Source organism: Mesocricetus auratus, unplaced genomic scaffold (assembly GCF_017639785.1).
Source record: "Mesocricetus auratus isolate SY011 unplaced genomic scaffold, BCM_Maur_2.0 Super-Scaffold_100022, whole genome shotgun sequence".
In the NCBI taxonomy this organism is placed as follows: Eukaryota; Metazoa; Chordata; class Mammalia; order Rodentia; family Cricetidae; genus Mesocricetus; species Mesocricetus auratus.
The window spans coordinates 31,363,695-31,652,052 of NW_024429203.1; the positions used below are offsets into that span (position 1 = coordinate 31,363,695).

The 288,358-nt window shown below is 41.4% G+C and overlaps 2 long non-coding RNA genes across 4 annotated transcripts; one reads left to right on the top strand and one right to left on the bottom strand.

The window, feature by feature from the left end:
• Positions 1–97,141: 97,141 nt before the first annotated feature.
• LOC110340786 lies at positions 97,142–241,596 on the bottom strand. Of its 3 annotated transcripts, XR_005870367.1 has the most exons (7): positions 241,310–241,596; positions 219,597–219,746; positions 150,457–150,620; positions 138,469–138,552; positions 127,239–127,319; positions 124,835–125,059; positions 97,142–98,252 (listed from the first exon to the last, which is right to left on the bottom strand). It is a non-coding gene; the product is annotated as an uncharacterized LOC110340786 (long non-coding RNA). The 3 variants fall into 3 exon arrangements; XR_005870369.1 differs by lacking the exon at positions 150,457–150,620; XR_005870368.1 differs by lacking the exon at positions 97,142–98,252 and having other exon boundaries at positions 123,076–125,059.
• LOC121133506 lies at positions 161,379–180,374 on the top strand. Its single transcript, XR_005870370.1, has 3 exons — positions 161,379–161,611; positions 162,843–162,983; positions 179,935–180,374. It is a non-coding gene; the product is annotated as an uncharacterized LOC121133506 (long non-coding RNA).
• Positions 241,597–288,358: the final 46,762 nt, after the last annotated feature.

The window sequence follows — 288,358 nt, forward strand, 5'->3', positions numbered from 1 at the left end:
CAGAGAAGTGGAACTAGGACTCGAGGAGGATTCTGGGAAAGAGAGGCACAGTCAGTCACAATGTAGGACTCTGGAGAAGTAACATGTTCGGACCCTTCCTCCGGTAAGAGAAGACCTCATGCACATACTCAGATTAGTAGTTATGGGTTAATAATTAAGTCAGAGCTAGCCAGTAAGAAACCTAGCAAATGACCAACAGCTTCATAATTAATATAGTGTCTTGTGTGTTATTTGTGGGATGAAACTGCTGCAGGGCCCAAGCGGCTGGCAGGAAGATTACACGTTATATATAGGAATCCTGGGGCTGGGGATGTAGCTGAGTTTGTAGGTTGTTTTTCTAGCATGGAGGAAGCCCTGGATTCAATTCCCCATATAGCATAAAACAGGTTATGGTGACATAAACCCATAATCTCAGAACTTGGGAGGCAGAGGCAGGAGAATCAGGAGCTCAAAGTCATCCTTAGCTTCACAGTAAGTTCAAGGCCAGCTTGGGTTAAAGGAATGAGTCGGAAGAGTGCTATGAAAATGAAAACCTTAGATTTGTGTCGTAAGTCAGTTACTTATTTGCTATGAGGACCCTGGTACAACTCACTAGGCCTCTTTTCTCATTTATAAAATAAGAGACTTCAAATACATTAAGGACACAAAAAAGATTTGAAATTAGGCATTGACTCTAACCACTCAGTACCATCTTCAGGGAGTTGTGATAACGTGGGTTCTAAAACTACACTCAGGTTCAGTGGGAAAGAGCCACCTTAGGTTGGCAACAACTATCATGAATTTTAAAATGCAAGATGTTGGAGGAAGAAAGCTGTACATATGCTATCCCTTTGAGCAGATGATAAGGATGTCTTACAGCTCTAAATAGAAGGGGCAGGTTTGTTTTCAGTCTGCTCACACACCTCCTGAGTATCTCAGGCATGATTGCCACTCCTGTACCTTACAATGAAGCTAATCATGGAAGCCCAACATTTATAGAGTTTGGGCTATTTCAGAAACACAAACCCATGTCCTTTAAGAATGCTACAAGACTGTGTTATTATGTAACTATACACCAAGTGCTACATGAGCACAAAGGGGAAGACAGCACTGCCTGGGAATGTGGTCTTCGGGACTGGCTTTGAAGAATAATAAGGGGTTTCTAAGCATCACATCACACAGATTTGCACACATGTGCAAAGTGTTTAGGAAGAAGCAGGGAGCCTAGTAAAGGTACAATACTGACAATACTGGGTTTTGCTCAGGAGTAAAAAGAAATATCCCTGGAAAACTAAATCAAGACAATTTAGCACACTCTTTGTAGGCCAGAATATAAAGGGAATGCTAATCAGGCAATGAGGATTCCAACAAGATTTATTTAAAGGAGACATAAATACTTGAAGTTAAATGAAAGTGTTCCATTCCTGCAAAGCCCAGTGAAGTCCAGATTGGGCAAGCAGTGCAGGCTTGACATTCTGCATCTGAGGCAAAGGTTGTATTTAGAAGACTTCTATATAATACTACATAAGAGAAGGGGACCAGGATTAAAGTCAGGGATACAACAAGGCTCTTTGGAAACAACAATGGCAAAATCAGGAAGAAGTAAATGTAAGAGAATTTCAACTTCCTGTGAGGGAAGGAAGCTTAAGTTGACTAGGAAGAAGTCCATGGAGAAAGTTGATGCTGAAACTGGAGGTAATGAATGACTGGTGTCCATGAAATCAAGCTGAGAGCAACTAGTAAGAGAATTCGTGTTTATGACCCTTTCTACTAAGTCATTTGCTTCTATGTATTTAGTACTTCATAAAGTAATGTGTATTCACAGATTTACCAAGTATTAGTAGGTTTAAGATTATGATGGTCCCCACCCTATGGGGAGGATGCTCTTAATCCCAGCACTCCAGAGGCAGAGACAGGCAGGTCTCTATGAGTCCAAGGTCTGTTTGGTATACAGAGTAAATTCCAGGATAGCCAGGCAGCTACACAGAGAAACCTGAAACCTCGTCTCAAAAAGCCAAAAAAAAAAAAAAAAAAAAAAGGACTATCAAGGTCTGCATTATTAAATTTGTTTTGTTTTTTGTTTTTTGTTTTTTGTTTTTTTTTACGAGACAGGGTTTCTCTGTATTGTTTTGGAGGCTATCGGTTCAGCCTGGCCTCGAACTCACAGAGATCCGCCTGCCTCTGCCTCCCGGGTGCTGGGATTAAAGGCGTGCGCCACCACCGCCCGGCCTACATTATTAAATTTAAGGACATTAAAAAATATTAAAGGGCAAGTTAGGTGACTGAGTGGGTAAAAGCTCTTGCTGCCAAACCAGATAACCAAGTTCAATTTCCAGGACCCACATAATTAGAAGGATAGAACTGACTTCTTGAAGTTATCCTCTGACCTCCACACAGGTACTGTATCACATGCACACACATACCTCCCCACCACACGCGCAAAAGTTAAAGAGGATTATTTCTACAGTGCAGAGTCTCTAATACATTATCAGTGTGCTTGTGAGTCCAGAGACCATGGGATGGGCGCATTCAGGGAGCACCTCACAGGACAGGTGTCCCGCAGCAACTGTAGCACAGAACCAACTGTCTGCAAGTATCTGTAGAATGTTTTAGAGATGGCTCAATTTGAAGCAACCTAGTTTATTTTTATCCTCATTTTCACAAAGAAGTCATTTTTCTTTCATTTTTGAGGCAAAGAGATTGGATTTCAAAGGACAATAAAGCACATACAGACAGAAAACTCAAGTGGGAATCAGTGAACATAAGGGATGAGTCGCTAGGGAGGGGACTGAAACAATGTGCACACTAGTGCAGTTAAGAACACCTTCAGAGGAGCTATTTCCAGGGAGATGGAGGGGGTGGGGAAGCGATCAGAGGAACAGGAAGCCAACTGTGGGAAGCACCAAACACACCGAGATGGGTTCTTCCCATCCTCACAATTTCCAGCACCGTATTTCAACTACAGATTTGCCTTTCACTGTCTGACCAGCAGCTGCTTCAGTCTTTAAACTACTTCTTACTATCAGTTCTCCAAACACAAACATCCCTGGGCTATCCACCATCATAGCCTATTTACGAGAAGAGTTTGACTTCATAGTCAACCTTGAAATAGCATCAATAAATGTGCATACAAAGCCAGTGCCTGCTCACTGCAGTCTGTGGGGTCAGAGATAGGCATGCCCTCTGCAGGTGCATGGCTTGCTGAGGAATAGCACTGGCTAGAAAAGAAAACTGCTGGAGCATGCATGGCCTGCAGGCAGGGCACAAACTGAATCTCAGTTCACACTCAGCCCCATAAGCTACCGATCCCCAAGCAATGTGCAGTCAGAGTAATTGTGGAGAGCATCCCTCTCAGGCTCAGTCTGTCCCTTTGAGCCCCTTCGCATATGCTTCAACAGGGAACAGGCTTCCTTTCTCTTCTAGCTTAAGTGTTCTAAATCAGAGTATTGTCATCTACCAACTGTGAAACTGACTAGAAGAGATGAAGATGCAAAGATGTACAGTTAAGTAAGAGAAACACTATGTCTTCTTCTTCTTCTTCTCCTTTTCTTTTACATAGTAGTAGTAGCAGCATTCATTCTTCTCCATCTTCCTTTTCTTCTTTTTCTTCTCCTCCTCCTTCTTTTTTGAGGTGTCAGATTCCTTTGGGACTGAACTTACAAGCAACTGGTCACCCCATGGTCTGGAGATGGAAACTGAGCTGTGGCCCTTGGGAAGAGTAGCCACCTCTCTTAACCCCAAGCTTGGATTTCTCTGAAGACTTATGCTTTCAGCCACAGAAGTCTGAGAGTTTGAGAGCATCAAGGATAGTTTATGAAAACCAAATATGCAGTCTTAAAGGCAAAGGTGGATCTAAGTACCCAGAAGTGTCCAATTCCATAAGATCTGTAACAAAAGTTAATATGGATGGAGGTAATAGTTTTAATGGAATAGTTGACCCAAGAGCCATGTCAGTGCTGGCAAAGTGACAGAATTTGTACAGCCATCAAGGTCAGGATACAAGTTTCTGTGCTTAATGATGTTGAAAGAGAACACGAAGCTCCCATTGTCACCATAAAGACCACGTTAGAACAATTAGTCACCAGGATTTCTGTGGCCTCCTTCTCCCCCATTCAGTCTAAGGAGTCTTTGTGTTTTACAGTAGTAATTTTTAGGTGCACCTTGTAGATCTCAAAGTCCTGGAAAGGAAGGGAGCACCCACTCAAAGGTAATTTACCTGTGGTATTTAATACTAATCTTCTGACATACATATGTATACATGACATACATACACACACATACAACACACACACACACACACGTGTATTAATTTCAACCAAAAGAGATAGTAGAGCTTTTAATGACCCCAGACAGCAGACTATCTTGCTGCAAGAAAAGTAAGAAGAGAAAAATACAAAGAGGGCCACAAATCTGTACCTGGTGACCATTCGATTGTAGTTTGCATAGATATGAAAGGAGCAAACTCCCCTGAAGAACTGAAGGAGACAGCAGGTCACACTTTCCTGGAGGACCAACAGATGGCAGAGAAAGTATGAAGCAATGGGAGGCTGGACAAAGACTACTTATTCTGAGATTTGTCCAGATGAGTCCCCCTCCCATGTCTCCTGTGCTTTGAGAGGAAGGGGGTTCCAACAAAGCATCAAAACAGTATTTTCTTCCTTCGGGTGATCATCTGGGAAACAAGAAAATGCTACTTGGGGAGGACTTGGCTTTGAAGGGTCAGACACTGACTTTTTTAAGTTCTAAAGAACCTAATAGACTGAGTTACAATATGTACAGGTTGGACTTTACCTTATTCCCCCCAGACTGTAGTCAAAAGAATGTACATACTCTCAGTGACTTGTCTAGTCCATAGGAATACATCACCCAAGTCAGGATCCATTTCACAGTTTTTGAGAGGGTAGGGCTGTCCCTTAAGGAAAGGACAATGTTCACATCTCCCATTTGCTGTAACACTGTGTCCTCTCAGCCAGGCACCCTAGGCCTATCGAGGACTTAAAACCAAAACATCTCTGGAACAGCATCTTCTTACCACCCAGGGTCTTAGAGTTCTCTATTTTCATATAGTAAATAGGTGCCCTGTTTTCCCTATGCTACCTGCCCACTCTGCTCTAAAAAAGCAGGCAAGACCCTGGGTGGAGACAGTCAACACCTCCACCAACTAGCCTTTTCATTTCAGTGTGTTTGCCAGTAGTTGAGAATGCCTCAGGGTCATTAAGAATGAGGAGAATTTAGATAAGAAACAAGGTTGCTTCACAAGTCAGTTCCAGGAACCTCTCCCTTTCCCTCCCCTCCTCCCCTGCCCTCCCCCCAACCCCCCCCCCCCGTTATCCCTTCATTCCCCCAGGGAGGGTGAGGCCCTCCATGGGGGTGTCCATAGTGTGTCATTTCATATAGGGCAGGGCCTAGACCCTTCCCCAAGAGTTCAGGGTGAGAGTGCACCTCACATTGTTCTATGGGAGTCCAAAGTCCGTGTGTATACTTGGGATGGGTACTGATCTGCTGCCCAAGGCTCAATAGATTCCCTAGGCCTCCTCACTGACACCCAGATTCAGGGGGTCTTGATCAGTCCCATGCTGGCTTCCCAGGCTAATGCCTGGGATTCAAGAGTTAACCTTTGTCTGGTCAGCTGTTTCTGGGGGTTAAACCAGCCCAGTCTTAATCCCTTTGATCATCAGTCCTCCCTCTCTGTTACTGGCTTTCTTGAGTTCAGCTCAGTACTTAACCGAGGGAGTCTGCCTCTTCTTCGATCAGCCACTAAATGAAGTTTCTGTTTCCCAGACCCTCTGGCCATAGGATTGTAGGCTGGCACTCCCCAGATCTATGTCTAAAATCCATATATGAGAGAGTACATGCCATGTTTCTCTTTTTGTGACTGGGTTACCTCACTCAGGATGGTTTCTTCTAGTGTCATCCATTTGCCTTCGAATCTCATGATTCCATTGTTTTTTTCTGCTGAATAGTACTCCATTGTGTAAATGTACCACATTTTCTCTATCCATGGTCTACTAATCTACTGAAAGGACTGAAATGTGACTTCAAGACAAATAAGAAGTAACTACTCTGCTGGGGAGATGGCTTGGAGCATAAAGCACTTGCCTTACCAGAATGAAGAACTGAGCTTGATCTAGTGTGTGCACTTACCCTAAGTACTGGGTGGAGTTAGGGGAGTGAAGATAGGTGAATCCATGGAACATTCTGGCTAGCAAATGTAGCTCAAACACTAAGCTTTGCATTCGCTTAAGATGGTGGTGATGATAATGAGATGATAATGATGATGATGATGATGATGATGTTGATGAGAATGATACAGTAATGTGAAAAGCAACTGAGGAAGATGGTAGTCTAAATCTGACTCTCACAGTCACCATCATGGGTGTGCCCACACCAAGTGTGTATATATCACATGAAAATGTACACACACACAAATACCTACCACTTAAAAATATATAAACAAATATAATAAAAAAAAGAATGAGGAGAATCCCCTGCTAGGACAGAAGCCCAAGACAAGGAGGGTCCTTGACCTCTGCTTCAAGCCCAGAGATGCAGTGCTTCACAAGTGTCCAGGGCTTGTCATGCTGGCCTTTAGCGACTTCCTAGCTCACTCTTCCACAGACTTCTGAAGTCAATAAGTGTTAAAGTCCCAGGCCTGCCAAATTAATTGAGGACAATATGGATCCTGATTGGCTGGATGTAGTCAGATACAGGCTATTCATGGAAGAGATCTTAAAAAGTTACCATCACATTTGGTTGCTATGGAGGTCCTTGAAGTTACCAATGGGCAGTGTTTCTGGTACGGTCAGGTTCTGGGCACTGGCTGACAAAAATCTGAGGGCCTTGTGAATCTGGAGATTTTGTTTCCCCTGTGTCTCCTTTAACCTCAGGCTTGAGTTTCCCCACCAGTCAAGGACCCAGCACCAGCCAGAAGTCTCTGAACTCAGTGGTAATCTCTGTACTGAGGGCCCTTTTACCCTATCATCTACAAGACCTTCCCGACTATCCATTTTCACTTGGTGCTACACCAGCATGTGCATTTTATTTTTACATATATATACATATACATATATATGTATATATATGATTTTCATTATATACATAGTTTGTAGATCCATGTGTACATATACATATATACATACATATGTATCAAACCAAGGAACCATCTTAATGAAAAGCATAAATTAATAGAGTATATTTAACATATAATTCAGTTAATTTTATACAGCACTAAAGTAATATAAGTAACAGTGGAGATACAGCTTCAATTTCTGAAGTGGAAATATCAAAATGCATCTCTAACAGAAACATGTGACAATTTCTACTGGTCTAGATCCACATCAATGCTTAATATGTATAATTTTTTTAATGTTTCCAATTCCAGTGTGTACTGGTATCTATTTGTAGGTTTTCAATTTATGTTTTTGTTATCACTAATAAAGTTTAATACCTTTTTGTTGTTGGACAATTTATAAATCCTCCTTTGCAAACTCTTTATCCATTTTTCCCTTGGATTCTTTAGTGTTCTTAGCTATCAGAAGTTATTTAGACAATTCTGTTTCTGCGCCCTTTGACAGTTGGGCAAATTGAAAATACTTTCTCAGGCTCTATAGCTTAAATTCTTATTGCATGTCAAAGCCTGGCCTTCCTAGAAGGCAGACAAAATTTAATAAGCAGAATAATTCTTAAAGAATCCTCTCATGCTCAATAACTGTGTCAAGGAAAATCCAGGAAAGGAGCTAATGCCGAGGGAAGCAAATTGGTAATAGTGAGGATTTGGCAAACAGGGGCACCCTCAGCTAGACAACACAGACCCACCCTTCAGAACTGACACCAGTAGAGAAAGACAAACAAACCTTTTACTCTTCTATTAACTCATCTGCAACTGAGCCAATTCCTGGTGGAAGCCACCTGGGCTGTGTGGCCAGCAGCAGCCTGAGCATTAAGCTCCACCAGCCTCATGGTAGAGCTTTGAAGGGAAAGAAATTCTTGATTTTAGTTGTTGATCAATTCAACAACTATCTCCCTTATCTTTAACACCATTTAAAAAGGTTTCCTTACTTAAATCCATGAATACATTCTCCATGATCTCTTCATATTCAGATACACGACCTCCTTAAAGGCTGACCTTTTTATCTAGTATGAATCAGGCTTAATTTTTTTCCACATTGATTTGTAATTCCTCTCAGCATCAGTCTATCAGACAAATAGAATAGAACTGATAATGGTCGGTCAGCAGAAAGCCAAGTGACTCTTATGAATGACTCAGAAACATAGGAGCCTGAGAGACTGCTCAGAAGAAATATTAATTTGAGCCAATTCTACTTGAAGTCTTTTCTCGTATTTCAGAATCTCAGCAGTCTGTTGTTATAAGTCAGTTGAAGACACTTGCCTATAAGGTTTAAATTAAGAACTAAGTGTGAAATGATAAGCACATTCTGGGAGCTCAGTAGATTTTTGCTATTGCTGTTTTTCCAGGGCTAGGGTCAGTCCCAACACATGGCTTATTCAAATTGCTAAGAACTATCAGTCTCATTTCAGTAGAACACATTCCACTATTGGTGTGTGTGTGTGTGTGTGTGTGCGCGCGCGCGTGCACATGCATGTACATGAACCCACACACATACACACAGACTTAATTCAGGAAAAAACCTCCATCATTAATTTCATCTGTTTTATATTTAGCATTCCTTCTACAATCAGATGAGCTTTGACCAGTAGCCAGAACAACATTCTCTACAGGATGTCACAACACCTGTTTAAAAGCAGATGCACAATGTGCTGCCATTTCCAGGAGCAGACAAATGGCAACTCCCCGAGTCCAGAGTGGAATGTGGCCAGCATAGCTTCCACCATCACATTTGCCAACCTTCAAACACTTTGCAAAATAAATTCTAAGCAACTCAGGAATGCAAATAATTCATGAAGAATCTGTGCTCCAAAAACACATATGCACACAAGGAAAGAGCAGCTTCAAGCTGAACTGCATTTCCCTTCACTAAAGTAGCATTGAATCCAGATCTAATCTCTAAATAACATAGGCTTAGGCTAGAACATCTCCTGGACTGTGATGATTTTTAAGTGTTCATCTAGTCCATTGATGACCGCCTCTTCAGCTTATACCTTGTTTACTAGTTTAAAAATAAATGAAAATATCAGAAAGTGTGTTTCCAACATCAGTAACAATGACAAAACACTCCCACTGTTTGTATCATTCTGATATTTATCATTTATTAACAAGGAGTTGGAGTAGTGAACAAGTTCCATGACATCATCAAAGATCAAAGATCCTTTCAAATTCCCACTCCATTATCCTTGGGGTATTTACTTGCATCCCAAAGCATGCAGCTCATGGTAGCAAGGGGATGCTTGTGCTAACAAGGGGATGCTCATGGTAACAAGGGGAGGCTCATGGTAGCAAGCGGATGCTCATCCTCCATAGTATCTTTAAATGCTGGTGTTCAAAAGCAGTTTTACATTTTAATCAGAGATTTTAAAAAATCATTCCACGGGTCCTTTTGCTCCTCTATCTCCCTGTTCTAGGAGACATTCCCATGCATCTCAGTGACCCAGGACACTTGCTTCCTTTTAGTTTTATCACTGGTGAAGAAAAAATAACTGTCACGATTGGTTTCCATTCGTCATTGTGATGACTCTCCATTTACACCTGGCACACGCTCTCTGAACAGGATTAGAGTTCTGACTTTAAGAAAGGGGAAATCTAGTGGATGTGGAATAGGCAACTCACATATTCCACACCACAATCTACAACCCTGAAGCACCTGGTTATAGTGGGGGAAAGACCTAGTCCTAGAGGAATAAACACCAAGTCCAAACTGTACCTGTCTTTAGGTGTGGATGACTGTGCTGGCTAGATGACAAATTATGGTCATCTGGGAAGAAGGAATCTTAACTGGTAAAGTGTCTCCATCAGATTAGCCTGTAGGCAAATCTGGTAAGGCATCTTCTTGACTAGTGGTTGATATGGGAGGGTCCAGACCACTGCAGTCTGTAGTATCCCTTGGTAGGTAGTCCTAAGTTGTGTAAGAAAGCAGGCTGAGCAAACCATAAGTAAAAGCCAGTAAGCGACACTCCTCCATGTCCTCTGCTTCAGTTCCTGCCTCCATGATTCCCTGTCATGATGGGACTGTAAGCTGTAAGATGAAATAAAGGCTTGCTACATCAAGTTGCTTTTGGTCATAAGAACTATGGCAATGACTAAATTCAATGTGTTTGGGACATGCAAGGGTGATTTTTCTTTTCCTTTCTAATGTTACGTATTTGTCTTCTATAGAAAGTCAGCGTTATTTTCAGAATTAAAGAAAAGGCTTAAGAATAAAAGCACTTACAAGCTTCATTACCTACCAAAGAACAAATATACCTACCAAAGGACAAATATCTTAATTGCCAAAAATTGCTCTGAATATCCCAAACAATGAATTTGAATGGAAAAGGAACATGATACCCTGGACAAGGCCCCTCACCATCATTGATACCTGCTCAAGAAAGCAAATTATTGGCTCCTAGGCTTCCTTTATCAGTATCTTAGGAGACTGTGGAAAACCCATAAGCTTAAATGTTAAGTTTGTGGCCACATACTTGGTAGCAATATCTTTAAGAATATTTTTTATTAAGAGCAATCAATTACCATTTCTCTGAACAACACATTCCTAGATGGGTTGATTACCAGAATAACATTGTATGAAGCTAGATATCACAAAATTTCTTGGAACTGTTTATTGGGATTCCACTCCTGAACTCTGCCCCTGAAATCCTAAACTCATCCCAAGAAGGATCTTGTATTGTGGGAAGTTCTTTGTGTTGTGGAAACAGAATTGGTAGAGAAGAGAAGGGGCTTCTACTGTCACTATGGGGGGTGTCATGCCAAATGATGCTAAATCCTCTAAAGTGGAAAGAGCTGAGTATCTGTTGCCTTTTTAAAAGGTAATTCTGAAACAATATCAAAAACCTTTATTCTGCAAGGCAAATCACAGAAGAAACACAAGGCATTTATCATTTATTCACCAATGAAACATATGATATATTATTTTCTGGAATATAGTAATACACCATCATTAATAGCAAAAATAATTGATTTAGTTTGAAATAACTTTCCAAATTTTGTTCAAAGAGCTTTACCTAATTTATCATATATAATCCTCACAGTAGCTCTGTAAAAAACAGAAACTATTGCCATTATTTTATCAATGGAGAAAGAATTTATAATTTTGCAACACCACAGGTTAGGATGTAGCTAAACTAAGTTTGGCAATCTTCCCAAACTCCAGATTCCATGTACCTCCTTCCTACTGCCACCATGTCAAACTATCTAGGGAAGGAGGCAGAGTGATGATATTCAGGTGCTGAGCCAAAGGGAGTCTTCAAAGTGTGGAGAAAAAAATGCATACAAAAGACCCCAGATCGAGTGCCAGCCTACAATCCTATGGCCAGAGAGTCTGGGAAACAGAAACTTTATTTAGTGGCTGATCGAAGAAGAGGCAGACTCCCTTGGTTAAGTACTGAGCTGAACTCAAGAAAGCCAGTAACAGAGAGGGAGGACTGATGATCAAAGGGATTAAGACTGGGCTGGTTTAACCCCCAGAAACAGCTGACCAGGCAAAGGTTAACTCTTGAATCCCAGGCATTAGCCTGGGAAGCCAGCATGGGACGATCAAGACCCCCTGAATCTGGGTGTCAGTGAAGAGGCCTAGGGAATCTATTGAGCCTTGGGCAGCAGATCAGTACCCATCCCAAGTATACACACGGACTTTGGACTCCAATAGAACAATGTGAGGTGCACTCTCACCCAGAACTCTTGGGAAAGGGTCTAGGCCCTGCCCTATATGAAATGACACACTATGGACACCCCCATGGAGGGCCTCACCCTCCCTGGAGAAATGAGAGGATAACGGGGGGGGGGAGGGCACGGGAGGAAGGGAGGGAATGGGAGAGGGACCTGGAACTGACTTGTGAAGCAACCTTGATTCTTATCTAAATCTAAACTGGAAAATAAAATTAAAAAAAAAAAAGAGAGAGACAGGAGTTGATGTGCTGTGAGATGTAAAGCATCAGAATGCCAGTGATGCTGCTATCCTGTAAACTCATTATGGTGAGCTCACTCTGTAAAGGTGACACTACTACAGAATGGAGTGTTAAAGTGAAATTCCAAAGTAAAACCTACAAACATAAATAAATAAATAAATAAATAAATAAATAAAAAGACCCCAGATCATCGAAGCAATCTTTACTGAGAAGAACAAAGCTGGAGACATCACAATACTTAATCTCAAAACACACCATGAGGCCGTATAACCCCAAACAGCATAGAACTGACATAAAAGCTGATTCACGGATCAAAGAAACTGAATAAAGATGCCAGAAGCATTCCTATGCCCCTAACCATCTGATTTAGCAAAAATTGCTAAAAATGCACTGGAGAAAAGCCACTCTCTTCAGTAAATAGTGCTGGGAAATAACTGAATACATCAGTAGAGGCAAGTATTTCTCAGGTAAGATTTCAAAAGTATAGGAAACGACAAACAAAAAAAAATGGGCAAATGGGATTTGTTAAACTCTGTTGTACACACCAAAGAATACAATCAGAAAAGATTAGAGTCAATCCATGTAATAAAAGAAAATGCATAAACTATTCTTTTGTCTAATATCTGGAATATAGCAAGACTTAAAGATCCCAGCAGCTACATAATTCACAAATAGGGGGATGGTTTTAGTAGACATTCTTAAAAGAAGAAATACAAATGCCCAAAAGTTTATGAAAAATGCTCAAAATCATTACATGGCAGAAGCCATGTGTCTTCTTCCCCGAGAGTATCACAAAGGGCTCTCCTTGTGGCAAGGTCCCGAGATATCCTGACCCACTTGGCAAAGACCTGTGGGCAGTTTGCTGCATGATTCTGAACATACCCCCAGGAGCATGTGTGCTATGGGCTCTCCTTGCTTTCACTGTGCTAGCCATACTGCTGGCCTGAATGAGTGACAGTATCATAAAGCTCAATATTACATATTTTTTGACTGTTCTACCTATAGATGTGCCTAGTTAGAAAAGTTCCTTTGTAGCTTGCAAAAATGTCTGTACTTCTGACAACAGAGATACAGGTCAAAAAGGTGGTGTCTTGTCCCCCGCTACCGTCTTGCCAGCAAGAACGACGCGGCACACTTAGGATCCTTCTGCAGAACAGCTTTAATGCGTCTTGAGAGGGAGAGCATAAGCTTACAGAGCGGAGACCCGGGGAGCGAAAAGCCCAACCCTTATATAGCTCAGCAGTCCCCGCCTCGGACGTGTCATCTCCTGACTGGCTCCTGCTCATCAGCCCATATGACACCACGGGAGAGGCAGAGAGTAAGGGATGGAGAAGTAGCAGGCACGTGCGCACCAAGGTTGTTTACTCCAACTGACAACAGGTGTCGGCGCCATCTTGTAACGGAGAATGTGGGGGCGGCTCCCCACAGTGTCTACCCATAGGAGAGTTGGGAGATGGAAGGGGAAAGAACCAAAGAACAAACTGGCAGTTATTGTAATTGTTTTTAGAAACTTAGGATGTAAAAACTGGTGTCAAACTGTTCATGCAAACCATTGGAACTGTATAAATAAAGATGGCTCAAGCTGTCCAGGGCCACTTGTTTGAACAACAGGTGGTCATGTCTATTCTTAGTGCAGACTTTCCACATCCACCCCAGGTCGTTGCATCCATCTAGAGCAAGGCTACAGCAATTGCACATCAAAACACAATGAGACATCAACTCACCTAGGATGAAATGGCTGTTAACAGAAAAGACAAAGCATAACACATTCTGGACAAGGATATGGAGAAAAGGGAACTTCTACAGCACACTATTGGTGGGGATGTGCAGTCATTCACATTGGAACATTGTATGGAGGTTTGTTCCCCGAACGATTCAAAGCAGATCCAATAAATGATCCAGCTATCCAATTTGTAGGTATACATCTAAAAGGACATAAAATCAGTATACGAAAGTCAGGTTGCATCCATCATTGATCACAACAGCTAAAATTCACACTACGTTTGTCAACAAACAAATCAAGGTGAGATATATTAGCCCCATGTACTACTATTTAGCCACAAACAGAATTAAATCCAATTACCACCGCAAAGTGTATGGAGTGGGACACTATGGCTCTAATATCATTATTTCACTTTGTCAGGCACAGAAAGAGGCATGCTGCATGCTTACTCTTACATGTAGTAACTAAAAGAATATCTGTCTGAATGTAAAACAATGATTACTACTACTACTTGCAATTAGGGGAGGGATTAGAGAGAGGGAGACTGAAAATAGGTAGTAAAACAATAATGGAAGGAATGAGTTTTAGTACTATACAACATAAGGCAGTTGTTGACAAGCATCTCTATTAACTAGAAGAGATTAAGCCAAAGTTTTTGGATACAGTTAAGTACCAGAGTGTTTTTTCAGCATCTATAAAAATTTTAAATAAACAAAAAACAATGAAAAGGAATTGAAACCATTAATTACTTTGAGTTGATCAGTACATGCATACATGAACAAAATTGCCATACTGTAGCCCATATAAGAACAATTTTAAAAGAAGAAATGTGAAAGACATTTAAATGAAATTTTAATGTAGGAAAGGCAAGGAGGCCTAAAGTAGTACTCCACAGAGTTTTTAAAAATTAATAAAACAATCATGTTTCTCAGAAGACCAATGCATGTATTAGCTCACATTTGTCAGCATCCCTAATAGTGATAAAATAATGGTACATTCTTACACACACATACTTAGCACACACACACACACACAAACACTAGAGTCTTAGGGTCATTATATTATCTGGAGATGATGGGACAGCACGCTCTAGATACTGGATTACATATTACACTTACAGTGAGGCGTTTACAAAAATAATTGCTTCTCCTTCCCAGACATATTAACTACAACAGCAAAGCCATGATACCAGCATGCTTCTCCATGGCAGTTTAGGAATAAATGTCTTCCACAGTGAATCAGGGAAAAAGCCCAGTTCAGGGCCTATGACAAAGAAAAAGAAGCAAACTGACCATTGTGCTGAGTTGGCAAGACATTTGTATTTTCATCCAAAATCTGTTTTATAAAGAATCCTGGTCTGTATGAGCTTGGCTGCTTAGAGGATTCTTCACGAAGTACAGATTAAATGCTTGATGTATGTCTGTAACATTCTGGGCACTGTGAATGGAGAAGACTGACAGACTAAGCTGTACCTCTACACCACAAACAAACCTCCCCATTTCAGAAGTACTAAAATATATTCAAATATTGCATTGTTTTGCAAATAAAGATGATCACAGCTTCTAACTTTAAACTTTTCTCATCTCCAACCCCAGCCAAGTACAAGCAACTGAAGTTGTTCTCCTGACACATGTAGCTGGAGAATGTGATAATATATATGAAACATAAGACAAAAGGTAATGAGGATGTGAATTCAAGCAATGAGAGAAGGGGGAAAAATCAGGATGAGCCAGACACAGTGGAGTACACTTGTAACCCCAGAATCTACCTGAGAAACAGTGAGTCCCAGGTCTGTCTGTGCAAAGTCCATCAAACATAAGTCTCAAAAAAGTAAAAATAAACAAAACAAGTAAGTAAGCAAAACAAATCAAGATAATGCTGGAAGTTCTATTTGGATCCGTTATTTCGAATAACTTATGATATATCATGCAGAGACATGGAGTGAAGGGTGTTCTCATAGACTTTAGAGGGAGAACAAAATGATAGACCAAAAATTTCATTTTCTCACAGAAATATGAAAAGGTAACTAAAACCAGATACAATAAATCTACAGAAGTTCTAGAAAACCATCAAAGTTCTGCAGGTATGAACTAGACAAAATGAGTCAAAAAGATGTACTTCCCAACCAGGAGTCTTTTCTGGCCCTTGTGCCATCCATGCATTGTCATTGTCTGCAACCAGCTTGGAAGAGTTAGTATCCCAACTTTCTGCTTTGAAGCAAATTTTACCTGACTCGGATCTTATACTAGCAGGTATTCAGTTATGTATATATAACAGCAAGAAGATGATCAGTCACAGTTTCCTGAGTTAAGATATTACGGATGAAACACAATTGAGCATCTAAGACCACATAGAGGATCTAGAATGAGACTTGGAGAAATGAAGATGGTTTAAACATTGCCACGCAAATTAGGAAATTGAAAAATGCACACATAAATGAAGGCAAGAGGCATGCTCAGAAAACCTTAGAAAAACTTCAGCCCCAGCTTGAAGTTAATCCCTAGGCTCCTAACATGGCCAGCTAATGAATGAAGACTGCCTCAGAGGCACAGCCAGACTTCCAAGACTGGTAGATCAGGTTTCTTTGCTCTGTTTGTTTTTATTTCAGTAGCAACAAAAATCACAAAGCATATAAAGAAACAGGAAAGCACAGCCAATTAAAATGAATGAAACAAATTGGCAGAAAACAGCTCTACAGATGTACAGGCATAGAATATCCTAAAATATGTTCAAAATATGAAAGGCCAATGAGCATACCACAAAGGGAAACTATGTTGAAATGAAATAAGAACATGAACTAAAGGGCAGAAGTCATAAAAAAGAACCAATATATAAAATACAGGCACTGAAACACTTACCAGAGATTATCAACCATATGTCCAAACAGGAGAAAAATGATGAATTTATAGATAATTGAAATTTGCTGGAAGGCCGTGCTGGTAAGAGGTTGCAGTCTATCATGGCCTGGGAGCTTTTTCCAAAGTTGCAACTTGAGGATGCCCCACCACTTCAGTGAGACTTCCTGCCTTCTACCTGGCCTTATCTGGAGATTGTCCCTGGGCCGGGAAGACTGACCTTATCTGCAAGCTGTCTCTAGGCCTAGATGCCTGATTTATCTTTAACACGACCTTGGCACAGTTCCCTGCTAGAAGCCTCCCCTGTTGCACATATGGTAACTAAGACTTGTACTAGGAGCTTTGCTATAGAAGCCTGCTGCCATATATGAAGCCTTATGATAGGACCATGCCACCTAATGCAAATTAGGGTTTGTCCCCAGGGCCCCCAATCCTATATATTTACTATACTCTGGAATAAAGCTGAGCTGGTCCACTGAAGTGGTCTCCCAGAGGGGTCTCTGTGGCACCCACAGCCTGAAACCAGTTCCCTGCTTCTCCTCCCTCCATCATAGACCAATGCAGGCACCAACAATTGATCCTGAGGAAGAAACAGAGTCACAGAAATTTGTCCAGAGAACAACAGAAACAAAGAAGAAGAAGAAAAACTGAACAGAGCCTATGGGACAAAAGGAACACTGTCAATCACGCTACTCTACATGCTGTGACAGTCTCAGTGGGAGAGATAAGTAATGGTGTAGAATTTCTCAAACTTTAAGAAATATTTGAATTAAAAATCCCAAGAGCCCCTACAAACTCCAAGTGGGATATAATAGAGAGACTGACAACCAGTGCCACTAAAGTCAAACTGTTGAAAATTCATTAAAAGAGAACATTAAATGGTGAGATAAAAGCAATTCAACAGTGTCCAAGTGTGCTGGCACTTATCTGTAACCACAGCCCGTGGGAAGCAAGGTCAGGAAGATTAGAATTTCAAGGCCAGCCTGAACTACAGGGGAACTTCAAGGCCAGCCTGAGCTTCATGACACCTTATTTTGAAAGCAGAGATGACAGATGGCTTCAGGTTAAGAACATTTGCTGCTCTTCCAAAAGACCCAGATTCAGTCCCTAGCACCCACAAAGAGGCCCACAGCCATCCACAACTCTAGTTCCAGGGGTCCAGTGTCTTTTTCTGAACTCTGTGAGCCCCAGGCAAACATTTAGTTCACGGACTTACATGGAGGCAAAATACTCATAAACACAAAATAGAATAAATAAATCTAAAATGAGCAAACAAACAACAGGTAACTCCTCACCAAAAAAAAAATGGGTCCACAGTAGTTTATTAGCACATTTCTTTTTTTCTTTCTTTTTTTTTTGTTTTTGTTTTTGTTTTTGGAGATAGGGTTTCTCTGTATTGTTTTGGAGGCTGTCCTGGAGCTCGTTCTGTAGACCAGGGTGGCTTCAAACTCACAGAGATCTGCCTGCCTCTGCCTCCCGAGTGCTGGGATTAAAGGCATGTGCCACCAATGCCCAGACTTAGCACATTTCTCATCAGTAATCTACACAGCCTGAAAGCAGAGAGATGATATTTTTTGTAATTTTTATTTAATTTTTGGATCATTTTATTTTTTGTCTAGATTTTGTTTTTTGGGAGGGAGTTAGAGATCATATATTTAAACTGCTGAAAGAAAAGCCCATTATCTGAGAACTCATGTAACAAATGATTGTGTTTTATTAATCTGGGGTGGGGTGTAAAACCTAAACATGAAAGAAGGTTCTGATGAGGTGGCTCAGAGGGTAAAGGCGTTTGTGCTGTGGCAGATGACTTGAGTTTGATTTTATGAACCCATATTTTAGAAGGAAAGAACCAACTCCTCAAACTGTCTTCCGACCCCCACACATAAATAAATGCATACAAACATTCACTCAGCTGGGGTTGCAGCTCTGTGGCAGAGCATTTGCCAGGTGTGTAGCAGTTTCTGACCTCAGTTGCCAGCACTGCACAACAAAAAGTAGATTCATTCAAAATTAATCAATATGGAGCTGGGACTATAAAATGCCAAAAAGAAAACACTGTGTGAAATAAAATATGGGGTGAAATCTTCTTGATGTTGGATTTGGCAACATTCTAAGATATGATTCAAAAAGTATAACTACAATAGTCAAAAAGTGAAAACAGACTGTATCTCATCAAAATTAAAAACTTTTCACACCAAGAGATATTAAAATGAAAAGGAAAATGAAACCCATCCAACAATGAGAGATGCACTCTCACCCTGGACTCTTGGGGGAGGGTCTAGGCCCTGCCCTGGGTTAAATGCAGACTATGGACACCCCCATGGAGGGCCTCACCCTCCCTGGGGAAATGAGGGGATATTGGGGGGCTGGTGGAAGGGTGCAGGAGGAGGGTAGGGAGGGAGAGGGACTTGGAATTGACATGTGAAGCAAACTTGTTTCTAATTTAAAAATAAAATACAAAAAATTAAAATGGAAGAGAATATTAAAATTATGTATCTATTAACAGATTGATGATCAAAGTATACATGCACTCTCACAAGCACATGCACAGGCACACACACATGTGCACACACACAAACATACACACATACCACACTTTATGAAGCAGACAAATAACTCAAATGAATATATCTCCAAGGAAGATATACAAAGAGCCAAAAGCAACATGAGAAAATGTTTATCATTGCTAATCCTTAGAGAAATAAGGTATAAAACTTATATGAGGTAACACTTCAATAATGAGAGTTACTGTTGGCAAAGTTTGATACAAAGTTCTGCATAGTTGTGATGGTTGGACAAAATATGAATATTCTTAATGGCCCTGTATTGTTCACTTTAAAAGAGTTGAATATTAATACATTATACATTTTTTTCCACAATAAACACTGAAGGATGAAATGACCTGAAGGAAAAGTAATTGCCTACCAAAGCATCTGTTAAAACTACTGAGGGAAATACTAACAACAACAACAAAAATAGTCAAGACACAATACAGAAAATGTCAAGCATCCAACAAAAATTTCCTAGACTTGCAATGACTATGGGAAAATACAATCTATAACCTGGGGACAAACAAATCCAGAAAAAAAGATTATTATGTAATGAGCATACCAAGGCTTTAAAGTGCAGTTATAACTTTGCTCAAGAATTTTTTTAAGTTGGACAAATTTAAAGAAGAAAGAAATCAGACAAAAAAGAGCCAAATGGAACACTTACAGATAAAAAGATACAGAAATTCTGAAATGAGAAATTCACTAGACTGGGAAGAACATAGTTTAGACATAGCAGAATTAAAAACTGATGAACTTTAGGACATCCCCAGAAGAACTATTCAAAATAGTTCACAGGAAGTGAACAGAGCCTCTGTAGCTCATATGACAGCCGCATGTGACTTAATATGAATTCACTGAGCACCCAAATGTGAAAGAATAACAAATTCAACTCCCTCCCACAAATCAATTAAAACTATAAAGTCATAGATCCAAACAGCTTGAAAAAAATACCCTGGAATAACTGCCATTTTAAAGCCTGCTCCTAACATTCCACACCACAATTATTGAAAACCAAAATAAGCTCCAAAAAGCATCCTGAAAATAAGGGGGCTGAAGACAAAGTAACAGCCTTCAGAGCATTCTAAAAGACAAAAGGGAAAGGTGTCCTTTTAAAACTCTATGTCTGGAAAAATCCACCTCCAAAATGAGTGAGGGAGCACCATATTTTGTTTTCTAAGTTCTTTGGAGCCTTTCCAAAAATGGTTGATTTCACTGAAATATCAGGGAATCACGGGATTAACATAGTATCTGGTTGTCAGTGGTGAAGGAAGGAAGGGAAGAGGAGGGAACATAGAAGGAAAGAGGAATGGGGTAAATGGGGTATTGGAAACAATCAAAAGGTTTAAATGGCCAAAGTTGGAAGGAGTAAATAATTCCAGTAGTAGATTAAAATGCTAAGAGTAAAATATCCAGGAATTCATACCAAAATAAACAAATTATTACACAATAAAGAATACAATTATTTCTCTAGACGACTTCAAATCACTAAGTGTAAGAGGAATGGACACAAACCATCAGAAAAGCATAATTGCAGGAAGCAAGACTCAAACAGGAAAGCTAATGGATGAAAACGGAAAAAGAAACAGGATTGTTGCACAGGGCCAAGACATCATCTCCAAAATGTTCATTAATAAGGAAGCCAGTAGCCACATTGGTGAAAGTTGTAAGTCATCACCTTAGCCAAGTAAGGAGATGGCTAACATCACACACTCATCAATGTCACAGACTCCTATTGCCACATTACCATTATGCTATTGTTGCCAAAAATGTACCAAAATCTAATCATTAAACAATATCCAGACCCAGGAGCACATTCAGAGGTAGGCCTGAACTTCAGGTCCGGAACAGCAGCATCAGAGAGAGGTTCGAGCTTCAAGGCCCCAGCAGTGTCAAGGAAGCCATGAGCCCCAGACATAGAAGCCTCAGGTCCAGAAGGGAGGAATGATCTCTGGGTGAAATGACAACAGTGGTTTCCAATAGTAACTTCCAGAAACTATTGCAAAAAGTTCCTCTGGGAAAGAGCACTTGTGTCCTAGCCAGAATTCACTGCCATTTCTCAGGTGGAGACTCCCCGCTACTATATCAACTGAACCTCAGCCTCACATACATCCCTAACTGGAGGAGCATCCACCAGAGCTGTAGCCCCACCAACACCTCAAGCAGTGACCACCTGAGCATTGGGCCCACTTCCACAATGAAGAGTATTCAATGGAAGCTTTGCTATACTTGTACTGAGGGAGTGGTCAAGGGAGCCACAGCCCCCAACTACAGTACTGGAGAGAGACCACCTGAAGCACAAGCTCCACTTACAATGATTAGAGGAAGAGATGCATAGATAATAAGGTAAGAACACACCAACAATACAAAGAGCAATACGGCACCACTAGAAACTAGTGGTGCTACAACAGCAAGACCTGAACATCCCAACACAGATGAAATAGAAAAAAAAGACCTAAAAATAACTTTATGAGGATGATCGAGGCCCTTAAAGAAAGAAAGAAAGAAAGAAAGAAAGAAAGAAAGAAAGAAAGAAAAGAAGGAAAGAAAAGAAGGAAAGAAAGGAAAGGAAGGAAGGAACTTCCTAAAATTTAATGAAAATGACTGCACAACACACTGAAACTTATGGGACACAATGCAAGCAGTGCTGAGAGGAAAATTCACAGCACTAAATGACTACATAAAGCCGCTGGGAAAAGTCCACACTAGTGAATCAACAGAACAACTGAAAGCACTAGAACAAAAAGAAGCAAACATATCCAGAAGGAGTAGATGACAAGGAATAGTCAAAATGAGGACTGAAATCAATAAAATAGAAACAAATAAAACAGTGCAAAGACTCAATGAGAGAAGAGTTGGTTCTTTGGGAAATTCAACAAAATAGACAACCTTTATCCAAATTAACCAAAAGACACAGAGAGAATACCCAAATTAATAAAATCAGCGTGAGCCCTTGTTGCCTAATGGATAAGGCATGGCCTCCTAAGCCAGGGAATGTGGGAAAAGATATTCAACAACCCCACATCCGACAAAGGGCTGATTTCCAAAATATATAAAAAACTCAAGAAACTAGTCACCAAAACACCAAATAATCCAATCAAAAAGTGGGGTACAGAACTAAATAGAGAGTTTTCAGCAGAGGAATCTAAAATGACTGAAAGATACTTAAGAAAATATTCAACATCCTTCACCATTAGAAAAATACAACCCTGAGATCCTATCTTGCTTCTGTCAGAATGGCTAAAATCAAAATCACCAAAGACAGTTTATGCTGGAGAGGACATGGAGAAATGGTAACACTCCTCCACTGTTGGTGGGAGTGGAAACTCATATAGCCACTTTAGAAATCAGTATGGAGATTCCTCAGGAAAATGAAAATCAGTCTATCACAAGATCAGTATTTCCACTCTTAGGCATACACCCAAAAGATGCACATTCATGCAACAAGGACATCTTTTCAACTATGTTCATAACAGCATTATTTGTAATAGCCAGACCTGGAAGCAACCTAGATGCCCCTCAACTGAAGAATGGATAAAGAAAATGTGGTACATTTACACAAAGGAGTACTACTCAATGGAAAAAAAAACAATAGAGTCTTGAAATTTTCAAGCAAATGGATGGAACAAGAAGAAACCATCCTGAGTGAGGTAACCCAGTCACAAAAAGACAAACATGGTATGTACTCACTCATATATGGATTTTAGATATAGAGCAACGGATTACCAGCCTACAGTATACACTAGGAAACAAGGAGAGCCCTGAGAAACATACATGGTCCCTCAGAGAAGGGGAAAGGGACAAGATCTCCTAAGCAAATTTGGAGCATGGTGGGAGGGGAAAGGGAGTTAGGAGAAAGACAAGGGGAGAAAAGAGGAGAGGAGGACATGAGGGAGCATGAAGATTGAGTCAGGGGAAGAATAGAGGAGAGCGAGAAAAGAGATACCATAACAGACAAAGCCATTTTAGGTTTAAAGAGAAATCTGGAACTAGGGGAACGTCTAGAGATCTACAAGGATGACCCCAACTAACAATCTAAGCAATAGTGGAGAGGCTACCTTAAATGCCCTTCCCCAATAATGAGACTGATGACTACCTTATATGCCATCCTAGAGCCTTCATCTAGTAGCTGACAGAAGCAGAAGCAAACACCCACAGCTAAACACTGAGCCGAACTCTTGGAACCCAGTTGCAGAAAGGGAGGAGAGATGAGCAAATGGGTCAAGACCAAACTGGAGAAACCCACAGAAACAGCTGACCTGAACAGGGGGAGCTCATGGACCCCAGACTGATAGCTGAGAAACAGCATAGGACCGATCCAGACCCCGTGAATGTGGGTGTCAGATAAAAGGCCTGGAGAATCTATGGGTCCTCTGGTGGTGGACCAGTATTTATCCCTAGTATACAAATGGACTTTGGGAGCCTATTCCATATACAGTCTTTGAAGATCCCGCACAGAAGGACCTACCCTCCCTGAGGAGCAGAAAGGGGATGGGATAGAGGGTTGGTGGAGGCCAGGGGAGAAGGGGAGGGAGAGGGAACTGGGATTGACATGTAAAACAAGCTTGTTTCCAATTTAAGTAAAAAATGTTTATCTAAAAAGCAAACAAACAAAATCAGAAATGAAAAGAGGACATAACAACAGACACTGAGGAAATCCAAAGAATCATCAGGTCATCATATTTCAGAAACCTGTACTCCACAAAATTGGAAAATTTTAAGGAGATGAGCAATTTTCTGGATAAGAACCACATACAAAAAATTAAATCAAGAACAGATAAACAGTTTAAATATATTTACAACTCCTAAGGAAATAGAAACAGTTATCAACAGTCTACAGATTCAATGTAATCCCCATCAAAATCCCAGAATAATTCTTCATAGACCTTGAAAGAAAATACTCAACTTTATATGGAAAAAAAACAGAAAAGCCAAAACAATTCTGTACAATAGAGGATCACCTGGGAGCATCACCATCCCTGACTTCAAGCTCTGCTATAGAGCTATAGTAATGAAAACAGCTTGTTATTGACATAAAAACAGACAGGTGGACCAATGGAATAGGATTGAAGACCTTGATATCAATTCACATACCCATGAACACCTAATTTTTGACAAAGATGCTAAAAATAAAAATAGAAAAAAGAAAACATATTCAACAAATGCTGTTGATATAAGTGGCTGTCAACGTGTAGAAGAATGCAAATAGATCCATATCATTCACCATGCACAAAACTCAAGTTTAAATGGATCAAAGACCTCAATAGAAATCCATCCACACTGAACCTCATAGAAGAGAAAATGGGAAATATATTTGAATGCACAGGCACAAGAGACCACTTCCAAAATAGAACACCAGTAACACAGACACTAAGAGGAACAGTTAATAAATGGTACCTCCTGAAACTTAGAAGATTCTATAAAGCAAAGAACACAGTCAACAAAACAAAACAGCTCCTTACAGAATGGGAAAAGATTTTCACCAACCCCACATCTGACAGAGGGCTGATCTCCAAAATATACAAATAATTCAAGAAACTAGACATCAAACTACCAAATAATCCAATTAAAAAATGAGGTGCAGATCTAAACAGAGAATTCTCAACAGAAGAATCTCAAATGGTGGGAAGACACTTAAGGAAATGCTCAACATCCTTAGTCATAAGGAAAATGCAAATCAAAACCACTCTGAGATACCATCTCACACTGATCAGAATGGCTAAGATCAAAAACACCAATGACAGCTTATGCTGGAGAGGATGTAGAGAAAGGGAGACATTTCTCTATTGCTGGTTTGAGTGCAATCTTTTACAGTCACTGTGGAAATCAGTAGTGATTTCTCAGAAAATTAGTGGTCAACCTACCTCAAGACCCTGCAATACCACTTTTGGGCATATATCCAAAGGAGTCATATTCATACCACAAGGACATTTGCTCAACTTTGTTCATAACAACATTATTTGTAATAGCCAGATCTTGTAAAAAAAACTAGCTGGCCCTCAACTGAAGAATGGATAAAGAAAATGTGGTATATTTGCACAATGGGATACTACTCAGCTATAAGAAACAATGACATCCTAACATTCACAGGGAAATAGACAGAACTAGAAAAAAACATCCTGAGTGAGGTAACCCAAAACCAGAAAGACAAATATAGTATGTACGCACACATAAGTGGATACCAGACATAAAGCAAAAGTTACCCAGTCTAAAATCCACAATCCCAGAGAAGATAGAAGCCTCTTCCAGAAACAGAGGGAAGCAGAAGCAGAAATCTGCAACTAACCATTGGGCCAAGCTCCTGGAGTACAATCGAAGTGAGGGAGGAGCAATTATGTGAACAAAGAAGTCAAGACCATGGTGGGGAAACCCACAGAATCAGCTAACTTGAGTTAGTGAGAGATCACTGACTCAGGTCTGACAAATGGGGAACCTGCATAAGAATGAACTAGACTCCCTTAATATAGGTGACAATGGTGTGACAGGGACAATATATGAGACCACTGGCAGTGGGTCCAAGATCTAACACTAATGCACAAACTGACTTAGTGGAGCCCATTCTATATGGAGAGATACCTTGCTCAACCTAGACTAAGTAGACTTCCTAGGGGAGGACTTACCCTCTCCAAAGAACAGATGTGAGGTGGGATGGAGTAGGGGAAGCAGGAGGAGAGAAGGGAAGAGGAACTGGGAGTGGAATGCAAAAAAATAAATTAATAAAAAATATCAGGTCCATGTCAGTCAGGAAATAATTTAAACAATGTCTGACCAGTAAAATTCTACTGGCAAGTTCATAAAACATGATGAAGAACTGATGAAGTTGTCCTAGTTAGAAGGGGACTAGAGAGACATACAGTTCAGCAATTTGATGCAGTGTTAAGTATGAGGTTGGATCTTGGAACAGATAAAGGGTGCTGCAGAAAAAAAACAGGAAATCTGAATTGAAGTCCATACTTCAGTAACAGTATCATATTAATATTAATTTCTTATTTTTCTTAATTGTGCTATGAAAATTTTCTAAGAGACCCACATTAGCAGGAGCTGGGTGAAGAGTACACAGGAATTCACTGGGATTTTTTTCAATTTTCTGAAAACATAAAAATTCTTCAAAATTCACCTGCGCTGATTTCGGATCCTGTCTCCTTACCCATTACCTAGTCTATCAGAACTACCTGCACTTTCTAAATCTCTTTTGCCTATAACAATGACAAGGCACTATAGAGTAATAATTAAAGTAATAATGTAAAGCAAATGCAGGCTTCAAATACTAGCCCTTATTAAACACAATTGTTTTCTTCTACAGAAATTTCAAATTTTAATGGTTGTTGAGTTTCATTTTACTTAGTCAGACACTCCCTGCTCCCTAGCTATAAGAACTTTTCCTATTTTTTCCTGAGATTTTTATAGTTCATTTTTTATTTTTAAGTCTTTGCTCCATATGGAATGTATTTTAATGTACAAAGTGAATTTAAAGTTTGCCTTTATCTTTTTCTTTCTTTCTTCTTTCCCCCCACCTCTACATATGGCCAACCATTTGTTACATCATCGCTTATGAAATAATCCATCTTTTTTTCACAAGCCAACCTTCCTGCTCAACAGTACACTAGAAGACAATCTTTCAGCTACTTCTGCTGGTTTCCTTTGCCTACAATCTGAATTCAGGGAAAGGACATTAGAACCCCATGAAGGATGTCATAAACATCAGTGATCCATAAATCCAGCTTCTCTTGTAAGCATGAGACTCTTCCAGTTCAGCCCCTACATCTAGCAGCCACTCTCACCCATCACTCTGGCACTTGCCAATCTTTCTGCAATACTCTCTTCTTTGGCTCTAGCAACCGAAACAGAAATTAGAGGCATGTTGCTGTCCTCCATAGATACTGATAAGATGTGATGTTATTTTGTCCTGCTGTGTGTTATACCTTCTCTGTTGCTTCTATTGCCTTATAGTCTAAATAACTTTCTTCCAGAGGCACTGTGCTTTAAATTTTATTTTTGTAATCTCTTCCTGGAGGTTCTCATCCATTCTCATTATAAGTTCAGTTTGGATTACAAAGAGACAGAAAAATGAGACTGTAATTCGTGTTAGGTGTTGTATTTGTAGCCAACTTCAAAGAGAAAGAGAGTAAAGAAATTAGAAAAAGAGAAAAATCCTAGATAAGCACGTGGTCTCACCTAGACACCGATGGCAACCTCTAGAATCAAGGTGGCCAGCCTCATGTGCCCCATGTGACTCAGGCACTGACTTCGGACTCCAGAAGGTGAACTGGAGACATCTCCTGGGCAAGATGGATCCTATCCAGCAGAGGGCAGGCCTCTAGATTGGGTTATTAACAAACAGATCTTACGGCACTATCAGACTGGTGCACTAGTGAAGCAGGTGAGGGCATGGCATGGTGTATGATCTCACAGTTATTCTCCTCGTATCTACTTTCATCTCATGGGAGCCCTACAATTTCCTGGTCTACCTCCTCTTGGACTCTGGTTGGTCAAAACTTCTCTGGGAAACTACTAAAACAAAGTTTCTTGGTAGGAAATTCTGCTTGCATTGCTCTATTTGGTCTTGGGAGTTGATAACCCTTTCCCATCTTGCCTAGGGCTCTAACTGAAACCACTTGCCTAAAGAGATGACCCAGCTCCTCTTCCCAAGAGTTTTGAGCCCTCTCAAGTGAAGGTCTCAGTTAGGACATAATTGTCACTAGACTTTCCCATTAATAGTGAAAGATGGCCCTGCCAAACACTTAAGTTTAAATTCTAAACATATGAATCCATTAAATGGCAGTAACCCAGGCTCTTCATGGTAATCAAGTTCAGCTATCCTGAAACAAAACTAGACAGGGTGACCAAGAATGCACTGTATATGTCGAATGCAGGGCACACTCACTTTGTTCTCTGAAGAAGCATAATGTTCCAGAATACATAGGCCTGAAGTCAGAGATGAGAAACACAACACTCTCAAATGGGCCACTGGAAATAAGGGCAAGTGAAATTATTCCTAATTCCACCCCTTGATTCCTATCTGAGATATACCACCATAAGTCAGTCTGATACTTAATGCCCATATCTGTTTTTTTAGAAAAGCCTCCTAGGGATAGGGATCCCTATCAGTGGAAAGAGCATTTTTCTAGAATGAGTGAGGCACTGGTTTCAATTGTTAGTACCACCCAAAATCAACAAAAACACCAAAAGGCCCACCTATATAATGAGCCAAGTAAAAGAACTAGTACATCCCCTGGATACCTTCCCACTCCTGTGACCTCTTTGATATGAAGTGATCCTTTGGTCTGAAGCTATGTCCATCGCATACTGGTAATATTTTTTGAGCCTTCACATGGTAGTTCTGGGCTGAAACACTAAAGCCAAAAAGGCAAATCCATACCCAGTGTGCCAGTCCAAACCAAGATATATGTTCTTTCTAATTCAAGGTGTAATCAAACTTGCTTATGCTTATCTAGACAGTATCTTTATGGTTTGGTACTATACTGAGAGCCTCACAACTTGGGTTCTATTGCAAGTAAGTCAGAAACTTAACAGGAGCAGAAGTTATATCATCCTTAGTGAGAAGGGTCCCATGGTATTAGACTATACATTAACTCTTTGTTTATCATCTTCTCATTGGTGAAATTACTGTGCAAACACAGGGAAGGCCAAGATATATGGTTATTTGTTGTGCGGGTGAAAGAGAAGCCTTCTAGTGGGAATTAACAATCAATACAAACATGCTCATACCCATATCCACTTCTACAAGCCACTTGACATTTTCTCTTCTCTTCGTTCTATGGATGTTCTTGTCTTTAGTCTCCCCATATTGATTCTTGATCAGCCACCTAGTTCATTGATCACTGCCAGGAAGTTTTATGTGCAACTATATCCTGGACTACTGCTCTCTTCACATACAGTTCTGGTCAAGTGCACTACCTTAAGCCCTTTTGATTCAAAGAGTGTTGTCTTTGCTAACTGTCCCTCATGGCCACCACTGAGAGAGACCAGAGAGGAGCATCAGTTCATGTTCAGTGGATTACTGAACCCTAGGCTCATCTTTCTATCCTTCACTCAATGTAACCCATTCTGCCTCTTAACCCCTTGAAACTGAATCCTTACCCATTGCCATGTTCTTAGTTTAGGCTCTTGTTGTTTCATTTGAGTGACAATATCTATATTTCAAGACACAAACTACTCTATACTGTTCTAGGTGTCAGAAACCCATTCATATTCCTATATCTAAGATCCCACAGACAATGCACCAAACTATCTTATGTCAAGCCCAACTTAACCAAGAAGAGTACATATCTTCCAAAGAATAACGCCTGCTTAGTTTCCTATAATGCAGAAAGTTGATTTCTCACAAAGTAAATTGAGAGGGTCATATTTAAGAGTCAGGAGACCTGAGTGTCTGGCCTTTGGGACTAAGGGCATGCCCAGTTGTCTATGGACTCATGCTGGTGCCAACACCAAAAGAAGGTGCCCATGCAGCTTCTACCCCTCCCCCATGCCAATACCATTTATGTTCATGTAATGCAAAAGGTCTGGAAGTAAATATGATATTCCTACTGCTGTTTCACTCCTAGATGCATGCTGCTGAAGAGGCTTTGAGTAAGCTGCTTCTCACCTCCATTCTACATTTGGGTACATGTTGCACATAGGGCTGGGAATAGGTATTCTATTTCCTGCCAGTACTTGGGCACACATTGCTCAAGTGGCTAGAGTTAACACCATGACTTCTGATGCTACTAAACTACTGAACAGGCACTATAGCCTATGTGAATACCAAACAGGGGATTTGGAGGCGTTGTGGTTTGGGGGCCAGAAGCTCTTAACTGCTTAAGAGGCCTCATATAATCAGCACACATCCATAAGATCATGAATGTCACCACCCCTTTATAGTAATGGCCACACAGTGGGCACCCCACACCACTACCTTCCACACACACCTGCATGAGACGCTAGGTACCCTATTCCCCTGCGGCCCTCACACAGTGATTCTTTCCAACTCTGTAATGGTACACATTGTATCTGAAGTCATTAATTATAACCAAAGGCATTACTAAGAAACCACACTGCAGTGCCCAGAAGGATTAAAGTCATTAATCTGACACCCTAAGCAAAGTGTCAGGAGAAGGCAGCTCACCCTGAACGTTGGCCTGTTAACGTGGTAGAAATAACTGAGCCACTAGATGTACAAATCTTCACATAAGAACACAACAACAGTGGAAAACACTAAGACATCTTGATGCCTTCAAAGGAATACAGTAACTCTATAGCAACCAATTCCAAAGAATGACATGGTGAAATGGATTGATTATATATAAGTATCTAGATCTGTAAGATGAGGGTTTCAAATAGAGAAATGATATAGAGAGGACATATTAGTACCCTGATTTGGTCTGTGTGCATGTATTCAAATATCTTACTGGACCCAATAAATATGGATAATAGGTTAATAGAAAAAATTAGATGGACTGGAAAAATGGATCAGTGGTTAAGAGTGAGTACCATTCTTCCAGAGGATGCAAGCTCAGCTTCCAGTACCCATGTCAGATTGCTCACAATAGCCTGTAACTTCAGCTCCAGGGGGATCCAATTCCTCTGAGCTCCACAGGTACTCACATGTATGTGCACATGCCCCTACACAGGCATACAATTCCTTTATCTATTCAGTGGAAATATTATTATCTACTCCATGGTGTTTCTGGTAAGACTAAACAAAAAAGATGCAACTGCAAAAACAGCACACAGGGCTGGAGAGACGGCTCAGCAATTAAGAGCATATACTGCACTTGCCGAGGGCCTGAGTTCAGTTCCCAGGATATGTGTTGGGTGGCTCACATCCACCTGTAACTCTGGCTGCAGGTGAATCTGACATTTCTGGCCTCGGCAGGTACATGCATTTATGTGCACCTACACCGCACACATAGTAAGCAGCACACAGTGCCCCACCAGGTCTGTATCACATAAATGGAAGTCTGAATGTAATAATCATTTATGCACAAACAAGATTAGAAAAATAGCCCACACCATGCATTTTCTTCCACAAAAACAAAGACCCAAGAAATGTGATAGTGTTTGGGGGGGAGTCCTTAAAGAATATCCAAGAGTGGATAGGGAATGTATTACTGACCCCATCACTAGGGAACAGTGTTAAAATCCCGAAGTCTTCTCTGCTTCTGGCTCTTCTCCAGGATATCTTCATTTTCCTGGCCATTATCAGAGGAGTCGGGGCGTTCAATCTCATTTCTGACATCCAATATTGATTGATGAGCTTGGACGGATCACTGGCATCTTTCTGGCAGAAGATGCTGTTTACCTTCAGCCTTCTCCTCTAAGGACCAGCACAGCCCTTCCTGAATCCAGCACTGAACCACTTCCAAAGTAATTTGCTTAAGCAAAAATGGGCCATTCTCACACACTACATTCAGCTTGAGTTCACCTTTCTAACCTTCAAATATTAAAACTCACTCCACAGAAAATTATTCTGGGAGGCTAATCAGAATGCCCACTCTCTGTTCAGAGGTATACTTATTCTCCCAAGCACACATGCCATTTCAGGAGACATTGATCTCAAAAGTAATTGGCTTCTGATGATATTTCTATTTCTTATTTCTGTTTTTAAATGAAAAAACTCTAAGTAATCCAAAAATTCAAGAGAGTAACAATTTTAATAATGGTGTTTAAATGTTTTCTGCAACAAGGTTATTTTTAAATATCACCACAAGAAGGTGAATGCAGGATAACTTTTGTGTGTTCATTAAAAATGTTAAGAGTTTTCTATTTCTATGAGTTCAAAGGAAAACAATGAGGTTTATGCTTTGAAACAAGGAAACCCATAAAGGTATGAAGAATTTGTGGTATGACAATAACTGAAAGAGGTCCCTGTCTTCTCTGGAGATGTCTGAAATGCCAGTAACATTTATTTGAGCATCTATTAACTATCTGCTATGTGTCAGTCATTTTGCCCAATGAAATGGAGAAGGCAGATGACATGTACCATGAGAAGCTTGCTTTCAGTAAACTTGCAACCAAGTTGGATGTAGAAAACCTACTGTGCATGAAATTAAAAACAAATTAAGCAATTAAGAATGAATTTGGTATTGACTAAACGTATAAATGGGAGATTAGTGAGGAGAGAGCGCTCTGTGGGCCAGATTAGCTGAGGGGAGATTTATTGAGCTTGCCTTTAGAGAGGAGTCTTTCAGGAGTTAAAGGTGAGGATGTGAATATGCAGAAGGGGACTGCGAAATATCCAGCCAAGACACCAGTGAGGCACAAGAATGTCAATAACCAAGGGCATACACAAGTGGGGGCCAGAGACAGGCCTTGACAGAGGGCCTTACAGTCACCAGAACTGTTGAAATTATATTGATTTTCAGTTAGTGGGTGGAGAAATGAATGTAAACACAGAAATTTATAATAATGAACAGAATTGCAGCAATAGATGTCTTCACGTATAGGTACATTAGAAGGACAGAGGATGGACGGTAGGTGCAAGTTAGACCAGTAAAAAAAAAAAAGGCTGTGGGTTTAATTAAGTGTTAATTGGGAATAGTCAGCAACACTGAGAAAAAAAGAGTGTGGGGGATGTTAAATAAATTTTTATTAATTCTCTGAGAATTTCATATGATCCATTTTATCAAATTCACTACCCATACTCCTCTCTCCTCCCAAATCCAACTCCTGTATGCTCACCCTCTCCCAACATTATGTCCTTTTTGTTTTTGCTTTAAAATAACCCATGGAATCCAATTAGTGCTGCCCATACACGCATGAGTATGGGGCTTTCCACTGGAGTTTACTGTAAACCACCAGAACCACATCCTTAAAAAAACCAAACTCTCACTCCTCCAGAAATCATCAGCTGTCCGAACCTCCTCAGTTAGGAGTGGGGCATGTGGGCTCCACCCATCTCCATGCTAACACCTCAGCTGGCTGGATCTCATGTAGGCCTTATGAGGGCAGCCACAGCTGCTGAGATCACTGGTACAGTGGTCCTGTCATATCTAGAGGACTGTTTCACTTCCTGGTCATCCCCAGCCTCTGGCTCTTACAGACAACTTGCCACGTCTTTTGTGATAATTCTTCCTCCTGGGGGAGGGGAGATATAGATGCCCCCCTGACATTGACTCTCTGCACACGGATAAGTTGTGAGTTTTTACAATAATTGCCATCTAATGCTCAAAGAAACTTACCTAATGAGGATAAATGATGACAGGTTAAACAGACACATAAATTTATGAAGAACTTAGAAGAAAGGTTGGGAAGTAAGTTGTCAAGAGTTTTTGGACTTCCATTGATGTCCAAAGGTTGCATGTGGATGGGGAAGAATAGGGATGACATTGGTGGAGATGAAATCACTGTTGGAAGAAGCTAAAACATGAGAGGACAGATGAATAAATTCCAGACAGATGTGTGCCCCATTAAGTGGGCTCCATTTAGTAATAGATTAGATGGGTATAGAGGAAGATGATATTAGGCACAACATCAGCTTCTGAAGACAAAGAGTGGGTTATGAGGTGAGAGCCAGGACTGATAGATAATTCACCAGAGTTGGTAACACATTAAGTTCAAATCTGGCATGGGGAATTTGAAGTGTCTTTGAAGCATTCAGATTAAAATGCTACCTACTCTGCAGATGCCAGGTCAGGAAAACACACACAGTCACAGTTACTACAGGAAGAAGGCAGCATTGGCTTCTTGTAGCTAGTAGGTAAAAGTCCAGCATATTGCTAATAACTATACAATGCATAGGATAAGCCTCACCAATCTGTGAACATCAGTCAAAGCAAAGTTGAGAGATTCTAGGGCGTTTGGGGGACATCATTATGCATATAAATATTATAAAGCTATAGCATGATACAAGTGCAGAATGAGGGGTGAAACTTACCTAATGAGGATAAATGATGACAGATTTAACAGACACATAAACTTATAGCTTTGACTCTGGAGAAATATTGACTGGGTGGAGGAGGAAGAGCCTTGAAAGAAAACCTGAAATAAGGAGAGGCCAGAGAAATAAAAGGAAAACCAGTAGATGGGGGGGGATCATAGCAACTATGTCAAGAAGTGTTCTGAAGTGAGAAGATATTCATCAAGAAGGAAAGTAACTACACACATTGGGTTTAGAAGCACAGAGGTAGCCATCAAGTTTGGAAAAAGAAGCCTCTGCACATACGACTAACAAAGCTAAATATGAGTGAAGTAGAGAGACATTGGGGTCATTTGAGCTGTGGTCAGGAGGCTACAGACAAGGGAAACCAGTGAAGGGAGGTGTGTGTTCATGTTGACAATACTGCCTTTAAAAAACGAAAGTCATGCTTATTTAATTTTATTTAAAATTGGGTTAACTAGGTGGAGCAGCTTAAGTATCTAGAAGACAGCAGCTTGTCAAGAATAAGCAATGAGACATTAGTGGGTCATTAAAACCAGTTTTGGCATTGGAAATTCCACTTTAATAAAGACCTAGAATAGTTTAGAAAATGGTAATATCACACAGTAAAATATTTCATGGAACTGTTGTTTCAGGGGTGTGTATGAGTATGTGTCCTTAGTTTTCGATTTGGATAACTAAGTGGCCACAGACAATGAAGGTATTTCGGTCTGGTCCAACTCCAGATAACTTGAAAAATGATGATGTCAGGAAAGAAATATAAATAAGAATAAATGAAGCTGGATGGTGATAGGTCATGCCTATAATCTCAGCCTTTTGAGAATCACAAGCCTTCAATCCTACCTGAGGAGCTACTGACAGTTGATAGCTGATGGAGGTAGAAATGTCAGTTTTCTTCAGTGGTATGGCCCCATAGTAGGTCGTCCATAGTCAAGCATATGATCCTACACCTATATACATAGGGTCAGTACTGACTGAATGTGTGGACCTAAAAAAAGAAGAAAAGGACATAAAGTTGGAGGCAAATGTAGGGATGGGTTCTGGAAGAGTTAGGGAGAGGATGTGGGTAGATATGATCTAACTACGTGTGTGTGTGTGTGTAATTATCAAAGACTAAATTGAAAAAAAAACCTAAAGTGAAAATGAAGTAGTGAGGGAGGAAGGAGAAAATTAGATGAATTTACGACAGAAATATAATATTCCAGTGAAAACACACCATGTGCAGGTGAGCCATCTCCCAAAAAGCTGGGATAGAGTGGTAGTGTTCCTGGACATTCCTGTAGTCCACTGTCTTTTCACAGACTATAATATGAACACCATGAGATTATGAGTTATTGTTATATCCTCGACACTCAACAAAATGTTCTGTACACTGTGGGGATTCATCAACTGCCAAATTTAGTGACTATATATTAATGCTAAGACACTGAAATAATAAAATACAGAAGTCAATGAGTGTAGGCTAATTGTAAAATGAATTGAAGCCTTCCACAGAAAAACAATGGCAAGCCACAGCCACAAGGTTGATTCCAGAAAGTAATTTCCATTTGAAACCTGGGTATGCACCCTTTGCCAGTCAGCTTTGACTGAAACAGAAACTAACTTTGGCTGGCACAAGCAGAAAAAAATCGATTGAGTATTGGATAGCTCATAATTGCCAAGAAATGAAGGTTTGGAAAATAGTCAAGAACAAGGGAAGCTAATGCATTAGCCTGGACAATACCCAGAATATTCACACAATGAAGCCAGACAATTCAGGACACTGTCACCTCTAAACCCTAGATAACCCAGATGTAGCTACTACCAGCATGGACATTCATCAGTGACAATGTCTGTTTCTCTAACCGCTTTAATCACTGTGCTTCACAGTCTTTCATTCTAATTTCTTAGCATTCCTGTTTCAAGATTTGTGACCGTTCATGGGATTGGTGGAATCTAGGCTTTGTTTTTTAGCCTAACTGCAAGGAGAGATAGGAAACTGAATATCTGTGCATCTAGCATTTTAAGTTTTTATTGAGGAAGACAAGCTAATTCATTTCCAGGCAAAAAGAAGATGCTGGCTGTCAAGTGGTAAGTGATAAATATCTGCTACATAATAAATGATATATAATCCCATAAATTCCATAGCCACTGCCCGTTACCAGCTTCCAGTACCACCTTGAACTGAACTGATTGAAAAAGAAAGTGTTTAGCTACAAACATGCCAGGTACTCGATGTCACAGTTAGTGTGATACCCGGTCAGGTTTATTCTTGAAGGATGCACACATGCTAAATCACCCTGAAGTGACAAGTGAATGACACCTCTTAATTGAAATCACTGACCCTGAGATTTATGTCTTCTTACCCTAGAAATGGTACTGTCATCATTTCAAGTTGTTGGTGGATGTTTCTGGCCTCTTAGTTTAAATAGTGCCAATCACTTCAGTAATTGCTTTGGAGTCCACATACAGCATTTCCAGTCACATGAAACTTTGCTCTGCAGTGACCTTCATGAAGACTCTCTGCCTTTCAGGCAACGATTTGAAATGACCTTGTCTCTTGCCAACCCAGCTCATCTCTGCCAGACAGCACACAAACTTCACACCCCACCTGACCACACCTATTCATTTCACTTAGGATAAGGCTGGGTTTCTACCATCCAGACATAATCCATATATAGGAAACTATATGAAGTATATAATGGTCACTTTGCAAGCTTTAACATAGGCACAGAATAAGCCCATCTCTGCTCATCTTTGTTTTGTTCTTTGTAGGATCACCAATAACTATCCCTGAAAATGGTGTATATGATAAAATCTTTGAGAGAATGCCAAAGGTTCCATTAAAAGAATAGCCATTGATGTTCAGAAAAGGTCAGTAGGTCTTACATTAACAATCCAAAATAAAAAGCAAAAATGTAAATAATTTTCTACTGCACTGAGGATGTAGCTCAGTTCTGAGTCTTGCTTGGCACACATAAAACCATGGGTTCAATTCCCAGCACTTTGTAAACCAGGGATGGTGTCATTCAATATAATCTCAGCACTTGGGAAATGGGTAGGAGGAGGATCAGAAGAAGTTCAAGGTCATCCTTATCTATCCAGTGAGTTTGTCTCTGTTGTTTTTGCTGCTCTCTGTAGCAAAATAGCCCACAACATATAGCACATTGTTGCCCCAATTCCTCATTACCTAGATGTCATATTCCCTTGTGGACGTATATGAAGATGCTCCAGGAAGTTATCCCTGAAATAATATTGTTAGACTGTGGTGCAAAGCCAGGCTTGCCTTCCATGAGGACTGCCAGATGGCTCTACACAAGACCAATGTCTGCTAACATCCCACAGGCACGAAAATGAGTTCTGCCTCACATCTTTGCTAACACTGGGAATCACACAATTTATACCCAGATTTTAAAAAAATGAAGGGTCATTTTAATTTTCACATCTCTGGTTATTAGCTGGTTAGAGCCGTCATATCTATTTTTAAAAATATTTGTGTTTCTTGGATTTGTTACCCATTCCCTGATGTGACTCCAGTCTTTTAATGGAACAGAAAAGCCCATTATTGAGTTTAGATAATATTTTCTCCTCTTTTCTAGACATCACCACCATCTCTTGGGGGTCCCTTCCTGCAACAGACATCCTTAGTGTTTGGCTAATGCATTAATTCTTGCCTGGTGGTCTGTGATCTCCCCGTGTGATCTGTTGTCAAGCAAACTGATTTTTACAAGACTGGAACAATCCAGTCTCTATGTAAAGACTCTGGGCCTGTAGTTTTTGCTCCGCAACTGTTTTGTTTTGTTTTTATTCCTTCCCTGTTAGTTATTTACTCATAAATGGCAGCTGGGTCATTGGTTCCTAAGGTAAAGATCTCAAATAAGTTACTTGTTGTTTTGTGTGGTTTTGTTTGGTACAATGCTTGACCTTTCCAAAAGATGACTTCCCTTACTCAAGCCTTCCTAAACAAGCTGGGTGAGCAGCACAAGCCAATAATCCCAGCTACTCAGGAGGTAAAGGAAGGGAGATTCCAAGTTGAAAGCCAGGCTGGTCTACACAGTAGTTCAAAGCGAGCCTGGGCAACTTACTTGATGAGACACTGACCCAAAATAAAAAGGTAAGATTCCTGGGATGCAGCTCAACATTAGGGAAGATCCTGGGGTCACTCACTAGTATTAGAGCAGAAGGAATCAGGGAGAAGAAGGAGGGAAGAAAGAGGAAGAGGGGATGAGGACGAGGAGGAAGAAAAAGCAGCAGTGGCAACAACGTCCCCCACCCATGTTTAATCTCACAGGATTCGTACTTGGAGTTTTAAAAACCATAACCTTTTAACTTTGTTGACATATGAAGGCAATGTTTACTTGCCACCTGTGATGAACCTATGCCTGAGTTATAAAGATAAATCAGGAAACACAGTCCAAAAAGGCAGAAACAATACATTACATCCTCATAGAAGTCCCACTCAATTCGTCTTAGTATAAGTAGCCATTCATAACAGCCAATTGGCCTCTCTCTTTCCAGCATAAGCACAGAACACTTGATTTTCATGGACCTTGGAAGTGTGGGGAGTGCTAGTAATTCTGAGGAAAAAAGAATACTATTTCTAAAACTGATTTTATTTTGTTACTGGTAACTTTCCAGCTAACCATGGTGGTAGACAGGGTTACTGATGGAAAGAATGAGGAAGGATAGAGGAAGTGGGTGATTTGCCGAGAACTTGAAGTTGAGAAGAGGATCACAGATATGAACGGGAAATAAGACACCATGGTGAAGGGAGCTTGATGAACAAGCACGGTAACTTGAATTCAGATCCCAACACCCAGGTAAAAATCTGAGTATGGTCAAGTGCATGCTTGTAACCCCAATGCTGTGGGGTGCAGAGACAAAAGTGTCTGTGGAGCTTGCTGGCTGACAGTCTAGTTGCAGGTTCAGAGAGAGGAATGAGGTCCAGGGAGTGACTGAGGATGCCTGATAGCGTCCTTTAGTCTCTGGAACTGTATATATACTGCATATTTGCACCTACATATACATACATGCACATACACCACACACACACACACACACACACACACACACACACACACACACACACACAAAGAAAAAAGAAGGACAGTCACTTATGGAACCCCTACTGTGCCTCAGTGCACTGGGCAGGATCCTACATGGTGTCTTAATCTCAACCAACGCTATCATGCCCATTTTTCTACAAGGCATATTTAAGAGATTGAATTTTTTTAGGTTCAATTATCTGGGAAAGAGAAAAGCAAGAATGTGCCGCTGACCTCCATGGGCCACCTTCCCCCATTCCACGGAGACAGATTATCCTAGAGTGCTCATCCCTAAGCTACCAGCCTGTTGGGTCCTAGAGTGTGAAAAAAATATTCTTTTTTATTACTTTAATTTTAAATAGCTTGCTTCACATGTCAATCCCAGTTCCCTCTCCCTCCCCTCCTCCTGCACCTTCCGACCATCCTCCACAGCCTCCCACTCTACCCCCATTTCCTTCCACATAGAGGATATCTAGAGTCTGTCATTTCACTCAGGGCAGGGTCCAGGCACTCCCCTAAGAGTCCAGACTGAGAGAGCATCCCTCTTTGTGTTATGGACACACAAAACCTGTTTGTATGCCAGGGATAAACACTGATCTATTGCCCAGGGCCCCATAGGTTGCCCAGGCCTCCTCACTGACTCTCACACTCAGAGGGTCTGGATCAGTTCTATTTCCCAGTTAAATGCCGTATGAAGTCCTTGTAACTAAAAGAAGCATCTAAATAAATATTCTTGTGTGTGGAGGTAGAGAAGAGCTGGGAAAGTGAGTGCATTTGCATCCAGGGAGGGGGAGGTGCATCAGACCAGGATAAAGATCTAGAGGTCAAGTTCAATAGTCTCCCTAAGGTGGGCTGCTTTTAACATGTTAGCCTATGGCTATCCACCTTGGCAGCTCAACCCACTAGTTCAGAATCCTTGAGTTAGCACTTCTGCCTTCAGTCCTTCACGTTTCAGAAACTGTTCAGTCCAAAACTGTAGTCTGTGACCTGAGCACCTACATCCCAGCAGGCTTCTGAATAATCCCTTAGGAGTATTTCTACACTTATTTATTGTGTGTATGTTGGCGGTGGGGGTGCACACGTGTCATGGCACACATGTGAAGGTAAGAGGATGACTTGCAAGAGTTTGTTCTCCCCTCCATGTGGATCCCGGGCTAGAACTCAGATCATCAGGTTTGGCGGCAGGTATCCTTACCCAGTGAGCCATTTTACCAGCACCTCCTTGCTGATTCTTAAGGGGCAAACCCAGCTTAAGGACCACTGGGATACAGATGGAGAGTGTTCTAAAAGGAGAAACATGGCCTAGACCGAGAAGATTCACTCGCTAACAAATGCAGTGAATGCTAATTATTTGGGTCAGTTCTACAAAGCCTCTGCAGACAGAATTGGAAAATGCCCAGCCATGGCTCCTAGAGGAACACATGGTTGCAGTTATGTTCCTGCAAGCTTCTGCCCTTACTAATTTCATCAAATGATGATCATAACCTTGTCCTACGTGGATTTCTGTTTGAAGTCACAGAATTGAAATATGCACTGTTGATACATTAATAATGAGCTCATGGCTAGCAACTCTGTGACTCATGCTGAACAATGCATGTGTTTTATCTGTTAGGCACATCACAGCCTTTCTGCTTTTAGGAGCACTTCAGCACTGTGCTTGGGGCCATTTTAAATGGTAAGGTCACCAGTGCAAAGCACAAAAACGAAGGGGAAAAAAGTGGCAAAAGGATCCTTATTCATAACATGAAAGCTGAAGTGAGGCTATATCTCCGTTCAGAACACACATGCCAGGTGATTCAGAATTTTCAGAGCTTTTTGTGTGTGTTTGCAAATGACCTTAGAGATAATGCAAACCAATTTTCAGTTTATAAATAAATCTTGGGCAGCCTGCAAATTTACAAATTTAGAATCCACAAATAATGATGGTGTTCATATAAATTTTATTTAAAATTTTTTAGTATCCCTTTATTCTCTAAGTATTCCATGTTTTTGCTTCTTTCATAGAAACAGACTTCGTCTCTCTTTTTTTCAGACTTTGTCTCTTAAATACAGTAATATATGTAATAACAAATAGGGAACATGAACTTTTTCTTTACTACACTTGTACAATGATTGTTACACCTTTGAGGATCATTAGTAGACTGTATGTCCAACTACCAAGTAAAGCAATAGAAAGATGATTTTCATAAAGGGATATAAGATAATGCAAACAGAAAGTGGATACTCCAGGATACTGTCAAGGATACTCTAGATACAACTTCAAGTCCAAGACTCATTTTCAATATCAATTACCTTTCCAGAATTAAGATCCTTATGGTTGATGCCTTTTACCAGATCTGTATTTTGTTGTATCTCAGTAATAGCCTATTTTTAGTTTTTTTTTTAGCTTATGACATAATTTCATCATTTTCCCCTAAAAACACATACATACAAGTAACATTATACAGATGGAATAGATTGTACTTGTGTACTTAGGAATATATATGAATATACAAACATGAGCTTGAAAGAGAGCAAGGAATGGGAGGGTTTGGAAGGGATAAGGAGGGGGAAATGATGTGAAATACTTCTGCATGCCTTACCTCATTATCTCCTTTGCTCCTCTCAATAGGACAGCTTCTATTTTGATTCCCATCATTGAAAAAAAGCCTAGGGGTCAAGAGAGCTGATACATGAGCTCATATCTTTCAATTCCCATGCTTGCTTTTCCACTATACTATAAAAGCAGATCATAGCCGGGCGGTGGTGGCGCACGCCTTTAATCCCAGCATTAGGGAGGCAGAGGCAGGCGGATCTCTGTGAGTTCGAAGCCAACCTGATCTACAAGAGCCAGTTCCAGGGTAGCCTCCAAAAAATTAATACAGAGAAAAACCCTGTCTCAAAAACAAACAAACAAACAAACAAACAAAAAAGCAGGTCATTGTGCTAATGGTACCACACACCAGTCTGTTTATCCAGGTACAGATGCCTCAGAGAAATGAGGTGCAGTGGTAAACAGGCAGAACATGCTTAACATTGAAGAAAATGTAAGGGAGCCAGAGCAAGCTCAACCTTGGGCATAGAGGGGCTTAGAAACGATTTGCATCAGCTACAAGACGGTGCCATTTCTGAGCAGTGAGGTTTGCTTTGAAGTATTTCCATCAGGAAGCAAGCATGGACTGGGGCTCATGGGTGTACTTTTGTAGGTAATGAGGCAGAGAAGAAAGAAAAGACCGCACTTGACCTAAAGATTAGAGACAAGTAAGAAAGCTCTGTATAAATAAGTAATCCAGTTGGAGTCAAAAAAGACAGATGGAGAAGGTAGCTCCGGAGATGCCATTGAAAAAGGCATAAAGATTTGTCACGAAAAATAGAAGGGAGATAATCCCGTGCATTTAAGGCTATTTGGGTAATAGCCACAAAGTCTTAACATCACAGGGCAATTAAAGTCATAAAGCCACCATAAAGTTTCCCTGTATCTTAAAAGAAATTAAGAAACTTGGCTTGGGAGATGGTTCAATAAGTAAAGGGATTACTGTATAGGCACCAAGACCCCAGTTCAAATCCTCAGGACCCACACAAAAAGGGCTAGCAGTCAGTTCTTGTAACCTGAGCATGGGAGGGAGGGTCTAAGAGACAGGTGGATCCCTGAAGCTAATTGGCCTGTCTATTTGAATAGATGAACTTTATGGAGAAGCCCTGTGTTAAAAACCAATAACAATAATCAATAATAATAATAATAAAGGTCAAGAGCCATAGAGGAAAGACAGTGTTGACCTCAGGCTTACACACACACACACACAGAGGGATGGGGGAGGAAGGAGAACAGCAAGATCCTGTGAGACAAGAATCCACAACAGGCAGGGCTTAAGACAGGGAGTGATGCAGATGGGTTTGCCTTTCCTAAATGATTGCTGTGGCAGCAATGGAGAAGAGAAACTAGGAGTGGACATGGCTAGAAGCGTTGAACTGGACAGCATCTGTCTGTGCTCATTCAGGTAGATATGTCATGAGTTTGTTGCAAGGAGCCAATAAGATGAAAGCAGATTTTAAATTGCTGGACGAATACATTTAAGACTGTATTTTTATTAGGAAAGCAGCAAATGTTAGAGGGCAGTGTGGGAATGCATTTATAAGCTACATTTGCTAAAAAAATGTTTGATGTCCCACTTGGCCTGTGAAGGATGGTAAAATCAGGGTTGTTGCCTGATGTCTCTGTGTTCACCCTGTGTGTATCTTCTTTACTTTGGCTGAGTTTGGAGGTAATTCACTGTCACTTTGAGTTCTAGGAAGAATAAGACCTTGCAGGGCAGAGCCCATGCTCAGAAGAGAGCAATTATCCTTGAAGACAGGGCAATCTGTGCTGTGAAACATGACTATCTGCTGAGAACCAGGTTCGTCTCCCTGAGCACTGACAGCTGTAGAACTCCTTCAGTTACTTTGCAGAAACAGAACTCAGTAATCAGCCAGACCACACCTTGTCTGTGATTACATAATTACACATACTTCCCCTACCCTCCCGCACAAATTCTCCCTGTATTTAAAAACTGGAGTTCATTCTAACAACCGGAAGATGGACCTGGGCTCCTGAAATACCTTTATTTGTTCCTCTTCCAAGCATGGTCACATTGAATAAATCTCCCTCTGGTTTTCATTATTTCCAGGTATATTAGAGATGCATAGCCAACCAAGCTTGTGGGAGCCCAAGTGTTTGCCTTCATTTTTTTTGGTTATTATTTAATAGCAACATAAGAATGTAAACTTTTCTAAAAGGAAATATGTATAGAAAGTACTGACATGATACTCTGGATGAGATCACTTGGCTAGGAAGCTTTGAAGCTAGCAGAAGTTGCTGATGCTTGATCACAAAATCCAACAGAACCTTCTGGGTATTGAGGGCACAGAGCATGGGAAAATTGGAAGTTTGCAGCTCCTGAGAGGGAAGAGGAGGTTAGAGTGTGGTGAACAAGGAGTTCTGACCATCCAGATCCAGCTTGGTGCATTTCTACTCTAATATTACTGTCCCCTGAAACAAGAAGAAAAGTCAGGACCTTAAAGAAGAAATCTTGAAAGCCAGAACGGAACTCTCCAAGGACAGCATAATAGATGTGCAAGATCTGAAGCCAGTTACCTAGCAATGGAACCCGGGTCTACCACTTTCAGATGCATGGGATGGTTCTCCCCCTGTCCGTGCCTCAAATACTTCTTTAAAACAGATCACCTGTAGCTGTCCTGGAAGGAGTGAGGATAGTCTAAGGAGAGACCCTTGTACCCCTCCTTTTGATTATCAGACTACTGAAACAAGGGTCCCCAAGGAACTGAAATTTCCCCAAGAGTGACATACTGGGAGAAGGAAAAGGCTCGGGCTCTGGTGTCAGTCAGAGGAAGAACTTGTCTTCTAGGAAGTGATCTCACAGCCATCAGACCACCCTGCTGGGATTTATGATAGGTCATAAATCAGCAGGACTACACCCAGACCAGGACTGCTTATCTATGTATACATATTGCCTTCTATTTAAACCCAGACCTCATGATAGCACCTCAAAGGTACACTTGGGTGGAGATCACTGGATCTTTTAGCTTCTCTTTTCAATGTGGTCAAATTGAATAAATCTCCTCTTTATGCTTTTCATCATTATTGGACTTTAATTAGTTTATTGAGGACAACTGGATGAGCCTAGCTTATGACTGACTCTTGGGTTCCAAGTCCTAACTGTTACAATTCTAGCAACACACCTACCTGAAGACTAAATAAATTTATAAATCTAACCTGCTTGCTGAAATGGGTGTCTATTCTCTAACAAGGAATCTGATCACCATCTAAATATCCACCAGGAAACAGCAGAGTTGGAGAAGGCAGAGTGGCAGATGGGGAGGTGTGAATAGTTACCCCAGGAAAGGAAAACAGAACCCACCTATTAGCTCGTGCACTCTCTGTTCCTACATTGGAATGGCTAGCTGGTATGTGTGTCCTCTCTTTTTACCCGTCTCCTCTCCCAGCACTGTTCTTGGCGATGCTTTTTAATCCTGGAGCAGATGGCTGCAGCTGCTATAGTGACATCTGTTGCTGCTCTTTCACCTTCTAGCTTTGGCAGGAGCAGTTGGCAAGACAAGCTCGCAGGGTCTGTTGGTACCCAGTAGTATCACTATCTGTCAAATATGGTTTGCAGAAAAAAATATCCAGGCAGAGGAAATGCTAGTGCAAAGCAGTCATGACTTTGATCCAAAGTCTTCAGAGTGGCCCCTCTTATGGGATCAGAGCCCAGAAAAAGAATAGTAGTGTGTTGTCTTGCTCATCATTCACCTTTAGGCTAGAGGGGCCTGCTGGCCAGAATTAAGGAGACTTGAATGTGAAGAGTGATATGTCTTTCAGACAGAACACAGAGAATCCAGAGCAGCAATTTTAGGGATGAAGACAATGCTAACCCCCTGCTCTCCTACATTCACTCTGTAGATCATCCCTGTGGTAGTATGAAGGTAAATGGGTCCCAAAGGGCGTGGCACTATTAGGAAGTATGGCTTTGTTGGCATAGATATGGCCTAGTTGGAAGAAGTGTGTCACTGTGGGGCCGGGCTGTGAAGTCTCATGTAGGTTCAAGATACCACCCAGTGTTTCACTTCACTTCTTGTTGCTCCTAGACTAAGATGTAAGGAATCCCAGCTCCAGCATCATGTCTGCCTGAATGCTGCCTTGCTTCCTGCTGTGATGATAATGAACTAAACCTCTGAACTGTACCTGAGCCACCACAATTAAATGTTTTCCTTTATGAGAGTCGCCATGGTTATGGTGTCTCTTCACAGCAATAGAAACCCTAACTAAGACAATCCCCCAACCTGACCAGGGTCAGTCCTCACTAGGTCTGGAGGGGCATAAGGAGGGCATTCAGTATCCCATCTACATCAGTAGATAGATTTATGTGCAAGCACTAGCCAATCACAGGTGTTACCAGACTTATCAGGGTCTGGGCCCTGGCAGCACTTAACAAGCCAGGCATGACCACCAATTAAAGGACAAGTAATAGTGAAAACCAGAGAGAGGAGATATATTCAATGTAGCCACATTGGAAAAAGAATCAAAAAGGCACATTCAACACTAATCTCCAACCCAAGTCCACTCTTGGATGCTCATATAAGGTTTAGGCTTAAATAAAAGGCAAGAAGTATGTATAGGTAAGCAGTGCCGGTCAGAGTGTAGTCCCATTCATCACTGATCCATCACTGGCTGTACTCCAGTCTCTCCAGCCAGGCGGTTTGACAAGTTTTCAGAACTCTGCAATATCCCTTTCTGGAGATGCTCCCCCTCCTGCTGGCACCAAGGGCCCAGCTCTTCCTTCTCCTGGCCTGAAAATCCTGGGAAATTCTAATTTCCTGGGGTTCATGGTTTCAATGATATCGTCATTCCTGTCAGGATGCAGTCTTTATCTCTGCTATGTTTACTGCATCTTGGGAAAGATAGCTGCTCTGGTTTTGTTTTTGTTTTTGTTTTTCACTATGTTCCTGCAGAAGCCAGATCTGGATATCATGCACTAGCCGATTCACACCGAGGTCCAGGTTGCTATTTATCAGCCAAACCAGAGAAAACCACTGGAATGAGGACGCATGCATCTCCTTGGTGAGTGCCCATCCCTACCCTGAGGCTTCTGCTGCAAAGCCTACATCAAGTGTCAAGATTGCTGGATGCTGAGCCAAGCCTGCTGAGAATTCGCGATTTGAAGAGAAGCTCTTCCCCATCACTTCACTGCCTTAATCGAATTACTACAAGAGAAATCTGTGAGCCATTAAATTGCTTGCTCTCAGTCATTGTTGGGAATCAGAAGAGAGTCAGCAGTTGTGGAGTAAAACGCCAAGACTCCAGCATTTTCCAGTGGTCAACCATCTGTATCAGCTGACAATCCATAAGAGAAATGACGGGATAATTCTTCAAGAAAATCACTTTGATAACAGTACACAAAGGACATCAGGAAAGATACATTTTGTCCAGATTCCTCAAACATTTATTTAATGTCCAACCGGGTCGCTCTTCTTGAGGTGGTTCCTCTTTGGCTGAAACTCAATCCAATGATAGAGGACATGGCATCAGAGGGCAACCGATGGTCAGACAGCATGAAGAGCCAAAACAGGAGTGGCCTGCTGCCTGCCTCCCCTCTTGCCATGGGTTCTTCTGCAGTGATTAAAATAACCAGACACTTTGATGGCATTGCTAGAACAGTGTTAGGAAGTAGTAAGGAAATCAATTGGCAGACTCAGTCATGCTAACTGATGAAAACTACATGGAAATCACTGAAAAATAGAGGAATAAGCCATCTCCTATATACTTCCTGCCTGGCTACATCATGCCTGTCCATTGGCCAAAACAACTTTATTCATCAACTGATAAGAGAAATGTGTGTGTGTGTGTGTGTGTGTGTGTGTGTGTGTGTGTGTGTGTGTAGCATACAGAAGGAAATCCCCCATCAGGAAGTAACATACACATATATCAAGTGTACAAAAATAAAAATACATCTCAATAATGCAAATACACATGTAATCGCTAGCAAAAATAAAAGATAGCACAGACAGTTAACAGAAGCCCCCACCTTCCCCACTGTCCTTTACAATCACTACCTCAGTGACATCCCTGCCCCAACTGCCTTCTGTCTGTTACCACTATGGTTTAATTTGGTGTGTGTGTGTGTGTGTGTGTGTGTGTGTGTCTGTGTCTGTGTGTGTGTGTCTGTGTGTGTCTGTGTGTGATTATGGAGTATTTTTTATCACCTTCATCCCAAGTGGCATTATATTTAAAAGCTTTATGTCTCATATTCTATCTGTGGTCATGGCTATATCACATTCCTTTTTATGAATTCATCACCATTTTTAACCAGTCTGCAAGCTACAGCTCCCACGAGTTCCTGACTGTGTCTTTGATTGGTGCTCATTCACATGCATTTCAGTTATGTTCCTACCTGAGAGAAAAGTCATGGAGTTTCAAATAGATGTGCCCAGGACTACTTGTAGAAATTTACATTTTCATCAGTTTTCTAATTGCCTAATAGCCTCACCAAAACAAGGTTACCACGTCTTTTTGTGAGTCTTTACCTTAAAACACTGTTTTTAACGAGATTGAGTCTAACATATCAAACTAGATATCTGTCTTTTTCTCACAGGTTCTACTATTTATTATGCCCATGTACACACCTCCAAAGAAAAGCCTTTTGCTCATTATATATGTCGTGAATATTGCATCATCTCTTGCTCCATGATTTGCCTTTCATTTGTCTTAATGGCAGGTTTTATTAATAGCTTGGATCATATATTTGACTTGAGAATTTATCAATGTATATCAAAATCACATATATATTTTGGCCCAATAATATATATCATATTATATACCCATTATATCAGGAAATGTACAGAAAGATATAAACAAGAGTGAGTTTGTATGCCATAACCCCATTCACACAACAAAAGACTAGAAATTGCACAATTTCCCAGAAGTGTAGAGCTGATTGGTTAAATTATAGTTCAGTCACATACAAAGTACCATTCATTTGCAGAAAAGATATGCAATAATTCTCTATATTATTACATTGCTAAATGCCAAAAGGGAAATTCGGAATAGTCTGTTGTATGCTTACCTTTCATGAAAAGAGGAAGGAGAAAAGCAGGCATGTAATTGTACAAACATGTATTTATATGCATATGTAGTTATACACATTGTATACATTTTATATGTATATTAATTTTTCAACAATTAATAAATAATCTATAAACTAAAACAAGTATTACTTAAAGGAAAAAACTAGTGTCCAGTCCAGGGATTGTGAGTCAGGAAGAAAGCCAGGCCCTATCTGGTTTTACTTTGGCGCCATGTAAGAATCATCTTAGATAATTATGAAATGCCATTAAGTGAAAATGAGCAAATAAAAAGCAATTTCTACAAATTAAAAGCAGTAAAAACAACTGGTGTAATCACATAAAGGATCATGATGTTAGGTGGTTTTCAAATACAATGTTTGGCTACATAATTAAGTGGAGAATGTCTTCCTCAAAAGTATTTCAAAGAAATCTTTAACTATTTTAAAAGTATTCCATTAATAATCATACAAGAGTTGAGTTTCTGAAAGTGTTCTCTCTCTATTCTCTCTATTTTTCTCTCTCTCCCCTCCCCCCCTCTCTCTGTGTGTGTGTGTGTGTGTGTGTGTGTGTGTGTGTGTGTGTGTGTGTGGTGTTTGGGGAAGTAATAAGATAGAACACTAAAATTCTAAAACAAAAGCACAGGTGCTATTAGAAACTACTTTTCAAACAAGAAAATATGTAATTGTACAAAGTCAATGTTCAGTAAAAATCTTATATTCCTAGATGCCACTTGGAAATGCCAGTTTGAAGGTTGTATATTTTCTCCCTTTACAAAATCATAACTATTAGATCTCCTGATTGGCAAAATTGGCAAAATATGACCTTGCTAGCTCAGGAAAAATAAACCACCACATATAATTTTACCATGGCATCATGAGAGATTGTTTCTCAGATCCATCCCCCCAAAACAATTCCAAAATCTGTGGATGTATGGATTCTCTACATTAAATCTATCAATAGCCCTAATGCATTCTCCTTTACAATGTAAATAATCTGTAAGCAATTTAAAATATATAATTCAACATGAATGTTTTTAATGGTTGCTGTAATGTACTGTTCAGAAAAATGACAAGAAAAATATCTGTATGTGTTCAATACAGATGCGATCTTGAAATTATGTTTTCCATCAGAGATTATTCAAATGAATAGGTCAGACCCCACAGATAATGAGAGCACTGTGTGAGTGAAGGTGATAGAAATGTGAAAACGGCCTGTCATCATGTCAGAGAAGAAGGGAAGTTACCATCGGAATCTACTTCCATGTGTCAAAAATGGCATAGGCACTATCTAGAGAGGGTCCTTTTGGCCAAATGGAACAATTTGCACATCAAAGTAACAGTAACTACAATATCTCAAAGCATGTGATGAAGGTTAAAAAATCCACAAATTAATGATGCTTAAATTTTAGCAAAAATTTGGGGACTGATAAAGAACATAAAAATAAAATAACCCAATAATGAATCTTACACTTCCTATATGAGCCATATGCAGATTAGCTGAGTAGTTGATAGAGGCTTTTTGTTGTCTTTTTATGGAAGAATTAAAGTTATTAAATAAAGATGGAAATTTTAACTTTTCTGGTTTTGCCACCTTTAATGAAATAATAAATATAAGCAAATTACCAAATGGATCTTGCTGGCTAACTTAATTAGGTAAAATGATAATGGGGATTTCGAAACAGATTAAATGGACTGACAATATCTAAACACATTGAAATATTTAAAACATCATAAAGACTAGAAATAAGTGCACATGATACCTTTCACTTGTTGCAAGAACACTGATAAACATTCTTTACAAAAGATGGAACCTGAATCTAATCAAAGCTCCATCTTAATACTAATTTTTGGAAAGCGTAAAGCCAAAAGAATATAAGTGACCCCTCAATAATGCAAAACTCATGATGTAACATGGGAAACTCTACAGGGCAAAACTAATGTGGTACAATGGGAAACCCTACAGAGGAAAGACCTCTGAGGAAAGAGATCTAGAGATCTTGATGATTCAAAAGGTGTAACAGTACGAATGATGGGGGTGCTCCGGGATTCTGTATTATTGCATTGAACTGTTTGACTTCTGATGACAGTATGAAGCTATCTCAAGTGTGGGAGATTTCTCATTAAGTCTTGACATTTGATAATGAAAATTCTCTTACCCAAACTTAGAGTATTGTGGCTCTTTTCAGATTTTTGCTATTCTATATAAATATTAAAATGATCTTTTGAATTTCAACTCAGAAATCCATTTGGTTTTTTTTGTCAAAATTATCATGACTAATTCATTATCTCTACTTCCTAGGGGTTTAACTTTCTGTTATTTTTCTAATGGTTTGTCATGGTATTTATTAGTTATTATGACTCTAATTATTAGACAGATCATTTTGATTATATAATCTTTTCTCTACTTTAATGGTTACATGTTTTTAGTATTTTCTTAGGGATTACTCTGAATATTTAATTATTCCAGGTTTTGCATTTGTCTGTTAGTAGTTTTGCCCACTTTCCAAAAAAATGAAGCCCTTAAAATATTTATACACACTTTCAACCTATAAACTATGTTTTTTAGTATGTTTTGGGGGTGAAGAGCAGGAAAGGATTTATTTTACATATAGATTACATTCCATCATTGAGAGAAGCCAGGGCAGAAAGTCAGGGAACAAATCTGGAGGCAGGAACTGAAATCTAGCTCCCCACAACTTGCTTAGTCTGCTGTTTTATACAACCCAGACCATTTATCCAGAGGTTGAGTCCTCCCATGTCAATCATTAATCATGTTTTGAGTATGTTGTAAGTTTATTTTAGACTCACAAGATATCATTTCTCTCATATTAGTGTTTATTTACCTCTTTTCTTTTTAATTCTTCTTGAACCTTTCCCTCCTAAAATTATCAAGAATTCCTTTATTCTTTCCTTTACTGTTATACTGTAAGGAAAGGATTATTGCAGTTTTCTTGACTTAGAAATTTTTCACCTTCATTCTTGAAGAATATTTTTATATAGTAGCATGATTTGGAGGAGAAGGCATGTGTATATGTGTATGTAGGTGTGTGTGTGTGTGTGTGTGTGTGTGTGTGTGTGTATGTGTGTGTAGGCTAGAGGCTATCTATCTTGTTTCTTGAAAGAGCGGTATGGCATTCACTAAGGAGTTTAGTGAGGTTGGCACTGGGATTCCAAGTGCGTGCTGTTTTGCCAGGCTTCTTCCATGTCCCGAGGGATCAAACCCAGGTCTTCATGTTTGCAACACAAACACTTCATTGATTCAGCTGTATGTTTACCCACACCATTTTCTTTTAAAATGTTGATTCTGATCCATGCTGCCACGCCTGTACTTCTGAGAGCCCAGTTGCGTTATACTTTCTGGTTGTTTGCCATGTTGCTTACCTTCTCCTTCTTATTTTCCATCCTTTTATTTCAAAAAGATTCATTCTGGATATCCATCCTAACACAACCCACAATATTTGCAGCTGTGTACAACAGGTGTTATGCTCACCACTGAGTTATTAGTTTTAGCCATTGTGGGTTTTTTTTAGCTCTAGAACTTGTATTCACCTCATCACACACACACACCAAACCTACCATTCTGTTGAATACTTTCTACTTCTTTGTTAGAATTTTTAATGTTGTCTTTTGTGCACATGACCATAATTACCATGATTGCTTTTACATTTTGCTATATCTTAACTCAAACATCTGCAGTCCCCATAAGTCCTTTCTGCTGCCTATTACTTCTTCATGTTTTGTTCACGATGCCTTACCTCATACCCCTAGTCATTTGTGATTATAAGCTACACATTACATCCTCTTTTCAATAGAAATTGCTAAGGTCTAGGATGCCCTGTTTCTCCAAAGATAGTTTCCATTTGTTTCTGACCATTTTGGTTGAGCATTGGGCAGCATTCCCGAAGAAAGCTTATTTTTACCTGTAGAGTTATCATCTTCATGTCTAATCCAGAGCAACAGGGATTCACAGTCTTGCCTTAGAAGTCTGTGTATTCCAGTGTCTGCTCCTCCCTCTAACATCAGAAGGCTTCCAAAAACTCTGATCAGCTGTTCATCCTATTAGCAGATGCCTGAGGAGTTGGGAGATTCCTCTAGGGACAGAAACAGCCTCAAATAGATTTGACTTTTTCCAGCACTTAGCACAGCAATTCTTCACTGTCTTGTTAATTTACTCATTACTTTAATTAATGAGGATTTTTCAGCTCTTCTATTTATCTTCAGTGGAAAATTTGGTCCAAATAACCAACTTTGCAAATATAGGGTTCTATAAACAAGGTTTTAAACTTTAAATTTTTAATTACTAATGCTAGACTACTTTCCTATAAATAAAGATAAAATACAAGTTTTGTTTTTAATTTTAAATTTTCTATTTATTTCACACACCAACCACAGTTGCCCCTCTTCTCCTCCTGTTCCCTCCCTCCCACCCCACCCCACATCCACTTCTCAGAAAGGGTAAGGCCTCCTATGGGGAGTCAACAGAGTTTGGCATATCAAGTTGAGGCTCCTCCTCCTTGCATCAAGGCTAAGAAGGCATCCCACTATAAAAAAATGGGTTTCAAAAAGCTAGGACATGCACCAGGGACAGATCCTGGTTTCACTGTCCCACAAACAGACCAAGTTACACAACTGTCAGCCATATAAAGAAGGCCTACATCAGTCCCACAAAAGCTCCCTAGCTGTTGATCTAGAATTCATGAGCTCACGTGAGCTTGGATCAGCTGTCCCTATGGATTTCTTCTTCATGATCTTGACCCCCTTGTTCATATAATCCCTCCTTCCTCTCTTCAACTGAACTCCCAAACATGGCTCTGCCCAGTGCTTGACTGTGGATCTCTGCATCTGCTTCCATCAGTTACTGGGTGAGGTTCTATGATAACAATTAGGGTAGTCATTAATCTGATTACATGAGATGGCCAATTCAGGCACCCTCTTCACTATTACTAAGAGTCTAAGCTGAGGTCATCCTTGTGAATTCCTGGAAGTTTCCCTGACACCAGATTTCTCCCTAGCCCCATAGTGGCTCTCTCTATCAAGGTATCTCTTTCACTGATCTCTCTCTCTCTCTCTCTCTCTCTCTCTCTCTCTCTCTCTCTCTCTCTCTCTCTCTCTCTCTCTCTCTCTCTCTCTGTCCCTCCCCCAACTAGAACATCCCAATTTCTCATATTCCCATTCCCCATCCCCTCCCCTCTACCCACCCCAGTTTACTCAGGAGAGTTCATCAAAACACTAAACATACATAATAAAAAAAGGATATTAAGAGCTGCAAAAGAACAAGGCCAAGGAACAAATAAAGGTAGACCTATCCGAATAAAACCCGACTTCTCAATGGGGACACTGAAAGTCAGAAAGTCCTGGACAGATGTTTTCCAGACAGATGCCAGCCCAGACTACCATACACAGGAAAATTTTCAGTCACCATAGACAGAGAAAACAAGGTATTCCATGACAAAACCAGATTAAAATAATACCTCTCCACAAATTCAGTCCTACAGAAAGTACTAGAAGGAAAACTGCAACCTAAGGAAGTTAGCTGCACCCAGGAAAACACAGACAATAGATAATCTCACACCAGCAAATCCCAAAGAAGGGAAACACACACACACACACACACACATACACACACACACACCACACACACACACACACACACACACTACCACCACCATCACCAAAACCAAAAAATAACAGTAATTAACAATCACTAGTTATTAATAGCTCTTACTATCAATGGACTCAAATCACCTATAAAAAGACACAGGCTAACAGAATGGATACAATACAGTATCCATCTTTCTGCTGCATACAAGAAATATACCTTAACTTCAAAAACAGACATTACCTTAAAAGTAAAGGATTGGGAAAAGATTTTCCAGTAAAATGGACCTAAGAAACAAGCAGGTGTAGCTAACTTAATAGCTAACAAAAGAGAAAGAACAGTTTAATGCTTGCCTTTACTATGACTCATGCTTAACAACTGTCCATACAGGATCACCACAACATTAGAGAAGTAGATGGACATTTACACTGGAATACCACCACCACCTTGTGCTGGGGATCCGATGCAGGGATGTGTGCTGAGAAGCAATAGTACAGACTGTAGAGAGAAACCTTGCTCTCAACAATGAGGAAGAGACATTTAAGGCCATTCTTCTAGAAAACTGAGCAGCAGTTGATGGTTGCCAGACACAGCAGAAAGGAGCAAGGCTTGCTGTGACTACTGTGAAGTCACACCCTGTTGAACTCTCTGCCAAAAAGCAGCTTTAAAAAAATCAACATTTTAAGTGATTCTTTTGGAGCTATGGAAAAATATTCATGGAATATAATTTTAATTACTTTAAATATACTTATTATTGTGTTATGTGTGTATGAGGGGAATGGGAGTGGCAGAAGACAGAAGAGATTTTAACTACCGATTTGAGATTTTAGCATTTGATTTTACTAGCCTTTTGTGTTGTAGCCAAGTCATTAAAATCTACAAACGCATTTTGAGACAAGGTGGTGTGTGTGACCACATGAATTTGTGTGTGAGTATGAGTACATACTTGTGTAGAAAGTTGGGGTTGCTCCTTTGCACACCCCAATGGGGAGAATGAGAACAAATTCCGCATACAGGTTTCTGAGAATGAGAATAGGGACAGGGTGGGGAAGGGAATGTGTCATCCATAGTCTGAACTGCTCAGAGCAACAAGTGGCATTTAAACAAAAATGTTGCAATGAGTGCTTTATGGGAAGGTATCAAAAACCCACACATGGTAGAAAGAGAGTCAGGATGACATCATTTTTAATTTTATTTATTTATATGTGTGTCTGCGCATGTCTGTGTGTGTGTGTGTGTGTGTGTGTGTGTGTGTGTGTGTCCACATATGTGCAGGTCCCCACAGGATGAGAAGAGAGCATCAGAAGCCTGGAGCTGGAGTTACAGGAGGTTGTGAGAAACCAAATTCAAGTACTCTGCAAGGGCAGCAAGTGCTCTTTACTACTAAGCTGTCTTTCTTTCCCCATGTTTCAGACTTCAAGAAAAATGTAGGAGAAGATGAACTAGTAAGAAGAATAAATTCTTTCCAAGAAAATTTTCAGATTTAATCTGTTCCCAATCAAAATCCCAACTGTGTCTTTACAATATTTTGATGAATGATTCCAAAGTTCATCTGGAATAGCTAATAAAAAATTGAGAAGGAAGAGTAATGGACTTGCTAGATATTAAAGCAGTGTGAAGATAATCACTGTGAAACTAGTAGAAAATAAATCAATAAGGCTGTGCACAGCCAGGCAACCAGCTCACTCTGTTCCACAGATTAACAGACCATCTCAGATCAGGGCGAAAGGGTGCAGACACTGAACAGCAGTGCTGAGGCCCATTTTTGGCTACTTTGAAAATAATGTGTTCAATCTTCATATAATTTCATCTAAATAATTCCCAGCTACATTAAGACATTAGATTGGGGTCCAGTGAGGTGCTTGAACATGGATCCGACAGCCTGTGTACATGCTTTAGATCAGCAGTTTCAAACCCCCTTTGAGTATTTCATATCCTGTATGTTAGATATTTACATTACAATTCATAACAGTAGCAAACTTACAGTTATGAAGTAGCAAGGAAAATAATTTTATGGTTGGGGGGTCACTGCAACATGAGGAACAGTATTAAAGGGTCACAATCTTAGGGAGGTGGAGAACCACTGCCTTATATCTTATAAAACGGTGGACAGAACCAACCCCTGAGAAATGTCTTCTGATGAGATGACCTCACATGTGCCACAGCAGGTACCCACAGGTTAGCATGTGTGCGTGAACACACACACACAAACACACACACACGCGCACACACACACACAAAATAAATGAATATATTTGAATTTTTTAATTAGAAAAGATGTTAGACCTGAGAATGCAAGTTCCTTAGTGGGTAAAAGTGCTTACTGGTCAAGCTTGAGTATAGCCCACCTGAGTACAACTCCCAGGATCCGTATCTTGGAAGAGGCGTACACATTCTACAAAGCTGTTCTCAGATTTGTACACACACACACCACCATAGTATGTGCATAGGTATATGTACACATGCACACACTCACACACAGAGAGTAATCGTAAGTAAAGTTAGATTATTTTAATGCAGTTATAGAAAACAGAGGCAATATTGTTAAATATCTGTCTCTTATTGAGACAGAAGAACATTCTAAGTCTAAAAAGAACTTTGAAATATTTTATAAATATTGACAGACTTGATAACATAAAAACATTCAATGTCTGTAATTTAGATAAACCACTGGAAGGCGAATCAATAAAAATATATGTATTTATATTAAAATAAGCAAATACAAAGTATCTATCTGAAAGCCAAGTAATTTGGTAAGAAAATGTTAATGTTATGTTCCTCCTGAAAAAAAGGGATAAAACTTATAAACACAAGGTCACCAGAAAAACATTCATAAATATCTGAAAGGCATTTTAATTATTAATACAAAGGTAAACTTTTAAGAAATTCATTTTGGCCAGCTTAAAAAAAGAAACAGGGTATATTTTTAGCAAGCTAGGTTACAGAGAAATAGGCTCTGAATACTGCTTGGTGAATACCAACTAGCTCAATGATTCTAAATAGTAACTTCATGTTTATAAAATAGAAGTGTAAGTTTTAATGGTTTTTAACATAGAAAATTCTACAGTTATGGATCTTACATTAAAGGGGAAAATAAAGCACATGTGTTAATGTCGCAGATATTATTACATTACAATCAGAAATGATAGTAAACGGACCTCACTTCTCAAAAATATAGATACATGATTCTTCTGTTTTTTTGTTACAGAATATGATACAGACTTTAATAAGGATTTTTAAATGGAACTGGAAATGCTAAGAAAAATACTAAGAAGTCACAAATGTAGCTTGACTAGAGCTGAGTAAATTAGTTTGACAATGTGTAAATACATTTGAAGGTGGCAGTCAGGTGGGGATTTTATTCTCTCATGCATAGTGTAGCAGTTCTTTCAGCTTTGCATAATGAATCTACATTATTTTCACAGTATCTCATAATCTTTTGGTTTTGTCAGCACACCCCTGACTAGGATCCTGCAGTCAGAAATAGCTCCCTGTGCACTAGCATGTAAAATGCCCAGTAGGGGCATCCTAGAGGAAGCACCATGGAAGGCCGGCCATTCATAGCTCAGGATTCTGGTCTGGCCCAGCTGTTCTCACTTTCTCAGTTACCTCTCTGAGCCTTGCCTTGCAGGAAAGTGCACACTGCCTGTGGATGAACGTATTCCCTGCTTCTTCCCTTTGTGCACATCCGAGAAGCAGTCAAGTCCTCCCCTCGCCACCATCCCGTCAGTACCACATGCACTCGGCAATTAAACTTTTAGGACAGCGGTGGGGTATGTTTTCCTGCCTTAGAAGAGTGTCCTCTGTAGGAGATCATGGAATGTTTCAGAAATGTTTGGAAACTTAAAGAGAGCTGTAGGGCTGATGGAAAAAAAATCGACTCTTCCAGAACTTTTTAAGGAAATAGGTTCATTAATTTAACAAGGCACTATTAGGCCCCCTTTATGAAATGGTTCAAAGATTAATACAGACTGATATGTTTATGAGAGGGTCTGATAGTTTGAGAGAATTATGGACTCCTAAAGACTATCAGGTATAGAAGACACTGCTTTAGTCTCTAAATGCTTTCTTCTGTGGTTCCTGAACCCCTTTACTGTCAATGACAACAGGGACAGCAGCTGGACAAAAGCACTTGAAACACCCTAAAACCACTCTCTTTTTCTCAACAGGATGTTCAAGGGCAGAAACATGAAAACAAAAGATAGTAATTTCTCCCCCAACTCTCTCTAGTTAGTCAAAAATGGTTTTGAAGCTAAAAATGAATTCAAATTCAGCATATTTTTAGAATGTGTTAGTAACTTTGTACTTTCATCTTTAAAAAAAAGAGGAAACATAATTTGACCCATGCTCCAAGGAGTCCTGCTCTCCAGTCAATAACAGTTTTCCCAATGATATGCAAAATACATTGAGGCAGGTTCAAATGTTAATGGAGCCTTGGAGCAGAGTCCTAACAATGACAATTAGTGTACTTTCGCTGCCAGACTCCAGCCTGTCCTCTACATGCCCTGGGAGGAAAGCTGCCCACAGCATTGGCACCTCACTTCCATTGCAGAAGAAAAGCAAAGGGTGAACTGGTTTCTCTGTGACCACACCTGAGTGACAGCCAGCAGAGGTACAAGCATAGGACAGCGATCTGACTCCCAAGCCAGGCTTTTCAACCACAGGAATCTGTCTCCCTTTCAGGACGATGGAGCAGAGTAGTATCAAGCACAGATGGCAAAGCAAACATTGAGAAGGCTGAACGGTATGGGGGCTGGTGCTCCAGAGGGACACAGAGGCACGGCATCTTCAGGGTATTGAACTTGGAAGAGTCATTAATGCCAGACACGTGCTGACCGCTCTGAGATTTCTGGTCCATGTGGCAGGTTGGAGGCTCCTCTTCTGAGGTTTCCGGGAATGTTCCATGCCACATGGTTGGTGCGTGGTCAACAGCAAGTGGCTGCAGGCAGACTGTCTGTGATGGGGAACAGGGAGTAGGAGCAGGAATGTGTGACACTGTAGCTGTGGCAGATATGGAGTTGGGGACCCAAGCAGTAATGATGAATCCATTTCAAGGGGTGCACAACCAAAGGCCCCCGATAGCATGGCGGGTGGGGTCTGTATGCAGAATCAGCTATGAGGGTGGACAGAGACAGGGCTGGGTTCTCACAAACACAAACTTTTCAGTAGCAACAGGGAATCCTTGGAGAAATGAATCAAGACTTAAATGAAAATTCAAAGCAATATGAAAGGAAAATGGTGATGCAATCACTAAAAGGTCGGGAGGCTGTGAGGACACTTGCAGTGCTCACTGCAGTAGAAAAGACACCAGTCACATGCTATCCATTCTAATATGCACCCCTCTGTACCATCTCCTATGAATCCTCTTGGTCTTATGATGGCTGGCAGAGGAGAACCACCCTGATTATCACCAAATACTGATGGACTCCCCCACATTCTGCACATTCATGCAGTGTTTACCATCGCCCGGGCTCTGGGGGCTTAGATGGCTAACTCAGGCCAAAGGAGATGGAGCAAAGCATGTATGGCAGTGATTGTAAACGCATGGGTTGCAACCCCATACCCTGTATATCAGATGTTTACATTAGAATTCATAACAGTAGCAAAACTACAGCTATGAAGAAGCAATGGAAAGATTTTATGGTTGGAGTCACCACAACACGAGGAACTGTATTAAAGGGTGCCAGCGTTAGGAAGAACCACTGCTCTATGTGTGGACGGGGTTCTTCCTCATGAACCCATCATGAGAAGAGTCTTCTCTGGCCTCTACTCTAGCTCATGTGCATTTAGATTTGCTCATTTGTGACAGGGTCTCGGGTATCTTACATTTGTGAGGCAGCCTTGAATTTCTGATCCTCCTGTCTATACCTCAAGAATGCTGGGATACAGGCTTGTGATATCACACTTGGTGTAGGTGGTTCTACAGCTCAAGCCTAGGACTTCAGGACTTCACCCATGCTGAGTAAGGACTGTATCATCTGAGCTACACCCTAGCCCAGTATATAGATCTTCCTAGAAAGGCCTCATGAACCTGCACCTAAGAGAAGTGACAAACCAGCTAGTCAACATTGCTACTTTTGACTGTTCTCCATCTATGACATCTGTCTGAACTGGCAATTATTAGTTTTTAGCAAATTGCTTCAGGCAGCTTTGGCTATCATGGGGAGTTGATATTCTCTTAGTGTCTCTTTCTGTCTTCCACACACTCACACATCCCAGATACACATTCATATACCTTCATCACTTATATTTATAACTGCTTTAGCCACAAACAATAATATTCTACACTGGAAAACTACTCTAGAGCCTAGAGGATACTCTATGATAGAAATTTAAAGCCACATAAATACAGTACTGAAATGTCAGCCTTCATAACCATCTGGAGACTCGGCTAAGAGGTTTTGGAATCCAGAAATCACTCACCTCTTGTTCACACTCAGAGAGTGTGATCTACCAGACACAATGATAAATACTAGGAAAACGAGAGAGAAAAGTCCTTTCAATGATATTTCAGTGTATGGGGAGAAAATGTTATACTCTTGTAGGAGTTAACCAATGATCTAAATTAATTATACTAAAAACTTCAACACTGTTAAGCATCTATTGAGTTCTCATTATGTGCCAAACTGTACTAAGTTCTCTCCCCATATCATTATAATTTTACAGAATCTTCAAGCAACCTTTTGAGGAAATTGTCACCCATCTTATGAAGAGGACACCAAGGCATGGAGAAGTTGATTAACTTGTCTGTGATTACACGGATTGTCACTAATTGGCTAGACTTGAACTTGGGTGATGTGCTTCTACAACCTGAATTTCTAGCCTGTTAGTTCCATCACAGTCGAATAAGCCAGATGAGGAAGGACATACAGAGCTGTGCATGACCACCCAAGTCAGAAAGAAGGCTTTCCCAGCAACCTTGGGAAGGAGTAAGAAGAGACAGGGTGCATCCAAAACCTCAGAGGTGGCAAATGTCATGGGGCTTGCAGGATTTTACCTTCTGAACCATTTTTTTTAACTAAGTAGATCCACTCTCAGAGAATTCTGATGGCCTACGAAATCTGAATGAGAAGAAGCAAAAACAAAACAATGGGCTAATTTAGTAGAGAATTTTCTTTTGTTAACATATTAGTCAAGAGGCAGAATCAAAACAAGGTTTTATCAAGAAGGACTACAGAATCGAAGCTAACACAGCTCTGTGTGTGTGTTTAACAGATCAATTTCTATTAGGCGTGGATTTATTTCTTCACCACCACCACCACCCATAGGTCAAGTTCACTTCTAAGAAACGTCTCTAATGCAGACCAGACACTCACCGTTACATAACAGACACGTGAATGTATGAATATAGAGTGGCACAGTAATGAACATGGAGCAGAAAGAGAAATTGTAATCCCTAAATCACACCAGAATCAAAGTATCCCAACTGCCAAAGAGACGATATAAGAACAGAATGCCTGTAACCCCTGCACGCGATCAAAGCCCAGATCAAAATGGTGAGAGACAAACTCCATCCACAGCTGCCAAAGCTTCTTGGCTGCCACGTTTTTAGCATTCCCTTGAAACCAAGTCTGACCATGCTCATTTTCATCTTAATGTCTTTCATGAATTACGCTTTGGAAATAGAATCTGTGTGATACAAAAGTGACCTCGATCTTGTTAATACAAACCAGAGCTGTATCACCCAGTGCTGCTGGCCTTGGGGCCTAGGACATGAAATGAAAATTCAAGGCTCCTGAATATCTTACCAAAAAGAACATCAAGAGGCTTAAATGGACAACCATACTCAGTTCTTCAGACTGACCTCACAGTGGACACATACTTTTAACTATTAGTATTTACACAATATACTGTGTATTTCTCCATCCAGTGTAACGTCATTTTTTAATAAAAGGGGATACAAAGGACAGTTTTCCTGAGAACCTGCTATAAAACAACAAAACTACAAAGCAAATAATTAAAATAATTGCAAATGAGTTGTTGCTAATAATAGCAAGTTCATGTATATATAGCAATATTTCTTGTTGAACAATCTGTGTGTGTGTGTCTGTGTGTGTGTGTGTGTGTGTAGTGGTAAATTGATAATTTTAAGAATATAACATAATAGAAGACTCTATCTCTCTTTCTCCCCACCCCATCCACCAGAAACAGCTATCTTCTGGCAAAATACCTTCACAGCAGCTCCATAATATAAGTTACAAATTATAGTATCTGGCAGAGGGCAAAAATGAAAACAAATAAAGGGAAACATTGAGTATGTTACAGTGACCAGATCAAACCCCCGCTCAATACTATACAAGGCAGCAATGTGAGAGTTCCTCATGTAGAACAGGAAGAGAGAAGAAGCCTGCATCCAACCAGAACAAGAGCCTCCCACGTGGCTTTGGATAAGGAAGTTGACTTTGCAGACATCAGCATCCAGCCAGGCCATGGACCCTGACAATAGATCTAGTTCTATAATCAGCATATACACAATGAAACCCTGGTGTTCAATCAGTCTACATACAGACTGTGGCAACAACTGCCCATTGCTGCCCAGGAAAGACCTACTCAACAGCCATCCTGCCTAGAATTAGTAGCTAGGTCGAAGGCAAAGTAATTTCCTTGATGAGACGAAGATACAAGCCTAGGAGCAGTGACAACTTATTCAAATGTACAAACATCAAAGCAAGGAATCCGAGAAATAAAATACCATTAAAACAACTACAGGAACCCCCTAGTTGTCAATCCTAAACTGATAGAGTCCTATAAACTGCTAACAGAATTCAAAACAATGATTTAAAGATAGTCAGTAAACTATAAGAGAACAGCAACAGAAAAGGCAACTAAATGATAGCATAGTAAAAATCAAACAACAAAAGCAACATTAACAACAGCCAAACGAGAAGGATGCTGAAGAAATGGCCCAACAGTTAAGAACACTGGCTGTTCTTCCAAGGACCTGGGTTCAATTCCCAGAACCCACATGGTAGTTCACAACCATATGTAACTCCTGGTCCCCAAGAGATCCAATGCCCTCTTCTGGCCTCCTTGGCCTAAGCCATGAAGGAGGTAAACAAAAATATATTTTTAAAATGAGAAATCAATATAGCTAGAAACTACTTGTGTTACTTTTAAAAAATAGTTTCTAGGCTTTGGGTTTCTCATTTAAAAAATTATTTTATTATTTTATCCGTATGAGTGTTTTTGCCTGTATAAATTAAAACACTGTCAGCCAGGCATACTCCAGAGCTCAGGATACATGGAAAACGACAGAAAATACTGATACAAGAGATAATGAATGTTCCTCCAACACTACCCCTCTCCCACAACTCTGACTGTTCTTGGACCTCATTAATTTTATTCCACTCTTATTTTTAGACTTTATCAACATTGAAAATAAGTCAGCAAGCCTGCTGATCCTGCCACCCACAGGACACCCAGAGACAATATCAAAAGGGCTCCCCTTTTCTTACTTTCATCTTGAGATATGTTTTTTAAAGCAAATTCTTTTTTAAAAAATTTAATGTATGTCCACAGTGAATAGACTGAACAGAGAAATTTTACAGAACCAAGATAACCCATTGAGGAAAATCCTTTTGTTCTAATTGGTAGTAAAATGTGAGTAGCATCTCTGCCCCACACTGAGACTAACATGGTGTGAGACAGGGTGTGTTGACACATGAAATCCCAGAACTCAGAGGCTAATGGCTACTGACAAGGCAGCCATATCCTCTAATGTTTTTATTTATTCATAAGAGGCGTGAAAAAAGGGGTTCCTTGTTATTCTATTTTCCCCCTTTTCTTTGAAGCCCTGGCTATTACAGGAAATATCTTTTCTCTGTCAGACAAATGTTCAGCGTTTTCATCATCGTAAGCAATTTTAAAATGTCAGGGCTTCCTATCAATTTACAAATGAGTGTAAAGCGACTTTTGTTGAACTTTGAGCACCATATGCTAAGAAAGGCAACTTCTGTGTACCCCATCATCTCATCCCAACAACCATGAAGGATGGGTCAAAAGTATATACAACTCTTACTCTTCACAGAAAAACGGAATAAGGATATTTTGTTATTTTAATGCTCAGTAACATTTATCATATTGTATTATTAAATAATGTATTTGATGATGCTTTGATATCTTAAGCCCTTCGGTTGCATAGATGACAGAAATGTCAGAGACAAGGTCACTTTAACTCATAAGGCAATTTGTCAGCATTTTGCCCATTTTCAGTGGGCCATGGCAGGGAGATGGGGGCTCTGGGTTAACAGAAATGTCACATTTCCGTGAGGAACAGATTTAAGGTGGATGCAAGTGCTGCTGTCTGGTTCCTTACAAAACAGTCTCTGAAGATGCCCCAAGAATCACAGGCCCAAATGGTGTCCTGAGAAAGCCCCATTTCAAGTTCAAAGTGTCTGCAAGTCCACAGTAAGTTAAGCAAAAGACTCTGCATCAATGCAGGATGACACTACAAAAGTAGCACACTGTATACAGTACACCATAGTGATACTTCCCATATCATAATGAAGAAGCACCTTCAAGGAATAAATAATTTTTAACACCCATATCCTGTCTTAACATTGATTAGTATCGTCTTCTCATGAAATAATGTATGATCATATTTCTATTACCTGTAAGCCAAATCTAAAAGTGCAAATATAAGTATTACCCTTAGGGATGAAATCACATTGCTTTTTAGGTACCCCTCTGATTCCCAAGTTGTCTCTGTACATTTTTTCAATTCAGCTTTTTCATTAAGATTTCACAGTGCTGTGGGTTCCTAATAAGCATGTTGCCAATACCATCTTAAGTGCTTATTCATCCAACCTATTATTATCTTTTGGAAGTGGTCAGGGATCACATTTTAAATTGCCTAAATAATGATAATGAGCATGATATTAATTGAAAACTTTGTAAATAAGCATGAAATTTTTAATTACTTTGTGACTATGGAAACGCTAATTGATTTTGACTGAAACACGGTAGCTGCAGAATACACCCAAATCCATAGGATGAATGCAATGAGAAAAGAAAATACTGAAGAAACAAATGATTCACCCACTGTTTTATTCCTGCTCCCAGAAATAGCCATGTAGAACTCCAGTCATTACCTGAGCATGCTGGGAAATCTGTTCCTTCCACTAACATATTCACAGCATGAATTTAATGAGTATCGAATACAAATAGAAAGAGGCCTTGTTTAGCCTTAGTGTCTCAAGAATGGTCACTTAATTAAATTACCTATATTATAGTACACACATGATAGAAGGTAATACCCCATAAAAATAATATTACAGGCTGTTTTATACAATAGAAAGATATTGGTATTTTAAGAGCCCATTGATCTTATTTTTTGCAAAATGAAATTTACTTGCAAATCAATCAAGTTTTTAAAAATAGCTTGAAGCTTATGCAATATATAGAAGGATCACATTAGGGGGGAAAATCCAAAATAACAAATATAAAATTGTCCACATCCGTATCAGGGCTAGAAGAAAGTATGCAAATTTCTTTAACTTCAAATAAATCTGATCTTTCCTGAAAGTTTCTACTATAAAAATTTAGCAGGCACATTCCTAAATAATAGGGTTACTGTGACCTTTTGTGTTTTCTGTCCATAGTTATCTTCTTAACTTTCTGCAATAAAACATATACTCAACGAGGAAAAACAGTATTTTAATCAAGTCTCGGTACAGTAACATCCGGAGGCAGATTCTGCCTCCCACTTTGTCCACTTTTCTCCTCACTGAGACAAAATACATAGAAGATGCAACTTAAAAGAGGAGTGGTTCTATTGAGTCCACAGTTGCCGTCCACAGGAGCAGGGAGAGCATAGCAGAGTTCTCGGCAGCCGAAGCGTGTAATGTAGGCTCACACATCTTGGCAGATCTGAAGTGGAAAGCTGGGACAGAAGTGGAAGTGGGTATAGCTTCCAAGGGCCTGCTGTCAGAGGCCTACATCAACTAGGCAGGCCCCAAGTAAAGGCTCCACAGCCATCCCAAAGCAGCGTCAACACCATGGGATAAAGTGTACAAAACATGATTCCGTGGGTCAGATTGCTGGATTCAAACAAAGTCATATACGGGAATTATTCAGGAGTGGGAATACATGTTTTCTTTTCAATATACTGAATTTTCTAAACGGTACCAGCTTTTGTTTTATAAAACAAATAGATGGACAATTTTTTTATTTATTTTTAAGTTTAAATTTAGATTAGGAACAAGGTTGCTTCACAAGTCAGTTCCAGGTCCCTCTCCCTTTCCCTCCCCTCCTCCCGTGCCCTCCCCCCATCCCCCCATTTTCCCCTTATTTCCCCAGGGAGGGTGTTCATAGTCTGTCATTTCATCCAGGGCAGGGCCTAGACCCTCTCCCAAGAGTTCAGGGTGAGAGTGCATCTCACATTGTTGGATGGGAGTCCAAAGTCGGTGTGTATACTCGGGATGAGTACTGATTACTGCCCAAGGCGCAATAAATTACCTAGGCCTCCTCACTGACACCCACATTCAGGGGGTCTTGATGAGTCCCATGGTGGATTCCCAGGCTGATGTCTGGGATTCAAAAGTTAACCTTTGTCAGGTCAGCTGTTTCTGGGGGTTAAGCCAGCCCAGTCTTAATCCCTTTGGTCATCAGTCCTCAATTTTTTAAAAAAATCTCTGAACTAGTGAAGAAAAGTTGCTTATTTACCACTCTAAGTCACCAGTGTCTACCAATTACAAACCCTTCAATGGCATAGATCCTGACCCTCCAACTGTCAATCCATTCACAGCCTCAGTAAACACCAACCCATTATAATGCCATTCCTGGGACCTCCCAGCTGGATATCACTAGTATATATTCTCAATCATCTCATAAGTGCTTTCCACGTGGTACCATTGTAAGCTCATATCTATTTCACTTACCAGTCAATATGGTCTGTCTTCATCATTATGTACCTAAGACCTGGCATAGCATGATACTGAGGACATTTAAAATCTCTGATTTATAGTTCAGTAAATACATGCGAGTAGAATTCCTCCATCATTTCAACATGAATCTTGGGAGCATGTGTTATTTAAGAATTCAGGGAATATTCATCTCTATTAGAAGCTTCGAGTTGGGTCATTTCCAGGGATAAGAAGCTCATCTCATGGAGGATGTCAATCTTATCCACAACACGCTTGGCCAGCAGGATGTTCTTCACTCTTCTGGCTCTCCAAAGGCTTCCTGTAGTTTTTATTTTGGCTTTAATAAATGGGGTCTGGGGCTGGAGAGATGATTCATCAGTTAAAAGCACTGAATGTTCTGCTATAGGATCTTGGCTTGATTGCATACAGCAGCTCCACAGCTCTAGGTAACTCCAGTTGCAAAGGATCCAATGCCACCTTCTGTCTTCCATGGTTGCTGCACACTCATGGTGCATAGACACATACATACTATAAAATACAACTGAAATTAAAAAAGAATAAGGTCTAGGCCAGCAAGATGGCTCAGCGGGTGCAGGGATTTGGCCACCAATTCTGCTGGCCTGAGTTCAAGCCATGGAACCCAGATGGTAATAGTAGAGAACTCGTTCCCACAAGTTGTTCTCTGATCTGAGTCAAGCCCACTTGAGATGGGAAAGTTTCCATCAATCTCAAGGGCCCCCTTCCCCATTTCAACTGGAGATGGAATAGAAAATTACTAAAGAATTAAAATTAAGTAATACCTGAACAATAATTAGTTTATGAAGAAAGATGGGACTGTGACATCTAACACTACATCCTTCTGGAAACTTGACCAGTCACTGGAGCTTAGGTAAGCAGTGTAGGCCAAAGACAGATGGGAGTTCACACCTCAGAACAAACCCTAGCAGAGAAGAAAATCCCCAGAGAGGGGAGAGAATTTTTACCAGATACTTAGAAAAGTGGTCCTTAGAAAGAGGCCAGAGAGGAAAGAAAGTAGCAAAGGAGATGAAAGTGTATGTTAGTGTCTTCCAAAAACAAAAAAGCCAGTAGGATATGGCTATAGATAATATCAAATAAATACTAATATATGGAGGGGGTTATAAGCACTTGCTTTTTGTGGCTGCGAAGATTGAGATGTCCCATCCCATTATCAACAATCAACAAGCTGATGACCCAGGACCACTATGGTGACAGTTTCTAAGTCCCAAGTGTTAAGGACCAATATTTGTAAGCTCCAAATCTGAGTTCAAAGTCTTAAAGAATCAGACAGCCAGTCAGATAAACCCAAGGTATCCCAAGGAAATGTAAAGACCAATGTCCAAGCACACACAGTCAGATAGAAAGAGCAAACTCCTTTCCCCTGTTTTTGTTGTATTTAATTTCTCAATCGAGAGTGTAGTGTCCCCACACAGATGAAAGCCATCCACTTTACTCAGTATGCAGAATTAAACACCGATCTCTTTTAGAAACGGACCCACAGATGCGCTCAGAACTAATGTTTAGCCAAACATTTGATCACCTCAAGGCCCAGCCAAGCCAACACATGAGATTAAACATTGCAGAGAACAAGTTCTAGAAAGACACATCGCTCTCCTTTTTCGGGAGAATACTGTTACTGAAGAAAAGAGGAAATTCAGTCTCACATTCTCGCTTTTCCTATTCTCTCTCTGACATATTCATGAGGCACTTGTCACCAGTGCAATCTCATATGACAACTGGTCACCATCACCTTACAGTTTAAATGGCCATCATTGGCAACTGGCCACCAGAGGGTCACTGTAGGTCTAGGTGTAGAAGGCTGACCGTTCACAGAGTGACACTACCTTTTTCACATTTAATCTGTAGTTCACTAGAAAGTTAATAGCGGCAGAGCACAGCAAGCATGATTTTCATGCTTGATTTTAGAATATGTGAGTGAAACCTAGCTCAGTCCAGCTGATATGTTTTTTTTGTTAGATCAAGGTGAAATAAGACTGCAATAATGTAAATTGTTCCAAGGAACTTAACTCTGCACATTACAACTTGAATCCCAAGAATTATCATTGGAGATAAGTAGTCTCACACACACACACACACACACACACACACACACACACACACACACACACGGTATGAGGTGGGGGTGAGACAGGGACAGAAAGTCAGACAAACTACAGAAGAAAGCCACTGTAGGGAACTATACCTACTCATGGCATTTTAGACCTTATATGGAATGAATGGTAATTTTCACTCATATTGTTCCTCCAGCAGCCATTTGCCCACACAAACATAAGCAGGAAATATAGCCACCAGGGCTAACCTGGTTTGAACTAATTGACATAGTATGTTTATAAAGAGATGGAGATTAAAGTAAGTATTAACTCAAATGAAGAAGCATAAAAACTCCTCTTTCTCACTGTCTCTCTCTGTGTGTCTGTGTCTCTCTGTCTCTGTTGTGCTCTCTCTCCTCTCTCTCTCTCTCTCTCTCTCTCTCTCTCACACACACACACACACACACACACACACACACACACAGGTGTTAATGGAAAGATCAGAAGGAACTGCAAAAGGCTTCCCCCAAGAAACTCAGACCAGTGGATGTGTCTAATGCTGCTGAGATAGTCTAGACATTGTTTCCATGGCAATAAATACTGAATGGAATCTTCTAATACCTATGCTGAAGAGAGAGGTCAGAAATCAGTAAAATAGCTTACTCAGTAATAAAACATAATTATCAAAATCAACCACAGTTGCTCTTACCATGGTCAAATATAACTATTTTAGGAGACTGTGAGGTTTCTACCTTAATTTTAAAAAAAAGAATAAATGGGATATTTACAAAGTTGTCATACAATGACTTGATGATGAACTCCAACATATCTACATAGGAAGCAAACAGACGAGTTAGTGACACTGAAAGCCACTGAGCCTTAATGTGGTCATCATAAGCAGTACTTAGCAAACATCAAAAGGAATTATGACAATGAGGTCACCCATGGCTGTGGTCTCAACATTTCTCTGAAGACAATGACCTTGGGTCTACAGGGTTTTGAGAATAAATGCTTTAACAATAGAAGTACTTCTAGCCATTTTATAGTTAGACCCCAGATTAAATTATTTGAGGAGCATACAAGGAAATCATGTACTCATGGGGGGCAGATCCTTCCAAAGTGACCTGTGAGTCAACTTTGACTTCTTGTACTTGTTTGTTAAGAACATAGAAGACTATATTCCATGAATGCAGTTATAGAATACTCTAGAGATTTATTCTGTCTAATCTACAAAAGTCATCTACCCTAGCATGCCACATATGCAAAGTAAGCGTGCATTCCTTAAGAGGCTTGTACCAGGGAAAACCTTGGTGATTACCTGTCATTGATGCTGCCATTTAACTATCCTTCAGCCATTTGAAATGTACTTGTTCTGCCTCACATACGATTTTGGACAGTGTAAAAATATGGAAAACATAAGCTTTTCCCTCAAGGAATTTAGGATCTAACAGAGAGACATGCCTACAAATCAGTGAAGTCAAAACTAAAATTTAGAAGCAAAAGCCTGGTCTATGGTGGCCCAAACAAGCAAGGCTCATCTACTTATCCCAATGTTAATTAAAGAGACAAGAAATGATGAAAAGTAGAGAAAGATTTAATAAACGTATTGAGAGAATGAACAAAAAATGGTGACCAGTGACACCAAGTTCTTCTTCTGGGTATTAATATGAGCTTTAATTCTTAAACAGAGGGAGAATTGAGACACAGGGCAAGAGGTATGAATAGTTAAATGTTCCTACACCCATCAACACCTCAGTCAGTCCTGAAAGTGGACTGCTAAATCACTCTAGGGGACCTGTATTTTCTTAAGATGGTCTGCGCCACGGTGTGGCCTCTTCATTATGGAAGAGTGTTCTCATTTTATGGCATGCCTGTGTGACTTCATTCTTCCTGGAAACTAAGGCAACTACAAAGACAAGAATTTATCTTTGTGACTCCAACCTTGAGGGAGGTTTAGGTGGTAAAATAGGTTAGGAGGGCAAATCATAGAGTTTTATTACAATCCAACTTGTCAACCACTCATTTACATTTATTGTTCTCGGATCCCTTGGGAGGTTAGCATGCCAATGCAGAGTCAAGCAGAGTTCTAGCCCTGTGTAAACCAGACAGACACAGAATGAAGGCAGAGATGGTGGGCTTTAAGCTTATCTTTCCTTCAGATTTCATCTACATTATTATAAATAGCAAAAAGACTTTTTCCAGTAGCCCCATTCTATCTGTTCCATTTTACCATAATGGACAATTAAGAAGCTTTGCAATTTTAGTAGTAGAACAATAGTGGAATGAAAACTCTCTTGCATGTATTTGATAATCATATGTGTGATTTTCTGCTGAGGGTAAAGACAAGAATAGAACTGGGAGGCCATAAGGTGCACATATGCTCAGTTTCATAGATGCTGTCTGACAGTTTTCCTAAGTAGCTGCGCCAATTCACAACCACACCTGAGTGCAAGATAGCTTCAATTGCCTCTCATTCTCTTTTCAGTTCTTTCCATGGGCACTAGTGTAATTTAACTTTGAATCTACCTGATGGCTAATGAAGTGAAACAATTTTCCTTAGGTCCAGTGGCTGCTCGTATATCCTCTTTAGTGAAGTTCCTATTTCCAGCCACTGCCCATTCATTCATTCTTTCTCTTTTCTTACTAATCTCTATGAGTTTGTGATGTTTCCAAGTGAAATCCTTTGTTACTTATAAGTGCTTTGAGTATCTCCCCACACTCTGCAACATGTAATTTAACTCACTATTAATGTCTTTATAATCACAGAATTTTATTATAACACAACTTGTCATTCATTTATTTATACTTATAGCTTTCAGATATTTAGAAATATTTACATGCCAATGGACATAAAGATCCACCATCATATTTTCTTTTAGCTTTATTATTGTGCCATTCATATTTAGATCTATGGTTCAACTGAAATCAGCATTTATAATGATACAAAATAGGGAAACAATGATGTTTTTTGATTTTCAAATTCTTAGTAAGTAATTTTCAAATTCTTTCAAATTGTTAGTAAGTTGTCTTTTCCACAGAGCACCACATCCTGACCAATCATATGTGGTGTTTATGTAAGTCCAGATCTGTTTCTGAGCTCCTGTGGTGGCTTCTCTTCCTAGTACTTAGTTACTTTACATTAGATAAGTCTTCATATCAACAGTGCATGTTCTAACTTAGTTCAACTTATCCAAGGCTGCCCTGTTATCCTAGGTACCTCACATCTTCACATGGATTTTAAAATCAATTTGTCAGTTTTTAAAAACAAATAACATACTGGGGCTTTGGCAGTAACTGAAAGGGAGACTATTGATAACTGTTTCTATTTCCTTAAGGGTTGTGTGTATATTTAAGTTGTTTATCTGTTCTAATGTCATACTTATCTAGAAAATTGTCCATCTCCTTTAAATTTTCCAATTTTGTGAAATTTTTTGAAATATGATCATCTATTTCCTATGTTCTTGTGGACATATGAGATTTTCTTGGGTTGGCATTTTCCTTCTAGTACTTTCTGTAGGGCTGGGTTTGTGAATAGGTGTTGTTTAAATTTGGTTTTATCATGCAAAGTCTTGTTTTCTCCATCTATGGTTATTGAAAGCTTTGCTGGGTAAAGTAGTCTAGGCTGGCTTCTATGGTCCCTTAGTGTCTGCATAACATCTGACCAAGACCTTCTGGTTTTCATTGTTTCCATTGAGAAGCCAGGTGTAATGCTTATAGGTCTGCCTTTGTATGTTACCTGACCTTTCTCCTTTGCAGCTCTTAATATTCTTTCTTTATTTGGCATATTTATTGTTTTGATTATTATGTGTCAAGAGGACTTTTTTTTTTGGTCCAGTCTTTTTGGTGTTCTGTAAGCCTCTCGTTTTTTCATAGGCATGTCCTTCTTTAGGTTGGGAAAGTTTTCTTCTATATTCTGTTGAATATATTTTCTGTGCCTTTGGATTGGACTTCTTCTCCTTCTTCTATCCCTATTATTCTTAGGTTTGGTCTTTCCATGGTGTCCCAGATTTCCTGAATGTTTTCTATTAAGAATCTATTGGATTTAAATTTTTCTTTAACCAATAATCTATTACCTCTATCATATCTTCAATTCCTGAAATTCTCTCTTCCATTTCTTATATTCTGTTGTTTATGCTTGCATGTGTGGTTCCTGATCCTTTACACATATTTTACATTTCCAGAATTCCCTCGGTTTGTATTTTCTTTATTGCCTCTATTTCAGATTTCATGTCTTGAATCATTTCCTTCACTTGTTTGATTGTTTTTTCTTGATTTGGCTTTCTTTAAGGAATTTGACAATATCTTCCAATTTTTTTGCTTGTCTTTTCCTCCATTTCTCTAAGGGAATTTTTCACTTCCTCTTTAAGGGCTTCGGCCATTCTCATAGAGTTATTTTTATGTCGTTTTCTTCTACTTCATCTGTGCTGGGATGTTCAGGTCTTGCTGTTGTAGCACCACTAGGAACTAGTGGTGCTTTATTGCTCTTTGTATTGTTGAATGTGTTCTTACCTTGTTGTCTACACATCTCTTCCTCTAACCTGTATAGGTGGAGCTTGTGCTTCAGGGGTCTCTCTTTCTCCAATTGGTATAGTTGGGCTCTGTGGCTCCATTGACTGCTCCTTCAGGCACAAGTAGAGCAAAGCTTTGGGTGAATGTTCCTTCTGGTAGAAGTGGGCTCGATGCTCAGGTGGTCACTGCTTGAGGTAGGGCTACAGCTCTGATGGATGCTCCTCCCATTGGAGGTGTAGAAGGGGTTGAGACGATGTAGTAGCAGTGTATCTCCAACAGAGAAATGGCAATGGATGCTGGCTGGGACACAGGTACTCTTCCCTAGAGGCACTTTTCACAATAGTTTCTGGAAGCTACCGCTGGAGACTGCTGCTGTCTTTTCACAAGGAAATCACATCTCCCTCCTGTGTCTGAGGCTGGAGCCTCTCTCTAACACTGCTCCCAATCTGGGGTTCCTGGCTCACTTGACCCTTGTGGGGGTCAGAATCTCGAACCTCCCTCTGATGCTGCTGCTCCAGGCACAAAGTTCAGGCTTACCTTTAACACTGTTCCTGGGTCTGAGGCTCATGGCTCCCTTGATGCTCCTCCAGGCCTGCAGCTGGGGCCATTTTCTGATGCTGCTTCCAGGCTTGGATTAAGACCTCTCATTGATGTTGCTCCGGGCCTGAAGCTCAAGCCTGCCTCCACATATCCTAGTTTTATAGCTGTAAGAATTTTTTTCAAGCTGAGCTGATGACCACATGAACTACTCACACAATGCATCTCTCCCTTGTGAAATTATGACTCTGACTCTAACATCCTAGCTTTCTCTGTTGAATTTTACATAGAAATCAAGTATGTGTTTCTTCGTGTGGGTGGTCTACTTTACCCAACATTATGTTTTAACATTCATCCATACTGCTGCATGCAAATATATTTCATCCTCATTGCTCTTGAGTCTGCCTTTTCTGTGTGCTCGGGTAGTTCCCAAGTTTTGACTCTATAAATGGAGCAGGAATTAACAACTATGTTTGTATATTTTAATGGCTGGAAATTGTTATCTTTGTTGGATTTGTGCTTTGGAATACAGTTGTGGGGTCATGAAATATGCACCATGTTGCTTAAAATAGATTCTTTTCAGAGTGAACTTACACTGTTTTAAAAAGTAATTTCTACTACCTGCATAAGAATACAAGAGTATCAACAACTCTTCGCACATTAACCAGTCCTGTTTTGTATCATCTTTTTCCATCATAGTCATTTTTATGCTTATATATTCTCTAAAGATAGTCACTTTTAAAAGATTTTAAAGTGTGTGTGTGTGTGTGTGTGTGTGTGTGTGTGTGTGTGTGTGTCGCATGTGTGGGTAAGTCCTGGGGACAGAATAAGGCATCAGGTTCTCTGGATTTAGAGTTACAAGTGGTGTGAGATGTCTGATTTGGGTGCTGGGAACTAAACTTGAACCTTCTTGGAGAGCAGTGCAGACTCAACTGCTGAGCCATCTCTCCAGACCCTTGAAACACTAATTTAATCTTAATTTTCCTGATAGCAAATGCAACAGAGCATCTTCCTCAGGTTTCTTCATCACTGGATTTTTCTACTTCAACTTTTTGGTTATTCTTCCTTATTTTTAATTGTCTTTTATTTTTGTTTTATAGAATCTCTTTGTGTGTCCTTGATATGTCTCATATCAGATATGTATGTGATAAACACATTCTCCAACCCATGTGGGTCATGGTTATGCTCTCTTAATGCTATACTTTGACAAATAAAATTTTAATCTTAGAATTAATTTGTAATTCTCTTCCTTTGATTGACATATAATATGGGAGATTGTTGGTATATAGAAATACATTTGCCTATTCATATTGACCCCATATAATCCTTGGCCTGGTAGTTATATATAGAAACTATTTTGGTAGACTAATTTATATTTTCACATACACTGCTATGTTATATTGAATTAGATAATTCTGCTCACATCTTTTCAATGTGGCTACCTTTTATTTAATATTCTTGCTTTAAAACACTGTCTAGAACATCTGGGACAATGTTGAAAGAAAAAGGTGTTGCTGGTGCTAGGGAGAAGCATGCAGACTGTCTCCATATACCATCTTACTCCTGTCAGAATGGCTAGAATCAAAAACACCGAAGACACTTTATGCTGGAGAGGATGTGGAGAAGGAGGAACACTCCTCCACTGCTGGTGGGAGTGCCGACTCATACAGCCTCTTTGGAAATCAGTATGGAGATTCCTCAGGAAAATGGGAATTAATCTACCACTAGACCCAGCAATTCCACTCTTAGGCATTTATCCAAATGAGGCAGGTTCATACAACAAGGGCATCTGCTCCACTATGTTCATAGCAGCATTGTTTGTAATAGCCAGAACCTGGAAGCAACCTAGATGCCCCTCAGCTGAAGAGTGGATAGAGAAAATGTGGTACATTTACACAATGGAGTATTACTCAGCAGAAAAAAACAATGGAATCTTGAAATTCGCAGGGAAATGGATAGCACTGAAAAAAACCATCCTGAGTGAGGTAACCCAGTCGCAAAAAGACAAACATGGTATGTACTCACTCATATATGGATTTTAGACATGGATCAGGATAGTGCCAGTCTGCACTTCCACAGATAGAGAGTCTGGGAAACAGGAAACAACCTAAAAGATATGCATATATGCATAGTACCCAAGAGAAGAGGATGGAGACAAGATCCTCTGAATGGATGGGGAACATGGCGAGGGGTGGGGGGGAGTGGGACCTGAGAAGAAGAGAGGGGGTGAAGAGGAAGGGAGTTGGTCATGGGGGAACAGGGGGTTGAGGGGGTGGGGGTAGGATAGGGAGAAGAGGGAATCATAGGTTAGAAGACAGATCAGGCACCAGAGTGACCTCGAGTGATCTAAAGGGATAACACCAATTGGCAAGCTAAGCAATAGTGGAGGGACCACCTCGAATGCCCATCCCTGATAATGAACTTGATGTCTATAACCATCCGGGAGCCTTCATCCTGTGACTGATGGAAGCAGAGACAAACACACAATTAATCACTGAACTGAACCCAAGGAACCCAGTGACAGAGAGAGAGGAGTGATGAGAAAATTGGCAAAGAATGGGCTGGCAAAACCAGCAGAGACAGCTGAACTGAACAGGGGAGAGCTCTTGGACCCCAGACCGACAGTGGGGAGGCCAGCATGGGACTGATCTGGACCCCCCCAAATGTGAGTGTCAGTGAGAAGGCCTGGGCAACCTATGGGGCCCTGAGCTGTGGATCAGTGTCTATCCCTGGTATACAAACTGTCTTCGTGTGCCTATAGCACAAATAGAGATGCTCTCTCAGCCTGGACTCTTAGGGGAGTGCCTGGACCCTACCAAGAGTAAAATGACAGACTCTAGATATCCCCTATGGGGAAGGATTTGGCAATAGGGTGGGAGGGAGGGGGGGAAGGGGAGTGCGGGAGGAGGGGAGGGAGAGGGAACTGGGATTGACATGTTAAACAAGCTATTTAAAATTAAAATAAAAATGATAAAAAAAGAATGACATCAGCTACACACCATTAGTAATAAGACTTTCCCAGAACCATCAGGAGCAAGGAGAGGACAGCCAAGATGCTGCATCCAAGGAAGCTGATGCTTAGAGTAACTCTCACTTGTACATTAACTTCAATATAAATCATTTCTACTTACAAATTGCTGTAGATATTCAGAGTTCCTGGGAATAGCTTGCTAGGAAAATAAAATATTTGTTTTCTGTTCAGAGAGGAAATACAGAAGCATTTCATGGTCATTTGGGTGTTTGCTGGAATTTCCAGTTACAAGTTGAGAGCAGCAAAGAAGAGGTAAATGGTAGATAAAACTAGAAAAACCATCAAAGGAAAAGTTATTTGAACCAGAGGCAGGGTGGGAGTGGGGCACAGAGGCAGAGGCAGACGGAGACAGAGAGATCCCCAAGATACAGGTACAGAACGCCAAGGAGTAGAAGGGAGCACACTACAGATCAATAGAATATAACAGAGGACTCAAACAAACTGAATAAGCTACATAGTGTTGGGGAAAAGACGGACTCTTTTATAAATAGTTCTAGGGAAACTGGAGATTCACACATAAAGAGAATAAAACTAGGTCCCTATCTCTTACTCTATACAAAAATAGATTCAAATGGATCAAAGATCCCAATGTAAGACCTGAAACTCTGAAACTGGTAGGGGAAAATACTCCAAGGTATATGCACAGGGGCCAAGAATTTTTTTTAATTTTATTTTCCAGTTTAAATTTAGATAAGAATCAAGGTTGCTTCACAAGTCAGTTCCAGGTCCCTCCCTTCCTCCCGTGCCCTCCCCCCCCCATTATCCTCTCATTTCTCCAGGGAGGGTGAGGCCCTCCATGGGGGTGTCCATAGTGTGTCATTTCATATAGGGCAGGGCCTAGACCCTTTCCCAAGAGTTCTGGGTGAGAGTGCACCTCACATTGTTCTATTGGAGTCCAAAGTCTATGTGTATACTTGGGATGGGTACTGATCTGCTGCCCAAGGCTCAATAGAATCCCTAGGCCTCTTCACTGACACCCAGATTCAGGGGGTCTTGATCAGTACCATGCTGGATTCCCAGGCTAATGCCTGGGATTCAAGAGTTAACCTTTGTCTGGTCAGCTGTTTCTGGGGGTTAAACCAGCCCAGTCTTAATCCCTTTGATCATCAGTCCTCCCTCTCTGTTACTGGCTTTCTTGAGTTCAGCTCAGTACTTAACCGAGGGAGTCTGCCTCTTCTTCGATCAGCCACTAAATAAAGTTTCTGTTTCCCAGACTCTCTGGCCATAGGATTGTAGGCTGGCACTCCCCAGATCTATGTCTAAAATCTATATATGAGAGAGTACATGCCATGTATCTCTTTTTGTGACTGGGTTACCTCACTCAGGATGGTTTCTTCTAGTGTCATCCATTTGCCTGCGAATCTCATGATTCCATTATTTTTTTCTGCTGAATAGTACTCCATTGTGTAGATGTACCACATTTTCTCTATCCACTCTTCAGGTGAGGGACATCTAGGTTGCTTCCAAGTTCTGGCAATTACAAATATAGCTGCTATGAACATAGTGGAACAGACATCTTTGTTGTATGAATGGGCATCTTTTGGATATATGCCTAAGAGTGGAGTTGCTGGGTCTTGTGGTAGGTTTATTCCCATTTTTCTGAGGAATCTCCACACTGATTTCCAAAGTGGCTGAACCAGTTGGCACTCCCACCAGCAATGGAGGAGTGTCCCCCTTTCACCACATCCTCTCCAGCATAAATTGTCATTGGTGTTTTTGATTTTAGCCATTCTGACAGGGGTGAGATGGTATCTGAGAGTTGTTTTGATTTGCATTTCCCGGATGGCTAAGGATGTTGAGCACTTTCTCAAGTGCCTCTGAGCCATTTTAGACTCCTCTATTGAAAACTCTCTATTTAGTTCTGCAGCCCACTTTTTAATAGGGTCCTTTGGTGTTTTTGGAGACTTGCTTCTTGAGTTCTTTGTAAATTTTGGAGATCAGCCCTCTGTCAGATGTGGGATTAGTGAATATTTTTTCCCATTCTGTGGGCTGCCTTTTTGTCTTGCTGACTGTGTCCTTTGCCTTACAGAAGCTTCTCAGTTTCAGTAGGTCCCATTTATTAATTGTTGATCTTACTGCCTGTGCTACTGGTGTTATGTTCAGGAAGCTGTCTCCTGTACCAATTCGTTCAAGGGTACCACCCACTTTCTCTTCTAAGAGGTTCAGTGTGGCTGGATTTATGTTGAGGTCTTTGATCCATTTGGACTTAAGTTTTGTGCATGGCGATAGACATGGATAGATCTGCATTCTTCTACATGCCAGTCTCCAATTATGCCAGCACCATTTGTTGAAGATGCTTTCTTTATTCCATTGTATATTTTTAGCTTCTTTGTCAAAGATCAGATGTTCGTACGTGTGTGGGTTAATACCTGGGTTTTCAATTCGATTCCATTGGTCTACCTGTCTATTTTTGTGCCAATACCAAGCTGTTTTCAGGACTATAGCTCTATAATAGAGCTTGAGGTCAGGGATGGTGATGCCTCCGGACGTTGCCTTGTTGAACAGGGTTGTTTTGGCTATCCTGGGTCTTCTGTTTTTCCATACAAAATTGATTATTGTTCTTCCAAGGTCTGTGAAGAACTGTGCTGGGATTTTAATGGGGATTGCATTGAATCTGTAGATTGCTTTTGGCAGGATTGCCATTTTTACTACATTGATCCTACCTATCCAAGAGCATGGGAGATCTTTCCATTTTCTGAGGGCTTCTTTAATTTCTAGGCCAAGAATTTTTTAACAGAATTCAAGTAGCGCAGGAACCTACAAGAATTGACAGATGTGATTGGGTCAAATTAAAAAGCTTCTGCGCATCATATGCACAGTTTCCAGAATTTAGACAGCTTGCAGAAAGGGAGCTCTTAAACAGCTATCTACCAATGGGGTACTAATAGCTAAAACAAAGAACTGAAAAATTACACACCAAAAGAACAAATACCAAACTATAAATGGTCCAATGAACTGAACAGACACTTCTCAGGGAAATAAAATGTCTAATAAATACATGAAGGTTTTTTTTACCACATCCTTAGCTATTGGGGAATTACAGATCAAAAGCATAGCTAGCATCATCTCACCTCAGTCAGAATAGTTGTGATCAAGTAAGCAGAAAACAACAAATAATGATGAGGGTGTGGAGAAAAGAGCTTTATACACTGCTGGTGGGTGTGTAAATTGGTATGGCAACTAGAAATCAGCCTGGAAGTTTTTCCAGCAAATGAAAACAGAGCTACTATATTATTACCATATTATCCATCTATACTGCTCCTGGCTATGCACCCAAAACAACCTAAGTCAGGATTCCTGTACCTTTCACCAGCAGTCAAGTTATGGAACCAGCCCAGGTGGGCATCAACAGATGGATAGATAAAGAAAACATGCTATGTGGAAACAATGAAGATTATTTGACTATATAGAATGAAATTATTTTTGCTTTCAGATGTAGAATCTAGATAATTCAAAAGATAGAAGCTATTTTGGAACTAGAAAGTGGACCAGTGAAAGGGGCAGGGGACAAGAGAGAATGATGGAGGAGAATGTGGTGAAAGCATATTACGTATGACAGTGCCACCAGGCTAATTCATTAATGTGGAATATACACTGGCGATAAGTGTCAGAAATAATATGGTGCACTCACGGACAACATGGACATCATTCTCCGATGAGTTTCTTGACAGAAAACACAGTCAAGCCCACCACATTTGGGGCATAGTCCTTAGGCATCAGTGATCTGCAATTGGCCTACATTCCAGAAGCATTCTTTAATTAGACTCATAATCCAACAGTCATGAACAGCACATTAAATCCAGGGTACCCTGAGGCTGGCATTGTCCATCTTGTATTCCTTTGAGCGTCATTATTGTATTCCCTCTTACCTAATTCCATAAAACTGCAGTTGGAAAAAAAGCTTCAACTTAAACTGCATTTTTACCTTAAAAACTACTCAGTGGACAGGCAGCATTTATTATTTCTTCTTCAGATAACGGGAATGAGCAAGACAGGTCAGATGCTGTGTTAAGAGTCACCTATTAGCTAACACATAGAAAATCGAGGAATAAAATCCAGATCATCTGTGTCTGGGAGAGCACAGCACTCAATGGGTAAAGGTTAATGCCAAGCCTGAAAATCTGAGTTCAACTCAAAGAACCCACACAATGGAATTAAAGAGCATACCCTCACAAGTTGTCCTTTGACTTCTGCACGGTATTATAGTGTTTATGTGCACATGTGAACACTCACACACACACACACACATACACACACACACACCACAAATAAAGTAAGTATGTAAATGCAATGATAAATTTTTTGCATGCTCAATTTTTTATTATAACACCTATGTCAAATAATTATAGCTACTTTTTATTAAAACTGTATCATCATGGTTTTATTTAATTTTTATAATTTTTTATTTTAGAAAAAAATCTTATTTTACATATCAATCCTCCCATTCACTCGCCCTCCTATCCTCTCATGCTTCTCATTGACCCCTACAACTCACCCTCCACTCACTCCCCAAGGATAGAGAGGCCCTCCACAGAGGACCATCAAAGTCTGTCACATCATTTGGGGGAGGGCCTAGACCCTCTTTCGTGTATCTGGGGTGCAATAGTATCCCTCCATAGGGAATGGCCTCCCAAAGTCCATTTGTGCAGTAGGGATAAACACTGGTTCCACTGTCAGAGGTCCCATAGACTGCCCAGGTCTCCCAGCTGGCACCCACATTTACTTGGTTTGGTCCAATGCTGGTTCCCCAGCTTTCCGACTACAGTCTCTGTGCTCTCACTAGGTCAGGTGTTTCTGAGGGGTTCTCCAGCATAGTCTTTGCTCTTTTACTCATCCCTCCTCCCTCTCCATAATTGGATTCCAGAAGTATGGTTCAGTGTTTAGCTGTGGGTGCCTGCTTCTGCTTCGATCAATTACTGAATGAAGGTTCTAGGAGTAACAACCAAGGTAGTCATCAATCTTATTATAGAGAAAGGGCATCAAGGGCAGCCTCTCCATCACTGCCTAAATTCTTAGTTGGGGTCATCCCTGTGGATCCCCGAACACTTCCCCAGTGCCAGACCTCTCTCCAAACCTATGCTGGCTCCCTCTGTCAAGGCATCTCCTTTCTTGCCCTCCTCTATTCCTCTCTTGTCTCAGTCCTCCTGATCTCTCCTGTTCTCCACCCCTCTCCCCTTCTCCCCATCTCCTCTTCCCACTACCCCCCCATGCTCCCAATTTGCTCAAGGGTTCTTGTCCCCCTCCCCTTCTTCAGGGGACATGTGTTCTTCTCTTGGAGTCCTCCTTGTTCCCTAGTTTCTCTGGTGGTGCGGACTGTAGGCTGGTAGTCTTTTGCTCTATGTCTAATATCCATATATGAGTGACAGAATAAAAACAATGAAATCTTGAAATTCACAGGCAAATGGATGGAACTGGAAGAAAACATCCTGAGTGAGGTAACCCAATCACAGAAAGACAATCAGGGTATATACTCACTCATATATGGATATTAGGCAATGATAAATTTAATAACCAGGTAATCTGATTCCAAACACAACTCTCTTTTCAGTATATTATTCCCCTTAACCAACACTGATCATCATCACAGACATGGAATTAGAAGGCATGTCTCTAGAACATTTAAATTTACCTTGATCAAAATGTGGTCCAGTCATTCTTATGGCATACCTTAATGAGGGTCAGCTTAAGATGTGTTATGTCATGTGTTTCTTTTCTCCAGCAACTCCATAGAGTAGTTATTGTCCTCATCATAAGTGAAAGTGTGGCTTTCATAAGCACAGAACTTCTCCAAGGCCCAAACTAACAAGTGAAGGAAGGGGTCCCTCCTCAAATGAGATATCCTAGGCAGAGAGACAGACAGACACACAGATGCACAGACACACAGACGCACAGACTTGTGTCCTGGAGTCATAGCAGAACATTGACTCAGTATATTTTGGGAGGTCTCTCTCCTATTCAGTTCTTAAATATTTGTCAAGGTCTGCCCAGGGAAAGAGAAGGATGAAGGTCCATGACTCCATGGGAGAAATGAGGTCCTCCATGGGAGTGTCCATAGTCTGTCATTTCATATAGGGCAGGGCCTAGACCCTTCCCCAAGAGTTCAGGGTGAGAGTGCACCTCACATTGTTCTATGGGAGTCCAAAGTCCGTGTGTATACTTGGGATGGGTACTGACCTGCTGCCCAAGGCTCAATAGATTACCTAGGCAGTTAGTGGACTCTTATAGCCACTTAGCCTTCAACCAGGTTATGGTCCTACAAACAATCCCAATTCTTGTGAAGAATTATATATGCTCGCTCTGGCTAGTTATGAATTAATATTTTATCCAACAGGTGATCTTCCTTTCATTTCCAAGTTCCTGGGAAGCTTTGCAATCCTTGAACATGGAAAAGATGAAATCTTGTGGAACCACTACCACATATAATGTAACCAGGCTTGCTCTGTATTGTGTAGGAAATGTGAAGCTACTGACATAATATGGCTCTTGTCTTAAGGGTGCTTGAAATTCAGCAATGAAAATTGAATGGATGGCTTGTCATCAGTAGATGTGGTGCTGAGACCAATTCTGCTATACAAAAAGAACATGGAAATATAGATCAGCTACTGTGGCTCCTCTTTAATTCACTTACTCTTTCACGGGGTCGATGTGCCTGCATTTAGTTAATTCTTCATTCCCTTTGCTTGGCCTTCCTCTTAAAAGTTTTCCTGAATATTCATTAATTGCCATCTATGCCAGACTCCCCGTGTCTCACAATGTGCTTAACTATGAGTAATGCCAAATGACAACAGGGACACAGGTGGCAAATGGTTTGGAAAGGAAAGACTCCTTCATTTTTCTGCACTAAAAATAGGGTAGGGATGAAATCAAGATTTGTTGGGTGCCTAATTTGTGACAGACTCAATTCTAGACGTTTTAATCTTACCAGCCCCTATGTGACTACACATTACAAGTATTAACCTCACTTTGTCTGAGCAAGACTTGAGATTATCTGGCTAACGGTTAGCTGTGTGACTGACTACCAAGTAGCTGAAATTGCATGTGAAGCCAAACTGTCTGATTTGAATGCCTGGTTTCTATTTATGTACTGGTTGTACTGGTGTCCAGACTCCTAGACTGGTGTATAATAATAAGAGCTTTGAAAGCTTTCTCTAGCACACTAGACAGTGAAACACACACAAAAGTGACCGGAAATACCACTCACACTCATTCCCTCTCCAGATCATCGTAGTGGTTACAGAAAAAGAAGCTCAAGTTCTGAGCTATAATTTATAGTACTGAGGACATTTCAAAACATAATTAGACAACACTGGGTAGAATTCTGTGAATATTCTCAGCTGTGCCATGAAAACTTCACAAAGCAAAGGAAGAAAGAGATTTCAAGGACCAGCTGCTGCCTTGCTGGGAAGCTGCCTGCCGTGGCCACTTCTCTAGTGAGCTTCCCAAAGGAACACTGCCAAATTGCCAGGGCCAGATCAGAGCTGTGTAGTTTCAAGAGCAAACAAACCAGGAATGGATTTCCCAGGAAACGTGCCTTTTCATTCTCAGACATCCCTAAACCCCATCAGTGCTGGTGTTTGTCCTAGGCCCCAAGAGATGCTCGCTCATAGGAACATGAGGAGATCATTTCTTTTTGCTATCATTAAGTATGCTTCACTCTGCACACACCTTGTGAATGATTCAGAAGTTAAGTAAAATAACACAAATGTCTGGGTTCCTGGGGATGCCTTCCAGAAAGGTGGGGTGGGGCAGATGCACAAACAAAAAAGTAGATTTGACATTACATTAGAAGCTAGTTGAATACCAGATGGGAGACAATTACATCACTCTCCACAGCATGCATGTGCATGAAAGTCTTAGGGATAAAAAAGCATGATCCAGAAATCTAGGACGTGTTGTAACCAGCCTAAGTAAAGATAAGAAACCAGTCTCCCTAATAGTTCTCACACAATAGTGGTGCAAGGCTCTGAGTGTTGAGAAGTTGAGGGGTTCTGATTTGCTGGGTACATGGAGAATTCTGGGGACCCTCTATATCTGGTAGTATTATTGAAGATGAAAGAGAGGGCTATTTTATCTTGAAATTTTTGAGTTCCTGAAAGTTCACTTGAGAAGATAAAGCTTGGGGTGAGGAGAAGTGGAACTATTACCAGCTAATAAAATCTATCACAAATATCTCACCAATTCCAAAGTGGCATTGCACTAATCACAGAACCAATAGATAAGTAAGCCAAATTTGACCTCTCCAAATAAGCTCAAGATGCATGAAAACACTTTATGTTTCCGTTCAAGTGTAGCATGTAGAATCTGTGCACCCCTCCATCAGCACACACCATCGTTTGGGATAGTTCTAGCACCACAAGGCTTTATTCTCAAGGCCTTTCACAGCTAGTGCCATTTTTGCTGCCATCACCAGTGCTTGGTTCTGAATTTCCTATGTTGGTTTTATAGTTTGCACCCCACTACTCACCCCTCTTCTTTTCTTAGGTCTGTGAAGCATGCAGCAGTAATTTGCCTTTGTCTTTATCTATCGCAGCTCTGTGTGAATATGCCACAGCTAAGCATTACATTATCTGGGTGATTTGTAGTTTGGGATTATACACAAGTTTAGGATTATACACACATTTGATATAAACAATTTGTTATGTATGAGAGTGCATACCAGGAATGGAATGGTTGGGTCATGGGGGTATTACACATTTTGCTTTAGTAAGTGGCAGTTGTCTAGAATCTTTATGATAATTTACACTCTCACTAGAAAAATCTTATTAATCTTAGTTGTTTTTCATTATCGCAACATTGTTGTTTTCAGGTATTACCAGTTTACTGATACATGATATCAGAGACTGATACCTGAGAGTCCCTCTCTATGATGAGGGGACCAATGGCTAAGAGATAGCTCCCACAGCACTTTTCACCAGGAGATAAGATTCCCGTTCTTTATTTATGACCTCTGCTCTGCTCCTTGTTGATGTGGGAGGTCCTTCTGTACAATGCGAATATGCGTTGCTTTTATTGGTTGATAAACAAAGCTGCTTTGGCCTATGGCAGGGCAGAACACAGCTAGGTTGGAAATCCTAACAGGTAAAGAAGGGCCGTGTCAGGCAGATGCCAGCAGCCACTGTGGAAGCAAGATGTAAGGTAACAAGCCACGAACCTCATGGTAAAATCTAGAATATTAAGAATGGGTTAATTTAGTTGCAAGAGTTAGCTAATAATAAGCCTGAGTTAATAGGTCAAACAGTTTCTGATTAATATTAAGCCTCTGAGTGATTATTTAGAAATGGCTGCATAAACCAGTGGGTAGGAAAGAAACAGTTTCAGCGGGACTGGGCAGGACAGAGAAAATGTCTCCAGCTACACCTTGTCCACACATATTAGAAAGTAAACTCCACAGTAGTATAGACTTTGTTGTTATATTGTCAGCTAGAACTGTAAACTGTGGTGTTCAAAAAAATGGTGACTGAGTAACAAAGAAATTACATATCATACTTCTAGGAAAGTTGACGAATTCAGTAACTCTGGATTTAAGACCTACCATAATGAAAATATTAAAATTTTGGATAAATACTTACATAGAGACAACTGCCATATTTTACAATATTTATAACATTTTTGTAATCACACTGAATTGGAATTAGTCTAAATATTGAACAATTAATCATCAACCATTAATGCACATTAATGATGAATGCAAAGAGGTACATGATATTCAATAATTTCAAAGACTATATACACCCACTGGTATGCATTCCCCAACTACATTAGAGGAAGAATACTCTGATTTGGTTGGGGAGCATGTGTTTAGGAAGATGAAGAGGACACTAAAGTTTGTAGAGTAAGAGAGAATGTGTTAGCAGTCTCTTTGAATGATAAATTGAAAAAGGAATTATTTTCTTGATATTTTTCTATATCTTCTCAAACAAGCACACATTTTCATTAGGGAAATTATTTTTTTACAAAATTATTTTGGTTCTGGTAATCATGGAACTCTGCATCTCTAACTAAAATTCAATGGATATAACATAACCAAGTAGGAAAACTCTGAAATGTAGATAGATGGGAGATTTTATTTAAAGGAAACCTTAGATCGTAAGGAACAACCCTTTTTGGTATCCTTATTATTTTCCATACAGGCCCCAAAATACAGTTCTATAGGCCTCCATCCATTGGATCTGCCAATGGGCTCATATTCAAAAAGAAAAGAGCCAGGGATTCTTTTTGCTTCCCTTCTTGCCATCTTCATTCTCTCATGTCAGACCCTGAAATCTGGGAACGCTTTCTACCATGGACCCCTAGTGACCACAGCTGGCTGGAACTCAGATGGGTGGTGTCCTCCATGATAATCTGGCCTGTCTCACTCTCAGCCCTGTAGCAGCCTCCTTGCAGGTGCCCCTCCTCCACTCCACCTCTACTCCCTGAGCTGGTATTCATAATGAACTCACAAAATGAGTTTAGAAGTACCGCTTTCTCTTCTATTTTTGGAAGCGTTTGAAAAAGATGCGTGTTTGTTCTTTTTTATAAATGTTTCATAAAATTATCCCATGGTAACATCTGACCTTGGGCTTTTCTCTGATGAGAGTATTTTTATGACTGATTCGGTCTCCTCTGTTGTAATAGACTATACAGAATTTCTGCTTATTTAGAATTCAAACTCAGTTGGGTGTAAGTTTCTAGAAATGCATCCATTTCTTACAGATTATCCATTTTGGCATAAAATTACTCAAAATAGTGTCACTTTTGCCTTTGTATCTCTGTGACAGTAGCTGTGATGTCTCTTTCGTTTCTAGTTTTATTCATGAATAACCTCTCTCTTTTGTGGTTACTCTAGATTTTAAAGAATTGTCAATTCTCTCTACCTTTAAAAATCATTCTTATCATCTTTACACTTTTCTAATTTTATCCTGTCATTTAACTTCTATTGTAATCTTTGCTTTTTGCTTTATTGTACTGTTATATTGCTCAGTTGAGATTGTTTTCTTAGTGTATGTATTTGTGATGTGTTCCCGAGTAATGATGTTATTGTATCTAGGATTCCTTGGGAAACGCACTACTAGGTCTGTCTGTGAGGGCACTTCCAGAGTGGGCAAGTAGGGAGGAAGATTCATTCCAATGCCAGCACCTTCCCACAGATGTTCCAGACACAAAGAAGTCTAATGAAAAAGCACCACAAGCCTGTATGTCTTTGCATCTGCCATTGTTGCCACCGTCATCTGGTGACAGAACATTCCAGCTTCCTTGCCATTTTGATGTGTACTCAATACCATGACTCTATGGGCCATTAGCAACAAATTGGAACCATGAAAGCATCCAGCTTCTTGGATAAGCAGCTTCCAGGTTACAGCCTCCCTAGCATTCACACAGCCATTGCTGCACTCACTAGCCCCTATCAGTAAGCCCATCTAATGATACACAAACACTCTGTGGGTTCCATTCAACTAGACAGTTCTCCCTAATACAGCATCTATCACTATAAAAATTCTCCCTAGAACGGCTGTTGTTGCCTCATGTGAACTGCACTGTCATTAGAACTCCTGTCGTTGACTCCCATGAATTCCATTGCGTTCTGCTTCCATCTACATTTGTCTCCAGACATTTCTTTTTAATTTTTATTTAAATTAGAAACAAGCTTGTTTCACATGCCAATCCCAGCTCCCTCTCCCTCCCCTCCTCCTCCGCCCCCATCATCCCAGACAAACCCGACCCCATCCCCCCTCCACTTCCCGGCGAGGGTGAGGCCTTCCATGGGGAATCTTCAAAGTCTGTCACATCATCCCAGGCAGGGCCTAGGCCCTCCACCATGTGTCCAGGCTGAAAGAGTATCTCTCCATGTGGAATGGGTTCCCAAAGTTTATTTGTATTCCTGGGATAAATACTGATAAACTATCCAAGGCCCCATAGATTGCCAAGGCCTCCTCACTGATATCCAGGGGGCTGGATCAGTCCGATGCTAGTGTCTCAGTTACCAGTCTGGGGTACATGAGCTCCCCCATTGTTCAGGTCAGCTGCCTCTGTGGGTTTTGCCAGCCTGGTCTTGACTCCATTGCTCATCACTCCTCCCTCTTTGCAACTGGGTTCCAGGAGTTCAGTTCAGTGTTTAGCTGTGGGTATCTGCCTCCGCTTCCACCAGCCACTGGATGAAGGCTCTAGGATGGCATAAATGGTAGTAATCAATCTCATTATAGGGGGAGGGCATTTAAGGTAGCCTCGAAGACAATTGGTGTCATTCTTGTAGATCTCTGAAAATCTCACTATTGTAATATCTTTCCTCAAACCTAGAATGACTCAATCCATTTTGGTATCTCTCATCCTGCTCTCCTATATTCTTCCCCCAACTCAACCATCATCTACCCCTGTATACTCCCCTCCCCTCCTCTTCTCCCCCTCTCTTTCTCTCAGCTCCCTCTCCCCTCCACTCCCTGCATGCTCCCAATCCACTCAGGAGATCCTGTCCCATTCCCCTCCTCTGGGGTACCATGCATATCTCTCTTAGGATGCTCCCTGTATCCCAGGCTCTCTGGTGGTGGGATTGTAGGCTGGTACTCCCATGATCCATGTCTAAATTCCATATATGAGAGAGTACATACCATGTTTGTCTTTTTGTGACTGGGTTACCTCACTCAGGATGGTTTCTTCTAGTGCCATCCATTTACTTGTAAATTTCAGGATCCATTGTTTTTTTTTCCACTGAGCAGTACTCCATTGAGGAAATGTACTACATTTTCTCTATCCACTCTTTAGTTGAGGGCATCTACATTGCTTCCAGGTTCTGGATATTACAAATAATGCTGCTGTGAACATAGTTGAACAGACATCCTTGTTGTATGAATGTGCATTTTTGGGAATATGCAGAAGAGTGGAATTGCTGGATCTTGTGGTAGACTGAGTCCCATTTTTCCCGAGGAATCTCCATACTGATTTCCAAAAGTGGCTGTACGAGTTGGCACTCCCACCAGGAGTGTAGGAGTATTCCCCTTTCTCCAAATCCTCTCCAAAAACTGTGACTGGTGTTTTTTATTTTAGTCATTCTGACTGGAGTGAGATGGTATCTCAGAGTTTTTTTGATTTGCATTTCCCTAATGGCTAAGGATGTTGAGAACTTTCTTAAGTGTCTATCAGCCATTTTAGACTCCTCTATTGAGAGTCTAATTAGTTCTGTACCCTACTTTTTAATTGGATCCTTTGGTGTTTTGGAGACTTGTTTCTTGTGTTCTTCGTAAATTTTGGAGATCAGCCCTCTGTCAGATGTGGAGTTAGTGAATATCTTTCCCCATTTTGTGGGCTGCCATTTTGTCTTGTTGACTGTGTCCTTTGCCTTACAGAAACTTCTCAGTTTCAAGTGGTCCCATTTCTTAATTGTCAATCTATGTGTCTGTGTTACTGGTGTTATGTTCAGGAAGCAGTCTCCTGTAAAATTTCATTCAAGAGTACCTCCAAATTTCTCTTCTAAGAGGTTCAGTGTGGCTGGATTTATGATGAGGTCTTTGATCCATTTGGACTTAAGTTTTGTGCATGGCTATAGGCATGGATCTAACTGCAGTCTTCTACATGCCAGCATCCAGTTATGCCAGCACCATTTGTTGAAGATGCTATCTTTTTGCCATTGTATGATTTTAAGCTTCTTTGTCAAAATTTAGGTGTTCATAGGTGTGTGATTTAATATCAGGGTCTACAATTCAATTTCATTGGTCTACCTGTGTATTTTGTGCCAATACCAAGCTGTTTTCTGGATTGTAGCTATATAATACAGCTTGAAGTCAGGGATGGTGATGCCTCATGAAGTCCTTTATTGTACAGGGTTATTTTGGCTATCCTAGGTCTTTTGTTTTTTCATATAAAACTGATTATTATTCTTTCAAGGTCTATGAAGATTTGTTGAATCTGTAGATTGCTTTTGACAAGATTGCCATTTTTATTATGTTGCTCCTACCTATCCAAGAGCATGGGAGATCTTTCCATTTTCTGGTATCTTCTTTCTTTCTTTAAAGACTGAAAGTTCTTGCTATACAAGTCTTTCACTTGTTTGGTTAGCATTATTCCAAGATATTTTATGTTGTTTGTGGCTATTGTAAAAGGTGATGGTTCTCTGATATCTTTCTCAGGCCATTTATCATCTGTGTATAATAAGGTTACTGATTTTTTTTAGTTAATCTTGTATCCTGCCACTTTGCTGAAGGTGTTTATCAGTTGTAGGCGTTCCCTGGCAGAGTTCTTCGGGTCATTTATGTAAACTATCATATCATCTGCAAATAGAAAAATTTGACTTCTTCCTTTCCAATTTGTATCCCCTAGTTCTCCTTCTCTTGTCTTATTGCTCTAGTTAGAACTTCAAGTACAATATTGAAGAGATATGGAGAGAGTGGATAGCCATATCTTGTTCCTGATTTTAGAGAAATTGCATTGAGTTTCTCTCCATTTAGTTTGATGTTGGCTGTTGATTTACTGTATATTGCTTTTATTATGTTCAGGTATGTTCCTGTTATCCCTGATCTCTCCAGGACCTTTATCATGAAGGGGTGTTGGATTTTGTCAAAGGTTTTTTCCACATCAAGTGAGATGATCAGGTGATTTACCTTTGCAGTTTGTTTATATGGTGGATTACATGGATAGCTTTTCGTATGTTGAACCATCCCAGCATCCCTGGGATGAAGCATACTTGATCATAGTGGATGAATTTTCTGTTCTTGGATTAGATTTGCTAGTATTTTATTGAGTGTTTTTGCATCAAAGTTCATGAGGGATATTGGTCTGTAGTTCTCTTTCTTAGTTGTGTCTTTGTGTGGCCTGGGTACCAAGGTAATTGTAGCCTCATAAAAAGAGTTTGGCAATGAACCTTCTGCTTCTATTGTGTGGAATACTTTGAGGAGTACTGGAATTAGCTCTTCTTTGAATTTCTGGTAGAATTCTGCACTGAAGCCATCTGAGCCTGGGCTTTTTTTTTTTTTTGGTGTGGAGACTTTTGATAATTGCTTCTATTTCATTAGAGGCTATAGGTCTATTTAAATTGCTTATCTGTTCTTGATTTAATTTTGGTAAGTGATATCTATCCAGGTCCTTTGAATTTTCCAATTTTTGTGGAGCACTTGTGTTTAAAGTATGACCTGAAGATTCTCTGGATTTCCTCAGTGTCCGTTGTTATGTCCCCCTTCTCATTCCTGATTTTGTTAATTCACATGTTCTCTCTCTGTCTTTTGGTTAGTTTGGATAAAGGTTTGTCTTGTTGATTTTTTTGGAAGAAACCACTCTTGGTTACATTGATTCTTTGTATTGTTCTCTTTGCTTCTACTTTATTGATTTCTGCCTTCAATTTGATTATTTTCTGGTGTTTGCTCCTCCTGGGTGAGTTTGCTTCTTTTTGTTGTAGAGGTTTTATTTGTGCTATTAATTCTCTAGTGTGGCTATTCTCCTGTTTCTTCGTGTGGGCACTTAGTGCTATTAACTTTCCTCTTAGTACTGCTTTCAAAGTGCCCCATAAGTTTGGGTACGTTGTGTCTTCATTTTCATTGAATTCTAGGAAATTTTTAATTTCTTTCTTTATTTCTTCCTTGACCCAGGAATGGTACAATTACAGGTTGTTCAATTTCCATGAGTTTGTTGGGTTTCTGCAATGTGTTGTTGTTGAATTCTAACTTTAGAACATGGCTGTCTGATAAGATACAGAGAGTTATTCCAATTTTTTGTACCTGTTGAGGTTTGCTATATTGTCAAGTATGTGGTGTATTTTAGAGAAGTTCCCATGTGGTGCTGAGAAGAAGTTATATTCTTTTTTTGTTTGGATGGAATGTTATATAGATGTCTGTTAAACCCAATTGGGTCATAACTTCTGTTAGTGCCTTTTTTGTTTGTTAAGTTTCTGTCTGGTGGTTCTGTCTAGTGGTGAGAGTGGAGTGTTGAAGTATCCCATGATAACTGTGTGTGGTCTTAAGTGTGATTTGAATTTTAGTAATGTTTCTTTTATGAACGTGGGTGCCTTTGTATTTGGGGCATAGATATTCACAATTGAGGCTTCTTCCTGATGTATTTTTCCTGCAATGAATATGAAATGGCCTTCTTCATATCTTTTGATTGATTTTAGTTTGAAGTCTAATTTGTTAGATATTAGGATAGCTACACCTGATTGCTTCTTAGGTCCATTTGATTGGAAAATCTTCTCCCAACCCTTAACTCTGAGGTAATGTCTGTCTTTGAAGTTGAGGTATGTTTCTTGTATGCAGCAGAAGGATGGATTCTGTCTTCATATCCATTCTGTTAGCCTGTGTGTTTTTATAGGCAAATTAAGACAACTAATATTGAGGGAGATTAAGAACCATTGAGTGTTAATTCTTGTTTCTTTTTATTTGTTGTTGGTGGTGTTATTGTTTGTGAATTTACCCCGCTTTTCCTTTTAGCTTTTGGTAAAGTTGGATTATCTATTGCCTATGTTATTGTGAGTGTAGCTAACTTCCTTGGGTTGGAGTTTTCATTCCAGTACTTTCTGTAGGGCTGGATTTGTGGATATGTATTGTGTAAATCTGGTTTTGTCATGTAATATCTTGTTTTCTCCATCAATAGTGATTGAGAGTTTTGCTGGGTATAGTAGTCTGGGCTGGAGTCTGTGTTTTCTTAGTGTTTGTAGAACATCTAATCCAGGACCTTCTGGCTTTCAGAGTTTCCATGGAGAAGTCAGGTGTAATTCTCCTATCTTCTTTGAGGGTCTCTATCATTTTCATGAGGTTGTTTTGAAGGTCATTCTTTTCTGTTTCATCTATGTTGAGATGTTCAGGCCTTGCTGGTATAGAGTCCCTAGACTCTGGTGAGTTCATATTGGTTTTTCTGTTGTTGACTATGTTTTTACATTGTCATCTTCCTATCCCTTCTTCCAGTGGGAGCTCGTGGGGTCTATTCCTCTCCTGGTGGGTACGAGTCTAAGGTTCTCTTCTGGTGGGTTCAAGTGGGTCCAACAGCCTGATGGTTCTCACGATGGGTGCAGGTAGATCTGAGACACTCTAGGTGGGCAGCAGGCCCAGGAAGACTGAAGCAGGGGGATATGGGGAGCTGGGGCCCCAAGCAGAGCCCACACTCACCTCAATCAGAGAGCAGTAGCAGAGGCAAACCAAGACTGAGGTGTGGCCAGACTCAGGGTGGCCCATTCTTGGCACAGAGCAGGTCCAGGAAGATCAAAGCAGGGGAATGTGGGGAGTTGGAGCCCCAAGCAGAACCCACACTCATCTCAAGCCATCTCCAGACATTTCTTAATTTGCTTTCAAAGGATGAAAGCAAAAAGCTTACATCTGACATCATAGTCAACAGTGGAAAGCTCAGGCTCTACCTCTCAGATCAGGAACAAAACAAGGTACCCACATTCACTGTTCAAAAAGTCCTAGCCATAGTAACCAGATAAGAGAAAGAACAGAAGGCATTAGAATTGCAAAGGATTGATAAACAGCCCACACTTTTCATCTTAGAGAAAACCTAAAGATTTTACCCCTCGAAAACTATAAAGAATAAATAAGGTTGGCAAACTGCAGAATACAAAATCAACATAAGAAATAACAAATATTTCTGTATGCTAACAATGGCCCATCCAAAAACACATCGTTGGCTTGACATCTATTGGTATAATTAATATTGACACCATCATCATAATGCAAAGTAGCATGACAGATGACTATGAATAGTCTCTCAAAAAAGCTACCAAGACTAAAAATTTTTAAGCTTAAAAATACCCACAAAAATAGAACATAGGCCCAAGCTCCAGTCACATTTATAAAAGAACAAAAGATAATAACCGTAAATGCTTACAAAATTCAGGGGAAAATGGATAAATCTCTAGTGTGAATTAAAAAAAAAGGAAATGGTGCACCCAGGACAGTGGAGATGCCTCACCATTGGAACAAAACAGATTAAATGCACTCCAAAGCTCTCTGAATCATTTCCACAACTGCATGTTAATATGTGATTATCTCAAAATAAAAATAACTTTAAATCATGTACCAACACAAGACTGGCATTAGCAGTGAGGGATGAGAAATCTGTTTCAGGGTTACTGTCTGTGCTGCACCAGCAGCTCTGTCAGGCCTGACTACACAGCTGGCACCAGAGTTTTGGAGCACACACTCCTTCTCTGGAATGCGCCTCACTTCCTCATAAGTTAGCTTAAGAATGCTGGCAGTATCAGGAAGATACAAGAATTGACAGATGGTGTTATAGGGAAAAAAACCAAATATGAGGAATCTGGCAAGGACAGAGTATTACCACCCCAAATCAGAATTGCGTTTTTATGAAACTGGGAGTTTACTTTGCCTAGCACCTGAACCTAGGAATTGTGGAATTACACCGTGAAAGGTAGACATCCCATGTAAAGAATCATAAAGGAACCACACATACCAAGGAGAAAGCCCAGTGCAAGTGCTGGCTCAGCACACATTTCAGTTGATTTCTAGAGTAGGGATCATGCAGAATTTTTTAAATCTGTTAAACCCCAAATGAAATTATAAGCATTTTCTTAGCTTTATTTCTAAAATAGGCAATGAACAGAAATATGTTTCAACACACAATACTACTGTGACCTTGTAAAATTCCCCCATTAACATTGACATTAAATGAACTCAGTAGGTCTTATCTTTTGTGTGTGTGTGTGTGTGTGTGTGTGTGCTTGCATGCATGCACACACACACATGTAACAATTACAATTAAAGAAGTCATGAATTTGAGAGAGAGTGGGGAGAAGTGGAGAAATATTGGATGGAATAGAGGGAGGTGGAAAATGATGTAAATACATTTCTCAGATTTGAAATTCTCAAAATTGATTGAAAACACTAATGAATACAACATATGATATTTTTAAACATGAAACTTATTAAAAATAAAAAGCTACACCAAGTTATTAGAACTTTGAGAAAATTTTGCATCGGTATAGTTTGAGCTACAGAAAGCCATTTTAATGATCTGAACAAATTCAACATAATTGCCATGTTTTAAAGAAACAGAAAACAGGTTTGGAGAGATTGCTCAGCCCTGAAAGGCTAGGCTCATGACCAAAATATGTGAAACAGATAAGCAGCCTATTACTGATTTTTTTTGAGGCAGGGTGTCACTATTTGCCCCAGCTCACTGTGTAGACCAGGCTGGCCTTGAACACACAGAGGTCCACCCATCTCTGCCTCCTGAATGCTAGAATTGAAGGTATGTGCCACCACACCCAGCTCACCTCCATCTTTGCATGGACATTTTGATCCTAATAATCATACAGACAATAAATAAATAAATTGCTAGCCTATCAGTCAACTCAACCTTCACAGACAACCCTAACAATTTCCTTTTTCAAAGGTAGAAACACAAAAATATCAGACAAGTGTCCTAATTTCTTTTTGACAGGGACCTTTTAGAAACATGGCTGATGGTCTGCCTGTTAGATTTATGACTCACAGTTACTCATTTCCTATAAGAATGATAACAGCCTGTAGGGGGAAAAGGTGTGAAAAGACATTAAGAGAAATGAGAAAACACTTTATATTGGCAACTTTGACACCTTTCCAGAATTTTAAAGAAAGCTGTAAATAAACTCCCCACTTAGAAATCATGGTTACTCCATCCTCCTTGAAGGTGAATAATGGCAATATCTGTGAACAGAAGCATAATGCTTCATCAAAGCAAGGTACAGAAACAACTCCAAAGTTAAAAAGTTTTCACCTTGATTTTACCCTAACGGACAAAAGGAGACAAAACACTAAAAAATACACAAATTAAGCCGGGCGTTGGTGGCACACGCCTTTAATCCCTGCACTCGGGAGGCAGAGGCAGGTGGATCTCTGTGAGTTCGAGGCCAGCCTGGTCTACAAAGTGAGTTCCAGGACAGCCTCCAAAGCCACAGAGAAACCCTGTCTCGGAAAAAAAAAAACCAAAAAAGAAAATACACAAATTAACCAAAAGAAACACAAGCACAGATTAGAGATGTCTTTGAGTATTTTCTAAATTTTAGATAAGTGGTTAACTAACTGATGGATTCAGACATAATTAAAATGTTTTCAGCCGTGTAAGTTAGAGTTTACATAATTCACACTCTCTATTCCCACACAATACTGCAAGTGAATGGTATCACTGTCCATCTGCACCAAGAAGCTGAACTCACCTCGAGCCCTGACTTTCTTCTAGCAGGCCTTCCTCCAGAAGCACCTGTAATGATTAGCTTGGACAAAACCTAGAATCTTTTGGGAAGAGTCTCAGTGAGAGACTGTTCATGGGGTTGACATATGGGCATGTCTGACACAGGGATTGTCTCAGGTTCATTAATTATGGAAAGAACCACTCACTGTGGGTGACACCATTCCCTACGCAAGTGTCCTGAACTTTATGAATAGCGAAACTGAGCTGAGGGCAAGCAAGCAAGCCACATGTGGATGCATCCATTTCTCTCTGCTCTTGCCTATGGGCGTGACTAGCTGCTTTAAGTTCCTGGTGCCTTGATGCTTCTCATAATCAGGGACTGTAATTGGGAAGTGTGAGTTAAAATAAACTCTCTCTCCCCTGAGTTCTTTTATTTTTTACAGTGTTTTATCACAGCCATGGAAATAAAGCTAGAACAGCACCCACCTGTACTCTAAGAATCTCTTCCCTGAACCTCTGGCATTAACTGAGGCTTTTTCATTAAAAACCACCCAGGTTCTTTAGACGCCAGCCTAGCGTTAGACTACACTTTCTGACTCTAGCACTGGGACAATTATCTCAATCTAATGACACTGCATACCTGCAAATACTTCACTCCTTATACTCAACTCCAGTTTGACTCTGTACAGATGGCACTAGACAGGACCACAAGACAGAAACTTAACAAGGATACGAAGGAACTAATAGAATTCACCTTCATTTCTTATCAGCCTTACTTCAGCACCAAACACATTCTGATCACACCAGTCTCCATGCTGTGTCCTAAACAGCTTATATCTTACCTTGATTTTGATCATGCTAGGTTTTTCATGACCATTGTCCCCTTCTTTTCACAATATCTTCTGGCAATCTCCCCATAATCCTTAAGAGAACAGTGAAGTGGTCTTTTTCAATTGTCTAATCACAAGTGCCAATCAATCTAGACCAGAAGCTGACTCACAATATGGCATGGAAAGCTTGCAAACCTAAGGCTAAAACTGGTGCACATTAATTCCATCACTAGTCATCATTTAGAATGTAGTCACATAACTATACCTAGCCTCAAATCAGGCTGGCAGAAGCAATGTTCACTAAAGGAAGGAAAACAACATGGTTGGGCACTCAGTAATTTCTACAATAGAATGTTTAAATAAGAAAAATTCAGCTGAAGATACCAATTTGTTTACCTTGATTTGAGCACTAGAGAGTATACACATGCATTAAAACATCATACGATATTTTAGAAACACACATGTATATGGAGATCGAAGGACAAACTCAGGTATCATGATCAGGAATGCTAGCCAAACAGAGTCTCTCATTGGCCTGGAGTTCATCAGTTAGTCTAGACTAGATGATCAGTGAGACCAGGGATCCTCCTGCCTCTGCCTCCATAGCACTAGGTTACCAGGAGGTACCATCATGCCTGGCACTTTTATGTAATAACTGAGAGCTGTGCTCAGTTAGGTCCTCATATTTGGATGTCAAACAATTTACTAGTTGAGCCATCTTTCCATCTCCAAATTTGTAATATTACATGCACCAATTAAAATAAATAAGTAAATAAAAATAATTATAGTATCAGCAAGAAATACAAATGAAAAGAAACCAAAAGCTACATGTGCTTGCCATAAACACCCACTAGAAACTAAACTGAAGCTAGCATATAAATGCAAAAAATGGGTAGTGAGTCTTTACTTGTTTAGATGTCTCAGGGATGATCATGTTGGTCTCCTATATGTTTTATATAATCACTGTATTTATTAATCTACTTTAAGCCATTCTTCTTAATATACAACATTACAGAGTGTATCATAGTATTGACAGCACAAGATGCCATATAAACAAATCTATGGACCAACATTACTTGTAGAACATCTATGAAATAATCCTATAAAGTACCAATAAGGAGAATAAACAGAATACTATAAAATGCATCATTGTAGCTATAGATAGAGTTTATTCAAAGAACATAAAAATGTTAAACACTAGGAATTCCATGACATAAACCAGTATAGTAGGGCCTGTGAGATGGTCCAATGGAGTAAAGACTTGCCCCTGAGCCTGAAAACCTATGTTCAGTCCCCAGAATCCACACACTGGAATCCTCTCTCTCTCTCTCTCTCTCTCTCTCTCTCTCTCTCTCTCTCTCTCTCTCTCTCTCTCTCTCTCTCTCTCTCAATTAACAGGACAATCTCAGACAACCATGTAAGCCTGTCCTCCTCACAGTTCCAACCCCAGCAACCCAGTTAAAATAAACTGAATGCCATATCCTAAAGGAGTAAGAGCTATTCTCAGTAAGATTCACAAAAGGTACAGATGATAATATTCTGCCCCAAAGGGCTGTGCTGGATAATTTTATGTCATCTTGGCCAAAGCTACAGTAATTTTAAAAGAGAGAACCTCAATTGAGAAAATGCCCCCACCGTATTAGCCTGGAGACAAATTTGTGGTACATTTTCTTGATTAATGATTGATGTGAGAGGGCCCAACTCACTGTGGGTGACACCACCACTAGGCAGGTATCATCTAGGAGTACATAAAAAAAAACAGGATAAGCAAGGCATGATAAGTAATCCCATAAGCAGTGTTTCTCTATGACCCTTGCTTCAGCTCCTGCCTCTAGGTTCCGGCCGTGAGCTCCTGCCCTGGATTCCCTTTATGATGGACTACATGAGTAAGAAGAAATAAATCCTTTTCTTCCCAACTTACTTTTGGTCATAGTGCTTATCACAGCAATGGAAACCACAACTTTACAACCTTACAGGGAGGGTAAAACACTGGATTTAGGAATGAGTGCTTGAGTAAACATTAGACCTCTTTCTGGAAGAAGCTAAGGCTTCCTAACAGTGCGGTGACCCTTTGGGTAAAAGTCCTGCATTACAGTTACCCCTCCAGCAACAGAGAAAGCCACCACTCAGCACATCTGTCACTGTCAACACCTGCCCGAGGAGCTGGAGTCACTGATTTCCTGATCAGGCTCCCTGGCAAGTCTCCATGAAGGTTGCTCTTGGTGACTCCATCTGCGGGAAGATGGAGAGTGCGTCTCATATACAGGCATGCCATGACTCTCTGCAAGGGAGGGCAGGTGAATGCTTTAAGGAGGGCCTGCGATAAAGCTTCAAGTGGCATGGCAAAGCTGTGGATTGCTGAGAAACAGTGGCAGCAGACAGATCCTCTCAGCAGGAAGCTATTAGAGTAGAGGCAGCTGGTTTTGGAGCAAATGAACCCAGCCAAGTGAGGTGGAGGCAACTTTGCTAAGGCTGGCAGGCTATGCAAAAGGCACTAGACCCAGTCACCAGAGATGAGCCCTGTGCGGTTACAAGAAGGAAGGATCATAGCTCCCAAATTGATCTTTATCAATCTTCCTCCACTGTACCCCTCAGGTCCAATATCAACTGGTACCAACGAGGTGAGGAAAAAAATACAAAGAACCCCTACTACCACTCAGATCCACAGGAAAGGCTTTAGGCATAGTCTGAAACCTTCTTCAAGGGGAAACCAGACTGCAAACTTCCTCCGTAACACCAACAGCAGCAGCGTAACCCCATGTTTATCTTTTTCTGGTGCTGGTACCACAGATCAACCAAGGATTTTAAAACGACCAGCTATTGACCCACCATAGTGCTGGTCCCTACTGGGACATCAGAAGAGCCTTTGGAAAACATCTCATCACTAAAATCAATTCCAGGCACATTTAATACTGGAGGAGTGAGATTGCACACAGAAGTGTGGTGTGGTGAAGATTTCAGGGAACAGCAGTACATAGAAATCCAAATAAAGAAGTGGGATGTGGGCCTTGGAGGGAGGAGGGGAGGGGAGGACAGTCAGGCAGGCAGGCAAGGGGAAAGGAAGAACACTGTGGGTGGGGAGAACAGAATGAGTGGGGGCTCAAACATGGAGGAGAGCTGGCATGAAGAGAAGGTCACATCATCTGGTGAGATTCATGAGCCTATCTCTACTGGGAAGATAATTGAGGCGGATCATTATGCTGCCAGTCTTTTGTACCAGGTCAACACCAGCTCATTACCTACCATGTGACCATCTCAAGCTGATCCAGGCCATCATCATGTCTCACACACTCAGCAAGGGTGACCTACAATATCAGAGCTGGTTAGAAAGCTAACTGGATTTCCTGACAACCTCATTCATGAAGCTTTTCTCCCAGGCATGTTTCTTTATATTTAAACCTTAGGAACTTTATCCCCCCCATTGTGACCATTTTACCAAAGACGATGCTCCGTGAGAACAGCTACATCTATAAACTTTATCAACTATAGAATAAGCATTGGGCACCAACCATGAATGAGGCATTTGGGTATTATGATAAATAACATAAAAATCAGAAAAATCATAAAAATCAGGGAAAACATATTTACCTTTATTTTAATACTAAAGTAATAAATGCATTAAATAACTTGATGGTTATAATACACTAGGATAGGATTTGTGAATCCTCACATCTGAAAGAAAATGTGAGGGAAGAGGTAAGGACATATAGAAAACACATTGCACTCCAGAATGTGACGAAACATGATACCTGAGAGCTCTGACTATTAGAAATATCAGATAAGACCATTAATCCAGCTTAGGTTTGTGGCAAGGACAGCCAGATATCAAGGACTATTGATGAAGGCACTCATATTGGAATTTTGTCTTAAAAGTGTGAAAAAACTGTCCTGGTTAGTTTTATGTCAACTTGACACAAGCTAGAGTCATCTGAGAGAAGGACCCTCAGCTGAGGAAATGCCTCCATAAGATTTGGCTGTAGAGGCTGAGCAAGCCATGATAAACAAGCCAATAGACAACACCCCTCAATGACTGACTTCTGCATTAGCTCCTGCCTTCAGGTTCCTGCCCTAATTGAGTTCCTGTTCTGACTTCCTTTGATGATGAACAGCGACATGGATGTATAAGTCAAACAAACCCTTTCCTCCCCAAATTGCTTTGGCCATGGTGTTTCATTGCAGCAATGTAAGAAAAAGACATAAAGGAAAAGATAGCAGTGGCAGAAAGATCAGAAATACAGAAAAGCAGGACAGCATGGTCATCCAAGAGCTGACCCTGTATGAATAAATGATGCACAGCACTAAAGAGAAGGCCAGATAAAGAGAGACCAGGTCACAGACCTATCATCAGAGGTCTTCAGCACCAGGCCCTAGAGCTTGATCTTTTCCATAGAAACTCCAGGGAACCAAAGGAAAATGTAGTCACAGAGCAGAGGACAGCATAGAGGCTTACAAAGCATGCACAGGCCTGGGATTCAATAGCTAGCAACACACACACACACACACACACACACACACACACACTGCTCAAATGTTTCAAATTTAGATAAAAAAAATTTTAAGAGAGCTGTTCCTCTGGCAGCATCAGGTAAACAGGCCGGCTTCCCGGCCTGTGTTCCAGTGCCTGCAGATCGCCTGGGAACTGCACAGAGCTCCCAATCCCGGCGGGAGCCAAGCACCCCAGACTCCAGATCTTCGCTCCCACCAACGAGACCAGGAAACCAAAGGAGCCAGGGAGAGCAGGGGAGTAGCTGTTCTGGATCAGGTACAACAGGACCCAGCATAGGGTCCAGGGGACCAGGTAGGAGGCTAAGCGCCCCAGATTCCTCTTCTTCTTCTCCACCCACGGGACCAGCATTTGGACAAGGAATAGAAGAACCACCAGATTATTGGACTTGCTATCACCCACCAAAAGGGAACTGTGGTACCCAGACCAGTAAGGGGCTCTTTCTGCACCCACTAGAAGAAGAGATGGGAAAGAGACAATACATAAACACAGTCAGCAACAGAAAAACAAATATGACACCGCCAGATTCTAGAGACTCCATAACCAGCAAGACCCCAACATTCCAATGCGAACGAAGCAGAAGAGAACGACCTTAAAAGCACTTTCATGAAAATGATAGAGGCCCTAAAAGAGGATAAAGGAAAATCCCTCAAAGAAATGGAAGAAAAAACAAACCAAAAAATGCAAGAAATGGAAGAAAAAACAAACCAAAAAAGGCAGGAAATGGAAGAAGAAATGAAGCAAAAAATGCAAGAAATGGAAGAAAAAACAAAGCAAAAAATGCAAGAATTGGAAGAAGAAACATACCAAAAAAGGCAGGAAATGGAAGAAGAAACAAAGCAAAAAATGCAAGAAATGGTAGAAAAAACAAAGCAAAAAATGAAAAAAATGGAAGAAGAAACAAACCAAAAAAGGCAGGAAATGGAAGAAGAAACAAAGCACAAAATGCGAGAAATGGAACAAAAAGCAAACCAAAAAATGCAAGAAATGGAAGAAAGAACAAAGCAAAAAATTCGTAATAGGCAACAAACGGACAAAAAGATAAACAGAAAAGTGCAAGAAGCAATGCAAACACTGCAAGGGTTGAAAACTGAAATAGAGACATTTAAAAAAAACACAATCTGAAGAAAGGCAGAAAATAGAAAAGCTGGACAAACAGTCAGGCACTACCAATACAAGCATTGCCAACAGAATAGAAGAGATGGAAGAGAGAATCTCAAGTGTTGAAGATACACTAGGAGAAATGGATTTATCAACCAAAGAAAACCTTAAATCCAACAAATCCTTAACACAAAACATCCAGGAAATATGGGACACCATGAAAAGACCAAACCTAAGAATAATAGGTATAGAAGAAGGAGAAGAAATCCACCTCAAAGGGGCAGAAGGCATATTCAACAAAATCATAGAAGAAAACTTTCCCAACCTTAAGAAAGACATGCCAATGAAGGTACAAGAAGCCTACAGAACACCAAATAGAGTGGACCACAAAAAAATCCCCTTGCCACATAATAATCAAGACCCCAAACATACAGAATAAAGAAAGAATATTATGAGCAGCTAAGGAAAAAGGTCAAGTAACATATAAAGGCAGACCTATCAGAATTACACCTGATTTCTCCATGGAAACTCTGAAAGCCAGAAGGTCCTGGATAGATATTCTACCTACACTAAGAGACCATGGATGCCAGCCCAGACTACTATACCCGGCAAAGCTCTCAATCACTATAGACGGAGAAAACAAGATATTCCATGACAAATCTAGATTCAAGCAATATGTGTCCACTAACCCAGCCCTACAGAAAATTTTGGAAGGAAAACTCCAACCCAAGGAAGCTAACTACAACCAGAAAAACATAAGCATTAGAGAATCCCTCTCTACCAACAGCCAAAAGAACAAAGGGGTGAAATGCCACACATAATTCCACCAACAACAACCATCGCAAATCAAAGAAGGATGAGCAATCAATGGTCATTAATATCCCTCAATATTAATGGCCTCAACTCACCCATAAAAAGACACAGACTAGAAGAATGGATTCGAAGACAGAATCCTTCCTTCTGCTGCATACAAGAAACACACCTCACCCTCAAAGACAGACATTACCTGAGAGTTAAAGGTTGGGAAAAAATTTTTCAATCAAATGGACCCAAGAAACAAGCAAGGGTAGCAATCCTAATATCTAACAAACTAGACTTTAAAATAAAATCAATCAAAAGATATGAAGGAGGTCATTACATACTCATCACAGGTGAAACCCACCAAGATGAAGTGTCTATCCTGAACATCTATGCCCCAAATACAAAGGCATCCACATTCGTTAAAGAAACATTATTAGAACTTAAATGTCATCTAAAGCCCCACACAGTTATAGTGGGAGATTTCAACACACCACTCTCACCACTAGACAGGAATACCAGACAGAAATACAACAAAGAAGCAAAGGGTCTAATAGAAGTAGTGACCCAACTGGGATTAACAGATATCTATAGAACATTTCATCCACATAAAAAAGAATATACCTTCTTCTCACCACTACATGGAACCTTCTCAAAAATCGACCACATACTTGGCAACATATCAAACCTCAGCAGCTACAAAAAAATTGGAATAACTCCATGCATCTTATCAGACCACCACGCTTTAAAATTAGAATTCAACAACAACACAAATTGCAGAAAACCTACAAACTCATGGAAATTGAATAATGCTCAACTGCACCATCCCTGGGTCAAAGAGGAAATAAAAAAAAAAAGAAATTAAAGACTTCCTCGAATTCAATGAGAATGAAGACACAACATACCCAAACCTATGGGACACTTTGAAAGCAGTGCTACGGGGGAAAGTTCATAGCACTAAGTGCTCACATGAAGAAACAGGAGAACAGTTATACCAGAGAATTAACATCACAGCTGAAAGCTCTAGAACACAAAGAAGCAAACTCCCCCAGGAGGAGTAGACGCCAGGAAATAATCAAATTGAGGGCTGAAATCAATAAAGTAGAAACCCGGAAAACAATACAAAGAATCAATGCAACGAAGAGTTGGTTCTTTGAGAAAATCAACAAGATAGACAAACCTTTGTCCAAACTTACCAAACAGCAGAGAGTGAACACGCAAATTAACAAAATCAGAAATGAAAAGGGGGACATAACAACAGACTCTGAGGAAATCCAGAGAATCATTAGGTCATACTTTGAAAACCTGTACTCCACAAAATTCGAAAATTTAAAGGAAATGGATGACTTCCTGGACAGCTATCATTTGCCAAAACTAAATCAAGAACAGATAAGCAATTTAAATAGACCTATAACCCCTATGGAAATAGAAGCTGTCATCAAAAGTCTCCCAACCAAAAAAAGTCCAGGTCCAGATGGCCTCAGTGCAGAATTCTACCACAAATTCAAAGAACAGCTTATACCAATTCTTCTCAAAGTGTTCCACACAATAGAAGCAGAAGGGTCTTTGCCAAACTCTTTCTATGAGGCTTCAATAACCTTGATCCCCAAGCCACACAAAGATACAATTAAGAAATAGAACTTCAGACCAATATCCCTCATGAACATTGATGCAAAAATACTCAATAAAATACTGGCAAATCGGATCCAAGAACACATCAAAACAATCATTCACCACAATCAAGTAGGTTTCATCCCAGGGATGCAGGGATGGTTCAACATACGAAAATCCATCAACGTAATCCACCATATAAACAAGCTGAAAAACAAAAATCACATGATCATCTCACTAGATGCTGAAAAAGCCTTTGACAAAATCCAACACCCCTTCATGATAAAGGTCTTGGAGAGATCTGGGATAACAGGGACATACTTAAACATAATAAAAGCTATATACAGTAAACCAACAGCCAACATCAAACTAAATGGACAGAAACTCAACGCAATCCCTCTAAAATCAGGAACAAAACAAGGCTGACCACTCTCTCCATACCTTTTCAACATGGTACTTGAAGTTCTAGCTATTGCCATACGACAACAAAGGGGGATCAAGGGGATACAAATTGGGAAGGAAGAGGTCAAACTTTCACTGTTTGCAGACGATATGATAGTTTACATCAATGACCCAAAGAACTCTACCAGGGAACTCTTACAGCTGATTAACACCTTCAGCAAAGTGGCAGGCTACAAGATCAACTCAAGAAAATCAGTAGCCCTACTATATACAGATGATAAAAGGGCTGAAAGAGAAATCAGAGAAACATCACGCTTTACAATTGCCACAAACAACATAAAATACCTTGGGGTAACACTAACCAAACAAGTGAAAGACCTGTATCGTAAGAACTTTGAATCTTTAAAGAAAGAAATTAAAGAAGCCCTCAGAAAATGGAAAGATCTCCCATGCTCTTGGATAGGTAGGATCAATGTAGTAAAAATGGCAATCCTGCCAAAAGCAATCTACAGATTCAATGCAATCCCCATTAAAATCCCAGCACAATTCTTCACAGACCTTGAAAGAACAATAATCAATTTTGTATGGAAAAACAAAAGACCCAGGATATTCAAAACAACCCTGTTCAACAAGGCAACGTCCGGAGGCATCACCATCCCTCACCTCAAGCTCTATTACAGAGCTATAGTCCTGAAAACAGCTTGGTATTGGCACAAAAATAGACAGGTAGACCAATGGAATCGAATTGAAAACCCGGGTATTAACCCACACACGTACGAACATCTGATCTTTGACAAAGAGGCTAAAAATATACAATGGAATAAAGAAAGCATCTTCAACAAATGGTGCTGGCATAATTGGAGACTGGCATGTAGAAGAATGCGGATCTATCCATGTTTATCGCCATGCACAAAACTTAAGTCCAAATGGATCAAAGACCTCAACATAAATCCAGCCACACTGAACCTCTTAGAAGAGAAAGTGGGTGGTACCCTTGAACGAATTGGTACAGGAGACAGCTTCCTGAACATAACACCAGTAGCACAGACAGTGAGATCAACAATTAATAAATGGGACCTACTGAAACTGAGAAGCTTCTGTAAGGCAAAGGACACAGTCAGCAAGACAAAAAGGCAGCCCACAGAATGGGAAAAAATATTCACTAATCCCACATCTGACAGAGGGCTGATCTCCAAAATTTACAAAGAACTCAAGAAGCAAGTCTCCAAAAACACCAAAGGACCCTATTAAAAAGTGGGCTGCAGAACTAAATAGAGAGTTTTCAATAGAGGAGTCTAAAATGGCTCAGAGGCACTTGAGAAAATGCTCAACATCCTTAGCCATCCGGGAAATGCAAATCAAAACAACTCTTAGATACCATCTCACTCCTGTCAGAATGGCTAAAATCAAAAACACCAATGACAATTTATGCTGGAGAGGATGTGGTGAAAGGGGGACACTCCTCCATTGCTGGTGGGAGTGCCAACTGGTTCAGCCACTTTGGAAATCAGTATGGAGATTCCTCAGAAAAATGGGAATAAACCTACCACAAGACCCAGCAACTCCACTCTTAGGCATATATCCAAAAGATGCCCATTCATACAACAAAGATGTCTGTTCCACTATGTTCATAGCAGCTATATTTGTAATTGCCAGAACTTGGAAGCAACCTAGATGTCCCTCACCTGAAGAGTGGATAGAGAAAATGTGGTACATCTACACAATGGAGTACTATTCAGCAGAAAAAAATAATGGAATCATGAGATTCGCAGGCAAATGGATGACACTAGAAGAAACCATCCTGAGTGAGGTAACCCAGTCACAAAAAGAGAAACATGGCATGTACTCTCTCATATATGGATTTTAGACATAGATCTGGGGAGTGCCAGCCTACAATCCTATGGCCAGAGAGTCTGGGAAACAGAAACTTCATTTAATGGCTGATCGAAGAACAGGCAGACTCCCTTAGTTAAGTACTGAGCTGAACTCAAGAAAGCCAGTAACAGAGAGGGAGGACTGATGATCAAAGGGATTAAGACTGGGCTGGTTTAACCCCCAGAAACAGCTGACCAGACAAAGGTTAACTCTTGAATCCCAGGCATTAGCCTGGGAATCCAGCATGGGACTGATCAAGACCCCCTGAATCTGGGTGTCAGTGAGGAGGCCTAGGGAATCTATTGAGCCTTGGGCAGCAGATCAGTACCCATCCCAAGTATACACACGGACTTTGGACTCCCATAGAACAATGTGAGGTGCACTCTCACCCTGAACTCTTGGGGAAGGGTCTAGGCCCTGCCCTATATGAAATGACAGACTATGGACACCCCCATGGAGGGCCTCACCCTCCCTGGGGGAATGAGGGGATAAGGGGGGGCTGGGAGGAGGGCACGGGAGGAGGGGAGGGAATGGGAGAGGGACCTGGAACTGACTTGTGAAGCAACCTCGTTTCTTATCTAAATTTAAACTGGAAAATAAAATATAAAAAAAAAATTTAAGAAGCATTGAAACCTTTAAACAGCACAAATGCAAAATAAATTTCTTATGTAACTAAACAAGAGAGTACATTAAATAAAGATTAGCATTTCAAAGTAGACTGGGAGGGGCTGAGGAGATTGCTTAGTCAATGAAATAATGCCTTGCAAGCAGAAGGCCCTGAGTTAGATTCCCAGAAGACATGCCAGACATTGTGTTATATACTATAATTTCATACGAGGAAGGCAAAGACAAGCAGCTCCCTGGGGGAATCACTGGATGGCTACCTTTGCCTACTTGGTAAGTTCCCTGTCTCAAATACAAGGTGGATGGCAATTGAGGAACGGCACCCAAGGTTATTGTCTCGCCTGCATGTGCACACATAACCCTGACACACAAACACACACATATACATGAACCAAAGATCAGAAAAAACTTAAATAAAAACTAATTAAAGTAAAACACTGACTAGACAGAAAGTACATTAAGAGAACAGCTTATTAAAATGAATAATAACAAACCAGTCAAAATTTTCCAAATATTTTAAGATAGTTCAAGTAAAGTGTTAGATATAAATGTGAAGATGAACCAATAACTGTCAAAGAAGTCTCCCCAAAAAGGAAATAATAAAAAGATAATTTTTTAAAATTAAGGAAGTTCTTCATAAATTGAAATAAAACTTGTACCTATATATTTAAAGAACACATTGCTGCCATGGAAAATAAAATATCAACACAGATGCTAGCTAGCTAAGTATCAATCCTTAAATAAAAATAAAATACCTTAAATATCTAAGCAAAAAATAAAAACCATCTTAGTCATTTGTAGGGAAGAATGTCAATTAGATTAGACATCTTGACAGCCAAAGTTCACACTAGAACACAACATAGCACTTTTAACATGGTCAAAAAGGTTACCCACAACAATCTTTCAGCATAAGGGTCATTGATGTAGGAGAAATTAGACAATATCCTTTCCAGGAGCCGATTCTGAAGAATTTACCATGAAGTATCTTCATACTACCACACCAAAAAAAAAAAAAAAAAAAAAACCAGAAAAGTATTCATCAGTATTTCAGGATTCAGCACGGAATATATTTGCCTACAGAAATAAGACTAAAGGATTGAGGTGATTACATTAAAATAATATAAAATAGAAGCCACAGTAGCCAGCTGTCCCCCTGAAGGGTTCCCCCCATGGACCTCTATTACAAGTAGACAGAATCATGACTAACAATGCAGAAAAGAATTTAAAAATGAAACATAAAGAAGAAGTGCTGGTTGTATTGAGTGTGTGCATGTGTGTGTGTGTGTGTGTGTGTGTGTGTGTGTGGCTGTGCATGTGGGTGGGGGTTACAGGCGAGTACCACCACACGTGACTTTTATGTGGGCTCTGGGGTCTAAATTTAGGTTCTCGTGCTTACATAGCAGGCACTTTAATTAACAAGTAATCTCCTTAGCACTTTCAAATTGGGGATTGTGAAGTAAAAATAAATTAGAATATAACTAAGAGGTGAGAGCAGCCTTCACAAAGAGAAAATTGTCCCTAACTGTCATGTTAGTGTGAGGGGCGGGGGTTGTGATCTGTAGTTTTTGTTTTTGTTTTCTTCTCTTGTATCCCAGCCTGGTCTTAAACTGTTCATGTATCTGAGGATGACCTTGAACTCCTGATCCTTCTGCCTCCACCTTTAGAGTACTACAATTACAGACATGAGCAAACTTTCCAACTTGATTTTGTTGCTCTTGAATTTAACAGTGTCCAAAGGACGTAATTTACAATCTTGCTGAAATGTTAAGCAAATTTTCAAAATTATAGTTTAACAATTAATTTTAGGAAAGTAGCAGTTTACTTGTTTCTCTAAAGAATTTCCTTTTGTGGACAAAACTGTTAGGTATGTTTCTGAGATGTGGTTTCTCTCACAGTTGAGAGAGGTTGTGGTTGAGGTTAAATTCAAAGATCTCACAGGCTTTGGCCTTAAGTGTGGTTCATTTACTGTGTTAAAGTCTTGTCTGAACTTCCAAAGAAGAAAGTGCTGTTTGTGTAGCTGATCTTCCCAGCTTAGAGTTCGGCAGGTGTGCTGAAGTACTTCCTTCAGCAGGGAGAAAGCACAAACTAGATCCCCTGAGAGAGCCTTCCTTCCCTTCCCAACTTCCCTGCTGTTCCATCCCACCTCATCATGTGCTGTAACAGTGAGGACCTAAAATGACAAAATCTAGACAAGAGACGTTGAATGGAAAGTAAAATGACTTCATTGGTTCTGACATAGATATTAACAAGAGTGTATATGTATTTGGTTCTGTTCCTAAGCCTAGCAATCAAACTGTTAGTACTGACTGCACTTAAGACTAAAAGAAATTTCTGGTAATGTCAGCAAATAAAACTGGAGCATACAAGAACAATGGGAGAAAGGAGAAATGGTTTTAGTTAATCTCAGTATTTGTCATCATAGGAAACAAACCAGGTAGACCTATAAGAGTGTTATAGAAAGATAAAAATGTGTCTGTTGTTGGCTGTTTTCTTACCATGTGTATGGGTGGTGTGTGTGTGTGTGTGTGTGTGTGTGTGTGTGTGTGTGTGTGTAAAATTACAGACAGGTGAGTACCATGGCATGTGTGTAGAGGTCACAGGACAGACTCAGGTGTTGACTCCTACCTTGCTTGAGAAAAGATTTCTATTATGTGTCCTTGGATACACCAGACTGGCTGGCCAATAGCTTTCAGGTATTCTTCTGTCTCCATTTCTCACCTGCTGTAGAAGCACCAGGATGACAGACATATACTATTGAGCCTGGCTTTACATCTGTACCTGGGATTTGAATTCAGGTCCTCATGCTCGTGTGACAATCATTTTACCCATCGAGCCGTCTCCCCAGGCTCCAGAGTGTGTCTTTTTTAACAAGTAAACTTTGAAATGGAAGGGGAAAATAGTCATACAAAACAGAAAATACACAAATTCAAAGCAGACAAAGTATAAAACAATATCAAATGGAACCATCATGTCAAAAGGTCATAACAAAAAATATGACTTCCATGCTTCTTTTGAACTGTTTTACCTTCTCTTCTGTTACTATGATAAAAAAAAATACTCCGAAAAAAAAAGCTTAAGGGAGGAAGGGGTAGTGTTAGGCCCCATTTTGAGGTACAAGCCCACCATAGTAGAGATGTCAAGGCAGCAGGAGCTTGAATCCCCTGGTTACATTACATCTCAGTCACAAGAAGAGAGTGATGAGCACATACATGCAAATGCTCAGGTCACTTTCTCTACTCCTACACAGTCTAGGATTTCCTACGTAGGGAATGGTGCCACCCACAGTGAGCAGGCTTTCCCATCACTAACATAATCAAGATGATCTCTGACTTTTTCAGGAGCTAATCTTAATCTCTCAAAGGTATACCTTCTCTCGAGCGATCCTTGATTCTATCTAGTTGACAATTAACACTATCACACAGACCCAGACAGATAAAACAGGCAAAAAAGAAAAAAATTGTAAGGATATAAAAGATTCAAACAACAAATAACATGCAGCTTACTTATATTCAAGTAATAGAGAATGCACTTGTTTAAAGAAAAATATATATACTACTTAAAAATTAACAATATATTAAGCCACAAAAAAGTTAAAAGAAATAATAACATCCATAAAAACTATAACTACAAATGATACATCTTTACCATGGGGAAATAAAACTAGAAGTATAACCCCTTTCCTCTTGGAAATAGAAGCATAACATACAAAACCCCATTCAAATCTTGTGGCAAAGAGATATATGATATAGAAAATATAAAAAGTAATTGCAAAGTTTCTGAGAGCAGAAATAAATAAAATAAAGTGTTTCCCAGAGCATATGGATAAATTAAATGCTCAAGTAAAAGCACAGAACTTCCAAAACTCATATCAGTGACAGTGGAAGCTAGATTAAATATCAGTTCCAAAGAGGAGGAAAATGACAGTCATCCAAAAGAAAGAAATAATCGGCCGGGAGATGGCTCAGCCAGTAAAGCGCCTTACAAACATGAAGTCCCCTGAAACCACAGGTAAGAAGCCAAGCATTGGCAGTGTGTACTTGTAATCACAGAACTATGAAGTAGGAGACAAAAACTCCCAGGGACTCACTGGCCAGCAGCCTCACCTACCTAACAAGTTCCTGGTCAGTAAGTGACTACCAAATAACAACAGCAAAAGAGTAGACAGTGCCTGAGGAACAAGATCCAGATCCAGGATGTCCTCTGGCCTACACACACACACACACACACACACACACACACACACACACACACACACACACACACACGCACACACTTTGATCCTTTGAATAACATTAATAAAGTAGACAAACCTCTAGTAAATCTATTTTTTTTAACAAAAGGTGCAATATCACAAGTTCACAAAAATATGACCAAGGAAAATAACCATCAAAGTATTTTTGATCTACTTAATTAAATTGGGAGAGTTCCATGAAATCATTTAAAAACCTTGATGAAACAGATAAGTGAAATAAAAATTCAAAAGTGCAAATGGACCAATTAACATACAAGATACAGGCATGCTTCTGGGCTCTTCAAATCAGCCCAGAAGACAAGTGAACAAGTATGAACAACTAGACTGCATCGCATTACACAGCTGATGCTTAAATTACTGCAGCTTACAGGATAGATCTGTCCCAGGTATATAATTCTCATCAACCAAAGTTTATATGAAGACTATACAAAAGGAAGTCTCTAATTGTCACAAAAGTACTATAAAATTATAAGTAGAATCCTAAAATAGAATCGCATGCAATGCTGAAAGAAAATACATCATAATTATTTGTAGGGTGCTAAGAGATTCAATATCAGTAAATCGTTCTGCATAAGTATTATAGTAGTATGTAAAAGAGAGCAATTGTATGGCCTCTCAACAGTGACAAACATTTTTAAGCAACATTATATTTTCAGTCATACACATATATTTTCATTCATTAAAATAAGAACCAATTAAATATGTATCTTAATGAATAGGAAAACACAAAGGTCATACCATTAAGATAAGAAACAATGGAGAGTTACTCACTCTAGTCACTATCCTTGAACATGACAATATTATAACCAGCCAATTGAATTAAACGGAATAAAGGTACTATGGAATCAAGATAACAAAAAACTATTATGAAAGATAAGGGAATCTGACAAATTAGCAGGACATAAAATTATATAGAAACTAAGAGCTTCCACATAATTAAGAGCCAAATATTATAGATACAAAAGAAATAATACATTCCACCCTGAAAAGATCAAGCACACACATAACAACAGCAAATTGTTAGGTCTACTTACAGAAAAATTGTAAATACCTTTGAAACAAAAACGTATCTTGAAGTATTATTTAAAAATCTCCTTTTCTTAAATATAGACTCAAAGAAACAGATAAATCACTGATATAAAACATTTTAAGATGAATTCCTTATTTCAGCAAGTCAAAGACACGATTAACAAAGGTAGAGAGGCTGGAAAGATAGCTCAGTCGGTAAATGCTTATTGCATAAGCATGAGGACATAAGTTCATATCCCCAACACCTGCTTTGAGAAAGAAAAAGGCAGGCTGCATTACTGTCTTCCTTGGGGTTTCTATTCCTACAACAAAACACCATCACCAAACAGCAAGTTGGGGAGGAAAGGGTTTATTTGGCTTATACTTCCATAAGGTTCATTATCAAAGAAAATCATGGTAGAAATTCAAACAGGACAGGAAACTGAAGGCAGCAGCTGATACAGAGGCCTTGAAGGGGGTGCTAAGTACGGGCTTGCTTCCCCTGGCTTGCTCAGCCTGCTTTCTTATAGAATCCAGGACTACCTGCCCAAGGTTGGAGCCACCCACAGTGGGCTGGGCCCTCCCCCATCACTAATTAAGAAAATGTCTTTCTGCCAGGGGTAGTGATCTCGGGCTACAACACTTCTCAATGATCCAGGTGAGGGCCTGAGGATTTAAATGAAGACAAAAGACAGCGGCTCATTCTTGCAAGGAGAATGGCGTTTATGGTAACAAGAGTGGAGCATTAATTACCAGTAAGCAGGCATGGTGGAAAACTACCAAGGTCAAGAGCTCACGTTTGGGCGGATAATGGGAACTTGAATTTAGACAATAAGGATGGGCAGAAAACAGGAACTTGCATACAGGTCTAATTGGAAGGAGGGAAACAGGATATGCTGGCTCCTAGTCACAAGCTGGTCAGCAATCCCTATGGGGAAAGGGTCCAACAGCCCGGTCCTATGGTGGCATTTCCTCATCTGAGGTTCCCTCCTTTAAGATAACTCTAGTTTTTGTGTCAATCTGACGTAAGACTGTCCAACAGAGAGACACACACTGTTATCTCAGCGTGGCAGAGGCAGAGACAGGAGAATCCTGGGTGTTGGTCAGTTAGTCATACCAAATAGTATGCTACAAATGTAGTGGGAGATGCTGCCTCAAAAAAACAACAAGCACAGCATAGGAAGTCATCCAACATTGACTTCTGACTTCTACATGCACACACACACACACACACACACACACACACACAGTGGAAGGTAAACCAGGGACAGAGAAATCCATCTAGGTTAAAGAAAATGTAGGTATAACTCACTTACTTGGAGAGTCTAGTGTGGCTGCTAATTAAACTAGGATCTTTGGTTGGAACGCAGTGATAAAGTGACCTTGAATTGTATGAGTCCCAGTAATTATTGCTTTTCTGACTTCCTCTCCCTCAAGGAAGTATTGCACCATAGAAACAAGTGATGAGGTATGGGTTATGCTGAATCTACTCCGTATGGGGAAAAAACAAAGCAATTCACAAATTTTAGGTTTTGATTATTAATACTAGTAAGTAGTCTTTTTCCCTATTATTTCTGTTTTTGTGATGGGACCTAGGCATCTGGAATTAGACTGTTGGTGTCTTTTGGTGTTGTTGTTGTACCCACCTTTGGTGAGTTGGATGTTTGGATCTCTATTGCATGTTACTCACACTTGGTATGTTTTAGATCAGCTGGATTGTGGTGAGACTCATCCCAGGGCCACTTGTGGTGATGATGTATGATTAGACAATCAGAAATGGTCCTAGCTCAGCTCAGGCAAGATGCAGCCTCTGACCACAAGACCAGCCTCCTGTAGGGCTGGCACATTCTTACCATGAGAGCTGCATGTAGCTCAGAGCATGATCCTTAGATAGCAAGGTCTCAAGGATCCCTGAATAGCAAGGTCTTGAGGATCCTTGGATAGCAAGGTCTTGAGGGTGCCCCTCCCCCGCTCCAGCCTATAGCAAGGTCCTGAAGTCACGGAGACTGGGTGCTTCTTATTATTACTAGTATAGATGACAAAGGACACAAATGATTGACAGGAGAGGGTAACAATATTGTGGTTAGGAACTATTCCTAATATGTTTATTCTCCAAACACCTTCTTAGATTCAATTGAATTAAACCCTCGGGTTTTCTAATTTATTTTTTTCATGAATACAAAATACTCCCAATAAATTTTCATCTATTTGAGAGGAAGAAACAAATTCTGTGATTTTCTTTTTTAAAAAAACACTCAAAAGCTCCCAGAAGGTTCCTGAGGCACAGGAATCAATTAGTAGGCACTATCTGAATGAAACTGAGTAACTGACAAAATGATGGAGTTAATTGTGTGGTAGACTTTTTCCCTCAGAAGAGTGTCCCATGAAGCTTCTTCTGAAGGTACACAGGAGAGAACTAGAACCCACAGCCCCAGGGGAGCAGGAGCTTTGTGGCTTAGCTTGCTTTATCCTATGTCTCTTAAAGGACACAGGCGGAGGGGGCATTTTTCTGGAACCATGAGTATAGAATTGGAATTACCTAATGACATGATTGGATTTGTTCTGTTTTGCTAGTGCATTCTAAGAGGGTGCCTGTGTTTGCCAAAATAAGATCTTATCACAAGTCACCAGGACCTAACTCTATTAACATGTAAATAAAATTGAGTCTGTGCACTGAAAACACAAATATTGTGCTAGCAATATAACTCATTTTTTAAAAAATGAAAAGGGATAACTAATGCCAATTTCTGAATATGGACTTCTAAGATAAAAGCAAAGTAACTTATCCAGTAGCCTTGGCAAGGTTTAAAAAGCTAAAAGGAAAAGAACACTCAAGTATATATGATTAAGGATATTCCGCAAGCTTATGGAGAAGACACAGCATATCCACCTTCATCAGAAAGGCTCTTATCTTTTAAATGTCAGAGACTTTGGCCTCTAGTTGTATAGTGGGCCACATCTCCTTAATGGGTGGAAGCCATTCTGTAATCCATGGCTCCTCTCTGTGTAACAGACTATGGGGGACAAACACACCAGCCCATAGAGCTGGCCCTGCCACATCTTTGCAGAGTAGACCACTGGCCCAAGGGCCTGTTCTACAAACTACAGCTCCTATTTCCCCACCTGGGTGCAGCTAATAAGAAGACTTCCTATTTCGTGTCCTAGAGGGAAGAAGTGCTAGTTAGGCTTCAAACTCAGAGGAAAAAGGAAGAAATTGATGGTTGGACAGTTTCAGAGCATTACTGTGTCACTAGTCATATACCATTTAATGATATCAGAACCCCACTATAATTCAAATCTGTTGTCATTGTTATCATTACTAGCTTTAAAGTGGGGATAATCAGTTTACAACCTCACAGAACTTTCTCATTTTTCTAGGGAAAAGACATACCTGCTAAGTCCTATTACACTGTCTGGCTGGTTTTTTGTGTTTGCCTGTGTGTGTGTGTGTGTGTGTGTGTGTGTGTGTGTGTGTGTGTGTGTGTGTGTGTGTGTGTCTTTGTGCCCTTTATTGAGTGGCAGGTACTGAATTTGGCATTTTTGGCATTTCATAAACTTTTTATCTTAATATTTATTAATTAGCCTCTCCTTTTCATTCTGGAGTGAACTATGATCATTTTATTAAGTTGGAAATTAACAATAAGGTTTAAAAACTAACACACCGCCACTCAGAGTTCAGGATGTAGGGGCAGACCTTCAATCCAGATCTACTTAACAGCAATGCCCATACTTCATGCAAATGACTCTCTGGTAAGGTTCAACTCTGAAAGGCAACCCTGGCTCATGTACTTATGGAATGAACCCCAGGTGGCGGGGCTACTCTGAGAATTGAGTTGGTGGCAACTTTAGGAGGCAAGGTCTAGCTGAAGGAGAACAGTCACTGGAGGCACGGTCTCTGGTTCTTTCTCCCTGTTTCCTGGCTGACGTAAGTTAGCAGCTTTCTCCTCCAGGCCTTCCTACAATGAAGATCTGCCTCACTGTGGCCCAGAAACAAAGGTGCCAACCAGCCAACCACAGGGTGAAACCAAGAGCTAAAAATAATCTTTCTTCCTCCATCGCATCTTTCGGGTCTTCCTCCCAATGAAGAAATGACTGTCACACTCTCCTCTAGTTCCCATTCAGGACTTCAGTTGAGTGACTTGGGAAAAGATGGAATCAAGGACGAGGGTGATATGTATGTACACTCACAGTCCCCTCACCCATTTGCCTGGCTTCCGTATCCTGAAACACCACCAGAGTGTGACACCCTCTGCTCCAGCTGATTAAAAAAGCATCTGTGACCTGGAAGTTTCCTTATGTCTGAGGAAGTAGCCACCCCTTCTCTAGACACCAGAGTCTGTGACTTGTCACAGCAGGCTTCTGCCAGAGTACTTGCCACCCACTGCCACTTCTTGTCACTCGTTATTTTCTACTGAGCTGCTACATGGCACAATCTCCAGATTTAGAAGTGCATGCTTCCACTGAGGCCCTAGGTGGGATAGGAGCTTGCAGTGTCTAGAACTCAGGCCGTATCTCTTATCAACACCATCATTCACTTTAGAAACCAGATGGAAGAAAAGTCCTTGGTGTGATACTGAAAAGGGCCCCTTTTACCACTGGCAATTTCTCCTAGTCAGAAAGAGCATGTTGTTTGCAGTTTAGTACCACCAGACTTCTCAGTCATCTTGAGAAAAACAGAGATGAAAACACAGGCTGTAGCTGAGCAGAGGAGGAATGATCTAGTCCTCTCCGGGAGCAAGATAAGTGATAAGACGTGCTATGCAGTGAATCGCTGTGGGTGAGGAACGGAAGGATCAAAGCTGGGCCTTCACTTCAAAGAACAGCATGGATGCGGTGAGTTTGCCTCCATTTTGTTAGAAAATTCCTTTAACAATTCCCTTTCAACCACCTTTGTAAACAGCTGTCTTCCGACCTCGGCTCTCATGGTTGAATGCAGATCTCAAAGGGGAATCCCAGAGATGATTCGAGCTTTTATCTGCTACCTCGGATTCTTTCTAACCGGGATGATTTCATTACTAACTCATGATAAGTTCCTTAAAAGGGAAATCAGGATCCTGAGAGAGATGCTTCCATCCCTGTAGCACACATGTTCCCATCTTCCCATGTGCATTGCGGCATTGAGCGGCAGCCTCATGTATTTTCCTGAAACTTAAGCCATCACCCAGAGCAAAAGAGGCTCAGTCAACACACAAGAAACTCTATCTCAGGTAGGGATACAAAGGCCTTCAGAGAGTTGAGAAATGTTTGGAAAATTATCTTCAAGCTGACCGTAGAGCACTGTCCCCCTGATCTATCTGTGGCAGGAACAACCACCCAAGATGATCATTTCTGCCCCCTCCCCTGTTCACTTCCTAAAAACATTATCCTTTTTCTACCCCAACTCCCAGCATAACCTCTCCTTCATTCACTAATATGTGTCTAGACATAGACTGTGCATCTAAGACATCTAAGCTACATGCCCTGAAAAGTGTGCCCTTTTCTGACAAATCCCCTCTCACACCACAGATGTTCTGCCTCCACAGATAAGACCAAAAGGCCAGACCATCAAAAAGGAAAAGCAAAACCCATTCCACTTTAGAAAAGAGATGAAATAGGTGTATCTCAAATAACCAAAGACTCAGGAGTATTCTTCATGGCCTGAAGGGAAAGAAGCATGTTCTAACACAAATTGCAATATTCTTGGCTGCAAAATTTGAACCCAAAATTACATTTGCAAATGCTTGCATACCTTTGTATGCAATTTGCATAGTGCAATGAAAATGCTCTTGTTCATTACTTCCCTTAAAGTTCTCCAATGTTACATTTTATTCCAGACCCAGAAGAATGCAAGGGAAAAGAGGAGGAACAGCCACCACTGACTGAGACCTTTAAGGCACAACCTGTCTGTCATAAGATGTGAAGATAGTGGCTACTGAAACCCAGTCACCAATAAACAATCTAAACCTACAACCTAAATCCTCCAGCTAATAAGCCAGTTGTCAGATCACTCCTCTAAAGCTGGCCTAAAAGAGAAAGGTTACATTAGAAGAGGGAGCAGAGAGAGCCTTGTTAATTACCCTCGGTTGGATTTTAAATTGTTACTGCCTTGCCATTATGCTGGGGGCTCATGCAATTGTCTCAGGATAATCTCAGACTGTGCCTTTTATCCACAAGCACCATCAAATTACTGAGATGTACAATAAGAGGAAGCAGAGCTTTTTCAATCTTACCAAATGAGATTAAGTGGGTTGGTCTGCCCACATCTACCAAGAGATTACATATGGTAACAATTCACATTTTGATGTGAATTTTCAAGCAATCATTACTGGTATAAATTAATAGGTAAAGGAAAACAAGATCAGAAGTCTTGGGGTTTTTCCTTGTTTTGATTTTTTGTAAGTTCTAAAAGCATTGTTTTGCTTTGGAGTTACCATATTTTAGTGGAAGGTTTCTTTGTTGTTATTGTTCTTGTTGCTAAACTGCTGTACTTGAGGCAAATCCATACACAGCATGGTAATATTATCAAATTACACAACAGAGATTCCTGAAAATATCCCTTGTGCTCAAATAAAGCCATTACCATATCCTAATGCAGTTTAACAATACACAACACAGTCATGGGCATGCTATTACAACAAACTAGGTCATTGCAAATCACTCACCAAATGTGCAGATAAAACCACCATTATCATCAAGGAACTGAGGAAGAAATGGAATAAATTTCCCAGGATCCAAACCATGAGTCAAGGGAATATTGAGAACAGAAACTATCCAGGAACTTGGTGGGTTGCTTCTAAGCACCTCAGAGAGTTCCATCTCCCTGGCTCCTGGCTAAAATCCTGGAAGCAACAATAATTAACATTGTGGGCCCTGCCATTCACTGGCCCAAAGTGCCTTCCATGCCTAACTTATGGTTTGATTCCTGGCAGTCAAGGCCTGCCTCTACTTGGCTGATTCCCATCAGGATGCCTGTCTGCACATGTACTATGTGATCTGAGTTCAAACAACTCAGTTTGCATGAAGTCTAATGTCTTTGACTTTCCTAGTATTAACATAAAGAATAACCCAAATGGTCTGCTTCTCATTGCTTACTTCAGTTTTAGGAAAATGTTCTCCATGGGTACACAGAGAATTCAGAACCGGCTACAGATGGTAAGAAGGTAAACATGGGAACAGTGAGTAGCAACTCCAAACTTGGGATGCAAATAGAACCTTCTCAATCACATAGTTTGTAAACACTTCAAGATTTAGTGCATTAAAAACAAAGGAAAACAAATTACTCTTCTTTCCCCCAAAAGTCTGTTCTTATTCAAACCAGTGGACTGAGAGATAAAGGACTCATGATGTCAGTATCCGCAGGACCCCAAAAGCTCCTGAGCACTTTGGATCACCGTGTTCCAGAGCCCAAGCTGACCTAATAAACAATGAGCAGGTTTCCCTTGAGCAGAGCATTGAAGATGAAGAAACCAGCCCTGCAGGCATCTGCATCTGTGAGAAGAGCCTTGCAGAAGAAGTCCATAGGGAGACAGACGTGAGCAGCTAGGAGATGGCTTAGTGCTGCTGCCCAGGCATGAGGATCTGAGTTCAGATCTGCAGTAGCCATACAAAAGGCAGGCACAGCGGCAGGTGTCTAGAACCCTCGACCTGGGGTGAAAGGGATGATTGTGTGAAAGGTAGATGGGGAGCGGGGGCTCTGACTAGGCAGCTAGTCTATCCAAAACAGCAGGGTTCCAGTTCAGTGAAAGACCCTGGCTCAAAAACTAAAGTTAGGTAGAAAGTGAATTGGGGATGTCGATCTCTGGCTTCCACTTGTGCGCGCGCGCGCACACACACACACACACACACACACTGAATATGAGTCTAGAGAAACGGAGGGACTGAGGACTGCAGTGGAGTGACCGGAAACTGATGTAGCAGAGGTATCCCAAGGACCCTGTAGAACAGCAGCTTCCACTGGAAGTGGAATACGGTGTCACAAGTTTTAAGCAGGAAAGTGAGATGAGTAGATGGATTCCTTCCATGTTGACAGCAAGGCTCTGACTTAGCTACTGAGAGCACACTGTGGATGTGGATTCCAGGTAAGAAGCCCTTACAGGAACCAGGTGAGAGGAAAGAAGCCTCGACTGTATAGACAGGGGAGGGACTGAAGGTAGCAGAGTTCGGGACCCCTGTTGAGGAAAGGTCCAGTCAAAGCAGTCGATGTGTCTGACCTGAGAATCAAGGAGGCTTCCAGTTGAACAGGAGGATGGAGTCATCTTTCAGACCATCTTCAAAAGACCTCTGTCCTTGAATGAGATTGACTACTCTTACCCAAATCTTCTCTTTAGAGAACTAGGGAACAGCACATACTCACAGACACCTAACTTCCCATGTTACAAGGGGTTAGAAGTCAGCCCCTAATATCTTCTCTTTCAATGTCTTAATCATTGCTTGAGTCATCTTATAGTTTTATTCCTTCCTCTCCTATTCAAGAAGGGTGTATAAGGTCTATGAGAACATCATTTCATGGAAAATAATCCTGGTTAAATGTGGGATTGGGCCCCTGGCATCTCAACTCAATCTAGACTTAGACTCAGTCCAGAGGCACTCCAATAGCTATATAGAAGACAGACATTTGTTCCCCATCCTAATAACCAGAGGCTTTCCCAAGGTCAACCAAGGTCATTAACAACCAAATCGCTACTAGAATTTATCTTTCTTAACTCTCTATGCAAAGAGCATAAACTCTCTGGGGGTGGAGGAGGAACACAGAGAAACTTTGTCAAGATTTACAAATTTTATTGTAAAAATCCTTCAATATCAACTGTGACAAAAGTCCTATCTATCCCAGGAAAAGAAAACACTCTTCTAGAGAAATTCTTTCTTCTGCCTAGTGACTAACCTCCATCCTTTATTATGAATTAGCTCGAAGGCACATCCCTAAAGCCCTCAAATGAATTAGCCATAGATGTAGGAGTAGAGTGGGCTGAGTGTCTGACAGAATCCCTCCCAAGCCTGATACTGCACAGGTGAGAAGATGTGGGATCCACACGCCTGCGGAGCAAAAAGCAAGGCAGCACATTTCCAAGGCTTATGTAACTAACAGCTTTTCAGAGGTTAAAAACTGCTCCCCCTGGCATTTTCTGAATTCCTGTAGTCAGCTCAGCTGCTGTGGACATGGTCTGCACGTACGAGGGTCCTAAGAAAGACCCTGTCATTATTCTTTGTACTTCAGCGCTAAATCATCTTGCACTGCACAGAAGTCAGCAGGGCTGTTTTCTGCCAGACTGTGAACAATTCCTTCCTGAAGCCATTGTTCTGTGATTTCCCCGTCTGCAGGGACAATGGGTTCCAGTTTCAACCCTTATGCATAAATATGGCAGTCATCATTACAATAGGCTGGCTCTCTGACTGCAAGTCAGGACGGTGCTTAGACTGAGGGCATTGTGCTACGCGGATTCGGGACAGAAAAATGACAGCTTGAAATAACAGCACAATGGAGTGAGGCACATGTGACTGAGCAGAGCCCTGTGGGCAGGCATGCCATGGGTCTCTAGATTTTCAGTTATTTCTTAGAGAAGGCATGGACAGGGGTAGGGGATAAAGTGGATAGCAGAAGACAAAGACAAAAAGAAACGAACCCTGGATCCCTGGCCCTTGTTCCTTTTTGCTTCTTTTTTGTGCTCTTACTCCATGGAAGAATAAGATTACTAGACTCTGAAGATGGCCAAAAGTGTTTACTTCCACATACAGAGCCTGATTGCTGGCTGAGGGTGACTCCATGTGCGCAAGGCAGTACCAGTCTGACTTTTCGGTGACAGTGATGATGGGAACAACACAGCGAGAACAACTACATAGTGCTGAACTAATTTGCTCTCCCTTGGCTCTTTCTCCAGCCAGAAGCACTAACCACATTCTATCTACCTCCTTTGCTCTCCTGAAAGTTCGAGTTTCCCCATTATTTAAAGTCTAAGTAGTGGATTCAATCATGTACAGAATCTTATATGTGTAATGAAGATAGGAGCCCCTCCGAGTACCTCCACACAATGCATCTGTTTCTGATCATCACCGGACACCTCTGCACATAGTAGGCGTTCAGCAACAATAGCAAAAATTTAAAAGTTGAGCTAATAAATGACTCACACCCTTTCTCTCTATCTACCATGAGTAAAAGAAAAGGCACTGCCTCCTAGACTCTGAATTGCCAGCCTCTAACCTTTTCCCCAACCTGCCAAGGCCATTTTGGATCAGACACTTAGTCTTCAATACAAAAACAAAATAAAAAATAAAAGGCAAGCTCACAATCACAGTGTCACTTTGATACTCTAAGTGAAATTGAGGTTCACCCCACATTCTGTGTACTGTACGAAGCCCGCCCTGCCATGTCCACCGGGAGAGACAGCCCCCTCTGCTCTGTCCCTGCACATCCCTTACTGGCAGTTATTGGTCTCACTTTACTGTGCAGGGTTTCAGACATTTTTGCCAATTATTTCATAAACAACTTTTCACAGAAAAGAACTGCGTTTAATTATTTTTCTTACATTCGAATCGTTGCACTCGCTGTAGCAAAAGTCAGTAATTATTTTGTTGACATGAGTCAGTGAGGATGCATCCTGTTTCAAGAGTCCTGTGAAGAGTTTCAGACGGGCTGGGGAAGTGGTTCCGTGGTGAAGAGTGCTGGCTGCCCCTCCAGAGGACTGTGGTTTCATTCTGGCTCCACTGCTTGCTAACTTGGAGAAATCATTACCTCAACTGGCCTCAGTCTGCTAAGATGCAAAACAAATGCAGAGTTATTTCCATAGGGATGGCATGGGGCTTTTCAAAAGATAATGTTCCCTGGTACTCCAGAAGCAAGAGCACCACTGTAGCCATCTCCCCTCTCACTGATCCCACAGAAGTCTGTTAGACTCAGATAGACGACTCTCAGGTGCCTGGGTGCCCAGCCACCCAGCCATAGGACACTGCGCCCAGGAGTGAGTGTCAGGACAATCTGTCACTACTGAGCTCTTCACATAATCTTCTCTAAGATATTCAGAATTGACATCAAAGCATGCCTTATTCATGTCAGCTATTTTATGTGACATGAATCAAGGACCACCAGGGACTTCTGGGAACATGTCCCTAGCAGTCTCAGTGGTATGAATTTTCACTAATGGAGACCAGCTTCTTGGAGAAAGGCTCAAAAGATGCATTGCCAAACCTCCTCTAGAAATACTACTTAAATAATAAAAATTAATGAGCTGTTAGAAAAACAGGCAGGGGTCATGATAGGAATGAGAAGATTATTCAGAAAGAAAACAACAAAAGCAATATGTGTTCTACTGGTCAACTTCTTACGACAAAGTTCGGGCACTGGCTGCATCCGAATGGAGGTGTTGTGTGTTGAAGGCAAATCCCATGGAAGTATGTGTGGGAGGTGGTGTGCACCACAGAATCCTTCAAACACAGCACCCTTAGCTTTCCATCTGACCGGTTCCTAATGCCCAGCCTACATATCTATGGGTGTCTGCCTCTTTAACTATTGTAGAGGTCCCTTCTTAGTCTTCTGCTTCATAGAATTCACACGAATTTCTATATACTGGGTCTGGGCTCAGTGCCATCAACTGATGTGGAAGACCCAGCATCACCTGCCAGGACTCTGTGAAGGAAGTGAAAAAGGAGGCTGACGGGCCAGTAGAGAGGATCAAATATTCATGTGAGGACTCTGGATGCCGTGGGCTGATTAGAAAAGGCCAAAAATTCCTCCATGGAAAGAGCATAGTTTATAACTAATAATTTACACATGGGCTCACTTTCCCTGGGTAATTATAGATTATTATCCAACTAATTACAGTACACGGTTTTAAAAGATCTAAAATTTATTAGCCCAATCTGGAAATTACTGTGAAACGTGATTTGAAAAGAAACAATGTTGAGAAAGTAGTTGTAGTCTTGCCAGGGTGACACAGTTCATTGTTCTTATGGTCTCTTCCTGTACGAGACAGGTTGGCACTACTGCACACCTCACAGACATCCTAGCAAGAAGTTTCAGCATCTCACCTCCAAATGACTTTTCTCTGTAAGCAGGGGTACAGAGTTTTACAAAAAAAGAAAAAAGAAAGGACCAGATGTCAGTTAAATTTGAATTTTAGAAACCTATTAAATCAACTTAGCCCTCAAATGTTGCAAAGGGAATACTTATACTAAAAATATTCATCTTATAACTAAAATTCAAATGTAACACAGCATCCTGTGTTTAATCTGACAAAAGGGATCAGAAAGTAAAGCTAAGGAGCAATGCTGAGGAGAGACTGTTAAAGCATAGATCTAATGAGCAATATCCCAAAGTTCAAAACAGGGTATCAAACTTCATACAAAAATATGGGTATCCAATAAGACAATGTAGAAATGTTCATGAGAATTCCCAAGTATGATCTTTAACTCCCAAGTTAAATGGCAAAATGGTGAATTATTCCCTTCGTGTGTGTATCTAGTCTTCCTTTGTGGTCGTTGGTGTTATCTACAAAAATCTGCTCAATGAATATCGACAGAAAGAAAAAGAAAAGAATTATGGGAAATGTGCTCCTGGTGTGAGAGTCCACATCTGTTTTCACACTCACCCACCTCAACTACTGGTTCTCTGAAACAAGAATTTAGCTACCTGAATAGATCATCACCCCCAACCTTCCTGTTACTTTGATGCAATGGAAGTTCATATGTCAATTATGTCTAAGTATGAAATAATCAAGGGTTAAGGGTAGAAAGCATCAAAAAAGACAATGTGCTCATTAATAAAGGCTTTTAAAATCATTTAAGTATAAAACAATCACTGACTAGTATAATTAAAAAGAAGCATAGCCTAATCAAAGACAAAATTAACCAGTATTATTAAATTTCAAAGAACATCACTATAAGTTGCATATTATCAAAATATTTAGACAATCCTTCCATTCAACAAATACTTACTCTACACCTAATGTGCTAGGCATCCAATTGCAGCTACTGAGGTGCAGCTAACAAGACAGGTGAGATCCGAATCTTGGGGAACTTATGGTCCAGAGGTGAGGGAGGATGGGAAGAACCAAGAAATAAATACAAGAAATAAACAACAGTAAGGAATTAAACAATAAAGGCGCAGATAAAATAACTGAGTACTGGGGGCAGTATCAAGGGCTCTGGGAGAAATAAGATAGGCCATAACCTACAGATCTAGAGAAGACTCTGTGGTTTCAAAAAGTATCTCTAAATTCCAGGTGCATTATTGAAGACTCCTGAGTTCTCTTGGATACCTTCTATTCAGTTTTTTTCAAAGTTCATTCAGCTTAGATGTGGGCTTTCCTAATCATCCTATGTGTCCATAAAACATAAAATGCATTCCCTTTCATGATTCATATTCCCTTTCCCTCCATCCCTCCCTCTTCCCCCCAACCCAGTCTCCTCCCTCTCCTGTCTCCTCTCTTCCTCTCTCCTTCCCTCCCCCTCTTGTTTATATGAATAGCCCTTGTATGTACAGCAGAGATTACTGAGAAGTGTGGGAGATTTACCCACAAATTCTTACCATTTAAATTAGATGTCTCCAAGGCTGGAGACAGTATCATTTTGCTTCTTTTTTGGCCCCCACCTTCCGCTAATGTTCTCTTCATTTCTGACGACAGTCTTTGCATGCACTTATTGTTTCACCCCCCACAAAACAATCAACTTTGGCGTCTTCTTTTGTAGAAGCCCCTTATCAAGGTGCCACCTAAAACAGACAATTTCCTCCCTAAGAGAAACTCAGAAGCCAGCTGTTAAGATAATCATTTATTTTAACAGCCACGTGAAATAGTCAGAAATCTATACTTTGTTGCACTGTGTGTATGAATTGTTAAAAAGAAAAAAAAATCCCTTGACTTTGCAATAACTAAGAGTTTGAATGAGACCCAGGCACTTCCTTGAGTCAGTGTTCTACATCCATTTGGTATCCCACAGACTATGTGCCTGGTGCACAGTAGGCCCTCAATAAAATGTTTGATGGATTTAATTTAATGTACTACAACCTACACAAGCACCATGGTGAGTACAAAACACACATCTGACAGCTCAGCGCTCGAGAAAAGCAGCTAGTTTATTAGTGGCAATTTGCCACCAGCCGCACTTTGTGGATTGTTTTCCATGCTGTTTCTTGATCTCATCATCAGAAAGTACTCCTGGTACCTTTTGAAGTTAGCACAGGGAGAAGGCATCCCTACAGTGTAAGACTTCACCCTTAAAGATACAATACACTAATAGTCCCAAAGAAAACTAGGGCGATCAAGCCAGTGATGGCTAGGTTCATCCATTATTCCTGTCATAACAGTATTTAAATCACATTGCCACGAAGGTCACAAAGGTGACTTAATGTTCCCACTACTCTTGAGCTGCCCTTCCTTTGATCTATACTTGACCTCACAGGATTTCTTTGGCTTTCTAAGTGATTTTTTTCCATCCAATGAACCTGTTTCTAGTTTATACTGAATCGAGCAGACTCTCCAGCTAGTAATTCCACCCAGGCCACAGCCAGTCCAAGCTGAGTTATCACTTGCCACATCCATCTGTCTTTAAATCAGCTGCCTTCCATCTGCAGGGTACTGTGTTCTCCTTACTTCTAACACTGTGACATTGTCAGCACTTCCTATTGGATTATGGGCTTTCTGAGAGCTGATGTGACATCTTTCCCCCTTTTAATGCTTTAGTATATATCACAAAGCTCGGGAAATGGTTTTATTTGCTTGATAAATATTTACTGATCAAATCACTCTCTTCTCATTATAGGACAAGTAATTCTTAGAAAGGGACACGAAAGCTATGGTATTGATTAGAAAATAAACCAATTAGATTTCCACTTAATGTCTATTGCACAAAAGATAAGCACTTTATAATCTTCCCTAATCTAACATCTAATCTGTGATATGCAGTTTAACATATGAGTTGCCCACTTCACCATAGCAAGTAATTTTTCTCTGACTTTTAGAATTTATAATGGTGAATTCAGTGATTCAATGTTAAATTCACTTAGTCTATTCTTGGTCTCTGAGTTCTTAGTTCTTTTCTCATGGAGAAGGAAACTGGAAGCATAAAAAGCAAGAAATTGTACAAATTGTACTTGCAAGTAATAAATGTTTTTCCATTTGTCTGCTTAAATAGCATGTATCCATCTTGCTTTTTCATTGATCTTGGTCCCCATCAGGGTATCTGACTAAGCCATTAATACTCTGGAGTTCTAAGGAGGAATTTTAGATTGCCCCCTTCTTTACTACATAAGTTAGCTGAGATCCTATTAGAAGGAAGAATCGTCCCTGTATTTCCCAGTCATCATTAGTATGTACTTACGTATACTTATTTTATTCTTTGAGTTATAATCTAATGCTGTTATTAGTTGATAGAATTGGGACCAGTTACAAACCCATTGGGGTTATCTATGTGTCCTTTGTAAATCATCTGTATCTCTTCCATAAATTATGTTTTGTGGCATCATAAGTTTCTCTAAGGAGAAAAACCCAATTTCCCCCTTCATTTACTTGTTTAGTGAGTAAACTTATTTTTCTTAAATGATTGGTCCTTTGTCCATTTGAAAGGCAGTTCTTAAGCATCTACTGAACAACAAAGATACAATTGTAGTTGGGACAAATCCAGCCCTAGCCCTCCACTTCCTGGGTTCAATGCCTAAAACATAAGCAAGCAGAATACCCTGAGAAAATACAGAGATGACAGTGTGGGTATGAACAACTGCTGCTTTGCATACTTTGGCAAAAAAGAAATAAGTCTAGCATATGTTTGAGGCCCTTATTAATCACATTGGGGAAACACTATATTATCATCCAAGGAAAACTGCTACCTCCATCCTTTCCTCTATTACCATCTCCCAGGAATTTATTACCCATTGAGAGAACTGTTTGCTAAGCAAGTAAGCGTGCTAAACTTATGAAGACTATAACTCAGGTGGTGATTCCTTAGAGAACAGCATTATTTTATGAGGTCTACTTAATGTTTCCCTGGGCAACACTGACTTTCATTATTCAAGGGAACTGGGAAATGTCTTGGGGAAGAGCAATAATTGGTTGTATCTATTCGTGTTTCTGTATAATCACTATGCTGGAGCCATGTAGACAAAGCTCAGTATTTATATATTTCAAACAGGACAGATCCAAAATTAAGTGCAGAACAGGGAAGGTTAACTTGCCTTCAAGAGTACAACAAAATTATTCATCACAGAAAAGAAATTCACAGCAGAAGTTAATGTAAGAAGTGAGCAATCGGATGTCCTACGGATTCCTTCCATGGGACTAGAACCAGCTATTTTTTCGTCCTCCTGCCCCCACTCTCTCCCCTTCTCTTACCTTTTTCCTTCTTCAGATGTAACAAGCTTTATGTCCCACTCTCCTAAGTGTCAGATTACAGCTGTGAGCCACCAGGACTGGCTGCAAATTGCTCCTTGTATAGGACAGTATTTAGACATTAAATGTAAGATATTTCTGAACCACTGCCAAATTAGTCTACACTGTGAGAAACAAAATTGAATATGACTTGTAATCCTACCTTTAAGCATGTTTAGGTCTGCTGTACTTCAATATCAGTTTTAAATTACCTGTAGTATACCTAAGGTTAGTAGTAAAGAATGGCCTGGTAGTTTATGAAACAAAGCTTGCTAGCCCATGAGTGTGGATAATATTTATAAAGAAGATGATGATACAGTCCAAGAAAGTAATTGTTTTACCATAAGGAAACAGTATTCTGAACTCCACAAAGTTTCCTCTGCTTGCTAAGGCTGACTTGATTGAGGAGAAACAAATAAGCTAATATCCAACAGAACCTACATTATTTTGAAAGGTGTGGATCTGAGCTCAAGCTAGTCAGACACTGACTAGTGTGACTGGTGAAAATGAATGAGACCTCATCCATACCAAGGCCATCTGTGATCTTAAGAAGGCCATGCCCTTCCTTGGCAAAATTTGAGGACCATTGAAATAGAAACAAGTGCTGCTGGTTTTCACCTTCATCTAAAATGTGAGCACATAGACAATGGTGCTGAAAAATGGTATCAAAAGGTAAATTTAGTCTGCATTTATAGAATGATAGTAACAACTGATTCTGAAAAAGGAGAGGGAGTGCCTAACAGTAAACTAATTCCCCTACTGTACACAATACAAAACTTGACAGAATATGGAGACTAAGGTTCTCACATATCAGACAACAAGAAGCACAGGGCGGAGTCCAGGAGAGGTGACAGGAATAAGTCCTTACCTTGGATTTCTGAAGATACTTCCTAACACAGTGGTTCTCAACCTGTTTGTTGCAATCCCCTTGGGATTCAATGTCCCTTTCACATGGGTCACATATCCGATATCCTCATGACAGATATTTATATTATGATTAATAATAGTAGCAAAATTACAGCTATGAAGTAGTAACAAAAATAGTTTTTATGGCTGGGGGTCACCACAACATGAGGAATTGTAGCAAATGATTGCGACATTAGGAAAGTCGAGAACAACTTAACAGAACAGCCATCTCACACATGAGTGTTCACTCTGCTGAGCGAACTGCATTTGAGACCAGGTGCTGGCATCTGAAAACCTTGGTAAAAGTGGGGTCTCAGATTACAGCACAGAGGTTTCTGTCAAGTCCTTGTTCAAAACTGAGGCAGTGTGTGTACATGGATGCTGAGAAGACATGTTTGAGAGACAGAGAAATGAAGGAAGATAACGAAGGCTGGAGAGAGTTTGGATACACTGGTTGAGCTAGAAGTGTCTTCCAATGATACCTAGTACATCCATCTGGGAGCCCAGAACCCTTGGGATAAAGGCATACCCTACAATAAGAAGCCCAACTGAATCAGGGAGATCTTCCAGTGCTTTAGCTACCTACCCAAACAAAATTTACAGTTACCTTTTAAAGAGTTAGCTGTCAAGACTCTTTCAATATATTATCTTTGGTTTGTAGACTATAATAAAAAAAACAGACATGTAAAGAGGCCCACAGTCAGGAGAAATAGAAGTCAGGAGGGAACAAGCCACAGATAAAGAAGATGATAAAACAATTGTTTAGGAAGATGGTTCATCAGTTGAGAGTGCTTGCTGGTCCAGCAGAGGATTGGACTTCAGTTCTTAGCACTCAAATCAGGTAATTCACAACCACCTGTAACTCCAGCTCCATGGGATCTGACATCCTCTTCTGGCCTCTGTGAACAGCAGCATGAATGTACACTAAAGCACATAGTGGCCAGCCTTGAGCCCATATACATCCAAATAACAAAAATGGACTCACTTGATTAGCAGATTGTATTTCTATACCAATTGTGTGTGTGTGTGTGTGAGTGCGCGTGCGTGCATACACACAACAAATATAATCAAAGTAAAAGAATAAATCAACTTGAGAGTAGGGGAGGCATGAGTGAGCTTCAAGGGAGGCTAGCCAGTAGCAGGGAGTGCTGCAACTATTTCAATTAGGAAGTTCAAAAACTAATACAAAAAACTTTTTAAAAACAATGAAATACATACAAGAACTTGAGGAAAAGCATAACTGTTGCTTGAACAGATGGAAAAACCTAAACAAAAAGTAATTTGCAATGAAAAGGTCACCAAATGGAAAAAACTGTAGGGAGGGGTGATAGAAGGTGGGGTAGGAAAAGATTGGGGGAGAGCAAGCAGAATGCACCACGAAACTATCATTGAACAAATTATTAATTAAAATTATCATCAAAAGAACTTAAAACCACTTAGGGTACACAGAATAAAAGGGTAAATGAACTAGAAATCAAAATGATAAAAATTATATTGAAGAGAACCATGTTTAATTAACAGAGCCATCATTTTTAATTACATTTAGAAAAAATAAATGATCTAACATATGTAAAAATGGATTTATCTGAAAAAAAGAGTAAAAGAATGAGACAGGAAAGTGATTCCAGGTCATAAATAATGGCATTATATTGTACAGAATTTATAATATATGCACAAGTGAAGCCGACGGCAATCATAAGGCAATGTACAAATGAAGAGAACACAAGATTGGTGTTCTTATGTTTCATATATTGCAGTGATAGACTGCCCCGTGGCAGGAAGTGTACACACACTGTTGGGCAACCATCCCAACCATTAGTTCCCAGAGCTCTTGGATCTTTCTTGAATTACTCTCTACCCATTAAACACATACTCCTTGTTTCCCTCTCTCTATAAGCCTGGACAGCTGTCATGTTACTGTCTGTGTCTATGAATTTTTTCTCTCTATCCTTCATAGAGCTGCAAACAGACAGTATGTGTCTTTCATGGTGGGCATTTTTCACTTATTTTAACATCCTCCAGGCTCAGCCATGCTACACTGTTAGAATTTCCTCCATTTCCAGATGATGGACAATAGTCTATCACATAAGTATGCCATATTTTTTAAATTGAAGATTTGTTTTATGTGCACAGTTATTTTTCCTGCATCTCTCTCTCTGTATCACTTGCATACCTAATGCTGTAGGAGACTAGAACAGACAGATTCCCAGGGACTGAAGTTACAAACAGTTGTGAGCCACCATCTAGGTGCTAGGAATAAAACTTGGGTCCTCTAGAAGAGCAGCCATGGCTGTTAACTGCTGAGCCATTTCTTCAGCTTCCTACTCCATATGTCACATTTCATTTATTCATTCATCTGGGTGTGGACAGTACACTGCTTCCAGTTTGGGGCCACAGTAAAGAACAATCCTATGAATGCTCATGGGCAAATATCTCCTTATGTTTCTGTTTTCTTGGCTTTTGAATTTACACCTATAAATGGAAATTTACATTTCTTAATGGAAGGTACTATAGTGTACTTAATTATGAGGGTCTCACTGGGAATATAGCTCAGTGTAGAATGTTTGCACAGTGTGCATAAGGGTGTTGGTTGAATGTGAAACAGTACAAAAGTGAAAACAAGAGGGTTTCAAAACATTTAAAACAAATGGCAGTAGAATTAAACAGACATACCCCAAACCATCTTTAGAACTGATACAACAGAGCAAAAATATTAATAAAGAAATAGAATATTTTAACAAAATCATCAGCTAACTTGGCCTAATTGCTTTCTAGATTAACATATGTAAAATAAGCATGACTTTCAAGTACACATGGACTGCTGACCTAGATACACTACATGATGTACTGTTTCAGTTTGAGCCTGAAATATCCCCTACATGCTCGTATTTTGAAAGCTTTGTTCTTAGGGTGGGGCTTTAGGCAGCCCGTGCAACCTTTAAGGGATAGCGCTTAGTTGTGGTCATTAGGAGGTGGCCTTTGATGGTTTTACTGAACCTCTGGCTCCTGCATTGCCCTTTGGTCCCTGATCTTCCCTGGTGTGAACAACCTCTGCCTGACCCCCATGATCTAAGCTGCTGCCAAGCCTTTCCCACCATGATGAACCTAAGCTCTGAAACCATGAACCAAAATGCATCAGTCCCCAAGTCCCTGCTCTTAGATATGGCATTCATGGCAATGCAAAAGTAACAAACAAACGTACCTTAAAATGCCTCAGCAGATCCCAGAAAACTAAAAGCATGTGTGGTCTAATTTCTGATCACCACAGAAACAAATTAGAAATCAATAACAGGGTGTTAAAAAATAAGTATTTGGACATTAAGTAACACACTTTTATATAATCCTTAAGTCAAAGAAGAATCACAAGGCAAAATTTAAATCACTGTGAACTTAATGAATATGAACACATACTAAAAATGTATAGGGTGCATCTAAATTAATGCTTAGCAGGGGAGATAATTTGAGTTGAATTCTTACATTTAAAGAAGATCTTTCATGCTGATTAACCTGGGGGCCAGAGAGATAACTAAGCCTGGTGACCTGAATTCAAGATGTGGGATCCACACAAAGCTGGAAGGACAGAACACACACAGTGTGTGCCCACAAGCACACACACAGAGAAGAACACACACACACACACACACACATCATCATCACCATCATCATCATCATTGAACCTGATTGCCTCAACCCTTCCAGGTGGATTTCTCTGTGTAAGTTCGAGGTCAGCCTGGTCTACAGAGCAAGTTCCAGGACAGCGAGGATTATATAAAGAAACACCTAAATAAATGAATGATGAATGGATAGATAGATAGATAGATAGATAGATAGATAGATAGATAGATAGATAGATAGATAGAGTGACAAATCTGAGTTCCAGCACCCACACAGAAGCTCACACCATCTGTAATGCCAGTTCCAGGGGTGCCAACACCCTCTTCTGTCCTCTGGACAGGCACTGCAGGCACAGGATACATAAACATACATGCTGATAAAACACACATACATGTAAAAATCTTTTCAAAAAGAGAATAAGTTTCATGTTAGCTAATAAATTTTTTAAATGGGCTAAGGCTGGGTAGTGACTATGCACAGTTATAAACCCATCATTTGGAAAGTGGAAACAGCAAAATCAGTTCAAAGTCATGCCAACCTTGGCCACATGGTGAGTTGGAGGTCATCCTGGCTACATGAGACCCTTAACACAGCGGGGGTGGCAGGTTTATTTCACTTTAAAGTGAAATAAATGCATTGGTGGGAAAATAAAATTTAAAAAACATGACTCACATAAAATACATTAATAAGATTTTTATTTTCAATTTAAAACTTTTCCCCTAGAAAAATCTAAGCCCTTTAATCCACTAAATTTAATTACAGAAGAACTACAGACCTAAAGATTAAGGGCACTATAAGCAAAGAAACATCAGAGGAGAGTTTGAGGTTGGAAAAGTTTCCAACCAGGACATAAAAAAGTAACAACCATGGGGGACAACACAGATAAGGTAGAGTATTCAAATTAAAAATGTTTGTCCATCAGTAGGTTTCATTAGGAGAGTGAAAAGGGAAGCCGCAGATGGGAGATGTCTGCAGCACATATCACTGGCAAACACTGATTTCTAAAGCACAAAAAGAGCCAGAAATTAATATGAAGACTTTTTTCTTCACAAATGAGAAAAAGCTTTGAACAGTCACTCCACACAAAAGGAAAAGCCAATAAACACAAAAAAATTGCTCGCTGTCATTATCAGGGAACACAAATTAAGTCCACAGTGGAAAACACCTGCCGTTCGCAATTTAGCATCGCCTCCTGTCCTTCTGGGCATACCACACTTCCTTTGCAGCCAAATTTCCTTTTGAAAACTACCTCTTAGCCATTCCCAGTCATGTAGATTTGTTCAGTCCTAGTTCTAGGAAGGGGAAATGATTGGCCCAAGCTGATGAATACTTCTCATTTCCATAGAGATTGCTATGAACATGAAGCATTGGGTTCATCAAAACATGGAAAGATGTCACTTCAGCTTCAAGTACAAAAGTTCTCCTTTCAACCAGAAACAGTAGAGGGGCCTTTTTCTTTGGTTCCTCCTATGATAGACACCTGTGATCTAGAGCTTCATGTCAACAGACACCAAATTAGGATAGACAGCAGAGAGACCAACTTCCCAAGGCTCTCTATCGAACAGGTATGTGGAATCTCACTTGAAGCCACTCCCACCATTGGTATATTCAGCTGTGCTGGCCAGTCTCCACTGGGAGAGTCTTTGAATTAGACTTTCCATGACTGTGAAATGCTGCCCTTCCAAGGAAGATGGCTGAGCTAGTAAGGGTTTCTACCACCACGTCTAAGCCCTGCAAGGAGATAATCAACTCATGAAATTGACCTTCGTCTCCACATGCATGTCATGGTACACATATGGCCAGGCAGGTAGGCAGGCAGACAGACAGATACACACACACACACACACACACACACACACACACACTGAATACTTAAATGCAGATTTTATTAAGAAAAAAACAAATGTTTAAAATTTTGTTCTGATTGATGAGTTTGTTGGCATACATGTTTTCTAATATGCCAGAGAATTTGGTAGGTACTCATGATACCTGAGCTTAAAAATACAATGATATGTATAGATGAAGACTATGGATCCCTTAAAAAAGCTATCGGGTGTTTTCTGTTGCTGTTTTCTTTAAACTAAAGATAAACATCCCATCCTTTGCTGTTTAGCTTGATGGTCTAATAAAATGATACTGGGTTTATCTTTAAAGACCCTGAAAGAGGTGTTCATAGCCAAGCAAACCTGGTCAAGATGGCTCTGTCCACCATAATTATCTAAGCTTGGCCCTCTCCTGCAGGGAGATCTGACAAGTTATCAGATATGTGTGAAATCTCCTCCCAGGGATAAGCTACCCTATTGGCACAAGGCCCTCAGGTTTTCTTCCCACAGCATAAAAATACTAAAGAAATTCCAGTTTCTTGGGGCACGTTATTTCAACCATCAGACAGCCAAAGGGAAGGACGAAAGTGCGTCTATACATCATTTCTCCCCATAGCATCATGCTGGCTGGGGAGCAGACTGGCACTACTGTGGTCTTTAATTTTTTTCAAATTATAAAAATAACAGTTTCATTGTTGAAAACTCAAACAATAAAATGTGTATTGCTTCTCATGGGTTAGTCCTATGCTTTCCGGATAGCTCCATATCTGTTCTCCTATGTTACTTAGTCCCTTTCCATATCAATTACTCACGTGTTACAACTGGCTCTGATGATTAGGCAGCCTTCTGCATATGTTATGATAATACACTTAACCAATCTCCTCTTGGACATTCAGATCATTTCCAAATTTTAAACCTGCTATGTTGAACATTTTATTTTTCCAGTGAATTAATGTCTAGAGATGAAGTTTCTAAGTCTAAAATATACATTTTAAAGTTGGTGGTGGTATGTGTTAGTATTCACTTTCTTTCTTTTTTTTTTACAAATTGGGCTGGGGAGATAGATGGCTCGATAGGTAAAGCACTTATCTTTGAATGAGGACCTGAGTATAGATTCCCTGAACCTACATAAAGCCAAACACAGGTTTGCAAGTCTATAACTCTAACACTCCTATTATGGGATGGAGAATTGAGTCAGGCCACCCCTGGAAGCTTGCAGACCAGCTAGACCAGCACACAGAAGAACAAGAGATCCTGACTCAAGGTTGGCTTCAACAAGGTTGAAGGTGAGGATCAATACCCAAGGTTGTTTGTTGAACTTCACATGCACACTCTGGCACATGTGTACCTGTACTCACAAACACATGCATGAATGCACTCATACATCATACACATACATACACATCATACAAACACATTTTATACAAATTGACACCTATAGACTCAACCTTGGTGTTGTACCTTGTGGTTTGGTTAGCCACTCATTGCCATAAAACCTCTTCTCCATCAGGGAGTCTCTGTAGTTTCTATGGCTTCCCTCCATTCCTAAGGGAGAATTAAAGCAAGGGAAAGAGGTGGATGATTAGAAACCCCTTTTTAACTTATTGACAAACCTGACTATCAGAACCACACACATGCCCAAGGGACTGTCTCTACATTCCATATTTTTCTCAAGAAAGCAGAATACCAATAAGTATAAAATATATCTGAAACACAATAAATTCCCAATAGATATTTATGAATAAATTAATGACAGCATCTAGAATTTAGGCCAGATCTCTCCTTATCCCGATCTCACTTCTCAAAATGCAGAATGATGTGTGGAGGACAAGATGAGATCCACAACTACCTAGGGTAACCAAATTCTATCCTGGGCATTTGAAGTGTGACTGTTCCATGTTCTCTGAGAAAGACTGCAATGAATTTTAGGACTCCAGTTAGATCACCAAGGTTGCTGAGATCTACAAGCTGCCTGGTATTAGCAGCTTCTAGTCACTGACTATGTTTATTATTTGCAACCAACAAACTGGAAGGTTTACCCAAAGCCTGGACTTTCATCTTCGTCAGCATAACTTCAGGTATGGCAAGGTCTTAGAAAAGAAATTTAATTCCACCGCATGATATTGTATGCTGTCTTACCTTAGAAGGAGAGACCAGTTGCTCATGACAGACTGCTGAGAGCAAGGCCCCAGCTGTCTTGTTACCAGACATTCCATGAGAACGTGGGCATAAAATTGCATAAATCTCAGATATCTCAGAGGAATGGTTTTCATTGTTCCTTCCCCATATGTTACAAGAGAACAGTCTGGGGTGCTCTGCATGTTGTGACTATGTGAATTTTCCTATCAGAAAGCTTAGGAACATTCAACTATTTTTTAATACTGCAGGTAGAGCTCATACTTTCTGGAAACTAATTATGAGAACTAACTGTCCTTGAATAAACCTGCCAAAAGTAAAAAAGGCCTTAGGCTATTTTTTAATGTTTTATGACTTTTTTAATGGCTGCAGGTTTATGAAAAAGGTGATTCAAACCATTGGAAGCGAAGGAGGGAAATCATTTAGTCTAAAAAGAATCTTAGAAACTTATTTCATCTATAAGCTTCATCTTACCCAGCTTCCCCTTCAAAACATCTCGTTGCTCCATCTAGCCTTGCCTCTTCCATCAGCATTACCCCAGTCCATCGTGCATCACCTACTCCCCAAATCTGCTACTCTAAATTCTGCTCTCCAGTCTATTCTCTCTCTGATCCATTTTCACAACTGTGCCAGACCAACCCTCAAAAACTCTCTCCCTCTCTCTTTATTATTGTTTGAGTCTTGCCCTTGTCCAAAAAAAGAAAGCTATCACAGAGCTACCCCAGGGTGCAGAAAGAAATGCCCGAGCATTAGAGCCAAGAGCAAGGACTCCATTCCCTGTTCCACCAGCTACCAGCAATCTGAATTTACAGTCCTGTGTTGCTTAATGATAGAGTTACATTCTGAGCCATGCATCATTAAGCAGTCTCAGCACCATGTGAATACCACACACTGAACTTCACACACCTGGATCGGAGTGCCTCCCACACACCTGGGCTATATTACAATATTATGGAGCCACTGTGGTATGTGTGGTCTATCGTCCATCAACGTGCTCTAGGGTACATGAGCACACTGAGCCTTAACATCTTTGAGTCTTAATGTATATCTGCAGATTGGAGATTGTGTATCCTTTGGAAGATACTGCAAATAAATGATACTTAACTTACCTCACTTTCCCCTACTAAGTTCTTAGAAAATTGTGCAGCACATTCCCTTCCTGACCCTTCATGTCCAACAGCTAGCTTGTCTTCACCAAATGAATTCCCTGCCCCTGCCAAACGCCATTCTCAGCTTGTCCCATCTGTACCTCTCCTTTGTCCGTGGTATGTGTTGCCTTCTTAGTACCTGCCCACAGTGTCCATCCCATGCCCATGCTGCTAATCCTTTAAAATTCAGCATAAACCGCTCTTGTCCCCACTGCAGAATCACAGTGACTTCATCATGTTCTGACATGTGCAATGGGCACAAATGCCCAGGCTGCAATCTCAGATATCTAGGAATGGAACTCTCTTCATGTTTCTTTAATTAAATCTCAGATATCTAGGAATGGAACTCTCTTTGTGTTTCTTTAATTAAATGTGAATTCTAAACCCAAGATCCCACCCTGATTCCATTGGCTATTCAGTCTTAGTTCACTTAGTTTTTCCTTGCCCTGCCAGGCTTTGCTTGGTCTGTTGGAATTCTTTGGCTGCCTCCCCTAATAACTGTGGCTCACATAGGGCAAGATGGCTCAGGGATAAAGGTGCCTACCACCAAGCCTGATGACCTAAGTTATATCCCTAGACAAAGGTGACAGCAAGCTCCTCTAAGCTGTCCTCTGACCTCAATACATACTATAACATTTGACCCACACAAACACACAAATATAGATGGTGCATAATAACTGTAATTTAAATTTCTAAAAATAAAAAATAGAATTGTAGCTCAATTCTAAAGAGACTAACCAAATTCTTGTGTCAGGCTTATATACAATAAGGACATTAGCAGCACAGTTCTTTCTCTCCCTCTCTCTCCCTCTCCCTCTCCCTCTTCCTCCCTCTCTCTCTCTCTCTCTCTCTCTCTCTCTCTCTCTCTCTCTCTCTCTCTCTCTCTCTCGCTCCCTCCCTTGCTCCCTCCCTCCCTCCCTCCCTCCCTCCCTCCCTCCCTCCCTCCCTCCCTCCCTCCCTCCCTCCCTCTCTCTCTCTCTCTCTCTCTCTCTCTCTCTCTCTCTCTCTCTCTCTCCTGGCTCTACTCAAATGAGCATTGCTATCCCCAATGGCATCATCAGTATTCTCCATTGGCTCTGACTCCAGACCCTGATGCACGTTGTCCTCATGCCTGATCACCTCCACCAATTTCTACTCAGCTTCTCTGGTGCCGTAGAAAGTCCATGGCTCTCAGAACCCTTGGTCTAGATAGCCCCAAAGCCACTGCACACATACACTCTCTCTGATCACACCAACAATTCACAGGGCTCCAAACAGGAAAGCAGGGGTCTGCTCCCCTCATTTCTCAGATCCTCGGATTTGCACAGTGTGCTGTGCCTCAGAAACCAAAATCCTAAAATACACCACTTTGAACCTCAAACTGAGAGCTGCGACTGTGGGGAGGGGATTTCTCTCAAGTCCCCCTGTCTTCTTGAAAGGATAGATCTTTTAACAGTCAGCAGTAAGACTCTCTTCCCAGAAACCACATTAGCCAAGGAAAACCGGTGAGCATGGCAGGAAAGGAGATGGTAAATGACACTGCACCCAGAACCCACATGGGCTTGTCTCAGGCCAATTCACTGCCCCTAAAAATAATTTACTTTTCCTCTACGAGTGTCTCTATTTCTGATTGCTTGCTCCTCTCTACAGAGAAGACATGGGCATGTCTAAGTCTTACTGGATCATTAGGTACTCACTTTCATCCCTGTGATGCCTCAGGCAGCAAACAAATATGGGTACCCTTCATCTATTGCTCATTTGCTCCAGTAGATTCTCCTCTCAGATCTTCAGAGGGTAAGTTCCCCATGCCCCTGCGGATGAGTCTGCTGTCCTCACCTAAGGAAGACTCTACACAGGCTATTCCCTGCACCATTTCTAACTCCATCACGCTTCTCATCAGTTCTCATCAACTCTTCCAGAAACATTTCATTCCTTCTCAAAAAAAAAAAAAGAAGTGATTCTAACATGCCTGCAGTCTTGCAATTCTGAGTCTTTCAGAGTCAACTTTTGAGACTGAAAAAAAAAACAGGCTTTGGCTTTTGATCTTCTTGTTCTACTGAAAGCTTTCCGAGACTGACTTGGAACACAGAAGCTGCACACTATCCATCTCTTCCCCAAAGCCATAAGCCCAGGCTGTCCCAGCTGCCACCTGAAATGGATGGATGGGTTACAGTACAGAGGAAACATCAATAACTTAAAAACAGGAAAAAAAACAACCAAAAATGTGAAATGAACACAAGGTTTCAGTGCAGTTAAGGTGAATCAGGAACAAAAATAGCATTGATTGATGCCAAACATCGCCCCTGCCACACTGGTCTGGGGCCCCTCCTCCAGTCCCACTCTAACCTGCTCTTCCTGGTCAGCTTTTGTAGACCATTAGTGCTATGCATATCCATCACTTCCTGTGAGATGCTTACAGCTGCACCCATTTCCATTTTAGGCTAACGGTAAATAAACTGTTCATTCTGCAGTCTATCAGAATCCTAAAATGACCTCCAATAATTCTCTCCTGTGTATATCTTCCCTGATTTGTGCAATATGAGACACCTCTACTGACACTATTGAATTCTGGAGGCAAAAAGATTTTTGTCAATGTAATTAAAGTTGTTAATTAGTTTACTTCGAGTTAATCAAAAGAGAAAGTATTCACGTGGGCCTGACCTTATCGCATGAGCTCTTTAAAGTTTTCTCTTGATGGTTTCAGAAAGGGAAGTAAGAGATATGAAGTATGGTGTAGGCTTGATGTGACTTCACTGGGGACAATGGAAATAAACATAGGCTTCCTGGAGATGAAAGAAAACAATGCCAGCATCTAGCAAGAAAATGAAGGTTTCAGTTCCACATTCTCAAGGAAACTGATTCTTTCAGGACCGAGCAAGCTTCAGAAAAGATCAGCAAGCCTCGTGAGATGCTCTCTAGCTGATACCTGATATCAGTCTGGTGAGACTGTGGGCAGGGGGACACAGTGATACCATGCCCTAACACAGATTTAGAGAAGTTGTGAGCTAATACATGTGTGTTGTTTTAAACCACTAAGTCTTTAGTTATTTGCTACATAGCATATTATGATAACTCTGTCATTACTGTGTCATGACTGCCTTGTGCTTTCTAGTCCCAAAAAGAAAGAAGAAAAGAAGGAAAGAAGGAAGGAAGAAAGGAAGGGAGGGAGGGAGGCAGGCAGGGAGGGAGGGAAGGAGGGGGAAGGGAAGGAGGGAGGGAGGGTGGGAGGGGGAAGGGAAGAGAAAGGAGAAAGAAAGAGGGAAGGAAAGAAAGAGTGAGTGAGTGAGAAACTATACATGGTCCATGTTTGTATTAAAGTATTATCACTTGAGTTAGATTCATTAAGTGTGCTATATGAAATATTATAAAACATAATAGTGACCAGCATATATGATTTAGCTGTAATTGCTACTGTGGCAAAGAGCTTTTTTCGAGGCAGGGTTTCTCTGTGGCTTTGGAGGCTGTCCTGGAACTAACTCTTTTAGATCAGGTTAGTCTTGAACTCACAGAGATCCGCCTGCTTCTGCCTCCCCAGTGCTGGGATTAAAGGTGTGTGCCACCACCACCCAGCTTGTTACTGTGGCAGAGAACTTTTAAAGCAGTTGTCAAGCCAATGAATTTACCCAAGAGGTGCTGACAAGTGCCCGAATGGATGAGTTCATCTTGGTGAATTCCCATTATATTTGCAGTCAATATCACAACATGCATCAGATTCAGAAAGCGGAGGTCAGGGGAAGCAAAGCGGAAGGAAAGGCATAAAAACGAAATGAGAAAGAACAGTTCACGAATGGCATTCAACAGGTCCCTTTGAATGCAAAAGTAGATTTCTCTAGAGGTCAAGTTGGAAAGGTGTTGCCAATATTATGGAAGATGCTGAATGCCATACTCTGATGATCATATATTATCTTTAAGAAATGGGGAACGGTGATGGCATTGCACAAAGGATTGACATGGTCAGTACATTTTGGGGTAAATATGTGACAATCATCTTCAGGATGCACTCGACAAAGCGGATGTTTTTAGAAAGAGACACCAGTTAAGAAGGCTGCAAGGTATTAGAGCCCGTACTACTACAAGGGAGCAGTTAGAGACAGCAGGGATCTAAACAGAAGACTGGTGAGAGAGATACCGAAGGAACAAACGATAACAATGGTCAAAACCTTGCAGCTCACCCTGAAGACATGCATTGGGCATCCCCTTTGGTGCATATCTCGGTAGTCCCTCCACTTAGGAAAAAGTGACTTCTAGACCTAGCCTGATATAACTGACAAGCCTCAAAAAATGTGAATCAGCATGAGCAGAAGGTCTTCCTACAACTGTGGATTTGTAACAATAGATAGCACCATTTTTTCCAGCTTTTTGACTTCTGAGGTGACTTGGAATTAACTGAATAGAAATAGAAGTTGAGTTCCCTAACAATCATGTGCTTTCAATAGACAAAAATAAAAAAGGATGAACTTGATTGGTTGCTAGCTGGTGATGCTTACCACATTCAGGCAAGCTCCTAGAAAACCCATCCTCTGAACCTTTGGGCTAGAATTTCCTCTAGGAAAGAATCTACCCAAGCCTCATCTGGATCCTCCCAGAAATGTGATCTCTGCGAGGATTCTGGGAATGGAGCAATTTTCCCTCCTGCCCAGGTGGGCAAGGATAGACATACAAAGATACACAGGCACTGTCTTCTACATCACCTTTGGGACCTAAACCAAAGCACATCGGTTGGCCTGAATTCTATACCGGACTCCATTGGGGCCCTAGCCCTTGAGTTCTGAAACAGCTTCAACAGGGCCTTCATTTAGAAAATGAACGCCAGCTTAATTCCTTCACATCCCCAACTCAGTATGTCAAATGCCTGCAGTGCAACCATTAATCACCTTTGTCACCTTAATTCTTGTGCTTCCTTCACTCTAATTGTACCTTCAACTCCTTCAAGTTCCCCCTTTCTACTCAACCTTATATATCCCACAGTAACCTTGGACACTTCAGAAACCGTCCATCATCCCTCAGTCAAAGCCTTGCCCTCAAAGTACAGTTGACCCTTTGGTCCTCAACACTTCTGCTATCTAGTATGCAACTCCCAGAGCACCAACAATCCTTACTCTTCTCCAGCTGACCCTGGGCCTTATTAAGACATTCAAGCCACTGAACCTCTCAAACCCCCCATTTCTCCCTAACTCAGCTTCACATCCTCCCCTGCTCAGCCTACACATTATGACGATTATTTAAATGGTGCTTTGGCTAATAGTTGGTGTTATGATAAAACTTTAGGGGGACCTTGTGTGGGGGCCCATGGAGGATTCCATGGCAGGTGAGGGTGATTGGGGGGGACAGAACAGACAGAGCTTAAGTGAGAAGTTTTATTGGAAAGGGGAGGGAGGGGAAGGAAAGAGAAAAGAGGTAAGGAGACATAAAGACACAGAGAGATGACAGAAGAATGAGACAGGAAAAGTCCTGTCTGCCCCAGGGGGCAGTGGGAAAGAGAGCAGCAAAGAGAACTTGAGAAGAGAGTGTAAGCGGACGAGGAGGTCTGTCTTTTAAAGGGATCCTTTGCACCTGTGTGCAGACTACAATCATAGAACCCTGGACTGACCAGGGTACTGTCTGAGTGCATTCTGCCAGGAGACAGAGGCAGGCCAGCATAATGCCTGAAACATTACAGTTGGGATATTTGACCCCCTTTATCTTTCCACTGTATCCAACCCAGTGAATCCCAGATTTGTAGTCCATCAGTATTGGTCCTTTATGCTGGGGGCCAGGGGTAGGGGGGGCAAGAGTTGGGGAGAGAGTTCACTTAGTAGAGTACTTGCCTCTCAAGACTAAAGATGTGAGTCTGATCCCTAGAATCTGTGACATATATGCATAATTGTAACACTACAGAAGGAGAGAAAGTAGGGTCCTTGGGGTCACCAGCCTCCCAGTCTAGCCTAATTTGTGAACTGCTGGCAGTAAGGGACTCTGAATCAAAGGAAGTGGGTACCATTTCCAAGGATGACACCCAAGATTGTCCTCTAACCACACACACACACACACACACACACACACACACACACACACACACACACACACACGTTAAAGGGGGAAAGGAGAATCATGGGCTAGAAGATGGATTAATGGTTAAGAGAATTTCCAGATCTTACAGAGGGCCCACGTTCAGTTCCCAACACCATGTTCACAACCATCTTTAACTCAAGTTACAGAAAATGTGGCAGCCTCTCTGGTCTCCATGGGTACTTCCTCATATGGTGCATAGACATGCATGTGGCCAAAACACCCATAAACATATAATACATGCTTAAAAATCTGTTTTGTAAGAAAAAGAATCATGCTAATCAAGGAAGAGTGCTTTGGACTTCTGAATAATATTTTTAACTTTCATAACCCCTTCCTACTTTCAGGTCACACAGTATCTATATTAGTGTATATAGTTATAATTTCTACCAGTCTGTCTCGCAGCTTGCTTTTCAGTCTGTACAGAAGAAACTGGCTTTAGCTCTGCCTCCTCAGAGCCTCCCACAGCCTGGGTCAGAATAGGCATCTAACATTCTTGGACAGGAACTTAACTTGCCTTACTGCTCTGAGGCCCAACAATGATGAGGCATTCCCTGTAGATCTTCCTTTAGTCCTGGAAGTCTTTCCTCCAGTCTTGAATTCTACATCCAGTGGGTGTTTCTGTCCACAGAGTGGTTGCAAGGATCAAATGAAGTACACATGAGGACAGACGGCTACACTCGTTATATAAGCGTGTGCTATTTTCCACCCTAACATATGTCCCGCAAATGCAGAGTATCAGAACCAAACTGCCTGGCAGTGATCTTTTCCTTACATGCTTCTGTCTGATAAAAGCATCAAGGTTTTAACCACAGACACTGGAGTATATATTAAACTGCATGTTAAGAAGTAAACCACATGAAGTTTAAATGTTGGTTAGAGAGAAAATATAAAACCGACATATTCACTATTTCATACTTCATTCCATAAAAGGTACTGTAGTCATATGTCATAAAGCAAACCGACGAGACTCAACTTACAGAAATAAAAAGAAAAGCTGGGCTTGAGCTCTACCTGGGACCCTACTTAATCTCTCTGAAATGTCAATTTTCCCTGAGCCCAAGGTAAGGTGGGTATAGAGGCATCGATGGATTAGAACTAAGAATGGCTGGGGTGCTGGAGCCAGGGTTCTAACAGTAGTCTCTAGTGCTGGGCAATAGTTGGTTAGCTGTTACATCATGGGGAGATCCCTACAGTTTGGGCATGGAGGATAAGTATGGTGTTTAGTAACTAAAGGCTTGGAGACGTTCTGACAGTTCAGTAAAGCACAGCCACCACACACTGTGTAGTATCATTCCTGCCTCAGTACTTCTTCAACTGGAGGGTACTGGGTAAGTTCTTTATGCTCCTGAGACTATCGCAGGAGGAAAATATAAACTCTTGCTTTACAGTTTGGCTGGAGGATTAAATGAGGTAATATCCATACAAGGAGGCTATAGTATGCCTAAAACAGAATGGAACCTGTTAATAATGGCTGTCAACTGGACAGGATCTAGTATCATCTACAAGACAAATCTCTAGGAATATCTGTGGTCTGTGAGGGACTGAAGTAAGAAGATTCACCTAAAATATGCACGGTGCCACTCTGTAGGCTATATGTGACTGAATAGAGGAAAAAAAGTGAACAGAGTCCTCTCTCTCTCTCTCTCTCTCTCTCTCTCTCTCTCGTGTGTGTGTTTCTCTCTGTGTGTCTCCTTCTTCTCCCTCTTCCCCTCCACCTCTCCCTCTTCCCCTCCCTCCCCCTTTCTCTGTCTCTCTCCCCCATCTTCCTCCCTCCTTCCTTTTTCTCCTTCCTGACTATGGATGTACCATAACCAGCCATAAACGCTGAATGGGAGAACTATTTAACTGTCCATTGTACAGGTCTATGGAGTCTGCTTTTTCTAAATGCTGATAATGTCCACTTGGAATGCATCATGGTCTCCAGAAGTTGTTGATAGTTATTCCTGTAGGACTTCACCATTTGACCCTCAAACTTTTTAAAGGCAGAAACAACACTGTCCAGCTCAGGGATGTAAGTTTCACACACACCACAGTAGCTGTGTTTGAGAGCCACTTGGTAGAATATTTGCACACTCTGTTTCTTCTCCCAGACTCTGTACCCAGTAAATGGATTGATGACCCTCTCAAGATCCACAATCTAGCCTCTGACTACCACCAGGAAGGCTGAGAGAGTGGTCATTGGCATGAGTGTTTCTGCCTACAAAGCCAGATAAATCCTCTATCAGAGAGTAAGCTCGCTGGGTACTTGAATGTCTCTCACCTATCTGCCTGCCAGGTAAATTAGGTAACTTCATGAGACCTCACCCACTGCCAAACAGAAGAGTGATTTAACATCAAGAAAGACCTATAGAAATTTAGCAGATAGGTAAGCAGAGGCCCCCACAGAAGCATTATATTATTATTAAGTGGTTGATGAACTTGACTCGAGAGAGCCCTTATTTGTCCCAGAATGCCCAAGCTCTCTCACACCCAAGATATTAGGAAACAGATGCAGTGAGCAGGTGATTAAACATAAGAAAGACTACCTGCTGCTGGAGCAATAATTCATTAAAAACCCTGTGTTTTCAGGCAAAATATAGTATTGCTAAAAATCCAGTGTATAGGACTCCTATGCCTGAGCCTTTGGAGAAATGACAAACTCTGGTATAACGCATTTAAAGGCCAAAACTGGACACTGGGTACCAAAGAACTCCACACAAGAAAAGTAAGCTTTTGCTCCATCGGTCTGGTGCATGTGTGAATCACAGAATCAAAATGTCTCCAGAGTCCATTTGTCTTTCACAAGACAGGTAGCCCTGTGCCTTCCTTTGAGGTACCGAAGAGGTCTTAATTGGCAAAGGGTATCAATCAGAGCAGCTGCACTCAGGGCTCCTCCTTGGAGCACCCTTTCTTCCCCCAAACGTGTTTAATGCAACGGTTCCATGGGGAAAACAATAATGAACCTTTGCTCTTGGTCTCTCTTTCTGAAGCCTTCCCCCATAGATATTTTCACGGTCTTTCACATTTCTCAATCCAGGTCTCTGTTCACACGTCACCTCCTCAAAGATAGTATTTGAGAGCACCCTATGTAAAAGAGCCCTCCTTGTTCTCTACAACACACGTCAGTAACATTAGCTTACAGATGCACATGTGTATTCCCAATCTCCACTATCATATAAGGCGATAAGAGCAGGGACATTATCGTGTTCATTGACAACTATGTCTATGTGCTTCTGCCTTGAACAATGTTCATGGAAATGATAGAAAACCAGTAATTTTTTAATAAGAAAAGAAAAAACTGGACTTACCAGCATATACAACTATACATACAAAAAGGCAGAGGTGTCATACAAACCTCCTAAAAAAGACAAATGCCTTAAATAGAATTTTGAAGATTGCATTTTTAATAGAATACTGTCTGTGAAGTAGATATTTCAGTATGTTTAGTGGCATTGTGTAAACAGATTTTAGGAATCAATCCTCTTACTTCATCTCTTTGTAGGTCTAATGATCAATTTCCATATTCAACTTGACAGAGTTAAAAAAAGACTTAGGGCAGGGGATTGGTGACAGGGGAGTCAGTTTCTAAAGTATCATCATGAAAACATGACAGTTCTGATCTCCAGTTCCTATGCAAAAACTGGCCACAGTGGTGCATGCCTGTGACCCCAACATAGGCACGTAGGGGGAGACACCCACTTAATTAATATTAATGCCAATGCTTGTGAAGTAAAAAGCTATCATATTTATATAAACATCTTACCGAGAATCTACTATACATTTATCCATTGGTAAGTCCTGAGGATCTTTCAGTAAAATGAACTCTTGTTGCCACTTCTACCCCAGTCAACACAGTCAGAACTCAGTACTCAGCTGAATAATCCTGACAACACTAATGTTGAACCAGGCTGTTCTTTGACACTGTGTATAACAGCCTCTCTTGATCTATCCGAGTCAGCCCTGACTAAGCAATGAGTAGGTGATCAATGAGGTCAGCTAATACAGGACATAAAAAAATGTTCAGGATTATGTAAGAAGTACACTGTTCGTTTCAATACACAACTATATCACAAGCAAAACGAATGTTAGTGTGACTCACACAGAGGTGGGCAGCATGCAGGGAAAATGGAAAGGGGCGCTCCTTACTGGGGCTCACCTCTTTGTGTTGACTGCTTTCACAAGGTACCTATGTACATTTCACACCTCAGCGACAGCAATCTGGAAATGGCCATCACTGTAACAGCATGGAGTGCTTACAGCAAAGGACTGCTTTATCCCTCCTCTCTTCCAAGCTCTTTAGTACAATTCCAAAGACGTTGTCTGGCTCAAAAAAAAGCATAAAGAAAATAGAAGCAATCAAGAAATGAAAACTATTTACATAGAAAGCAAGAAATAACCTTAAAGTATTTTGAGTAAGACATAGTAAACATGTCTATGTGAATTATTTCTGCCCTTAGCAACTCAGATTGACTAAGGCTATCCAATCGTGACTGGCATAAAAACTGAGAAAGAAAAGAGAAGTCAAATAAGCCAAAGCCTAAGATTAGATTAATATTACAACACGTGACAAGCTTTGAAAGTGCCCTACTGTTAAAGAATCAAAGGCATTTAGAAGATACATAAAATGGTCGCAATACAATGTCACTGGGGACATAAAGGGAGGACAAAAACTGTACTAGCAGAATATTAAAACTCCCCTTCCCTTTATATCAATTCTAAACAACAATTTTTAAACTATTGATTTAAGGAACCACCAAGTTATAAGCCTTTACTGCTTCATCATCTTAGCTAGCTCTTACCTCCCTTGCTGCCCACTACAAGAATAGTGCCAACTTCCAGTGGAGAATTCATGAGAAGCCACGCTTGCCTTCTCTTTCTGTCTTTGTGCCAGCCTACCAAAAGACACATCTGCTATCCTCTGGCTGTAGGGTAAAGTCCAGAGGCTTCTGAGAGATGTCTACACTAGCCCAGCTCTGCCCATGACTATGAGCATGGGACTACATGGTGGCTGGGCATGAGAAAAATAACATGGTCACCATAGCCCATTATCAGTTGGGGAAGGGTTACAGTGGTTCTGTTTATCTTCAAGGGTCTGGATTCCAAGTTCTTCTCTTCCTTTGTTCTGATATTCAGCGAGGACTAGGATAAGCCAGACCCTGGAGTAGCATGGGACTATGGATGCCACAGACATCAGTGGAGAATCTTGAGGGAAGGAAAGCCTCTTCTTGAGTGTTTGCTTTTCATTGCCACAATGTTGGAAGGTGATGAAGGTGAATTATGCCTTGGAAGGGAACAATGACTGCCACACATACACAGATCACCTACCTCTAGTGATATCAAGGACACATTTCACAACTAAGGAGGCAGTAATGGTCCAGACCTAAATAGCTGTGCAGGTGGAGGTGGAAGATCTCCTCAAGGGGAAGCCAGCAGAGTATAAATGGCCACATACAGGAAACAGATGATGCAAGTTATGCTGATGTTTTCTTAACTTAGTGTTAACTAGTTTTTGAAATGCACACACGGTCCTTTTTTTTTTCCTTACAAACTTCATGACGTGACTGCCTCATCAGAAAACATCAGCATAACATGCATCACCTGTGGGAACCACCTACATCTAGGTTAAGACTGATGGGTCCGGAAGTTCAAGTTATGGAAGTTCTGTATCTTGGAACTAAATGATAGCAGAAGTCATGGCAGAAGCAACAGAAGGAGTAGCAGTGAGTACATTAGGAGAAGCACAGCAAGTCTTGCTCTCTTCATGTGATGATTGGAGACATGTTTTGTTTGGTTGATGGTTTTGGTTGTTTTGTGGAGAGCCCAAGCTGTACAGTTTTCCTTCATTCATTACCATTTTTTCATGTTATAATTCAAACTGTTTTTTTAATGAGCTGAAGTGTTGAATTGCACTTTTATGTAATAACTCCTCACTCTTCACACCTCCGTCCTCCCATGTCTTTGTAAATTGTCTTAAGTGATGTGGTAGACAGGGTTGTTTAAACTTAGTCAACTTCCATAACTTCCAGTTTGGTCTCTACATAGTAACACATCTCATGGGGGATATTTTCCCTTATTATACCCTAATCTATTTCCATTGTTTTATTTTGGTCCTTACTCCTGTTTGAGTAATAGTTTGAAATATGGCCTACATACTCTTCTTACTCCTTATTAATTTCCTGGGTTGATTTAGAGAAACTGAGAATTCTAGGTCTAACCCTTTTAAACCTTTGGAATATGAAATTATTCCATCAAGATCATTTTCTACTGTGGTTCCTTTTGATGGCACACTTTCTGCAGAGTAGGAACTCTGGGTACTTGTTTATTCCCCAAATCTGCTATTATTTTATGGATCTCAAAAATCTGAAGGCTCAGAGCTTATACAACTAATACAATGTGGTGGGATAGGGCTTCTAGCCACATTCTCCCACTTGGCTGGATTTCAGTACAACACAGGTAAACCGTTTCTCATGTTTCTCTCTCCCAAACCCTGGAGCTTCCCTGCTTCAGGACTGTCTAGGGCAGTGGTTCTCAACCTTCCTAATGCTGTGACCATTTAGTGCAGTTCCTCACTTTAGCTACTAGAGCTTTCTAAGCAATGTTTCCTCTCAAAAGAGAAACCGAAGGCCCCTATTTGTACCCAACCCAGCCCACGTCTCAGCTCAGCTCCTGTAGGAAGCCATATAAGACACAAAACAAAGTGCACATGAGTTCTCGTAGTGGAACAGGGTTAGAGGACTCACTCTTTAGGTACCATACACTGTGAAATGTCTATCTACTTCCCCATATTTCTCCTTGCCCTTCAGTGCAGCTAATGGATTTGAGGCAGCCAGTTCAGTAACGGACTATTTAGGACTGGCATTAGCGATTTATAGCTCAAAACCTCACACACCCCTGTGAATTCAGAGTAGAATGTAGCTGTCTTGGTGGACCTGGATGAGCAGCACAATAAGAGAGAGAGGAAAGTGTTAGAGCCCCTCCGCCTGGTTCAGCTTCACTAGAAACACACACCTTCTCTTTGAGGACCAGAGTCCTCTCTCACCCTCCCCTGCAGTGTAAGAAACTGTGGCCTTGCTAAGGTCAGTTGCAGCTGATGCCCCACTGGTTTCTATTAAGGTGCAAGGAGGAGTACTTGCTCATCTGCAGCCCTCTATATAAAAGCTCTAGCACTCCTGTATAGCAGTATCATCTTGCCCATAAGCAAGCTGCCATAGCTTGTACTGACCAAGATCATTTCCCCTTGTGGCTCACTTATTAAACACATTAAAGCCACTCACGAGTCCCAGCTTATTAGAAGTCAACTACATTACTGCAAAATAAAATGGCTACACAGCAAAATACAGAGCACTTGCAAGCTGCCAAGGAGAAAATGCCACATGGCCTCTAGGTGTTAATCAATGATAAGAATCACAAGCCCAGGCTGAATCCATTATTATGACAATGACAACCGCCCCCCCAGATTCTAGACCTCTTCTGTTGAAGTTTTCCAGATCATGCACCAATAACAGAATTTTGACAAACAAATTGCCGCTCTCCTTTCTGAAGTCACATACTGAATCCAGGGATCAGGCAGTTGAAGAATAAAACACTGTTTTTATTACTGGGTTGTGGTAACAACTCATTCGTTAAATTGCTTGCCTTATAAACATGAGGACCTGAGTTTTACCCCACAGCACCACAACACACACACTCTCTCTCTTACCTAAACACACACATATAGAATCACACATACAGACATGCATATATACACATGTACATACATACATGCATGTACACACACTAACTCACAAGCATGCATATGTACACACACATATGCATGTACACACATATAGACATACAGACATACACACACACACACACACACACACACACACACACACACACACACAAAGCCAGGCACGGAGGTGCATGTTTATACTCTAAGCATTGGAAGGTGGTGACATGGGCTCAATGGCTGACCAATCTAACCTGCCTGCACCAGAACAATGAAAGACTGCCTCAAAAAGAAGATGAATATCACCTAAAACACAACTGTTGGGATTGTCCTCTGACCTCACACCCATATGCATGTATACACAAACACATAGACCCCTGCACATACACGAACACACACATCATATATAGATACACACCAAAAGAAAAGTTTCATTGTTGATAAAGCTGTTTTCAGAGTTCAACTCAGTTCATGCCACAATAGCACGTCAGTGTCCTTAGATTCAGTGGAATCATGGTGCCCAAATACTACCCTCCAGTGAAATCAGAGTAATCACAGAGGCAGGGACTTATCTGTGACTGAATGAAGGGGGAAGAGCAGACTACAGTCAACAAGTCACTTCCCCTTTCACTGTAGGATGTAGAAGGTGAACAGAGAATCCATAAGTGCACTCCAGGTAATCTGTCTCCAAAGCTGTGGTTGTGAAATGACGCTTTGGGTCATGTGATTGAATGCCTGTCCCAAGCCTTGCTAAAGGAAAGAATTCCTGGGGGAGGGGTGATGTTTAAGGCTTGTAGCCCAGCCCCCCTTTATGTCTAAATGCTGTCTGCTTCCTAGTCCATCAAGATGTGAGTAGTCACTACTGCATACCAATGTCACCCCTGCCACCATGCTTTCCCCTCCGTGATAAACTGCATCCCCCTAAACTCTGAGAAAAAACAAACCCTCTCTCCTTTATGCTGCTCGCTATCGAGTATTTGGTCAAAGCAACTAGAAGAGTAACTTGCCTGGCATGGTGGCACAGCTCTGAGGAGGCAACAGGAGCCAGATCACTCTGAGTTTGAGGCCAGCCTGGTTTACATAGCTAGTTCTGAGGTCCACATGAGCTTCATTGTGAGCCCTGTCTCAAAACAAAGTCAAAATTAAAAGCAAAACCGGAAAAGGGCATGTATTAGTTGCCCTTCTGTTGCTGTGTTGAAACACTGTGACCAAAGGTAACTTAAGGAAGAGGACTTATTCTGGCTTATTTGTTCCAGATGGATAGTGTAGGGTAAAAGGGTCTTTGACCCTGAAACCAGAGCCAGAGAGTAGGGAGAGATTTTAGATACCTGTGCCACTGACCACACCCACTTGGGCGTGGTTAGAGGCACACACAGATGTGATAAGAAAAGGCTGTGCAGGAGACACTCCTGCTCTCTTTCCAGTTTCAGATTCGATCTTGGAAAGCTGCTGACTCACCTGGATTGCCAGTTTCTCTTGTAAGTACCTTCCACAATAAATACCCTCACCAAGCATGTGGTTTATTTTACAGCAACACCAGTGAAAGAAACACATCCTGGCCCTGAAACTAGAGCCAAAAGACTAAAAGGGGCCTGTGAAGGAAACATACTTTGGCCCTGAAACCAGAGCCAAATCTGGCCCCCACTTCATGAACATGAAACCAACCAATCCTTGAACATGAAAACCATCCAACCTCTAGCCCAAACTCTAATCAATCTTGTCCAAGCTCAAGAATATTGAAATCTGACTGATTCCCTCCCTGAAAATCTCCCTGGAAAAACTCCACCCATAAGAAACTCTATATAAGCCCTATATTGGCAGCTGCTCTTTTCCACCCTGGCAGAGACAGCCAGACTACTGGGTTCCTCCTTCCCAAATGAATCCCTTGAAAGAGTTTGGGTGAAGACCTGCTTTCACCGGAGTGGGGCAGAACATCTGCTGGGAAACTCTCTTTGCAGAGTGTAGCAGAGAAGAAACAGACACCTCCACTGGGAATCTCTCTTAGCGGAGCTAGCAGAAGTAACAACTTGTTGTTGGGGCTGGAGCAGACTGCTACATTTCTGCAGGAGTTTCCCGCTTGGCAGACTGAAGCCGGACAAGTAACAACTTGGGCCAGAGCTGAGAAGAATAGAACCTCTCTCCTGGAAATCTCCCTAGTGGAACAGAGCAAAAGAAAAGCAATGGATACATCCACAGGGAAACTCCCTTAGGTGATCACAGCAGAACCCTGGTGTGGTGGCTCTCTAGGAGAGGAGCAGGATTGCCACATCTGTGGGGAGACCATCCCCCCCCACTAGAACCCTGTTTCAGATGGCCTGACTTCCCAACAAGTCAGGACCTTTCTCCTCACAGCTGTAAGTATCCAGGATGCCTCCATTCACAGAAAAAAGAAAAAATATATATATAGTCTTCCTGACAAGTCAGGATACCTTTCCCTCCAGAGCTACAACACTTGCATGCATAGCCTGACTTCTGACAGTCAGGATACCTTTCCCTCTGGAGCTGTAACACTTGCAGATAGGGTCCATCAAGGTAGAATGAGAGCAAGCAGGAGGCTGGGTAGCGGGAACAAGAAGCTAAGAGCTCCCATGTTGAACTGCAAGCATAAAGCTGAGAGAGTGAAATGGTGCAAGGCTTCTAATCTCAAGGCCACCCCTAGAAACAGATTTTCTCTAGCAGGGCTGAACCACTTCTCCCTCCCCCAAACATCACCACTAACTGGTGTCCCAGATTTCAAATGCTTGAGATTCTGGGAAGCATTTCTCAATCAAACCAGTATAGAATAGTAACAACACACATCATAGAGTAGAAGGAACGCTCTTTCCAGCAGCCTCACCCGGTGACCACCAGACACAGAACCTCACCATCTAGTTTGCCTTGGTTTTCTGCTTGGATGGAGCTCACCTCACATGTCATGAACCGCTGGCCTCACTATGGAGTTGCACTGTCGGCCCAGGTAGTGAGCTGTGGCAAGGGATACAGCAAAGGGCCTGCCTTCCTATGCAGAGGCCCTGTGGGGGCGGGTACCAGGGAGGCTGCTGGATTTTCCCAACGTGTTTGACCCTGGAGCACTGACTTCCATCTCTAACCTCTGAAACATCTGAACTCTGGACCACACTGAGTCAGCTCCTCCCTGCTTCATCCTCACCTCTTCACCTACCCAGGCTAAGAGCAGATCCCCACTTCCTCAGAGAACCCAGGAATCTTACATTTCTAGTATGAGATCACTGTACATGAAAACATTTGACATAAACTTTTGGGACTCCAACTAAAGACAACACAGTGCTTCTAAAGGCCAGGCAATTTTTAAAGTGGACCCTTTCTGAGTTGGAAAAGGCACGTTTTACCTGCTGGGAAGTCAAGGAAGAGGGAACCCAAAGGAGCATACTGGATTGCTTAAGGATAATACGGCCTAAAATCGCATTTGCACAGCAGTTAACCTCACCTCAGAGGCCGGCCCCATGACTAGGTGCTAGGCAAATGTCCCCAGCCACAGTCAAGCAAGAAGCGTGGGAGAATAAATTACACAGGCAAAAGAAGTTCGATGGAGTCTGTTGACAACAGTAGGGTCCCTCAATACTGGATCGGAACATCAAGAGCAGTGCACTGATTACAACCTGGGCAGATTCCTCTTCTTCCTGCGCACCTTAGACCTGTCCTGCAGACTCTGCCCTCCCTCTTGTCTCCAGATGCAGAGGAATGCAGCTCTGCCACTAAAAGGAGCCAGGGCAGAAACAGGGACAAGAGGCAAAGCACACTAATGTCCCTGTGGCAGAGACCTGAGAAAGTGTAACTGCAGCATCCTGGGTACAGTGAGCCTCACGAGGAACAGAGGAAGCTCTGGGTCTGAGTGCAGTCACAGCGGGACTGCAGGCCTGGAGACTAGAACAAGTGATGATGACTTTGCTCAACCCTGAACCCCAGCATTGTGGTGGCAGGCCTGTGGGTTTGCACAGCCAGGAGCACAAAGGCTGATCCTCAGGCCGGCCAGCTCTCAGAGTCCCAGGTGTCAGAACACGGGCTCCTGGAGTGTGGGAGCAGCATTGCTACCACCTGGGATTCCGAGTCCTTACTCTGGGCCCACTGAATCAGAATCCACATTTTAACAAGACCTCTGGAGATTAACTACTTACTGGCTTCCAGGGCTTCCATAGAGAGATGTGGGAAGACAATGAAAAGAGCAGAGAGAAGGGAAAGATAAAATCACACAGAGCTCCAGGAAGCACAAGCAGAGCTCGCAGAGCAGGCCTAGTGAGACCAGGAAACTCACTCTGGCTACAGGTCACATCTGAATAATCTCCATCTTTGATTCCAAGAAGTCACTGGTCTTTGTGTGAATTCTACATGCTAAGATGTCTAAGCAGCGACAAAAATATTCTGCTGAGCTCTAGGGGAGCAGGGAGATTCCAAATAGGAGCCAGTGACAAAGTGACAGCTCTGAGAATTCTGGTGAACAGGAAGAAATTTAAATCATAGTCTACCCTAAGGAGACTGCTCTGGTTACCTTCATGTCAGCGCCTCAGGATGCTCACTCGGCTCCTCCATTGTCTGTGCTCACCCTGAGCAGCTACCAGCCCTGATACCTTCCCAGTTGAGCTGAGGACCACACAGAGCATCGCCATGGTGCAACATTTAATCCTAATTAATAACAAACAAGTATGAATGTGTTCCTCAGTAAGAGTGGGGCGACTCTTCAGAGAGGCCCCTGACAGTGAACTGGTATGAGCTGCAGGGGTAGTGAACAGTACTGAGGAGGGGCATCTCCCTACTTCTTCCATCTCTTCTATCTAAAGCAACCCGTACATCCTCATGAGAACAGAAGCCAAGGGAGCCTTTGTACTCCATCACCCTGGATATGAGTCCTGAACAGCCCTGCATAAACACTGGGCTCCAGAACAGCCCTGGATAAACACTGGAGTCCTGAACACCCCTCATAAACACTGGAGTCCTGAACAGCCCTGCATAAACACTGGAGTCCTGAACCTGCATAAACACTGGGCTCCAGAACAGCCCTGCATAAACACTGGAGTCCTGAACAGCCCTGCATAAACACTGGAGTCCTGAACAGCCCTGCAAAAACACTGGAGTCCTGAACAGCCCTGCAAAAACACTAGAGTCCTGAACAGCCCTGATAAACACTGGAGTCCTGAACAGTCCTGCAAAAACACTGGAGTCCTGAACAGCCCTGATAAACACTGGAGTCCTGAACCTGCATAAACACTGGAGTCCTGAACAGCCCTGGATAAACACTAGAGTCCTGAACAGCCCTGGATAAACACCTGGACTCCCGAAACAAGCTGCTGAAGTCAGGATGTGCAGTCAGTTCAGAGAAGAGGCAAAGGGGGGGTCACATAGAGGAAAAGGTTGACATGGTGACCCTCCTGGGTGCTTTGCCCAACCCCAATCATCGCACAGCTAAGCACCATGTCCCAGCATGGTGAGTTGCCACCATAGGCCTATGCTACTAAGAAGTAAATTGAAAAGCATGGGTCCCTGGAAATCAGAACTATATGTGGTTTTTATTTAATTCAGGGAAGCATTTCGTTTTGTTTTCTTTTTTAATTTTCATAAGAAATTTGTCTTTGTACTGGTTTGAATGAGACCAATGTAGAAAAAAAAAGAAAGAACATGGAGGGTATAGTCTTGGAGGAGGTATATTACTGAGAGTGAATTTGAAGTTTCAAAATGCTGGATGTCCCTCCCCCTCTGTCCCACCTCCCACTTCCCTTCCCTCTCTCCCTCCCCCTCCCCCCACTCTCTCTCTCTCTGTCTGCAACTAATGGATTAGATGTGAGCTCTCAGCTACTGCTTCAGCACTCCAGCACCATGCCTTCCTGCCTGCTGTCTTGCTTTCTGCTGTGATGCTCATGAACTCACCCCTTGAAACTGTAAGCAAGCCCCCAGCTAAATGCTTTCTTTTATAAGTTGCCTTGATCATGGAGTTTCTTCACAGCAATAGAAAAGTAACTAAGACAGCGTTACTAGGGCTGGAGAAATGGCTTAGTAGGTAGTATCATATGCTCTAGAAGCATAGGGACGTGAGCTAGAATCCCAGCATGTGTGCCAAGAGAAAGGCATGGTTACAAGTGCTTTAGCTCCATCATTGGGACATGAGATAGGCATACCCCCAAAGCCAGCAGAGCAAGTTTCTGGTTCAAAGAGAGGCAATAGGGTAGGGGGTGGATAAAGGAAGACTCTCAATAGCCTACTCTGATTTCCATGTGCACACACCCACATGTTCGCCTGCACACACCACACTTGTACACTGCCCATAACACACTTAAACATGCACACAACACGTGTTCACTGCACAACACACTTCCACATGCATGCACCACACATGTACACTGCACATACACACACACACACACACACACACACACACACGTTCACACTGCACATAACATATACTTGCACAAGAAAAAGAAATATGTGTGGTACTTTAAACATGATATTTAAATGATGTTACCAGAAAATACATAGACACTTGTTCCAGAAAGCTCAGAAGCGAGCATCATTTCATCTTCATTATCTCAAGCTTTGAGGAAATCATTTAACCTTTCTAGGCTTCACTGTCCTCGATTTATGGTTTCTATTTTAATAACTGCTGCCTTCTCAACTTCACAGATGTTTTGTGAGGCTCAAATAAGATAATGAATACTTAGTCCTACAATTCAAAATAACTAAGGACAAAAAAATAAATAAAAATGACACTCTGCCTTCAGACAGCCTGCTCAGGCTGGGGTGATTCTGAGTGCTGAGAGCTGTAAAGGACAAGGAGGGGACACCATCATGAAGCAGAAAGACCAGGGGTCTTTGAAGCCCAGCACATTGAAGTAAACCCAACGCTGGCCATCATCATGGGTTCAAGTTTAGGCAAATCACTATTTTTCTTAGCTCCTTAGAGGGTGCTGGTGTAAATGAGAATAAATGTGTGTGACTTGCCTGGCCCTTTTGAGGCAGTTATCCTCACTGCTGGAATGACCATAAAGTAAGAAGTCATATGTTCTCCACTGAGCAAATATATAACTCAGATGTGCCCTTCGTCCGGGGTTCAGCTGAATTTTTTCCATTGAACACTAACTGGCCAGGAGAAGGCAGAGTCTGCTGCCTCTGTCAGGGTAGTTAGCTAAAAATGCATGCCCAGCAGCACTCTAGATGTCTGTCTAAGTTATGAAATCGTGTTTTCTTGTCCCTTAGGGTTTACAAAGTAGAAGAAGTGAAGGAGATGCAAGCTGTTCATAGACATTCTGCTGCTTGGCTGCACACCTGTCATAGGTTGGAAAGAGGCTTAGATGATAGACAACGAGAGGTTAAAGTGATAGTATCAACATCCAAATATTATTGGTGATTACAATGGACAAAGCTACAAATGGTGACAGGTCTCCTGAGGATGCTGCGGTTAGAGAGCAGTCTCAGTGACGGAGGCATCTCAAATGTGGTTTAAGGGGAGAGAGCACAAGGTACATGCCCACTCTGTCATAACACAAAGCTCCACCCTTCAGCATGCAGCCCGAAAGAGTGAGTCACCAGGCACAGATGCCAAGGCTGAAAGAATGCTGCATCATCCTATGAAGAGCTGACTGAAGAAGAGCCTGAGGTACCTTCCAGGGGGACTCAGGGGTTAGCTTGCTGGTGGCAGCTGGCATATGGGGTGGTAGAGACAGCAAAGAATGCTCAGGAGCCTAACTATGGGCTCTGGTGTGTGCATTGTTAAAGCTAACAGCTAAGCCTAGTCAGACTCTTTGAACTTGGCCATCACTATGGCTTAGATCAGAAAGAGTTCACCAAACTCATACATGGAAGGCATGGCCCCCAGCTGATGGCACTATTGAGAAGTGATTATATAAGGACACTAATGTCATAGACAGATTAATTCATTGATGAATTTATAGCTGGACAGGCTGTTACAAAGTGAAGCATAGCTGGAAGAAGTAAGTAGATCACTAGAGGCATGACTCTGAAGGGTGTATCTTGTCCCTAGACCCTCCCCTCTTCCTGCTTTCCTGGCTGCTATGTCCTGCTGTGGCGTTTCTGTCTTGACACAAACCAAAAAGCAACAGAATCAGCTGACTGTGGACTGAACCAGGAACCTAAATAAACATGTACTTTAAACTGATTTGTTCAGACATTTTGTCCTAAGGGTAAAAAGTAAGTAACACAAATATTAAATTTCCTCAAAGATGGGAGAAGAGTTGTTCTTTAAAACATTCTCCTCTTATTCTCCTGTACAAGAGGTTTCATTTATAATTTGAATTGCATACACTCGAGCATAGTGCAACTGCAAAGTGCAATGCAAAAGTAAGCTGTGTTTATAGCTGTTATTATGACTAATGGAACTCCAAAGACCCCTTGCGATGTACAAAGGACAAAACAGTTTTAGAGGCACAAAGAACTTGGGAATCCATCCTAATGAATAAAATGTCATTTACCATCTTGGCTTTTTTCTGATCTTTAGAGATTTCATAATCTTTCCTGGCATTTCAGTAAAGCCAAGGAACCATACTCTTTTTAAAGCTAATTGCCTGGAAAAAAATTCCTCCTCTCTCCAATGCAGAATAAAAACTGTCTAGCAAAGACAGAATCCTAAATATGAGCCGCCGCTGCAGATAAGATGGGAACTAATTTGAATCCCCTATCACTTCTACTCAGACCAAAGTTTCTATGCCCAAGATTCTGACATTCGTTGGCATCTTATCTGTGTTTGGGCTCTGTGTCATATATATTGGTGGGTTCTGTGTCATATATATTGGTAGTTATCTGTTATCAATCTCCTTCAAGTTCTACAAACTCCTTATGACTGTGGCTAAGTTGGATTTTCATGAAAACAGGATTGGGAAGCCGTTGTTCTCTGTTCTTGGAAGAGATTGAAGAGTAACAGACAATGAATGAGTGCTATCTGCCAGTTGGGTGACTTGTTTCATTCTCTGAACAAGTATGTCCCAAGTTTGGAAGGCATTGATAATAGAAAGGTAAGAAAACCTAGCCTCAGTTTTCTTTTTTTAATTAATTAAATTTATTCATTTATTTTACATCCCATTTGCAGTTGCTCCTCACTCTTTTCCTCCCATTCCCTCCCCCAACCTTCCCTCCCCCACAATCCACTCCTCCTCTGTTTCTATTCAAAAAGGGGCAGGCCTCCCATGGGTATCAGCAAAGCATGGCATATCAAGTTAAGGTAAAGCTAAGTTCATCCCCTTGTATTAGGCTGGGCAAGATAATCCAGTATGAGAAATATGTTCCCAAGAGTCAGACAAACCGTCAGGGACAGACCCTGCTCCCTCTGCTAGGAGTACCATAAGTAGACCAAGCTGCACAACTGTCACTCATATGTAGAAGACATACATTGGTCCCATGCCATCTCCCTGGCTGTCGGTCCAGACTGTGAGTTCCTATGAGCCTAGGTTAGTTGTTTCTGTGGGTTCCTTTGTGATGTCCTTGAACCCCCTGGCTCATATAATCCTTCCTCCCTCTCTTCAGCAGGGTTCCCCAGGCTCAGCCCAATGTTTGACTATAGGTCTCTGCATCTATTTCCATCAGTTACTGGATGAAGCCTTTCGGGGGACAATTGGGATAGTCAACAATCTATGAGTATAGCAGAAGATAGTTATAGCCTCAGTTTTCTTGATAGTGAGTACTGTCATCTGTTTCCAAGAAAATGGAGGGTTGGTTTTTAAACTGATTGCATAGTAAATAAAAAGTACCATGAGCTGACAATGTCAAGAAAAGAGCAGGGAACTCAGAAGCCAGGGTAGGATGAAGATAGCTGGACTTTTGTTAAAGCAGGATGCTAAAACTCGATCCATACAGTAAGATCCACCAAGAGCTGGGACGGGGCAGGTAGCACACACCTAAGGATATGAAACACCTAAGAAACATAGTTCTGGAGCAGATCTTATGCTTAAAGCAATGGCCTTGGCAAGGAGGCCTTTGCTATGGCAAAACTTTGTCTACAGCATGCTACTGCCCAAACCAGCTGTGCTCACACTCTTCATCCCTTTAAAGCAGTTTATGCATCACTTCCACTAGAAAGGCCATCCTCACCACCATCCCTTCCTAAAGGAGTCTGGTACCCACTCTCGTTCTCTTTTTGTAACACTGCTGCAAGGCCCACACTGATGATGATCTGTTTGTTTATCTTTCTTCCCCCTCGACACTGTGAGCTCCTGGAGGACACAGAGTTGGCCTTATTTATTATTTACCACAGTGCCTATTACACTTGGCATACACAAGTGGAAGGGAGGGAGGGAAGGAGGGAAGGAGGCTAGTAAAATCTTTATCGGTCTAGGTGCTCAGCTGTTACACAAACGCCTGAACTTACACAGAGACTTTGCAAATGAAACATGCCATAAACATCCCTCCCCTCCAGGTCAAGGGCAGAAAGTCAGCAGAGTGTCAGTCAAGTCTCTCTCCCTCAGCTAGAGAGACAAGCCGTGAACAGCTTGCAAGTGTTCACTGCCTTCTGTGCTGGGGGAATTTGGCTATGGGGCTCTTAACGAGATCAAGCTGAATCGCACAGTTTCATCCTGTCAAAACGCATTGGAAATCTTTCTTGGGTGATTTATCATGGAAATGCACATGGCAGGGAAGGGGGATTAGAGGAAGCACAGAGAGTCACTCAGCTTACAGTGCTCTGCTGGCACCATGCCCACGGTGGCCACGGCTGCTGATGGACAAGGCTAGGCCGACACTAGATAGATGGGCTCCTGAGAGAAGGCCACCTCCCGAAAATAAATAATCAAGGCCACTTCAAGAAAAGTGTTAACACACAGCAGCCACAGCCAATAAATCCTGGACATGTAGGTTCCAGTGAGGGAACTGGATTCATTGCAGCCACCACCATTACTTCCCAGCCAGATGAACTAAAACAAAGAGTGCCTCAGATCTGCTCCCCAAAGTCAACAGTAAAACGTCCCTAATTTAAAGCAACAGTGTTCATCCACAGTTACCTGAAGTCGCTGCTACAGAGAACATTGGGTAAAACACACATATCCAGGAATTTGAAACTGTCATCCTGAACCCTCTACACATCTATAAATATTTTCTCCCAACTGTGGGAGCTAATCTCAGACTAATCCTTATTGTCATGGTGTATCTGTGCCACTGTAGCAATCGGGAGTTCTTGTTAAAAGTAGCATTAACAAATGCGAGCTCAAACACAAAGCAGCTGTCATTTGTCAATGTTGTTTTGTAAAAAGGTGCCAGCTTGCACTGCAGGGCCCTTGAGGGCAGAGACTCATTGTTCCAAGGCTGAGAGCCTGCTCCTTGCCAGGCAGGACACTGAAAACAAAGACTACAAGGACAGAAGGCAAACAGCTCTGCTCCCCGACCCTAGAATGTAGTGGGGAAGATAGAAAGAAATAGCTAGAGATGAAGAGTCAGAAAAAAAGATCATTGTACACGAGTGAATTGAAAGAAGCAAGCCTAGATTGACCTGGGACAGAGCGTGTCCAGGAAGACTTGTGTCTGCCACTGTAGGCATATGTGCAGATCTCCTCTCAGGAATATAGTGTAAGTAGTGTGTGTGTGTGTGTGTGTGTGTGTGTGTGTGTGTGTGTGTGTGTGTGTGAGAGAGAGAGAGAGAGAGAGAGAGAGAGAGAGGACATTTGAGATCTTACAAGCTTTTCCTTTTTGTTTCTTGTTTGTTCACATTATCTTTATGAATAAAGGGAATTATGAATGTATTGAGATCTGAAGAATTTGGAAGTTCATTGGCAATGAGGAAAAGGGCACAAAAGCAATGGGGTTCAATTTACCAAGAATTATGATATATGTGTGTGTATACATGGCGGGAGGGAGGGAGGGAGTCCATGCCAGCTTTGAACTCATTGGTAGTAGAAGATGACCTTGAACTCTTGATGCTCCTGTCTCTACCCCTGAGTGCTGTGATTACAGGTATGCACCATCACATCTAGTTTATGTGGTTCTGGGGATGGAACCCAAGACTTCACAGGTGCTAGGCAAGGATTCTACCAGCTGAGCAATATCATCAACCCCTGGTGTCTGTAGTTCTGAAAATTACTTCTCAATAATAATTTTTAAAAGACAAAGAAAGTAAATATAGTTTCAACCCCCCAAATCCCTGAAAGCCTCAATGTATAGATACCAGTTAGATTTCTGGGTTTTAGATTAAATGAGGAAATCATGCAAGAACTAGGAACTGTTAAAACAAAAGAAACCACAGGAAACAGAACTGCACTGTCGCTGAATCACAGTGTCAGCTCACTGGGACTGCAGAACTGCATTGTTGCCAAATCACAGTGTCTGCTCACTGGACGGCAGTCACAAAACACCCCAGATTTAGAACTAAGCTTATCCTTTCAGTGTTCTGGGAACCAGAAGTCAGAAACTGAGTCAGCAGGACTGGGTTCTATTCTGCAACTAAGGAATTCTGCCCTGTGCCTGTACCCTGGCTTTTGTAGGGCCATTTGTACTCAGCATCCATTGGCCAGTCTCTATCCTGGCTCCCTGGGCTTTCTCCCAGTGTGTGCCTCTGTATCCGATTTCCCTCCTCTTATAAGAACACCAATCCTTGAACTAGGGCTCACTGTACTCTAGTCTGAACTCATCTTACTTGGTTACATCTTCGAAGACCCTATTCTAACTCAGGTCACATTCCCAGGCACTGGGACTAGGGTCTCAACATACCTGTAACATAGCAAATGCACCAAATTCATATGAATGTGAGCCCTCCCCGCTTTTCAACCACTCCTTTTTTTTTAACCAAAGATCAGCTATGTGTCTCCTCAAACTCTACCCAGGATAATAAGGGAAGGGCAAACAGCAGTAGGAGCTAGAAACCTCAATGCTAGCTACCTCCTTTATCTCATTCCTTATCTCAAACCTAAGGAACTCCCACAGCCATGAGGGACCTATTCAACCACAAAGAGGCAAGGTTTCTTTTCCGAGCTTTTAGCTGAAAACCATGTGAGCTACAACCTACCCACTGTTGTGCATGCCAAAGTGTGAGTGTGCACACATGCCCTAGGGTGCCACATATTTGAAATGGTTCTGGTGCTCCTTTATTTGTGCTGCTTGCTCCTTCTGCAGAAGCTTGGCCTTCTAGAACACTGAGAATTCTGAACAACACATCATTTTTTCTTACTCAGCAACACACATTGGTAGCTAAAAGGTGAACGGAGTGCTAAAAGTAATATATAATTTTAACAAATGGCAGAGGAGTGATAGAGCAATCATGTTTTATGAAGGAAAGATTAATTACAGTGGGAACAAACATAGCATGTACCCAGATTTAAGCTTTCATAACAACAGATGTCACTAACACCTCTGGGTGTTTATTCAGTATTTGTGCCCCTTGCTCTTAATTGTAGCTTGAAATAATGACAGTTGGGGAAACTTAGGTTGGTACTAAACTCATCCCAAAGCTTGATTTACAGCTGGTCACCTCCCACTTGGCAACAGCTTGAAATGGCTACAGCAGTAAGAAGTCTGGAAGATTTTGCCCTTGAGGTTAAGGTATTAAACAAAATGAAAACTAATCTCACTTCAGTGAAGTGTGGTACTTAAAAGTTGAATGTTTGAGTGACAGTCTTATAAAATGTCTCCCTTTAAAAATGATTTTATTAGAGTAATTAAACGTGTAGAAAATGATGTCATCTTTCTGCTGCTGTACAAGGCTCTATTCTAATCTCCCTTGCTCTCTGGAACTAAATAAATCTATACATAGCCTTCCTTGGTATATATTTCACTCATTATCTCTATATATAGATCTGTAGACAGGATATTTCCTGTGAACACAGGTCACGCTCTATTCACAGGGGATTACTACTTAAAACCTGAAACTGTAAATTCTTTTAATAGTTCACAGAGCCAGTCATGGAAGGGAAAAGTCAGAAATAGTCTTTAGGGACCATGGCTGTACATCTATTTCCTTAACTACTCAGCAAATTGTTACCAAATATTCATCAAACACACACACACACACACACACACACACACACACACACACACACACACGGGGGGTATCCATTGTTGTGGGCTTAACATCAACAACAAAAAGAAAGCGTAAGATGTAAAAATAATGGGAGAAGACTCCCCTCTCCTGAGCTCCATACTAGGCCCACAGCCGCAGAAGCCTTATGGGTAGACAGACTGGTCCTAGGAACACCAAATAAGACACTGTCCACCACCCATTAAATCCCTTTAAGCCTGCCCAACAACCCCATAATGCACTCCACCCCCACTGCTCCCCTCCACAAAACTCCATATCCTTGTCTACAACTTCAGAAGAAGATGTAATTCAGCTGTACTGGAGCACAGGCCAGATATAGGAACCCCAGTACCAACAGCTGTACTAGTTGCCAGGCTGGTCCTAGGAACCCCACAGATCAGAACAGATATAGGGATTCCAGTCTTTACCCCCTCCCCTGGGCTCCATATCCTGGTCTACAACATTAGAAGAGGACTTCGGCTTTACCAGAGGTCAGGCCAGATCTAGGGATCCATAGCCCCAAAAAATCCAGAGGGAATACCCTACTGAACCTGAAGACATGCTAGTTACAAGAACCCTTGGCCATTTAGGTCACAAGTCCAGAGAGGAAAGAGAAAACAAAAAATAAAACACCCATCCAACAAAGACAAATGCAGGAATCAATACCAAGACCTGTAATCATCCCAAATCCATATGCCTAAAAGTCAGTGTAAGAACACAATCAATAATAGAAAAGGCAATATGGCATCACCAGAGCCCAGCTATCCCACAACAGCAAGACCTGAACAATCCAACACAGCGGAAGCAAAAGAAAATAATCTTAAAATTACTTAATGAAGATTATGGAGGTCCTTAAAGAGGATATGAAAAAAGCCCTTAAAGATATTGAGGAAAAGACAAACAAAATTTGGAAAAAAGCAATAAATTCCTAAAAGAAAACAAAGAAAAAACAAACAGATAAAGGAAACTGTTCAAGACCTGAAAATGGGAATAAAAGCAATAAAGAAAACACAAATGGAGGGAATCCTGGAAATAGGAAATTTGGATAAGTGGACAGGAACTACAGACACAAGCATCACCAACAGAATATAAGAGATGGAAGAGAGAAACTCAGGTGTTGAAAACATAATAGAGGAAATAATTCCATCAGTCAAAGAAAATGTTAAATATAAAAAATTCTAACACAAAACATCCAGGAAATCTAGGACAGTATGAAAAGATCAAACATAAGAATAATAGGAATAAGAGAAGTCCAGCTCAAAAACCCAGAGGATATATTTTTAAAAATCGTAGAAGAAAATTTCCCAACCTAAATAAGGACATGCCTATAAAGGTACAAGAAGCTAACAGAACACTGATAGATTGGATCAGAAAAGAAAATCCCCTCAGCACATAATAATCAAAACACTAAACATATAGAACAAAGAAAGAATTTTAAAAATGATGAGGGAAAAGGCAAGTAACATATAAAGACTGACCTATTAGAATCATATCTGACTTCTCAAAATAGACCCTAAAATCCAGAAGGACCTAGACTAATGTCTTGCAGATTCCAAGAGACCACGGATGCCAGCCCAGACTACTATATCCAGCAAAACTGTCAATCACCATAGATGGAGAAAACAAGGTATTTCATGACAAAGTCAGATTTAAACAATATATATCCACAAAACCAGTCCTATAAAAGGAACTAGAACGAAAGCTCCAACCCCAGAAAGTTAACTACACCCACAAAAACACAGGCAATAAATAATCTCAGACCAGTAAAACCCAAAGAAGGGAAACCCATAGGCTCTCCATCCTATCCCTCCCTCCCTCCCTCCCTCCCTCTCTCTCTCTCTCTCTCTCTCTCTCTCACACACACACACACACACACACACACACACACACTGCCACCACCACCAACAAAATAACAGGAATTAACAATCATTGGTCATTAATATCCCTCAATATCAATTCACCCATAAAAAGACACAAGATAATGGATTGGATATGAAAACAGGATACGACATTCTGCCACATAAAATAAACACACCTCAGCATCAAATATAAACATAGTAAAGGATCAGAAAAAGATTTTCCAATCAAATGGATCTAAGGTGTAGCTATCCTAATATCTAAGAAAATAAACTTCCAACCAAAATTACTCAAGAGAGATGGAGAAGAAGATTTCATATTCATCAAAGGAAAAAATCCACCAAGATAATGTCTCAATTCTGAACATCTATGCCCCAAATGTAAGGGCACCCACATTTGTAAAAAAACGAACAATCAAAAAATTACCAAAGTTTAAATCACACGTAGAACCCCACACACTGATAGTAAGAGACTTTAATACCTCAGTCTCACCAATGGACAGGTCATTCAGACAGAAACTAAACAGATAAACAGAACTAACAGTTGTTATGCCTTAAATGAGCCTAACAGATATCTACAGAACATTTCACCCAAACTTGAAAGAATATAACTTCCTCTCAGCACTGCATGGAACCTTCTCTGAAAGTGACCGTATACTCAGCAAATACATCAGTAGCCCTCCTATATTTGAACAAAAAAATACAGGATAGCTAAAACAATCCTGTACAATAAAAGAACTTCAAGTTCTACTACAGAGTAATAAAAATTTTTGGCTTTTTTATTATAAACTTTGTAAGCCAAAATTTGACAAGGAAGCCACAATAGAATAAAGAAAGTATCTTCAACAAATAGTGTTGGTCTAACTGGATATCCACATGTAGAAGAATGCAAATCGCTCCATATTTATCACCCTGTACAAAACTCAAGTCCAAGTGGATCACATATGGCAACATAAAATCAGATACACTGAACCTGATAGAAAAGAAAGTGGGAAATAATCTGAAACACATTGGCACAGGGGATCACTTCCTAAATAGAACACCAATATCACATGCTCTAAGATGGACAATTAATAAATGTGACATCAAGAAATTGAAAAGCTTCTGTAAAGCAAAGGACATGGTCAATAAGACAAAACAGCAGCCTACAGAATGGGGAAAGATCTTCACCAACCCCACATCTGATTTCCAAAATATATAAAGAACTCAAGAAACTGATATCAAAAAACCAAATAATCTAATTTAAAATGGAGTACAGATGTAAACAGAGAATTCTTAACAGAAGAATCTCAAATGTCCAAGAAACACTTAAGGAAATGATCACCATCCTTATCCATCAGGGAAATGCAAATACGAGTTTCTCTGAGATTCCATCTTACACCTGTCAGAATGGCTAAGATAAAAAAAAAATACAAGCAACAGCTCATGCTAGAGAGAATATGGAACAAGAGGAACACTCTTCCATTGGTGTTAGGAGTACAAGCTTATATAGCCATTTTGGAAGCAGGTGTGGTGGTTTCTCAGAAAATAGGGAATCAACCTATACCACAAAACCCAGCTATACCACTTTTGGGCATATAACCAAAGGATGCTCAGTCGTACCACAAGGACACTTGCTCAACAATATTCATAGCAGCTTTAGTTGTAATAGCTAAAATCTGGAAACAACCTAGCTGCCCCTCAACAGAGGAATGGACAAAGAAAATGTGGTACATTTATACAATGCACTGTTACTCAGGTGTTACAAAACAATGGCATCATGAAATTTGTAGGCAAATGGATGGAACTAGAAAAAAATCATCCTGAGTGAGGTAACCCAGACCAAGAAAGATAAACATGGTATTTACTCACTCATAAGTGTATATTAGCTGTAAAATAAAGGATAACTATGCTACAATCCACAGACCTAGAGAGCCTAGGTAACCAGAGGGTGTGTGAGGGACACCTAGATCTCCCTGGAAAGGGGGAATGGAAGTGTACTGAGGATAAGTGAGGATGAGAACATGACTGACCAGGTTCAAGGAGCATGGAGGAGCATGGGTGAGAATGCTGAAGGGGACTGCTGGGAACAGGGTTGGATGGAAGGGCACGCTGGAGCAGAGAACTCTCCCAACAGTCTATGGGGAGGACCTCAGCTTAGACTCTTAGCAATAGTGGATAAATAGCCTGAACTGGCCAACTGTGAGCAGATTGGTGCCTGGCCCATTTGTCATGAGAGAAGCATCATCCAGCAACTGGTGGAGGCAGAAGCAGAGACCCACAGCCAAACATAGGCAGAGTTTGGGAATCCTATGGAGGAGGAGAAATGAGTGTAGGAGCTAGAGAGGTTAAGGACACCACACAATCAACTAATCTAGGCTCATAGGGGTTGGCAGAAACTGACCAGACAAACAGGGAGCTGTTTGGGACTAACCTAGGCAATCTACGTATGTGTTACAGTTGTGTAGTTTGGTCCTCTTGTGGGTCTTTTAACAGCAGGAACAGGGGCTGTCTCTGACTCTTTACTGGATCACCTTACCCAGTCTGAATACATGGGAGCTGTCTAGTCCTACTGCAACTTGATACACTATACTTTATTGATTCTCATATAAGACCTGCCCTTTCCTGGAGACAGAAGAGGAGGGGATTGTGGGATGGGAAAAGCAGTGGGCGGACTGGTTGGGGAGGATGGGGGGATGCTGCAACCTGGGATATAAAATAAATAGATGAATTAAATTAATATAATAATAATAATAATAACAATAATGTGGGAGAAGTATATCCTCCTGCTTTCAGCAGTGCAGCAGACTGAGCTCCTAAGTACAGCAGGTCCAGTATCATCAGCAAGAGCAAGCTGAAATATACTATGTCCCTGCTCAGTTCCCATTGCAACTGCTCACTTCCTTCATAAAATGACATGTTGCATGTCATTACCTTTCATATCTGGGTTAAGCCAGAGACTGCCTTGCACGGTAGAAGCCAAGGGTGACTAGGAGAGAAGAGCCCACCAAGACCAAGAGCCTAAGGGTTTTGAAACCATCCAAAAAGTCACATGACATTAGTCCTGTCCAGGGATTCTTAACCCTGAAGGGCGTTCAATGTTCTAATTACTGTGTAAGGAAATTGTATAGATTTGAATAGAAAAAAATCACATCTTAGTTTCATATTAAAATTCCTTATTATGCAGAATGTAACAACAAATGACATCAGTTGGAGCATTTGCTGCCTTTGCCTACAGAATAAATCATAGATATCAGGGTTTTGCAGAACACCTTGAAATCATACCTATGCTCATTATTACTGTTTTGCAATTATGGCAGTTATTAGGCAAATCACTAAACCATGTAATTTTTAAAATCATACATATTAATACATCACACATTTGATTTTTAGTACTTTGATAATTATACTTTAATATATAATTATAATAATTCATAATACCAAAAATTCTGCAAACTCAAAATATTCCAAAGTGATGCATCTGCTTCAAGAGATTTCGAGAAGAAGCCAGACATTAGCATCACTGAAAAAATGAGCTAGAAAAAAGGTGACTTCCAGTAAAGAGAGTCTCTAAAGAAAACTACATCTCTGCTCTAACTGCAGAAGGAAAATTAAAATAATATTACAGATGCCTGCTGTCACTGAAGACATGTGTGAATTTACCATCTGGGGCTGGAGAGATGGCTCAGTGAGAGCCCTTACAGCTGTTTCAGAGGACCCAGGACCCAGGCAGGGCAGCTAACAGCCACCTGTAACTCCAGATCCAGGAGGAGCTAAAGACTCTGACCAAGATGGGCACCAGCTTCATGTATGTAAACCCACATAAAGGAAAACACACATACACACACAGATACAACTTAAGATTTAAGTTATTTTAACTGGGATATAGACTCAAACTAGACTTAAGATCTAAAGTTTGATATTTTGATCTAATTAGACATGGGTTAAAAGATAATTGTGATATTGGGAAATATTTCTTAATAATTCTTGAGTCAAAGATTAAAGTTATGAAAATTAAAATACACTTAAATTAAATTGAAATACATTTAAATTAAATAACACATTATGAAACTTGGGAATGTCAAAGTAATCATTTGAGGAAATCTATTATTTTGTATGTTGAGCAGAGAAGATAGGGGATAAAAATTTAAAGTTTAATACTTAGAAGAAAATTATAATGGAGCCATTTTTATAGATAAGGAATTCTAGTCTTTAATCTATGTCTTGGTGACATTTGAGGTATCTCATTGGAATATCACAGAATCTCAAGTTCTTCAAAAAACTATTTCTGGAGGCCTGAGAGATGCTTTTGAGGGTAACTTCCGTGCAGTCAAGCCTGAGGATCCAAGTTCTGATCCCCCAGGACCCACATAAAAGCTGGATGCACTGGTGTACTTATCTGTAATCCCTGCTTCCCTACAGGGATGTGAAAGGCAGAGACAGGAAAATCAGGAAGCTGCTGGGCAGCTCAGCAACAAAACAACACTGAGACTGTTGAAACACAGGGACTGACACACAGAGGTGTTCTCTCAAAGACAGTGGGAAATGGAAAAGATAGGTTGATATATATGCCACTGACAAATGCCTCTGGAAAAAAAGAAATCCACCACACGAGATTCACAACAAAATAGAAAGCCTGTGAAGTTCTATAACCGTTTTAAAAAACTGAACTAATAAAGGTCTTCTCAGATGATGTGTGAGGTGGAGAATAATCACCTAGATATAAATACTTCATGATGTACATAGACATCAAAACATCAAAGTATAACATATAAATGCATATACATAATCATTATATCAAATAGAATTAAAAGCCAGTGGGACAAACCTTTAATCCCAGCACTCAGGACGCTGGGGCAGAAGCAGGAGTGGGAAATGGAAAAGATAGGTTGATATATATGCCACTGACAAATGCCTCTGGAAAAAAAGAAATCCACCACACGAGATTCACAACAAAATAGAAAGCCTGTGAAGTTCTATAACCGTTTTAAAAAACTGAACTAATAAAGGTCTTCTCAGATGATGTGTGAGGTGGAGAATAATCACCTAGATATAAATACTTCATGATGTACATAGACATCAAAACATCAAAGTATAACATATAAATGCATATACATAATCATTATATCAAATAGAATTAAAAGCCAGTGGGACAAACCTTTAATCCCAGCACTCAGGACGCTGGGGCAGAAGCAGGAGGATTTCTGTGATTTCAAGGCCAGCTTGGTTTACATCGCAAGTTCCAGGACAGCCAGGATTTAGATAGATACCTTGTCTGAAAAGAAAATAAAAAAGAAAGAAATTAAATTTTTAAAAAATCCACAAATAATGAAAAAGGTAGAATTAGAACTTAAAGTCTTCTAGTAGATATAATCAAGAAACAGTCTCAGCTTCCATATAAAAAATGTTGTCTTGGTATCAAAAGTTATGAAAAGTGCTGGGTACTGATGGTGCTCTCCTTTAATTCCAGAACTTGGGAGGCAGGTGGACCTCTGAGTCGAGGTCAGCCTGGTCAACAGAACAAGTTCTAGGACAGCCAGAACAACACAGAGAAACCTATCTCAAAAACGAAAATGGAAAAGAAAGTAAAAGACTGTCAGTCCCTTTCCTAGACGTCTAAAAGGTGCTGTAAATTGAATCTAGCCATGTATGCAAATGACATCATGGCCAGTCTGAGTCCATTCCAGGAACACAGTTTGATTTAACACCAAATAATGTAATGCATCACATTCATATGTTAAAAGAGAAACATCATTTCGTTATCTCAATAAATGGAGAAAGATCTTTCAAAGAAATTGAATCATTTAATACAGGCGTTTAAACAAGACAGCAATTTCATTAACCTACAGCTACAGAGACAAAGAAAACATTTCAAGTGGGGGTATTAGGGATATTATATGTAAAGCACAAAACAATGTAGGTTAATAGATAGACATTAGTGTTACATTGCCACTACAGTAAGAAAATGAGAAATCATTGTGAGGGCAAGGGGAGGTTTTGCCAATTTTGCAAGAATCAGAGATCCTACCTAGTATCAAATTTTGTTCACAATTCAAATGCTAAAAGTAACTACAGAGCTGGGGGAAATGATTCGGTGGGTAATATACTTGATGCACTATATAAGGATCTGGGTTCAGATTCTGGAGTTAAATATTTAGAAACAATTAAAACAGTGCAATTGTGCTAGATGGCACTCTCCCCCACAGTCTCAAGTTGGCATGCACCTGTGACCTCAGCATCTGAGGACAGAAGCAGATGATCCCAGAGGTCTCCTGTTCAGTCAACCCAGCTGCAGAGGGATGTGATAAATGCAGTGACAGCCCTTGTCTCAAAACTAAGTGAAATGTTAGAGGATGATGTCAGAAGTTCACTTCTGGTGCTCTCTCTCTCTCTCTCTCTCTTTCTCTCTCTCTCTCTCTCTCTCTCTCTCTCTCTCTCTCTCTCTCTCTCTCTCTCTCTCTCTCTCTCTCTCTCTCTCTCTCTGTGTGTATGTGTGTCTGTCTGTCTGTCTCTCTCTCTGTCACTCACTCACACACACACACACACACACACACACTGCAACACTGCAACACTGCAACCTTCCCTTAGTCCTTCTGCTCCTCCGACCCCCACCCAGCTACCCTGCTCCTGCTTTGACCTCTGGGTAAACAACAGCCACCCACACTACCATATGATGACCAGCACCCTTCAAAATGAGTGTGTAAGGACATAAACAGTCCAGCAAAAAAAGTTTACACTAGGCTAGATCCTTAAGCTAGCCTCTGCAACCTTCAGTTCACATTAAGAAGACAATGTGTATGCCTGGCACTCCTTATTCAAAGTACTGTCATGCTCTAATTAGTGACAAGGGATGCAGCCCAATAAGCAACGCTGTAATTCAATCTCCACCTGTCCCATTAATGTTTGCTGAGCATTTCAAGCCAGCAGGAGTCAGGTCTTCACAGAGGCCTGCTGCAGTCTCATTGCATGGCTCCCCCCGCAATAGCTTCCGGTGGTGAAAAGTCAAACACCATATAGACATGATCCACCAGTACTGAGCTGCTTATTTCCACCTTGAAGAGATTACTCCAGCACTCATGCTTTTAAAATCAAGAAAGAACTGCACTGAGTAAAAGACTTTAATTGTGTTAGGAATAGTTTACTGCTCAAAGTGATATTTGAGCTGCCTGCAAAAAGTGATTGGCAGGATGCCATTTGTACACTTGTATTAATAAATAAGGCCTGCTCCCAGCCCCCCAATCCTTTTACTTTCAAGTTAACGCAAATGTATCTGAAGGTAAGAATGGATTAAGATAAGAAGGTATTATTTGGATGGGAGGATTTGAAAGCCTGTTTTATGATCCTAGAACACTGAGGGGGTGTTTGCCTTTCTTTGCTGTGTGTTTCTCTAGAATAATTTATAGCAAGTTGTGCTCATCTGAACATGAATACAGAGACCTCTTTTGCAGGGGGGAAATGATGCTATTGACCTATGATCAAAAGCAATAATCAAGCCAGGTGTGGCAGTGCATGTATACAATCCCAGCTTTCTGGAGATGAGGAGGGAGACTGAGTCACAAAACCCAGTCACAAAATCTTTGACCCACAACCTGTAAGATGTGCTGGGGCAATGGTGGTGCAGAACTTGTGGAACTGAACAACCAGTGTCTGATTTAACTTGAGCCCCACTCCACAAGAGGGATTCCTTGCCTAACCCTGTTTGAATGGCCAAAAACAAGAGATTGAATAGCCCTGAGACCTAGAGTAGAACCAAACATGACTACCAAAAATAATGATATTTTGCTATACTCATAGATCAGTGTCTTGTCCAGTTGTCAGCAGGGAGGCTTCCCCCAACAGTAAATGGGAATGGATGTTAAGACCCACAGTCAGACATTCTGCATAGAGAGAGTCTAAATTAGAGGTCTCTGTCAGGTCACTTGGAGCTGAGGGAATCCTGGGGAAGAAGGGGCAGAAAAAACTGTAGGAGTCAGAAGGGATGGAGGACACCAAGAGAACATGGGCCACTAAATCAGCTAAGCAGGGTGCATATGAGCTCACAGAGACTAAAGCTGAAGCAACAAGCACAGGGCCTGCAGAGGTCTATCTGCACCAGGTCCTCTGCATGTGTGCTGTGACTGTTATCCTGGTATTTTGGGGCAATTGCAACTGTGGGAATGGGTGCGTCTTTGACTCTTTTGCCTGCTCTTGGGACTCTTTTCATCCTGTTGGATTGCCTTGACCAGCTTTAGTATGAATGGTTTTGGCTTTTCTTACTGTTTTGTTTTGTCATGTTTGGTGGTTGTTGTCTCTTAGAGGCTTGGTCTTTTCTGAAGGGAGATGGAGAGGGAGTGGATCCAGGAGGGGGACACTGGGGGGAGTGGAAGGAGGGGAAAGTGAGAGAATCCATTTTAAAAATAACAATACAGAGCTCAATCATTTAGCAGAATCAGATAAAATGACCAGCTCCTCAATAAGATGCAGGAAAATATGAAATCTGAATTTCTCTAATTCTGACTCTTGTCTATACAGCTTAACAAATCAAGTTTGCTCAGGCTCATTTATTTCCAAAGGTTGGCTGGCAGCCAGCATCGCCAGCCTGAGATCATGGGTCCCAAGGAGCTCCTTATGTCTGTGGTCTGTAGTCTTCCACAGCTAACAATCAGCTCTCTGATGCAGTGAAACTGCCATTTCCACTCTGGTCATGTTACCATAGGGACCGCACCATAGTTCTTTGTAGAAAAGAGCTGTAATGCCCTTGTTAATGGCCCATGCCCTTGACTTTTGAGGCAGCAGAATTATTAGGCAGTGAGAGCACTTGCTTCTAAGATTTCTCCCCTTCACCTTAGGATGAAGGAGGGCAAGGAACCAAGAAAGGAGTGTTCCCATTGCACTGACAAGACCTTTCTACCAGTCTTGCTACTTAGTCAGGGAAATTAGATGTTTTTAAAGTATGGAGGGGATGTATAAAGCCACAGCAAGGGAGGAAAGAATTAAGAGATACAAGTCAAAGAATACCTCATTTCAGCTGGATGAGAAGAAAGCATTTAAGAGATAAGCTTAGTGATTAAAGCCAGGAACAAAACAATAGACTCTGAAAAACCACTGGAAGTATAAATGCAAAGGTTCCTATCTCTAAACAGTAAGTATGTCCTTGCAGTTGGAGTGTAAACTGTCCTCCGTAGGCTTGTGTGTTTGAATACTTGGTCCTCTGCTTAGAAAGCTATTTTGGGAAGTTGTTGAATCCTTAAGAGGTGAGGCTTGATTTCTCTCTCTCTTTTTCCTTGCCTTGGAGATGTGACTAAAGATGAGGCCTAGCAGAGGGGAAGCAGATATGCTGGAAGGGTGAGGGGTAAGGAGCAACAATCTGTCTTCATGTGCCTATAGCACAAAGAGAGATGCTCTCTCAGCCTGGACTCTTAGGGGAGTGCCTTGACCCTACCAAGAGTAAAATGATAGACTCTAGACATCCCCTATGTGGAAGGATTTGGCAATAGGGTGGGAGGGAGGGTGGAAGGGGAGTGCGGGAGGAGGGGAGGGAGAGGGAACTGGGATTGACATGTAAAACAAGCTATTTAAAATTAAAATAAATAAAAATAATGTAAATCAAAAAAAAAGAGCAAGTCTTAGGGGATATAGCATGGCCATCTCTCTGCTTCTCTCTCTCTCTCTCTCTCTCTCTCTCTCTCTCTCTCTCTCTCTCTCTCTCTCTCTCTCTCTCTCTCTCTCTCGTCAGCCAATGAGATAGAATATGGCAGCTCAAACTTCCAATGTATGATGGCTGCCATGCCTTCCCAGTTATAAACCCCTAAACTAAAACAACCCTTTACTTTAGTAAGTTGCTTCTGTCAAGTATGAGGTTCCAGTGAGAAGAGGAAGACACACATGTGATAAGAATGCTTTAATTAGTCCTGAGACTTCATGTTACACCTGATGAACACACACATTTTTATTTGCGAATTAAAAACAACTTTAAGCAAAAAAAGGAGTTAGGAGACCATGGTTCTATGCTCAGCTCAGTCACCAACTCTCTGAAAAGATGGAGTTCACAAAATCTCTCCAGGGCCTGTTCCCTCACCAGCACATCGATTGGGCTTAATCCAACATGTTTTGTGTTCCAAACCACCTCAGTATTTTAATAAGGCTTTGTGTTTGCAGGTTGCAAATGTCTTCCCCCCTATTGGACCATGGTGAGTAAGAGTTGCCAGGTGAAAGACAAGAAAACCAAGCAAGACTAAAAGTGATACATCTTAGAGGTGACAGGCTCAGAGGACGATGGGCCCAGAGGTGCAGAGAGAAGATTCAGATCCTCAGAGAAAGAACTCCACGGACTATGTATGAAGAAGCAAGCCAGAAATAAGACACACCAAGCAATGAATATTGTCTGAGCTACATAGTTGATTAGGATTCATCTATCCCAAGCCAGAAAATAATAATGAGCCCAGTGAAAAGGTCAAGGAATTGAGAGGCATCAGACATGGAGGCAAAAAATTAAATTCCCAACAACCACTCCTCCAAACACTTTAAGCCTTGTGCCTGGGCCATGTATTCCAAAGCCACAGTGGGAGCTGTGGGAAATAAATGTCTAATGGAATACAGTTGTTCTTTCCTTAGAGTGGTTTCCAGTACCTAAACAGATAATTAAAAGTGTGTGTGTGTGTGAGAGAGAGAGGGGGGGGAGAGAGGGGGAGAGAGAGAGAGAGAGAGAGAGAGAGAGAGAGAGAGAGAGAGAGAGAGAGAGAGAGAGAGAATGGCCAAAGCCAAAGCACAGGAGGTCTGCATGTCTGCATGTGAGATACAGGAATCCTAGGGCTTATTTTGCATCATATTTTGTTGTTGCTGTTGTCCCACTCAGAGCCTTGGGGACACACCGTTGCAGTTCCCCTCTAATCTCACTTCTTTGATTCCTAGAAGAGCTCTATTTTCTCAGAGCTTAGGAGAAAGCTTACCTGTCACTTTTACAGACACTTGCTGACTACCTACAGGAAGTCAAATATTGTGGCAGGAACTTAATATAGAGGTACATAAATGGCTAATTAAAAAGCCAAATATCTTGCCGGGCAGTGGTGGCACACGCCTTTAATCCCAGCACTCAGGAGGCAGAGGCAAGCAGATCTCTGTGAGTTTGAGGCCAGGCTGGACTGACAGCCTCCAAAACAATACAGAGAAACCCTGTCTCGAAAAACCAAAAAAACAAAAGCCAAATATCTTGACAGTAATTTTCCATTCCAGTTCCTCGCTGCTAAACAACACAAGAAGCTTTCTGGAGAGTTCTAAAGAGTGTGATCCAGGCGTTGGATCCTTGGTAAAATGAAGAAGAATGGAGTTCTACTGCCTGATCTACTGGTAACTTGCTTTGAGTCAAGGTTAACAGAACTATTTGAGCCCTTGGTTTCCTTCTCTCTCTCTTCCACAGGATTCTGGGATGAGCCAGTGAGTTGGTAACATGGTCTGGCTGATGACAAGCCAGAACCCTGCAACTGCAGGCTGGAGATTTCCTTGGAACCCAGGCTTCCATTCAGACAGGCTTCCTCAGACATCCAAGCTTCCATCAGCTGTCACTGCACCTTCTCCTCAAACCATGTGCATTTAAAAAGCTGGCATAGGCTCCTCTGGAATTCACACACTGGAGCTCCAACCAGACAAGGGCATTCTGAAACTGGAAATGCAGGAAGATGGCAGGTGCTACTGCTCTCCATGAAAAATGAGTTTTAGAGAAACAGCCTCACTCCTCCCAAAGATGCCTGGGGTTTGCGGGTGATTTGTAATGCTTTCACTGAAAAGCCCTAATCCCCATGAACACATTTTGAAGATAGAAATCAATCTTACAACATAACAGGGGGAGAAAATCTGTTAGGAAAAATGAAGAGGAAAAAATCCACCTTATTCTAGAATCCTTTCTACTAAATAAATGAGTTCCAGGGGGGGAGGCCATATCCATATTTTCCCCTCATTCTTGCCATTGCTGAGCAGATGGAAGAGGGAAGATTGAAAAGAGAGACTGTTCTCCATCTCTACCAGGCATCCTATCTCAATAATTTAGGCTGGATGCCATCAGAGAGAGAAAATATTTGTCATTTCACCTCTGAGACTTCCTGGCCTTAGCTTTGACATCTGATACATTGTCAGTGTTCATCTGCAGTAGAAAATAACTAAAACTCCCCACAAAACCCCTCACAAGAATGCAATATGGCACAATAGGCACCACTATGCACCATAGTAGCCATTATCATATGGGTATAGTTGCCACTTTTAAATAATACAACAGAACACAGTGGTTCACTTGAACTCTCAGGCCCATGAATTGTGCTCCAGACTCTGAGACTAGCGAGGGATACAATATGAGCACTCTGAAGGACATACCATAGAAGGCATGGCAGTAAGAATTTCACCAACTTCAGGAGGAGGCAAACCAGGGATCTAGGTTGGATTCAAGAAAGGGTATGGGGCAACGGTAGGAGGTTTGTGGAGGAAGATTAGCAGTAGGCTGGGGAGAAAAGTTAGAAAGCATGCTCCGGAAAGCATACGTCTAAATTGGATGCCCACCAGCATGCAGAGAAGTCCCCCTTTACACCAGAAAGTGGCCACTCTTTTCCAACTACACAGTTCTAGCCTCTTTCAGAGACCCTACAAACCTTCATAAGAGTTGTCCAGTGACCTGAAGAGCAGGTGTGATTCTGGAAAAGAAGTGTTGACATTCACCGGTGATGCTGCTTTCCTTCTGCCTCTAGAGCCCTACATACCTCCTCTTTCAGACCTCTCCAGAGGAATCTGGTAGGCAGGGGATGTGGGTCCAGCTCAGTGACAAATCACTTACGAGGCATGTGTAAGGCTTTAAGTTTGATCCCCAAGACCACAAGACAGAAAACTAATCAGTGAAAAATCACGTGGCCAAACTGTATTTTTCTCCAGTGTCTTTCTAACCCTTTCTCCATCTTAATAACCACTTTCCTAAAATACAAACTCCAAGCACAGTCTGGGAAACAGAGATGCTGTGAGTGTTCAGTGAGTCAGTAACTCAGTGGAAGCCAAGAGAGTACCCTCTGGAATGCCACTGATGTGTGGGCAGGAGTCACAAAGCACCCCGTCTCCCCCTGGTACACCTGAAGGACTCAGTACACAACACAGAGACCAGCCCAGAGAAGAAGCCTAGCCTCACACTCGGTTCAGCATGGTAGAAAGATGGAATGTCCTTAAAATGCACCCCAAAGAAGGTAATGGAGGCTGCATGTGAAGAAACATGCTGAAGAAATGCCGTGGTGAGCTCAGAGGAATAAGAGGCAGTGTGGAGCTATGTAGGAGCACTAAGGAAATCACAGGTGAAAGCATCTTACCTCAATGCTAATGAAGAAGTCCAAAACCTGACATGAGCACAGTGAATCTAAGACAAAAACTAATCTGGCCTCTTTGAACCCTACATTCTAATTCTTTTACAAGAGTCAAAGGCTCTCGTAAAAGACCAGAGGGTCCTTATCTGCTGGGTCAATACGTAGGTAAAAGAATGGAAGGCTTTGCTACACCATCCATTGCAGCCACATTTAATCAGAAACCAGAGAGCATGTGTGAGTGTGTGAGTATGTGTGTGTGTGTGTGTATGTGTGTAAAAGGGTACAATATTCTGCCATAACCACCTTTCCCATGTGCCACTGCTGGTAACATCAGTAAGAACTCCAAATGTCTATTAAATGTGCCATCTATAGGCTTCCAAGTCAAGAGGTCATTTCAGTAAGACTTTATCAAAGGCAAGTTGAAAGAATTTGAGCTCCATCTCTGATACTAGTGAACTTTAGATTTTAAAATCATTCCTCCCACGGTCAGCAAATACCCTTTAACTCCCCAAAAGTCATGAATAATTGTGGGAGAGACCTGAGATGACTGAGTAAAAAAGTACACTCCCTAGGAGGACACAAGAAAGGACAGCAGGAAAGAGTGCAACCCGCTGTCCACATTAGCAAGGACAGGCCATGGGCTTAATTCTTAATTGAGGCATAGCTGTCACAACAATGAGCTCTGTATCTTAAGAAGTCATCTCACACCCTATCACAGGTAAAATGAACAAGGTGACCTCTGAGGTGTCTTTTGGCAGTAAGAGAATGCCGATTCCAAGATGGGGATAGATGAAGGCGCTAAAAGAAATATGTCAGGGTATAACGAGATATTAGCCTTGAGTAAGACCAGGATGGTTTAATTAGGTTAGAACTTAATTACGTTGGTTGGCTAACCATCTCAGGACTAGAAAATCTGAGAATCTAACAGAACAACCTTGGGTTGTACATAAAAGATTTGGGGGATGCAGAGAGGAAAGGCAGGAGAAGAGAGAGAGCACTCTTCTGAAGTCACATTTACAGGTTTCAGGTGAGTCTCTCATACATCCCAAGACAAACTTGAAAGCACTGACCACTGAGCCTTACTGGATTATCCAGGAGACTCCATTATGGAGTACCAGGCTAGAAGAGCACAACAGGCAACTAAGGGCAAAGGAGCAACCAGTTTGGGAGATGCATCAACCTTCTTCAACATAAAACGCACGCATATCCTCCTGGTTAGACAGGGTCCTCATCCCTGCTTCAAGTCCCTCCTTCCAACAAGACAACTGGCCCAATCCCTGTGCACATTAGAAGCATACCATTTAGTATCAGTGGGAGCTGCTGGGGCAATTTATGGGGGTGAGAAGACCGAGCTGGGTTAAAGATGCCACCGGCTATTCTTCCAGTTCCTTAAGTCTCAAGGGTAGACATCTTACCAAGAAAACAGATTTAACAACATGTCATGTAATGAGGGGGGAGTGACTTTTCCTTATTTGCATCTCTCTGTACATAAAGGTACAAAACACCTACCCATTAACCACCAGAAGTATCACACTGGGACTATTTCAGAATAATATCTGAAAAGTAATAAAATGTTTTTTAATACTCCACCAAAGGACAATTCTTTGCACTCATCCTTAATTATGTTCTGTCTCTCTGAAATGCCTCCAGACCCAGCCATCTCTCAGGAGTGCCAGCAGAGACAGCTCCAAGACAATTTCAGTCCAACCCTAGTCCCAGCCCATTCAATGACGCCATATGAGCACCTCCACTATCCTTCACACCCACTCTGCTGAATCCATGGTTCCTCCTCACCCTGAGATGGCAATACAAATGTCTCTTTCACCTAAAATTCCATGGCTGAGTGCCAAGGTTAGCGTAAGTGTCCTCTCTTACCTATGCCTCAGCAATCAATCGCTGGTTCTACTGTCATTGTGTCATTGTCTGTTGACTTGCCTGTCTTCTCCATTCACCTGTCAGCTCTTTGAGGGCAGAGACTCATTTTCAGTCACTTCAGAACTACTTGTGTCTACTTACACACAAACTAATAAACCTTATAAGAGAGAAGAATTCCATCCTGAAAAATGAGTATATTCCCTAGAGTGAACCAGCTGGGTGATTGTGGAACCAGAGATCAGAACTGCTGAATGGGCAATGTCAGAGGACAAAGGAAAGATTACCAAAGTCACCTCTCATTCCCCTTAGAAGAAAAGTAAAAATGAAAACAAAAGGAAGGGACCCACCTTTTACAGAGCATATACAAACATCTCATTATACTGGGGTAGGGGGAGCAGGAGGCCTACAAGTTGTCATCATCACTTTCTCGTGGATAGGGAAGCTAGTAGTACATCTAACACACAGCAACTCTAACTTGGTCCTGCGGATTTCAGAGTCCATACCTTCCCCTCTCCCTTTTCTACTCTGCTCTTTGGAATTTTCCAGGCTCCAAATTTTCCAAATGTTCCTTTCCACATTCTGGGAAGCAAGGTGTTTTGATGGGAAGCTCAGCACTCCTAAAGTCAAGGCTTCTGATGTGGAATGGTAGCCACACATCAGTAAGCAGAGGCACAGGTGCCCTTACCAAGAGTCCAAAATGAGTTTGTCTTTGAAAACAGTTAAGATTAACAGAAAGGGAAGTGTAGGGGAAAGCAGAGGAAAGTCAGGAGACACGCCGAGCTGAGAAAGGTTCCTCCAGAGCAGTGACAGGTGGAACAATGTTGTGTAAGAACATCACAAAGCCTGCCTGTTTGTCCCCCAAAACACAAGCCCAAAGCACAGCCATCTTTAGCTGTCATTATCAATAGGGCCCCACCCAGTCATCAGCTTGCAATCTCCTCCCATCAAAGACAAAGGTATTGAGCGCGGAGAGAATGGCTTAGAGGAAATTAAAATGTATCCAACTCCCAGTCAAATGAAAATGCTGCAGGCCCAAGGCCAGAGAATATTCTTGGCCTGGATGGCATTCACCACCCTAAATTTAGCGAGCTGGTGAGCTTTTTAAGGAGTATCTTATTCAACCTTTTCCAAGCCAGAGATTTACCTCCTAATGCACAGCTCACTTCCCCTCTGAAGCTGAACACACTGTCCTTGGCTTTGTCTTGGGAGAAACAACGCCAACAAAAGCTCTGCTGTTCTCACATAGCCCTGCCTGCCCAAGAAGCACTTGAATGGGCTTCTTTAAGTCCACTGCCAAAAGGCCTCTCTTTCTCAGAAAACCAGTGCACTCTAACACACACACACACACACACACACACACACACACACACACACTCCCTGTAACTGCACTGTCTTAAAATCACGCTTTCATTTTCTGAAATAATATAATCACATTATTTCCCTCTTCCCTTTCCTCCTTCAAACCCACATGTCCCTCCCTGCTCTCTTTCAAATCCATGGCCAATTGTTCATCAATTGTTGTTACAAGCATGCATATACATATTCCTATACTCATAAGTGTAACCTGCGCAGTATGTAAGCCAGTAATCTATATGCTTTTTATCTTTATTTCCCAAGATCTGAACTTCTGCGTTCACCTCTCTAACTTTAAAAGCTGCCTTTTTAGAATGGGAAAGAATTTCCATACCCATTAACATGATCCAGGTCTATGCAGATTCTAACATCACCGGTTTCATTTCATCCTATGACAACCACATAGGCATTGAGAGGCAGATTGGGTGTTAGAAGGAATGAGGCCTTGGAATTGATTCTGCATAGAAAGTCTCACAGTCACTCAGGCAAGCCTCAGCAGGTTCATATACAAATAGAGGTGGCGAGACGTATCTTTGCTCAGTAAATGAAGTTAACATTATTCTTGGTTGGATATTGTTTAGGGAATTTTTAGAACCAAGGAGTGAAATGCACAACTCTTGAACCACACAGAAGCCAAGAGCTAGAGGCAGTTCTGAGGAATTAGTGACTAAAAATGATGTCCAGGACCTGGAGGAGATGCAGAGTAAAAGGACTGCAGCATTGCACTGATCCTGGTGAGCAGGTAAAAAGCTAGGCAGTGTGGCATATGTCTAACCCCAAAACTAGGGGCAGATACTGGCAAATATCCAAATCTCCAAAGCTTTTGTGCCAGTCAGTGTAGCAAAACTGGTGAGCTATGGGTTTAGTAAGGAACCCTGTATCAACAACATAAAGTAAAAAGTGATAGAGGAAAACTACCCAAGGTCAGCCTTTGACCTCCACAAGCACAAACAGGTAAACACATATATACCACACACATACACATGCACACACACAAAAGTGGTATCAAGATTCAAGCAAGACTGCTATCAGACTTGTGATAATAAACTATTTATGATTTATTGAAGGTTGCCTGAGGATTCAGAAAGCAAAGTCAGCTACAAGCCATAGAAGCCAGGCACACACCTTTAATCCCAGTAGCCAGAAGCTAGGAGGTGGTGGTCCAGACTTTTATCCTAGGACTCAGGATTAAGAGGTAGACAGATATCTGTGAGTCCAAGGTCACACAGATCTACACAATATTGATCCAGTCTTAAAGAGAAACAGTTCACACAAAGATGACCTCAGCACCTGGGATCAAACACCTTTAATTCCAGCACTAGAGGGGTACAAAAAATAGGAGCAGGGTCTTCAGGAGTCAGTATCAAGCATTCATTCTCCAGTCACAAAGAGGATAGGAACACCCCAGCCCTGTTAGAGCTAAGAGCTCTCTGGAAGCTTGGCTACCTTGCTTCCCTGATCTTCAGGTTGAACCCCAGTATCTGTCACTGGGTTCATTTATTTATCATGTTACACAGACTTATGAGTGTCATGGTTGGGCACCCAAGAAGGTCATCTGAGGATGTGAGAAAAGGAGGAAGAGATGCAGGGCCATCCAACCTAGAGTAGTGGCTTGGACAGTCAATCATGTTTCTTGAAGTCACTTCTGAGCTCTTCCATACTATCTTCTAGAACTTACAATCTTGCCTCGTATTTGAAAGCAACTTTATGTATAAAGAACAAGAACAGTAAGAACCATATTTAACCATATTTAAAATCTCCACCACTGTTATTCATACATACCATACCTCTAATACAGCCTCATGAACAGTATAACTCACAAAAAATGACCTTCCCTTCTCAGGTACCTAGGTCCCTCTAAGAAGGAATATCACCAGTAAGAACCCCTTCACACACCCACAAAGTATCTGCTCTTACTTATCAATTTCTATTTCCAAACAAAGTTTTCTAAGCCCAAGACAGCCAGTTTGCCAGCCTTCCTCAAACTAGGCTACCCCTCCCAAGAAGCTCCTAAACTTCCTAATGAGATGCCGATCAGAAGCCCTCTCCTCATCTCAGCAAATGTTGTCCTTCTCCGATGTCCCAGCCTCACCACTCAAGGTGCTAGTCTAAGCAGATGCAAGCCCTGACTTGGGTTTTCTTGACTCTGCTTCTATAACTTCCTCCCCTGTCTATTACTTATCTCTCTAGGCCTTCTCTCACCAGCCTGGTCTCCACCTCAGCTGAGTCTACTCAGTCCCGCTGCCCCTAAGAACTCCGTTGGTTTGACCTTTATGTTTCAGTTTCTGCTAAGTCATTTGAGCTAGCTATCCACTGTGGTCTTTTCTCACACCACCGCTGATGCATGCCCCGGAGTTTACTCGTTATGGTGTCTCTCTTCTAGCTTCCCTACTGATGTTAGCTCAGGGACTTCTTAACAGGTGGTCAGTGTCAAGTCTATCCCCTACACTAAACCCAGATCTTTCATTTAGTCCCAGCTGCCAGTCCATGTGTCACCTGAAAGCCACTGCTATCCTTTGCCTTTTGTCTAGGCTTTTCTTTCTGTTCATCACATATCCAGTCTGTCTGCCCTAGGCACTTGCTCTTCTGTCTTTGTTCTAAAGACAAATCTCTACCTTGGTAATTATTGTCCATAGTATTGTTTGACTTGTACTTTGTTATACCTAGTGTCTGGTTCAACATAGGGGATAATCCAAAACAAAGAGGTCCTTAGCAGACCACATTGACTTTAAATCAATAAAGTATGAAGTCAAACTATGATAAAGAAAGCTTCTAACTAAAAGTGTGCAAGCTCCATGGCAGCAGGGGGTTTACTTTATTTATCAATATGTCCCCAGCACTTTAAATCGTTATTTGACATATAACCCACTTTTAAGAGATAAAATAAATGAATGAAAAGTAGATTCCATAGCATTCAGCTGAAAACAATGATCAAAAGAAAATGTTTTCATATTGATACTCTAATTAGCTGACTTCTCAATATACTATTATATTTACATGAAGTCGTGGATGGTTTCTTAGCCCTTGAGATAATGGATTCATTGTCTGGTATCTACTCCCATCTTTATTTTTTTCTTCAAGCTCTACCCAAATCATCTTGAAGTTTTGTTCAGTATGATGAATTGCACAAGTCCAATACTAAGCTTAAGTTCCTTACTCAGAACACTATGAATTTGCCTATTGAACTTGAAGGCAAGATAGAAAGAACTTGAAAATGGTATGTATGTAGGCAGGTTGTAGATTGGTGTTAGTTAGAGCTTATCTGGCTCTAAATGTTAGCTCCAGTGGGCACAGAGGCTCACTGTATCTCACACACACCCTCCTCTACAGCCATGCAGTATCCAACTCCACATGTTCTTCTTGATGCCGGCAGGAATCTACCTGATGTTTCTCTAAATATGGGTTGTTTGGTTGGGCTTATTCACGAATAGAGCTCATACAGAGGTTCAGCAAGTCAAGATGACGGCCGAGATGATCTACTCTGTCTAACATCAGCACAGAGGAAGGTAGTGTTTTATGAACAGTCTACCTCCTTTAGAATTTCTGACTCTAGTGTAACTTCCATTTTCTCCCCCAAATGTTGAACAAAAACAGATTTATTTTAAACTAGTCTGGAGGGAGGCCAGAGTACCTTTCTTTAATAGGTCATATTATCATAATTTAAATTAATGTTCTTCCTTGGGTTTTAATATGATCACTTTGTCCCTGATGATCTTTTCAGAAACTTTTTCAAAGGCTGAAATCTAGGATTTCAAAGTCCCTGAGTTTGATTAATTTTATGCCATCCTTTTGAGTAGAGGACATTCTTCAATTTTATTTTAGTGGAAAAAGGCACCAAGATCACAGGTGTCACCTCCACTCATTAGACATGGCTTGGTCCTGGGATCCCTCAAGGACTTTGTGGTAACTATTCTTTGTAAAGGTATCTAAACAATAATTATAATAACCAATTTCCACCAACAGCACCTTGAGCATTATTGCATATCCAAATGACTAATAAACCATATTAGCATAAGTAACTCCAGGCACAAACACATGACAAGAAGGGGGACCTGGGAAAGCTTCTTCCACCTACCAGAACTCTTCCTATATCTCAGCCTATTGCAGCCACAGTATATAGCTATGACCAGACTTAATCTTAGGTCTAAGTCTGTCTTAACTTGCAGCCTATGAATTGGAGGGTACCAAACTGTGAGTGGCCTTGTTATACTTGTCTCAGATTACGTAAGTCAAAAGAACTGCAGTCTAGGAAGCCAGCAAACACAATCATCTCCCAAAGTCTCAAATCCACTCTACAATTTTCCTTATTAAGGAAAGTCATGCACAAAACTCCAATCAAAAAATGTCTAATTCCTTAGGAGCAGTCACTCCTTTGACAGACAGTTAAACAAAATGAAGGTTAATTACAGTTGGAAGGCATGGAACTCATAAGCAGCAAGATGACCCCGAATTAGGAACAGCTGAGTCTCAGTAGAGCCCAGCAGTGTCATGCGCCACATTAAGGAAATGAGCCAGGGCTTATGCCGAGCCCACAGTCGGGAAGCAGAAACAAAGCAGGAATCTCAGCAGTAGAGAAGGCTTACATCAGGTGGGAAAAGGCTAAAGCCTAAACATAAATACGTGGGTAGGCACATTGGTCCTGAGTGGCCAGAAACAAAACAATGTCTGAGCTGGGAGAAGAAGGATTAAAAAGGAGGTGGACCAGATGGCAGAGAGCTATATGAGCCACGCTGTAGCTCCTGGGTGAACATCCAAGATAAAATGGACTTCACGCTGACTCAAATTCTCAGCTAATTTTATTGAAATGCCTAAGGAACTTACCCTGTGAAGCTTCGGTTTGTATTTCCCCCTCTCTGCCTCCTTTGTTATTCTTTCATTTTGTTCACATCCCTCAGACCTGTCAGTATCCTTAATATCCCAGAACATAGCACCCTATGCTGCTTTCCACTCAATAAATCGCTATTCCCTGAATCTAATATCTGAGATAAGAAACAGACAAGCTTAGATGGAGTATTCTATTATGCCGCCCACTCTATTTCACATACTTCAGGAGACAGCTAAGTAAACTTTGTACATGCTTTGATTTCCTGCACAAGAACCACCAATGATGCAAGCCGAAAGTGCTAACTACCGGTGTCAGTCAACTGCTCCCTGGGTGTTTGTGAAAATGAGCTTCAAGAATCAGAACAAATGGAAAGAAGAGAATTCTTGACAGAGAAAACTGCTCTTAAATACCATTATTGAGCAAAGCCACGGTTTCACACGTGTTTCAACCATTTCTGCAAGAAAAGAAATATGTGTATACATCTTGATTGTAAAAGAGACAAAGGTGTGGGTTGCTCTGAGAGAGTCTGTCTCCCCCTCATCACCCTCCCTTCCTGTATCTTCCATGGCAGCCGTTTCAGAGTCATGTTTATAGAATCTCAGTGCTATATAAAGCATGATTTGAAAAATACTGGTGAGTACTGAAATGCATAGGCTTCCTAATCAAGAAACCCTAATTCCAAACCCAATTTGCCCATGTTGCACCTGCGTGAATTTGCTCAGACTAAGCTAAGCTTCTGCTCCTCGCCTGTAAAACATAGATGATAACAACACCATCAATGGGAGCTTGGGAGGTTATGTAAGAACACTTACAAAATACTTAGCCTTTCCTCGCCTAAACTAGGAATCCAGTAAGTTCCAAATATTATTAAATAACATATCCAAAAGAATATTAGAGTTTTTTATTAGTAGAGGTACAAATCTGTAACCATTGCTTTTAACATCTTCTAGAATATTGTTCCCAAATTGTGTTCAGCAAAAATATTACTACCATGAAACATTTCATGAATCTCCAGTGCTGTGGCCAATTTTATTAGGGAAACATTGTGTCTAATAAAACACCCCAGAGATGCACAGTGCATAACCAGGGCCAAGTGTCTGAGTCAGAAGCCTACCAAGCACAAAATGAAATTTCATCTTGAAAAGATAACTCTTGCTAGGAGTGAAGAATGAAACGGAGCAGGCCGGATGAGTGGCAAGGACATGAATTGGGGGCCACTGCAGCCATCTGGGAAAAGCATGACTGCTGCTTGAATTAGGTGGCATCAATGGAAATGTCAGCTTCTAGAGAGAATGGGGGAGAGGGCAAGGGATAAATTATGGTCAGCGATGTACCCCAGGCATCTGACTGACCCAGATGATGGTTTCAGAGGTGGTACTCTCAGGAGAAACAGATTACAAGTACCAAAATAGGTTAGGCAAAGAGGAGTTGTGCACTGCACTAATGTTCATTTGCAAGTGAGAAAGCCCATTTAATCCTATCAGCATAAGAAACTGGTGTGCTAGTTCATGTATTGGAACAGTAATGTCTTTTTAAAAAAAATTAAAGCAAGCTTTTTATTACAAAATACTGACCAAGATAGAATTTGGTCAGAACTCCTGGAAATTTTCCAGCTAAATAACTCCAAGACATGTGTTGGTGGATCTTATACAGACAAAACCCATAGGCCACCATATTTTCCCATGAAGCTCTATTTTCATTTTTTAGGACTACAACTCCCATAGCTTAAAAACTGGTAGTCCTTCTTCAAGGCCCTGTTCTCATTGCCTGTTCTTTTGGATCTGCTGGTGCCATTGTCCACTGTGGAGGTAGACTGAAGTCGCCTTGATTTAAAGTCTAACAATCAAAAAAAGTAAATGAATAACTTCTCCACTGACCTGCTAGAATAATATGGATCTCCACCCCACCTCACCCCACCCCCCGCCACCCTGGCATGGCAGAAGAGTTGTGACTGTAAAGGACATTCTCTCCCAGAGGACAGACTCTACAACTGGCAGAAGGAAAAATGCACGTTGGCAAGGGGAAGAAGTATTCACCACAAGATATACACCAACAACACTGTACAATAATCAATGGAGCATATAAGTTAATATTAAATACAGTTTCCAAAGTATGTTTACTCCGAATACTACCACTGAACCCTCTCCTGTCTGACTTAATTTCAAATATTAGTACTAGGAGAATTTCTTGACAGCCACAAAGCCCTTTCTGTAGAAATACATGTAAAGAAGTATGCCAATCCCATCATTTAGGTGAAATTAAGCCAAAACAGAGATCATAATACTCATAAAGCCAGTTCTCCAGCTGAGGTCTTTGGACATTAAACTCCATACATGATGTGATTATAGACTTAACACAAATCTAAGCTATGGATATAGTCTTCCTGTGGACATGGGGAAAGAAGAGGTAAGACTCTTCAAATACAATTTAGTTTATCCAGATAATCCAAATAATTCTTTGAAGAAAGTTCCTTTGACTGTGTGCAGTATTGGGTCTCTGGTCTTGCCACTTCACTGTGGAAGCTTTAAATGGTTCTGAGGTTCACCAGTGGCTTGGAAGCCTTACTTAGCTCTTCCTTTGGAGATTTTGCTTTAATTTTTCCAATTTTGTAGCCTCAGGCTGGGGATTTGGCTTCCTCCAATGTTTCCTCCACTTGAGATGGTGTCTCATTACATGGGATGTAGCATTATATTCCTGGAGACTTTTCACGAAGGGAAAGTAGTGTTCTCTTGTGCGACTGGACTTGGGCAGTGTCACTTTCCACCCTGTACTCTCTTCCCCTTCACTCTCCCCTACCCTGCCAAAGAACCACTAAGGCCTGACCGTGCTCCCTACCCCCACTCCACTGGCCTTGGTCTGAGAAATGTGCACCTCAGCTGTTCAACAAAGCCACCTCACTCCCAGACTGAGACATTTCTGTGCTCTTGTTGAACTCTCAGCCAGGTCTAAGACATTTCTATATAGCCAAGGGACTTGAGGCTGACTCAAGGGAATCAAAAATTCAAGTGTTTTCAGCTTGTCCAGGTTAGTAATAAAATCTTTTAAGTTTGAAATTTCCCTCCTTTGGTATAAACAAATTAAAGGAGGAATTCTAAAGTAGGAGCAAGAGTGAGAGAGATCACCCCCTCCATGTCTAAGCAATCTCTAAATCCCACAGCTCTCACCTCTTTCCTCTACCTTTTTCCTGTATCCAACAATACATCCTATATCAGAAGATAGGGAGTTTTAGCTTGATCAATGCTTCTCAGATTTTAGTTGCACCAGAGGGCTTGTTTACAAAGAGATATCTGAGCTCTACCCCTGGAGTATGTATTGGATAAAGTTGCGAGCTTGTATCTATCAGTTTTCCCAGTGGTACTTATCTCACTGGTCTGGGGAAATACAAAGTCACTCTTCCCCCTTCAATATTGTGTCTAAACCCCACTGCAAACAAAGGGACTTTTTTTATACATTGGTACTTCTTTATAATATAAATTTTCTCTTGAACAAAGGTGATCTCTCTACTTATTTGGAAATTCTGTGATAAGATTCCTACAAGTTTAGGCCATTATATGTTTGATAGGATCTAGATTAATTTCCTTCATCAAGCTTAAATGCCCAATATTTAATAATATATTTGATTTTGTAAAAGAGACTAAATATTGCTCAGTATCTTTTCTTTTAATTTTTTCAGCAACATTCTGGCAGGCAGATGAATATCTTTAGCTGAGCTAGGAGAAAGGTACCAACTCTGAAAGAAGAAAAACAATATTGCATGAAAATATTTTTTAAACATACCCCATTCAATGTCATAGATAGAGATAGATAGACAGACAGATAGATAGATAGATAGATAGATAGATAGATAGATAGATAGATAGATAGATAGATAGATAGTCTTGCTTGGGTTATAGCTACATTTCCCCAGTGTCTCCTGCTTTATACAGAAGCTCAATACTTAGCTGCAGGTTCTTGTTAGTTGTTTATTTGGGGCAATACTTTCTAGAAAGCTGTCTCTCATAATCACCCTTTTCAGTCCTCTCCATTCCTGAGTCCTTCTCTTTCTCTTTATTTGAATGTAATTGGTCCCCATAATCTCATAGGGAGAGGCACTATTAGAAGGTGTGGCTTTTTTGGAGTTGGTATGGCCTTGTTGAAGGAAGTGTGTCACTGTGGGGGAGGGCTTGGAGATTTCCTTCCTATGCACAGGATACTCCAGGGTCTCAGTTGACTTCCTGTTGCCTTCTGCTCCTCCAACACCACATCTGCTCATATGCTGCCATGCTCCCTGCCATGATGATAATGGACTGAACCTCTGAAACTATAAATGAGTGTCCTCAACTAAATGTTCTCCTCATGGTGTCTCTTTACAACAATAGAAACCCTAACTAAGACACTGCTGTTCTAAAATGTCAAACAAACAAAAAACCCAACTCTTTTGCAAGGGACCTGTGTCACCAACACAAACATCATATAAGTGTCAACCCTTCTCAGCTATCCTGAAGGAAGCAAAGAGGTTAAGGTTCAAGATCAAATTCATGAGAAAGAAAAGTGATGCTACCCAGAATTAGGGGACATAAATGATAAGGGAGAGGTCTTGCTCAGGAGTGGAAAGAAAAAACAAACAAACAAAAACAATGTTTGGGAACTAGGTATGAGGGTTAGGATATGGAGGGTTACTACCTCTGTGGTTAAGCATACCAAGGAGAAGGGCCCAGGAAGGAACCAAATGGGCAGTCACAGGAAGTGGCCTGTTGGTTTCTTCCTCTGCTTCCAATATTATGACCAATTTTTCCTTCAGATTAGCATTTTGCCTCCAAGTTTGCCCTTATAGAGGTCTGTATTCTTGGTAAGTAGGCTCTGTTCTTTGGAAGGACAAAAGAGTAGAGAAGAGAGTTGATCAATGCTACCTAGAATGGTTTTGGAGTAACCCAGAAGCCAAATCCCCAATTTGAGGCTACAATATTGGAAAAATTAAAGCAAAATCTCCAAAGGAACAGCTAAGTAAGGTTTCCACACCACTGGTGAATCTCAGACCCATTTAAAGCTTCCACAATGAAGTGGCAAGACCAGAGACCCAACACTGCACACAGTGTTCATATCTAAGGCTTTAGACCCTGAAGACAAATGTTCCACTGCCTGCATAGCACATATGGCATCCTACATCCTTTAGAGGTACAAAAAAGTTCCTGTAAGAAGCAGGACCAGTGATTCTTGGCCTGAATCTCTCTCATTCTATTTCCAATAAATCCTCTCTGGGAAAATACCAACTCTCAAAAATTGACTAGATAGACAAAGTCAGACGTGTTTTTCTTTAAGGGCTTTAATTTATAATTCTAATAGCCAGAACAGCACTTAGTCTTCAGGCAGAACAAGGATGAACCATCCAGCTGCAACCCTTGTCCTTGCTTCCCTAAAGCTTTCAAAGAGAAGGAAAGGGAGCAAACGCCAGCACACATGAGCTCAAGACCAGACTCTATAAGAAAGGACCTCATTGGAGGCCTCTGGCCCATCCCAACAAAGGACCTTCACCAAATTCTGAAGATGAGCACAGAGTTCTGCCCAGGACCTGAGGGGTCCTGCCATGCTCAACTGATGGCTATTCCCTGTCCATAGAAGATCACCTTTGTACTACTTAAAACATGGCAGCAAAATTATCATCAGCAATGGGCAAGTTCATGTTGGGAAGATATGCAGGCAGCACTGGGAGTCTTACTGAGTGAGCCTCTGGCTTTCCGTGTGAGCAATCTGAAACTTGGGGTGGTGACTTATCTGAAGTCACTTGACTCCTTAATGCTAGCTATATATGGGGAAGTATCTATTTGTTGACATGTTTGTCTTTGCTGGGTGACATCAGCAATCTGTGGGGCCTCAGATAGTAGATCAGTATTTATCCCTGGCATACGAATGGACTTTGGGAGCCCATTCCACATGGAGGGATGCTCTCTCAGCCTGGACACATGGGGGAGGGCCTAGGTCCTGACCTGGATGATATGACAGGCTTTGGAGATCCCCCATGGAGGGCCTCACCCTCCCTGGGGAGTGGAGTGGAGTTTGGGTGGGGGGCTAGGGGGTAAAGGGAGCTGGGATTGACATGTGAAGCAAGCTTGTTTCTAATTTAAATTTAAAAAATAAAAATAAAAAGACGCCTGCCTCCCACCCAGTCTCTGCCACAAAGACTATATTCTATGTCATTTGCTAAATTAACATCAGGCTACATGGGACGAGGTGAACAAGCCTACTGTCTGTCAGTCAGGAAGGGTCTTTTGAAGCTGTGGCCCATTCCTCATCCCCTTTTCTATGTTTATGGAGACAGGCAAGCAAAAGGCAGAGGCTGATTCTCTCCCCTCACCTCATATGACCCCGCATTGTGACAACCCCTCCACTCTTCATGTTCATACAACAGTTAGCAAGGTTCGAGCCTCCTTCAATGGAGCTTCAACCTGGAGGCAGGGCTGTCTTCAGTTCGCATGGAGAAAAAAGACAAAGGCTCAGGAGAAAGAAACTATGCTTTGGAGCTCTGAACAGGCAGGGTGAACAATGAAGTGCTCTTGTAGGTGTCACAGGCCCTCCCTTTAAAATTTTTCATTTATTCTGGGAAGAATTGGAGCTGTTCCCAAGAGACTCTGCTCTTTTCATCTTCCTTCCCAAGCCCCTATTTTCCTGGAAGCTTCTAAGGATGGATACTCACAGAATTTCCCCATGCTTGATTTTTTTTAGCTAGCATCATCCTGGATCACTGATCCTACTATCTCATAAAGGATTAAAGAAGACAGCAATTACATGTGATAGCATACAGTGGTCACCTCCTGTGTATCAGGTGTGTGCTGGTAAATCTTCATTGTATATACACACCAACCCTGTTAGGTTTATACTGCCCTCAACTTTGCTTTATAGATGATGAAAATTAAAGTCAGAACAATCAATCTGTCTGATGTCACACAGTCGACACAAGTAAAGCTCATCTTGGTCTATGTCTACGTAGATCTAACAAAATACCAGAGAATGAGTACAAGGATCAATTTTGGTTGTCAACCTGATTGGGTTGATACATGCCTAGAGCATTAGCAAGGTGTACCTTTGGGTACATATGTGAGTTTGCAGAGATAAATAATTGAGGAGAGAAAACCTGTCATGAATGTGAGTGACACCATCCCATGGTGAAAAAAGAGAAAGTGAGTTGAGCACCAACATTCATCTCTCTTTGCTTCCTGACTGAGGACATACAGCAACCCCCAGCCTCACACTTCTGCTGCCATAGCTCTGAGTCACTCTCATCACTAAGTCTATCCCATCAGGATGGACTCTATACTAGTTTCCATTGCTATGATAAAATACCCTTTCAAAGGTAGCTGGGTGGAGGGGGTTGGTATTTCATCTTTTAACTCCAGGTCACAGTCCATCATTGAAGGAAGTCAAGTCAGGAACTCAAGACAGGCCTGCTTGCTATCCCTCACAGTACTATCTCTGTCCAAGAAGCTTACAGCCAAGAAGTATAGCTGAAACTATGGATTATGTTACTTGCTGGCTTGATCATACTGAGATAGCCCTCTTACATATCCAAGGACCACCTGCTTAGGGAATGATGCCACCCACTATGGACACCTATATAAATTATCAATCAAGACAATCCCCCACAGACTTGCTCACAGGCAATCAGAGATGGTCAATGCCTGATTGAGCCACCACTTTCACATAACTCTAGGCTTTGTGAATTTGACAGTTAAAGCTGACCAGGGCAGACTATATCCTCAAGTTATGAGCCAGCATAAATTCTCTCTTAAGTTGCTTCTTGCTGGGTATTTAGTCACAACAATAAACAAACAAGAAAAGTAACTGGTACAGTGTATGTAATAAAAAAAATCCCATTTCTTACAGTTCTAGAAGCCAAAAAGTATAAGACTAAGGCAAGAGAAGGTTCAGTTTCCTTCTGAGGAACCCTCTGCTTCTAACATGGCACCCTGGTTTGCTTAAGAGAAAACAAAAGACAGACAGACACTCAGTAAATTGAAATTTAATGAGGTTCTATGCCAGGAACTGGGACAAAGACCATGCACAATGCACGCACGCACGTGCACACACACACACACACTTACTTACTTACTTTTTGCAGTAATTCCCAGGAACCACAGAAAGGAGAGGCACCAGCATTTCAAACCTGCCTCACTTCAAAGAAGTGTGATTCTTTCAAGTCTCTGACAACCCGGGACCATATACAAAAATATATATCTGATGCTACCAGTTTTCAGTGGGGCCTGAGCATGACAAAGGGCATTTGACCTTAACGGCGATAGACAAGGCAGGCCACAGACTTTGGAACTGATGAGATTAGAGAAAGAATTGGGTCAATATGAATCACACCAAGAGAAAAATCTCTAGGGTATTAGATCTGGAGAATATTACTATCCAGTATTATTAGAACACCTTTCTGGCCATGCCAGCCAGGGATATATCAGCGTTTCCATTAGAAATCTTATTTTCAAGGGTTTATGACTTGCTGTAAAAATTCAATTGCAGTTGAAGAACAGCATACTAGGTTGGCAGAGCAGAAAGCAGTTCAATTCAAGGAAAAGATTAAAAGTCAAGAAGAAACAAACAGGAGGAAAGGGAAACAGGTTGTTTGAAAAGAGGACAGCTGGACTTGCCCTCTTCTTGTGCCCTTGTGCGAATTAAAGATGGCTTTATGTTTGAACTTGATTTTTCACAGGTTATTAACTCCCAGGTGGAAGGAAGCCCTGAGGGATATGAAAGGTAAATGATGCATTCACAAGTTGTAAAAGCAGCATGCACAGAACCTTGCTCCACCAGACCCTGGAGGAGTAATGCTGTCTCTCAGCTCTCAAGGGACACATACTGAATCTTTGCTGGTTTGGCAAAAGGCAGATTTAATCATTAATTTTGTATGAGTCAATTTGACTGAACTAAAGGATGGATGGACAGCTGGTTAAAAAGATAACATGTAGACACCTTTGTGAGGGTTTTCTAGAAGAGATAGTAGCATTTGAATCAGTAAGCTAAGTAAAAAGGATCCGCCCTCCATCACACTGGACAGGGCAACATCCAAGCTGATGAGGTCCCAGAAAGAGCAAAAAGGGCAGAGGAGGGGTGAGGTCATTCTCTCTCCATGAGTTGGAGAACCTGTCTTGTACCTTCATCTTCAGATTGCAAGTCGTTCCTTCAACACCTCTGCTCTGTCTTTCAGACCCAGTTGGAATAGATCTTCTGGATTTCTAGGTTCTCCAATTTTCAAACAGTATAACCCAATCTTCACAACAACAACGCACACACACACACACACACACACACACACACACACACATATTCTTTGGGTTCTATTTCTCTGCCTTTCTCTAGATAATCCTGACTAACTAGTAAGCTACCCAAGATCACCAGTAAGCTTATATTCTCTGATTAATAAGAGGTAAATTATGTTCCAATTAGTCATTCCCTAAAAATAAAGCAACTATATATGTCTTTCTCTGTTACCCTGGAAAACATATTTTGAAACATGCAACCAAGGTTTCTATATATCTGTCACTATTCACCCAGCTATAGCTTCAGAATAAAGATATTTGTCATTTTGCCAGCACTGCCCTCTGGGTCACACAACCCAAGGAAAGAATGCTTCTTTTAGTTCAGAAATACCATCTCCCAAATGTTGGAAGTACATGCTTGAAATACACAATTCACTAAAGCCTACCATGTACTGTCTGGGCATGGGTATCTGTTTCCAGTTTTTAATAAGTCTTAAGAGCCTGCAGGGAAATAATAAAAGACAACCATCAGACTTTCTCCTTGGGAGGGAGCCCAGAGACAGCACTCTAGCAGAAAGAGAAAGCAGAAAGTATATGTGTAACTGAGGCAGCATGCTAAGCTATCACATGGCAGCTGGGATCACTTGGTTGCTTAAAATTCCTTTACTATCCTTGTTAGATGGAAACTACACAGTCCCTGTTGCTGCCATAGCAGTAAGATTCTACATTTGGGAGGATGATATCAAAGTTCATGGTCTGATACTCCAGAACAAGGACTGAGTAAATAATGAAATGTAGTTTTTATCAGTGCTGTGCATGTCAGCTGCACTTTCTAGACATTATTTCTTACAAACTTTATAAAAGACCCATGGCCCAAGTATGTATACCAAACAATGAGGAAGTTAAAATCAACCAGCTCACCCACAGCTAAACCAAAAAGTAGCAGAGACAAGACTAAGCACACCTTTGTTAGGTGAAAATCCTACATTTTTCCACACTGATTCCCAGCATCACTCTGACTAATAAAGAGAATGACTAAATAGGCCCAGAGCTTCAAACTTGACGGTAGTTGAGTAAGAATGGAAATAAGTCCATTGACTTCCCACACAAAGGAAGGTAGGATTAACACTAATTCTTCAGATCTAGACAAGCAAGGTACAGAAAATAAATTTCCAGGATTGCCTTTTAAAGATTGTTTTAATGAATTAAAATAGAACTTCCATATAATTCAGCTATATCACTCCTAAGTGTATATCCAACGGACTCAAAGTCAAACCATACAGATACTTGTAAATCCATGTTATTACTGCACTACCCACAATAGACAAAATATGGAACCAGCCTAGAGATCTAATAGCAGGCGAATGAATAAAAGAAAATATGCCACACATATGCAACGGGATTATATTTGGTTGTAAAGAAGAAGGAAACTATGACATTCCCAGGACAATAGATAGAACTGGAGATTATTACATTAAGGGAAATAAGCCAAACTCAGAAAGACAAATACTGCATGTTTTCTGTTACATGCAGAATATAGATTTAAATTCATACAGAGAGATAGAGACAGAGACAGACAGAGAATATATGACACAGAAGTAGAAAGGGGACTTTGAGAGGGGAGAAAGAGATGTATAGAGAGCAGGGGAGAAGAGAACAAGTAAGATAGACTGAAAGAGCTCTTCCCGCACAGTCTTGGGCATCTGAATACTTGGTCCCCCGTGGGCGATGCTGTTTTAGGATGTTTCAGAAGTGTGCTCATGTTAAAGAAAGTATGACACTGGAGGAGGACTTTTAGAGTTTAAAGACTCACACCATTCTGGTCCGGCCTCTGCTTCATGCTTGTGGTTGTAGTTGAGAGTCCTCGGCTTCCTGCTTCTGCCTCCATGCCTTTGCCCCACTGGCATAGACCTTAGCCCTCTGTGACCATAAGCCTAAATAAACTGTTTCTTTAATAAGTTGCCTCGGTCATGGTATTTTATCACAGCAAACAGAAAACCAACTAGTGCAATAAGATAATGTCATAACATGAAAATAGATTGGAAACCACTTGAGGAGGAGACTATCAAGAAATAGAGAGAGGTTGGGAGAGGGCAGTGAGGGTGCAAATAATAACAGGGTATGAAAATGTCACGATTAAACCCAGTTTTGGTATGCTAACCCCCCAAAAAATATTTTAAAGTATTTCCTCATCTTTTCTGATTTTAGATATGAACTGTCTCATTGTGAGATGAAGGGTACGCCTCCCTTCTCTGAGAGGCAGTGTGGGTAATTACTCTCTCAGCTCCCATCTGCCTTGCTATGCTCTGCAGTGGGATGCTATATGAGAACCTCAGGAACACTACATTTCCCTCCTGTCAGCCCATGTTCTGTTTCTCTGTTAACAGGGAGTCACAGAGGGAGTCCAGATGGCTGGGGGAGGGTCCTCTGCCTCCTTCCTGTTTGTTCCCTAGCCCTTCAGCCATTGTTTCAAAGTTCAAATGTCCCCCACACTCCCAGACCCCAGACCTCTTGTCCCCCTCTCTGGGATATCAGAACCAGACAGCTGTCTGGGAGTCTCTTCTTCAGGCTAGAGTCTAATAAATCCAGCAACCTACCCAGCTGCAGAGACACAAGCTGAGCATCCCTCATCGGAAATGATTCAGTCCAGAAGTGTTTTGAATTTCAGAAGTTTTTTTTTTCCAAGTGGGGAATATTTGCACACACATGAGAAACCTTGGAGAACTGGACCAAAGTTTAAACACAGAATTAATTTGCTTCATCTGCATTTGTATGTACAGCCTGAAGGTCAGTCCATGCAACATTTTTAATGTGCCAGTTTTCTGACCACAGTTTACCACCTAAGTCTGAATATGGAATTTTCCACTGGTGGCATCATATTGGTGCTCAGAAAGTTCCAGATTTGAAGCTGGGCATGGTGGTGTATGCCTGCAATCCAAGCACTTGGAATACTGAGGCAGGAGGAGACCACAAGTCCCTAGGTTTGAGACAAGGCTGCACTAACTCATGATGACTCCCTCCCCACCCCCCCAAGATAGTTAGGTTTCAGATTTTCCAATTAGGGATGCTGAAGCTGCAGTGGCTTACTCCTATAACTGCTATAACGATGAGTCTCCAGTTTCCCCTTTGCCTTTCCATGTCCAAATACTGTTTAACAAATTCCTTTCATTAAATTCTCCCTTGGGATAACTGGCCTGCCTCATCTTCCCAAAGGGTTCCATTATAACACAAAACTCTCTAAAAGAAGCTTCTATGATGCCTTTTGTAGTTTAATTTCCCATGCTGCATTCTTCTCTATTTATACCATATAACAAGTTAGCCTGTTCTGTCCCTAATAGTTATTTACTGAATGACTCTGAGCACAGCAACTTAACCTTTGTAAGGCTCAACTTTTTCACCTCTCCACTGGGGGATGCGCATCTTCCCAGGGATGTGTCTGTGTGGACAAATTAAATGACCAATAAATAGGCATGAAGACAGTCGCCGGGACACAAAGGTGCTGTGATAAGCATATTTTGTGTGCTTGGCATCCCTGTATTCAAGGAATTACAGCTCAATTCCTTAGTAATCCTAATAAATTGACTTTATTCTTTGAAAAGTTAATCCTTCAACTGGAGGACACACGGCTTTAACATGCCTACTCAGAGTCATCCATCAGCCTGGTCACAGAGTAGTCCAGGGATGGGTCTGGGTTTCAAGTCAGGCCAATCCAAATGACCAGTCACCATGGCAGTTCTTTGAATTAGGCAAATTGATGCCATTACTTTCTTGAATCCCTATACCCTAGGATCATACAAGTCCATCATTCCAGGAATCACCTTTGCCACCATGAAGGTGACCACCCAGTCCCAGTTTGTCTGGGCTTTTCCTGGTTTCAAATAAAAATAAAAACAAGCCCTTCATTTGGGAATGCCCTTCAGTCCCCCTCCCCCCCACACACAACTGTGATATCTGTTCACTCTACCATTGTGAAAGCATGGGAGAAACTAGTTCCTACCAAACACAGTAAATACCTCACTGAAGAGGGAGACAGAAGGCCAGCAGACACAGGAACAAAGATGCAGGGAAATGTAAACCATGGCCACAGGGAGATACCACTTCCATCAACTATAAAGGTGATAATTAAAACAAAAGGACAGATTAAGTGTCCTGGTAAGAATGCAGAGAATCCTGGACCCAGGCACATTGCTGGGAGTGTGAAATGGCACTTCCAATCTGAAAAAAACGATTTGGTGATTCCAAAAAGAGGTGATAACTGCTCGTCGTGAATATAGAGTCACTAAATAGTTCACTTTAAGTGCTTAATTATGTGTTATATTAATTGCCTCTTAATAAGTTACAGAAGGAAGGAAAGAACAAAGGGGAAAGAAGAGGCAGCCATGGTAACATGATTGATCACGTGAGTCAATCACATGATTGATGACGTGAGTCAAACCTTCCCTGAAACTGATACCTTACACTTCAAGAGTGGTTAAATAAACAAACAGTAAATCCCAGGCTTCCTTCAGCCATCCTCCTCAAGATGGACACGCCTGCTTCTTTCACCCTTCTGAATCATGACTTTACAAATCCTTTCTCACCCATAGCGGAAGGGAAATACAACATAGCTCACTAAATTCCTGCAGAAATGTCAGAACTAAAATTCTCCATCTTTATCCACAAGTGAGTCCTTGAGGGATCTCTCTCACTAGTGAGAGAGTGTGGAGTAAAGCGTGAGCTTCAGATGCTCCTGCCCCCTCCTTCATCCTCATTTCAGTGCATCCTGGGGTTATTAGAAAAAAGCAAACCACATCTCAGTGCTGCAGGCCAGGCTTTAATTACTGGTTGTTGTGGTTTGTATTCTATTGCTGTAATAAACAGCATGACCAAAAGCAACTTGGGAAGGAGAAGTTTTATTTCATCTTACACCCCCAGGTAACAGTCCATCGCTGAGGGAAGTCAGAACAGGAACTTAAGGTGGGAATCTGGAGGCAGGAGCTGATGCAGAGGCCATGGAGGATGCTGCCTACTGGTTTGTTCCCTATGGCTTTCTCAGCCTGCTTTCTTATACACCATGACACCACCTGCCCAAGATTGCCATTGCTCCCTGTGAGCTGGTCCCTCCCATATTAATTATTAATCAAGAAAATATTTGGTAGATTTGCCTAGAAGAAATCTGATGGGAGCAATCCCTCACTTAAGGTTCCCTCCTCTTCCCAGATGACTCTAGCTTAGGTATGTTGACAAAAACTAACCAAGACATTAGTGTGTAATCAAATGGCTCTAAGTGGAAGGAACTAACTCCCACCATGAAAATTTGATGTGATTCTGTTGGATGCCCACCCATTTGAATATCAGAGTACTCCTGTAGCTGATGACTTGAATCTGTTTGCTAATTTGCTTTTTGTTTCCCTTTTGTGCGTGTACATATGTGTTTTGTGTGTGTGTGTGTGTGTGTGTGTGTATTATGTGTGTGATGTGTGTACACAATGCACTCACCCATGCATAGGCATGCAAGGTCCAGAACAAAATAACTGAAGTTTCCCTCTATTGATCTCTACCATATTCCCTTCATAAGGGTCTCTCATTGAACCAGAAGCCCCTGCTTTTGCTAGGCGGGCTGACTGGCAAGCTCTTAAAATCTGCCTGGCTCCACTCCCCAGTACTGAGGTTATATGCACAGCCACACCTGGATTTTAACGTGTTCCTGGGGATTCAAACCCAGATCATTATGATTTATGTAGCAGGCTTTCATGCTCTGTGACATCTCACTAGCCCCTATTTGCAAATTTTCTACAAAAGATTGTCCTTTATTATCTTCCATTGCCGTTGGTGCCTAGCTTAACCACACAAAGATTGGCAGGTAACCAGGTCGTGTATATCCTGAGATGTCCCATGTTGTCGCCTATACGTCTATCCCAGCCTCTTGGTTTTGAGAAGAGTATACGAGAAAGGATTCTTCCAAAAGTTGGTTTCATGCAGCCAAGGAAGACTTCTTTCTCCTCACTATTCATAACTATTCATGGGAATGTTCCCAATGACAGACAAAAAAGTAGAGGTGCAAATGTTCCCATGAGAGAAAGGGAGACAGAAATTCAGAGCAGAGCTAGATGTAGAGGTCTTTGCAGACACACCTGCTCGGCTTTGGCATGATAAACAATTCCTATAACTAGAGCCTCGCTTGTTGAGTTTTTGAAAATTACATCTTAAAACAACATTTCCTAAGTTTTAACCTCCCGTTGAAGTTTAAACATTGAACTGTTAATAAATAAAATGGATGTAGACAGCCCTTCCCACTTTTCTGTAGATCTGCTGTTCTCAGTTGTTCCAAAGCGGAACATGACTGGCTTCCCGGCATTGCTCTGAACATTTGCTTCAGTCCCCCGACTCCCGCCCCCACTGTCTTTTTCTGTACACTTCTTAGGATGGACCAGAGCTCCTAGGGCTAAAGAGATTCAGTGGTTCAACAAGCATTTATGCATCACTCCACACCAGATACTGCAGCAGGTGCTGGAGATACAAGGAGAGATAAGATGAAGCGCTCACCCTCCGGGTGCTCCAGTCAAGATACAAACAACCTCAGCTGTAAGTGTTATAATAGAGGTATCCTGCCCTGAGAAAGAGGGCAGATGAAACCTGCATAGTTTGATGCTGTTCTGAGATGTCCACAGACTACACCTCTAAATCCTCTGCATTTGTTAACTTTCTTTCCACAATCTCGGCAACCTTATGAAGTATTGGTAACTGTGCTTTATGAATAATGATAAGGGGAAACGTGTAACTTTCTGTTGACACCATGAGATTGTTGATACCATGAGAGAGTCCATGGATTGGTGCTGCCCACATTTCAAGCATTTCCTCCCACCTCCATTAACCCACTAGAAGATCCCTCTCAGACATGCCCAGAGGCTTGTCTCCTGGGTGATTCTAGGTCCCATCAAGTTGACAGTATCAACCATCACATTCATCCCAATCCTAGATCTGCCTCCTAGGCAAGGGTGCTGGCTGAGCACTACATATGTTGACCAGGTAGTGAAACAGTCTGCTAAGGGAAATGCCTGCTTCAGAAGGGAAAGGGGTGGGCTGGAATGAAGGGGGGACACACTAGAAGTTGAGGTCTTGTTCTCTTCTGAGGTAAAAAAGAGCTGAGTGGTTCATGAGAGGTCCTACTTCTTAGGGACATGGTCAGATGGGATATGATCTCTGGTTTCTTAAGTTAAGGGGCACTCTGACTTGGAGCATACGGGAGAGATCCAAAGGACCAGGCTTCTGAAAAAATGAAAGATTTGTGTATCCAAAAATTGAGGTCATTAGAAATACCATGTGAGCAAAGGATTATTAGACAGGAAGTATCTCTGGAATCTTGAAAACAACTGCTAACTCTGTCACACTTCTTCCCAGGGAAGCAGGGATGCTGATGACAGGGAAGCCAGAGAAGCCAGGATGAGAAGCAAAGAATTGAAAGTGTCGTGAACCAAGAGCCTGAGAAGAGATGGGAGCTGGAATTCAGAATGGAAACTTCTAAGAACCTGACCAAGAAAATGCCTTGAGTGGTATATTTTATGAAATCTGTAGAAATGTCCAGAAGGGTTGTGAATTTGTGTCTAAAAGGAGATTTTACTAAGACATATTTGTTACATGTACTAATAGGATTCAGTGTAATATACAAAACACACCTATACAGTTTGCAAAAGCATAATCACCCACATTTCTTACACTTGTACACTACTTGCATCCACTCTTTCTAGTCCTTGTACTCACTATTCTATTTTTAGATCATCTTGTTTTTTTCTGTATATGAGGCAGTATTCACAAGAGCTAAGACTTGCTATCGGTCAAGATGCCCACTGACAGGTGAGTGGATAAATATCTCTCTCTCTCTCTCTCTCTCTCTCTCTCTCTCTCTCTCTCTCTCTCTCTCTCTCTCACACACACACACACACACACACACACACACACACACAAACACACACACACAACGAAGTGTCTTTTAGTCATAAAGAATTTCTTCCTTATAAATTTCTACATTGGGGAGAGGCAGTGAGTGGACATGGAAGATATACTATTATACAAACAGAAAGAAAACAGAAAGACAAATATCAAATATTCTAGACAGGGCCCCCAAAGCAAGCATTAAAAATCAGTCATTATAGGTCTAAAGAGAAATCTGGCACTAGGGAAATGTCCAGAGATCTACAAGGATGACCCCAACTAACAATCTAAGCAATAGTGGAGAGGCTACCTTAAATGCACTTCCCTGATAATAAGATTGATGACTACCTTATATATCATCCTAGAACCTTCATCTAGTAGCTGATGGAAGCAAAAGCAGACACCCACAGCTAAACACTGACCTGAACTCCTGGAATCCAGTTGCAGAGAAGGGGGAGTGATGAGCAAAAGGGTCAAGACCAAGCTGGAGAAACCTACAGAAACATCTGACCTGAACAAGGGGAAGCTCATGAACCCCAGACTGATATCTGGGAAACCAGCATAGGACTGTTCCAGACTCCCTGAACAAGGATGTCATTTTGGAGGTCTGGGCAATCTACGGGGCCTCTGGTAGTGGATCATTATTTATCCCTAGTACACAAATGAACTTTGGGAGCCCACTCCACATAGAGAGATACTCTCTCAGGCTAGATGGTCTAGGCCCTGCTCCAAATGATGTGACAGACTTTGAAGATCCCCGATGGATGACCTTACCCTCCCTGGGGAGCATAAAGGGGATGGGATAGGGTGTGAGTGGTAGGCAGGGGAGGAGAGGAGGGAGAAGGAACTGGGATTGACATGTAAAACAAGCTTGTTTCTAATTTAAATTTTAAAAAATCAGGGACTGGCAAGATGGCTCAGGATGTAAAAGGTTTGCACCTGACAGGCTGTGTGTGATCCCCAGAGCCAGAGGAAGAACAGAACTGACTTCCACAAGTTACCCTCTGACCTCCATGTAACATGGAACCTGGACATGAACTCATATGTACCTATATGCATGTGTACCCACACACACGCTACTCAAGCATACTTTAAAAAAAGAATCTGTACCCATTTTTACAAAATGAATCTGCATAGCTAAGAAACAATCAGCAGAACAAAGAGACAATCTACAGAATGGGATATTTGAGAGCTCCTACCTAATAGAGGGTTAATAATCAGAAAACATAAGGAATGAAAGTGTTAAAAAGAGCAAGATTGAGCAGGAAGCCTAACTCTGATGCAGTGTCCTCTATTCCCCCACCAATGGAACTCTTTGTATAACTATTAATTTTGCCAAGAAATGGGCTTAGAGCAGCAGTTCTCAACATGAGGATCAAATAACCCTTTCACAGGGGTCGCCTAAGACCATCGGAAAACACAGATGTTTACACTGTAATTCCTAACTAGAAAAATTACAGTTATGAAGTAGCAGAAATGCATCCAGGAGGAAACTTTCTCCCATGTAAATGTAGATGCCCTCCCATGTTCTTAGAGTGTGAATCCTGCAGTTTCTCTCACTGTGACCTTTCCATGTTGGAAAGATGTTATTAATTTGCAACTCAAGATGGTCTACTGGCCCTCGTTGCAATTAAGAGCATCAACTGTGTCATTTCAGAACTGCTCATTGGTGTTCATGAAACTTCAATATTGAGATGCTAGCTCATTGAACATCAAGAAAACAGAGTCTGCAGCTGCCACACAATCAAGAAATTGAATTATGGCTCTAGCTCACCAGAGAACTGAAACTCAAAGAGTGAATTTTTTTAAAGCAGTAGCTGACAGTCATGAAATACTTGAATTACTTTGTACTACACAATGGAGAGAGTTTCCGAGTGGATCTGAAAGGAGGGAGGGGAAGCAGGGATTAGAAGCAAAGCATCTGTAAATTAATCTTAGAGTATGAATAGCAAAAAGCATTACAATGACATATACTCCAAACCGAGGCATTTGCCATTGAATAAAATAATTATTATTTATTAATCTCTGCGAGGATTATGAAAATTTGCTTATGATCAGGCTCCCATGTATTTGCAGCCATGATTATAAGGATAGATTTGTCATTCCAAATAAGCAGATAATCTTCCTGTGTAATGAGCCTCTCTTCTCATAGATCAAAATGCATTGTGGGAATCTCAAGTAAATGATGCTCTAGACACCATTTGTTACTTCTAAGTTTATTCAATGTGATTAAATATTTTTTAAAAAACAATAAAGCACCTCTTCCATCTCATCCTTTTCTCTCCTTTTGAATTTCTTCCACATGAATTTATTTCAACAATTCTGAAAATGCTGATTAGAGAGCTCAGCATTTACTCTCCCACTCATCTTTCTTGATATGACTAGCAACAGTATTCATCTTTATGTAGCACAAAGATCTTGTGTCACGGAGGAGAGAGTCCCAACCCTTAGTTTTCAATTACAACAGAAAAATTATTCAGTCTCTCACAGCCAAGGTGCCTCAACTGTCAAATGGAATGTAGGATGGTTTAAATGGTACAATATTCCTCTTCAATTGGCCATCACCTAGTCCAGGTGTTCACACAGCTGTATCCTGGAAGGTGATGAGATTGTTAACAATAGGTAATGAGATTGTTAACCTGGGTCTCTTTGCTTGGTAGGGCCCCTGACACGGTAAGAACATAGCCAGTGGCCTAACAAAGGTTGTAAGAAGTCTTTAGTTGATACCTTATTCATTTGTATTCTTATAGAACCCAAGCATGTACACTCAGTTTTATATCATGAGCTAGTCACTTTATACACAAGTCAGTGTCTCCCAGTGGAAATATAGTTGAACTGTATCTTATACTACTGAATGCTTTAAAAATAATAATAATTTTTAAAAGCCCTAGCACCCCATCAGTAAACTCAATCCATACATTTATTTATACATAGAGTGTTTCCTTGTATTTTAAACTGTGACCTGGGCATTGTATTAGGGTTTATTAGTCATTGTGCTTTATTACAGAATAAACAACAGTGGCTTAAATAGACATTTATTTCTTTTCCAATAAAGACCTGAACTGGTGATACACAATCCCGCAGCATAAGTAAATTTGTTCATATCTTCTTGCTCCTAACTGGCCCAAACCTGCCAGCCCTATCCACAGGACTGAAATGAGTTTGCCAATAGAGAAACAAAAGGGTAGGGGAGAAGGTGAAATCCAGGGAAATTCTTTATAAAAAATGACAGTTAACTTGCACAGCACTGGTTTTCAGGGTCTGTCAAACAATATTTTGTCAGTGATCATATCTAGCTGCAAGAGAAGCAGGAAAAGAGACTCTGTAGCTAGTGATGGGTAGAGAGGAAAAGAATGTGTACCTGAACTGAACCTTGAGGAATCCATTATAAGGAAAAAGTGGATCCCAGGGCAACAGTAATCCCTGCCATAAATTAGAAGGTTTTATATCAAATACCAGATTACTGATTTCTTTTTTGAAAACAAACAAAGATGTAACAAAACAAGGCTTAGATTCCAATGTAACAATTACATGGCTGTGAGTAACAGCTACTTCTTTAAGGAACATGTGCAACTTCTATTTTGGTCATGGTTCTCATCAAGCCCTTATCTCCCACCTACATTCTGTCTCCATTATTCATCCATATCCTTAGTCCAGTCTCTGTGGGCATGTGAGTCTCACATGAGGCATGCACCATAATGCCAACCACCACCTCCTATGACTCAACTGTATCAAGCACTTCCTCACATCATCTCATGTAATCCTTAGGGAATTTTGCATGGTAGCTTTCTTTAATCTGCAATACAGCTAAATAAATTAAGACTCTTGGGATTGAACAACTTAAGTTTATCTAGAAGCTGACAAACACAAACTCTTGTTTGATTTGACTCAAATGCCCATGTTAGGATGTGGGTGAACGAGGGGCCACAGAGAAATTTAGCACGTTCCAAAATGTAGCTTTTTCTTTAGTGAAACAATCTCCTGATTTCTTGCCCAAGACATCTGTAGTCCTGACATTTCTGACAAAAGAATATGCAATTTAGCAATTTAAGCGATTAAAGGAATACATCCTGAGAGTAGGTTGGCATGAGTGCGCCAGCCACTACCCTCAGAGGGCAAACTACCCTCTGAAAGGTTCTAGGGCTTCCACTGAGCCTGCAAATGCATGTCCACCATCAGCAGTGCCATTCACACCAGCACTGTCCTCCCTGCTGCCTCCCACTTCTAGGTTCCCACTGGCTATTCTCACTTGTGAGTTACTTTTACTTTGATCCAACTCCAGCCTTTTCATGATGTCACTCCTATCTAAGGTAACCTCCCTCCCCCAGTGGCCATGCTCAGCTCCTGGGCTCACTTCTCATTACTGACTCTCAGCACTCTGTTTTTGTGTATGCCTCTCTGGGCAGACACCAAGCCCGCAAGACAGAACCAACAGAGAAAACCACCAACAAATTAGGTTACAAGTTTCTTACTTCCAAAAACTCAAAACACTTCTATCCTTGGCTTGTCATTTTTCATTTTCCTCTGACAACTTCACTATCGCTACAGAATGGGGAAGAATACAAAAGAAGCAAAGAACATGTTGCCTGAGAATTTAGAGATCAAGTCTGTAGTTTGGCTCTCTTTTCACTCATCCATTCATTTTATAAATTCTACTGGGTATGCACTATGGGCCAGACCTGGAAATTTGGAACCAGAAGCTCAAGGATGAACAAGAAGTTATAACCTCCATAAGGTCTCCTTCTGGTTGGATAAAGAAGACAACAAAATAACTATGAAGTCAAGGAGGCACTATCAGAAGCTGAAACACCAGCAAGGAGTGTCAAAACCAAGCCACGTGAAAGAGACACCACTCCCCTCTGCCAAAGTATTCTCAAGAGGCAAGACAGACATAATTGTTTTACCCTTGCCTGGATTTTGCAATCAAATGGAGCAAAGTTCTGGATTCGTAAGATATCATTATGGAAATTTTATGTTTTGTTCTCCTGCTAGTCTTGACAACCTTCATTAATCTTCAGAGTTTTTACTCAAGTTAAAAAAAAAGTAAGTGATTCACAGCTAAGCTACATAACAATTAGTGATAATGTTAATTAGAATCCAGGTTTCTTAACTATTCTTTTTCAGACACTGCTCATTTCTTAACATGAAAGATCACTGGTGAGAAGTAAGTGGAGGCAGGTACTCATTAGCAAGAGGCTGAAAAAAATCTCACTTACAGAGGATACACATTTCTTCCTCCCTAACAAACTTTAAGACAGACATGTTCAGTGTAGCAGGAGGAAGCCTGTTGGCTGTGGCTACCCCTATGTGTGACTTTTCACAGGGCTGTGAGTACCTCAGAAGACAACAACAAGAGAGCCTGGAAATGTGGGGAAGAATCGTGATGCAGGGGAATGATGGTGGGCATGAACCTTCCATGAATTTCTACAGGTATTCCTCACAACAGTCCTGCTACAATGCATGTTCATAGTTATCTGCACCTGACAGAGCAGAAAACAACTCATCTTTGATGGGAAACTCTCTGCAGATTAACAATGTCACCCTGTAACTCATCTGAAAGAGTGACTGCAGGGAATTATTCAAAATGACATCTACACTAACATTCTCTTAAAAACACGCAGTAAGAGGAAAGCTACTGTAGAACACTATAGCAAGTGCAGTCACAGCTTCCTCTCCCATGCACCCTGCGCCCCAGAATAAAACCAGCAAGGACCATAACTGACACTGTATTAAACACAGCAGAACAGAGACCTGTCTCCTGACAGTCGTGACTGGCTCCCAGGAAGGAGGAAAAACATGGGGTTCTTGGGTACAAATTATGTATTGTTAAAAACTAGCAGTGCCATGTACTCAAAACCTAAAAGGACCATGAGTCAGATCTGACAAGTATAACAAGTCCTGCCTAGCTCAAAGCTTGAAGAATTTTCTAATTTCATCTAATCTATCATTATCTAATCTATCTAATCTCATATAAATATTAGATCAAAACTGTATAATGCTCATTGTTCTTGGAGTGCTTGAAGCAAATTTTATTTTACTTATTTCTCTTCAATAAAACAAGAATCTTGATTCTATCTCCTGCAGCTTGTTTGTAACAGATAGGGAAGGGAAATTGTGAAGAATGGAGAAGTCAGGAAAGATATAGTGCTGTTCTCACTATCCCTTTACTTTAAGCAAGAAAACCTAAGAATTTCAACAAAGATATCATGTTGATGGCTGACCTATCCTTTGTGTAGTAATAATAAAAACAAAACAGGAAGCATTACCCCCTATGGACCTATTAGAGTTTTAGTTACTGTCCATGTAAGCAACAGATGATGCCTCCAACACCTTTTCCTATTGATAGATCATATACCCACATACCCATCACACCAAGAGATGCCTAGCCATCCATGGCAATACACTGAGTGGGACTATGACCCCTTCATCTGCATTATACCCCAGAGAACCCAAGATGTCCAAACCCATGCTTTCCTAAATATCAACTCTCTCAATTAACGTTCAAAGAACACCTACCACAGATGTGTTCAGAGTATGTCTCCTCTATACTGAGATTTCTAAGCTACCCAAACAGAATCACAGGACTATTGTGAAACATGATTATTACAGCAGAGGAAGGTACATAGAGCAATAGGGAATAAAGAAAGAAAAGATAACAACTACTACATTATAAGATTGGAGACAGGGAGAAAGTCGGGGACAGCATCTCCTACTTGATCAGGGATGACTTTCCCATTCAATATGAGTAATTCTTGAGCTGGGTTACAAAGAATAGGCAAGAGTTGTTTATATAGTTGGTTTTCTTTCTCCTCTGTATGACCTAGCACTGAGCTATACTCATTATTCCTGAGACATTTTCTGAAGGAAGAAGGGAAGGAGGGGTTTATTTTACAGGCATGGGAAAGTCTAGCAGTCATTCATTGACTTTCCAGCCTCTGCTCTCAAGAATCAGCAGGGTCCTGGCCCCTGGACAAGGCTGACTGGTTCAGGAATGGGACGACACAAGGACCAGAGTGCCAACTCTTTGGAATTTGGGGTTAGAACCCAGGAGAGAGACTTGGCCTTTCTGGATATAAAAGCCTGGGGTGTTTGGAATGTCTGTGTCTCCTGTGGTGTGAATGGCAGCAAAGGAGATGATGAGGTGGCACACAGGGAAAAGCAGAGATGTCAGGAGTGAAGAGAGGCTGGGAGTACAGTCTCAATTCCTCCTGCCTTGCCCGTCCTATACTGAGAGTCAGATGCCTGCCTTGTGCTCCTTGAATTCCTCTGCTTTTCTTTCCAGTAAACTTTCTACATTTTACTTAAACTAAACTCACTTATTTTCTGATATTTTGAACCAAAAGCACTTTCTCTAATGACAATGGAGTGAAGGGAAATCCAGACAGAAGCTTAGCATAAATAGAAGCACGGTGATCTGAAAAAGTTTGGCTGCTTGATGGGCAGATGTGTGGTCTCCTATGATCTCAAAGGACTAAGACCTTTAGATGTCAGCAAATCCCAAGATAAAAAGGGATGATACATGACAGTAATACACCCATCTTCCTCTGAACATTTCTACATTTGGCATGTGCCTCTTCAGAAAATCTGAGAGGCTATTCAAGTTCCACCTAGCATAGAAGCTCAGGAGAAAGCTTTCAAAGACACGCATGAAATAGACTTTGTGAACTAATTACGTTTAGAAACTTGTAAAGAGTCGGACTGGAGAGATGGCTCAGAGGTCAAGAGCACAAACTACTCTTGCAGAGGACTCCATTTCCAATCCCAGCATCAGTGTCAGGCTCACTACCACCTCTAACTTCAGCTCCATGAAGCACAATGCCCTCTTCTGGCCTCCATGTGCACCTGCACCCACATGCTCATAGCCACACACAGACATGCACACATACACATAATTAAAATTTAAAATTAAGAAAAATATCAAGCCAGGTAGTGGTGGTGCAGGCATTAATGCCAGCACTCGGGAGGCAGAGGCAGGTGAATCTCTGTGAATCCAAGGCCAGCCTGGTCTATAAGCCTACACAGAGAAACCCTGTGTTGAAAAGAAGAATGAAGAGGAAAATCAGGAGGAGAGGAGGAGGAAGAGGAGAGAAAGAAAGAGAGAGAGAGAAAGAGAGAGAGGAAAGAAAGAGAGAAAATAAAGAAAGGAAGAAAGAAAGAAAGAGCATCAAAAACATAAAATGGATACCATCACTAAAGACAGAAATGGATACACCCAAATAGGACATTTTTTTTCTCACTTACAGTGAGATGCAATGATGACAGGTCCAGGAATACTTGATGTCTGCCCACACAGCAACTCTGTATTCTGTGACCAGAGGATCACAATCTCCATATGCATAGTGTTTAAAATTCATTTATTCCAGCATGTATTCCTCTATTTACACCAGCATTAATTTCCCCCAGACTTTCCTTTTACCTCTTCCATCATGTCAGAAGTCACTTACATAGCTCCTGATACATTTTTAGCCTACTGTCTACTATGAGGCATATTTTCATTCCAATGCACAAGAAAGTCTATGTCCTAGTCTTTCCTACCTATCCACACTATGGGGCCACAGTATGGCCCACTTCTGGAATTGCAACATAGTATTACCTGTTGAACAAACAGGCAGAGTAAATCTTATTAGCATAACACAAGGTGTTACAAAACGAGCCTGCTCTTTGCAAAGGATTGAGCTCCTGGGTTCCTTTAACATAATTGTGTCTGCAGCACAATTAAAACGTGATGTGAGTTTTTCCAAACACCATTTACAGACACTCTCCTAGGAATATAATTATTGTTATGTGATAGGTTTAACCTATGTTGGACTTAATATCTTTGACAAAATATTTCTAAATTACAGCTCTGGGAAGTCCTTCAAGGAAGTCATTATAGAAGCTGCCTTTTTTGGTGCTTAACCAAGGAATGTGAATTAATGACAACCTCACTTGGTTGTTGCTGCTTGATGTCAGCTGCATCCATGTGACCATAGGTGTGAGTACTGAACACACACTTATAATGAGGCTTTGTGTGACCTGCCAGACAGCTCCCAAATAATGACATGGAGACTTATTGATTATGAGAGCTTGGCCTTAGCTTAGGCTTGTCCCAGTAGCTCTTATAACTTAAATTAACCCATTTATATTAACCTATGTTTTGCCTCATGACTCTTTACCTTCCATTATGTAAGTCCAACTTCCTCCATATCTCATTGGTGTCTCACAAGCAACAATACACTCACCTTCTACTTCCTCTCTCTCTCTCTGCCCAGAAGTCCACATATACCTCCTGCCTAGCTATCCACCAATCAGCTTTTTATTACACCAATCAGCAATACATTTTCACACAGTATGAAAATATCACACAACACACACTCAACAGCATGCCTGGCACATAAATAAATGATGTCCAACTCTCAGTCCAGGAGGTGGCTATTGGTCTGGGTTCTGTTCTTTCCCTACCTGACTTTCTGAGGATTTCTAAAATAGCTCACTTTAAGAAAATTAGAGGCTCGAGTATTTCTCCTTTGTGCTTTGACCAATAAAAAACTAACATTTTACAAGAGATAAATTTTGATACATAAGAAGCATTTTCTGTGATTGCTAGGAGAGAGAAGACTAACCTGAGATCCTGAGAAATCCCCAGTCCTTTGGTCACCAAGGCCATTTTGCTCCACACATTACAGCTGCAGGACTTTAATCAGCCCAACACAAGAACATTTGCTAACTGTGGAGCCATTGGGAAGGGGTTGCTTATAGATGGATACCTAGCTGAAAAAAAACCTATATTCTAGATATTCTTATTCTAGCTCCTCCTGGCTCTGGGACTTTGAAAATATCTCAGTTTCTCAGAATGGTGCATGTCTACAGAGGTCAGGTAACAATGACTGACAACCTAGAAGACATCTTCAGTCCTTTTCTTCTTCAATTATTTTCTCTACCTCCAAGACTACAGGTGCTGTATTAACTCTTTTCTGACTTTCTTTGTGGTCAGGTTCCTGTGAGTCTGATGGGGGGGAGGGGTTCAAGAGAAGTTTATCCTTTAAAAGGGGAGAGAGACGGGAGGATGCCACTCTCTCTCCATCCTGAACATATTATTTTAGACCTTTTGATGGGAGTTTGATGCTTGGAAATTGCCACACAGAGATGTGGCAGGAAAGAAAGACCAGGAAGAAAGCAATATTGTTACGCCAGCATCGCTGATCCCATGAGCTAACTAACAAACTACAACCTCCTGAAGCTTTCATAAGGAACTGGCATATATCCCTAAGATGCAAAGTGTGGTAGAAGAGTTCCTCTTACTTCCAATCAATGCATCGCAACTAGTCTCCCATAAAACATGACTCTAAGACTATGCTCTACCTTTAGAGTATGTACAGGGCAAAATTTGTGAGGCAGATTTTGTATCCATGCTTAGCATCCTCAATATCTTTCCCCTTGGCTAGTTTTTCTTAAGAAGTGGTAAGGTCATGCAGTTGCTCACAGTGTTCTTTGGATTGATAAACTTTGAAATAGTGTGTTCCTTTTCCCATAGGAAGGTGGAGCTTCCCTCAGAAATAGCAAAGGAGCTTGGACTGAGCAGAGACCATCTCTTTGCACCAAGCACCTATGTGCCCAGGCACATAGATCAAATTGATAAAAACAACAGAACCAATGTAAGAGTTATCCCAGGGCAAATCAGGTAAATTTCAATTGGATGAGATCTGAGAAGCCCTGTCTGAAAGGGTCCCAGTGTTTTTCCAACTCATCTAGCCCCAGGAATTTCCACTGGACTTTAAGCATTTCTGTGGCCAGAATTTTATTGATGCATACTAAGAGAAGTATCACACAAGCTTGAGAACTTTAAAGCCCTGAGGAGGTAGAAGGCAGAACAGATGGTTCTGGAAATCATTGAGGATAGTAAAAGAGAGAACGTGGGCTTCACAGCTATTGGGCTGTGCTTGAATGTGTGTGTCCTAACACCTACCACCCTGGTGTCTTAAAAGAGCCACTGGGGTGTTCTACAAATTATTTATACCCTGCCCTGAACTTGCTTTTCCTCATGTCTAGTAGAGAAAACCAATAAGATCATATAGCAACATCTTCATAAACTGGAGAGTGCTGTGTAAATAGAGAAGCCATAAAGCTTCATGATGAGAATCGGGTGGCAGGCAAAGGGCACGAGAACCTGGGAGGATACCAGACAGCAAACAGCGCTGCTCAATGTGCCACCACCAGACAGCTCTTTCCTGCGTCTGCCTCTTTGTGTCTAACTATGGAGTCGATGCTGGAGTTAGAGTCAACCCATGGCTTCAGACATAGCAACCCGATAGTTACCTTAATATCACAGCTGTGAGAAACACGAACATCTCGGGGCTCCTTTCTCCCCATCTGGTCTGGGATTTTTCCAAGGTATCCAAGCTCCTCTGAAAACACTTCTTCTTTCATCCATCTTCTAGTTCCATAGGGAAGCCTGATATGTGAAGCCTAGTGGAATGGAGAAAGGAATCAAGGTGCACGTCTGCAAACCTCTAACCTTGGTTGAGACTCGAGTTAGCTATGAACCAGTTGTCTCGGCACATTTCCCGCTGCTAAAACAGAGCAGAGGTGTCTGGATAATTTATGAAGAATAGAGATTCATTTAGTCATGGAGTCTAAGAGTACAGGATTGAGGGGCTACAGCTAACAAGGGCCTTCATGCCGCATCTCCTCACAATCACAAAGCCCCTTCCACGGGCAGTGAATGTAGCTCGGTTGATAGTGTTTCAGAGCAGACACAAAGCCTTGGTCACTGCATAAACACAATGGGGTGGTGCACGCCTGTTACCCTCCACTTGGGAGGTAGAGGCAGGAGGATCAGATGTTCAAAGTCATGGTCAGATATGTAATGAATTTGAGGCTAGCCTGTGCTCAGGAGACCTTGTCTCATAAATAAACAAACCATCCCATGATAATGACATTAATCCCATTATGGGAACAAAGCACTGAAGACCCAGTCTCCTCTCACTGGACCCCACATCCTCGTGCCGTTACACAGGATCAGCATTTCTAACACGTGGGATCAGGCGATACACTCAGTTCAGGGCACTGGCCGTTCAGTATTAAACTGGGCCCTATCTTCCCAGAGTCTCAGTCCATGTCTGCCGTATGGTCTAACTACACCTGTTGTGCTTGTCTTCCAGTAACACTACGGAGCTCATATGAGATGACACAAAGGGAAAGGAAGATGAATTCATGAATTCTGCAGAGCAGTGCACAAATGGAACATTTCTCCAGGGCACTGTACAGGTGTGGTGAAGATGGCCGACTCTGAAGTCAGATATACCGAGGCTGTGCCCAGCTCTGTTACCTTTTGCTACATGATTCTTAAAGAATTCCTTGTCCTCTTCAAACCTGGAGTCCTTTTTCTTAAAAAAAATGGATTCCTGACACTTACAACACAGATTGTTTAAGTGACTAAATAAAAAGCCTGGCTCATTAAGCAAACACTACTGTAAATGTTGGTTGTAATCCTGCCTGGGTTATTTTTGTTTGTTTTGCTTGTCTTTGCTTTTCAGTCCATGTCATAGTCAGATAACAAGAGTGGCACACAGGAACGTGCTCAGTGTTTGTTGCCTCTCAGCTGTACCTAGCCGTCTCTCTAAAACATCAAATGGCCTCTTAGGGCTCTATGGAGATTTATAGCTGAGATATGAAGAGGAAGCCAAAGCCTTAAAGTTTACTACGCCAGCACCCAGCAGACCCCTCCTGTCCACACTGCCAGCTCGGGTCCCTGGGGTTACCCAGAAAACACCTGTGCTCTGCTGTAGAACACAGCCTACCTGAACCCGGCATTACACCCACTAGGTTCAGAGAAATCCACCAAGGTGTCATGACAGCCTGCCACAGGTGCCTGGAGAAGGCTCTTCAAGCCAAGCCTTAAACCCTCTCATTCTGTAACCTGCAAAGGGAGTCTGCCATCCCCCTCCTGAGAACCCCATCTCAGCTGGACACAAAGCCAGCTTGTCATTCTTGCCAAACCTGTAACCCTTCAGGGCCCTCCTTACCGGAGCGGCAGACACTGACCTTCCTTCTGCCCATTGCTACTCCAGCCTGATGAGTTTCAATGAGAAGTTCAGTAAGTAGATGCACTTTACATCAAGATAGTATATCTAGACAGCTGAGGAATTGTGGTTTATGTCTCTTTATTGTAACCAGCTTGCCATCTGCTTATCCTGATCATATCCAGTCACAGGACTTTTGGAGTATGGTGCTTGATCCTGTCAGGTTCCTCATGCTATACCCTTATCATCTCCAAATTCATACAACCAGACCAAGAGGGCTCTTAAAATTGGATGAAGACCTCCACTGTGTTACAGCAAGTCAGCTGTGTTGATTGTAGCATCAAGGAGATGGTCCTTAAGTGATCGGCAGGTCGATAAATTGACAAGGGAACAGATTTGGAGTTTTCTTCAAAAGCCTACAGACCTGGTCCCCTACAACCAGCTCATTTAAATGTGATTTATTTTTTCTTTGTAAAAGTCCATTTGAGTTAGAAATAACTGTAACCACCTTGCTTTGGAGGTATAGACATACAATTGGACACATACACTGGACATTTACATAGAAGACATATATTGAAATTTTTTCAGGTACTGTCTTTCATCTATTCTAAGTTACACATTCTAACACAGGAGTTTAGTCTTCTTGTCTTCTCTTTTTAAAAAAAGTGCCTGCTTCTTGCTGACCACGCTTTGGTTTCTCCATGTCTTCCCAGTACTCATTTAACAAAACTCAGAAATACTCAGTAGGTGCTCATAGTGCACGAGACACAGCATTACATGGCAAACAACAAAATAGACACAGGCCCACTTCTCAAAATTCCACACAAAAGCATTTCTTAAACCTAATTTTACAAAAGAGCCTTGAGAGATGGCTCAGCAGTTAAGAGCACTGGTACTCTTGCAAAAGTTTGGGTCTGGTTCCCAGCACCCACAGGGAGCCTAACAACTGTCTGTAACTCCATTTCTGGGGGGATCTGATGCCTCCACAGGCACTGCATGGATTTGGAGCATAGACATATGTGCAGACAAGACACTCGTGCACAGAAAACAAACCTAATAAAATAAAATACATAAAGCCACATTTTAAAAACAATAAAGAGATCTACCACATCCACAGGCAAGGGGTGGAGTGAGACAGGCATACAAACGTAGGAAGTCTTTACTCTGAGGTTCTCACTCTGGAAAGCTTAGGATGTGTCCAACCTGGAGCTTGTGGGTTGCATGAAGCTGAGGATAGCCATGAGTATAGCCCAGCACAAAAAGGTAAACTTACTTACAACATTACAAGAGGGTTTTTTTGGTAGCTCAATTGTTCATTCATAAGCATGAACTCTGTAGTGATGTGTCTTGATATTGCCGGGTCAAAGGTTGGGGCCACCAGCAATGTTAGCATACCCTAGTCCCACTTCTCTCTTTCCTTTATGCCTAATTGTATGAGCAAGTTTCCAGCCTTGTGTTTTCTGAGATTCACGTGTATCCGATTCTAAACCCCTGAGCCTTTTTTGCACTCACATCTACAATATTTTGACATGGTTTGCACCTGGGAATGGATCTTAAGGATTTGTTTAGCCATAAATGTTTCGGGCTTACTTCTCTTCAGGGAGAAAGAACTCAGAACTCACTGTGTTTTTACCTTTCAAGCAGGAAATTAGTGAGCAAACTTGAAAGCACCAGTAACGGTGTCTTCCCCTGAGGTCTAGGCTGGTGTCAGCAAATGCACACACCTAAACTTGCTGGTTTTAAAGTGCTCAGGAAAATCCCTTCTTGGCAAAAGATCTACTGGAAGAAAGGATAGAACATGAGCAGAGAGGTTAGAAGTCAAGAGCTGAGTTCAGTGTCAAGTTCTGACATATGCTAGCTGGATTTTTTTCTTTTTAAGACCAGATGTAATCCCCATTACATTCAGTTATTATGGAGGATTTGGGCCCGAGAGGGGAGGAGGAGAAAAGAAAATGCCATAGTCTGAGCATTTGTGTCACCTTATTTTTTTTGTCCTTTGTGTAGATAAATATTTATTACTATTTTAAGTCTCTAAATGCAGTTGAAATATAATTGCATCATTTCCCCTCTCTCTCTTTCCTCTTACCCCTCCCACGTCTGACCCCACTTCCAAATCCATGGCCTCCTCTTCTTTAACTATTGGTGTCACACATGCATATAAACGATTAACTTTCTAAATGCAGCCTGCTGAGCCCATGCAGGGTTGCCTGCATGCCTATGTTTCTAGAGCTGACCACTTGGTATTGGACAACCAATCAGGGCGCTATTTACCTTCTCTCAGCAGTTGTTAGTTGCCTGTTGCTCTCCAACTAGGAGTGGGGTCCTGTGAGATTTCTATCTTTGGGAATTCTATCAACTGTTGTTGGAATTGTTCAGGTCTTGTTGAGACAGCAATGCTGATGAGATTTCATGTAGCTTCCCCATCATAGACTTTTGTGATGAATCCTAGTGCTCATGGTGATTAGGAGGTAGGACTTGGAGATCTTAATAGACAGTGGTTGGATTAATGCTCTTATATAGACGGTGGTTGGATTAATGCTCTTAAAAAGGAGAACACCACATGAGGACACATCAAGAAAGCGCTAGCTATGGACCAGAAAGCAGATCTCCACCAGACACCAAATCTAGCAGAATCTTGCCCTTGGACTGGCTCAGAGGCCAGAACTGAAAGAAGTAAATTTTAGCTACCTAGTTTATGCTGATTAACAGCTCAGATAAAGTTAAGACGAGAAGACACAAGCTGGAGGGTACCCCAGCTGAGCCACAGGGCAATACGGAACAACTGAAGCAGGGTGGCCCTTGGAACTGTGCCACTTCTCCAGAGTGAAAGGCTAAAAGACAGACTTAATACGCAGGTATGAAGATGCCCAAGTAAATGAAAGACAGGTTATCACTCTACACCTTGGTCTGTCCCATTTGGGACATTTAGAAACTCATGGGACTCCTAGTTTTTTACACTCAGTTATACTGAGTTCCATAGAAAACGATCCATCACCTCTTAATCTAGTGTCTCATACAGGTTATCCCCTCCCTCCTTCCCTCCCCCTCCCTCCCCCCTCCCTCCCTCCCTCTCTCTCTGTCTCTCTCTGTCTCTCTCTTTCTCTCTCTCTCTCTCCCCCCCTCTCTCTTACACACACAACCCTACTCTCCATGTCCTCAGCCACAGCTCCCCCCACCCACCCCTTCCTCTAGTCTCTGTGCTTCTCCTTGGCCTCTTCCCATCCTGGTGTCTAGTTTTCAGTTTACTACACTTGAACTCACCAAGACAGGGAGTCTGTTAGGAAGACCCACCCAGCACAGAGCTTGCATGCCAGGCTGTATGCAGGATGTGGGTCAGTAGTGCCTGCGCTCATCCTTGGCTATTGTCTGCACAGAGAGCAGTAAGGGCACACAGTTCAAAGCACATTAGCCTAGGTGTAAAAGCTTTGTTCAACATCATTTTGCCCCAGTGCCCCCAAGCAAAGGTTTTTCTGCTAAGACAGAAAAGCGGTTCTGCTTAGAACCGCATGCTGCTCATCTGGACGGAAAAATAAAGTTGGAACAGGATGTAACTGTGTATGAAGCTGACCTGGCCCTGGAGGGTCTTCCTTCAAATGTAACAGAAGCTAAGAGCAGTCCACAGATATAGCACTTTGTATCAACTTAAATCCAACACTGATGTCCCCTTTAACACCAGACAAGAAAATTCCAGCTCAGTTAACACAAGGGCTTTTCCGGTATTGGGGGATGCACAAAGGGCTGCGGATCTCTTTCAGGACCAGTTCATCCACCTAGGGAGTTACTGAAACCTCCTGTGATTGCCATTGTTTTCTGGCTTCTGTGCCAAGGGAAGGGCACTACAACCTTTGCCATCTGTGCTCTGCTCTAACCTCCTCCAGGGCACTGAGTGACAGCCTCTGAAGCAAGGGGACAAGCCTGGGGGAAGACACAGAAACTGGGAACAAACCTCTGCTTCCTTCTTGCTGAAATCCCTCATCTTCCAGGGAAGACAGGACCCAGGAAGGATCTCAGCCCCAGAGCCCACATTTGTCCTCTGCCACACAGGTCTTATCTGCCCCATAGAGAGCGTGGTTATGAAAAACCTAGCCAAACGCAATGCGTCACAAGGCGATGCACCCAGAAGGAGGTTGGGATAATATCTGGATATTCCGAAGGAAATGGAGCAAACAAGGCAGAAAGTATCACCTTCCCAGAAAGGTCGGCAGCATGCCAGGGCTGAGATGGGAGTCCACTGCTGACTGAAGGGAGGGGAGTGGGGGCAGTGAAGAGCTCGCGTCCAGAGACACGAGAAACCAATGAGTCAGGAGTGTACCTTTCAGGACCGATTTGGCAAAACAGACAAGAGCGGTATTTCAGTTGAGGCTTTAGAACAAACGAAAAGCCAGATCCCGAGCTGAAACAGCAGCAGAAGCAAATTTGGATTCTGAATCTATTTCCCCTAAAGAATGAGAAAATTATACAATGCCACAACGAGAAGTCTTGCAAATATAGGACCAGGGTGGGATACTGTCCCCAATAGCTTCTCCTTCCCACGTGAGCAAGGCCACAATTGCAGGAAAGGGGTCCAAACACCTGGGTCAGGCACTTCCACCTTGGATTGTTTCAGACAGACAGCCAAGCACACAGCCAAGCCCTGGTGCCCTGGTGTGGAGGGTCGGGATGATATAATGCCCGCCTCACTGTGCCGCTGCAGTCACGGTATCCTCTGTAGACTCTAGTCTTCTATAGGATGAAAAGGCTGCTACGCACCATGTGATACCACACTCTAAAACAAGAAAATCCTGGAAGAAAATAAAAGTCCAGTGGCTCCTGGGGAGAAAAGATGAATGTGTAGAGCACATAGGCGTCTCAGGGCAGTGAGAACACCCCACATGAGACTGTCATGGTGGATGTATGTCAATACTCATTTCTCCAAACCCCCAGCGTGCATGATACCAAGAGGGAGCCTATCTCCTGTGGACTCCAAGAAGCCACAGTGGGGTCAATGCGGTTTGCCAATTATAACAAAGCACAGTTCTGGGGGTGCATGTGGGTAATCAGGGCGGTTATATATGCTTGTGCAGAGGAACAGATACTGGATTATGCCTTCAGCTCGGTTTTGTTATGCACCTAATGTTGCTAAAAATAAAGTTTATTAAGAAAAATCTATTCAGCTTAAAGTTGTTGCCAACAAACTCATAAGTATGCTAGCATAAGCCATTCTGTGCTTGCATTCATGTCTAACAGGGATACGGCTATCCCTTATAGCCCCATTCCAACATGGTACAGGCCTAAGGCTACAGACCACCTTCACTAGCTCCCCCAAGACAGCATGGCTCCTTGGCTTCTTTAGGTGGAAGAAACAGGTGTACATCATCCCAGATATTAGGAATTCAGGGCCCTGTTTCTGCTACCCTGCTGTGCATGCTGAGTGCTGAGAGATACGCTCCACCTACACTGAGCAGTGAGTGCTGAGCCCATGTTCCCTCGATGTTTCCAAGATCTTACAGGATATGCTATCCTTTTGCCAGTGTGTCACTCTATCCTGCCTCCCAACCCTGCAAATGACGATTGCCACAGGGTCAGACTTTCCTGGTTTTCTCTGTCTGTGCTTACAAACATGTCCAGATGAAGAAGCTGCCAGACCAGTCATGAACTGACAGCTTCCCACCCTCGGATCTTTAGAACCATCATCCTCTACTGGGAAACATCATTACTGAACGTCTATGATATGTGAACCAATTTTATACATCCATTCAGAGAATTCTCATTCTAGCCTTTGACTGGGCTTTTTTTCCCATTTTCCAAATAAGAAATTAAGGCTTGGGAAGCTGGTTGAGTTTCCCAAGTTTCAGACACAGTCAGTGTGACTCCAATGTCATGCTGATGCTCTCTCTTCTCGAAGTTCTTCTGAATGAAGCATTGGTTTCTGGCTCCACTTTCTTCCTAACTGTGTTCAGTGCCAGTGGCTACTTCTCCTGGTGGTGCTTTACTCTGGACCACTCATCCCCATTCTTCATCAACAAGGAATGTGCAGGCGCATGAGTTTCCTCTGGATTCCACTGCACCCCTTCCTCTATGATGTCATTTTCAGCTTCCACCAACTCTTGTGATAGACCCTTGAATTCCTTAGCCTCTCAGTTCCTCTACAAAACTCGTGGTCCCTCACTATTGGAATCTGCAGGGGCTTGGGGGTGCTATAGAATATTCTTTATTCTACACAGCTCAAGGTGCCAGATACGCCCATCAGTTCCCAGTGTCCCATTCCTGATCTCGTCTCCACCTCTCCCAGCTCTGAGGTCCCAAATCTCACTTCTATCTCCTTGTCCATGTTATCTGTTCAATCCAGAACATTTCTGAGATCTATTTGCCTCTTCCCAATTCATTCACCGATCATTCTAGAAGCAAATATGGCCCTGCTACAGCTAAGTAGCACTCTCTTCCAAAATCTTTCCCAGTAAGTCACTGCATCCTGAAAACTGGGAGTGGAGCGATAAAATGACTGTGAGGACTTTTCAATACAAAAGTCAAAGGCAAGCTGTAAATCCTGACTGGCTCCTCTCTTCTGCACTAACCTTGCACTGAGCTCTCAGCTGACTCTGGGTGGCTCTGCCCATAGCAGGCACCCACTCTGTCTCCTTAGCCTTAATTGCAAATAAGCCACCTCGCTTTTAACAGGCGATTTTATGTTTTCACTGGGAAGATTATAATAATGAAATGTGAATGGCTTCAGCTTTCCTAGCCCTACTTACGGTGTCTCTGAGAATTCCCTCCCTCTCTGTTTGAGCAGCCTGCTTGTTTGCCAAGACGGTGCTTCCTCTTGTTGTTTGTCCCTGTCACTCACCTCACTTTCTCTGCAGTCTCATCTCTCATGTATTTCCTGCCTTCCCACTGAGTCTTCTCTCTACCTGCTCCCTGCACTGTCTATAAGCCATACCATCTCTCTGTGCCAAATCAGAGTTCTGGTAAATGTTCCGTGTGTTTTCACCAGTCATTTCTGAAATAGACACTGTGTTTGGTAGTCAGACAAAGAGAAAAAGGAAAACTTCTATGCTCAAGGACTCAGACCCCTTGGAAGGAAAGCAGGAAAGTAAAATGTGGATAATTTCTAGAGTTGTTAGCTCAGAAACTCACATAGCAACTACTGTGCAGTGTGAGTATGTGCTCACCTGTATCAAGACAGGAAGACTACTAGACTATTGGGATTCCTTTGTTGTGAAGACTCCAAGTCAGGGACAATGAGATAGCTCACTGGGTAAGCACTCACCTTGTAAACTTGATTGCTCAATCAATCCCCAGACCCCCACAGTGGAAGGAGAAAACTGATTTTTGAAAGCCCATCTCTGACTTCCACTTGCACTCCGGCCCAAGCATGTCCACTTACACACACACACACACACACACACACACACACACACAGCAATAATTAATCAGTTATCTTTTTAAATTTCAAGATCCCAAGTTATATTCTAAACCAGTTCTGAACCTCTTTAACTACATCCTCCTGAACAGCATCCTGGTTTAAACCATCTTCCAATTTGGCCCTTCATACCCCAAGGACAAACATTACTTCACATTGAACACCCCATTCAGCAACTCCAAGACACGAACTATTCCATAGGAACTGTGGAAGGAAACAAGCTACTTGCAAAGTAAACAATTCACACCATTGCTATCGATACTGCCTATTTAGTGTTTATTTCTCTGTCTCTCATTACTTGTTAGATGGCCATTTGCATATGACTCATCTTCTTTACTAAATTATATTCTGGGGAAGGAAATGCTGCAGATGCAGGAGTGCTGCAGCTTTTTCTACTGAGTCATACAACACCTCAGTTCCTTAGTACACTACAATATAAAAAGCAAGAGAAAAAGAAATACTTCCGGTTTAAACAAACAAACAAAACAGATCCTGATTTTGTGTAAGCCATACACAAATATTTCTCAAATCCAAAAAAAAGAAGTGACTCAGCGGGGGATAAACCAAAGCGGCTAGCAAAGAAAAAGCTTCTCTTAACAAAATGGTGATCAGGAGTGGGATTGAATTTCCACGCAAAACAACAAAAGCTTTAAAGGAATTTTAGAAACAGAAGAACGGAGAGAAGCATAGATTTTGGTAGCAGCATTTTCTCAGGTGTGCTCTGTTTTGCTAGCGACAAGCCGAGATTCACGTGGCTCGGTTACCGGAGTCTTCCTGACTCAGCATAAAAAGAAAAAGAAAAAAAAAACCAACAAGGTTGTTTTAAGAGACTCTGCTAATGATTGAAAGGTGTGTACGTACAGCTGGAAGTGGCAGCTTTTGCTGGATGTCAGCATGGACTGAGGCGGTAAGCTGGAGTCACGCTTACGCCCGCCATCTTGACGACAAAAAAAAAAAAACTGGCAGTTTAAAACGGCCGCGGTTTTACAGATAAGACACGTGGCCAGAAAAACATAAAGCTTTACAGTAAAGTCAGACTTGGATGAACAAAACCTCTAAAAGTTTACAGCGTGTTTAAAAATATATGTGAGATTGAGAGAGAAACTGAAACGACAAAGTGGTATATAAATACAAAAGCCGGCGTTGTGGTGGCGCACGGCAGGATTGCTCCAGAGGCAGAGGCAGGCAGGTTTCCAAAGAGAAAACCTGTCCCAGAGAAAAATAAATAAAAGTGAAAGAAATAAAGTAATAATAGATAAATAAATAAGCCACGTAAAGATGGAAAATACTCAGAGAGTCTGGATACTGTACGCTATTGTGTTTTTCAGTTTTTTGCTTGCTCAGGAAGGAAATACTGCTAAAGTACACTTGATTATAAATGCTGCTGAATTAATCCAACTTCTATCTTTTAAAAATGCCTTGACTTCAAAATTTAAGTGTAAGGATATGTTACTTGGAAAAGGAGTTTTTATTTATGTTTCTACAGAAAATGAAAAGCTAAGGATTCCTTCCAGGCTTTTGTGGTTTGACGAACCAAGACCCCCGGAAGCAGTGGACCAGGTGTTCCAACAATCGAAACAGCGAAGATGATGCAGTCTTACAGACCCCGAAAATATGGACTTATACAGGTTTCTGAGTTTTGTCATGATCCCCATGGTATAAACAGCGCCCCCTTCCAGCAGGAAGCAGTTTGGAATGAGCGACGTCCCAATTCCCATCTTGTTTATAAATCTTTGTTTTCATTTGAATGGAATTGTTTATAATTGGCTAGTGATCACAGCCAATCTTTTTTAATGGTAAAAAGGGGAATTATGGTATGGGTATTGTTTTTCATTTATTGAGACAAAATCAAGGTCAATTTTGTGATGCTTATATTTCTCCTCTTGATTAAGTATTGTGCTTATACTAATCTTTTACAACGTAATGCATAATTGAATACAGACTATAGATAGTTACTTATAATAGAATTTCTAGTTACATAAGTTAGGTTTCTAGATATACAGAAATATATTTGAGATGGACAGTCTTCAAACCTCTCAAAGACCTTCAGAACATGGCATTTAAAATGGTTTAGGGTTTGTCTTGACAATGAGAACTGTCTGCTCCTGGCAGCACCAATTACATCTGAGAGGAAGATGGGCATCGAAGAAACCCGTTATAAAGTTTGCTTTCAACATGGCAAGATTAGCCATTTGGGCAAGAAACTGCTCTTGCCTAGATTGTTTGACTGTTGTTGTATCATCTGGACATGCAGGACCCACAGGAAAGTGACTACTGAACTCAGTCTTACAGGGTTCCTGCTTGATGAAGAGTCTACGAGACTTTCTGCAGGACAGAGAAAAATGACTGAGAGACGCCAACGCAGATGGACAGTTTGAAATTTCCTGCTTTGCTGAGAAGTGTTCCAAACACATTGTGGCCTATGGGCTGAAGATGGATGCCCCAACGTTACAGAGGAACTTCGGGTGACTGTCCAGGCAGTAAGATGTCTCTGTCAATCCTAGTGTTTATATATTATCCTTCTGTGGTCTTTGATGGAGTTGAAGACAGATAGTTATAATTATAGTTTTCCTTAGTTATGATAAAAGATAAGCTACATATAGGACTTTGGACTCACAAGGATGGGATGGATGATATTTTCTTTAAATCTTGCTAAAATATTGTAACTATATTCTTACTTGATAACTGTTCTGTCATATACAATTTGACTATGTTAAAATTAAGACCTTTCTTTTGTTTAAACAGAAAAGAGGAGATGTTGGGGAAGTCCTGTTATTTGCCTGTGCACTTGTCAATAAAGTACTGTCTGGCCAATAGAAAACCTAGATAGGAGGGGGAAACACAGGAGAGTCGACATGTGACGCCATGGGGGTAGGAAGCCGGGAACTATTCTCCGGTAAGAAACATACTTAGATTAACAATTATGGGGTAATTACTTAAGGCAGAGCTAGCCAGTAAGGGACAAGCAAGGCCAACAGCTTCATAATTAATATAGCCTCCTGTGTGTTTATTTGGGGCTCATGCGGATCTAGAACCAGGCTGGCGCGGCAGAGCCCAGGCGACTGGCGGGGGATAAACCAAAGCGGCTAGCAAAGAAAAAGCTTCTCTTAACAACTCAGAAACTACTAAAGAATGATCAATGAATGCCAACGGTTATTTTGCAAAAGAAACAAGAGAAATATATATGTGTGTGTATACATACATATGTATGTATATATGTATGTGTATATTCGCATATATATATATGACTTTAAAAACTTTGGGCTGAAACAATGTCTCAGTTGTTAGAACACTTGCCATACAAATATAAGGATTGGAGTTGGGATCCCATGAATTCACTTAAATACCAGGGAAGGCATGGGGGTCCACCTCTAATTTCAGCCTCAGAAGGCAGAAAGACAAGGAATCCCCAGGACAAGCTGGTTAGTGAGACTAGTCTTAGAGGAAAGAGCTCTGTGTTTGATTGAGAGAGACTGCTTCAAAGAATAGGATGAAAGATTCTTGACGCCTCTACATACACACATGCACACATTCCTACACATGTCCACATAACACATGTGCCTACACACATGTGAATGTGTATATACAGACTATGCATACATACACCAAAGAAAAGGTTTAACAAAAAGCTGTATAGGTTTGCTAGTAATCAGATAAATAAAAATTAAACTGAATTTTAATATATGACATATTATATGAACTGAGCAAAAGTGAAATAAAATAACAATAGTTAATCTATCTTGAGTGCTTGGTATGGGTCCTGTTTTCTTCTAGAGACTTCACTTGATTCATTGTAACACTCAAGATAACCCCATGAAGTTGTTAGCACTCCTTGTGCTTTACACAAAGAGATAAGGTTAAGGGACTTGCCCCAGTCACATGAATATCAGGTGCTGAAGACAGAATCTGAACTCAGATATCCACACTACAAAACTGTATTCAGGACCATTCCTCTCTTCTGTCTTTAGAAAACTAAACATTTATTAAATGCTGAATTCGGCAAGGTGGATGGTAGGTATTGTGTATAGATTATCTTATTTGACTTTATAATAGCTCTAGAAATGAGTTTCTCTTTTTTAACAAGTAAACAATATTTTATTTATTTTAATGTGTTTTTAATTGAAAGAGAATTACATCACTTCCCCACTTCCTTTCCTCCCTCTAAACTCTCCCATGCCTCCACTCTCAAGTTGATAGCCTCTTTCTCTTTGATTATGATTGTTATTGCACACACGTATGTGTGCATGTATATGCACAAATATATATATTTGTAAACTTGCTGAGTCTGTTTTTGTTGCTTGTGCATGTCATTTAAAGGCTGACCACTCTGCACTGAACAACCAGTAAGGGAGCTCGTCCCTGGGACAGGCTAATCCTTCTCTCCCAAAAATCATTAGCTGCCTGTGGTTCTGTCTAGGGTGGAATCCTGTGAAAATTTCCCCTCCCACATTAACATGTCCATTGATATTGCTACTGTTCCATTCTGGTTTATGCAGACATTTCTAGGAGAAACTGTTTCACAGCAGCCCTGCTGGTGTTCTGGCTCTTACCATCTTCTTGTTCCCACTCCCACAACGTTCCCTGAGCCACAGATGAAAGAGCTGTGGTGTAGTTGTACCTGTTGCGTCTGGGCACCCCATGATCCCTTGGTCTCTGCACCGTGTCCAGTTGTGTTTTCCGTAATGGTCTCCATTTGCTGTAAAGAGAGGCTTCTTTGATTAGGCGGGTGGTGTCTACACTATCTGTGGGTGTAAGGATATTTGCTTAACAGGCTAAGATATGAGACTAAGAGAAACTAAGATACTTGGATACTTGGCAAAAATAACAACTTGTAAATGCTAAAAATTGGTTTGTTTGCACAAAAATTTCTACCGAATGTTGTCAAGCATTGGATAAACTGTGTATTTTCATATGCTGTTTGAAACTCAAATGGTATAACCATTCTGAGACTTAATTTGATAAATTTCATTGTTTAAATTTACCATAGACTAACCATTTATGAACACATTACTCCCTTTAGAAATCATTATGTATAAAAGAATCCCCTACAAGGCAATTAAAATTATTTACAGTTAAAATTAGAAATAGAGATATAGCTAATAGTCAAGCCAGTCAACATGATATTATAGAGCATCTCTATAAGATGGAAAAATGCTAACCATACACTACAAGGAAAGAAAGGTCAGCAGACATAAAGTACTCTTTGATTTTATTTTTATAAGAAAACATATACGTAGAATTGACTGGGTAGTTAAATAGCAGGTAGATACTTGACTAGTCAGCTGGGAACACCTAGTTGTTTGGAAACTTAGAAATAGCTAGAGAGAGAAAACTACAGTTATGTTGATTTTATATTATGAAAAAATATTTTTGTTTCATATGATAGAATCCAGAAGATGCTGCTACTGTTGCTACCCCATCCTCCTCCCTCTCCCCCACTCTTCCTCCTCCTCCTTCTCCTTCTTCCTTGTGCTTTTTTTCTGCTGTATTTTCAATTGGCTGTTTTTCTAGTTGTAATAAGGAAACCCAGAATGGCAATTTCTATATGTGGACCCACAAGGTATAGAAGAGGTTTGGCGTGCTTATAAAGCAGTATTTCTGCCCTTAGTTCATAGGCTGGAGCAATGTCTATTGTGGTAGGGAGACAACAGCTAAGAATAACCGTGAATTCCCCATAAGCCGGACACAGAAAGAAATGAGCCCTCCTCGCAGGCACAGAGGCAAAACTGTCCTCGGGATCCCATCTCACCAGGGGGAGCTAAAGAATTCTCTAGCTCTCAAGTATTCTCCAGGAACCCTGCCCCTCACCCCAGCTATCATAGACCTCTCTAGTGATAAACTTTATCTGCCGGCTACAGAAACCAAGCAGAATGAAATAGATCAAGAGGCAGAGACAGGTGGATCTCTGTGAGTTCTAGGTCAGCCTGGTTTACAAAGTGAGTTCCAGGACAGCCAGGGCCATAGAGAAACTGTGTCTCAAAACAAAACAAAAAGGCAAAAAAAAAAAAAACCCGTAGGGGGAGGGTCTTCTGCTTGAACGCCCTTCCTCTTTTCTGTGTGGGCTGGGTCCCCTTCCAGACTACAAACCAGAAGAGCAGAAGGCTCTTTTGACCAGTGACTACTCCACAAAGGGCATATCATTCCTGCAAACCGTGACACATAGCCCAAAAATGCCTGGCTCCTTATCTGTACCATCTAGGACACACAAAATAGACATAACACTAATCACCTCTGGCCATCTGTATTGGTCAGTTAGGAATGCCATGAAAATGCTTTACCAGAAAGTTATTTTTTCAACATTCTGGAGGCTCAAAGTCCAAGCTCAGATGGCAGCAGCAGAGATTCCCTGTCCTCTATCCTTAGTTACAGATAGCTGTCTCAACACTGAGTCCTTTGTCTTGACAATGCCCAGATTTCCCTTCCTTATGATGGAATCCATGTTAGATTAGGTCCCACCCTCATGACTTCATTTCTACTTAATTACCTCTCTAAAGACCCTATCTATAGATGCATGGCACATTCTGAGACCCTGAGGACTCAATTTTTAAAACTGAGGGTAGGTAGACACAAGGCAACCTTTGTGTTAGACCTTCCACCTTCGTAAGAAACACCTGAAGAGAATAACTTAAGAGGGGAGGTTCATTTTAGTTTAGAGACAGAGGTTTCTAGCCACAGTTGACTGACTTTCTTGTGTCTGGGTTGTGGTAAAGTCAACCATCACAGTAGAATGTAAAAGAGCAAGACTGTTCATCTCCTCGTGGGCAGGAAGCAGAGAGAAGTGCAGACACACTCTCAATGACTTACTGCATCTACCACATCTACTGCCTCTATCAAATCTGCCAAGGCTCTTTGAGAGCTATCCTGGAACCAAGCTTTCAAGATGCAAGCCTGCAAGAGATATTCCACACTCAAACCACAACAGCCCATAAGACCATGTGAAAGAACAAATTAAATGTACACACATTTCTTCACAATCTCTCTGATCCTATTAGGGAATCTGGCTAACATGGTTCCTAGCAATGGCCTAGTACCCATACTAACAGTTCAAATGAAGCTCAGATTCCCTAGGGAAGGTAGCTGTCCTCTATAGGTCATAGATTCTCTGACACAAACCCTACTACACAAAATTGACATAAAAATTAAATGGCTTTATGCATGTAAAGGACTCAGGCAGATATTTTACACAAATAAAGTCTCAACAAATACCAGTAAGCATTATGGCTTTTTGTTTACTTTGGAGGTTTGTTTTTCCAGACAGGATCTCACTCTTTAGTCTGGGCTGGGATGGAATTCACTATAGATCCCAGGCTGGACTTGAACTCATAATATATCTCCTACCCCTGCCTCCTAAGTGTTGGGACTACAGACACAAGCTACTACATCCAGCCATATCCAGTGCAGTATTATGAACAAGTCCATCCTAAGTGGGGACCTGCTCGACCTACATCCAGAGCATTGCTAGAAGTGCCTCAAATGCACACTCGTGATAGTCAAGCCCTGGTGAGCTCAGTCATAACCTGTTAGCTAGAACATTTTGGAGAAAACCTTTATCCTCATCCTCTTCCCAGAAATGTCAGACAGCCTACTCTTTACCCTTGAGCTCCACTTCTGCTTTATAATCAAGAGGTTTGCCTTCACTTGTTCGTCCTTTCGTCCTGGTTACATTTGTAAGCAAACTGAAGGAACGACTTGATTTTTGTTTGTTTGGTTTTGGTTTTATCTGTTTGTTTTTGTCACCAAAGGCCTAAGCTAATCCTGAGAAGACAAAAGTCCCCCAGTGACTCCTCTTTCCCAAGAAGATTTCACCTTTCATAGATCATCAGTTTGCTTGTCAAAGGAGACCCAAGGTCCACTGGAGCTACAGGAGGACAGGGGGAGCTTCACAAAGACAAGTGACATGTTTGCTCTGATGAACAACCCTTGGTCATTAGAAGGTCCCCAGAGCCAAGGGACCTCTGCTCCCATCTCAGCAGAGTGTTCTCACTGACAATGACTGAGCAGCTTCTCTGTGCCGATCAACACCCAGAAGGAAAGAGTGAGGAGGCATGGAATGACGAGTAGGAAATCCTTCGCGGTGGAAAACCATGCCCAGGTAAAGCTGGAGGAAGTAGAGCCACTGTGGGCCAAAGTTCCCAGAAAGAAGCTGTGAGCGACACAGAGACTGACTGACTGGTTAGAGCATCGATGATGTGGAGAGGTTTGAATGTTATGAGTCCAGAGTCAAATTATCTTAGGCCATCTTTAGCTCCCTTAATAGTCATTTTATGCCCCATCCCACACAGTGTGAGTTAACATCCTGTGACCACTAGGTAAATCCTTTGGAATGAATGAATGAACAACTAATGCCAGCCCCGAGGCTGACAATGCCATCATTAGCATCTGAAGCCTCAGAGACTTGCCTGCTTCACTGTAAACCATTCACCAATGTATTTGAAGTGTGCTCATTTATGATTTTCTTTGTTGTGCTACTATAAAAAATTCATGCGACCACTGCCACATTGGAACATGATATTTGGGATAATCTGAATTTGAATTTCCCAGACCATGGTCATCCATACTTGGCTCCAGAATGAGCCATCTCTTTTATTTTTTTATTTTAAGATCAGAACCATGGTTTTCCATTGATACTGCACTGATGGGAAGCAAGCATAGAGGTGGTGATGGTAAGGCTAGTGACTGGGGAAGGAAGTGTGGGAGATGGCTCTGTGGGCTTAAAACAATAGATCAGAGAGAGACTTGGTAAGACACTGGGTTAGAAGTCGACATGATAAATGAGAAGAGCCCTAATAACAAAGAACATGGACTGGAAGAGCCCTAGAAATCACTCAGGGAGTAATAAGAGACAGCTGCTGCAAAGTGTGGGGAACCAGAAGGGTGACTCAGCAGAGAAGTAAACAGTTCATGCAGGCTTTGCTCTGCCAAGTGCAGATGGGTGCAGAAGAAATAGCAGACTACAAATGGACTTTGGGTGCCCATCCAACAACGAGAGATGCACTCTCACCCTGAACTCTTGGGGGAGGGTCTAGGCCCTGCCCTGGATGAAATGACAGACTATGGACACCCCCATGGAGGGCCTCACCCTCCCTGGGGAAATGAGGGGGTATTAGAGGGGCTGGTGGGAGGGTGTGGGAGGGGGGGAGGGAATGGAAGAGGGACCTGGGATTGACATGTGAAGCAACCTTGTTTCTAGTTTAAATTTAAATTTAAAATTAAAAAAAAAAGAAACAGCAGACTACTTCAATTAAAAGTGAAGTCAGGGAACCTTGTAGAAGATACTTCCCGTTTCCTTTCATGTGTGTTATCTGCAAGGTTGGGGGACGACAGATGGATAGCTATGAGTGCAGGAAGGGAGGGGTGTAAGGGAAGGAGAAAGAAAGAACAACAGAAGGTAATGGTGGAGAAAAACAGTGTCTAATGCCATGTGATTTCTTACATGTGGGGACTATTACATATGACACCAGAGCATAAGGACTATTTGTGGAGAATAAGGAAACCAGTGAGGGGTGGGAAGAGAGACAGGAGGGTGATATACAGCAAACATGACCTAAGTACGATGACATAGATGTATGAAAATGTCATAATGTAACATGATTTTGTATACTAAGTTAAAAAGTGTTTTTAAAGAGTGAAAGAGAAAAACAAGATCTTTACAAGAGAGCAAGCAGCACATGGAAGAGACAGGTCCCAGGCGATGGAGTAGCACCTCTGGAGCATCAGAGGAGAGGTCAGAGAAGAGACTCAAACCTCCAAGCAAGGATGCAGCTCCTCCCCTGTAGAAACAGGCTTCCCTGCAGCACACACGAACACCATCTTCTCCAACTTCCCCATTTGATGCTAGTCCCCCTCACTTGCTGCCTGATTTCCGTGGCTTGCAAGAACATAATTCACCACCGCAGAAAGTTTTATTGGACAGCACTATCTTCAAGAATATTATTTAAGAGAGCTGGAAGTAAACAGGCTTGGAACAAAGTAATTCTATAGCCATTGTTTAGGAGGTTAGAAATCACAAGTATGACAGTTATTTAATATGTGATTATTTTTGCCTTTGTCAGGAAACCACCTAAACACTATGAAGACAACCCAACTCAGACCACATTGTAGTGAATACTAACAGCCTAATATTTCTTCAGGGTTGCATGAAGATCTGCAATGTAACCAGGGTTTATAACATGGCCATCTGTGTATTGTCATTCTTGTTTTTGTGTTCTTCGTGTGTGCGCAATCCTACACATCTGTTCCATTTCTCAAGAGCTCATGAGTCCTAACCTTAAATGTAGAGTGCTCTGCTGTGGTGTTGTGAGTTGCAACAAGGGCCTGTGCACAGCAGGCACATACTTACAGAGCTGTGTCCTTGCAGAGATTAATTTATTAACCATTAACTCCTAATATCCGAGGCCAGGATGTCACGCATAGACACAGAAGCCATTTGGGTTAATGCCCACTAGGTTCTCTTTTTGACCTTCATCACCCCCATTCCTAGATTGTCTATCTATCACAGTCCTCTCTCTCCCATGAACTCCCCCAAATGCCACAGGATTTACATGTCCCATGAATTTCAAGAATACCACTTGCTATCACACTGAATTTTGTTAAGAAGCTTATGTTCCTGCTACAGGAATCAGCCTAAACTTCTGGTTCTCCACCTTGCCTCACCTAAAGGGCCTGTATGAGTCACCCGTCTGTGGCACCCTTCTGTACGCAATGAGAAATTTGATTATCTGTGTCCTCTACTAGATCATGAGCTGTATCTCTGGAACTGTTATCTTTTCAAGGATGAATCCCCAGAAGTGAACACAAAGTCTAGGATGCAAGAAAACACCATGTATACGGAATTAATGAACAGATTAACAGTGAACCACATTGTGTAAGTGCAGTTGAAGGGTTACAGACGTCTACTCACAGTCCCACCAAGGGTGCAGCCCACATACATTCTGGCCTTTCTTCCTCCTTATCATATAAAATCAAAGCAAATGAGGATGATGAATGCCAAACTCAAGAGAACACTAACCTCAGAGGCAAAGATGGCCCTGGCATGGAGAAAGAGCACATATGTGGATGGTGGTCTATTTGCTCAATGTTCTAATTTTTAAGTTAGGGGTTGATTTTATGGGGCTTAACTCATTAGTGGTTGATTCACAACATACAAAAACTGCATAGGACATATATGAAATGGTGGTGTTTTCTTTCACTTCATTTCAAAATTTGACTTCTGTGTCACATTTCACAGGTACTTCAGCAGTAGACTGAAGCAAAAAGGGTAATGTACTTGGTCCTTTACCAGGTATAAGTAGATGGATGTCAACCTCTAGACCTGACCCTTTCAGCATCATTAAGAGAGTGTGTTTCCATCACAGCCAAGGTGGTCATGATGACCCTTCAGCCTGCTGGTGCAATGCTCTTTGTGTAAAAGAAAGTTCTTAATAGTTCAATATCGTTCACCATCTCAAAAAAAGAAAAGAAAATCAATATAAGGCAGCATATGGAGAGATACCTTGCTCAGTCTAGACACAGGGGTGTGGGGGTGGAAAGGTGTTTTAGTCCTGCCTCAAGGAGACAATGGGACAGACTTAGTAGACTTCCTAGGGGAGGCCTTACCCTCTTCAAGGAGCAGATGGGAGGTGGATGTCGGGGGAGGTAAGAGGAGAGGAGGGAGGAGGAACTGGGATTGGAATGCAAAAATTAACTAATTAAAAATATTTTGTAGGCCGGGCGGTGGTGGTGCACGCCTTTAATCCCAGCACTCGGGAGGCAGAGGCCCGCGGATCTCTGTGAGCTCGAGGCCAGGCTGGACCGACAGCCTCCAAAACAGTACAGAGAGACCCTGTCTTGTAAAAACAAAAAAACAAAATTTTAAGTATATGGATGTTTTACCTTCATGTATGTCTGTGCTATGCATGCATGCTTGGTTCCCATGGATGCCAGAAGAGAACATGGGATGCTCTGGAGCTGGAGTTACACATGGTTGTGAGGTGTCATGTGAGTGCTGAGAATTGAACCTAGGTCCTCTGAAAGACTAGTTAGTTAATGCTCTTAACCTCTAAGCCATCTTTCCAGCCCCGATTCAGGCTATATGTCTTTAAAAAATACATTTACAGTTAAGCATGTTAATTCACACCCATGATCCTAGCACTCAAGAAGTAGAGGCAGAAAGATTGCTAAGCTTGAGACCCTGTCTAAAAATAAATAGATAAGCAAGCAAACAAAAAGAAGCTTTCTCTGCAGGAGTTCATTACGTTTGACTCAGATGAAATCATGCTACATCTTTCAAGCACTTGAAAGTTATTAAAGAGAAGAGGGAAAAGTAGTTTGGAAGTGCTGAAAAATAAATATATATATAACAACTCAAAAGTTAAATTTTTTTCAGTAAACATATTTTAAACAACAACACATACCAGATACTGGACATTATCTGAAATTACATCCTAGGATCTCCTATGGCTGCCATGCAAAGCCTCCCCTGTGGTCTTCCTTGCCCCCAAATCCTCCGAGGATCTAAGTATTCTTGTTCCCATGTGTCTTTCACAGAACCACAGAACTAGCTCTGCCAGATGGGGGCCTGTGTAGTTTCTTCAGCAGCCCAGGCAGAACACAGCTTTTGGGTTACTCACTTGGCTGGGGGTGGATTGATCTCCTTGATTGCCAGTCCTTCCAGAGAGAAGACAGCCTCTTGCAATTACTTGAGTCTCCTTCCCAGCAGCTGATTTTTCCGCTTTTTTTTCCAGGTCTCTCCCTCTTCCATTCTTGGTACCAAGTCCTGCTGACAGAGGTGGTAATTAGGAGTGATTTAAATGCTGCATAATTTGTCCAAGGCTATGAAATGCCAGCGTAAAATCAAGGGAGTTTGGTCAAGAGGAAATTTTATTTCGGAAAAGGAGAGGAGAGGGGGAACAGGTGGCATGAGGCCATCTGCTTCAGAAGGGCTAATTAGGATTCCAGTTTTGCTGAGAACATTTTTAGAAAACGCATTTGCAATGGTTGCTGAAAAGTAGTATTAGTTCTGAGAAGGAAGTGAGAAGAGTGACAAAGGCTGAGCATGCAGAGTGCGCCAGCTGCATTCAGGGCCAGCTCAACCTCACAGAGAAGGGTCCCTTAGAGGATGCTGCCAGAAGGAAGGAGCCAGCAAGAGACTAGACGACGTACTGACACCCTGACCCACTGATGTTCTGCGATACTGTGTATCTCCAAGCAGCAGAAGAATTAAAGACAAGACATACTAAGAACCAAGATGTTTTGAGAAAGTGAAGACTTTCTGCCTTCTCAATATGTAGTCTGTGACCACTAGCAATGTCTTACCATCTTTGTACCATGCCAAGAAGAAGGGATAAGAACTCGGGGAGAAAGAAACAGGTTTTAAGGGACAGGAGGAAGAGAAAACAAACAGAAAGTCCATGGACATGCATAGAAGGTATCATTTCTGAACATGCATTGTGAATTTGGGTCAGTGAAAATGACTTCCTATGAAAATGCCACTTTAAATGTATTTTGTGCTGTGTGACTTTCAATAAACACTACTCACTTATAACTTAATGTTCCAGCTTTAATAGTTTTGTAATGCGAACTAAATTAGTCAATTCATCGAATATTTGCCTGCATCTATTATAATCACTGTAATTACCTTCATCTGTCTACTAAAGGACAATTTCTACTTTGTGTTATTATCTTTATACTGAAATAGCACCACACAAATTAGAAATTATATTTAGACAAATTAGTTGCTTCCCAGAATTTCAGTTTCTCATATGAAAAGTTCAGTGACAGATTCCAAGTTTGCTTAGAAGATTGTATATTTAACTCATAATCTGGTATAAAATTTTTAGTGGTTAATAGTCAAAAGAATATAATCTCATAAATTCAGACTTCATTAATGTGGAATTTACCATGTTTATATTTACTATATCTATAAAAATGATGTTTTTTAGAAATTATTTTAAATTCAAATGTACCAAGAAGCTTCCTAATGCTGTCTTCAAGAGTCTGGGTGTTTTCAAAACCAAGAACTTCAAATTGCAAATCTAATTCTGCAAGTTACATACTGTTTTAAGAGTTCTACTTTCCTTGTGGAAAGAAAGAGGAGGAGGAGGAGGAGGAGGAGGAGGAGGAGGAGGAGGAGGAGGAGGAGGAGGAGGGAGGCAGTGAATGTAACTGTTCCTTTCTGTTGATAGAATAAAACACCCTGACCAAAAGCAACTTAGGGAAGAGAAGGTCTCTTTCAGGTCACAGGACATCACTGAAAGAAGTCAGGTCACCTACGTAACACATATGAACTCACAGAGACTGGGACAGCATATGTAAGATCTACACAGGTTCAAATCAGACAAATTCACAGAGTAGAGAAGGGGAAGCGGACACAAGGCCCCACCCCTCCCCCAACCAAGAAACCAGCTGCAATGGATACCCACTGAGAAAGGGAGAGTGCATTTCCTCCACTGGTATATCTCTGTATCTCAGTCACACTCCAGGGAAGGCCCCACGTCCAGGAGTGCTCAGCCTTTACAAAATGGATTCCATGGATTTGGGGGGGGGGGGTTGTGTGTGTCTGTGTCGTTTTTGTTGTGCTTCGGTATTTTTTTTTTGTCTTATTGGGTTTTTTTCTTAAGTTTGTTTTGATTTTTGGTTTTTGTTTTTCCTTTTGAAAAAGAGGGAGAGAGAAGGAGAGGGGGTGCATAGAGAGGTGGGAGGATCTGTAAAGAATTTGGAGAGAGAAAAGACTATGACTGAAATACATTGCATGAAAAGAATTTTCAATAAAAAATGAAAGTCAGGGCAGTAATAATTCAAACAGGAATTTTAGGCAGAAACCCTGGAGAACTGCTGCCTGCTGGATCATGTCCATGCACATGCTTAGCTTTCTTTTTTATATAGCCCACGAGTACCTGCCTAGGTATAGTGCTGCCTACAGTGGGCTGGGCCTTCTCGTATTAGTTATCAATCAAGACAATCTCTCACAGTCATGCTTTGCAAGCCAATCTGACTCTTCTCAGGTAACTCTAGGCTGTGTCAAATTGACAGTTGAAGCTGACTAGGACAGGAACTAAAAATATTAGTGTCATTCTATCATGTACATCTGGTGAGATGTAGCACACCAGAATCAATGTTCTTTTCTCTTCCCTATCTTGACAATACTCTTATTGAGAATTTACAAAGAAAACCTATTTGATAAAATGCACAGCGATGTCCTACATGGTGCTTATCTGTATAGATTCCCCAGAAGGCAGCCCCAAGGAAAAACGATGTATAGGAGTGTTCAAGGACCAAACCCTATCCAAATCCACTCAACAAGTACTTAACCCCAACTAAGATGAAAATAAAGATCCAGGTCACTTCTAACAAGAAACTCAACTCCCGAGGCAAGACCATCTTGCCATGTTAAGATCCCATCTCATTGTTTTCGGAAGCCATTCACAAAAGTGGGGGAAGAGATGCCTGCATCCCCACCTTGTCCATTTCTGTCCTTTCCTCCAACAGAATTGCTCAGCCTTGAGCAGATTACCAGAAGCAAAATCTCATTATGCCTACCTCAAACAAGCCTGAGGCCAGGAGGAGAGGGAAAACTTCCCTGTGAGGTGACACTGTCAAAGGGGTGATGATGAGCCCTGAGCATCTACCTGCTACCTACACAGTCCACTAGTTCTAGTCCAGCCACTGCCTAATTTAATTGAAATTTTAAGTATGTAGTGGTATTTCTCTAGACTAAGAATCAAAGGTATATTATGAAGGTCAAGCCATGGAGTCCTTGGAAGGATGTACAGGAAAGAGAGCCCCAGCACTTCTGACTAAACCAGAGTGAGGAAGAGGATGGAAACACTGTTAGCAAACAGCAGAGAGATGGGGAGATCTCCAACCTGCCACAAAAGGCAGACAGTTGTCATTTTGCTAAGCTTAAGGTCAGAACACCCTCCTCAACACTGTCTGACTTGTGAAGTCAAGACATGAGCAATGTGGTTGCTCATATATGCCCATTCCAGCTCCTGCTTCCCCATGTTTATGAAATGCTCACTCATTAGACTTAATGAGATGATGCATGTGTCTGTGTGTGTCTGTATGTTTGTGTTTTGTGTGTATGTGTGTGTGTTGTGTTGTGTATGAATGCATGTTTGTGTGGTTTGCCGACATGTGTGTAGGTGAGTACTGGAACTGAAGGTTGACATTAACTATTTTCCTCAATTTCTTCTAACTTTATTTTCTGAGACAGGATCTCTCATTGAATCCTAAGCTCACCAGTTCATCTAACTAGGACCCAGGGATCCTCTGTCTCCACTCCCAAACACTGATATTACAGGCAAGCTGTCACACCCACCCAGGTTTTTATGTGAGTTCTGGGGGTCTGAACTCCAGTCCTCATTCTTAAGTAGCAAGTGCATTATCCACTGAGCCATCCCCAGCTTCCAATGTTCCTTTAAACCATGAACTATAAACCTAACAGTGGCACTATTTACCCACCATCTTTGAAAGAACCAAACCCAATTTTTAAAAGTTCATTAGACAAAAATTGAAACTGGATGCATTAAAACAATTACTTTCCATATTCCAAACTCAAAATAGATTGTTTTCAGTCCATTATGAGTGGCTCTGAAAGATCGCTCATGAACAATCTGGTGCTACCCTGAGACATCCTGGTGGCTCCTTTTTTCTTCAGTAGAGCAATTAGCATGCCTCTTGGAGAAAAAAAACACACACACAAGCAACAACGTGGGGCCATGAGTAATCAAGGAGTCCATTTTCATTTCCAGAGTATTAAAGACAGAAACCCAGGGGCTTGAGCAGAAACTAGAAAACTGCAGAGGAGATCTTGATTGTGTTTTGAAAATTCCAATTTCATTTTCCAGCACAGAATGTGCCCTGGAGCAAGACTCAGCAAAGCAACCTACAGCAACTGTCCTTAATTACTTCTTTCCTGGGCTGCTTCTAACATTAGCAATCTGGAGGCCAGCTCCATAAACCTGGCTGGAAATCACTCAAAATCATTCTCTAATCATTTATTTGAGAGGTAGGCAGAGGTTATATTGTGTAATGAGACTCTCCTAAATAACTATCCATCAGAATGAGATGCTTAACTCTGCAATCCCCCAGGACCAATGGGATTTCAGAGACAGTCACGGCCCAAATATCTTGTTTCCCTTGTGGTTTCCACGACCTGGTTCTCCTGTTCTATTTACCTAGATGGAGTACTACGGCTATCTTCTATGCTAATAGCAGTCAGACATAAAATAGCCTGCCTTATTACTTCAAGCATTGTGAACGTACCTGCCAGAATTTGTGTTCTGATTTGTAGCATGAAAAACTTGGAGAATCCTGAGGCCTGGACTTGCCATCATTTGCCCTCTGAGCATTCCTGTGTTCTGTCTAGCCATGTCAGGTTCTACAGTGTTGGGGGCAGGGCAAAGAAAGACACAAAGATGTGAGGAAAAGAACAAAGAGAGTGAGCTAACTTACCCTGGACAGTAGAACTTGTCTAAACTCTAAAGATTTCCTAAAACACATAAAAAATGGGGTAGGGGGCTTTATCTAGAAAGGGAGAAGAGGGGATAAAGAACACTGAGGATAATTTAAAAAGCCACAGGGAAACATTAATATCGACTTAAAAATACATATAATACATAAAAATATATGTGTATATCATAAATAATATAAATAGCTTCCTATCCTAAAAGCTGCAAGTGTTACTGCCCTGGGGGGAAAGTATCCAGACTTGTCTGGATGCCAGGGGATACCTACATCTGTGAAGGGAGGTACCCTGGACGCCTACAGCTGTGAAGAGAAAAGTATCTTGACCTGTTGGGAAGTCAGGTTATAGCCAAAGCTGGGTTCAGACATTGCAACCCTGCTCCTCGTTAAGAGAGGGCTATTATACCTGAGCTCTGCTCCACACCCACCTCCAGGGAGTTTCCCTTCAGAGGTATTCCTTTCTTCTCAGCTCTGGCCTAAGATGTTACTTCTGCTTCACTCTGCTAAGGGGGAAATTCCTGCAGAAATGTAGCACTCTGCTCAGGTTTTGGGGAAAAGCCATTACTTCTGGTCTGCTCCCCTGAGGAAGTTTCCCAGCAGAGATCCTGCTGCGCCCCAGAGAAAGGTCATCATCCAAAACTCTTTCAAGGGATTAATTTGGGAAGGAGGAACCCAGGACACTGTCTGCCTCTGCTGGGATAGAGAAAGGCAGTTGCCGACTGAACAGGTACAGGGCTTATATAGGGCTTCTTAGGGGGCAGAGTTTTTCCAGGGAGATTTTCAGGGAATGAATTGGTCAGACTTTGATATCCTTGATCTTGGCCAAGATTGGCTAGAGTTTGTGCTAGGGATTGTTTGGTTTCATGTTCAGTTGATCTGGGGCAGATTTGGCTCCGGTTTCAGAGCCCAAGTGTTTCTTTCACTGGTCCTTTTTAGCCTTTCAGCTTTAGTTTCAGGGACAGGGTGTATTGTTTTCCCCTGGCTCTGGTTCCAGGGTCAAACTGTATTTCTTTGGTTCTGGTTTCAAGGTCACAATGTGTTTCTTTGGTTCTGGTTCCAGAGTCAGGTTGGGTTTCTTTCACTGGCTCTGGTTTCAGGGCCAGGATGGGTTTCTTTCACAAAAGCCCCAGACTATCTAACAAACCCAGTGGCTATTGACCTGGGGTGCCTCCCAGAACCTGAAAGTGGGATGTTCTTACAGAAGGCACTACACACACTTTAGACAAAGGGCTAGGTACAATCAAGCTGGAACTGACCTGGAAGCCTCCCACATGATGACCATCTCTTTTTTTAAGCTGCTACAAGAGAAAAGTAATCACCTGTCTTCCCCAGCCATAAAGCCTACACATCACAGAAATGACCAGTGTTGCAAGACATCCCCCAAGAGTGCAATAGTGGCATTTATATTTGGGGGTACTAACTGACACCTAATAAGACTTAGGGCCTGCTCAGTAAGAGGGAATTAATGCCAAATAGCCAAATATCTGGGACTGGTAAAGTCATAAACTCTAGAGGGAAATTTACCACGGCCACTTTCCCAAACCAGTATAATTTCTGTATTCCTAATACATAACCTTATATCCACATGTAAATGCAGCTCTTATCTCCCATTTAAAAAAAAGCTTCTTTTTGCAGCAGATGGAAATCACCATAGAAATCCATAACTCGTCAAAGCAACTGACCATAGGGTGCCCACCCCTGGCCGGTACATCTATAATACATCCCTATGCCTAAAGCTCAGTGAACATCTGGAAAGATTGTAAGAGCCAGGGGACCAGGATGACTACTATGAGACAGGATCTTCTATATGGGATGCAAAAGCTGCACCGTGAAATTTTAACAACATGGTCACCTAAACAAGACACGAAGTGACAACATTTGACATCCCAGCATGAATGGGAGAACTCTCACAAGGCCGCACCCCTATATGTGGTGATATATTGTTTATGATTTATTAAAGCTTAACTGAGGATTCAGAAAGCAAAGTCAGCCTCAAGCTATAGAGGTCAGGCAGTGGTGGGACACACCTTTAACCCTAGGAGTAAGGATTAAGAGATAGACTGAACTCATGCCTTTGATCCTAGCACCTGGGATCACATGCCTTCAATCCCAGCATTTGGGAGGTATTTAAGACAGGAGCAAGGTCTCAGAGTTAGCATTCAGTCTCAGGATTCTCTAGACACACTGAGGAGAATAGAGCAGTCTGAGTGAATCTGAGGAGCAGTGAAGTTGGGAGCAGTTTGAGGATTTTGCCCCTTTGCTCTGAGCTGAAGTAGAGGTAAGAGCTAGTGGCTAGCTGCTTTGCTTTTCTGACCTTCAGCTTGAAGCTTGAACCCTAATATCAGTCTCTGTGTCTTTTATTAATGTGCTACAGACATGAAGAGCTATAGGCAATTAATGGCTACTAAGAGAGGGAGAGTCAGTCTTCTCCAGGGATGAGCCCCAGATACATTATCCATTCCCAAGTGGTAAGCCCTAAATACACACACATATAAGCAACATGCAATGTACTTAGCAGGTTGTGATTGTGTGTGTGTGTGTGTTTGTGTGTGTGTGTGTGTGTGTGTGTGTGTGTGTGTGTATACCTTTACATACATATAAACACAAACAAGTAAAAGGTCATGGCCAGCCATTGGTGGCACTCGCCTTTAATCCCAGCACTCGGGAAGCAGAGGCAGGTGGATCTCTGTGAGTTAGAGGCCAGCCTGGTCTACAAGAGCTAGTTCCAGGACAGCCTCCAAAACAATACAGAGAAACCCTGTCTGGAAAAAAAAAAAGAAAGAAAGAAAAGGTCATGAATTTGAAGAGAAATAGGAGAAGTTGAATGGTGAGAGAGTGGCGTAAAAATTATGTAAATACATTATTCATGTACAAAATTCTCAAAACACAAAATAAAAATATATGTTTAAAAAAGCTAAAGACCAAGAACATAATTTTGGGATCAAGTTCACCAACTGGGGGTAGGAGGGAGGGAATCAAAACACAGTGTGTGCTGATGTCATATTTAGCAAAAGACAAGCAGGGAATTCACCTTGAGGGAAGCCAGTGCCCTCCTCCAGCAGATGGGGCATGATGAACACCTGCAGGCAGGTGTCTAAGTGATGTCCATTCAGGCATCTCCCAACCAGTAAGTCCAGAGGCCAGACAGGTAATTTTGCTACCCCAAATGTTTGTACATCAGACATCTGGCAAACAGGATAATGCCCTATAGAAGGCTGGGCCAACTCACTATCAGAGTAATGAAAGCCACTTGACCCCTTTCTAGGACCTCCCTCCTTCCAGCAGCCCCAGCCTCACCCCTTCAGTGATAACCGAAGGAGCAGGAGGCTGTTACCAAAGGGCAGCGGAGTATCCCGTCCTGATTTACTGAAGCCACATTTCACACTGGTAAGCAGCAGCAGCAAGAATAACAGAGACAAGAAGATGGATTCTCTTTCTATAAATAAATAGAAAACTGCTGTGGGACGCCAAAGTCATAAAGATGCAACAGAGACACCAGGCTCCCATTCACTCACCAAGAAAGCCTCGGTGTTATGTAAGAATTATACGGCACTTGATCAGAAGGCCTTTTAAAGTCAAGGATTCCTGAAATTAGACCTAATGTTAACACTGGAATGACTGCAGAGTCTACAGCATGGTCTACAGCATAGAGGAAGTGGAACCTTCTAGTCCTTCTAGTTCTCATAACTATGTTTCAGACCCAGCCTCTCAATGCTCTTTTGAAATATAACACAGTCAGTCCCCTGGAGTGTCAGTCCAGCCTGCTCACATTGGGTTTGTCAACCCCATCTTTAATTTTAAATCTGGTCCCAAAAAGTCTTATGACTTTGATCAAGTGACTTATCTTCTATGAGGGTGATATTGCTAGTCTGGAGGGTAGCCTGGAATTGCTATCTTGAGTATCACTAGTTTTCCCAGTTTAGCTCTGCAGAGTACCAGGTGGGCTACTCTCCAGTGGCCCCACCCTCCAGCCGCCCCTTCCTTCAGAGGCCCCATCCTCCAGCTATTTCTTCTTACCTTCCTCTTAAATGTTGTATTCTAATCTCCTATGGGTAAACCTGTATCAGGTGTCTATGAAGAAATGGAACGAAACAGCTATGTAGATAAAAGGGGTTTCTTGTAAGGAAGTGGTTTGCATAAACTAGAGATTGAGGTCCCAAGATATACAGCTGGCAAGCTGATCACCTGGGAGAGTGGGTGGTAGAAGTTCCAGGAAACAAGCAAACAACAACAAAACAAAAACAAAACAAAAAAACCCAGTTGAAGAGCTGGTGAGGTGACTCAGCAGGTGAAGGTATTTGACACCAAGCCTGATAATCTGAGTTTGATTCACTCGGGACAGTCATGGGGAAGCTCTTCCTGGAGAAGAGCCAGCCTTTTTGTTCAGGTCTTTGACTGGATGAGCCCTGTTCACACTGGGGAGGGTAACACAAAATGTTCTTCCAGACACAGGAAGAATAATAATATTTGACCAAATATCAGGTCACCTTGGCTCCCAGTCAAGTTACCCCTGAAATTACTCATCATGAAATCATCACTTACTGTAATTTTTGTTCTTATAAAAAACCCTGCCTTTGTCTGTCTATGGCACTACAACAAAGAATCATAAAGTGGATAAGTTATAAGCAGAAACATATTCCTGATTATTCTGGAAGCTGTGAAGATTCTTCTGAATTTAGCCCTTCAAAAAAATCATGTTTCTTAAAATTATACTCTGGGGCTGGGTGTTGGTGGCGCACACCTTTAATCACAGCACTTGAGAAGCAGAGGCAGGATGATCTCTGTGAGTTCGAGGCCACCCTGGTCTCCAGAGTGAGTTCCAGGACAGCCTCCAAAGCAATACAGAGAAACCCTGTCTCGGAAAAAAAATTATACTCTGGGGCTCACTGATTTCTAGCCTCATGAGAAACTGTGATTCTCCAGGCTCAGGGAGAAGTTCTGTCTCAAAAGGAATGGCTTGAGAGGGGTGGAGGGGATACCCAAAGACCTCTTCTAGCCTCTGTGCTTGTACACAGGCATGCACACCCTGCCCCCATTCACCCACTCATACATACAAACAAAATAAATAAGTAAATCAGAAAAAGCAGACAGTGAACTGATCAGCAGGGTTCATCTCCTGTAAACAACACAGGCAGCTGTCTCATGCCCTGGATGCCTTGCCTTGTCACCGAGGTATACTGCACCATCAAACCATGAGACAAATTACCCTTCCTCCTTTAAGACGTGTCTCATGAGGTATTCAGTCACAGCAAAGAGAAAATAAAATAAGAGACTGTTACAAATGAATCCTTCCATTTCCATTTCTGAATGCTTACTTGTAGAGAAAAGGCAAGTTTTGATAGCTGTATATGTTATCTTATTCCAGCTACACTGTAAAATTGCCATACCAACTTTTGTTAGGTCTTTAAATATCCAAAAGTAGAGTTCTGGAGCGTTGGAAGATTATAAAAAGCATACCACACATAAGAAGTAATTTAATACTAGTCATTTCTTTTCTTGATTTATTTCATTCATGAAAAATTCCAATACTGTGCAGTATAAAGATGGTAGAAGAAATCCATTTATAATTCCAGATTTTAACATAAGTAGATTTAGGTTTTGACATTCAATATTTGCTGGTTGGTTGTGGTAAGTGATCTTTATTGTAGCTAGGTTACTTCTTTCTTACTATTTTTGCTTATTAGTTTGTTTTTATGAAACAGGGTTTCATATAGTCCAAATTGGCTTCCAACTTGATATGTAGCTTAGGATGACCTCAGATTCCTGTGTCCTCCTGTCTCTGTCCTCCCAAGGTCTGGGATTGCATGCATATGAGCACACCCAGTTCCTTCTTATTTCACTTCTATATGGCTTACCTTTCTTTTATAAAATGCCATTTCAAAATCTAATGCAACCATGTGACCTTTAATTTGTTAATACAATGGCATTAGACTGATTAGTAGCCTATGTGCACCCATTCTTAAATTCATAATGTCAGTCTTAGTAGGTCACATTGTACTTTTTCTCTAAACCTTCAACAGATCCTATTTTCAGGTTTTTAACTTTCTACCAATATTTATGAGTTATATTGGTTTATAATTTATTTTTTCAATTATACTTCCCTTAGCATATTTGAGTGTTAAGGTTAGATTGGGTTCATTAAGTGAATTTGAGTCTGGTTTCTGATTTTTTCCCTATGGTTTAGTTGAATGATTTATCTAAACTGTACTCTGTAGGGCCTGCAGCCAAGGACAGCTGTGAATTTGTCCCAATACAAAATTGTAAACTTAACTAAAATGTAAGGCTTGGTTTTTGCACTTTTTATTTTTGTGATTCAATGGCATGTTTCTGGTATGTGGGTTTTGTACATGACATTGTGCTGCAATGGTTGGGCATACCCGGGTCACTTTATGACTGCCGGCCTTTAAATGCTAGACCTGCTCGATCCTGAGAACCATGAGAGCTCTTCTCTATCCTCTAGGACCCCCATTTCTGGCCTCAGGATGCTACTTAGTATCCAGGATACACGGGGTAAGTTCTATCTTTAATATGGTTTCTTCTCTATTTTATATTCTTCTTGAGCTTGTTCCTTTGCTGTTGGTTTTGATTCCCTTTCAAATATTTTGGTGAGATTATAAGTGTAATGAAATAATCTAGAAGGGTATATACCTTTAAGCCACTTTCCTTCCTTGACAAGAATATCTTGGATTGTCACAAGATTCTTGTATATTTTCTGCAGATTTTGTTTCATTATCATCTAACTTCCAGGTGCAAATCCTATTCTTATTCCATGAAACTAATAACTTGTTTTTCTTTTTTAAATGCTTACAAGATGTTCTCTTAGTTCTTAAGAGTTCAAGAAGTAACTTTTCTCATCAATCTGATCTGGAATTGAGCTAGTCTCTTCAGCACTGAGATGAACGTCTTCCCCAAAGTCTCCTTCTTGTGCATGCTTTCACTGATTCTCACTCACCCGGTCCCTCTTATCCCTCCATAAATCCTATCATTTGCGGGTTAAGACTCAGTTCATGTTCTCACTCTTGATTTCTGTCTCTTTTCAATGCTTTGACCTTCCAGGCTACCAAAATAAGAGTCAGTAGTGGCTGCTGCCCCTCTATTGGTTGAAAGAGGCACATGTTTGTTTTGTTCTGTTTTGTTTTTCCCTAGACAGTCTTTTCTGTAATTAGGAAGTCTTTTCTGTAATGCACTCCAATATCTTCAGATTTCTCATTACTTTTTGCCCCTTTGCTGGGCCCAATCCATTCTGCTGAGATTGTGTTCCCTTATTCTAACTCATCTTCTCTCCCTAGCTCCATGTTCTTATCTGTGTCGGCTCAGTGAGGTCATCTGGTTGGTGGCTGATGAAGAGGAGTTTCTTCTTCCTTGAGGTGGTGGCACAAAAGCAGGCAGTTTCTATGTCCTGCGGGAACCACAAGAGGTAAGTTCTGGGGCTCAGCTTCCTAAGAGATAGGCCCATGCTCCATCCCTCCTCTTCTAGACAAAGTCATCTACTTCATTCCCCACAGAGCTCTAATGGCTGTCCCCACCCTCTTACCAAATATGTGTCTAATTCTAGTATAAAATCCCGCCAACATCATTGCCTACAGAGCCTCCAGCCACCTGAGCCCAGCACTCATCTGCTCCAGGTGCCATTTGGCCTGAGACATACAGATACCTCAGAAATTTAGGTGTGGGAAAATGAACTTGCTGGTTAATAAAACACAAAAACAAAACAAAAAGCCCACAAAACCAAAAATAAAAACCTGCTTTGTGTGCACCTGTCTCCCTTTAGCCTAGTTCCAGCAAGAAAAATCACATAGATGCCTACAACACAAACCTGCTGCTGGGTGGGATGGGGAAAGGAGAGCATCCAATTTAAGAGACACTTTAGATGATATTTCTCTTCATTTCTGCCAGGCCTGACCATATGAATCAATTCTCATGTTTACCACTGTGTTCATCAAATACAGGAAACCAGGAGGCAAGGGCAGATCCGAAGGAGAGGAGAGGGCTCCTTCCACAATATCCTACATGTCCTCATGTCATTATACTGTAAAACCAAGAATGCCTAACATCACACAGCAGTCATCCTCATGTGGATACTGAGTTGAATACAAAGATAAGCATCACTATAGAGGCCCTAATAAAGACAAACAGTTCATAGGGGCCTAATGACCATTTAGCATCTGTTTCCTTTTTAGCAATGACTGCAGCTGCCCCTGCATTTGTGCAGCTGCCCCTGATCCTCAGCATTACTCATTTCAAATCCAGCACTTGAGGGTACTACATTCCCCTAAAAGGTCTTTGAGAAGCATCCATAGACAAGCTGAAAGGAGTAAACACAAAAAAGGCCAATTCCAGGTGCAGGCTATAACAAGAGGAATATGTTCTAGGTAGGATCCTACCCAGGTTTCCTCACATGAAGGCTAGAGGCCCTGCTGCCTACCTTATGGACCTACCAGACAGCTAAAGGACTGCTTTATAAGGAGACATACCAGAAGGAAACATTGGCGTTGCTGTCATCTGCACCCCCAAAGGCTTGTAGAACCCTGTGTCAGCCCTAGCTCTTGTTCCTTTCAAGCCTGGAAAGTTTCAGAAAACACATTTCTTCACACCCCCTCATCTATTTTTATAGTTCCCATTAGCAACAAGAGGCATCAGGGTGATTAAAGCAGTGTTACTATTAACAGTGTCTCATTGACTTATGATGACACAAACAGAAGAAGATCTTATGGCTGTACTTAACAGGATGCATTAACTGTGCAATAAAGGGTATGACTGCATTCATAAGTAATAAACTTAAATCAATCTTGACTCTTAAAAAATAGATAAGAATGAAAGATCTTAATGGATCCAAGTAGGAAAGCTGGTGGGTTTTGTTAATTTTTCTTTTCTGCCTTGGATTGCTTATTCATTTATTTTTCCTAGCAGAGGTCTTCTCTCCAGTTCTTTTAACAGAGAAGTGACAAGATTGTCCTGACGACGACATCCAGCAGCTGACTGATGGCTCTCCCACTAATAACAGAAAAGTATCTTGACTCCAGAAGGCAAAAGGTGAATGAAATATTCTGGAATCAACATTAACCCTAGAAAGTGGCAATCCAAGGAGCTGGTTATGAGACAAGCTTCCTTCCAGAGTCAAGGATCACTGAGTTCTAGTCATATTCCTCCACTTGAACCGACTATTCCAAGAATCTTTTTCAACCTCTGGCAACTTCTGATGGGGGAAGTCCTTCTGTGTATATGTTGTCCTATTGGTTAATAAATAAAGCACTGTTGGCCAATAGGGAAGCAAGATAGGTGGGACTAGGAGTCAAGGAGGATTCTGGGAAATGTAGTCAAGAGTAGAGAGTCACTGTGTGATCCCAGGAAGAAAGGAAGGATGCATGATACTGTGTCCTCAATAAGACCTTATAAAATATATATTAGTAATTATGGGTTAATAATTAAGTCATAGCTAGCCATTAAGAAACCATAGCAAACTGCCAACAACTTTATAATTAATGTAGCATGTTCATTTGGGATTGGTGCGGCTCAGGGACCAGGCTGGTGGGAAGAATACATGATACAAACTTGTATCTTCTCAGCTTTGCAGAAATGGATGCTTTGTAATTAATCCTTGAGGATCTCACTAAGTAAAATAATTCATTCATAAGTTACCTATCCCAGGTTGTGAGCTGTAGGCTAAGTTGGAAAATTGCTGGCCTAGTGTGGTTGTCTGAATATAATTAGTTTCCATAAGCTCATAAGAAGTGGCACTATTTGGAGGTGTGGCTTTTTGGAGTGGGTGTGGTTTTGTTGAAGTGTGTCACTGCGGGAGCAGGCTTTGAGGTTTCCTATGCTAAAGATGCCACCCAATGTCTCAGTCAACTTCCTGTTGCCTGCAAGAGGTAGGACTATTCCAGCATAATGTCTGCCTGTGCACCACCATTCTCTTTGCCATGATGATAAAGGACTGAACCTCTGAACTGTAAGCCGCTGTCCCAATTAAATGTTTCCCTTTTTAAGAGTTACTGTGGTCTCTTCATAGCAACAGTAACCCAAACTAAGACACCTGGCATACATGAAATCTTGATTTCTGTCCTCTGCATCACATAAGACCTGGCATGGTGGTACACATCTGTATTCCTAATATTTGGAAGGTAGAGGCAGGAGGGTAGAGGCTACACAGAAATTTTGAGGCTGGGCTAAGTTACATAAGACCCTGTCTTAAATAACCAATGGGTGGAGATAAAGGCAGGATGACTAGAGAGATGACTCAGTGGTCAAGAAAGTATACTGCTCTTGTAAATGACCTAGGTTCCCATCACCTACATTAGGCAGCTCACAACTAGAGTCATGAACTCTAGTACCAGGAAATCTGATTCCCTCTTTTGGCCTCTGCATGAACCTGAACTCAGATGTGCATACCCACATACAGACACAGATATACACAAAATTTAAAAAGTTTAAATGAAACAAAACAAAATGCAACTATCCTAATATGTAGTGACAGCAAGTACTCAGGAACTTGATACCAGGGGTTTTTTTGTGGAGGTTGTTTTGTTTTCTAATAAAACTCCATTTCTATCCCAAAAGGTCTGTATTGTTTCAAATAAAGTAAAATGCTGATCTAACCAATCTGAAGTTTTGAATCTGGAGACCTTGACTAAGGCTGGTGATTCCCAAGCCTACCTGGTCAACTTAAGATGCATATGCCTCCTCCCTGTTAAATAAGAACATCCTGCAGGATGAGGTCACAGCAAGAAGCTGTGTCTACTAAAAGAATCTCAGGTGGCCATTGGTTCAGACAATAAAAGCAATAGAAAATCTAGTACCATTACATAAGAACAAGAGATAAATTCCTCTCAACATCATTTTGAATTGTGTCTCTGAGTTCTCCTTTAAAAAATAGTAAGAGAATGTTTCACATGTATGGCTAAATAGAATAAATATAAACACTGTAAAGAAATAATATTCACAGAAGAAATTGGCCCCTGGAAGCCAGCAAAGTTGCACATTTTCATAATGAGCAATGTGTGGTTAGAACAATGAACCAAACCATCCATTCACTTTGATGTTATCATTGGTTAAAATTTGGTAAAGTATCTCGAGGGCCAATGCAAACTGTTTCCTGATGATATGGTTCTGGAAAAATTGTGTGCACATGGCACAAGAATTTGTTTAACAACTCAAGAAAGAGTAGCAGATGAGGACTGCAAAGGACTGCAAGTTTCCCTTCTCTTTGTCCTCAAGGTGGGTCTTCTCCAGTGTAGGCTGCCTGCCTAACAGCTCAAGGGAAAAAAATCCAAGTACCTTTGACTCTACTTTTCCCTCCTACCTGCCTCACCACTGTGGTGACAAATGCACCCTGTCAATTTCCCCTTCCATCCATCTTTCCTACTGTCTCAGACACCTGGCTACCATTGGCCCAAGAGAACCTGTCATTTTCCCATCCTAAGTTTTCCAGTGACTGAGTGAGACAGGGTCCTGGATGAGATTAATGTCTTATTAAAGAAAAGTGCAAGAATTCATGGATGCTGAAGCTGGACATTACACAGATGGGACCAGCAGACACAAAAGCCTGTGGGTCCAACTTGAGGTTTCATAAAGAGTGTTCTGAACTGGAGACCCGTTTTGGGTTGGGCGAGTCATATAAAGGAAGTGTTACTATTCTTTGCATTCTGTTGTTGTGACAAAACACTGACCAAAACCAACTTGTGAAGGAAAGGGTTCATTTCATCCTACGCTTTATACCCCATCATTAAGGGGAGCATGCAGGAGCTCAAGGCAAAAACTTAAAGGCCAGCACTGAAGCAGGGACTACGGAGGAATGCTTCTCATTGGCTTGCTTCCTATGGCTTCCTCAGATACCTTCCTTATACAACCTAGGCCCACATTTGCCCACAGGTGGCAACACCCACAGTGTGATAGACCTTTCTCCATTCATTAGCAATGCCTCCACAAACATGCCCACAGGCCAGTCTGATGGGGACAATTCTTCAGTTGAGGTCCCCTTTTCCCAGCCATGGCAAGTTGATAATCAAGATTAGTCACCACAGCCACCATTCTCAGCAGCATTCCCAGAAGCACCAAAAGGCTTATTAGCAGAATGTTTAAAATATACCGTAAAGTATATAATATAGCAGGTAAGATCTGGATGAGAATAGCTCCGAATCCCAAAACTGCCATGTTAGGCATAGTATTTAATCTCTGGATCTCAGACTCTCGATTGAAAATGAAAATAGTGGTGCCTGCTTTATAGGGCTGTTCTGAGAATGAGAAATATTCATGAGTGACTAACACTCAATATATTGTAGGTGATACTCATCAATAACTAGAGGGGTGTGTATTATAAAGAAACTAAAAAGAAAACAAAAAACATAAAAAAAAAGGATGATTCCTTAGGGTTGCATCATCCTCATTTTGACTGTCAATAGATCACAAATTTCTCTACAGCTTAAAGGCCTAGGTTTGCCCACTTGTTCCTTTAACTACAGGGCCTGAACCCAACGCCACTTTGATGGCCAAGGGTCATGAACAGGGTGACGGGTGAGAACTGGGAGTACAGGAAATGCAGTAGAAAATACATTAGGAAATGACAAGTGCTTTGAGGTCAGCACAAAAGAGCTTTCTTTGCCTGTTTTTTTTCTTAATGAGCAATTCCTGGAGTCAGGTCACAGTGTCCCCATGCACCCAGGGTGAACCAAGTGAGTAAGTGCTTTGAAACGACCTTGTTAGGATCTCAATTGAACATGTTCTGTCCACTTAGTACCTAATGCAGCGACCAGAGCAGACAGATGCTTAGAAATTACTTTTAAATGAGCATTTGTGGACAACCTCTCTTTCCTCTGTGGGTAAGCCATGTTGAAATAAAGATGGCAATGATCATAGCCGTACACAGTAACCTTGTTACAGCACTGTTTGTTCTACTGAGGCTCCACCCTGGATCCTCTCCAAAGACACTTGGCTATTAAACTACCAGAAATGTCTGTTTTAATGTGGTTTTACAAAAAGGAAAAAAAAGAAGACAGCTGGGATACATAAAAATTTGAAATAACAAAATGCCTTGATGTAGCTGCATCTCTCGAAAATTAAGAGGCAGTGGAGTGGGGAGTGGGGGGAGCAGGTCATGTTTTATAATCTTCCCAACTGAGTAAGTATAGAAAAGGTGCAGGGAAAAGAATGCTCCCTGACTGGCTCAAGGAATGTTTTACAGCTAGCTGCATCTAGTCCCTCCAACACACAGCCATGATGAAGATGTTGAGATGGATGGATATTCCTCCCGCCTTTCAGTATAACTCAGGTGTCTTAATGCCCCAGGCATTGTTCTGAGTATCAGAACAATAGTGGCAAGGATTAGGGGAGACTGTGATAAAATTGCCTCTTGGAGCTCCAAGATCAGTAGAAGAGGCAAGCAGCAACCACATCCTTGTGCAGTTGTCAGATGCTCATTGGTCTCCCCTCTATTCCTCTGCATCAGCTTTTATCATGGCATTTTCCCACAGAGTCTCAACTGCTCAATGTGCCTCTTACTTTCTGTCCCAGAACTCTTTACAGCCTCTGTCTGGAACACCAGCAGGATCCACTGGGCCCTCATACAGATGCAGTCTGGAAAAGTAAGAGAGTTAATATGCATGGGAAGTGGGTAATAGAGGTTAGGAGCCAGTGGTTCCCTTTAGGTCCCATGGGCAGACAAGTCTGGGCTTGTTAATGAAGTGAATTGGGATTCCAGAAAGGACAGTGGAGTCTTGAGTCCTACTACCTATGAAGATATCCTTAATTGGAAATGATGTGGATGATTCTGTTACTAGGTCTTCAGTGTGGACCTAATATGGCTGGCATCCTGATAAAGGGTGGAAATTAGAGAGAAACATGCACATAAGAAGAGAGGAAAGGAGAGATCAGAATGATGCATCCATATGGTATCCAATGGTTACACCATCAAAAAACTGGTAGCTAAGCAAGGAGCATGGAGCAGATTCTCCATCACCACCTGTCCTGGCTTGGTTTTTATAAACTTAACATAGTTTAGAGTCATTTGAGATGAGGAAACTTGAGTTGAGAAAATGTCCCCACCAGATTGGCCTGTGGTGCATTTTCTTGATTAATGATTGATGTGGGAGGGTCCAGTTTATTGTGGGTGGTGCCAACCTTGGGCAGGTGGTCCTGGGTTCTATCAGAAAGGCTGAGCAACTCAACAGGAGCATGCCAGTAAGCCCCCCTCCACCATGGCCTCTGCTTCAGTTCCTGCCCTGACTTTCATCAGTGATGAACTTATAAAGTGAAATAAACCCTTCCCTGTTAAGAGAAGCTTTATCTTTGCTAGCCGCTTTGGTTTATCCCCCGCCAGTCGCCTGGGCTCTACCGCGCCAGCCTGGTTCTAGATCCGAATGAGTCCCAAATAAACACACAGGAGGCTATATTAATTATGAAGCTGTTGGCCTTGCTTGTTTCTAACTGGCTAGCTCTGACTTAAGTAATTACCCCATAATTGTTAATCTAAGTATGTCTCTTACCGGAGAATAGTTCCAGGCTTCCTACCCCAATGGCGGTTACATCTCGAACTCCTCGTGTTACTCCTACCCAGAGTCCTCCTGGACTCCTAGCCCCACCTATCTAGATTCCTATTGGCCAGACAGTGCTTTATTAGCATAAGACTTCCCAACATCTCCTCTTTTCTGTTTAAACAAAAAGAAAGGTCTTAACTTTAACACAGTCAAATTGTATATAACAGAACAGTTATCAAATAAGAACATAGTTACAATATTTTAGCAAGATTTAAAGAAAATATCATCCATCCCATCCTTGTGAGTCCAAAGTCCTATATGTAGCTTATCTTTTATCATAACTAAGGAAAACTATAATTATAACTATCTGTCTTCAACTCCATCAAAGACCACAGAAGGATAATATATAAACACTAGGATTGACAGAGACATCTTACTGCCTGGACAGTCACCCGAAGTTCCTCTGTAACGTTGGGGCATCCATCTTCAGCCCATAGGCCACAATGTGTCCAGAAGATTTCTCAGCAAAGCAGGAAATTTCAAACTGTCCATCTGCATTGGCAGTCTGTAAGTCATTTTTCTTTGTCCTGCAGAAAGTCTCGTAGACTCTTCATCAAGCAGGAACCCTGTAAGACTGAGTTCAGTAGTCACTTTCCTGTGGGTCCTGCTTGTCCAGTTTATACAACAACAGTCAAACAATCTAGGCAAGAGCAGTTTCTTGCCCAAATGGCTAATCTTGCCATGTTGAAAGCAAACTTTATAACGAGTTTCTTCGATGCCCATCTTCCTCTCAGATGTAATTGGTGCTGCCAGGAGCAGACATTTCTCATTGTCAAGACAAACCCTAAACCATTTTAAATGCCATGTTCTGAAGGTCTTTGAGAGGTTTGAAGACTGTCCATCTCAAATATATTTCTGTATATCTAGAAAACCTAACTAACCTAACTATAAATTCTGACTATTGTAAGTAACTATCTATAATCTGTATTTAATTACGCATTACATTTTAAAAGATCAGTATAAGCACAATACTTAATCAGGAGGAGAAATATACATATCACAAAATTGACCTTGAATTTGTATCAATAAATGAAAAACAATACCCATACCATAATTCCCCTTTTTACCATTAAAAGAAGATTGGCTGTGATCACTAGCCAATTATAAACAATCCCATTTAAATGAAAACAAAGATTTATAAACAAGATGGGAATTGGGATGTCGCTCATTCCAAACTGCTTCCTGCTGGAAGGGGGCGCTGTTTATACCATGGGGATCATGACAAAACTCAGAAACCTGTATAAGTCCATATTTTCGGGGTCTGTAAGACTGCATCATCTTCGCTGTTTCGATTGTTGGAACACCTGGTCCACTGCTTCCGGGGGTCTTGGTTCGTCAAACCACAAAAGCCTGGAAGGAATCCTTAGCTTTTCATTTTATTGGTGTAGAAGGGCATGATTTAAAACACCTGAAAATGGCTTTAAAAGGAGATAAAGACCTAAACAGCCCACGAGTACTATCAGCTGAGGCTGAAAAAGAATTAGAATGGGTAGAAAAGAGAATATTAGAAGCACATGTGGACCGTGTGGATCCAAATCTGGACTGTATTCTGGTTATTTTACCATCTAGAGAATACCCCTCAGGAATATTAATGCAGAGGGAAGACATCATTCTAGAATGGGTATTTCTGCCACATAAACAGAATAAAAAATTGAAAACCTATATAGAAAAGATTTCCGATTTGATATTAAAAGGTAAATTAAGGCTTCGTCAACTGACTGGGAAAGACCCTGCTGAAATTATTGTACCTTTAACGAATGAGGAAATTTCCTCCTTATGGAAAGATAATGAGTATTGGCAAATAGCTTGCAGTGACTTTTTGGGAAGTATTAGTAATAGCTATCCCAAAACAGAGAGAATCAAATTCATAAAGAAAACAATTTGGATTCTTCCACGTATCGTGTGGCAAACACCTATTTCTGGAGTTCTTACCTTCTACACGGATGCAAACAAATCAGGTAAAGCAGGGTATAAATCAGGAAATATAAGTAAAGTAGTTCAAAGCCCTTACAACTCCGTACAAAAGGCAGAGTTATATGCCATTCTCATGGTACTTAAAGACTTTACAGAGCCTCTCAATATAGTCACAGATTCTCAGTATGCAGAAAGAGTTGTCCTGCACATTGAGACGGCAGAATTTGTTCCTGATAATACAGAATTAACCTCATTGTTTTTACAATTGCAGGAAATCATCAGAAACAGGACTCATCCTACATATATAACACACATCAGATCCCATACAGGTCTGCCAGGTCCTCTGGCACAAGGCAATGATGAAATTGATCGTTTATTAGTAGGTAATGTGTTGGAAGCTTCAGAATTTCATAAGAAACACCATGTTAACAGCAAAGGTTTAAAGAAGGATTTTTCTATCACCTGGCAACAAGCCAAAGAAATAGTAAGAAATTGTCCCAGTTGCTCATTGCACAATCAAACTCCATTACCAGCAGGTTGTAATCCTAAAGGTGTTCACAGAAATGAACTTTTGCAAATGGATGTATTTCACTTCCCAGAATTTGGCAGTTTGAAATATGTACACCATACTATAGACACGTACTCAGGCTTCCAAGGGGCTACTGCCCTCAGCTCTGAAAAAGCTGACTCTGTTATTACACACCTCTTAGAGGTAATGGCTGTTATGGGTATACCTAAAACAATAAAAACTGACAATGGTCCAGCATATGTCTCCAGTAAATTGGAACAATTCTTCAAATATTATAATATAAAACATGTAACTGGTATACCTTACAATCCCACTTCTGACACCATTCTGTTAAGAGAAGCTTTATCTTTGCTAGCCGCTTTGGTTTATCCCCCGCCAGTCGCCTGGGTTCTACCGCGCCAGCCTGGTTCTAGATCCGAATGAGTCCCAAATAAACACACAGGAGGCTATATTAATTATGAAGCTGTTGGCCTTGCTTGTTTCTAACTGGCTAGCTCTGACTTAAGTAATTACCCCATAATTGTTAATCTAAGTATGTCTCTTACCGGAGAATAGTTCCAGGCTTCCTACCCCAATGGCGGTTACATCTCGAACTCCTCGTGTTACTCCTACCCAGAGTCCTCCTGGACTCCTAGCCCCACCTATCTAGATTCCTATTGGCCAGACAGTGCTTTATTAGCATAAGACTTCCCCAACACTTCCCCTCTTCCCCCAAGTTGTTTTGGCCATGGTGTTTTATCTTGGCAATAGGAATCCAAGAAAGACACAGTCCCTAGATGGAGCCAGCCAGGCCAACACCTTGGTGCTGGACTTCCAGAACTGTGAGACAACAAATTCCTATTGTTTCAGCTTCCCAGTTTGTATGGCAACCCTAGCAAACAAATATGTGCTCAGGATACCTCAGTAGAATTGTTCCTCAAGTCCATGCCTATGCTGGCTTCACCCTGATCCCTGTTTCAGTCTCTCTGAAATCTTCTTTAGTTTCTTCACTCCCCTAATTAGACACCCTAAGTGAATCTCCAGTACTGAGCCCTTGTCTCAGATTCCGCTTACTAATGGGAAAACCCAGGAGAAGGCTCCAGGAAGACACTGGCCATTAACTCACTTCTCAGAGTGAACACACCTGAGGAGTGACCTCAGACTGTCACATGATGATAAATAACAGCATCCATTGAGGTGGGGATTGTATCATTTCCTACATCAGCTTACTAGGGACACGGCATGCAAGGCTGGCCTCTGTAGCACAGACTGTGATCAAGCCCCTGATAACAATCAAGAGTGCTGATGATGTCCTGAGAAACTCAACAAGCCTTGCTTGAATGCTTTCCTAAAGTGGGTATCCTTCATTGCTACTACCTAGACCAAGTATACGCTCTCCCAACACTATGTCACAAATCCATTTGGCACTTATCCTAAGGAACATCACAGTCTAGCAACACAATGAAAACTAGTTTGAATCCCTAGAACCAATACAAATGCCTGACATTCCACTGTTGGAAGGCAGAAGCAGGGGGTTCTACAACAAGCTTGCTAGCAAGAGTAGCTGTATATGTAAGATCTGGGTTTGACTGAGAGGCCCTGTCTCAAATAAGATGAAAGAACTATAAAAGATGATTCTCAACATCAACCTCAGGCTACACTTACACACACAAACACACAAACACACATATATACCATACCACATGCACACACATGAAAAATTGGTAAAATCATAAATCAAAGCATCATAAACTGGAGGTTATCTGTGTAAGGGTAGAGTTGTACTTTTCAAGCCCCTTCTTAGCTTCCTGGAGAAAAAAATCACATACCTGTTGTCACTCCTACACTCTACCTCATCTGCTGCCTAACACTTCCTGCCAAGACAAGGGGCTATGGACTTGATTAGTACCATTTACACAACTGCTAAACATATTTTGCTAAATGAAGTTTTCCAGAAAAAAATAAGAGAAACTCCTTTATATGCTAACAACATTGCAACCAGAAAGTATTAGATTATCACAACCTTCATGTTTATGGCTGACTCATACTACGCTTTGAGCATCTTTTTTTTTTTTTTTTTTTTTTTTGGTTTTTCAAGACAGGGTTTCTCCGAGGCTTTGGCGGGTGTTCAGAAATTCACTCTGTAGACCAGGATGGCCTTGAACTCACAGAGATCCGCCTGCCTCTGCCTCCCGAGTGCTGGGATTAAAGGTGTGTACCACCAACGCCTGGCCTTCGAGCATCTTAATGCTACCAAAAACCTCATTGTAATGTGGTCCTAGGAGCCCAGGACTTAGAGAAGTCTTTGCCTTGCACCAAACAAGAGCTGAGAAAATAATTAAGACTATTTTCCTTATATTTACATGTAATAGTCCCTAAATAGTCACCCATGTCTATCTTGGCAAGCACCACCACAAGTATGATAGTAAAAGAGGAAATTCAGCAGCTTCCTGGAAAAAATATTTTACATATCCATAATCTATTTTTAGCATGTACCAATTGTACAAAGAGGTCTCATTATGTCATTTCTATATGTGTACATGATGTACTTTGATCATATTGAACCCCAATATTATTCTTTCTATCCCCACCCCCTTTAATGTTGCTGTCTGGTATCATCTAAAAGTGGAGAGAACTGGGTGACTTTGACTCTGATCACGTGACCCCACTTACACCCCAGTCTACTCTGCCACATGATCACCAACAGGCATCTGTCCATCTGGCACCCAAGGACATGACAAGGGTGTGGGAAAAGAAAATGATCTCCCGTATAGCTTCCCACCTGCAGAAGAGCTATGGTGACCCTCCTATTTTTAGCATGGGATAATCACATCAGGTGTTAGGTGGAGGGAGGGAGGTAGGGGACTCGAATGTACCTTAAGCTGTGCACACAGTCATTTGCTCTGCCTCTGTGCTTGAGCCAATTTTCCACAACATTCTTGGTGTTGGCTGCATTTAAGAATTGTGAAGAGTGTGAGAGCTGCTGAGAGCACAAAATATGAAACACTGTAAATAATCTAACTTGGTGGCAATTATTTGTTCAGGAGTTGTGTGTGATAACAAACACTGTTGAGGGGTGGGGAATGGTTTGGGTAAGCCAGTCTTACACTTCACTACTAGGGCATGGTAACAGCTGTCAGCACTGCTTAGAAATGAGCCTCCAGAGAAACTGGGTCTGTCCCAGTTTTCAGCATCCTAAAAGCTTTAAGTATCCCTGCTGAGATGAGGAAGATGGGTGGGACCACACATATACACACACAGAGAGAGAGAGAGAGAGAGAGAGAGAGAGAGAGAGAGAGAGAGAGAGAGAGAGAGAGAGAGAGAGAGAGAGAGAGCTGTAATGTAGCAGCTAGTAAAGTTGTCCCGGTCCCTGGGCACAGGAAACTAAAGCAGAGTCCAATACAGCACACCTCCCTAACGACACATCAATAATACTTCACCTCTGAGGACTGAATAGTGACTGGACCTTTCTGGAGCTGTATGGTAGAGATGTTTGTTCCTGTGAGCACCACAAGGCATCATCAACTGGTCAGGATCTATCTCACTTAGATCCCATGTTGCCACTGCTGTGACAAAACCTATTGTTAAATTGGTCACCAGTGTAATAAGAGAAAAGGTTTACTGTGGTTCACTGTTTCAAAGACTTCAGTCCACAGTTACTTGGCCCATTGACTTGCTTTGGGCCTGTGGAGAGGCAGAGAACATCCCAGTTGGGATAAGACATTCCGAAAGGAACTGTTCACCTCATGTTGGACAGGAAGTGAAAGACAGAAAGGAGCTGGGTACTCTACATCCTCCTCAGAAGCACGCCCCCAGAGACCTACCTTCCACTTCATTAAAATTACACCACCTTCTGAGGGCAGCACTAGCCAGCATGGAAGTCTTCTGGAGTCAAAGAACAGCAGACTCAAAGGCCAGCACCATCTTCCAGGTGGTATTACACGGGTCTGTTTTAATTGCTCCTGAGAGACACTGCACTCTGAACCTTCTGCTGATTTAAGGAACTAAGTAATGATTCCAGGAGCAACCCTGTGGCTCTCAATAAGATTAGGGAATCTATCAACGAAGGCATTAACACAGGACCTGGGGAAGAATGCTTTCAGCTTGTGAGGTGGAAATCAACCCACTGGTATGACTGATTTCATAAACAAAGGGATCAATATGCTGCTTAGTTGTTACTGGTGTTAGGGTTCACAAGATGGATCAGGTCAAGCACGAACCTGTGTGGGTTTTGAAACATGTTTTCTCTCTTAAAACTGTCCCACTTTTAAGAGAGTTTTCCTCTTTCCCTTGACATTTCAGCATGCACACACACACCTATGGAGTGCAGGGATAGGTCTCTGAATACAAAACAGTCCCCTCTCTGGTTGTGGTTCTTGCTGCTTCCTAGAACTCGGTGACCTCAGAAAAGCTCTGCAACATGAAAACAGAATTTACAGTAACCATCAGCCCTGTGGCCAGAAAGAGGATGGTAGCTTCCCATCCTTCCCCCAACACCCTGTCCCCTGTCACAAAGCTTCCCATCCCTACATACCCAACACCCCTCCCCCAAGAGTAGCTTCCCATTCCTACTTCCCCCAAGACCCAGTTCAGTCCTGTGTGGCCCCTGCCTCCTGCCCCCAGAGTCTCCTGAGTCTGGAAGGTGACAATGACTTTGGAGAGCAGCAGGCAGGAACTGAAAAAGGCAGCTCTCAGGTAGGACAAGCACAAATAGGACTGCACCAGAATCTGTCCAAATAAGCCCTTGCTTAAAGGAAAACTAGCCAGAGAGCTCAGGGTGGAGCTCTCCCTCTACAAAACAAACAACGCACAGCCAAAATAGAAAAAAATATCTTTCCATATTGAGTCAGCCCCAGGGAGACGGTTCAGGAGGAAAAGGCTTAAAGTATTATTAGAGACTGTCACGAACTGGGAACAAACATCCATCAATTCAGGAGGCATCGACTTCAGAGATGGCAGCTGACTCCACGGACGTCATCCGGCCTCTGCATCTGTGCAGAGACAGCGAGGCAACTCTAGGAAGGACAGCAAATCACAGCATGGAAATGCAGGGGTATGGGCAGAGAACTCCTGCGTGGGGGGCAGATTTTAAGACAAACAAGTTAAAAAGTGCCAAGTAAACTTGCTAGAGAAAATATAAGCAGGAAGTGACCAAATCGAGGCGTCCTAAGATGGGGAGGAGACTCGGAGTTGGTTGGAGATACGCAAGCTCAGAGGACAGAAGTTCTAGAAGACTTGTGTTAGCCACAGAGGATTCTGGGATCTCAGAAAGGTCACCAGAGGGGCAGGGTAAGAGCCAAACACTGCAGTCAACACCTGAAAATCACTCAGTTTGTTGTGCTAAATCTAAAAACCTCACCTTCCCTCACTACCCCCACCTTCTACGAGAGCTCACAGGCCAGTGGCTCAGAGCACTGACAGTCAGACAGTGACATCACTCCCCAGGTGCTGGCCAACCCAGTATGTGCCCATAGTTGGCTCACAGAATCTCTGAGGGGCGAGAATGCATGCACCTGTATGTATCACTGTGATTATTAGAAAGCTTACAGGGCTAAAAGACATGTATCTCACAAGTGACAGCTAATATTTGCAGCACTCTGGATGGTAAAGGCATGAACATAATTGTGTATTACATAACCCTTCTGCTAGTGTGCTCCTAGTCTTCTGACTGAGGAACTGTTAAAGGACCACAGCCCTTCCAGGCAACAGTCAGTAAAGGAAGAAATGTTCAGATCGGAAGTTGCCTGGCTAGGAATTGATGCATACAGTATTGGATAGGTTCCTAGTTAAGCAGTTGAACAGCCCAGCTTCTACCTGCACTGTATACCCCTCCCTCTCTCGTTTCCTCATTCCCTCCCTCTCTCCCTCCCACCTTCTTCTCCCTCTCTCCCTCCCCCTCCTTCTCCCTCTCTCTTCCTCCCTTCCTCATTCTCACAAACATACACACACTCATTCACACAATGCCTTCCACATCCTCTTGCCAGCAAATTTCTGAGTCCTGAAGTTATCATTTGACCCAGCAATCCCTCACTTAAGTGTATAACCTCAAGATAAATGAAAAAATACATCTGGAGAAAAACTGCAGGTGGGAACTAATAGCAATATTGTTCATAAAACTAAAAGGCATAAACAAGCTAAATATTGTATGAATGAATAAGCAAACTGTGGCATACCTACATAATGGAGTATTATTCAACAATAAAAAGGAATGAAGTACTAACACATGCTACAACATGACAATAAAAACTTTATGAAGTATAAAGCAATTGATACAAAGTTGACAGGAATAGTCAACACACAGATAGAAAGTGAATTAGCAGTTTCCTAAAGCAAGGAGGTTGGAGGAGAAATAAAAACTAAAAGCACACATGAAGCTTCGGGGGATGGGAATGATAAAGTATTCAAAAACCCAGTGTGGGTAATCAAAGAAAAAGGAGGCCATGAATTTGAAATAGAGCAATGAGGAGCATACAAAGTGTTTGGAGGGAGGAAAGGGAAGGGAGAAATGATGTAACGATATTGCAATCTCAAAAACTTGATCGTGATGACTGCACACCTTTGTAAACATTCTAAATCCATAGGACTGTTATCTTCAATGACAACATGTAGAGTACATCAATTATCTCTCACTAGAGCTGTTTTTAAAAAACTTCCTGAGCTGTGGACAATGGGCTGGTTTGAGTATTATTTACTGCAATCCTGCATACATCCTGCCGATAATAGCTTGCAGAAGCCTCCTTTGTAGAACCCTCATTTGCGTGTGGGGGCGTGGTGAGTGTATTTGGATGGGTGGATGACTGAGCATGCACAGACCCACAAGCACCTGGAGGCCAGAGGTTGGCTTTGGGTAGTATTCCTCAGCTGTAATCCACTTTGATTTGTTTGAGTCTCGCACTTGATTTGTTTTTGTGTGTGTGAGTCCCAAGAATCTTCCTCTCCCATAAGCACGAGGGCACACCATTGCATTAATTGGTGCTCGCGCAGCAGATTCAGGTCCTCACACAAAGCAAGCACTTGCCAACGGAGCCATTTCTCAAGTCCTTACCATCAACTTTCTCATGAGCTGGGGGATTTCCACTCCATGTAGGTGATTTGTGTGGGGTAGCATGGGCAGCTTAGATTTTTCTGCTACCCATGCCTACACACCCAGCTAACTGAAAACTAAAGGCAGGCTCCTGGTTCTACAGGAGAAACACAGAGCAAGGCAAGGAGTGTGGGTGCCCACACTCTCCACACGGAGACTGGCTTACACAAGGACTTCCAATCTGGATGTCAGGTACACCTTGCTGAATTGTGCACACATTCAGTAAGCTTTTATTGAGCATACCCGAGGTTCCAGGAGTCAATGAAGAACCACCTCCTACCCCTGCCCATCTGGGAGCTACTGAAGCAGAGAGACACAGCTGTTGGCAGATGTTTTTCTTAAAACCTATTAATTACAGTTATGAGAAGGGCTCTGTGGGGAAACCAGAAGAGCCAAGAGTACAGAGTGGGACCAGGGAAATGCAAATCAGACATCCTGCCAGAAGTCAGGAGAAACAACCTGCTTCTTAGGGTTGTTTTCCTTGCTGCTGCTAGTCTGGAGTTTTTGTTTCATTTTAGTGCTCATAGAATATTCCCTGAACCCTCAGGCTTTCACATAAAGAGGAGCTTCTGTCATCATCCTGAGGAGATGCAGCAGTCTGGATCTTAAGTGACCCCAATGGTTCATGTGTTATAGGCATGGCTGTCAGAACCCTTAAGGGGATGGAGTCTACATGGAGAAAGTTAAGTTCCTGGGAGTGCGACCTTGGAACAGATATTGGGGACTTGGCCCCTTCCTATCTCTTTTTCTCCTGGCCACTATGAGGTAAATAGGCATCAACTGCCACATGCCCCTGCTGATAAGGAATGATCTGGGTATATGCTTCTCTTATTAGTTGTTGAATAAATCACTGTTGGCCAATAGGGAAGTGACATAGCAGGGCAGACTCAGTATATAAGCAGGGACAAGCAGGAAATAACTCTTTCTCTTCTTTTCTTTCTTCTCTTCCCTTCTCTGTGGAGACGCTGAGAAGATGCCATATAGACCCCAACAGAGTAAGAGACCTAGTGAGAGAAGGACACAAGGAAATACAGCCAGGGAACCAGCTGGCCCAGAAAAACTCCTGTTACATGGTGCCATAATGAACTATGCAGTGACAGTCCTGAAACTGTGGAGACTTTAAAACTGGGAGCCAAAATAAACTTTCTGTCCTTATCTCAGGTATTTTGTCACGATGACAGAAAGTTGCCTATTTTGGTAGGAATTTGTAATCCTGTTCTCTGCTTTTTAATTTTTAGATATTTGTGCTACTATAGAGTTTTCTCTGCTTATATTCGCTCATCCACAGGTTTCTAGCACGAGAGACACCTCATTAGTGAAAGTGATAAAAGAGAGGAACCCACTGGCCTGTGTCTGGGCTGGGTCCTTGCCCTGCATGCAGTCTCCACTGATAGGGAATCTAGGTTCCCCTTGGGCCTCCACTTTAGTTTGTTAAGCACCACCCGAAAGTGCCCATCTCTGCTCTTGGTGTTCCTTCTCTCCCCCTGGGATTGGAGGAGTGAGTGTTCTGGGTATCTACTGCTGAATAGCAAACAACTCCGAAATCCAGTGCCTTCAAAATAAGTTATTTGCTGGGGATACAGCCTAGCTGGTAAAGTGTGTCTTACACAACATGAGGGCCTGAGCTCCATCCCAGCACGGAGGCGGATGCCTGCAGTCTCAAGGGAGTCAAAGGATTCATAGTCCTCTTTTTCTGCCACAGTGGCAGATCTGGTTTTAAGGTAGGGAAAGACACAAAAGTCTCATTTGGCCTCAAGCTAACACAGGATACTAAAAGACCTTCGCTTTGTAAGTAAAGATGGCTGGTGGCTGGGTTCAGCTTATTGTCTTTATATTCCACAAGCTAGAACTGTGAAGCACAAAATGTTGTTGTCCCTAGGACCTGGAAGCCTGGACTTAGGGAAGCAACCAAAGCAAGCTAACCAGGTAATGAAGCCAGAGAACATTTTAATTCCTCCTATACTCCTCTCTGCTGCCAGATGAAAACTGTAGTATGTGCTCAGCAGTTGATCTCCCATGACCCTCAGGAGGGGCTGGGACTGGGAAAGACAGACTCCAAATGCTTTTGGAGTTCTTCCCAGACCCTTACATTTGAGGTGGGCCTTTCCGGGCCTGGAGGTGTAATTCCAGATATGTAATAGTCGAGGCCTCTCTGCATGACTTGAAAATTGCATCACTTTTTCTGGATCAAACAATCTTGCAGCAGGTCTGGTATGCAGGGGGACATCATGTCATCTGAGTCACAGATGGTTCCTGGGGGAGTAGCACCCTGTGCTCACACATGTGGACTTGGAGCTAAGACACAAATGAATGTTTAATCATTCCCCTGTCCGATCTGTGCTCAGAACTCCTGGAATCCTCATCCCCAAGGCAGCATGGCAGCATGGATGTGCAGGGCTGGGGGTATGACCAGGGGTATGCCTGGTCAAAGAAGGTTATATATTTCCCCGAGGATCTAGAAGATCTTATTTCCCATCCACGGTCCAATGAATTATGCCATCAGCAAGAGTAATGGTAACAACCAGTGCTCCAGATGTCCATGCTCAGCACCTCAGTCCCCAAAGCACCCCTCAAAGGTGAAGTGAGACTCTACTCTCCTAGCACGTTGCAGGTAAGGTTGAGGCACACAGCAACCAAGCTACTTGACAAGAGTCATCTAAGATAGACAAGAGACTAGCAGAGAGGAGGCCTGAACTAGAGCCAAAGCTTTAATAACCCTGTCTTAGTATGACTAGTCTGAAAAGCACGACTGTTGAGTGTGCCCCCTCAAGATTCAGGACATGGAGCTAGATCTTGGCTTGGTGTTTTACATCTTGTCTTCCCTAATGTATTAATTCCCCAAGGCTGCTTGGACAGCCACAGAGTAGGTGGGTTGTACCATGAGTTCTAATAGGGCTTAATAATGAAAGCCCAGAGTCAGGTATTAGGGGGTGAAAGCTAAAAGAGCAACCAGGCACTAGAACTGTTACCTATACCAAATCTTCACACTGAAAAAGAGAACAAGTTCTTGTCTCATTCTGCCTATATTCCTCTCTCTGCCCAATCATCTCACTTCCTGTCTGTCTGTACAGACCTCCAGACCTCTATGGTTAGCTAGTGGCTAGCTCTGCCCTCTGACCTTCAGGCAAGCTTTATTTTTTAGAGTATGAACAATATATCACCACATTTCCCCCCTTTTAATCTAAAATTAAGAAGGTTATAACTAATATAAGAAAAACTACATACAATAAGTACAATAACTACATACAATATATACAGGCAATAGCTACATCAACAATGTCTAAACCATTAACAAATGACAAATTCAGAGAAAATACTCCATATCTATCCTAACTTGGTGAGTCCAAAAGGTCCTATCTAATTCTAAATTACCAAAACCATCTTTATATGTCCCTCAAACCTAAATACTTTACATTTATGTAGTGAATTTTTTTTCTGAATCTGGTAACAGGAAAACTATAATTATAAAGTCTTCAACTCCATCAGAGACCCAAGAAGGAAATAAAATTACCTGAGTAAGCAGGAAGTGCAAGCAAGAGACTTCCAGAAAATGTGAGAAATGACAGACACATCTGGCTACCTGGACAGTCACCTAAGGTTCCTTTGCAACGTTGGAGCATCCATCTTCAGCCTATAGCCTAGCACACCTAACAGACTTTTCTGTGAAGCAGGATGTTCTGAAGGGCTGTCCTACCTTGTCTTGGCAAAGTTTGGCAATCCTTTCTTTTGTGTCCTGCTTGCCCAATTTGGACAGCTGTAAAGGCAAGGGAACTTTCTTGTCCAGTGGCTAACTTTTGCCACAAAGAAAATAAATTCCATGTGGGAGTTTCTTCAGCACCCATCATCTTCTCTGAAAAAGATTGGTGCTGCTAGGAGCAGACATGTCTCATTGTCATGGAAAAGAAAAGAACCTATGTTATTAAAACATCTTAAATGTCATATTCTGCAGATGTCTGAACTATTTGAAGACAACCTGTCTATCTAAAATATACCTATGTTTGACCTTGAAGTCATACATAATTATGACTACAAGATCAATTACAATAGGTGACTAATTACTAGTCTGCATTTCCTTATTGTCCTAAGTAGTTGGTAATAATAATTTTCAAGGGCTAAAACTTTATATTACATTGTTAAATGAGTTATATAAGTACAATACCTTGAGCAAGATTAGAAATGCATGTACAGCATGTTTCACCAAAAGTAATCTCAACTTGGTATCAATATACAAAAATTCCAAGCCAATAAAATATTTAAAACTAGCAGTTATTGTTTTTTGCTTTAAAAGTAGATTAAATAATCTACCTTTTTATCCTAATTCTAAATGTCCCTTTTTTCTTTTCAGAGAAGATTCATTTATCTACCCCTTCAGCCTACCATATCTATATCTCCCTTTATTTTCAAAATAAGAACTCTGAATCCAATCTTCTTTTTTCAACTTTTTTCCTGACCATTACCAATAACAACTTGTAACTAACCTCCCTAAATAATGACAAATATACATAACCTGTTGAATGACCAAAAAACCACCCACTCCACCTCTTGGGAATGTGGGCATCATATTCTTAAATTTACTTCTTGCTGTCTGGGGGTGATGGCATCATTAGGGGATCTTGAAAAGAAAATTTTGGGTTAATTGTCAAGTTCTGGGAATGAAAGCTGTATCATTTGTTGTCCAGTCTCTGTATAATGAGAAAGTGCAAAGCTTGTCTAAAGAACTGGTTAGAGTAGTCTTTGAGGCTGGATCATATAAGCTAGCCACCCTGAAATTGTCCTGAGCAGTTTGTGGTCCAAAGCTGATCTTTAGGTGATGTTTTTCAGCTTAGTAGTAGTGTCACAGTCCTGACGGAATTGTCATTGTGGGACCCCACCATCATTTTGGAGACTTCAAAGGTTGCTGTTAAAACTTAAACATTTTAAATGTCATATGCAGCAGATCTCAAAGACATTAAAGGATCGATATTTGTTATGTACATCTACAGTACAAAACTTAATTCCTAGTTACCTGATAGAGACTCAAATCCAAAATCATGTAAAGGACACTAGATGAAGCCTTTATCTAGAGGTAGTTAGTACTTTATATGACCATTAATATCATGACAAAAATTTTATCATACATATATATATAAATCTTAAAAAATTTTTATATAATATTTATACCTCAAGAAAAGCTTCAGTGAGACAAAATAAGACTAAAGGATTATGATATTAGTGGCAATTCAATAGTTCCTTAATTTTTGTTTTTGTTTTTTTTTCCTGTTCCATGGCTCTTCCGGCATGAGATAGAGATTTTGGATTTTACTTTAATAAGCATGGTTGTGCTTAGAAAAGGAGAGCCACACTCCAACACCAAAGCCAGCTTTAATTTTTAATTGGACTGGGACTACAAAAAGATCATTTGCATTATATGTCTGTAGAGAAAAACAGAAACAAAAATTTGGGAAGGTTTATGAAATTGTATCCTGTTGGAGATGTGGTATACTAATAGGCCAAATTACTGTTTTTCTTGGGACAGTTTTTCTAGATGATTTGTCCTTTTTCTTCACATGTCTTATTTGTCTGGTGGTCTCTAAATTCCTTAGTTGGGTGCCTTATTCTCCTGAAAAACAAAACAAAACCTTCCCCAACCTTAATTTTGGGGAGGTTCCCTTATGGCAAGTTACATCTGATCAAATGAAAAGCATTTGTTAGTTTTAAAGTGAGTTTAGATTGAACAGCCATGCTGTTTGATATAATGTAATCTCTTCTAATCAATATAATCTTGTTCAAATCTAATCTCTATCAATTTTGATGGTATTCATAGCTTTTCTTCTCCTGTGGAAACAAAAGCAAAACTCCTTCCCCCATGTAACACATATCCTGGTTTCCATTCTGAGGTCAGCACATCTTTAAAGTATATGGGCTGATTTAATTCCATAGTTCTTTCTACTATCTAATGTCCATCCACAGCTGTTGTTCCTTTCTCATTAGCATTCAGAAAATTCAAAGTTAATAAAGCATTATGCAATCTATTTCTGGGGGGTCCTTATTACTCCTTTTTGTTTATTTAGCATATCCTTTATAGTTCAGTTTGATCTTTGTATAACTGATTGCCCTGTAGGATTGTGTGGTATACCTATAATATGCTTTATATTATAATAAGCAAAAATTGTTTCATTTACTAAAGACATATGCTGCAGCATTGTCAGTCTTAATTTGTACAGGAATTCTCATGATGGCCATAACTTCTAACAAATGTATGATTACAGAATCAGCCTTATCAGAATTCAAAGCAATTTACCATTAAAATCCTGAATAGGTATCAATGGTGTGGTGTATATATTTTAATTTTCCAAATACTACAAAATAAAACATATCTGTCTGCCAGATTTCATTCCTTTGAGTACCCTTTAGATTACTTCCTGCTGGTAGTAGAATTTGGTTGTAAAAGAACAAGTATGACATTCCCTTATAATTTCCTTAGCTTGTTGTCAAGTGACGGAAAAATCTTTCTTCAAACCTTTGCTATTGACATGATGTTTTTATGAAATTCTGAAGCTTCCAGCACATTTTCTATCAGTAGCTGATCAATTTCATCATTACCTTGTGCTAGAGGGCCTGGCAGACCCACATAGGATTGGATGTGTGAGACAAAGGAATGACTCCTATTCCTGATTTGTAGTGAAATCTGGCCTTGCCAGTGAACCTGAAGAACCCCACCTTTGGGCCTGGCTTCAAGTGCAGATATGATCACTTTAAGGTAGAGTAGCTGCCAGCACACACTCTATTATGTCTCAGAGAGCATGAGAAAGACAGAGACTGCATCTTCTGGAGCAGGAACGCTGAGGGGGTTATTTACTCTTATCCGTGTAAGTTGTTCTTCAATAAAACACCTATTTATCTTGGCTCTTGTGAACTCCTTAACCCCCCATCATCACTGATTATTTCTTGTAACTGAATAAATGATAAAGTCAATTCTCTACCATTTAGTATAAATTCAGAAGTTTCCGTATGTTAAGCAACTGTTTCTAAATATTACCAATCATTAACTATATTGAGAGTTTCCATAAAATCCATTAGTACCATGAGAATAGCATACAACTCTGACTTTTGGACAGAATCAAAAGGAGTTTGAGCCACTATACTTAAATTTTCTGATTTTTAATCTGCCTTTCCTGATTTATTTGCATTAGTATAGAATGGGGGGGGCAAATATTGGTGTTCCCCGTACAATGAGGGGAAGGATCCAGTTCATTGTCTTTAAGAGTTGAATTCTCTTGCTTTTGGATATTTGTTTTTCATCTCTCCCAAAAGACTACTGCAAGCTCTTTGTCAAAGTTCACTTTCTGCCTATAATTTGTCAGTTTCATCATTAGTAAAAGGTACTACAATTTTTGTGGGGTCTATTATTGCTAATTGATGAAGTTTCAATTTTCCTTTTAGAATCAATTCAGAGATCTTTTCCACATAAGTTTTTAATCTTTTACTCTGTTTATGTGGTAAAATGATCCATTCTAAGATCATATCTCCCCTCTGCATTAATATTCCCGTAGGAGAAGGCTTAAAGGGAAAAATAACCAAAATGCAATCAAACTCTGGATCCAATCGATGCACATGTGCATCCTTCAATTTCTTTTCCACCAAAGACCATTCTCTCTCAGCTTCAGCTGATAATTCTCATGGACTATTTAAGTCCTTGTCACCATCTAAGGTTTTGAACAAATTACTCAGTTCATTTTTTTTCTATTCCAATAGTGGGGCTTAGATAGGAAATGTTTCCTAGCAATCTTTGAAAGTCATTAAGAGTCAGCAATGGATGTCTCCCAGTTTGCAACTACTGGGGTCTAATTTTCTATAGACCTATTTTATGTTGAAAATAATTAATAGAATCTCCTCTTCATATTTTTTTCAGGAGCAATTTGTAATCCCAACAAGGCAAAATTTTCTTTACTTCTTCAACAATGCTTTCTAAAGTATCTACATTTGAGTCAGCTAGTATAATATCATCCATATAATGGTAAAATATAGATTTAGGAAATTTCTTATGTATTATTTCCAGTGACTGACTTATACAATATTGTCACAGGGTATGGCTATTTATCATTTCCTGTGAGAGAACCTTCCACTGATATCTCTTAACAGGCTGAAGATTATTATAGGTAGGTACCATGAAGGCAAATTTTTCTGTCTTTTTCTTCTAAAGGTATAGTGAAAAACAATCTTTTAAATCAATAACTGTAAGAGGCCATCCTTTTGGTAATAGAGAAGTCAAAGGAATTTCAGGCTGTAGAGAGCCCATTGGTTGAATCATCTTATTAAAAGCTCTTAGGTCTGATACCATTCTCCATTTTCCAGATGTCTTTTTAATAACAAATACAGGAGAATTCCAAGAGCTGGTTTATTCTTCAATATGCTGAGCATTTAACTGCTCCTGTATTAGTTGTTCTAAGGCCTGCAGTTTCTCTGTTGTTAAAGGCCATTGCTTAATCCATATAGGTTTGTCTGTCAACAATTTTAAAGGTAGGGCTGTTGGTGCCTTTGAAAGATCAGTAGCTGTTGTGCTGTTCCTTTACAACCTGAATGGCCAGTGACTGTTCTTTATAATGCCTGCTAATAATTTTCCAAAAACATACACTAATTTATGGTTTGTTTCTGAGATTGGAGGAAGGTTAATCTGAGTATTCCCTTGTTGTAACAAACCACATCCCCATAAATTCGTTAATATGTTAGTTACATATGGCTTTAATTTTCATCTCTGTCCTCCTGGCCCTATATGTTTGACCCATCTGGTGTCTTGTTTTGCCTGACAAAAAGTTCTAATCCCTAAAAACTGGACATTTACCTCCTGAAGAAGCTAATTTGGATTCCAAGATTCTGGTGCAATTATTGTGACATCTGTATCTGTGTCTATAAGACCTTCAATGACAACACCATTTATTCGTATTTTTTAATTTTGGTCTTTGTTCATTTACAGAAGTTTGTCAAAATATTTACTTTATGGTTTCCCCTGAATTTTTTGTTTTTCTCTATAGCTGTTTTATTATCCAGAGCAGTATTGTTTTTTATAATTGGCATTATGTTCTTTAATTGCTCAGGGAAGGAGTTTCCTACATGGTTACAGGAATTGATTGAATGTAATTTGGCATGGGGCCCTGTGAGAGGCCACTCAAGATGTTTCCTGATAGCAAATGGCTACTTTGACTGTCCCTTGTTGACATACATTTGTTTGCCCAATGCATGCCTTTGCCACACCTTCTGCATAATCCAGAAAATAGGGGCATTATGTTTGAATCATGCTTAGAAAAAAACATTGTTTCTAGAAATGTCCTGATTACAATCCCTTTTTAATTTGAAACACTTGATATTTCAATTTTTCTTCAAACCTCTAGAAATCACCTCTCTTATTCATGCAACATCATGGTCATGAGATTCAATATTGATTGTATCTACGATCTGTTCCTCTAAGGATGCTGATCTTGTCCTTAATGGCCTAATTACCCTTTTACATTATGCATTAACATTTTCAAAAGCCAGAGATTTAATTATTATTTGTCTAGCTTCTGAATCTGGTATCATTATATTTACTGCTAAAGCCAGTCTTCGTAAGAAATCTGTGAAGGCTTCCTTTGGGTCTCACATAACTTTAGCAAATGGCTCAATTTTATTTCCTACTTCTCCAGTATTGTCCCAAGCATTCAAAGCTGCTGTGTGGCATAAACCCAGGGTGTGGTAATCATATAGAGATTGCCATTGTACATCAGCATAATCCCCCTCTCCAAGAAGTTGGTCTTGGGAGATTCCCAAAGCTCTAGCCCTGCTTGTTGTTCAACGATGTTAGCCTCATCTTTCTAACAGATCTTCCATTGTAACTGAGGACCAGACTCTAAACCTTCTTCAACCAAGTCTCTCTAATCTCTGGGGATAATTCTATTACAAGTTGATGAACATCTGCTTCAAAAGATGAATGTATGACATATGAAACTATTCTTGAATCTTCTTAAATCTAACATTTCCCCAGGAGTCCATTTAACTCTTGTACAGCTATGGAGATATCTGTTATTTGGCAGTTCCTGTAAGGGGACTGGATAAATTAAAGATAGTTGTTTGAAACCCTTAGGTTGTTCCTCTCTAACCTTATAATGTAATGCTGATAATGGTACTCCATTAAATTCCTCTGTCTGGGTCTCTATATCACTATGGTCTGTTTTATTCCATTTTTATAAAATGTGTACATTAACATTCATATAAACCAACATTTTAGTGATAAAATTAACAACATTTATAATTGGCATTACATAAATTCCACCTAAATTAGTTATACTTTATTTTAATTATTCCATTTTCAAACCATCTAGGGTATTATCATACAGAGACCTAAATCCCTTCTCATTAAAATAGTGTTTCCCATTTTTTAATGTGGGAAAAATCTTTTTTAAAACTAATTCTTAAGGGAGCTTTAATAATTCCCAATTATCTCACCAAATCTTCTGACTATGGAGCAATAGGCTGCCACTGCATAGCACGTCTGAGCAGATGACACACAGGTAGTGCACAGCCTGGATAAAGACAGCTGCAGCTGCTAGCATGTAACTGAGCTGAGATTGTATGGCGGTTGCAACAACAATAGAAGCCTGAGTGGGTGTCAAGGTAGCTACCTAGTGTGGCAGCAGCTGGAGGAGGGGGCTCAGAGGAAGCCTACAACCCACAAGGGAGAGGGAGCTGGCTAAAACATTGGATTGTACAGAAGAAGCATGTGTGAGACAGGAGCTGCCTAAGGCAGAGCCAGCCAGTCTAGTGTGGGTAAGTACTGTGATGTTTAGAGCCCAGGTGCTTCTGGAATTTGGGTGGCAGCTAGAGACTGTTTTAGAGAGGCTACAACAGGAAAATCCCAAACTCACTCAGAGTCTTGGAGGAAAAAAAGAAAAGAAAGCCTAGCCAGGCAGGGCAGTGACTAGTGGGAACACAGAGTACAGCTCCAACCTGTGCTGGTTGCTGCAAAGCCACAGGCAAGTGGCTTTTTTGTGAATTCGTGCCTTTAAGTTGGGTACCCATATGCATCATGAGTTCTAGTAGTTCTTAGTAATAAAAGCCCAGAGTCAGATGTTAGGGGGTGAAAGCTGAAAGACGAGAGAAGCAGAGCAGCAGCCACTAGAGCTCTTACCTCTACCAAATCCTCAGACTGCAAAGAGACCCAGTTCCTGTCTCATCCTGCCTATATTCCTCTCTCTGCCTAGCCATCTCACTTCCTGTCTGTCTGTATAGACCTCTATAGTTACCCAGTGGCTAGCTCTGCCCTCTGATCTTCTGGTAAGCTTTATTTGTTAGAGTACAAACAAGATATCACCACAGTGGGTCACACTAACAGAAATGTTTTCTCTCACAGTCCTGAATCAGAGTACTGAAAGAGTCTCCTCTCTCTCTCTCTCTCTCTCTCTCTCTCTCTCTCTCTCTCTCTCTGTGTGTGTGTGTGTGTGTGCGTGTGTGTGTCTCCCTCCTTCTTCCCTCCCTCTCTCTTCCTGTGTTCCAGGAGAGACCCTTCCTCTTCTTTAAGCTTCTGGGGTGACTGGCAGTTGGTAACTATTTCCCTGACTTCTAGAAGTGTCTCCTCCACCTTCAGGAGATTCCCTTCCTCTCCTCTCAGTAAAATGGTTATTGAGTTTGGGGGCCACCCAGGGATGGCATCACCATCCTCTACTCAAGAATGTCCTCTAATCCCAGCACTCGGGAGGCAGAGGCAGGAGGATCTCTGTGAGTTTGAGGCCAGCCTGGTCTACAGAACAAGTTCCAGGACAGTCTCCAAAGCAATACAGAGAAACCCTGTCTCAAAAAAAAAAAAAGAAAGAAAGAAAAGAAAAGAAAAGAAAATGTCCTCATCTGAGCTCATTTCATATGAAAAGCTCATATTTCCAAATGAGGTAACTACTGTGAGGTTCTGGGTGGGCATGGTAGTGGGGGACATAGTGTATTTGAGGACAAAAATAAGGCCACTCCACTGTAAAGAGACATATAGATTTAGACTCACCTCGTGTTTCTCCTGCCAGGAGGGTAGCTTCCTAGTTAGCTTGAGCTGCATCCCCTGAACTCTTCTAGAACTCTTGTCCTCTAGCAGTGGTCACAACTTGAGCACACAATCAGATCACCTGTAGAATTTGCTTCTGGGGAGACTACCCTCCCTGAGGGCAGGCAGTATCCGTGTTCTCTTCTGCCTCTTATGACATCAGGCACAGCCTGCACATATCTCTCAGGAAGGACTTTCTAAGACAGCCTGCATGTGTCATTTTCCAGATGAAAAAGCTTTTCTCTAACACTCTCTTCCAGGAGGTTAACTTGAATTCAGTCTCCTTACCTAGGAGGATAGTGTCAGGGCTCTAAGTGTCCACTCTATAATCATAGTCCTGGCCTCTCAGCTACTGGGGATATGTGCTTGTCGCTTTCTCTTTATAAATTAACTCAGAAGTGTGGGTAATTAGGTGAACTGAAGGACTAGAATGAGTCTGTGGGAATGAAAGAGAGGAAAGTATAGAAGAAAAGGATTTAAAAGTATCTGGGCTAATAAATAGGGTTTTTAAAAATTACTTTATCAATGCACTGGGTATTTTGTGGGGATGATGGGTCACGTGATTCCTGGGTTCAAAACCCTAACTCTGCAAAATCCATGCTGAGAAAACAATGGCCAGTGCCTGGGTATGTCTGTAAACGTGGACCATAATTGTTGCTGCTGTGCTGACCAGCCTGGGGTCCTGCTGTACTCTTGCTGCTGCCTAAACACAGACTTTTCAATCATGCCCACTCCTTTTTGGCAATGCCCCCCGCCCCTCTTTTTTGATTGGAAATCCCAAGTTCTGTCTTGACCTCTCAAGGACAGCACAGCCCACCTGGCTGTTCTCTTACAGAGTGAGCTTTGGAGCATCCATCTATCTATTCCCTGACCCCACACCTCCAAAGTGCTCAGTACATCACAGTTACCAAAAATGATTGAATGCATGTGCAAACACCATTAACTCCCCAACACAGTCACCATTTCCTCTCTAACCCCACATACTCATCTTTGTCCTTCTGTCCACCTATCTATCTGCGGTGCCTCTGGACTAATGTATAGATAGGCAATCTATCTATACAAATATCACAGGAACACACTGATCACTAGGTCAGACACATGCATCCTTGGTATGCCTGGGACCCCTGCCTCCCCCATAGTCACACTTCTTCAATTCCTAAAGCAGGGCTCTCCCTTAAAGCCGCGACATTTTGTTCATCTTTAAAACTCCTTAAGCTGGTATCTTTTCCTTGGGATAACTTCCACTGGTTTCAAAGGTCATTTAAAACAATTACACCATTTCTAAAGAGCCAGCATCTAGCAAGACAGGTGGATTTACAACCTATCCTTAGGATCTGTGATGATTTCCTGAGTTACAAGTTTTACAGGAGTTATGAGTGTAAGGGGAATGGAAATGTACAGCAGGATGATACATGATTTGGGAGACGCAGAGAGTTCCCTATGAGGCACTGAATGGAGTGTCCAGGAGAATAGTGTTCCAGACACAGAAAACAGCACATGTGAAGGCTCTGAGGTCATGGAGAGTTTTTATTCTTAATGCTGACATGTGCTGGGGATGCAGCTCGATGCTGGGGCTATTGCTTAGCTCAACTAGGTACTGGATTCCCTTCCAAGTGTGTGCACAAGCGTGTGTGCAATAAATACACAGGTCCACCAGTGTTCACAGTAGGGTTGCTGAAGAAACAGACATGTGCTGGTCAGAGGACAACTTGCCTGAGCTGGTTCTCTCCTTCCACCACATGGTTTCTAGGGATGGAACTCAGGCTGTCAGGCTTGGTGGCAAGGACTTTCACACTCTGAACTGCCTTGCCTGCCCTCTGTTGCTGTTTTAAAGGAAGACTTGAGGCTTGCTGAACAGTTTTCATTTTCTGAGCCCTCAAAAATCTTCTCCTAGATAGAGAAAATAAGCCCAAGATACAGACTCCTCAGGGGACTCCATTCAGACCTCTGCACAGATTTATGACAGGGCAGAGGCGAAGTCTTCGCCTACTTCCTTGGCTTAGCCCCACATGCACCCAGATGTGCACGCACCCAGATGGAATGTCTATGTTTGCATTTGCTCTTTAAATGCTAAGCTGTAGTTATCCTAAATCCCAGAAACGATGGTTTGGAATACTGTAGCCTGATGTGCCTCAGTGACCCAGCTCATGTGCCCTGCTGTGGCTACTTAGGGGTCCACAATACAAACCCTCTGGCTCGGACCACTCACAGCTCCATAACCTCAATCCTGTGACTCTAATTTAAACTTCCTGGCAAGAGACTCTCTTGACATAGCTCAGTATCCTCTGTCCTAAATCAGCCACACTGAAGTTCGTGGGCCTCGAAGTGGACCTTCCAGGGGTCTGCCCAGTAGCTGGGGCCATAGAGAATGAGGAGTGAGAAGTCTCTAGAAGGCCAACTCTTCCACATGAGGGGAAGGGGGAAGGGACCTCATTACTTGGGAAGTTTTTGCAGTACTGTGAAAGCCTCTAGCAGGAAGGAGAGGAAATGAAATATAAATAGTCTAGAATCCAGGTTGATGTATGACCCACCCCACAAAAGTTCTATTTCTCATTGTTGAAGGTGCAAGGAAGAGCTAGAGCAGGAGATGAATCTTAAGAAAGCAAGGGCCTTCCTGATGAGAAATTCTCCCTTGAGTCTTTGACACATCCAAAGGGTCTGGGTGACTTCTGTGTGCAAGGGCCTGTCCACCAGAAAACACGGGAAGCAAGAGTGGGCTCCTACAGGAACCCTCGCTACACAAAAAGGCTACTCCTTCCACCAGTCTCTGGAACTTTCTTCAGAACATTTGGAAGTGTATGCCTGGGAGGAGGGTGGATCTGAACATGACTCACCTGCAGAGGTGCTTGGCAAGGCTTCTGGGTAGGCGGCAGACCTCGAGCCTTGCAAGGTTTTTATCCCCACAGGAGTGCTTGCTCACAGAGAGACAACCTAAAAGCTAGCCTGCATCGTATTTCTGGCTCCCTGGCAACATCTTTTGTGCCTCTGGGGCAGAATCCACAGCCTCACAAATATTCTCTCACTGAGTTATGTGTGTTCCTGCCCTCTTTTCACAGGGTCTTATCACCAAGATGCCCAAACTGGTCTTAAACTCATGGTTCTCCAGCCTCAGCTGGAATTAAGGTCTGCACCACAGAACCCAACTCCCTTGGCTCCTTCTCTGATAGACACACAGTGTGTCCCTCAGTTCACATAGATGGCCTGAACTGTCCTGTCTCTGAATTTAAAGGGGTGGGGTTAGGGAGAACAAGCTAGCTGTAAAGTTTATGGAGTCAGTCAGGAACTCAGGTTAGGGCCTTCCTGGGTAGCTACATTCTCTGCTAGATGCCTCTATATGCTGTGATTGGTTCTCAGGTAGGAGATGTGGGCTAGATATGAGCCCTGTCCTTGTGGACACCTCAAGCTATCCTTCCACCAAACAGCATGGAGCTGGGAATGACCCATGGCATTACCAAAGAGATAACTGTCTTTTCTGGGCTGAACACACTGCCGGTCTGATAGTAAAATTTCCTGAGGTAAACTTAGATCCACAAATGCACCCTCAAAGTCCTCCAGCTCCATGCCTTATGCAGAGACCTACACCAGTGTACTCAGCCACCAGCCGCTCCAACAACCACACAAATATTCAGCTGGATCACAGACATGGTTGAGCTGTGGAATTTGATGGGCCAGGTTTGAATCCTGATGATATGCAAGCAAGATATCTCACCTCTTGGGTTGTTCCTTTATCTATAGTCTTGGGAAAATAATACTTACTTGTTGCAAGAGGTTCTGTCCTAGCTGGTCCCATGGCTCTTGAGCCGCAAATAAACACACAGATGCTATATTGGTTATTAAACTGTTGACCGGTGACTAGGGCTTCTTATTGGCTAGCTCTGTCTTAATTATTAACCCATTTATATCAATCTAAGTATTTCCACGTGGTCTTATCTTACCGGAGAAGGGTCTGGTGCACCCTATCCTCCTGGTCTCCACATGGCTGCTGCTCTTTGCCTACACTTCCAAGAATTCCCCTCAACAACTAGTCCTGCCTAGCTCCCTGACTATTGGCCACAGTGTCTTACTCATCAACCATTAAGAGAAACATATACATAGAAGGACATCTCCCATCACTTACTTTCAGAACTGTTACCTAGATGAAAAGAAATAGAAGCATTAATCGGTTTGAGTACATAGCTCCCATGCACTGTGGATCTACTCAAACACAAACATAGCAGGTACTTCATACTTCTAGATGCACACTTGTAATCCTAGCACTAGGAGGTAGAAGCAGGGCATCAAGAGTTTAAGGTCATCCTAGGCTACACAGCGAGTCCAAGGCCAGCTTAAGTTAAAGGAGATTCTGCCTCAAAAAGCAAAACCAAGAAAATACACACCCACCTGTAGCAGGCTTTCTTTTGGACCACCAACCAACTCCCAAGTCATGATATGGAGACTTCTGATTGGTGATGAATGCTCGGCCTTAGCTCCTATCTGCTTTTCTCTTTCTGTGTTTTGCCTCGGGGCTTTTTACCTTTCTTTTCCTCTGTATGTCCTGCTCTGTCTAACTGGCTAGCTGGCTGGCCCCAGGCATAGCCCCCTCTTTCTCCCTCCTCTCCTCTTGTTCTTCTCTCTTGAGTCTAGATTTCTCTCTACCCACCAGCCCTGCCTATCCCTCTCCTGCCTAGCTATTGGCCATTCAGATTTTTATTAAACTAACCAGGTGTTGTAGACAGGCAAGGTGAAATAAATGCAATATATCCTTACATAATTAAACAAATGCAGCACAAACAAATGTAACACATCTTTGCATCATTAACAAAGGCAGCAGAACACAAATGTGACACACCTTCACATCGTTAAAGTAATATTCTGCAGTATAAACAAATGTAAGACATCTTTGCATAATTGAAATAATATTCCACAACACCCACCATGGGAGGTAGCTGTTGCCTCTGTGATGCTGAAGGCTGTCTGTGGATCGATGCACACAGGTCTGATATAAACACACATGTAGTGAGTGCTATTGGGTTCAAAGGCTTCTGAGCTTCTGCTTCAGATGAGAAGGACTTGCCGGCAGTGAGCATCTGTGGCCCAGAGGAATCCAGTGTTGTGGAGGGGGTGGTGCACACACTTGTAAACTTACAGCAATTTTACTCACTTGAGAGCAGTGTCTACTCAGCCCTGAAGCCTTTGGAGTCACGCTAATTTGCACACAGCAGACATTCAGGTTTGCTTTCACCGAGAGCAGCAGATAAATAGATCAGGACACAAATTCCAATTGATTAAAGGTAGCTTGACTGAAGGAGAAAATAAAAACAAAAGCCTTTGAAGAAACCAGCTTAATGTGACATTGGGCAATGCCTCTGGCTGTGGCACTCAGTCTGCCACTCAGGATAACTGGCAGCCTGATGTTTCTATGAGTCATCTTTGTAAGACAGGATCAGGATCAAAGGTTAAGAGGCATGTTTTAATTTAATAAGCCATCTGTAGAAAAGACACTTTTTTTTTCTCAGTTCAGAATCCTTGGCCTCCCTATATAAATTCTTCTACCTTAGTCCAGCACATCTCTAATTAAAATCTAAATTGCATTCAAGACTTGCACATACAGAGAATGCTATTCTGTCCAGCAAAGTTCTGCCCCCCTGAATTGTGAGGTAATATTTGAATGCTCTTTAACTCGTCCCTTTCCAACACGGAATTTTCCATTTTTACTTAGGAGTCAGTCATTAACCTTGCTATGAATATAACTAAGCCTAATTCTCCTCCCAGAAGATGGAACTGATTCTTCATAGAAGTAGTCAGAAACCCTCAAACAAAGCAGCAGTGAAACAACAGCCTAGCAATGCACTGGCTTCTCAGACACCGCTCTTACATGTCAGGGAGTAGGGGGAAAAACAGTGTGCCGTGGAGTTTGCAAGTTCAGTCCCAACCCCAGGTTTCTGGCATCCAGCCCTACAACCCTCAGCCTGTGTGACATTAGAGTTACCAGGAAGGAGCACAGTACACCTGGGAGATGGAACAACTTCGAGGAATAAACTTTCATCCTTAGTCGGAATTATCCAGTGTGGTGACAATCTTGCTTGCACAAATAAAGCTTGCCTGTGGGTCAGAGAATGGAGCTTGCCATTAGTTAACCATAGAGGTCTGGAGGACTGTACA